Here is a 288,358-nt window from a genome sequence, read left to right as displayed (position 1 = left end):
CATCTGAAATCAGTTCCTGATGTTCTTCCATTTTTTAACTTCACAAAACTGATGCACTTTTCAGAGCCGGATCACGAAGATCCACCTGCATGATGTCACATTGACGTCACTGACTGACCTCGTTCTGTTTGTGTGATATGAATAATAACCTCAGCACCAGATAAGAAGTACGTCATTAGACGTCCATGATTGTCCACTCTAATAAACCGGAAAGGTGGGTCACCTTATCGCTAGCTGGTGAAGGTGGGATTAAGGAAAATGGTTCTGATCTGTAAAGGCAGGCCGGGTCTGCGGCTGTCAGCGACTGGGAGAGGAGATGAAGCCTAATGAAGGCCTTTTAGTAGCCTAAAGTGGGCAAAGCGCAGCGTTTTTCCACTCGTTTAGCTCCGTTAATTAGCCGGACTCGGATTCGGCCTCTGGGGTTTGGCGCTACTGGCAGTAATGGCCTGAGGGCTGCAGAGCGTCGACTGTAACTGTCTTTCATAAAGATGTTCCACAATGACAAGGGCATCCAGTGATGCATTAATTTCCACTTAGTTTGAAGTGTTAAAAAAAGCTCTTAACGCAGTGGAGCTGCTGACCACTGGAGGACTTGGGTGGCTAAGGACTAAGGCTGCTAATGCTCAGTGTAGACAAAACCGATGAGATTTAAGTTGAATATAAATCACAAGGATTGAAAAATCCTGACTTAAGCACTGCTACTGTAGTGGAAACTCACTAAAAGCTTTAATAATTAAAAACACTCAAACATTAAATAAGATATTTACAGAAAAACCTACTTTACACCAGCTTTATTAGCTGTTAGCCTGTTAGCTAATTTAACTAGCTAAAATCACAACAGAACAGCTCTAGGTTTAAAGCCTGTTACTGCAAAATGATAAAATAAAGGAAACTAGCAGATCAACGCCGTATTTAGCTATGATTAGTTGTAGAATCAGCTAACTAAGAAGATAAGATGTGAAAAGCTCTGAAATCATGCAACATTTATTAAACTCACTGTCATTTAAATCTTATTGTTCTTGGGTTTTATTGTTTTCTCTGGGTCCTACTTGTTAAGTTTTATCGGACAAAAAAAGTCATAATTAATTTTTTTGACTCCTTTCATCTCTGAGAATTTAAGACTGATACATTTAAATGAGCTCTGCTCTGACTGGCTGCCCTGGATTGTGCTCTCATTCAAAAAGCAGCCCAGGCTAAAACACTCCTTACAAGTTCAGAGTGAATGGGCGGGACAAACCTACTGTAGGTGTGACATCACTAAATCAGGGAATTCAAAACAGGCCGCTTATGTTTCCATATATGGACTCGAGATCGAGGGGTACATTTTAGGGCAACGTTTACAAACTATTATAAAAGTCTTTGATTTAAGAACAATGAGGAAATTCAGTTTTCCATAATAAGGGCCCATTTAAAAGAGAAGAGCTACAGTGGGCTGCTTTCCACATCATTGATTCACAGGCAGAAAGAAAAAGGGCTTTAAACAAGGCAAGACCTGCAGAGGGTGTTAGACTGCATGCACTGGAGTTTGGGTCAGTTACAGATGTTTTTAAGTGTCTGGAATAGAACATGGAGAACCGGTACCTGCATAGAACATCAGGATAAAGCAGGGTGTATGATTGGACACCTGTAAAGATCTGAAGCAGCACAGTGGAGACGCTGATGAGTATGTTAGAATTCTGAGGGGAAACAATGAATGGACTGATTAATCTGTTAGAGGAGGAGAGACGGAGAAGAGCCAGAGGATCACAGCTAGTGTGAGAGACGTTCCTTCACAGAGAGCCATCAGAGAACCGGCACATTAAAACAGCACTTTGTTTCTGCTTATTTTAAAGCGATAGTTGGAAAATCAGCCAAGACACGTTTACTGTCTGAAGTTTGCTGCTTTAGCTTTGCACTGGAGCTACGAGGCTAATGCAGATAACAGGTAGAGGACAGACCAGCAATTAGCATGATGCTAACAGCATGCTTCACCACACTGCATTAAACTGTTATGTTATGTTGGGGCAGTCGTGGGCTGGAGGTCGCCAGTTTGATCCCCTGAGCTGACAGTACATGACTTAAGTGCCCTTGAGCAAAACACCCAACCCCCAACTGCTCCCTGGGCGCCGTGGATAGGGCTGCCCACCGCTCCGGGCAAGTGTGCTCACTGCCCCCTAGTGTGTGTGTTCACTCGTGTGTATATGGTGTTTCACTGCACAGATGTGTTAAATGTGGAGGTCTAATTCCGATGTGTTGAGACACCGTTGGCTAAAGGTTCATTTCATTTCATTGAAAATGGGCTCTATAGCTAAAAACAGCAGAATCATCTTAAAGGCTGTAGTTAACAGTGAGCGTGTTTACATGCACTCAACAATCCGGCCATAATTGGATTTCTGCAGTTATCTGATTATTTAAATAGTCATGTAAACAGCACACTCTTAGATCGGAGTAAGGTCTAAATCTGATTAAGAAATCCAATAAAGAGGCTGGATTTTGGCTCAGTAATCAGATTTCTCAGTGCTGTAAACTCTTACTCTGATTTCTTTCTGTATTTCTCAGTCTGCACATGTGCGAAAACAGACGGCGGTACCAGAAATAAGCGAGCAACGTTTAACACAGCACGAGATCAAAACACTTCTGGAGCAACGCTGAAACCGAACACATGCTGACAAAATGAAGGACTTAAGTATTCTTCATCTTCTAGGTGATGTATGTTCATGTTTCAGGTAAAGTGGTGCGATGTTTAAAAAATAAGCCACTCATGAAGTTTGAGTTTTACGTTACATTCACGTCACGTCTTCTGTGAGTTTATTGGCTGATTGGACAGCAGAAATCGGATTACTGCCTGACTCATGTGGACCTGGAGTTTCCCATTATCTGATTACTCAAGAGCACAAAAACACACTGAACCAGTTACTGACACAATCTGACTTTCTGCAGTCATCAGATTATTAAGTGCATGTAAACAGACTCAGTGTCTCAGTCATCGGGCAGTGAATTCACAACCATTTCATGTAGTAACTTGTGAGGGAGCTTTTAGAGGTGGACGTCTGGTTCCTCAATTTGAGTGTGATGACCATTAGCTACATTAGCCTCGTAGCTCCAATGCTGAAGCTAAAGAAGTAAACTCTGGACAGTCATAGCTTTGGGGGTAACGGAGCAAATCTGATTTTTCACCAAACTATCGCTTTAATGCCCACATTCTGCACGTGCAGGTTTGGTGGTAGAGGGTGGGTATATGAAGGGAGGCTTGCCTGAGTGAGCTGCAGCTCTACCTATCCTGATTGACAGCTCCTCGGCTTCTGTGGACGGGATGACAGGGTCCTCCACCTTCTCTTTGGGCGGTCTGGCGTCAGCAGGGAGAGCCAGGGACAGATGTGGGTCCACACCAACACCCTGCACAGCAAACAGAGACATACACAGGTCAATCATTTCCATCATTTCATATCAGCTACAGTGAAACCGAGTAATTTAATACCAGTGACAGTAAAGCAACTCAGGATCTGTATTTATGGTCATTGTGACTTGTGGCTCTTCTCTTTGTTCTCCAGGCTGATTCTCTTTTCCATACAGAGGGAAAGAGTATCACGCTGTTACTTGCATGAATGAAAAAATGTGACGGTTCATGATAATGAGGTGAAGCTGTGAGCACAACAAATGCAAGAGTTTCTCCAGAGAAGTGCACTGAAATATACAGTCAGAGGAAATAAGCATGTAAACACTTATTTTTGGTTTTTATACTTCCAGTGCATACATGCACCAGTTTACACACAGGTATATACACCGGTCAGGCATAACATTCTGACCACCTCCTTGTTTCTACGCTCATTGTCCATTTTATCAGCTCCACTTACTATATAGGTGCACTTTGTAGTTCTACAGTTACAGACTGTAGTCCATCTGTTTCTCTGATACTTTGTTAGCCCCCTTTTACCCTGTTCTTCAGTGGTCAGGACCCCCATGGACCCTCACAGAGCAGGTACTATTTGGGTGGTGGATCATTCTCAGCACTGCAGTGACACTGACGTGGTGGTGGTGTGTTAGTGTGTGTTGTGCTGGTACGAGTGGATCAGACACAGCAGTGCTGCTGGAGTTTTTATGCAGTGTATATATGAAGAGTGCTGCATGTCCATTTGTAACCTTTTTTAAGGCGGTATTAATCACAATACAGCTTTTATTATTTATTTAATTTAATGATTTATAATCTATGTGTAAAGCTTTACACCACTCTAGCCGACACTTGGCATTGCATATGATCTTAGGCTTGTGTGCAGCTGCTCAGCCATGGAAACCCATTTCATGAAGATCCTGATGCTCAGTTCTTGAGCTCATGTTACTTAGAGAGGCCGTCCAGAGCTCTATAGTGAGTGATGCAACAGAGGACAGATGACTTTTACACTACACACTCGGCGGTCCCGCTCTGTGAGTTTGCGTGGTCTACTGCTTCTGAGCTGTTGTTACTCCTAGACGAATACTTTTCACAATAGTAGCACTTACAGCTGTCCGGGGCAGATCTAGCAGGGCAGGAATTTCACCAGCTGACTTGTGGCAAATATGGCATTCTATGACAGTGCAAGTTACTGGGCTCTTCAGTATGACCCTCTACTGCCAGTGTTTGTCTATGGAGACTGCAAGGCTATGTGCCTGATTTTATACAAAGGTGTGGCTGAAACACCTGAGCTCAGTAATTAGGGGGGGTGTTCACATGCTTTTGGCCATACAGTGTGTGTTATAATACTTTTCTGCATAAACTTTACTATTTATCATCTTAAAAAAAAAAAACGACTTGCATTCCACTAGGAGCCTATCAAAATCAAAATTACGTCCACTTTTTCATTGAAATGATTTTGTCTGTTAAATCTACAGTTTTAATCATGTTTTAATCATTAACTCTGCACTTTCTGACTGTATTTTCTCATTTGGAAAGCACTCTGAATATCAGCAGTGTATGAAAGGTGCTGTATAAATAAACTTACCTTGCCTAAACTAATTGGCCATTTTATCAGAAACACCTACCATGCAGGTGTCTTATACAGGTGTACAATTTCAGACTGTGGCCCAGACCCCCCTAGCCCGCTCATCACTGAAAGGACAGGAGGAATGTCTGTGTAAAGTAACTCTGTTCCTCTGTTTATGTTGTAATTTGCATGTAAAGCCACAGTCTAATCAGAATTCAGCAGCCATATTTGTTTGAGCTCAACCCACTGCAATCAACATCCATGTAATATTTCATCTTCAAAGGAAACATGCATGATAATTCAGTCTTTGATCACTGTGCTCCACGTGGACAGCTGTCAGATTGATTTGAGGGAAAAATGCAGAATATGGAATAACACTAAACACTGAACAGCAGACGTGACTGTAATTACAAAGAGATGAACATAGTCTGAAAAATGAAGGTGTTAATAGTGAGTCTGTGCTGCAGTAACAGCCTCTACTCTTCTGGGAAGGCTCTACACTAGATGTTGAACATTGCTGTGAGGATTTGATTGAACATTAGTGAGGTCAGGTACTGATGCTGGATGGTCAGTTCTGGATCACTCCAACTCATCCCAAAGGTATTGGATGGAGCTCCACCACTCCAGAGAACACAGTTCCACTGCTCCACAGCCCAACACTGGACATTGGGCATGGTGACCTTAGGATCAGGTGCAGCTGCTCCAGAGCGTCTCATTCTATTGGTCAGTGCTTTTCTATGGAGATTATACAAGCTGTGTCAGCAATGAGTGACCTTAAAGTAGCTAAATTGAGACACTGTTTTATGATAGTTTAGAGAACTTAAACTCCATTCATGGTGGAGGGATACATGCAGGGCGCTGTGAGGCCAAATAGTCCCCAAAGAAAACTTATGATTTCAGATTTTCCACTATTTTCCATCATCAACATTCCATATAAACTCAGAAGACTCGTGTAGGTTCACTGGTGGTTCTGGATAGTAAATAAAATGTCTATATCTGTGCTGTAGTCATGGCGACCCCTGGTTCCCATCACCACCACTGTAAAGACATCTGAACCATTTCACACCAAACCACTCTGAACCACTCTGATTACATCTCACACACTGAATAATGGGGGAATTTGAAAAACTGAATGGATCTAATTCCCTTTTAGGCTTGACTACAAGGAATTTTGAATGGAGATTCTCCATTGAAAGGAAACGTAATCCAGGACTGGCATCCATGTTCCAAATAATTAAAAACAACACAATAATATTATGTCTCCCATTTCAGCTGATTGTAGACAGTCTAAAGTATTGAATGATGACTGTCCTCATTAGTGCTCATGCTGTGGTTGAGGTTTTTGCAATTAATTCCACTAAAAGTAACGAGCTGAATAAACTTTCCTGCTCCGCCAACCGAATCACACCGTTTCAGTCAAAACAGAGCAGGTTTTTATTTAGACTATTTTTCCAGTACTGATGAAATGAAGTGACTTGGACTTGGACAGTCAGTCTGGTCATCTCAATCCAAAAACATAAACAGTTGTTCTTCTCCCGACACATTAAACTCAGCAAATGAACAGTAATTGTGTAATAAAGTGTGAACTAGAGAGCTCTCTGTAGAGAATGTGTAACTTGAACACTCAGAGAACCATCTGCATGCTTAAATTGTTCTTTGCATGGTGAAATAGTCCTTCAGACTGATGGAGAATGTGCTGTACACGTTGTGTTGTGTTGCACAGTTTATCAGCCGTCCATTATTGGAAAGGGAAGAATAAACATTACTGTTGTGCTCCATAAAACATACAAAGTAGGTCACTGCAGGTGTGTAGAGCAAAAAGATCAGTACTGCCTGCACACTGCTGACAACTCAGACAAGTCTAGCAAAAACATATTTAACATTTATCCTATTAATTCTAATTTACTGACCACCATAGAGTGATTCGCCAGTGTTATAAAAGGCAAAGCTGACCGTCCACATTCATATACCACATATCCACCATCTACACTGTTCCAGTGTCTGAAAAGGTGACGCTACATTCTGGGCAGTGTTTTCTGTGATGGCTACGAGAGGAAAAAACCCAAACGGACCCACAATAAAAGGAGAAGTTCACCCACTAAAGCACAATCACCAACCGGAGTGGATTTAAGAGAAGCAGGAAAAGGCCAATCACGGCCCAGAGCATCATGGGAGCTCTAACCGGAGAGGACACTTCTGTACTTTATTTATCCAGTTTATTAGTTTGTACCTCAGACAGTTTATCAGAAACGGGGAATCAGGAGCTCTTTGTAGGTTTAAAAGCCCATCTGCTGCTGCAGTTCATCAGCCGTCCATTATTGGACAGGGACCACCGGAGGACCACCACCACAGGACCGCTGCAGACCCACAATAGGACCACCACTGACCAGGCAGCCAAGAAACGTGTTTGTGTAGTAAGTGTGTTTTTGCCATCATACAGTGTATAAAATCATATTTACAGCGTGAGATTTAGATTTGCAGATACAGTGTAATGCAAAAGTTTGGTGACCATTTGGTCAGTTTTCTATTTGACCAATCCAATAACATCTCACACTCCTAAAAAAATGGTTCTTCAAGGGTTCTTTAGTAACTATACAGAACCATGAACACTCAAAGAACTTGTTACGATGTCAGGCTTGTAGCAACAGAAGAACCATTCTGGTGCTATATAGAACCTTATAAACATATACTCCATCAATCTGAAGGACTGTTTCACATGTAAAGAATCAGTCAAGCATTCAAAGGGTTCCTTAAGCGTTCATGGTTCTGTACAGCCCCTTCATCTTTATTAAAGAACCCCTGAAGGACCATCTTTTGTAAGAGTGGTGAGGAGCGCTACAGGAACACCGCCGAGCAGAGAGACATCAGCACTAACGATGACTGACAGCTCAGAAATAAACTAAACTAAATCATTTGTCCTAAATGGACAGAAAGCGTCTCATTTCTACGTAAAGGAGAGAAACACACACATCACACACGTCAGAGTGAGTTCGCTTATAGATAACGTTTTTAATTTTGCATAACTTAAAACGACAGATAAGCGTTCTGAACTTTAGAGGATTATGACCATCAAATCACAGTTTACACTGAGCACTGCTGCTCAATTAATACACGCTAAATGGGAGCAGCTAGCTTTCACCACATAACAGCCTCATTAAGATGCTAATTCTTCCTTCAGACTCTTTAGGAGCCGCAGAGAAACGCTGAGGAAGAGCTTTACACACTATGAGCTCATCAGCGGACATGGTGTGGTTAGTGTAGAGACGATTTTATTATCTTTAAAAAACATTTAGAATTATTAAAAATCCAAGCTCAAATACTACATACGCAATAACAATGATATATATAATAACTGAGGTTCTGTTTAGAAGCTGTTATTTTTCATCAGTTCTCTTTCTAGTAAAACGTTTTTGTGTTATTCTGAGTTATGTCAGTCATAATGAAACCAGACCAGTTCAGTCAGTTCAGGGCATGTGGGTTAAACTGGGGGCCCTAACTGGCTCTGCAGAGGAACAGATCTCTAACATTTTGCCCACCACTGGGTGAATTCTAAAGAGTCACTAATCATAACTGAGCAATATTTTGGACGATTTTTTGGCCAATATTACAGATTGTACATCGGTTTGTCTCAAACAAGTAACAGAGGGACAACTGTGGACTGTGAAATCAGCTGTTCATTTTTGACCACAGGCCGATGTTATCGACAACTTTTATCTCAGAAATCATCTTACATGTATTAATTATACGTAATATTTCTCATTTTGAGATACACACACACACACACACACACACACACACACACACACACACTTTCTAAGCCACTTATCCTCCCGGGTCATCGGGGGTGCTGGAGTCTATCCCAGACAGACAGACACACATGTCCACACACACACCTAGGGGCAATTTAGCATGTCCAATCAGTCTGACTGCAGGTGTTCGGACTGTGTGAGGAAACCCACGCAGACACGGGGAGAACAGGCAGACTCCACACAGAGAGGCCCCTGGACGCCCGGCCGGGAATCCAACCCAGACCCTTCTTGCTATGAGGCAACAGCGCTACCCACTGCACCACCATTGTAAGAATAATGTGACATGGTTCAACCTGTTTCTAGACATTTTAATTTATTTATTTCTCTATTTATTTATCAAAAGTCATTTTATGCAGTGAAATTGTGAAAAGTGAAACTACTTCATTGGTAAACTGATCTGCTAACAGAGTAAACTCAGACTAAATCAGTCGAGCGCTGATGGACTGATCTTCTGCAGCGTTAAACTGGACCTCCTCTCAGTCGGGCTGTAGTATGTGGGCAGGTTCGTGTCTGTGAGAGAGGAAAATAAAGGATGGACCAGGCCACCATATATTAAAGCTCACGACCCTGAGGTCACCTCTCATTCCTGATGACCGCTGCTGAGGGGGTGGTGGGGGGGGTTATATTCCTCCATTCATCTCACACACAATATTAGACTGAGCCAGACTCACCTCACCTTTACAGGTGTAGAGGTCATTACAGTTATTGCTGTTGTTATGGAAACGCTTTCTTTTACAGCCCCACACATTAACTGGGTAAGTGTGAGTACTAGGTAATTATTGTGGGTATTATTATTTTAACCCTCAATTCAGTCTCACTTAATTACACTGAGAACAGTTTAGATATAAAGTAGACAAAGGACACAGAAAAATACCTCATTATTCATATATGAACATTTATTTTAAGCAGGAAAGTAATTCAGAAACTCTAAGTTAGTTATATGGAGTAAAAAGGCCACACAAACACATAACAGTCTTTTATGTTGGTTATCTAGAACATAAAAGTGAATCTGGGCTGTAAAAAAATCACCTAAGAGGTTTTTCTGGTTTACTTTCCAGTTCAAACATGTGACATTACAGTAAAATGTAGTGTATGTTTGTATTTACTGCAAAATTATTATTAATTACGTCCTTCCCAGCTTCCTCTGCTGACACTCTTCTTAAGAAAAGTGCTAAGTCTGCTTCACCCAAAAAGGGGCATAAATTAATGGGCATGAATTCACACAAAGACATCTCACGCTACACCACAGTCCAGATCAATGTAGAGAACAGAGATAATAAAGCCAGAGATTAAACGAAGCTGCAGCACAGAAACAGCTGTATTTCAGACACAGTGCAGAGGGAGCAGTGTGAGTACAGATGATGATCACTGCTGTAAAACTCACACAGCTCTGCTTTCCTGATATTAAATATGATGCTCTGCAATCACAAGTCACAACTAGTTCACGAGCCACAACGCTAAACAGCTGGACTGAGGGACGGCTACTAACTTCAGCTGCTACTAGCCACAGCCAACGATCTTACAAGGCAAACTCTGCCTGTATTTCTGAACTGCAGTTCAGTGTGTAACTAACTGCATTTCATTTCCACACGTTTGAAAAAGGGACCGATGTTGTACTGACCACTTCAGCAGCACACTGTCCATCAGCCACTCAGCACTGATGACCACAGGGGGCTGTGAGCGTCTGCAGAACCGATGCTGCTGAGAACCGATTCCATCCTGTAACTTTTGGAGGAAACCAATAGCAAGAAAACTGCTTTAAAACATTAAAATGGTGAAAGACTGGTGATGGTTGCTAAAGTGTTGCTTAGATGTTGCTATGCAGTTGCTATGTTGCCCCAGGTTGTTGCTAACATGTTGCTAGGCGGTTCCTAAGCTATGAAATACACTGGAACCTTAAATACACTGCCACTTTAAATTTACTAATACCTTAAATTCATTGCTACCTTAAATTGACTGCCACCTTAAATTTACTGATACCTTAAATCCATGGCCACCTTAAATCCAATGCTACATTAAATTCACTGCCATCTTTAATTTACTGCCACCTTAAATCCACTGCCACCTTAAATGCAGAGCCATCTTAATTGCAGAGCCACCTTAAAGTCATTATTTGTGCCGTTATGGCTGTGTTAGGCTGTAAGCATGTAAGTCTGTGTGAATATACGAGTGTCAGTGTGCAGAGATGTGCACTGTGACATCACTTGTGGCAGTCGGACTTGAACGTTCCAAACATTCTGCCATTCATTTCCAATGGGAAAAAATATCGTCTTTGAATGATCATTTTACAAAAAACATATGTCAGATTGCTCAAAATAGCACAAGCACAATATTCGGTTCTAGCACGAAAACCGCGGAACGAGAAACATTTTTATTTTTTGTGCGTAGAATAATAAGTAGAAGATTACGAAGAACAGTAAGTTGGCTTTTTCAAGGCAAGTTAATTAAAAAATTATAAAAAATACAGATATCAAAAATCTAGTCAAGCGCCCCCCAGGCTTGAATGTGCGTGACACCTCTGATTATGACATATGTTATAACAACCCATGAGAGCGTATGACATTTGCTATGACATTTACAGCATAGTTATGTCAATGTTATGTAGCGGGGTCCAAGTAAAGTTGCCTAAAGATCTGTGATACGCAAAGTACTGTGATGATTTGTGATTTTGTGAAATAATAAATCACTGAAACTTTGTGTTCATCAAAATAAATCATTCTTTCACCAAAGAACATAATGCTTGTTCCATTTCTAGGAATGTTGCTTTCATATTCTTTCCCCCAGGAACTCCAGTCCACCCAATTACAGAACAACGCTGACGAACAAAGGACAGCACAAAAACAAGACCACTCATATGGAGAGCCAATCTAACGGACCCCTCCTTACAGAAAGAATGTAATCACAGCTCTATTGAAGTAACAGCAGGACTCCTGTATGAGCAGCAGCTTCAAGCCCAGTAATGAATATGTGTGCGCGTGTTTACCTGCGAGCGTGTTACATCCATCATGTGAGCTGGAGCGCATTGGTGCTCCGAGTTACTGCTGACGACGTTCTTAATCAATCCCAGCGGCTCGGCTGTAAACAGAATTTACGGTCTAAAAACACAGGGGTGATATATCATCGGAGGTCAGGCTTATCAGCTCCATCCAGCCCAGTCCACACCAAACAGGCCTCTAGGGAGGAAGAGGACGTTCTGCTGGGAAACAAGGTCCTACTTACCACAGCTGACCACCTTCACTGCCCTGTCTGAACAGCAGATTCCCCTCGCAAATCACTGGTCTTGTTCGGTTTTATAAAACAGATCCGGTTCTAAAATGTATTACGTTCTTAGGCAAACACAGCCAACTGTTAACGAACTACACTGCTTGTCAGAAGAATTGCAATAATATCTCATGCATATAGAATCATAATGTATTAAACTACTACACTATAGAGCATTAGTGCATCTTATCATCGTACACTATATGGCCAAAAGTTAGAGGTCAGGTGTTTCAGACACACTCATTGCTAACAGCTGTATAAAATCAAGCACAGAGCCTTGCAGCCTCCACAACACTAGCAGCAGAATGGGTCGTACTGAAGAGCTCAGTGACTTTGAACAGGACGCCACCTCTGTCACAAGTCAGGTTGTGAAATGTCTGTCCTGCTAGATCTGCCTGTCAACTGTAAGTGATATTATTGTGAAAGGGAAGCATCTAGGAACAGTAACAGCCCAGCTATGAAGCAGCAGACCATGCAAACTCACAGACTGGGATTGCAAGTGCTGTGAAAATGGCCAATCTTCCAAACTGCCTCTGGAAGCAACATCAGCGCAAGACGTTATCATCTGGAGACGATATCATCAGCACAAGAGTGATCATCTGGAGCTTCATTAAATGGGTTTCCATGGCTGAGCAGCTGAACTCAAGCCTAAGATCACTATGCCCAATGCCAAGCGTCGGCTGGAGTGGTGTAAAGCGCCGCTACTGGACTCTGGAGCAGTGGAACCGTGTTCTCTGGAGTGATGAATCAGCTTCTCTATCTGTCAGTCTGATGATGAATCTGGGTTTGGTGGATGTCAGGAGAACGTTACCTACCGGAATGCAGAGCCAACAGTAGAGTTTGGTGGAGGAGGGATGATGGGCGGGGCTGTTTTTCAGGGTTTGGGCTCTCAGTTCCAGTGAAGGGTGATGTTGATGCTGCAGCACAAAGACATTTTACACAGTTATCTGCTTCCAGCTTTGTGTCAGCAGTTTGGGGAAGAGCCTTTCCTGTTCCAGCATGACTGAGCCCCTGAGCACAAAGCAGCTCCATAAAGACATGGAGTGACCAGTTTGGTGTGGAGGAACTCGAACTCAGACATAATAGGAACAGATATCACAATATTACATTTCTCCATATCTCCCAGCCCGAAGATATCTTTCTGAAGTTTAAGAGAAGAATTCTCACTCTGGATAAAGTAAGTCAGGCAGGGATGCTGGAGGGCGAGGAGTGAAGATGAGGAGAGTGATAGAGGTGAAGAACATGTGCTGGAGGTTAACTCTCAGAGTGGAGATAAGACATGGATTAAGCTAGGCAGACATTTTCCTCTCAGCAGGGTTCTGCTATCATGGAGTTGAAATGTGGAGGCATTCCACGAGGGGATCCTCTCGGAAAAACAGTTCCTTACAGAGCTACGCTGGGGCAGGAACACCTCCAACAGGCCAAGCTCCACTGTTTCTCACATCAAGAGCATCTCCACCAATATTACTCCACTGGACTGACATTGGATGAGATGCAGTGGGTATGAGAAGAAGTTTAGAAGAAGTGTGTTTTTGGGATGTTGGGGATTAAAGGAATAGAAGAGAAGCTACAGATGCCACTTCCTAGGCAGAAAACAAGTCAATTAACCTCTCCAGGCTCCGCCCACAAATGTGTTCTTTCATAGATACTGTTGTGAGGTTGAACAAGATTTACAGGACTGGTAAAAATCCCATTAAACCTAATGAGAAACTGTAGAACAGACTCAGTTTATACCACAATACCTACATTTAGAGTCAGTTATTCATTCAGCCTAATGAGAAACTGTAGAACAGACTCAGTTTATACCACAATACCTACATTTAGAGTCGGTTATTCATTCAGCCTAATGAGAAACTGTAGAACAGACTCAGTTTATATCACAATACCTACATTTAGAGTCGGTTATTCATTCAGCCTAATGAGAAACTGTAGAACAGACTCAGTTTATATCACAATACCTACATTTAGAGCCAGTTATTCATTCAGCCTGATGAGAAACTGTAGAACAGACTCAGTTTATATCACAATACCTACATTTAGAGTCAGTTATTCATTCAGCCTAATGAGAAACTGTAGAACAGACTCAGTTTATATCACAATACCTACATTTAGAGTCAGTTATTCATTCAGCCTAATGAGAAACTGTAGATCATGCTTATTAAATAATATGTGCATCAATGTTTTACTGCCTTTTACTGTTACAATGGTGGATTAATATGAAACATTTATAAGCCTTTAGGCTATACTAGACTGCACTGCTGGAGATTTCCCAGAGTGCAACACACCAGCTGAAGAAAACTCAAACCTTTGTACAGCTTTAGTGTCCAAGCGGTTCAGATTAATTGAATATGGCAGACTCGATCTCCACCGCCCCTCTGATCACCTTCGTGTGTTAATGTTGATGATGAAATATTACAGTGATGGTGGTGAATAATGAGGAGACGGAGCTGAACGTGTGTCTGATTATTAGGAGGAGTAACGTTAGCGCGCTCGGCTAAAGCGTTTGGGAAATGGAGACTGAAACTGGAGAGCGGGGACGCTCTGATAAACAGCAGGGGGCGCTCTCACAGCATTCACTACTTACAGTTTATCACACTTTAGTTCTGTTTTGATCCTTTTTATATCAGTAACTGTAGCTGTCTGGATTATTTTGATGCCGAGTTTACGTTTCAGCTGCGCACGGATCGTCGGTTGCTAGGTATTCGCTCACACAAGTTAAGATTTCCTAACTTAAGATTCCTAAATTAAGATCAGATTTGCTTCTGTAATAAGAATTAGTGAAAGATCTTATCTTGAAACGTCCGATCTTAAGACAAAGAGAGAGGAAGTTTCTGTAACACGGCTCCTGATCAAGATCAGTCAAGATAATGATGACAGCATCCGCCATGCCATGTTTATGTCATGGTTATGTCGATGTTATTCAGGGTTTCTACAGCACTGTATGTACAATCAATGGAGAAAACGCTCACACACTTCTGTCATAACACTGAATATTGGACTTTTTCACTGAAAGTTAAAGAGCTCACCGCACTAATCAGTGCCTGTCCAGCGGACTGAGACCGGAGGAGATGGACTAGATATGAGACGAGCTTTCTGAGAGGTTTCAGCGCAACAACAGGCTGAAATGAAAGTGCGCCTCAGCATTCTGTTCTAATTAAGATGTCCATTTAGTGCTGCGTCCATTTGTGCCCATTAATGAGCAGAGCTTAATTGGTTTGGGGGGCTGCAGCTGGGTCCTCAGTGGGCTGGCAGATGTGCGAGTGCAGTATTGACACTGATTCTGTTCTGAAAGCCGTGCAGAGCGGACAGTAAGAGGCAAATTTGACAGTGACCATCACGCAGGTCAGTGCGATGTTGGGGTGTAGAAATGTCAGGAAACACTCGACCATAGAGACCACATTTGACAACAGGGACAGCAGTAATCAAGTCTTAGGCAACAGAATCCACTGTGAAGCCAATAAGAAGCCAGCATGCCATTCCTCATTCATCTGCCTGTCACTCGATCATTTTGCCCCGTCGCTCATCTGACACCGTTCCTCAATCATCCTGAGATCACACCGACACCAGCACCAGCGCAGCAGCTGAGATGAGATCCTCCTTATTGCTTCACCCGTCAGAACAGACTCGGAAGCCCAGCCACTCAAGAGGAGACTGAGAGATATTAAGAGAACAACATTCTCCCTCACTGAGTCAATCACCACCACTACTACAGCTCATGATTCACAAGAGCAGCGTCTGTGAGCTCATTCTGGATTCACTGCCTCCTTAAACGCTCTGGTATTTCTGCAATTTAAGCTTTATTTCATAATAACTGAGTCATCCTTAAAGAGGCACTCCAGCCATCTCTACTTCTGCTGTAAACACGCCGACTCTCCCCTGCAGCGTCTGTAGAGCAGAGGTCACCAGCCCTGGTCCTGGAGATCTACTGTCCTGCAAAGTCTAGTTCCATAATCTGCCACACCTGCCCCAGCTAATTTAACTCTTCCCAAGCCTCTGATTGGCTGGTTCAGAAGATATTAGATAAAACTAAACTTTGAAATAAAAAAAGCAGATCTCCAGGAGGAGCGTGGCTGACCACCAGCTCTAGAGTGAGATTTTCCAGTTTAAAGACTACTGTTTTCACCTGGTCACTTCCTGTGTCCAGTATCTGGATTGTACCCTGATAAGATTTTAGCCTCATGCATTTACACTTGGTAGTCAAATGCAAACTGGGAGAAGTTTCGGTTGTATTGGGAGGGGTTTCAGTTGTACTGGGATGGGTTTTGGTTGAACTAGGAGGAGTTTTGGTTGTACTGGGAGGAGTTTTGGTTGTACTGGGAGGGGTTTTGGTTGAACTGGGAGGGGTTTTGGTTGTACCGGGAGGGGTTTTGGTTGAACTGGGAGGAGTTCTGGTTGTACTGGGAGGGGTTTTGGTTGAACTGGGAGGAGTTCTGGTTGTACTGGGAGGGGTTTTGGTTGTACTGGGAGGGGTTTTGTTTGTACTGGGAGGGGTTTCTGGTTAAACTGGGAGGAGTTTCTTGTTGTACTGGGAGGGGTTTTGGTTGTACTGTGATGAGTTCTGGTTGTACTGGGAAGGGTTTTGGTTGTACTGGGAGGCGTTTGGGTTGTGCTGTGAGGAGTTTTGGTTGTACTGGGAGGAGTTTGGTGGTTAATCTAATGTGTAAGTCCTTCAGTCCAGCTCCTGAAGTCCTACCCAATGGGAGAAGCTCGGCTGTATCTACCTACATGTCACAGAGAGAACAATCCTGCTTTATTTTCTGTTGGGCGTTTCAAGATTTTGACTTCCATTTCCAACCACGACTCAACAATGAAATAAGAGTATTACTACAACACTTAGAGTTTAAATGCAACAAGCATTAACTAAAACTACATACTTTTCCATTTACTTCATGACCAATGTAGCGCACTAGACAGAGAACAGGGATCAGTTTGAGACACTGCCGATATCTGAGCCTCTCACTGACAATTCACTGACACATAACGTCCAAACTGCAGGTCCATTTCATCCCCTTCTCTCACTCTTTGACACCTTCACACTTTCAAGACCTCTTCATTCCTCTAGTCTCACTTTTTCCTGATACTTTTTCAGACTATGATGAATTCTGAAATGGGACACTGTGCTCAGCACACAGACGCTCCTCTTGGGTTTTGGCAAGGTCCCCGCAGCGCCAATCACAGATGAGTCTGCTGACATGGAGGGATGTGACCCAGTTAGTCAAGTGTAGAGTAGCATGGTGCAGCCGATGGCACCCCGAGACAAGGGCAACGTACAGAGTCACCTGTTTTTCAAAAGTTACATTTCAGCTGTACAGATTTACTCTGGGAGGGGATTACAAGCAAGATCCACTGTAGACCCTGTATGTAAACGCTGGGAAAAACAAGTTCCGCTATTGCCTTGCGGACAGTTACTGACCTCAGAAATACAGGCATTTGTATCACTTCAGCACCACAGAAAGGAGAGTCATTTTATCTTTGTCAGAGTTGCCAAGACTGAAATTCAAGGAAAAACTCCTTTACAGCTATCAGAGTACAGTAACGTCAGCTAACGACTACAGAGCCGTTAATTAACAGAGGTGAGACTAACTATAACCAAAACGCGCCGGGTCGTCAGGGTCCGTAGCGCCACTGTAGACGTTTTACACAAACACTGTCTCCAGTGAACACCTGCTCCCCGCTGAGCTCTCGATCTCTCAGATACCGACAGCTTTACAGAGAAAATAAAACTGTTCCTCTGAAAGCGGCTGAAGCAGCAACTTTACAGCACAAACTGCACCTTAACGTTACTCAGCAGCGCTGAAACACAGACACAGAGGATCTTTAACTCCGTATGATGAAGTTTATTCCTTTATTAACTACAGACTCGTTTTCCTCTGACAGACCACTGAATCTGAGATGAGGCTGTTTTTGCTTCATGCTCGAACACTTAAGTAAGTTGTACACAATCTACTCATCATCACTGTTATTGTTACCATCAACTAGAACTTCCAGCAGAAAAAAATCTGGAAATGTGAAAAGGGCCTGTTTTGATTTTGATCCAGTATGAATCTGCAGTGTGATGGACAATCCTACTGAATTAGTTTAACAGTAAAAAATAACCTCTATAAACAAAACTAAGTATTCAGATCTTAGATATTTACACTGATTCATATGATGTTCTGATCTATTTAAACCCAGTGCATTAATAGAGATAGTAATAAACTAAATATATACACAATCATCATTTATAGGGTACTTTCGGAGCTGTAGATGATCCCATAATAAATGAAAAGGCTGAATAGCAAAGAATATGAACTTATAATAACATTAAGAACCAGAATGCCTCATATTTGAAATGCAATGACCACATTTTGATGACCAAATAGCTATGAATGAATACATAAACACAGTTTCATATTAAATACTATAGAAAATATGTGTCCCAGTCTGTGAAGAAGCAGTTATTTATTTACAAAAATGTAAATAAACTGTCTTTTATACCACAACAAGCAATGTTTCAGACAGGTCATACAAATCAGCAGGAAGCTGCTGGTGTCTCTCTGCTCTCCTCTGTGAACATGGTACAGTTTAACTATGTGAAAGTTTGTGTAATTGTTCCTTCTCTCTCTCTCTGACCTTTCCACTGTTCACTCTGTTCCTCCATCTCGCGCTCTCACGCCATCACGCTCTCTCTCCATCTCCAGCTGAAAGGATCAGGATGGTGAACACGCTGGCGTGAGCCCACACGGACTGAGGAGCTCTCAGTCGGCAGAACTCAGAGCCAGACTGGAAGAGCGTGTCTGTATGAGGTCTGTACAGAACCAGAGACGAGGGAACAAACGTTCTCCCTGTGTGGATCTATCTGTGTAGATACTTTAGAAAAAAAGCACTGAAAGCCATATAACATACTAAATACATCCAATTATCAAAAATGTCAAAACATTCTGACCACCTCCTCGTTTCTACACTCATTGTCCATTTTATCAGCTCCACTTACTATATAGGTGCACTTTGTAGTTCTACAGTTACAGACTGTAGTCCATCTGTTTCTCTGATACTTTGTTAGCCCCCTTTTACCCTGTTCTTCAGTGGTCAGGACCCCATGGACCCTCACAGAGCAGGTACTATTTGGGCGGTGGATCATTCTCAGCACTGCAGTAACACTGACGTGGTGGTGGTGTGTTAGTGTGTGTTGTGCTGGTCTGAGTGGATCAGACACAGCAGTGCTGCTGGAGTTTTTAAACACCTCAGTGTCACTGCTGGACTGTGAATAGTCCACCAACCAAAAATATCCAGCCAACAGCGTCCTGTGGGCAGCGTCCTGTGACCACTGATGAAGGACTAGAGGATGACCAACACAAACTGTGCAGCAGCAGATGAGCTATCGTCTCTGACTTTACATCTACAAGGTGGACTGACAAGGTAGGAGTGTCTAATAGAGTGGACAGTGAGTGGACACAGTGTTTAAAAACTCCAGCAGCACTGCTGTGTCTGATCCACTCAGACCAGCGCAACACACACTAACACACCACCACCACGTCAGTGTTACTGCAGTGCTGAGAATGACCCACCACCCAAATAGTACCTGCTCTGTGAGGGTCCATGGGGGTCCTGACCACTGAAGAACAGGGTAAAAGGGGGCTAACAAAGTATCAGAGAAACAGATGGACTACAGTCTGTAACTGTAGAACTACAAAGTGCACCTATATAGTAAGTGGAGCTGATAAAATGGACAATGAGCGCAGAAACAAGGAGGTGGTCAGAATGCTATGCCTGATCGGTTTATTTTCCTTTGACTTTTTATGCAAGTGGATTATCTTCTATCTAATCTCCTCAGAAATATCTTTACATAACTGGTCTGCGGTTCTCACTGCAGTGTATTTCCACACTGGCCGATCGAGAAGAACCAGCAGTTCAGTGGAAACACTGTCAGTGGAGAACATGGTAAATCAATATGAAACTGAGCAGATGCTCAAGAAACAGATATGAGTTTCTATTCTGTACTTGCCATAAAAAGCACCACCATTTTCCAGAGTGGCATGTGAAACGTGGATGGCTGATAAATGCTCTTCAAGGGCTTCAACTTCCCACATTAATTACTGCCAGTCGAAGGTACAACGACCCCAAAATAGGCCGAGTGGGGTTGGCGAGGCAATGAGAGAGAGAGTATCTTAAGTGTACCCCTATCTACAGCATCAGCCACCCTGTGACGAATTTGGCTCAGTTCAGTCCTACTGAGGCTAAAATAACAGTGGCTGCTGACAAACATCCGCTGAGGGGGGGGGTCGCCCTGGGGCACCGATGTAGGCCATAGTTAAGGGTGAAAATTAAGCAAGGGAAGTTTTGGCTCTAACCCTGAAATGATCTCCTTTCTGAGTCTCTCCTCCAGAACAGGTTTCAGGGTTTAATTCAGGTTCATTTCTGCTTTTCTAGTTCTGTGGGAAAGACGTCAGTAAACAGCTGGAAATGATGGTGGAAATCCTTCATAAGGAGTGATATTAACCCTCAGGAGTCCAGGAACTCGCCTCACAGACATCTGAGAGCTGTTTCTAAACTCTTCACTCTGAACAAACCGATGTCTAAAATGGTTCTATATAGCACCAAAAAGGGTTCTGTGATAGTTTTCTTGTCAGTCTTGTATCAGTAGAAGAACCCTTTTTGGTGCTATAAATGGTTGCATGCTTAAATGGTTATTTACATGGTAAAATGGTTCTTCAGACATATAGCACCAAAAAGGGTTCTTCTATTGATACAAGCTTGACATCAAAACTATAGCAGAACCCTTTTTGGTGCTATATAGAACCACAGGCAACACATCCGTCATAATCAGAAGAACGATTTCACAATGCAAAGAACCACTTTAGCATGAAAATGGTTCTTTGAGTGTTCATGGTTCTATACAGAACCACTGTCATTACTAAAGAACCCTTAAAGATCCATCTTTTTAAGAGTGATGCGATCAGCCGCAAGCTCTGTAGGTGCAGCCGGCCCCTGGCTCTTTAAAGAGGGTTCTGCTGGGTATCAGGCAACACGAGGTCCAACAGGTTTCATGGAGCAGCCTGTGATGAAAGGCGGTGAGTTTGAGAACCAGAGAGAGAGAGATAGAGACAGATAGAGAGAGAACGTTTCAGCCGCCGTCTCTAATTAGCATGCTAATATATGCAGAACCGTCTCTGATAGTTAGCGGGTTATCAGTTATCAGGAACGACTGCGGCGCTCCACTCGGGGTATTAAAGGGCTGCAATTTCAAATTCAAAAAGAAAGTCCTATCACAATTAAGAGGAACGCATAATGAGCTATGGCCCCGCCCCTTCAATAACCTCTCGAGTGGTGCGGCTTCCTGGCAATCACATTAACATGCAAATGTATGCGCAGGAGAGAGTTAAATAGCCGACTGAGGGCAATGAGCGCTTTCAGCAGGCGGTCATTTCAGGCACTTTATCTATTTACACGTATTCAAAAGCCAAAATGGTTTAATCTGTTCTGTTTTAAGGGGATGTGAGTATTTCTCTCAACAGCTGGACTGGAGAAGAGTGATAACGAGAGGAGTGGACATAAAATGTAGTTAAAATAATCCACAACAAGTGAATGTAGTGAATCGTTAGTATGGCTGGGTACAAATATAAAAGCAATACTTTTACCAAATCACTACCAAATCGATGCTCAATGTTGTTTGTTACCCACAAGTGGATATGCTTTTAATATGAGAAAAACAGCCTTGTATTTATTGACCTTTGCCCTAGATGCTGATCTGATGTGCTCCATTAACCCCTTAAATGGCCAGGGACCACCAGTGGGTCCAAAGTTTGATTACACACTTCTATAATGTAAGAATAGCTCAGCTAGTTTGCACTGAAGTCCCTGCAGTTACTGAATAATAAGCCTTAGTATGTAACAAGTCTGAGATTTCAGGGGATTAAGTTTGTGTCTAGTCCAAATCTGAATGCGTCAGCTGTCTGGAGAAAGGAGAGGAGAGGTGAGAGGAGTGGAGAGATGTTATTTCAGCTGAGAAGCCCATTAATCATAATCATCAAATGTACTCGCATGATTTCCTTGAACTGGCCAGGAAACGGACCCAAATACTTCCACTGCAAATGTTAGAAAACAAACAGTGTCCTCACACAACCTACAGAAAGCCTGGAGCTGAAGTGGAGAGGCCTAATCCTCAGTGACGGCCTCATATGTGCACGGCAGAAAAATTAATATGTATACAAATTAGGGTCTGACAAAAATATCGTTTGACTGGTAAGATATTACGGTTAAGGTCGATATTATGGTTCCCATGGACAGAATTCCTACAGATAAAGCACAGATAACAGCTCCATTAATGAAAAGAAAAACACTTCTTAAACCCTCTGGGGTCCACAAACTCGCTCGTGAGTCAAGTTCAATGTTTCTATATCTGTGTCTGTATCTTTGTGATGATCCAGCTCTGAAATCCAGGTCAAACACTTCCTGAATCTGTAGAGTCGCCCTTTCCATTCCATCTTATCACGAGATCATACGAGACTCACATCTGGAGTTATGAGCCTATGAAGAGGGGCTGAGATACACGTCATCTGCCTCTCACCGTGTGGACCTGGTGGATTCGTGTGTCCGTCTACATTCTGTGTGAAACTGACCGATGGACACTCAGGAAATCACTAAGGACTGACCATCACGCCGGAAACCCTTCATTCTTCATTCAGTCCACATCGGAGACTCGTGTGAAACGGCGTGCAGAGAGTTTACAGCTGCTGAAGCTGCTGCAGCGGGTTTGGAAAGTAGTGATGAAGATAACGGAGCATTTAGATATGAAACATATGAGGATCATGATATATGAAGAGCCTTTAAAGGAGGGTTTAAGAAGAGATGAACAAATCAAGAACTCCCCCTCAGACCCCAGAGGGGTAATTTGATGTTGTTTTGGACAAACAACCCAGAGACTGGGTGCCAAGAAAACTCTTTGTAAGACTTTGTGCTGAGTTAAAGTGGTGAAAAGGGCTCCTCAGTGGAGCCACTACCTACTGAAAGGAGATCGTGAGTTCAATCTATATAATATATTCAAATAACCATGCCTATCACTAGAAATCACAGCAGGTATCTTTTTTTATATAAAATAAACAAACAAACAAACAAGTAACACAGACACACTTCATAAACATCAGAGAAACCTTACAAACAGGCATCATGTGCATTAATGCAAAACCACTCAGCAGTTAAATCGGCTTGGGTCACATTCAAAATACAGCTCAAAACTGGCGCATGAGAACAGTTCAAGAGGAACTGTCCACATTTCTGCCATAACTCAGAGGTTGAGATAAACTCCTTCAGAGCGGTTTGGTGTGAAATGGTTCCGATGTCTTTACAGTGGTGGTGATAGGAACCAGGGGTCGCCATGACTACAACACAAATATAGACATTTTATTTACTGTCCAGAACCACCAGTGAATCTACACGAGTCTTCTGGGTTTACAGATGTGTTTTCGCTGCTATAACATGTGGCTCAAATGCGTCTCGGTTCACCTCCTGAAGTCATTCGGGTGATCAGATTTGTATGTTTTAAATCTTGTTCACATCAGCATTTTTGTGTGGTTTGGCCTCCTGATCTAATCCTGATACTCAACAATGAAGTGACCAGGTGTAAACAGGGTCTAAATTTCTCCACACCAAACACTCTGAGTGACTTTGTTCACATCTTAACCATGTAATTATACAGAAATGTTGAAATCCCCCTTGAACTAAATCCCACTTCACAAACGGAGAGCGAGAGAGGGAAGCAGAAAGCACGTCCAGCACTCGACTGGCCACTCATGTCCTCCAGGCTGATGTAGAAGGAGCTGCAGGGATGAAGGGAATGGATGTGGACTGTGCTCAGAATAAGAATAGCTCCTCTATCTCTGTGGGAAGTTATTAAATGTTAACGTCACATGTTCCAGATGTGAGTGATGGTAGAAAACGCAGCTCTCAAATGACTCACACACTGCGGACACGTACATCTGTACAGCAAACACACCCATCAGAAACCTACAGCCCAACTACAGTGAAGCTGCTGTCGCATGTAAGCATGATTAACGTTTGATCATCTCATAATATTGAGTTCATAATCATAACACGAAAACTAGACCTTCAATTATCAGCCACACATAATCAGTTTTTCAGAGGTACAGATACAGTATCGATATAAATAAGACGCACTGCGATGATTCGACAGTGTAACGACATTTAGTCAAAATAAAGGTGCCAAAAAGGAAGAACTGCTTACGTTCCCTAAAGAACAATTAAATGGATCGTTCTTTAGAGAACCACTTTTTGTGAATGAGATATGGAAGTGCTTGAGATTTGTGCATGAATGAGATTTGTGTGACTGGAGAACCTTTTAAAGTTTAAAGAACCTCCACAAAAAATTCTATAAATGTTCTAGGCAGAACCTTTAAATTGTTGCCCACACTTAAAAAAAAAGATTGTTTTTCAATGGTTCTTTGGTAAAGAACCATCAACACAAAGAACCATTTGCATGATGAAGTGTTCATTACACTGTAAGAGAGTTCTTCAGATTGATGGAGAATGTGCAGTATATGGTTCTACGTAGAACTGTTTTGAAAAGAGTTCTATCTAGCCCCAAAAAGGGTTTTGTTATTGTTTTGATATCAAGATTGAAACAATAGAAAACCCTTTTTGGTTCTATACAGAACAATCTGAAGAACCATTTCACCATGCTAAGAACACTTTAATCACGAACAAGGTTCTTTAAGTGTTAATGTTTCTATATTCAACCATTTTCTTCACTAAAGAACCCTTGAAGAACCATCCTTTTGAAAGGTGTAGAACATGTGCACAATGTGAAGGTTCTTTAGACCTTAAAAAGGCTCTTCACACAAATTTCAGTCATGTTTTTTTAGTAAACCAAAAGAACCCTTTGTGGCACGTTACTTTAAGAGTGTCGAGGCAGATCGATACATCGGTTTGCTGATAATATCAGTCGATACTGAACACCTGCAGTTTTATCGGTACTAATAAAAAATATTGCTGATATTGTACTGATATTCATAGATTTTTGTGGTTCCAGCATCACTGGATTAGAACGTGATCTCCTGAAAACCAGGTAAAAATAAAGACAAAACAAACCTCACTTTTAAAATCAGAATAACCTTTTAACACAAAACACCTTTTTCTATTCAAAGAACTGATGAAGTAAATGGTTCTAGATAGAACCATAAACACTCATAGAACCCTTTGCATGATTAAAGGATTCTTTGCATCATGAAAGAGTTCTTGAGATTGATGGACAGTGTGTTGAATATGGTTCTAAATAGAACCTTTTTGAAAAAGAGTTCTATATAGCACCCAAAAAGGTTTTTTTTTTATTTTTTTTATTGTCAATAATAGAAAAACCCTTCGCAAAAAGGTGCTATATAGAACCCTATTCAACACATTCTCCACCAATCTAAAGGACCCTATCATGAGGCAAAGAACCCCTTAATCATGCAAAGGGTTCTTTCATTGTTCATGATGTAGAACAATTTTCTTGTGTGTTGGTTTTAGTTGTTTACAGTACATAAATCACTCACTTCTCAGAGACCGTTGAAACACAGTAGTATGTAAAGTACTCAAAGCCCCTCAGGCTGATGGAAACATCAGTCCGGTTCTGATGTATCACACATAAGCAGCTCGTTTTCAGAACAAATTCATCATTTTGGCATCGACACACACAGAAACAGACCCATTTGGCTTCAGAACATAAAGCACCTGTGTGCAAACACCTAACAGGAACGCTAAAAACAACAAAGCTACCCATCGAGCTACGAACAAATCAGCCTGTCAAACTCTGAGAGATCACGTAAGCCCAGGTGTCCGGCTTCGGCACTCGACCTTCACAACAACAGAGAACTCAGGAGAGAGACACGAATCTGGCAACTAAACAATGCCTTCAGGCTCGTGATGATTATCCACACTCTTACCATCAGAGAACGAGGGAGAGTCAAACTCGTGTGTGCAGATCAAGGCCACAACAAAAGCTGTTCAGTGGTCAGTAGAAGCCACTGTGGGTCCTTCAGTTATTAACTAAAGCACAGGCACTCATTCTCTCTTACACAAACTAATATTAGCAGCACTAAAACACACTATATGTCCATTCTGCCCCTTCTAATGAGGGAGTTTAGTGACTATAAAGTCCATCACTGACACAGCTTGTGTAATCTCCATAGAAAAGCACTGACCAATAGAATGGGACACTGGATCAGCTGCACATGATCCTAAGATCTCCATGCCCAGTGCCAAGCGTGGGCTAGAGGGTATAAAGCCCCCCAGCATTGGGCTGTGGAGCAGTGGAACTGTGTTCTCTGGAGTGATGGAGCTCCATCCAATACCTTTGGGATGAGTTGGAGTGTCCAGAACTGACCATCCAACATCAGTACCTGACCTCACTAATGCTCAATCAAATCCTCACAGCAATGATCAACATCTATGTAAAGCCTTCCCAGAAGAGTAGAGGCTGTTACTGCAGCACAGACTCACTATTAACACCTTCATTTCAGAAGAAGCTCTGGAGTGATTTTGTTGCAAACAATCTCTCAGCAGTGAATCTGATTGAATGAATATATATATTTGTATATTTGCCCTCAATGAGTTGCCACAATGGAGTAGGCACCACACTGTGCTATTAAACTTGAATTCTAGCGATTTTTAAATAAAATTTCTCCCATAACTCAGTGTGTGAGGTGTAAACAGAGTGATTCAGAGTGGTTTGGTGTGAAATGGTTCGGATGTCTTTACAGTGGTGGTGATAGGAACCAGGGGTCGCCATGACTACAACACAGATATAGACATTTTATTTACTATCCAGAACCACCAGTGAACCTACACGAGTCTTCTGAGTCTATATGGAATGTTGATGATGGAAAATAGTGGAAAATCTGAAATAATAAGTTTTCTTTGGGGACTATTTTGCCTCACAGCGCCCTGCATGTATCCCTCCACCATGAACGGAGTTTAAGTTCTCTAAACTATCATAAAACAGTGTCTCAGTCATCAGGCAGTGAATTCATAACCATTTACTGTAGGAACTTTCTGTGAGGGAGCTTTTAGAGGTGGACGTCTGGTTCCTATCACCACCACTGTGAACAGTTCTGTCTCGGTAAGTTTATCTAGAACAGAGCGTTTCACACCAAACCACTCTGAACCGCTCTGATTACATCATAACCACTTAATTATGCAAGATGTGTGCATAATCAGTGGACATCCCATTTAACTATCAATACTGGACACTAATATCAGAACAGAGCCTGGTGGTCCCTAAAAGGCTTACTAAACTGAAGCTACAGTGTAATGAAAGTTTATTAGTTCTATGTTCTCTGAACACAAATGCTGTTCTCTTGTGCATTGTGGTCTCTCAGCTGCCTGTGGTTCTGTTATCTAGAGCAGGCAGGCGGGGGGTTATCGTTGGGGCGTGTGACGCGTTCCTCAGTTCAGATACTGCGTACCTCTGAGGGCATTTGCATTCAGACTGCTTTGATATTTGAAAAAGACACAATAATCTACTCAGAGATTATGAACTGTGCATTTGGCATGCAGACACCATCACATCTGCTTTACTGCATGTTGATATCAGCGGCATAATTACCTCTACATTAAGTTTATCAAGTAATTAAAGGGCCCATATAATTGATAACTGATATTTTCCAGCCAGTTTTTGAAATAAAAGCACAACACAGAACAGCCAATCAGAACAGAGCCCAATTACATATATCAGTCTAAAAAGGCACAGCCTGTTTAATTCTTAGGAGTAAAGGAGGTCACGTAAGAATGAATTATCCTTACTTTCACTACATAAATCCACACAAATGTCATAACTGAACCTCAAGGGGGAAAAACTGAAACATAAACACAAAAATGTAAGATACAGACCCTTTAATCGATGATAGATTCCTTTACTGAGCATCAAGAGATACTTACACCATCTTACTGTGAAGCCACTGGTTAACACAAAACCCTCTTAGGTGAATAAAAAGCGTGAGTCATGCACAAAGACAGCGCTGCACACGAGGAGTTGAACAGTAATCTGTGTGCACACCAAAAATATCAACAATAACTCAAAGAGCAAAGACAGTCCCAGCCACTCTGTCTCTGAGGAATTACAAAGCCTTCATTAACACGTGGCAAAGCTTAGAAAGTTAAGAGAGCAGCTACTCAGGCCTTCATCAGGACTCAAAACACAGCACGTCCTCGTGTCCTGATGAAAAGGCTTAGATGTTCTCAGACATTCAGATACACTGTGAGGTTCTCTACAGCAGAGACTTCAGTGAGACCAGAGCCTGAGGAAGGTCATTAGCAGGTGAGAGAAACTCCTCAGAGCATGATTAGACAGGAAACGAGTAAAAGAGAAGAGTCTGAAGGCGGACGGCTTTCCTTTCAGTGCTTCTGTCCAAACTCACTCTCTGAAAACTGTTAAAACACACTGAACTTCAGAGTGGAGCAGATTAAAGGGGCAATGTTTGTGGTGTTTTGCAGTTATTCTGTGGCACATTGGTACGACTCAGCCTCATCGGTTTGACAGAACTCACACCATTCATTCAGCCTACAACCGCTTAGCCCCACCCATTCAGCCTACAACGGTTTAGCCCCACCCATTCAGCCTACAACGGTTTAGCCCCACCCATTCAGTCTACAGCAGTTAGCCCCACCCATTCAGCCTACAACGGTTTAGCCCCACCCATTCAGCCTACAACGGTTTAGCCCCACCCATTCAGTCTACAACGGTTTAGCCCCACCCATTCAGCCTACAGCAGTTTAGCTCCACCCATTCAGCCTACAACGGTTTAGCCCCACCCATTCAGCCTACAACGGTTTAGCCCCACCCATTCAGCCTACAGCAGTTTAGCCCCACCCATTCAGCCTACAGCAGTTTAGCCCCGCCCACCTCAGAAGGGGGTTTTCCTAAACTTTCCTGAACTCTTTTATCAATATTAGCAGAAAAATGCAGCTAATTAGCAATTTTTTTTAGTCTCAGAATCTGAGCAAAACCCTGGATTAAGGAATGAAAAACACACACACTTTCTAAGCCATTTATCCTTCTGGGTTGCAGGGGGGAGCAGGAGTCTATCCCCGCGGTCACTGGGCGGAAACAGGAAACACCCTAGACAGGTCACCAGTCCATCACAGGGCAGAATTAAAAACAAGAGGTTCTAAAATAAGAGTTAATATTCAATAACCAAAACTCTGACGTCTGGTTCCCATCACCACCACTGTGAACTCTTTCTGAAGAACAGAGCATTTCACACCACTCTGAATGACTATTTTGTAATTTTTGCACAGGAATAAAAAAATGGTGGATTTACGCCTTAAACTACAGCTGCTGGTGTACCAAACTCTAAAATAGAAATATAAAATTATCATCATGATATTATCAGTCATCTGCATTTTAGACCCTTAGACCCACAGTGCTCATATCAGTGGAGCCCTCACTGAGCGCAGCACCTGCTGGTTCACATCTCGCTTCCTGTGCTGCCTCAGAGAGTCTGAATATGTCTGTGTGCAGGTAAACGACACATCAGACACATCAGACACAGCAGACACATCAGACACATTAGACACAGCAGACACATCAGACACAGCAGAAGCTTAAAGACCTGCACAAGGAGACAAGAACACAGTAAACACACTCACACGGAAAACGCCTGCATGTTTGGTTTACTCTCTCTCTCTCTGTCTTACTCTCTCTCCCCCTCTCTCTCTCTCTCTCTCTCTCTCTCTCTCTCTCTCTCTGTCTTACTCTCTCTCCCCCCCTCTCTCTCTCACTCTCTCTCTCTCTCTCTCTCTGATTAGATTAGTCATACGTTAGTTATGCCATACGCAAACACGCACGCAAAACCCTCCAAACAAGTTTCATTAAAACAAACACGGACATAAATCCAGGCTTCTGAGAAGGTCACATTAGAAGCACACACTGAATAAACACTGCTGGAAAAAAGTGACGAGTGAAAACCTTCAGCTGTTCAGAGCAGCGTTACTTCAGCAGTCATGCAACTCAACCAGCACCAGACAATCCTGTGTTTCATCAAAACAAGGGCTGCAACGATTAGAAAACGACTGAAAATATTAACCAAAAATATTGTGATGAGTACTTTCATATAGTATAATAGAAGAAAGACAGAATGTCAATAATTATTAAACTGTTGTTTCGGAGCTCATCAGCTTTTATTAGACAGAGACAGAAACAGACGGCCAGTCCATCTAAAGCTTTTTTGCCATATTACGCAAAATAATTACATTTCAGTAGAAATCCTGATATGCACTGATATGAAACTGAATAACTTCTAACACAAAGTAAGTTCCCAGGCAGTCTAACTAAATAAAATTGAAATGCCCAACAGGTTCTAGATAAACTGGGTGGTATGTGGTAGGGGTGGGCGATGTGATAAAATATGATATGTAAAAATATGATATCACAAAACTCAAAAGACATTTTCACGATACACGATATGCATCATGATGTCTAATGTTCCTTAGATTAAATAAGTTGGAACAGACAAAACAGAACCTGTAGATCCACACATAGAAACACTAAAATAACAATAATTATAAACCTTTATCTACGATTACAACCTGTAAATCCAATTAAACAGGCCTAATTATGCTCACTTTGTCATGAAACACGTACTCAGTCCTTGTTCTTCGAGTATTAATGATACACGTGATATGCTCTGGAAAGCGTACTGTGACATAATTTATCACAATAATGATAACATATCATCATATTGTCCACCTCTAGTATGAGGTACAACCTCCACAGTACTGTGTAACTATTATAGGTAGTTAGATGATGTTAAAAGACTTTACACACATAAAGTACAGTCTTATATAGTATGTATATGTTTGTTAGGTATGATAAATAATCTTTGGGATGAACTAGAACGGAGATTGTGAGCCAGGCCCTCTCGTCCAACATCAGTGTCTGACCTCACAGATGCTCTTCTGGATGAATGGACAGAAATTCCCACAGACTCTCCAACATCTTGTAGAAGCTTCCCAGAAGAGTGGAAGCTGTTAGAGCTGCAAAGGGGGACCAACTCCATATTAATGCCTATGGGTTTAGAATGGGATGCCCAAAGGTCACACAGAAGTGATGGTCAGGTGTCCACATACTTTTGGCCAAATAGTGTATATAATCAATTATCGGATGAAATATCACATCTAGGGCAATATGACAATGTATATTAATATATATCATTATCGTGATAAATGATGTCACAATACAATATGCTTTCTTGAACATTTCGTGAGTCATCAGTGCTTATAGAAACTGACCAACTGCATGTTTCATTATAAAGAGAGTAAAATTAGTCCCGTTTAACTGGATTTAGAGACAAATACTGAATAAAAATCACTGTGTTCACAGCTTTTGATAGTATTTTAAAATGTAGCTCTACTTTTTTCTATGTTCCAACTGATCAGATGTCTGAAACAATAAATATTGGGACATATCGTGTATCGTTAAAATTTCTAGAAGCACTGCAATATTCAATTTCTGCCATATCGCCCATCTGTAGTCAAATGTAACAACATCTGTCTGATGCTGATAACTTTTCAAAGCAAATATTGGCCAATATTGATCTGACTCCAATATCACCGCGCATCCCTCAGTAAAAGTCTGAGTTTTAGCATCACGCTCGTTTTATGGAAGGACTTCAGAGTAATTGATTAACTGAAAATATGACCACATCCACAACATCATCTACAAAGCAGAAACAAAGGAAGTGTCTGACCACATTCAGCTGTACAGGTTTAATTAGCGTACTGCCGGCGACGCGGATTCTCATTAGCATAACAATCTCCTAGAGCACGGCCACCACAACCGCAGCAAACCACACTTCCTGTCCAAACAGGGGCTTTAAATGTGTACTGTGGTCATTAGTTCCTGAACACTCTCACAAATCTGACCGTCCACAGCGCTTCACACTCCCACAGCTCCTTCAGCTCGTAACTCCAGCAGCGCCCACTTTCACTCTCGTTTCTCTGATCGCTGCTTCAGCTGAGCTTTTGGAGGCTATTTTCTGGGTCAGTGATCACGATCGAAGACGCCAAGATCATTTTTCTTGCCAATTTTGGAAAAATGAGCATCATCAGTGAGTGGGCGAAGCTCTGACAGATCTACAGCAGTATATGAAGATATGGACACATCCAAGCACTTACGGCTCATCAGGGTCACCAGGCTGCACACGGTCAGCATCACTTGAACATGCCACGAAATTCTCCATGCTAATTTATTTGCGCGCTGGCAGATTCCCCCCCCGAGCCTCTCCATTCTCATACGAGAGCATAACAAAACACCACCCCCCCGTTCCAGCAGCGCCATTCACCCCAACAGCTGGAGTGCCTTCAACAGACGACAGAACAGAGAAGAAAAACAAGGACAGATGAGAGCTCGAGGAACTCGTCTCGCAAAGCATCCAACCTCCCTGCCTCCACTCCTGGCCACTTTATTAGAAACACACACCTTGTGCTTCCACTCACTGGCCACTTTATTAGAAACACCCACCTTGTGCTTCCACTCACTGGCCACTTTATTAGAAACACCCACCTTGTACTTCCACTCACTGGCCACTTTATTAGAAACACCCACCTTGTGCTTGTACTAACTGGTCACTTTATTAGAAACACCCACCTTGTGCTTCCACTAACTGGTCACTTTATTAGAAACACCCACCTTGTGCTTCCTCTCACTGGCCACTTTATTAGAAACACCCACCTTGTGCTTCCACTCACTGGCCACTTTATTAGAAACACCCACTTTCTGCTTCCACTAACTGGCCACTTTATTAGAAACACCCACTTTCTGCTTCTACTAACTGGCCATTTTATTGAAAACACTCACCTTGTGCTTCCACTAACTGGACACTTCATTGGAAACACCTCCTTTATAGCTACACTGTGTAGGTGTACAGTTGCAGACTGTAGTCCATCTGTTGCTGCACAGTTTATTAGCTCCTCTCTACTCCACTCATCATTGGTCATTTTTGACCACAGGCCCGCTGAGGGTTTATATTATAGTGCTTTATTATTTGGGGCTGATCGTTCTCAGAACAGTAGTAAAGCTGGCATAGCAGTCAGAGTCACTATTGTTGATCATTGGCATAAGTTTCCACACAGTGGTAGTGTTACAGTGTTGGGTGCTTTCTGTGCTTTCAGGGTAAATACAGACTCATAACGCGGTTACAAAAAGCCTGTTACAGAAAGTGTCCCTCATCCAAACGCCACGGGTCATTCACATTCATGCTCATGTGTCAGCAGAGCTGATATCGCTGCAGAAATTCATCCCGTGGAAAAGCTGAGCGCTGAAACATTAGAATCATCTTCTGCCATCTGCTACAGAGGGAGGCGGTTGTCATGGCACTTGTTGCCGCAAGCTTGTTGTCATGTGCGAGTTGCAACAGCCGTCCGTGAACGAGAACACACAAACATGACTCAGGACTAACGGAAAGTGGGACACAAAGGACGAGAAATCTGCCGTTTTCAGACACGGGGTTTTTAGGAGCCCACGCTGCAAACGTTTATTACGTTTATATTTATAATCATAATATTTTTTTTATTTCATAAAAAGAGAAAACGTACAGTGGTGCATTAACAAGGTCCTGTCAATGTATTACATTTTGCCAAATTAGGTTTATTTTCCCATTTTCAGATTTCTTATTTAGATTTTTTTTTCCCATTTTAAATTTTTGGATTTTTACTCATTTGAGTCCAAGAAAGTACAGTCTCGGACTGGCTCTTTATAGGTTCTGTAAGAAAATGGTTCTATATCCACGAATAGAACCATGAACACTCAAAGAACCATGTTGCAGGGTAAAAACATTCTTTAGATTGACGAAGAATGTCTTGGTTCTACGTAGCACCATAAAGGGTTCTTTTATTGTTATGATGTCAACCTTTCCAAAAAGGTTCTATACAGAACCATATACAACACATTCTCCATCAATCTGAAGAACCACTTCACCATGCAAAAAAATCATTTACGCATGCAAAGGAGTTCTTTTAGTGCACATGGTTCTGTATATAACCACTTTCTTCACTAAAGAACCTTTAAAGAACCATCTTTCTTTAGGTGTGTGTATAAAAATGACAACTAACAATATAACACTGACTGAAACTGATAAAACAGCCTATTTGGCAACGGCAAGAAAAGTTTGGATCATAAATGAAAACTATATAATCATAAATGAAAACAGGCCAATGCTGTAATATTCAGGCTTTATGTTCAAATGATGAATATATTTTACAATTAAATTCAATAGAATGATTATTATTATTATTATTATTATTATTATTATTATTATTATTGCATTTGATATGTTTTTGCAATCTCTTTATATTTCAGTCTCTGATTCCTGTATTCGCTCAGCAACACTGTAGATGAGGGTCACCTTTAATGTACTTTGAGTTTGAATAAAGGTTGATCGGTTGATTAGTTGATTGACTGATTGATTGAAATGTGTTTATATTGGCCTGTTCCTGCTCTACAGCCTCTGCTCAGGCTGGGGTTGAGGTTACTGGTTCTATCTGTATGTAATGGAATAAAGCAGCTGTTTGGAGACGATCTAACGCAGCAGATGAACCTCCGTCAGAAGACCCCAGGGACGGTCAGACAGAGGAGAGACCACTGCAGTCAGGAGAGACGAGAGACCATACGCACTTCAAACTTCATAAACTCATTACGGCAGCGTGTGGGTGGGTGTGAACGTCTGTGCACTCGGGTTAATGTGAGACAATGAAAGAGGCTAAAACAGCTCCTGCAGATGAACCGGAGGCAGTGTCTCCTCAGCGCTCCCTCCTTCACCAGCCGAGCCGCTCCGTTAACGAGAGCCTGAGGACGGAGCGAGACTCCGGCTCCGCAGATACACTCTGATCTGCTGCACTGATGTGGCCGCTTTCCCTCACAGAGAGAGAGAGAGAGAGAGAGAGAGAGAGAGAGAGAGAGAGACAGAGAGAGAGAGAAGAGGCAGTGGCAGTGGTGCTAGATCTCAGCCTGCGGGTTTCTCTGCTTGCGGGAGAACCTTCTCACCATGACTCAGTGCTGATAGCGTTAGCGCTCCTGAGTCGCCCACAATAAACTGGAAAGGAGAAAATTCCATCATTCATCAGTAAAACTCACTATTTGCCTGTTTACCTCCACATCCATTCTTCCTCTCTTCCTCTTCGTCCTCTGTGTCTTATTATTACTGATATAAGCGACAGAGACACTGAACCCACCCGGAGTGTTCGGGCTCATACACAGCATTTGGACTGGATTCCCGTTTCTGTGAAGCGACTGTTCAAAGTCTCATTTTTTTCCCTTAAGAACGAATGCCGGAACTTCACGGCCAAACAGCTTACGTCACCTTGGCAACCACTTGGATTATCATACAAAACGCAGTAAAACCTTAGCACCCCCCTGGAATATCACAGCCACTCTCTCTCTCCCAACCACTTGGGATACCATAGCGAGCACTTACCAACGCGGTGGTCAGCACTTAGAATAGTAACCACCTATCAAACCCCCTAGCAATCACTTAGCAACACCATAGCAACCACCTTGAACAGTTTAGCAACTGCTTAGCAACCAGCAAGAATACCACAGCAACTGCCTAGCCACACCCCTGCAACCACTTAGCAACAAGCTAGCAACCACTTGGGATATGACATCAACTACCTAGCAACACCCTAGCAACCACTTGGGATATGATTTCAACTACCTAGCAACATGCTAGCAACCACCTGGGATATCCTGGGGTTCACTTCAGTATAATTTAGTTACAGTCTTGGTTCTTATCATCATGTTACACAGAATAATTATCTAGTACTTTGGAGTTTGTAGGTCACACTTACCTAGTTAACATCTAGCACTTAAGGGACTGTACAATACTACAGAGCATCCAGCCACACCCACGTTTGTTTTGTAATAAGATCCCAGCTATGCTCAAGTGGCCAGATCCTCAAAACACTTAGAACAGTAATAACCCACTAGAACCGCTGGATCTCCCAAACCTCACCTGTCACGTTATCTGTCATATCTACTAGCGTGATTTAGGACCACATGAGAGAAGTTCTAGCAGACTAACACCAGGAAATGTTCGTCATCTTTCAACAGAGTGGCATAAAGAGAACACTCGGCTCCTCGCAGAACACACTGAAATCAAACGGGACGCGTAACGGTTCTCACAAAAACCCTCGTGTCAGAACTACAACCAACGTCAAACTTGACACGGCCCTCCATAATAAATGCAGTGGCAGGACCCTCAGGCTAAGCCTACAGCACCTCCTGCAGCCTTTCTCCAGTCAACAGCGCTAGAAATCAGCATTAGGCACCGACGTCACCGACGAGGACTTAACGAAGAGTTTCAGTCAGTCTGACTTCAGCTCAGCCACACGGCAGAGCAGCTTGATCTATACCATCAATACGTTCCCTCTAATCAGCCAGGTTCAACCCTGTAACCCGCACTGAGCTGCCGGAATGAGGAGCATCATTAGCTGTATTTACAGGTCACTTCTGATGACCCCTCATGACCATACATCAGCCCAGCCCACCCTCCAGTCTCATACGCCCTTCCAATTAGCAGCCCAGAGGTGAACAGATCGATATGAAGCAGTTATGCTAGCACTGATACCCCCAATCTGTTCCAGCTCAGAGAGCAGGAGGACATGGAGACGCTCCCGGACTGAAGGACAGTCTTCAGGAGGGCGAGTAACACCGAGCAGCTGCTGTTCTGATGACGCTGGGTTATTTTTATCGATGCTAGCGGTGAGATGTGAGCGCAACTGGCCAAAAATGTGGAACACATTCAGATTAAATGCACAAGTAAAAATGCACTAAATAAAAATAATGCTTAATTATGAGTTCGTTATCTCATTCCCATGCCTTGCTAAGACGTGGCCATGACTTAATAACTTTGAGTGCTAATGCTGCCCCCTTGTGGAGAACCCACAGTCTGCTAAATGTGAGTGAGTCAGTCACATCCATGAGGTGCTTCACATCTAAAAATACGCCTGGCTGGTGACGAATTGACTATGTTCTAGGGGAGGGTAATTTGGGAAAATTGCACGCTTGTATTTAATTTGTGACTTTTTGCAGAACTACCACTTTTAAGTTATTACGAATGTCCAATTAAATGGCTAACGACGAAGGCTGTAATCAAGCACTCAAAATAATTATCGGCCTTTGCAACATTCAACTCTTCATTGACCGTTTCACTCCCTGTGGCTCTGGAGTCCAACGAGACTCATCTCTTTTTCACGTGTTGCCTCTTTCTCCTCCATCTGCACGCCGGTGGTCCAGGCTGAACCCCCCTGTTCCCCTCTGACAGGCAGGTGTGCGTGTGCGCGCTCACGTCTGTCAGGCTTAAGCTACGCGCTGACATTTCAGCAGGAGATGACTATTCAGAGGAAAAAACACAGTGGTTGGCCTTTCCCTCCACCAGCCTCCCTCTCTGATGCCATATGCAGCGTTCGGAATGAGCTCCATATACATAGCATGAATAAATGAGCCCCGCAGCCAAGCTTCACTATGAATTATGAATCACTCGCCGGACCCTGTGTGCTCCTCTAATCAGCTGCTCCTCTCCAGGACGGAAAAAAGGAGGACTGACGCAAACGTTATTTTGATTCGTTTGGGATCAAAGCTATTCCGCTAAACATCTTAAGTTACGGCAACAGCGGCGAGTCTGGCCATTTTCACCGGGACCCTATGAAAGGGACCCTGAGGTTTAGGCTCCTGTCTGAGAGATGAGACACAGAAATACGTTCAGGCAGCTGCTTTAAGGAAAAACACTGTGAATGCTTTTCTACGCAGCCCTGCTGACGACATTCCGTCTTAATTAAAATAACCCTACTAAGTCTCGGCTATGACTTAATTATCTTGTCCCCAAGTGCTGTGGCCACTAGTTAATTATAATAACTTAATTATCATGTTCCCAAACCTTACTAAGCAATGGCCATGGGCGATCCATACTGTGCCCAAGCATGTTTGACCACAAAAGCCAGCTCGTTTGACTAGTGTGGTCACTCCATATCGTGCCCAGGCCCACGTGAAGAGATGGGAACTCAAAACATGCCATCAGTGATGCGACTCTCCCACTTCTCACTTCACTGGGGAGTATTTGGGTCAATAAAGGTTCTGCTTCTCACCTTACAGAAGGATGTAAATGGTAGTCGGCGAGTAAAGCTGTGAACTCCTCCCTCAGAGTCAGCTGCCTCTGTAAAAGTCTTCCTATTCCTGCAGCACGATTAGCCGAAAAACACAGCGCTGCATGTGACGTTCGTGCTTGGGCACAGTACAAGACAACCGGGCATAGTGTGTGTACACCTTTCATTATCTCATTCCCACATCTTACTAAGTCATGGCCACTACTTAATTATCATGCCTTAATTATCTTGTTCCCAGGCATTACTAATTCAGGAGTATAACTTAATTATGATGACTTAATTATCTTGTTCATATACCTTACTAATCCATGGCTATGACTTAATTATCATGACTTAATTATCTTGTTTCTACACTTTACTAAGTTGAGACCAGAACTTAATTATCATGTTTTATTTATCTCATTCCCAGGCCTGACTAACTCATGGCCGAGACTTAACTATCTTGTCCCTACACTACACTAGGCTGTGGCTATGACTTTGACTATTAATGACTATTAATTATCTCGTTCCCAAACTCTACTAAGTCATGGTCACATGATTTTCATTAATTACTTTATTATAACAGTAATGACAGCGTCTAGAATTTCAAGCCTGCTATATGGGATGAGGCAGCCTGTGATCCCGGGACACCAGCAGCTCTAATGCAGACTGAAAAGCCATTAGCAGTTCCACCCATACCAGCCACAGCAGGGCCGAGCGCTGTCCTGCGCTCAGACGACCAGCAGTCACTATCAATACCACCAACAGTCTGACCAATTAGCACTGGCCCTGCCTGGAGACAGCTCTGTACAGAACTTCATTTTCCATGCTGTTTTCCCCAAAACTTTCCTCCAGACCTCGACCGCATGGCTTAGATGTCTCACTATGTCTCTTTGTTCAGATAGCAAAGACAAATAATCAGACACTTCTTATAGCGCAGGTTTAGCCCAGCGACAATGATGGACACTCCACCTCTCTGTTACTGAAAATCTCAGTAAAACTCCTCATCAGCAGGGGGGAGGGGGGGGCCTGGGGGGCCGGGGGAAGGGGTGTAGTTATAGTTTGGGTCATTTCTTTAATCAGAGCCTGAGATGTACACTGGAAAACCTGAATGGACAAAGCCATCTCATAGTCAGCCTCACTGCCTCGAGTCAAGTGGAAATATTAAATTAGACATTGAGTGCGTATACATGCACTCAACAATCCGATCATAATCAGACTTCTGCAGTTATCCACTTATTCAAGTGGTCATGTAAACACCATACTCTAAACTAGAAATCTGATTAAGAAATCCGATAAAGAGACTGGATTTGAGCTCAGTAATCAGATTTCTCAGTGCATGTAAACTCTTACTCTGATTTCTTTCAGATTTCTCAGTCTGCGTATGTGTGAGATCAGACGGCGGATGTCACGAGACGCAAAAAAAACACCTTTGGAGCGACGCTGAGACCAAACATGAAATAAAGGATTTAAATGTTCTTCATCTTCTAAATAATGTACATTCATATTTCAGGTAAAGAGGCGCAATGTTTAAAAAAAAGCAGCAGCATGAAGTTTGAGTTTTACGATATGTTTACGTCTCGTCTTCTTCTGTGAGTCTACTGGCTGGTTGCAAAGCAGAAATCTGATTACTGCCCAACTCATGCAGACCCAGAGTTTCCCATTATCTGATTACTGAAGAGCATGTAAACGTGTTGATTGGATTACTGACAAAATCTATGTAATGTAATGTAAACACACTCAGTAACTCCATATTAAATGGTCCTGTATGAAACGTTGTGCTCCCACACAAATTAAGTTCTCAAGCATGAGCCTCATAAATAGTACTGAGCTGCTTATTACTGCACCCTGAGTTGATGATCAGTATCATGCAGCCCTGGAGATCCTGGGGGCAGTGCTGGACAGTCGGGGGCAGTGTGAAAGTTCTGTACCAGGAGTTTGTTAGAAGTATTTATTACTTGTAGCCACTGATGACCAGTGTTTTCGGTCGATAGGTGGAGGTGATGTGAAACACACTATGTTACCACTGATCAATATAAGTGTTCCTCCCTCAGGTACACGGTGACACAACCAAACATCAGAGGCATTCAGAGGCAGAGGAGAAGTTACTGCACTTTAACGAAAGATTATGGAGACACAAGAACTCCGTCATTTTGAGTGATATGACAGGATGGATTGTGCTTAAAACAGCCGAGGACTCAAACTGACAAGGTAAACAGATCCGTTTTGATTTCTACGACTACAAATACTGAAAAAGCCAATATTTAAGCTCTGAACACCCCAAACCAGAATGACAGCACGTAAAAAAAGGAAACAGACAATGTCCATCAAAGCCCCTCGTTACTGTTGGAGGGTGGGCCGCAGTCTGAGCCATTTCCACCACACTCTGCACCACAAAGACAGACGGTTCTGTGTTCCGGCGTTCTGTCATGAAATATAGATCAGTGCATTTCCTGAAAACCGGCGCTGCTCTGAGCCACAGCTGTGAGGGAAAATCTTTAATTCAAACTCTGCGTGAATCAGCGAGTATCGGTAAAGCGACAGCGCAGTATTAGCTAATGCAGAGCTACCGTACCATAAACCAGTGCTCACCAGTCCAGCTCACAGGGAGCGCCGGACTGTCCACACTGCTCCAGCACACCTGTACCAGGTATTCAGAGCTGGATGAGACATGCTACTATTAGATCTGCTTCAGATCAATACAAATCAGGGCTTTTCAAACAATTAAGATAATTAATCATATTTAATCGCACTTGTCTTATTTGCCCAGATTTGACCCTAAAAAAGACGTTTCCATTTTAAAAGGCAGGGAACTGTGTTAATACTGTAAGAGTGGACTAAACTGAACACGAACGTAATGGGATTTCCACAGAGTGAACACACTTTCTGATCCTGGGCTATAGAACATACTGTAGACATAATCTCAGGTTATATTAATCCCAGCTGTAAAACATACTGTAGACATAATCTCAGGTTATATTAATCCCAGCTATAGAACAGGTACGCTGTAAAAAGTGGCTCATCAGATCTGCTTAAAAAATACTTCATGTAGTAAAAAGTAACTGAACTAGTTTTATTCAACATAAAACATTACTTTGATTAAAATAATTGTTCATTCAAAGTGTTTGAGCTAATTTACTTGTTCTTTAAGCAGATCTGATGAGCCACTTTTTACAGTGTAGGTAGCTGGTCAGAGTAAATTAATTATATCATATTACATTAATTGGTCATAAACATTACAGACGTCCTGTGGTAAAATGACCCCACCTCCTCATGCAGAAATAATCCCACCCTAACAGTGCCACACCAAAGCCTAAACGTCATGATGTTTCATTTTTTTCTCCGATGCAGAAAGAGAAATAACTTACACCTGAAGGCTGTTTTGGGTGGGCACTGAATAAATGCAGGGCGACCTCTGATGTCAATATAGAGGTGTAAAAAAGGTCAGTGGAAATTGGGTAGTAAAAGACTGACGTGCTGACCATATCTTGAACTTGGACTTTGACCGTAACGTCAGCAACAGCCATAAAATTTTAAAGGGCAAAATTCTAGTTTTGAACTTCAAAGGCTTCTAGTTTTTCTAGGAGGTCTTAGTGAACCAGCTCTGACAAGCTGAACTAAGGAGAGTCTCAGAAACCTGTCAAAGTTCAGAGCATCATCAGCTGGTTGGGTCAGCATTACAGAGACAGAGATCTCCAAAAGCTTCAACAGACCACCTCAGTGAAGGGGGTCATGATCAGGAGGCAGTGGAGAGGTCAGCTTCAAAGAAGAGGCATCATTTAACGTCAGCTTCCATCAGTATCGTTTCACAGCTAAAATAAGAAATCGCCATCAGTACCAGTACCAGCGTTTATGCCAGCAGGAATGCCATGTGAACGTGGTGGATTCTGGACTGTAACGTTTCTAACGTGCTGCAGTCAGGACATCCGGTCTCCCTGGTCAGAGAGGCCTAGCGGTGCGGGACAGGCTCCAGACAGAATTACAGTGGGCTAATTTAATGAGATGTAAACCCAGGAATGATGCTGAATATGATCCAAGCCAGCTAAACCAGCACATTTACTGAAGTGTGTATAAAGACCAGTACAGTTTGACTGGCAGCTCATTTTTCATATATATTTATGTAACAGGTCTGCACTCAGTGCTTATGGAGTCTTTTTATTAGTCTCTTTATTTCATCTTTCTATTCTTCCTCTGCGCAAATTCAATCTTCCTCATGATCAGCTGTCCAGAACTGCCTTAAACGTCCACTCCCTTCCACCACAGTCCACCAGGTACACTATAAAAAAGTAAACTGTCTTTGAACTTAATTCAACTTTGCCACACATTTCTATCCAATCAAATTGAGTCCGCAGACTTTTACATCAACATGAGGTTCAGTTATTGACGGAACAAAATCAAAACTTTTATCGGAATTAAATTTTCTTCGTCAACGTTTTCATTCGTTATAATGGACTTTCACACATTTGTGTCCACTTTTCGCTCACCACAAACGTACAGACAAAACAAACAGACCAAAGATTCATTTATTTAATGTCGACATATTTTCAGGTTTTAAGTTAAACAACACGGTTGGTTCATTTTTTTGAGTATATGGACAAAAGACATTAATCCTGACATACTACAATATTCCCCAGTCAGACCTGGAAAATCATCATCATTGCAACTAAAACTCCAAACCACCAGGTAACGCACTGGGAATTCTTACACTGACTGTATTTAGGCATCCTGAAAGGTCTTCCTGTGTTTAGCCTTTTATCCCAACCGTAATGCTCACAAGAAGTACTAGAGACATTCATGCACTATTTTTATGCATCAGTGTCCAGCACTTTCCACATTCTACGCTCTTAAAAAGTTGGTTCTTCAAGGGTTCTACAGTAAAGAAAACGGTTCTATACAGAGCAGTTCTTTACATGGTGAAACGGTTCTTTTTATTGATGGAGAATGTGTCGTTTAGCCACAAGAAGGGTTCAACATCATAACAACAGCAGAACACTTTTAAGTGCTATATAGAACCACATACAAGACATTCTCCATCAATCTGAAGAACCATTTCACCATGCAAATGGTTCTTTGAGTGTTCATGGTTCTACACAGAACCCCTGCAGAACCATCTTGTTTAAGAGTGTGAAGCAGTGCGATACTGACATTTCCACTCTGACAGAAAAGACACCATAGTACTGCATCTATGACTGTCATCTTTCTCGTAATAAACAAAAAAATAAACAACTGTTCACAAAAGGAACGTGTACTGTCCTGCAAATCTGAAGCAAGTTATGTAAACAGGGATCTAAAATTTCAGGATAATGTTTTAAAGTCTCAGGAATTGCGATTTTAAGCACTAATCCTACGTTTCTTGTTTATTCTGTCACAGAAGTACGTAAGACGTAAAGCCAGGCGTACACTGTACGACTTCAGCCCGGTTTTAAGCCCGATTTGGTCGGAGCCGACTGAATTTCATGATCGGGCCGAATTTCAGCTTCATCGGCCATCGTTTGCCGTGAAGTGTGAAAGGGGAAACAATGCCCGATTAACCGCCCCAGTGAGCACTGATTGAGCAGTCAGACCATCGGTTGGATTTCTGACATGTCGGAAATTTTGGTTCCTTGTCTCACAGTGTGAACAGCCTCACGAACCCATCTCTCAAAGTCGCACCCAAAACCACACACAGGCACAGCCACCGCTCCGACACGGAGGCAACAAGGTCCACATCTGCAGCACCAGCGTCCGTATGTGACGACTTTGATCCGTCTGACTGAGTTGAATTGCGAGGTATAAATAAATACGGTGATGTTTTGTCTTTGTAGAGCTGCCTGTCTGTAGACCACCTGTTCTTCAGCTTCAGTGCACAGTGGGGCACAAGTTAGCAAAGCTGTTGTAGCAGTTTGTCAATGGCTGAGTCTGCCTCTACACCAAAACAGTGGCCCTGTTAGTCCAGTATGGAACTGTGCACACACGGCTGAATCTCAGAAGGCTGTTCATTAGACATGTGAGGCGCTGTATGGGTGCAGGAGCAGCTATTTTAATATGTGGTGCACTATGTAGGGAGCAGGGAGCCGTTTGACATACAGACAATGTTGTTTAGAATGAAACAGCTTTATTGTAGACAGAGCCTCTGTAGGGGCTGCGTTTCACAGGCAGTGTGAGCACCATGTCGCAGGCTTTGGCTGAACACGAGGGCCGATTCAAACGTACAGTGGTGGTCACCAAAGAACAAGATCTCTAAAACCACACAGTGTCTGTCTGGCTTAAGCAGACATTATCCACAACTTGCTGCAGTGAACAGTGTTTTCAGAAGGTAACTGAGATCTCAGTATCTGCAGTGCGGAACTGTTTACAGTGGAAAATGAAACCTGTGATCTGCAGCTCCAGAGCTTCCACTGTTCCACTGTGCTCGAGACACATGTTCTCTAAACAAACCAGAACCACTAAATACACTCCTGCCACGTTCTTCATTCGCAAGTGGTTAAAAACAAAACTATCACAGACACATTCGGCTTTAGAATAAACAGAGCATTCAAAACTGTCAGAAAGGAGCAGCTACTGCAGCACTTTATGAAATCAGCGTATTCACCACACTATAAAATGCTTAATTCACATAAATAGAACACAAAACACTAAAGGTATCAGCTCAGTGGACACACATCAAAAGTTATTTCACTACAGAATATTAAAGGTGGCCAAATCGGATTAGATCATAATCAACATTAAAACAACAGAAAACAGTCATTTTGAAAATGTATATCAAAAAAAGGAAAAGAAAACATATCAGTCCTAAATCTGATTATACTGTAATGTTAGTTACTAGTCTAGTATATCTGACTAAAACTGTGTGTCTTATATTATTTAAGAAAATGCAATTATCAGTCAGTCCTGGCCGATTCTCAACACTAAAGGGCTCAGACCGGATCAGGGAGCACCTCGACTTTCTTCTTAACTTCTGCTGGAGCTCAAACAAACACGTCTTAGAACACAGAGTTCAACATTACCGCTCACCGGGTCAAAGCCTCGGGACAGGAAAAGTCACCGAAGGCCCAAATCAAGGGTGCCATTTCTTACAGCTCCACAGGCTCCAAGAGTGACGGCGACACGGCAGCCTTTGATGGAGGCAGATGAAAAGGCTCTAATTGAGTGTGAGAGCAGAGTAAAAATAGAGAGCACTAAATAAAACAGGCCGTCACTCAGGTCAGCTCACAGAGGTCAGACCGCTCAGATAAGTAGCTTATTTAGAGGACAGGCCGGCTGTCCCAGGAGAGGAGCAGAACCGGGACTGAGAGCGTTCGTGCCTCTGAATCGTATCCTAATATTCAGGTTGTCATTCATCACCAGGCTCTGAAGTTCAGACGGGTTAAATCTGAAAGTTTTACAGACTGTTTCTGACGAGGAGCCGCAGAACGGCCGGCCAAGCTGAACAGATCAGACGCTGGTAAGGCAACACCCTCTTTTACTGTTCCTTAAGTTCTAGATATAAACCAGGCAAGTGTGAGGTGCAAGCTCTAAAGTACTAGATATTTATTTTGGGCAACATGATGGTGAGTTTTAAGAGAGTTTAACAAAAAGCTCAGCACTGATTGGTCAGAAGCTCAGCACTGATTGGTCAGACATTTGGCCCTGATTGGTCAGAAGCTCAGCACTGATTGGTCAGACATTTGGCCCTGATTGGTCAGAAGCTCGGCCCTGATCAGTCAGAAGGTCAGCTTTGATTGGTCAGAAGCTTGGCACTGATTGGTCAGAAGGTTGGCACTGGTTGGTCAGACATTTGGCTCTGACTGGTCAGAAGCTCAGCACTGATTAGTCTGACATTTGGCACTGGTTGGTCAGAAGCTCAGCATTGATCGGTCAGACATTTGGCCCTGGTTGGTCAGAAGCTCAGCATTGATTGGTCAGACATTTGGCCCTGGTTGGTCAGAAGCTCAGCATTGATTGGTCAGACATTTGGCCCTGGTTGGTCAGAAGCTCAGCACTGATTGGTCAGACATTGGCCCTGTATGGTCAGAAGCTTGGTACTGCTTGGTCCAAGAACTGTTTAAGATGAGAAAACCTGAGTGTAAGCAGCTGTGGAGCAGGTCAGGTGTGCAGCGTATGTTACCATCAGGAAACAGCTCGGTAACATGTGATCCACCATTACGAGACAGAACATCCAGAGCTACACCGAACTAATCTTAAGTTCATTTGAAGAAAAATAAATCTTGCTTAGTGACCTGATTGCGAGCCAGGCTTTACTGCCCAACATCAGTACCTGACCTCACTAAGACTCAATCAAATCCTCACAGAAATCAGCTCCACATGAATAAAATACTATTAAATCAGTGCATTTTTCCCTCAGTTCATTTACTTTCGGTAAGAACTGAGCTGAGGTCATATATTCTCTGTATGTGGAACTGATGTCCAGATTTAAATGAAGTAAAGTTTTTTGAGTTGTTCAATAAGAATATATAGAGGTGATGTTTCATACTGTTGACTGTGTAGCGCAAGATCATTTACATAACATGCTGCATGCATCACATCACACAAGATACATTATATTGCTGGGTTCTTCAAAAAATTATGGACATTATCACAGAAATGGGGGTGATTTTAACTGGATCCTACTTAAAAATAGCATAAATGGTTCAATCACATCAAAATATTATGTATTTTTTCACTTCCCAAGGCAGAGTGACACATCTAGCCAAACAGTAAACGATGACAAACAGCTGCGTGTCCAAACTGCGTCAGTGCCAGTCACGAAAGCGGACAGAAATTACAATGTGTTAAGAGACACTGTGCAACATTTAAACAGCATATTTACAACATGGAAAAGCTGCCTGGCCAAAGGAAGCAGAGGGGCTGACGGTTAAGGCTGGACACTGAAACAACACAGATCAGATCCTAAAAGATGAGCAACAACAAACCTTCCTGACCAAGACTCAACCAACACTGTGCATCACCAGCTCTGCAAAAACAATGCACTTGGCATATTTATGTACCCAAAGCCAAGCAGAGTGATTCTCTCATCACTCCCCCCCCATCAGAAAATAATAAAAACGATCACCACAGAACCGTTCTCATTCTCGGTCAGTCGGACCAATTAAGAGCAACACAGCTAATATCCATAACCCTCGGTGCGGAGCGCTGCAGCGGGAGAGGATTACACAGGTACAGGCAATAAAGCCTCCTTTCTTTAAGAGCTGATAAAACACCGACCCAGGAGGCAATAAGACCAGCACATCAGCAGCAAATGAGGCAGAAAAATAACACAGCGGTTTACATTATGAGAGCAAGGAGGGAGAAAACAGCCCCTCAGACGCTGAGGAGAGATGACGACAGCGGGCCAACGTGGTGGACAACCACACGGATGAGCTCAGCTTCAAATGGACAGCTGCTTCAGCACTGCGCACCCTCAAAAAGACAGTTCTTCAAGGGTTCTTTAGTGAAGACAACGGGTCTTTACGTGGTTAAACAGCTCTTCAGAGCGATGGAGCAAAACCCTGGTGATATATAAACCTATACACAACACATTTTCCATCAATCTGAAGAACCATTTCACCATGCAAAGAACCAATTAAGCATGTGAACGGTTCTTTGAGTGTTCTTGGTTCTATATAGAATGACAGTCTTTACTAAAGAGCCCTTGAAGAGCCATGATTTAAGACTGTAAAGTTACCCAGATTGTGCAGTGAAAGTTCTACTTCAATTGTGATTTTGTGGTGAGGAGCAGAGAACACACAGAACATCTGGAAGGCTTTGTGCTACTCTGGTTCTGCTATTATTACAACGTCAAGCTTGTTACAATAGCAGAACTTTTTGGTGCTATACAGAACCATCTACAGCACATTTTCCATCAATTTAAACAGCAAATGCTTCTGAGTGTTAATGGTTCTAAAGAACTACTGTCTTTACTAAAGAACCCTTGAAGAACCATCTTTTTAAGAGTAGTCGATAAGAGAAAATCAGGAGCAGGAGAGAATGGGGCACAAACTAATGTGGGGTAAAATGGATATTTTAAGTAGTTAAACAGGTTCCAGTAGAACGCACTTTCGGTCATCTTCTTGTGTTCCCATAGCAACGTCTGTGACTTTTCAGAGCAATCAGACAGATATTTCTCCAGATTCACCCTGAAGACTCTCTTTGCACCAAAAAGGACATAAAACTTTGATAATAACTGTGTAAGTGTGAGACACAAACTCCAAAGCTCTGCGATACGTTTAAAAGCTTAAAGGGGATCTTTTATCCTCGTTTTCAGTGTTCATAATTTTATTTTTGGGCTCTACTAGAACAGATTTACGTCTATTGTTCAGCTCTATTCACCCTCTGTCTGAAACGCTCTGTTAGAGCTCCTGTGTCTTTAAGCCCCGCCTCCCACAGAGCCCAGTGTGCTCTGATTGGTCAGCTTGCCCGTTCTGTTCCGACTGGTTAACCTGGCATCCTGCTACAAGCTCCAGAGTCGTTCCTGGAAGTTCGGTAGAGCAAGCTGGTAGAGCCGATCCCCCTTCACGAGCTGGACCGGAGCAGGACGTTTTTGTAGCTCGCTGCGTGAGGGGGCAGAGCTCGCTGGTAGGCGGGCAGTAAGGACTGTGTTACGAGATGATGTCATCCTGTAACAAAGAAAAGGGCTGGAATTCCAACGAGGCGTTTCAGGCAGCTGAGAAAAGTGGGTTCAGTGGGAGAGAGTTTCTCCCTCTGGAGGGAACGCTGAGCTTTGGGACTCTGCAGAACATTTACATGCACAAAAAGCTACAACACACTAAAGGAAAGAGAAAAACCGGGAGAGCAATTAAAGTTCCCTTTTAAATAAATTACACTGAAACACTCAACAAGTTCTAGATATTAAGTAAGCTTGTGAAAGGATCTCCACAGCGCCCTGAAATCATTAAGCAAAATGTTAGAAAATTACCAGTCAGTGGAAGTAAATTTCCTGGGTTCTCTACGTAGTAAAATAAATCATAGTCGGGGAGTTCCATTCAGTATAAACAGTCTTATTCAGTACATACCTGTCTATTACCTGTCTATTCATTTTGGAGTCATTTGATTGATCTGATTTACTTTCCTTCATGAATGTAAGTACACCATCCTCATTTCCACATAAATAGCAATAAACAGTCAGTGAGCGTAAGCTACTTTCATTTTACTCAAAATGAACACTCAGTACATTCGAGATTGTTCCACACAATTACTCAGACAATACACAGAACCTGTTGGATATTAAAGTGTATAAAAACTAACCTGTCTTGGAACTGACCATCACGTTCCCCCAAATTATCACCGAGTTCTTTGGAGCTTTTAGTTACCCGGTTATTTCCTAGAACTTAAATGACTGTAAAAGAAAGCATGACTGAAAGCTTTTCCATCCTGAGTGTTTGTGATCAGTGAGCTGTACGGAATTCACTCCTATATGATTTTAATCTCCTCTTGGTGAGTGTAATACAGCAGCGTTTACAAGCAGATAAACAGCTCACAGTGAGAGACAGACAGGCAGCGCCTCCACACGGGGGGTTAGTTTAACAGACTGATACAGCTCCGACCCCCAAAGTAAACAATCACAACTACATATAATAGTCCCACATTTACAAAACTGTTCATTTTTTGGAAGTTTTAACTTAAATTTTTACCTTGCATCGCCATTTTTGTCAGATTTTGACATAATTTGAAAATACCTGCTGTTCTTTACATTGTCTATAAATTTTATGATGAAAGGACCAAAAAGACGACCCAAAATGACTTGGACAAGAGTCTGATTACACTGACTTACATTAAAAGTAAAGTATTCTTTTCCTTCTCCTGTAAAGGACAGCAGCGACATATATCAGCTTTATCATGCAGATTGTTGTACTTTGTGGTCAAAGCTTCATTTCATTAAACATATTTTTATATCTGTATGTATTTAGGTAGGTAAGCTCATCTGGTTCAAACAACATAGAACAGTATGGAATTAACTGTGTTCTTATCAACTGTTACATCTCCCCCGTCTGTCACAGCTGACCCCACCTACGGGGGGAAAGTTATAACGTGCAGTTGTGCCACATCCGACTGAATGACAGGAGCTCGAAACAAACGTCCTCACTGGTAGCAGACACGAGTAGATTACTTGCACATTATACAACAGTTACTTTTAGGATCACATCTGACCGACAGCCGATTTGGTCAGACTCTGAAGATGAGACGACACTAAATTCCCAAACTGTCAGTTGGTCTGTGTGGAGCTGGAGAACGAACTGCCGGCTGTGCAGCGAGTGGGCGGAGCTCGTTACTCTGACGTAGCAACAAGCTGCTCGTTAAGGAACTATAATTTGGTGAAGGAACTGCGATCATTAAAACATATTAAACGCCGCGTTCACGGCCCAGTTTATTAATTTATTACTGTATTTATTTAACTGTTGTATTAAAGCAGTAGAACACAGAGGGAGTGTGTTATCGCCAATAACATCACGGCTGTGATGATCTACGGAGACCAAATCACAGCCGTCAAGTTATTTCATGTTATAACACACTCCCTCTCTTCTTCTATTGCTGAAGTACATTATTAAACTTGTTTATTGGTTATTAAAATATTTCACAGACAGCTGTATCAGATTCCCCTACTGAGGAAACATTTAAAAGAGCACCGGAGCTCAGATCATTACACGTTCTCAGCGCTTAAACCAACAGAACATGTCAAGCAGTAAGCCTAGCGTTCTACTGATGCCAACAGAAGACATCTACACTGTGATAAATCAATCGGATGACCTCATATTTACTTTCAGCAAGTTAGCTAGGCCTGATTCACACACGGTTCCATCAAAGTGCCACAGAAAACAAAACACAAAAACAAGATCTGGGCTCCATCTTTCACACTGGTTAAACAAGACCCCAAGAGACGGTACACAGGGGGTGGATTCCTGCGCAGCTTTTCCACACAGTTCTACTGTAATTTAGGCCATGAACGTTACAGGCCAGTGAGACAGATGCCATCTCTGCCCCATAACGAGCCCGCTTCACAACGCCAGCCAGCCTTTATGCTGCTCTGATTAGTAATCCATTTACAGCCGGCTGGGGAGCGAGATCTATCTTTATAACAAAGCCCACTCAGGATATGTTTGCCTGATGCTCAATCCTGCGACAGCTTGGGGCTGCATTACTCAAACTCCTGAAGGACGGTCCGGTTCTCTTATCCCGGAGACGCGGCGCTTACAAAAGGGCGAGGGGGGAGCGCGAATGTGTGCTTTGTTAAAGAATGGCCGCAGTAATTGCTCTGCTGGGGGCTGCTGGGCTGGTGTTGCTCGGCCTTTCTTGTTCTTGCTGTTTGCCTTGGTGCCAGTAAAAGGGACCCCAGCAGCTGTCCAAACACCAAAGTGGGAACCATCCACTGACCAACACGCTGTATTTCACACTGAGTTCAATTTAGCTTCACAACAACTCCCAGTTATGAGGAGCTAGCATGGGTTCCAGTAGGGGTGGATGATGTAATATCATTTTTATTGCTATAAACCAGGGGGCGACAACATGCGGCTCCGGAGCCACATGCAGCTCTTTTACTGCCCTGTTGTGGCTCCACAGCTGAATCAGATTTGTAGGTAAAAATAAAATAATCCTCCTTTACAGTAAAATAAAGCTCTGCTGATCGTTCAACACAGTTTAACTGTAAATGGTCTTAAACTCTGGAGTTAATGTAGAACTGCTGATTCACCCTTTAACCCTGAAGATCAGCGCAGACTGCTGGTCACCATAGCAACGAAGACAACAGCCTTGCCTAGCTAGTAGCTAACGAAACGGCAGAGAGAGAGATTTAAGATGAACATCGATAATTTGGAGATGAATGGACTGATTAGTGTTTATAATCACTCCAGCTGCAACGAGAAACTGAAACACTTTTATTAGAACTTCATTATTAATGTTCTTCAGCTTTCAGTCATTGTAGAATCTTCTACAGCTCCAAACATCATTCTCGACTCATCTGACAGTTTTACGTGTGAAGTTGATCAGGATGAGCAGATTAAAATCATTTTATGCAATTATTTGCAAATGAGTTGCTTTTATACTACTGAAAACACTGACTCCAAACTTTTGGACTGCAGTTGTTATGAAATGGGCAGATGAGCAATGCACCGGTACGCATCTGTGACTTATTAATAGTATCTATACAGCGACAGCATCTCAACCTCATCGGATTCAGACCTAAAAAAAAAGTCGGCTCTCGCATTCAATAAGAGACAGAGAGTGAAGAGAACGTCAGATGGTAATAAGAATTTCAATAGCAGACGTGATGCAAATGTCACCAAGAAGGCTTACATTCCTAGAAGATCGTGAGCAGATATGAAAGAGAATGAAACAGAGAGAGGGAGAGGGAGAGAGACAGAGAGATAGAGAGAGACAGACAGCAAGAACAAGAGCCAGAGCTAAGTTAATATGTATATGTGGCAGGTTTCATAGCAGTGTGCAACCCTGAGAATGATATATGAGAGAGAGAGGGAGAGAGAGAGAGGGAGAGAGAGAGAGGGAGAGCGAGGGAGAGAGAGGGAGAGAGAGAGAGAGAGAGAGAGAGAGAGAGAGAGAGAGAGAGAGAGAGAGTGAGGGAGAGAGAGAGAGAGAGAGAGAGAGAGAGAGAGAGAGAGAGAGAGAGAGAGAGAGAGAGAGAGAGAGAGCGAGCCTGCCTATCAGTGACTCATCACTATCCTCTGCTTCAGCTGTGTGGTTGGAACTCACACGTCCTCGTCTTCCTCCTCCACAAGTCCTCCATCCAGAACCTCCTCCAGCATGTCCTCAATTCACTTCTCCATCTCTGAAAAACTCCTCCTCATCTTCACCTCCCTGTTCTCCCCTCATAGTCCTAAACAACCCCCCCCCAAATCTGAGTCAAAGCGTCACCTAATCTGATTCAGGTTCACTCTGAAATTGTTCTCCTGTTGTTTTCAAACCTCTGAATGTTCTCCATTAGTTCCCACATCACTTTAGGACTCTTTGTAATCGGTGACAGTCTTAGGTTTTAGAATGACTGCTAGAGCCAAAACAATCCTTAAATTTTAGCTGACAATTAATTTCTTAAGCAGTAGAACACAGAGGGAGTGTGTATCGCGAAATAACATCACGGCTGTGATTTGGTGGCCGTAGATCATCACAGCCGTGATGTTATTGGCGATAACACACTCCTCGAGTGTTCTACTGCTTTAATACAACAGTTAAATAAATAAAGTAATAAATTAATAAACTGGGCCGTGAACGCGGCGTTTAATGTGTTTTAATGTTCGCAGTTCCTTCACCAAATTATAGTTCCTTAACGAGCAGCTCGTTGCTACGTCAGAGTAACGAGCTCCGCCTACTCGCTGCACAGCCGGCAGTTCGTTCTCCAGCTCCACACACTAAATTCCCAAACTGTCATCACCACTGAGCAGCTTTTTTGTTTTTTATTGGGACAGTTTTATGGCTCAGTCTGATTCCAGGTTGTTCAGCTGTTCTTCTGTCACAGCTGCCGACTGAAAAGCTGCTCAGTGGTGATGACAGTTTGGGAATTTAGTGTCGTCTCATCTTCAGAGTCTGACCAAATCGGCTGTCGGTCAAATGTGATCTTAAAAGTGTCCATTTTCTGTTTGTGGCAAAGTAAGAAGTAAAACGTTCACATGTCTTGAGCGTCTCCTACAGCTGTCAAAGTCGTTGCTTAGCAACGGCGTCTCAGCGGAGTGATACAGTGTTTGTGAAAAACCTGTGATGTTATGGTGAAATAACAGCACAGTTAGAACGCTTCTCAACCAATCAGCTCGCGTGGCCGGAACTCACTGTTGTCTAATATATAAATATTTATGATTAACAATTTGCACATATTCGCTTTCAACTGACCACAAATAATAAATAAATAAACATTACTCTCTAAAGGTCTTACTAACAAACGATGTGGTTAAATGCACTTAATAATCCGATCATAATTAGATTTCTGCAGTTTTCTGATTATTAAGTGGTTGTGTAAACAATGCACTCTGATTGCTCAAATCAGATTAAGGTCTACGAATCTGATTAAAGAGGCTGATTTGAGCTCAGTAATGGGGTTTCTCAGTGCTGTAAACTCTCACTCTGATTTCTTTCTCTCAGTCTGAGCCTGTGTGAAACAGAGCGCTGTCCCGGGAAACAGCGAGCAGGGTTAACACAGCGTTTAACTGAATACACACTCGACCAAATGAAGGAGTTAAATATTATAATAATCAGATTATGAAGAGTAAGCACACTGAACCAGTTACTGACAGAGTCTGATTTTCTGCAGTTATCAGATTATTAAGTGTATACACATAGAACCAGTTACTGACACAGTCTGATTTTCTGCAGTTATCAGATTATTAAGTGTAAACACGCTGAACCAGTTACTGACACAGTGATCTGAGTTATGAACCACTGAACAGTTTGATCAGATTATTAAGTGTAAACACGCTGAACCAGTTACTGACACAGTCTGATTTTCTGCAGTTATCAGATTATTAAGGTAAAACACGCTGAACCAGTTACTGACACAGTCTGATTTTCTGCAGTTATTAGATTAATAAATTCATGTAAACATACTCACTTATTAAACAAACATTAAGAAACAATACAAAAAAATAAATAAATAACCAGAGAACTCCAGACTGTTCAGCACTACTGTATAGGTGCAGATTCATGTCAAAGATATATCATCACCAACTAATTCATGTTAGTTTCATCCATTATCAGATTAAATAAGAACATAAGAATGTAAATGTGCTGAATGAATCACTGCCAACATGAGATGTTTTGCAGTTCCCACAGGTAATCATACCCGTTAGTGAAACATTCCACAACATTCCACATGAACTCCGGAATAAATTATACACCAGAACTCACCAGAAACGGCATCATCAGGTCCGCAAAATAAACAAACGCTGCCCCCAGTGCGAAACCCACAGCGACGGGGAAGAACGCGAACGCCCCATATTTCCCAGATTCCTCCGCCATCTCGATCGCAGGGGCCAGCAGGGACCAGTATGAGGCTGCCAACATCACCTGTGGACGGAGACAGTAGAATTAAGACAATGTACTGAGAGAAGACCGAAATTTCAATCAACATAATGCACCGCCTCTCGAAGCGAGGGCCGCTTTAGCCTCGCACGTCTTTCTTCAGAGAGTCTGGTGTGCTTTGTTGCTTAATGTGGCCAAGAACCACCTACTTTAGCAGGAAGGGGCCGTCTGACGGACAGGAAGAATAACCAACCACAGGCTGTCATTTGTGCATGATGTGTAGGCGATTTTTAAAACTGTGCTACAACAAAAACACCCACAAGAAACAAAGAGGAACATCTACATACTTCAAAGACAAGAACGGCTTTTAAAGATACGATACTGTGAACTTAGCACGTTTTTCAATTCAGCAACAATCTCACTCAGTAAGACTCACCATGGTGCGCAGAGTGGGAAAATCTAAACTCTAAAAACAGATGATTCTTCAAGAGTTCTTTAGTAAAGGTACTGTTCTATATGGAACCAGTTCTATATAGAACAATTTCATGTTAATTTTGCCAGAAATAACCAAGCGTATTCTGTCAATAATAAACTCCTCTCTTAGCCTTGACTATATCCCAAAAACTCTTAAACTAGCAGTAATGTGATCTATTATTATTCTCTAACCAAGAAAAAGTGTCTCTGTTAGTCCTCCTCGACACAATAGACCACACTATCTTACTAGACAGACTAGAAAACCTTGTAGGAGTAACAGGAACAGCTCTTTCCTGGTTCAGGTCTGACCTCAATGACCGCTATCAGTTTGTTAATATAAACGGTGAATCATCTGTTCTCACAAAAGTAAAGTATGGTGTTCCACAAGGCTCTGTTTTAGGACCTGTATTATTCACAATATATATGCTACCACTGGGCACCATTATCAGTAGACACGGCATCAATTTCCACTGCTATGCCGATGACACTCAGTTATATATCAAGAAAACCAGATGATAAAATTAAACTTAGCAAGATTGAAGACTGTATAAAAGATGTAAAAGACTGGATGTGGAGTAACTTTCTCCTTCTAAACTCAGATAAAACAGAGGTTCTGCTTCTTGGTCCAAAAGCGGCTAGAAACAAACTGTCTGATTTAACACTTAAACTTAACAATTTCTCAGTTGCATCAAGCTCATATGTAAAAAACCTTGGTGTCATTATAGACCCTGATCTGTCCTTCGACGCACACATAACTAATATTACTAGAACAGCCTTCCTGCATCTCCGCAATATTGCTAAATTGAGAAATGCATTCTCTCTACAGGAAGCAGAAAAGTTAGTTCATGCATTTATTACTTCAAGGCTAGATCACTGTAATGCCCTGCTGGCTGGATGTCCCAGCAAACGCCTTAACAAGCTTCAGTTGGTCCAGAACGCTGCAGCCAGAGTTCCTACTAGAACCAGAAAGTTCGACCATATCAGCCCAGTTTTATCAACCTTACACTGGTTACCAGTTAAATTTCACATTGATTATAAAATTCTATTACTGATTTATAAAGCTCTAAACGGACTCGCCCCTCAGTACCTGAGTGAACTTCTCTCTCACCACCACGCCTACTTAGATCACAAGGTGCTGCTCACTATTAGTACCTAGAGTTAATAAAGTCACATCAGGGGGCGGAGCTTCTCATACAAAGACCCCAGCTTTGGAATAATCTTCCAGTCAGTGTTCAGGACTCAGACACAGCCTCAGTCTTTAAGTCTAGGCTAAAAACCCACTTGTTAAGTGGAGCCTTTGGTAATTAGTTTTCCCTGTTAGATAAAAGGTGCAGATCTGGGGTTCATGGTCATGGAGTATTATGGTAAACTGGGAGTGTTGGTGCCGTCGTCCCGCTGCCTCACGCACTCACTCAGGTTTGCAGGCGGTGGAGTGGAGGGGCGCCGACATCTCAGGGAGCCTCATGACTCTGTTACCTTTCTGGTTTCTCCCTCTTAGTGAGGCTGTAATATCTAGACCTGCCGGAGTCTCTGCTGCTCTGTTAACCCTGTAATCTGTGGTCAGTCTCTCTGTACAGAACTGACTCTCTGTGTGTTTCCTCTCTTTGCCGAGTTGAACAGCTGCCCATCCTGGACGTCTGATGCTGTTGCTTCTTCTGCCTTGATCTGGTGCCACTGCTCGCCAGCCTTCTGGACTGGTTTGACCACCATGGAGCTTCACACTGTACAACACTGTGTAATCCTCATCCTCATGACCTGACGATGATGCTGCTGCTGCTGCATAATCTAAACCTAATCTAATTAACCGTTGCTCCGCCTGTTTTTCCCGTTTTGTATTCTAATATTTTATTCTAACGCTGTTTGCTGTCCGGTGTGGTCCAGAGGAGGATGGGTTCCCTTTTGAGTCTCGGTTCCTCTCAAGGTTCCTTCCTCTTGCTCTTAGGGAGTTTTTCCTTGCCACTGTTGCCACTGGCGACGCTCATGAGGGCTCAGACCTGGATTTTTCTTTTTTTTTTTTAAAGCTGCTTTGTGACGACACCTGCTGCAAAAAGCACTATAGAAATAAACTTTGACTTTGATGTTTAAGTGGTTTTTTGCATGGTGAAATGGTCTTTTAGGTTGAATGTGGCACGACACAGCAAAAAAGTGTTCTTCTACTATTACATGTCATGCTTGTAACAACAGAGAAACCCTTTCTGGTGCCCCATAGAACCCCATTTTCAGAAAGGTTCTATATAGAACTGTATACAACACATTCTCCATCAATCTGAATTACCATTTCAACATGTAAAGAACCATTTAAGCATGAAACGGTTATACATAGAACTCATTGTTCTATATAGAATCATTCCCTTTACTGAAGAACCCTTGAAGAACTCTGTTTTTGAGTGTAGGTGATTCTGAGATTTAATCAGATATCGGTGATTACTGACATATAAACCAGTACCGATGTTTCAGAGTGGATAATCACCATGTCCGGAAAGAGGATTGATACATACACACGAGGAGTGGACAGACAATCGCCTCTTGTAGGTGACCATCTTTAATCAACAGTCTAAAGCTGATCAAACTTTGATGTTCTCTCTGAAGGTGTGGGTGTTTCAATTCAACGAGGAAAAGTGTAAACACAACATTAGCACTATTCATTTTCAAATCCAGACACCTCTCCACAATGAACCACACCACACTCAGGAGACCAGAGGACGTCTTTGATGTGGAGACGCTTTTCAGAAAACATTCAAGGGTAAGAAAGACAGAGAGAGGTGGAAACGCTTTTTGATGAGCGCTGATGGACTCTTTAACAGAGAGAGAGAATTGGGGGGTGGTGTTGGTGGGGGGCTGGGCTGGGTAAACAAGAAAAGGCTGGGTGGCTTATAAGGACACCAACAAAGTCTAGGTTACAGATGATCTGCTGTCAATAAAATGAGAAAAAACACTTGTTTCTTGTACTATTGCGTTACTAATGGTAGATTATCTAAATACAGTTTTGTGCTTATGAGATCAAAAACCGACAAAATATGTCTATTGGTCAGGATTCCCTGACAACTGAATGAACAAAAGTATATGAGAAGTAAAATGAGACACCAAAACAAACTAAAATCAGTTCCCAAACAATATTATTGACACATCTATAGCACTAGCTTAGCAACATCTAAGCAACCACCTGGGATGCCATAGCAACACCTTAGCAACCACCTAGGATTCCTTATAAGTGGCCGAGCAACACCTTAGCAACCACCTGCGATTCCATAGCAATGGCCTAGCAACACATGAGCAACCAACTATGATTCTATAGCAATGGCCTAGCAACACCTTAGCAACCCTGCATTCCATAGCAATGGTTGAGCAACACCTTAGCAACCACCTGCAATTCCACAGCAATAGCCTAGAAACCTCAGCAACCACCTGCAATTCCATAGAAATATCCTAGTAACTCCTTAGCAACTACCTGGGAATCCAAAGCAATGGCCTAGCAACACCTTAGCCACCACCTGGGATACCACAGCGATAGTTCTTGACCTTACCTGTTCTGGTCTCCTATCTAATCTCCTCAGCAATCTCCTAAAAAACTTCACGACTGTTATCAGTGGAAATTAAATGAATGGTGGTCTCTGATCTTACCACGTTCATGAGGCAGCGTCTCGACGATATTCACTTATATTCGAGTGCACAGTTGGTGTGAGGTGCTGGTGGAAGTGTGGGGCTGGTGGATGTGCGGGGCCTGTAGATGTGTGGTGCCGGTGGATGTGTGGGGCTGGTGTGTGTGTGGGTGAGGCTGGTGTGTGTGTGGGGCCGGTGGGTGTGTGGTGCCGGTGGATGTGTGGGTGGGGCTGGTGTGTGTGTGGGGCCGGTGGGTGTGTGGTGCCGGTGGATGTGTGGGTGGGGCTGGTGTGTGTGTGGGGCCGGTGGGTGTGTGGTGCCGGTGGATGTGTGGGTGGGGCTGGTGTGTGTGTGGGGCCGGTGGGTGTGTGGTGCCGGTGGATGTGTGGGTGAGGCTGGTGTGTGTGTGGGGCCGGTGGGTGTGTGGGGCTGGTGGATGTGTGGGGCCGGTGGAAGACTGGGGCCGGTCGATGTGTGTGGTGCCGGTGGATGTGTGGGTGGGGCTGGTGTGTGTGTGGGGCCGGTGGGTGTGTGGGTGGGGCTGGTGTGTGTGGTGCCGGTGGATGTGTGGGTGGGGCTGGTGTGTGTGTGGGGCCGGTGGGTGTGTGGGTGGGGCCGGTGTGTGTGGTGCCGGTGGATGTGTGGGTGGGGCTGGTGTGTGCGGGTTGTGAATAATTTAAACTCTACCACAGGCACCTCACAGACAGACATAAAGAACTGCCACAACAGTCCGACTCGCCGAGGCAAACCGTGATCAAAGACGTATTTGTTGGTCCTCTGGGCCTCGCGGACTTGTTTCCCTCAGAGCCGCGACATTTACTCCTATAAATCACCTCACAGACGCGCTCACAGCTCCCGACCAACTCAGAGTCCAGACCAAACAGTCCGCTGGTACCAGAACAGCATCATCACGTTCATCAAACACACAGTCTGCGCTGGCGTAGCTGCTTAATCTCATTAATCCTGTGACAGGGTGAGCGCAGCGTGCTGATGGGTTTGCTGCAGGTAATGCAGGGGTTACTAACACATCAATACAGACAAGCTCTGAAAACTCATCCTGAGCTTTGAAGCGAGACGCGTCGGCTTCAGCTGGTCAGCAGAGGCCTAGCAACATCTAAGCAACCACCTAGTATAGCATACCAACAACAGCGAAGTGAAGTTGGCCCATAAAAAATCCAGATTTCCGCCAATCTGGCTGCAAAGAAACCAGAATTGGCCATACAAACTGATGACCGGAGCACCCTTCCCTAAATCAGGGGTGTCAAACTCAACCACATAAGCGCCATATTAGAAAATCTCAACAAACCCGTGGGCCAAAGAACGTCTGTGTTTTTATTTCATTTTTAATGAATGTTGTGCTGTAACCCAAACTGGCCAGTGTTTATTCAAAATAAGCAAAAACCTAAACAGTAAAATATAGACACTTGTAGTAAACCTTGAAATATTACATGAATATTTGAAATATTCAAAATGTAAAATGTAAAAGACTTGGACTCTTGGATTTCTGAGCTGACGTTAGGTGTAAATGAAGCTGAGGTGTAACTGCTGTCCCATTGATTGTTGTTGGGGTTGGAGAGTCAGATTACATTATGTTGCAGTGCATGCTGGGGAATGTAGTAACAGAAAATTTAAATACTTCGGCGGGCCGGATAGGATTGCGTCAGGCCGGCGGCCTTGCGTTTGACCCCCCGGCCCTAAATGAAGCATCAACACAACACTGATGCCCCTGGTATTGTTTTACTATTTTCATGTGTACCAAGTAAGAACGAATGAACCTCCCAACACATAGGAAACACCACCCCGTTCGAAAGACCTCATCATGATTGGACTGTAATTATCCCCTCTTCACCTCCGGAGCTCTAACCAAACTTACCCCCTCCACCCCATCCCACTTATTAAAAACAGACGCAGTCCGTGAAAACACGAGCGTCTGCTGATGAATCCTCTGCAGCCCTGAAATACTCCCACCTGAGCCCACTGGAGTAAGGCAGCGTATCGGTCCGAAACGTGCGCACACACTCTGCTTTGGGTGCATTTAGGATTCATAACAGTGCATTAGGTTTAGTTTAAGGCAGTTGCAGAGAACAAACATCTGTCTGAACAACAGTGAGACTCTCGCTGATCAGCCGGGAGATTCTACACAGAACTGGCTGAAAAAGTGAAACACTGAGCTGAACCAGCTGAAGCCGACGCGTCTCGCTTCACAGCTCAGGATGAGTTTTCAGAGCTTGTCTGTATTGATGTGTTAGTAACCCCTGCATTACCTGCAGCAAACCCATCAGCACGCTGCGCTCACCCTGTCACAGGATTAATGAGATTAAGCAGCTACGCCAGCGCAGACTGGCGGTGGTAGCTTCAGTGCTAGCATAACTAGCCAATTACAGTCACACTCCTCCAGATGGAGCTTCTGCTGAACTCCGTCAGTTTAGAGCTGCTGGATGACGTTTTGGGCTATTTGGTCTTCACTCTTAAAAATGGTTCTGCAAGGGTTCTTTATAAAGGCAATGGTTCTATATAGAATCATGAACACTCAAAGAACCATTTACAAGAGTTCTTTGCATGGTGAAACGGTTCTTCAGATTGATGGGTAATGTGTTTATATGGTTCTATACAGCACCATAAAGGGATCTTCTAATGTATACAATATTAACATTGTAATTTTAGCAAAACCTTTTTTTGGTGCTGCATAGAACCACATAAACACATTCTCCATCAATCTGAAGAACCATTTCACCATGCAAAGAACAATAAAATTACTAGATTTCGTATATAAATTAACAGTAAAATAGCATAAAATATCATAAAATAGCTGTAGCTCACATTTTTAACATTATTTTGATGACGTGTTTCCGTTTCAGCTGTGTCTGTATGGTCGGTCGCTAGGAAAGAGACGTGACAGTTGACTGTCAACTTGGATCCTTCCTGACTGGAGATAAGATGCTGTAAGATAAGATTCCTAAATTAAGATCAGATTTGCTTCTGTAATATGAATTTGTGTAAAATCTTATCTTGACCTGTCAGATCTTAACTTCACAAACTTAGACAAACAGAGAGGAAGTTTCAGATGGAATTTCAGTGCTAATTAGACCACAGACATTCAGTAAATGTGGAGATAAGATCATTTGATCAGTAGAGAAAATAACGAAGAGGACATCATATCCTGGGGGGCTTCTTCCCGTAAGTTTCAGACACATTTCAGACCCCAGAAAGAGACACTGAGGGTCTGAGTCACCAGAATTCCCTTTTCGGGACATTAACAGAGCCACAGCAGCCGTATCTGTCAGAAGAGACCCTCCCCGACACTTAGACGTGAACAAGAAAGTGCTATTATAAGCACTGGGGGTCCAGCTCCCACACTAACAGGGCAACTCCTCTGCAATCATGAGCTCTCATCTCCCTCTGATTGCTATGAGAGCAGTAATGAAGCCGGGCTCGGCGGTGCATTCCAGGTCAATTAAGCCACGCGCCGCCAACACCTGTCAGAGAAGGTGTTGGATAAAAATAGACCACTTCATTTTCTCCCGTCCCTCTTCCTTCCGGAGGAAGCGCTTTGAGAACCGTATAATCAGACGGTCCCTGCAGTGCTGGCGGAATGCGGCGCCATGGAAAAGCAAACCCAGCCTCCAGCTGCCTCACCAGCTCGCTTAATAGCTAATTACTGCCACCACAGCGGCCTGGGAGCGCAGCAGCCTGCAGACTCAACAACAGCGCCAGACAAGCTCGGCCACGGCAGAGAGACCAGAAACAGAGCAGAGATGTGGGGAAGCGCTTGAGGACCTGCTGCTGTGATCAGCAGAGTAAAACGAACGCAACCTTCTGTGTTTATAATCACATAATTAATCTGTCAGAAAGAGCACAAGGCCATAAACGGGTCACACACGGTGGTACAAAGTCAAAACGCTTTCAGTTTCCTTGGCCAGGAGATATCAGACCTTCTACACTCTTAAATAAGAATCTTCATGGGTACTTTAGTAAAGACAAGGGTTCTCAAGTGCACCAAAAAGGGTTCTTCTGTCATTACAAGTTTGACATTATATATCAATCATCAATCAATCAATCAATCTTTATTTAAACTCAGGGTACATTGAGGGAGACCCTCTTTTACAATGTAGCTGAGCCAATACAGAATCAGGGATTATAACATTAGCAGAACCCTTTTTGGTGCTGTACCGAAGCCTTTTCAAGCCTTAGAATCATATACAACACATTCTCCATCAACCTGAGCACGTAAAGGGTTCTTTGAGTGTTAATGGGTCTATACAGAACCACTGTCTTTACTAAAGAACACTTGAAAAACCTTTTTTTTAAGAGCGTAGGACCTTGAGAGTTTCTGGATTAAGAGTGGAAGTAAACCCCAGACCTCCGATTTCAGGAGGACCAGAGATTGGTTCTCAGTTCCACTCCCTTCAGTGTGAAAATGCTAGTGTGGCAACTTTAACGGTGGGTGGAGGAAAGACGCTGGGGGCAGGCGTGAAGACGGAGAGCTTTCTTTTATTATTATTTATACAAAACGCAAAACACTCAGCTTTTCAGCCCACAAAGTAAGACAAGACGCTCGCTGGGACTTTTCAGTCCTTTCTTTCTTTCTTTTTGGTTCAGCTCAGCTCAGCTCAGCTCAGCTCTCACGCCTTCATAGGTCTCCTTCTCTTTCTGGGCTCTGCCGCCTACTGAAGGAAGAGATGGCTATAAGTAGGCTGGCAGAAATAAGGCACAGGTGAACATCATCAGCTACTTAGCCCGCTGGTTCAGCCAGACCGGGTTCTCCGTCCCGCATTCGACGCTCGGCCACGCCCCCTTCTCCACAGCTGGTCTAGACTATATCGCAGTGCCAGTGAGGACTACACAACAATAATCTTTATTTAATAACCGTCTTTATTTATGTAGCACTTTTCATGCCACTCAAAGTGCTACGATATGTATCACGATACAATGTAAGACATTTTTGTTCATTTCTATGTTTTAGTTTTAAAAAACCACAAACCTCAGCTCTAAAAAAGTTGGGTACGTTTGAGGAATGTTAATAAAAGCAGAACACAGTAAATTCTGTTTGACCTAAAGGTGGGTGATACGGAACACGCGGAGCCCCAGAGTCTGCGTTCTGCCGTAGGATATAATGGCCTTCAGAGCGGAATGCTCTACAGACAGAACTCATTATTCGACCCTGCTCGTGATGCTAATGCCAACTCAGCGCACGTTTACAAGTTGTACAGAACGCATCTCCTCCTGCTCCCCTTCAGCAGAATTTTCATTAGACGGGACGCCCAAAAAAAAAAACCCTGGAATGAAGCCTAGACTGGCTCAATTAAGTCTCTGAGTGCCTGTCAGTGCTGGCTGCACAGCTTCCATCATAAAAAGAGCTGCTCCGTCCCCAGAGCCCAGATCAGCACTGCACTCCGAGGCCTGTCTGAGAAAAGCACAACACGGCACCTGGGGCTAAATCCACGATTAGAAACAAACAGGAGGCCTTGACAAAGAGCAAAAGTGAAACGGCAAATAGGGGACAAAACAGAGTAGGATGGAATGGAGAGCAACAGACGGGAGAGGAACACAGTGACATGCTCTGCAGGTCACAAGTGATTTCGGAAGGTGAGGCCAGGAGCGCACTGAGGAACTCGAGTTGAATGTCAGCTAAGATGAGCAACAGTACGTGTTCCTAATCTGAGATCTCTTCATAAATATCTCTACTGTCTGCAGGGAGCACCTCACTGTACAGCAGCGCTCATAAAGCCGCATAAACCCATCCTGACAACTGACACAGATGCACATAAACATTTATGAACACTTTAAAATGAATAGGCAGGCTTTGTCGTAAAGGTTGCATTTGCCAACTCTGACATCTACTCTATTCTTTTCTGACACTGGGTTATTATGACTCTCTCTGGTGTAAAATAACAGGCTTCGTATCTCGGTATGTGTCACAGTGACATAACACTGATCATAAGAGCTCACAGAGTTCTGTGGCTCTTTGATAAACCAGGTTTCATTTGACCATTTATAAGACTTAAGCCATAAGCACACTGTCTCAGTGATCAGAGCTTACATTAAATACATTAATTACTTAAATTACACAACAGTATCTCACAATAAGCCTTTCTGACTGTATCGTGTTTATCGTCAGTACTTAACAAACTCAGTGTTTGATTGCAAAGAGAGCATAATTAGTCCTGTCTACCTGGATTTAGTGCAGTGCAGTGCGTGAAATGTAGAATTCAACTTATTATATGCACAGTTTTAATACTATTTTTTAAATATGTCTTTTCCATTTTCACAGTATAAGAAAAAATATATATTTTTGACATATCAGGTATCATGAAAACTTATCACCTGTGATATACACTAAACTACAAAGTCTGCTGTTATAACTTGACTTTATTGTACTGTTTCAATAACGTTTGCTGAAAGATCTCGTCTAAAAGACAATGAGCCCTCCTCAGCATTGAACATGTTAGCTTTAGCATTAGCTCATCCGAAGGGGCAGCTTTAGTCACTAAACTGCCTCATTAGACCTGAAAGCCTGCCGCTGTAATGTTCTAGTTTGATTAATGTAAACATGGTCCAGGATTTATTTTTAATGCTTCAAATTGGCCGTCAATCATATCTTCTGATTCTCAAACACGTCTGCGCTGAACATCCTGTAAAGCCGGTTTATCTTTGAATGGAAAATGTTTAAGATGGATTTCTACATTTGAAAGTTTGATGGACAAAAGGAGGCGGGACTTTCCCTGAATTTTGCAAACGGTCAATTAAGCCAGAACTGATGACTTTTCGTGGGTTGATTAACGTAATCTGTGAATGGTTATGTTAAACGGTCGTGATGTGGATCATTTATTGGTATCGTCAAACCTTAGAGTGAAGGGACTGACCTCCAGGGTCTGTAAATGGGTCTGTACGGAACATCTGCAGTTCTTTTTTTCAGAGAGAGGTGGTGACTGACAGTGGAACACAGAACATCTTCCTCAGCAGACTCTGAAAGAGCTGTGAAGCAGGTTCTGAAATTCTCAGAGAAGGAAGGAAGGAAGGAGGGATCTCTAGAGTCAGAGGTGAAAAGGTCAGATATGAGTCCAGTACTCTTCACTCTCCCTCAGGTCAGAGGAGCATCTCCTCAGCGGCTCTTCTGGATAATTACAGCCTCCTGACCTGAGTTTTAGTTTTGGTGCTCTGTTCCGCGTGACCATTCGCAGGGGTGGGTCATAACTAGTCCAATTTACTCAGTTCCACATACTTAAAGCTGCACTACGTAATATTTTGTTGTTAAGGCTGAAATAAGTGTCGTTACTGAGTGAGGAGAAGATAAACAGGCTGAAACATGCTGAGTGTGAATCATTTAAACTCAGAGGCGTCGAGTTTTTCACACCACGTCGTACGTCTTTACGTATTAACATCACTCAGACTCTAAAAGAAGGTCCGGCTCGATGTTTCAGCCTCAGATGATCTCATATCAACATCACACTGATGAAGATGTGATGACAGTAGTAGATAATTCAGTCTCATCCTCAGAAGCCGCTCAGAAGACGCTCCTTCACCAAGTTTACACTGAGTTCTCTTTCAGTTCTCTTTCAGCCTCGCAAAACTCAGATTCATCTGCTTGTGGGGGTCTGAAGCACAACCCACGGTACAAAATGTTCTTCCACACATTGCATGCTGTTACACATTTCCACCAGAGAGGGCTCCAAATTCCTAAATCCTACATGGTGCTGCTTTAAGTAGGGTTCTAATGGTTTTACATAGAAATTAATTCTTTTTTTTCTGACATCTGCTATGTTGAAACAGACAAAACAAAGAACCAGCGCCAACAAGTGCCAACTTTAAAAAACTACTGTGTTCAAAATATCCTACTGTGCATTGCTTTGCATACTGATTGTGCCCAAACATGAATTTCATGAATGTGTCAACATGAATTTCTCCAGTACGCCAAAGATACCCAGATGATGAACGCCGTGATATACTGCACCCAAAACGCAACGCGGTCATTTCAGGAGGACGTAACCACAAACATAACCACCTGGACATTTTCAATAGCTCTGGATTCAGCTTCTCAATACACTAATAACAGCTAAATGGAACAAACTTGACCAAACTGCTGCCACCAGCTTGCTCTGCTCAGCTGGTCTTGAGGTGGTCTGCTGACTTTGTCTATTTAACGAAGTGAACTTTCTGCATAATGTGGATAAAACAGTAACTGAGTCAGACGATTCGCTCAGCACTGGCTTTTTAGGCCCCCATGTGGAGTCACACTTTATTATTCAGTCGAACTAGCTCATCTTACCAACTACGACTGTGATGAAAATGAAACGACTCGCAAACAGAGGAAAGCAGGTGCGTCTGGAAGCCACACAGGTTTACCACACAGAACAATCCACAGCTGACAAGTTTATTTGTAGCTTTGGAGACGAGCAGAAAACCCTGTCCTGCCCTCTGTCCTGGTACGGGGTGTGTTTTAATGGTCACGCAGGATCATGTCTCGACCAAAATATAAACGTACACACTGAAAAGTGGCTTGCGGCGGTTGCTAAGCAGTGATTGGAGGGCTGAGGAAAATGGGGCGGGGCTTCAGATGGTCTGATTGGCTCAGTGCGCGTCTCCGCCAAGGCCTGTAGTTCAGCACACGGCTTGTATCGTATACTGAAACTGTCCAGTACTGATGAAGAGCAGCGTATTCAGTAAATACTGACGCAGTAATTTCACAGGCAATAAATACAATAATTTGACTTCAATGTTTCACATCCTGCACTGCTGTAATCCCAATTAATGTATGTGATATATAATCCATGTACTGAGCTCACTGCCTGTAGAAGGGAAGTTCCATATATATCGCTGCTGTCGGAACAAAACCTTGTATCTCCAAAATGGTAACTTTACAGGAGAAGGAAAAAACCTACTTTACTTTTAAGTTCTTTCCAAGTAATTTTGGGTCATTTCTTTTGGTCCATTCATCATGAAATTTACACACAATGTAAAGGGCAACAGGTATTTTCACATAATGTCAGAAACTGAAAAACGACAAACATGGAGATGGTCTGGAAACAAAGTCCTTTTTACAAATCTACACTTTCCAGGAAGTTCACTCTGTTTGTGAGGGGAGAAACACCGCCTGAACCCAGAGAAAGAGACAGACTGTAAACATGTTCTAGGTAATACATGGTTAATTGCGCTGTTATTGTGAGTACACATGCAGAGTCAGACATAACGCACTCAGCCATTTCAGTCCCCCAATTACAGAACAATACAGGTGATGTGAGAGTAGCAGATCAATCAGCAGGAAAAACAAGTGCAGTCCCAAGTGCAGCTGGGATACAGAGATGGAGAGTTTACTTCTGTTTATGTCAAATTATTGGTCATTTCCTATAAATGTGACATATTACACATTTTAGTCGCAGGATTTTCCACTTTATGTGAACATCATCACCTACTACACTCTTGAAAAGAAGGTTCTTCAAGGGTTTTTGTCCCTCACGGCCACATGAGCTGTGTCCCAATTCAGGGGCTGCGTCCTTCAGAGGCTGCATTTGAAGGCCGATTGCGTCACAGCGGCACGACTAGAGGGTCCCATTCCTAAAGTTCCTTCATATGCGGCCGAGAAATGTGTCCTTCATTTCCATGGCAACAAAGGACCCAACGGGTGGATCCTTCACCAGCCAACATATCCTGAGGTTCACTGTGTGTCGGTGAGGATTCGAGAACATGTCGGTGTCAGCAGAGGAGCGAACGGCGGCTGAGGAGACACTTTAAATGTGAGTATTGGGTTTAAACTGAGTCGAACAGCTAAAGATACAGATGTTAAAAAGCCAATGAGGTCTGAAGCAGAACTTACACTAAAGTCTCGTTTTGTTTTAGGGAGCAAAGAGCCGACAGAGAGAAGCATCTCCAGCTCTAATAAAGGAAAAATAAAACACTAAAATCAGTTTGTGGCTCCGTCTTTAGAGAACTTTAAAAGACCCTGACAGGAGCGGCATTTCGAGATGCAGCGGTGAGGGCGGGAACAGCAGTGCTGTGACGCAAACAGGAAATCCGCCGTAGAGCCGATCGTCTCATGCAGCCCCTGAACTGGGACGCACCTATGAGAGAGAGTCCTCTACAACACCCATTACCCAGAGCGCTGAGCAGGGTCAGCTCGGGGTCACTGAGTGCAGCAGGGTTGGAGTTACGAGCTGTAATGCAGATGGTACATTGCGGCCTTTGGACCCTGAGACACTGCATGTTTTAATGTACAGTACAGCTTTCGGGAAGCTGTCTGTGCTGCAGTGTGAGCTTATAAGTGAAGTCTAAGCATGTTTGCAGCTCTGTTTGCTCAGTTAATGATCACAGAGCAGCACTGAGAGCTAAAGATGCAGAAAATAACTCTCCTTCTGTAACAGTTGTAAGATCAGAGTGTTAGAATGAACTGGCGTGAAATGATCAGGCTCCTTTTCTTCCTCCTCAATATCTGCTTTGATTAAACTGCTGGACTGAAGTGAAAGTGTTAGAGCTGAGAACACTGTGAGAAAGAGGAATCAGTGCTTGCAGACTGCATTAAAAACTCACATTCTGAAATTCTACTTACGCTGTGACGATGTGCATCAGCTGAAAAGCTGCTCTGATTTATGTTAATACATACAGATGAGCCTGTTGGTGAACTTTATTTGAAGGCTAACTTTATAACACATGTATAAGTGTTGAACAGCATATTTAAAACTTTTGAGTAGTAAAATGTAACAATGCATGTAAAAGACACTGTGCTGACATAATGGCACTCAAAGCAACATTATGCAACAAATTTACCTTAAAATAACAGCTTTAAATCATTTTAATCGCTACACTGACTTATAACAGTGAGAATGGTGTCTCTGGCATTGCCACTCCGGAATGGAGCGCCTGCTATAGCACTATGTAACTTTGGAGGAGCAGCACGAGAACCTCTCGCCAGAACTGTGTAATGCTTTACGGCACGGGCTGTAGAGGCTGCAGAGACTGAAGAAGACGCTGTCAGAGGAACAGAGAAAGAGAGAGTGACTGAGTGAGAGACCAGACAGTAAATCTAGGACTGGCTTTTACTCGTAAAAGAGATAAAAGGATGCAGGACACACTCACGGCTAACGGAAAAACAGCGAAACTCCGACTGCAGTGTTCACCCCTGCCAGTGTTATTTATGAAACACTGAGCCATAGACTGTAACCTTATCTGTGTCGTCTGTCTCATGGAGTTCTGTAGTTTTTCGGATGCCAAAAGTCGTCTAACCTCAGGCTAGATTAGCATGCAAAGAGAAAAATTTATCTCACACCAAAAAGTGTACAGCTACAGGCTAATAACAACAAAAGCATGTTAATTTACGGGCACTGATCTCAGTTGAGAATGTGGCTTTGAAAGGAAACACAGTAAAAGTTTGAGAGGAAAAACAGTAAAAGTTTATACTAAAAATATGTTTTAGGCCAAAACTTTATAAAAAAACTATCACAAAACAATGTCTCAGGTATTAAGCAACGCATTCATAACCATTTTGTGTAAAAACTGAACAGGATGCAGCTTTTAGAGTCATTAAGGGCTTCAGACGTCTGGTTCCTAGTACTATAATAGTGAACAACTCTGACTCTGGACAGACACATTTCACACCAAACCACTCCAAATGATTTTGTTCACATCAAAACCATTGAATGATTAAGTGATTTTGCAAAATCCCCTTTAAGGTACAAAGTTGGACCTTAGAGCCACTCTTTGCACCTCGATGAACAAAAAATGGACGTGCACAGAGCCTTTTATCCTCACAGTGCACTTTAAACTACTGACTGGCACTGAAAACAGTGTTTAAAAGCATCAGTATGCTTTATGATAACTGCTCACACGCCGTGTTTGTTCCCCTCGAGTCAAATTACGCAACCCATAATGCTCTTTTAACTGTGACCAGGAAGAGGCAGAGGGAGTACTGACATCTGCTGCAGCTCTTTTATACATAAAAGAGAGATTTTTAGCTCCGGCAGCTTCACTTCTGAGTTTACTAGAAAGCTGAAGGAGATCAGTGAAGACTGCTCAGAATTCAGAGGAACATCTCTGACAGTCAGTGCGCTGAGCTACACAGTTGGAAAATCTAAGCAGTACATTATGTGCACCAAAAGTGTCCAGACAGTCAGGTCAACTATGGCTTTACTGGTAAAGCTTGTATAACTTCCATAGAAAAGCCTTTAAAAAAGCGCTCAGTCTTAGAAGCTGGTGGATCATTTTCTGAAGTAATCAAACACATTCAGTGGTGTTGAGGTCTGGACTCTGGGGTGGTCAGTCCATCGTTCAGCTTCTTTGTTTGATGTGTCCGTCTCCTTTTCTCAGTGAGGTTCTTCTTGATCAGCTACACATCCTTTCAGACCCACAGCGCTGAGTCGTCTTCTCACAGTGGAAGGATGGACAGAAACACCTGTGGATGTTTTCAGATCTGAAGCAGCTTGATTTTCTCCTCTCTCTCAAAGATGAAAGCTTTAAGTGCTGTTTATCTGATGGGGGCAGTTTTGGGGTCGACCAGCTCTTCCAGGTGGTTGTTAGGAGCCACATTTACTTTGTATTTTTTATCAGTGTTTGAACTTCAGGACAGTAACATTCTGTTCAGTTCTATTCTATCTTTGTTGTGCTGATCAAAGTTTATCTCTAAGATCAGTGAAGAGGAACAGGAGGGAGTAGATCTTCCACCCACACCTACAGTAATTAATGGCACCTTACAGCTGCTGAAAAGGGCACAGCAGTGAAGAATGAACGCAGCAGGCGATGGTGAGTTCCTCTCGCACTCATCACTCGATTGGACTTTAGCTTTAATCAAACTTCCTGAAGCCTCCAAGAGCGAGAGAGCCAAAATCTGATATGAAGAGAGTCAGCGGCACAAACATCAGGTCCCAGTAGTGGAACATACTCCGTTACCTAGAGCCAGAAGCTCACTGTGAGGTTTGTTTTTAAATGAAAATACTCCAGTTTAACTCATTTACACGCACTTTTTTATGATACACGTCCCAAATACACAGAGAGACAGATGTGCTGCATGTTATGTGGGATAAGGAGACAGATGTGCTGTATTGTTGTGTCAGATAAGGAGACAGATGTGCTGTATTGTTGTGTCAGATAAGGAGACAGATGTGCTGTATTGTTATATCAGTTAAGGAAACAGATGTGCTGCAATGTTGTGTCAGATAAGGAGACAGATGTGCTGTAACGTCAGATAAGGAGACAGATGTGCTGTAAAGTTATGTGGGATAAAGAGACAGATGTGCTGTATTGTTATGTCAGTTAAGGAGACAGATGTGCTGTAACGTCAGATAAGGAGACAGATGTGCTGTAATGTTTATGTCAGATAAGGAGACAGATGTGCTGTAACGTCAGATAAGGAGACAGATGTGCTGTATTGTTATGTCAGTTAAGGAGACAGATGTGCTGTAACGTCAGATAAGGAGACAGATGTGCTGTAACATTGTATCTGTATGTGAGTGGAGAGACAGTAAAGTTGAGGACTCATCTGCTTGTCTGCCTTAGCTTCCCTAAAGTACATGACGGTCTAATAAAATATGAAATTCACAATTTGCAGCCCACCAGAAAACATCTGCTCCTGTTCCATTTAAAGCTAAAGGGTAATGCATTTTAAATTAAAAGAATTTAAATTATTTTCTTGTTCAAACGTAATGTGTTATTTTTCACTCCTCTGGGCAGAAACAATGGAATCTTCCTGCTTGAACGGTTCGCTGACGCTTGAATGGAGCAGAACAATCTCAGTGTTTAATACAGGATTACGAGTGTGAGCTGCAGAGTAATTAATCCGTACCCCACAGAAAGATAACATCTGTCCTCGGAAACTTTTACTGGAAACTCTTCCTGCATAAAGGAAGGAGAGGTTCATTCCCTTACATCATACAGCACACCACTCATTTTAACCTCTCCTCAGCGACCGGGCTGCACACAGCACAGCTCACGTATCGACAACGTCCAGAAACGCCGCCAACTTCTCTGGGCTCGAGCTCTTCTGAAATGGACTGATGCTCAGTGGAAATGTGTTCTGTGGACTGATGAGTCCACCTTTCAGATTGTTTATTAAAATAATGGACGTCGTGTTCTACAGGCCAAAGAAGAAAAGGACCATCCAGATTGTTACCAGGGTAAAGTTCTAAAAACAGCGTCTGTCATGCTGTGGGGGGGCGGGGTTAGTGGGTAACCTGCACATCTGTGAAAGCATCATTAGCACCAAACAGATTGTGGAGCAACATATGCTGCCTTTTAGATGTCGTCTTTTTCAGAGCCGTCCAAGATTATTTCAGCATGACACACCAAGAATAGCAGCATGGCTGTGTAATCAGAGAGGGAGGGCTCTAGAAAACTGTCAAAAAGCACAAAATATGACAACAAAGGCCCAGTACAGCAGCAGAGCCTAAGACTTAACAGAAGAACGGCAAAAAATTCTTGTATAAATTTGTGTCTTCAGCACCCAAATGATTATAAATTGTTTTTAAATTTTTTTAAAAGGTGATGCAACGCAGTGTAAACACACTCCTGTCCTAACTTTTTTAGAACATGTTACAGATATCAAATCTGGAATGAGTGTATATTAACAAAAATAATTAAGTAAAATATCCAATATCATGATTTAATCATGGCTTTCTGTTTTTATTAGCATTTTATATTCCATCTCATTCTTTATGGAATTAAAGCTTGTAAGTTCAGGATTAACTTTCATTGATATTTTAAGTAATATTTGCTGGAAATTTGCAAATATTTGCTGTTTAGTTACATTTATTTCCTTTAGCTTAAATAATTTGAGTTAGTTTGAGTTAAAAATAAAGCCTTGTTTTTTTGTGTTTGTAGTAAGGTATTGACAGTATTCTGATGACATCACAGCTGTGCGTCTGTTTATAATGAGATAAAGCCACAACTGATCCCACAGAGGCAGTAAAACATGGTTTTATCACGCTGTAAGTCACTCTAGATAAAAGCTATGTTTTGGATAAAGCTATGAAAACGTAATCTATGATGTGGCTTTAATAGGGTTAACCTGACTTAGAGTCAATTATAGTAGGAACCTATATATATATATATATATATATATATAAATAAATTACTATATATATATATATACACACACACACATATACATATATATATATACATATACACACGCATATATACATATATATATATATATATATATGTGTGTGTGTGTGTGTGTGTGTGTGTATTTCAAAGTTAGTAAGTTAACAGGTGTTACTTATTAGATATTATTATTGGAAATTTTGAATCAAAACATCTCTCATAGTTTCAGTTTTAAAACTAAATTTCAAACCTTTTATCATGATTAAAGGAACAAAGCCACAGAACCAACACAGACACTGTCAGTCAGTTTAAAGAGAGAAACAGAGATGGAGGAGAGAGGAGAGAGAGAGAGAGAGAGAGAGAGGAGAGAGAGAGAGAGAGAGAGAGAGAAGAGCTCAGCGTGATATTTAGAAATGCTCTCTTACCCCGGCAGCAAAGCCCAGACTTCCATCCAAGATCCGCTTCTGAAAGGAGAGAGAGAGACGAGAGAGAGAGACAGAGAGAGAGAGAGTTAGGACATGAGTCTGCCTTCAAGCTGTCTTCTGTCTTCTCTTCATACACATTGAGGATGGAGTTGAACTTTCCGAGGCTTTCCGAGAGCTGTCACACTCCCAGACCCATCAGAGGAGCTCCTCATCCAAAATCTTCAAACAGAGTTTGATCAGAGGGACACAGTCAACACAACCTTCTACGAGGCTCAAAGCCAGCAGACAGAGTAAAGGTGGGTAAAGAGACCAGGTTTATGGTTAATTAGCTCAACTTCACACTGAATAAAGGAGGGAAATTAACATTTAACTGGAGCAAACTTAGTTTAAGAAAACAACTATTATATTATTATAATAATATATAGAATTACTGCATCAATTATTGCCTCCCCTACAAAATGTAAGTAAAGCATGAACACTATTCATATTACATACTTCTTTAAAGTTCACTCGAGTGTCAAGTGGTCATCCATGACTTCCTGTTTCACTGGTGTATAAATATGAGGCCACATTCCCTCCATTAAAACTGAGGAAGCTTTGACTCTGTTTACACCTGGTCACTTCCTGCGTCCAGTATCTGGATTGCATCTCAATAAGATTTTACCCTCATGCATTCACACTTGGTAGTCAAATGCGTCTCTGGTTAGTCAGGACTGAAATCCGGTTGCTGTTTGGGACAAAATATGCAAATCAACTCGTTACGCGGAGACCAATTACCAGCTGTTTATCTGTTCAGCCTCTTCGTCTGCAGTGTGTTTTGTACCGTCATGTCTGTTCATGTTGCTGTTAAACGTTTCATTTCGTCCCCAAACATGTGAGTCCTCCATGATCATCTTCCTCACAGACACGGATCACAAACTCAGTGACGCACTGCATGGGGAGGAGTTTCATTTGTACCGGGAGGAGTTTTGTTTTAACTGGGATGGGTTTCTGTTGTACTGGGAGGAGTTGTGGTTGTACTGGGAGGAGTCTTGGGTGATGAATGTGTCTTGGAGAGATGGATGTGTTTATGCTGCTATATCATTGTGGCTCAAATGTGTCTCAGCTCACCTCCTGATGTGGTTTGAGTGATCAGATCTGTATCTGTTTAAAATCTTGGGTGCATTTACAGTTGCATTTTTATGTGGCCTCATCCAGATACAATCCTGATAAGATGCATGAAGTGACCAGGTGTAAACAGGGTCTTCAAGAACATAAACTAAACGAGACCTTAATAAACAACATAATGGCTATGAACAAAACAGTCACAGGCCTGAAAATCCCCGATATTCACTGTTAGAGAAATAATTCAGAAAGTCTAGAACAGCTGGAGGAGGATGCATTTTGTAATTTTAGCCCTATGATAGGGCTGTTACCAATAATCAATGGTCAATTCATTTTTATTAAGAATTTGGTCGATTACATTATAATATCTAACAACCTTCAGTCTTCCATTGGGCTGCTTTAAATAAAGTGCTGAATTTGTTGTGATTTGTGTCATGAATTGTTGTTGAAGCAGTGAAGATTCATGTGTTTCATTTTACAAAGGAAGGTGAGAGTGTGGGGCGCTGAGCTATGACTGCACCAGGTCAAGTCAAAGTTTATTTATACAGCACTTTCTACAACAGGTGTTGTCACAAAGCAGCTTTACAGAAAAATCAGGGTCCGGGTCCCCATGAGCATCGCCAACGGCAACAGTGGCAAGAAAAAACTCCCTAAGAGCAAGAGGAAGAAACACTGAGAGGAACCAGGACTCAAAAGGGGAACCCGTCCTCCTCTGGACCACACCGGATAGCAATCAATAACAGAAGAGCGAAACGACCAGAGAAAAGGACAACAAGTCAATTAACGCACTTTCTAACAGCACCGAGCCGTGTTGCCGGGGCGACGCATCACAGCTGACCATCGCTGCTTTTTTGTAATTGTAAAAATAACTTCCAAAATTACTGAAGACGCTTTTAAACACAGTGATTGTAGGAGCTCAATAACATAAGAGGCTTCAGGGAGAAGAACGGTGAATAAAGCCCAGCCAGCTTCAGTCAGTGCAGCTCTCACAGCCGGCCACTGGACTGTGCTGACCACAGAGAACTCTATCAGAGTTCTCACCACCTTGAGGGAAACTAACTGTCCTGCACACAAAAAGACGGCCGAAACTCTGTTTGTGGGGGAAAATAAACTGTTTGTATTTTCTATGTTATTGTTTTCTATCGTACTTTCGTCAATGATTAATCAGCGATATTCAATCAAGGAAATTTAAATGAAATTTAAGGATGATGAGAGAGGCCGGAAAAGGGTCTCAGTTCCAGAACACGGTAACATTTTGGGGTCTCCACAATCTGCAATTAGACGCCATCTCCAGACCAACAAAGCGTCGGTGAAACGGAGGAAGTTATTTTAATTCATCTAAACACAAACATAAGTAAGGAGATCATCAGACACTACTGGAGCTACTGGAGCTGGGTTCTATGATCAGATGGGACAAAAACATCAGATTTGGTGAGAAACTGTGATATTTTGGGTCCGTTTTTCCTCCAAAGACCCTTGAAACCTTTTTAGGATATACGGCAGGAGATTCAAATGAATTTTTGATCATGGACGATTATGTTGAGATGCCTGCTGTTTTTACTGAGATTGGAAAATCCAGTTTCACTCACTGTGCACTGATAACATGCAGAACAATCGAAAGTTTACCTTACAGCACTTTACATTTTTAATTTTAACACATTTCTCTAGTTGTTCATGTTTTAGTTTAGTTGAGTTGTTTTATATTTTATTTGTTTTATTTACTCTTAAGGTTTTATTACTCTAATTTGTTTTATTATTCTTAGTCTCACTACTATTATCTAAGTTTCTCATTTGTGTTACTTACTTACTGTTACTATACCTTTCTCATATTTTTTATTTTTTTACATGGTTATATTGTAAATGGACCCCAGAGGGTTAAATAAACTAAGAATGTTCTTACAACAACCTCAAAATGAGAAAAAATAGTCATGTAGGGCTCCGGAATCACTAAATCCCCCCGGTTATGCTGACAAGCAGAAACTGCACAAGCAGAAAGTACTAAAGGCAGGGGTGCCAATAATTGTGAATATTTTTAGATGTAGGTCTTTGTTTTCTTAGACTAAACTGTTTTCAACTAAATGTTAGACTTTTCAGTGTGAGATTGAGCAGATTACCAACAAAGACATTTTTAATAATCTGTTCCCCTCATCTTTACCAAGGGTGCCAATAATTATGCGCTGACTGTACCTGGTAGGTGTTTCTGATAATGTGGCCAACGAGTGTAAGTACAGGCTAGGTGACCTAAAGCTGGAAACTGAGTGTACACTGAAGTGTCTGAGATGAAACTCCCCTGGACAGTTTCCCACTGTAACACAGTGAGATCTGCAGACTCGGCTGAATGTGTTGTTTAGTTTATGTTTACTTTCTCTACCTTCAACACACTGAGCTGTTTGCTGTCGACGCCTACGGACACAACCTGTCTGTCAAGGATGATGAAGCTGTCTCCTGTTTGGCTCTTCAAATAAAGAGACATTCAGGCTAAAATACCAAGCAAAATATAACAACAACCACCAACACTGACATACAGCAGCATTACGTTTCACCTGTAGCTGAGCAATATGACAATATTTATCATTATCGTCATAACGTACATCGCAATACGTCAGAATGTACTGTTTCAAGCATACTGTGGATATTGTCAGCACTTAAGAGCCACCTCCAAACTGCATGTTTGATTAAAAAGAGAGAAGTTTGACCTGTTTGACTGAATTTAGTGCAGCGCAGCACATAAAATGCTGAAGACAAAGAATTGGATTCATAGTTTTCGACGGTGTTTTTAAAATGTGGCTCTACTTTGTCTGTTCTAACTTATCAAATGTCAGAAAATATCAATATTTCAACATCAGCAACCAACCAAACACCTCTGCTTATTGACTCTACATGTTCCCAAAGGGAGAAACTTTTTCAAAATTCCCCCATAATTCAGTGTGTGAGATGTAAACAAAGTCATCCAGAGTGGTTTGATGTGAAATGATTAATTGCAGAGATGCAGAGTTCTTTACAGAGGTGTTGATAGGAAAATATGATAAAATACACCCATTTTTTAATAAAAATGTAAAATATAATCAGCAAAAATAGCAAAAAACAACTTGTTAACAAAGGAGTGTAGTTTGTTTAGCGTATGCTATTGTTAGCAAGCAACCAAGAACTGCTAAAAGAGGCTGTATATTGCAGTGATTTAAAGGATTTGTCATTTACTAATTAAACTATCACAATATATCAGTGTTTAAAGCAAAAACGTTCACTTTATAAGCAGTTCTTGCTCACCAAATTACCTCCACTAGTGCTTCAGTGCGACTGCCTGCGTTAGCATCAAGCTAATGGTGCCACGCATGGATCTACCAAAACAAAGACATGTGAAGCATTTAAGACGTTTAAGTAACGCATGCTTCACTCTTTATCGCAGTTTTACAGTGAATCACTCAGTAAATGCTTCATTTAAAGCCTAACACTGAACACGGATGAGCCTGTTAGCCTGTTAGCGATCTTTTAGCCTGTTTACTCTGCTGTCTTTCAGCCTGTTAATCAAATAAGTTGTCAGTCTCTCAGTTTAAACAGAACCCGGTTCTACTTCATCTGTCAGTGGTTCATGTGAGCAAAACAAACATCCATTCACAGCACAGTGTTTTTGTGGTGCAGTAATAGAGAGCTCAGTTGTGAGGCAGTGAGCTGTACTGGGTAACTTACAGAGCAAATCAGATTTTAGGACCAGAACTGTCTCCTTTATTTACCATCTAAAACCACCAGTGAACCTAGACGGGTCTTCTGAGTTTATATGGAACGTTGATGATGGGAAATAGACACTCCCTGCATGCACAACATGAATTTTAAAATGATATTTTAGAGCTGGACGTCTGGTTCCTATCACCAGCACTGTGAACCAGGGTTATCACAGCATTATATAACTAAAACTATTACTAACAATAAATTTTGGAGTGAAAAAAAAAAAATGTGCCCATTAACTGAAATAAAAAAAAATGACGCTCAAAAACACTAAAACTAAATCAATGTCCACAAAACGAACTAAACTAATAAAAAAAAAAGTTGTTTTCAGTGCATGAACGAGAGTTTAGAAGTGTAGTTCTGTGTTCAGCCGTCTTTAAGGAGAGCTGGAGCCGAGCTGAGCTCAGTCTAGTCAAGTCAAATTTATTTGTAAGCGCTTTTTACAACTGATGTTGTCACAAAGCAGCTTCACAGAAATCCATTAAAGACTAAGTTTCAACATGAACTGTAAATCCTCCAGGTGAGCAAGCCAGGAAAAACTCCCTCAGAGCTGAGGAAGAAACCTTGGGAGGAACCAAGGCTCACAAGGGGGGACCCATCCTCCTCTGGTCAAACTACCTACAGAATTATTATACTCCTAATATTAATAGTAGTAGTAGTAGTAATAGTAGTAATAGTAGTAGTAATAGTAGTAGTAGTAGTTAGGAGTCCATGAAAACTTCAGTGTAGAGTGGGAGTGGGCAGCTAGTCCAAGTCAAGTGGCGGTAGCTGGGCAAGTGGCAGCGACTGGGGCGTGGGCAACTGGTCTGAAGCGGATAGCAGGAGAGCTCCGCAGACAATCATCCATCAGTGTCCGTCCGGCAGGTGGGCAGTCGTTTACTCGGAAAAAGGTAAAGGTCTACCGTTGTTTTAATTTTATTCTACCTGCTATCACAGCTTTATCATAATACTCAAAACTATTGTTTTTCAGAACATAAAAACAAAACTAAAACTATTAATGCACCTTAAGACTACAACCCTGCTGTCAACATTTCTGACTCTTTCTCTAGAACGAAGCATCTCACGCCAAACAACTCTGAAATTTTGAAAGATGGGTGGAACTCCCCTTTTATTGCGTCTATGTACATTCTGATAATCAAACCAGCCACAGAACAGTGATAAACAGATCAGGATAGGAGCTGCTCTTCCCTACCTGCCTGCCGGAGAAGACGAAGACCAGCGCAGCCCCTGCGGCGGTCAGCCCCCAGGTGAACAGAGTGCCCAGCAGGGCCTGGACCACAGGACTGTGGTCAGGAAGCATGGCGCCCGGCCTGGCACACGGATGAGAAAGAGTAAGAGATGAAGAGGAGCAGGAGGTGAAGTTTGTTCAGCAATTTACACAAAGCATACAGGGGTGTGTTCAATCCTGCTCACCCACTGAGCAGCTCAGGACTCGACTCTCTCTCTCTGCTGGTACCAGTACATTCATCTCACTCACACGTTCATCTCACTCACACGTTCACCTCATTCACACGTTCACCTCACTCACACGTTCACCTCACTCACACGTTCATCTCATTCACACGTTCACCTCACTCACACGTTCATCTCACTCACACGTTCACCTCACTCACACGTTCACCTCACTCACACGTTCACCTCACTCACACGTTCATCTCACTCACACGTTCATCTCATTCACACGTTCACCTCACTCACACGTTCACCTCATTCACACGTTCACCTCACTCACACGTTCATCTCATTCACACGTTCATCTCATTCACACGTTCACCTCACTCACACGTTCACCTCATTCACACGTTCACCTCACTCACACGTTCACCTCACTCACACGTTCACCTCATTCACACGTTCACCTCATTCACACGTTCACCTCACTCACACGTTCACCTCATTCACACGTTCATCTCATTCACACGTTCACCTCATTCACACGTTCACCTCACTCACACGTTCATCTCATTCACACGTTTACCTCACTCACACGTTCACCTCATTCACACGTTCACCTCACTCACACGTTCACAATGTACTGTATCAATATATTGAAGACACAAATTGATATAATGAGGCCACAATTTACTGTATTAATATACTGAGGCCACAAATCAATAAATTAAGGACAGAATTTACTTTTTTTTTACATTGAGGCCACATGTTACTAAATTGAGGCCACAAGTTATTACATTGAGGCCACAAATTAATACACTGAGGCCATGATTTATGAGAAACCTAACGTGTGGCTTCAACGTAGTAAATATATACTTATGAATCATCAGCGTGTCTCAGGGCTCCGTATGTATTAAACAGATTAGTAAATTACTGTAAATGGGGTAAAAGGTGCCGCTAAATGGGAAAACAGCCTTTTCTACGAAGTTAGAGAAGTTAGAGCTCCTTCGATTGGAATATTCCGTTCCACCTTAACTTTGCAGCAGCCTCGGGCGTCAGAATGCAAATGCTGTAACATTTAAGGTGGAACGGAAAACTGTAATGAAAAGCCAATTCCAGTTTACTTATCTGAACGGGAACGGTTCCCTTTCTAACCTGAACTGGCTGCACTCAACACTGAATAACCGAGCACAGCCCCCCAGCTGAGCCCCCCAGCTCTACAGACTCCTTCAGACCCACAGACACGAGGAGAACACGGACACACCAGAACCGGACCCTGAAAGGTTCCAGCCTGAAGGCTGGCAGTAAAAACTGATTCTGAACTCATTTTAATTCAGTTAAACAGAAAAACCCGCACTTACTGTAAACACAGTCAACACGGAGCGCCCGCAGCATTTACTTCCTGCTTCCCTGTACACGTGTCTCAGCGCGGCCTGAGCCCCGCCCCTCGCATCATTCTATTGGTTAAGGAAGGCTCGCACGGGATCAGCTGTGAGTGGATTGGCTGATCTGGGACCATTCAGCACAGTCCAAGGGCTGAGAGGAGCTGAGAGAGCTGAGAGGAGCTGAGAGAGCTGAGAGGAGCTGGGAGAGCTGAGAGGAGCTGAGAGAGCTGAGAGGAGCTGAGAGGAGCTGAGAGGTGCTGAGAGGAGCTGAGAGGAGCTGAGAGAGCTGAGAGAGCTGAGAGGAGCTGAGAGGTGCTGAGAGGAGCTGAGAGGAGCTGAGAGAGCTGAGAGGAGCTGAGAGGTGCTGAGAGGAGCTGAGAGGAGCTGAGAGAGCTGAGAGAGCTGAGAGGAGCTGGGAGAGCTGAGAGGAGCTGAGACAGCTGAGAGGAGCTGAGAGGAGCTGAGAGGTGCTGAGAGGAGCTGAGAGGAGCTGAGAGAGCTGAGAGGAGCTGGGAGAGCTGAGAGAGCTGAGAGGAGCTGAGAGAGCTGAGAGAGCTGAGAGGAGCTGAGAGAACTGAGAGGAGCTGAGAGAGCTGAGAGGAGCTGAGACAGCTGAGAGGAGCTGAGAGGAGCTGAGAGGTGCTGAGAGGAGCTGAGAGAGCTGAGAGGAGCTGAGACAGCTGAGAGAGCTGAGAGAGCTGAGAGGAGCTGAGAGAGCTGAGAGGAGCTGAGAGGAGCTGAGAGAGCTGAGAGGAGCTGAGACAGCTGAGAGGAGCTGAGAGGTGCTGAGAGGAGCTGAGAGAGCTGAGAGGAGCTGAGAGGAGCTGAGAGAGCTGAGAGAGCTGAGAGAGCCGAGAGATTTTTATGAAATCTTTTATTATTGCAGGTTACACAAAATGACAAATTACATATATATATATATATATATATATCTATATGGGGGAGCTGGAGCCTATCCCAGCAGTCATTGGGTGGAAGGCAGGATACACCCTGGACAGGTCGCCAGTCCGTCACAGGGCCCAAATGTTCACTATAAATAATAAATATACATTCATATCTATACATATCCACAATAAACTTACATATAAATATACATATATAATGTTCCATACCTTTTTCAATACATTGCATTCAGCAAATAAACAGTAATTGTCTGTTTAATTATGTTTAAATGGGCAGAAGTGTGTTCCAAATATTTACACAGTGCGCATATATATATATATATATATATGCATAGTTATATATAGTAGATATATAAAGCTAGATATAACAAGAAACTGATTCCAGTCATTTTTAACTACATTTCTGACCAAATTAGTCATTTTATTACTAAAATTATTTATTGATAGGCTACTTTGGCTTCATAACACAGCCCTGACGTTGTGCTCATGTTACAGTGTTGAAGTTGAGTGTTTGCACAGTGACGTCATCCAGAAGACGTTTCAGGGGCCGGACTGAACTCATCACAGCCTGATGCAACATTACAGAAGCACTACGGTTCAGCCTTTTAAATGATATGGTGTGACGAGTCACGCTTACTGTGATCAGTTCTGATTTCAGGTTGAGTTTTAAACATCTGACCAAATTCATATCAGTGTAAACTGAAAGTGCCCATAGTTATGCTAATTCACAATACATGCATAGCACATTACAGTTTTATGTATGTATGCATTACATTGTATAGCCATATTTATTAGGCACCATGGATTACTGATGTTATACATGTTATACATAAACATGTTACAGTGTCAGAGCCAAAGAATCTGACCTTTCTTATGATTATTCTGATCTGAACTGTAATAAACCTAACAGTCATTATTAGTGTATGGCGGCGCGTCTCTGCAGGCTCCTTGGTGAGAGAATTTAAAGTGCTGTCATTGTGGTTCTAGATTGTTATTGATAGGCGTGTTTGTTGGATCGAGCAGTCTTTGAACCTTAACACTCGACCTACGAGTTGTTTTTACGCCTCCAACAACAGACGCAGATGTTTATTCGAGATAAGCAGTGAGGAGGAGCTCGTCCAGCCAACGCTGATCAGAAGGTCAGCAGATTAATGGGAAGTGCGTTAACTGGACGTTCTCCAAGGCCTCTGCTCTGCTGGACGAGGTTAGATAGGCTCTCTGAACGAGACCTTGGCTGTAAACCGCGTTCTCTGTGACACAACTGGACCTTAAAGCCACAGTTGTACCTTTGAGGGAACATTGACATTGTTTGTACCTTGATGAACGAAATATGTACCTGAAAAGAACCTTAATTTATAATAAAGTAGAACCATTTGAAAAGGATTCTTCAAGGGCTGTTGGGGAAAGAACCATTTGATCATGCAAAGAACCATTTATGTGTTCATGGTGTTCACGGTTCTATGTAGAACGACTGGCATTACTAAAGAACCCTTGAAGAACCATTTTTTAAAGAATGCAATAGGCCCAAACCCTTCTGAAAGCTAGTGCACACTCTTAAAAACAGATGGTTCAAAGGTTCTTTGCTAAGAACAATGGTTCTATGTAGAACCATGAACATTCAAAAAATCATTTTTATGCTTAAAGGGATCTTTGCTTGGTAAAATCGTTCTTCAGATTGATGGAGAATGTGTCTTATATGGTCCAGTATAGAACCTTTTTGAAAGGGGTTCTATATAGAACCAAAAAGTGTTATTCTACTGTAATAATCTTGACATCATAACACCAGAACCCTATATAGAACCATGTGTAACACATTCTCCATCAATCTGAAGAACTATTTCATGACGCAAAGAACCCTTTAATCATGCAAATGGTTCTTTGAGTGTTCATGGTTCTATACAGAACAGTTTTCTTTACTAAAGAACGCTTAAAGAACCATCTTTTTTAAGAGTTCAGTAGTCCCAGAATCTTCTCTGAACTACCATAAAACAGTGTCTCAGTCATCAGGCAGTGAATTCAATACCATTTCATGTAGGAACTTTCTGTGAGGGAGCTTTTAGAGGTGGACGTCTGGTTCCTATCACCACCACTGTGAACAGTTCTGACTCTGTAAGTTTATCTAGAACGGAGCGTTTCACACCAATCCACTCTGAACCACTCTGAACCGCTCTGAACCACTCTGAGCTGCTCTGATTACATCTTAACCACTTAATTATGTGAGATTTTTAAAATATCAGTGAAATTTCTACAACTGGATCTCAGCTCAGGGCTGGTTTATGGGAGCTGCAGTAGCTTTTAAGGTGGAGCATTTCTGGGGGAAGAGGAAATGTGAGGTATTTTAGAAACAGTAAAAGCTGTTTGTTGAAAGCTCCTCAGAAACGTCTGGCTGAAGGCCTCACTGCCCTGGGGCTAAAAAGCATAGTGAGACTGTCCACAGACTGGGAGAACACAGAGTAGAAGGTTCAGTGTGTTTTGAGAGTCACGTACGCTGCAGAACGTCTAGAACTGATGGATGGAATTTAACCCCATAACCTCTGACCCCGCCCCCCGTCCCCCGCCCCCCCCCAAAACACTTCAGACTACTCGGCCTTTAAAGAGGCTCCCGCCTTAATCAGCTCTTCAGCAGCGGAAACACAGTCACTGGAAAACACATAAACCTGTAATTGGATTCAGGGGTCTCAGACTCAGAGCACCTCCAGCCAGGTGGTCTTCTCCAAGGTGGGGCAGCTGAATAAAGGCAGGAAAAAAAGTGACACATATTTTTTCATTTACGAATCTTAACTCATTAAAGCGCATCTCAGTCAGTGTTTATTAGCAGCTCGTCTGTCAGCACAAACCACCACAGCCACTGTATCACTAACCAACACGTTTCACTGTTCAGTCTCAGACTTTTACAATGAGTTCAGTTAAATGAAGTAAACTTACATTAACACAAACATCTGCACACAGATCCAGAGAAGAACCACTAGCACCGCTAGAACCGCTCCACGGTTCCACTCCACTGACCAGCTCATTATCACAGCCTGAGCAGACTCTGTATGAGTGACATCACAGAGTGAAACATACAGCCACCTGGAACTGTGGTCAATAGAGCTGTAAAACAATCTCTCTCTCTCACTCTCTCTCTCTCTCTCCCCCCTTCTCTCTCTATCTCTCTGTCTCTCTCTCTCTGTGTCTCTCTCTCTCTATCTCTCTGTCTCTCTCTCTCTCCCCTTCCCTCTCTATCTCTCTCTCCCTCTCTCTCTTTCTCTCTCTCTCTCTTTCTCTCTTTCTCTCTTTCCTTCCCTCTCTATCTCTCTCTTTCCTCTCTCTCTTTCTCTCTCTTCTTCCCTCTCTATCTCTCTCCTTTCTCTCTCTCTCCTTCCCTCTCTTGCTTTCCCCTTTCTCTTCTCTGTTCTCCCTCTCTTTACTCTCTCCTTTTTCTCTCTCTTTCTCTCTCTCTCACCTCTTTCTCTCTCTACTTCCCTCTCTCTTTCCTTTTTCTCTCTCTTTCTCTCTCTCCCCCCTCTCTCTCTGCTTACATGCCCCCCCTCCCTCTCTCTCTGATTATTAATTATTCAGAGCTCATTATAATATGGTGATAAACGAATGTACTGCAGTCATTTGTACATGTTGTTTTTGACCTTTTCTTCTCTGGACGAGCGATTTTGGCCGTCAGAGGAGTAAAATGTGGAACATGGAGGTTCTGTCAGAAACTCCTGAGTAGATCTTCATCAACAGGATTAGAAGATCAGAAGCAGTTTGAACACAATAACAAACGTAAACAGATTTTGAGGTATTTTATTTCCAGGAACAGAATTTTTCCAGAACAAATTATCAAAATCCAGAGCGTTCCAGGAAAATCCTGGATGGGTGTCGACCCCAAGACAAGAAAGCTAGAGCCGGTTCTAGTGAAACCCAACGCGGCGTCCACTGCAGGTTTATTGGAGAGGAACGGAGGGGTACCTACAAAAAAACCAGCCACCTGGGCCTCGTTAACGTCACAGCCTTAGACTACAGACGCATTTCCAGATTTACTGTGACTGAGAGAGCGAGAGGAGAACGTCTAAAGTTCTCTCCTTACAGAAGAACATTCCCTCAGTGACTGTACTGTTCCTCACGTGCTTATGTAGAGGAGCTTGTACAGCAGATACACATAGTCCAGAAAATGTGGACTCATTTGAGTTTTTCAAAGACGTTTATAGAATAAAAGTGGCATAAAAACATTCACATGAGAACCAGAGACACTGATTGTGGTACTGGACTCATTTTCAAAATGGTTCTATACAGAACTTCTACCTGTTTTACCCGAAAGCACATAATAATAAGCATCATAATAAGTATTTTTTAAAGAATCCTTCAGAATTTTTAGACAATTAGGGGTCAAGAACATCATCCTGGACCCCCCAGGACCCCCTGTATTTCACACCACTGGGGGAGAACCATCTCTGAAATGTTTCACCCGTCCAATTCTATCCAGTCTATAAGTTCTCTATCCTCAGTTTCCTGCGAAGTTTTGGCAAACCCCACCACCCAATCTCCTCCTGGTTCCTCGGTTCCATCTGTCAGCACTACACACTTAAAGATGACGGTTCTTCAAGTATCCTTTAATAAAGGCCTTCAGATTGATGGAGAATGTGTTGTATAAGGTTCTACATAGAAGCTCTTAGAAAATGGTTCTATATAGCACCAAAAAGGGTTCTGCTATTGTTACAATGTCAAGTTTGTTACAATAGCAGAACCCTTTTTGATGCTAGAACCGCATACAACACATTCTCCATTAATCTGAAGAACCAGTTCACCATGCAGAGAGTCATTTAATCGTGACACTCTTTGAGTGTTCATGGTTCTATATAGATCCGGTGTCTTAGTTAGGAACCCTTGAAGAACCATCTTTTAAAGAGTATAGAGAGATAAACATGCACAGATGTTGTGAAACTGTGTTATGAAACTCTTCAGTGAGGAGTGAGAGCTGAGGAGTTCACTGAGCAGATGAAGATGTAGTTTCTCTGAAAAAGAACAGCAGACGGTTCTCTGTTTGATCTGTTTTTGATATTTGTGATTCTGTTCACAATCATGCATGAGAATGATACCATAAACTTCTAGGAGAAACTGTAGTACCAAAAAAGGTTCTTTGAAAATTCATGTTTGTGGGAATAAGACTTTACAAAGTCATAAAAGTCCAGTCATGAACACTCTCAGAAATAAGGGTACTAAACGGTCACTGGGTCAGTTCCCCTCTTGTCACTGGGGTGGAACCCTCAAGGCTCCATCTCAGTACCTTTAGTCAGGGAACATAACTGAACCATAATCCACTGAATGATATGTTCTAAGCTGTACTGACTCCACACACCCCGTCTCGTCTCCAGGCTTTTATTTTACTGTTCTGTTTAAAACATTCGGTTATGAAAAGGTACAAATACGAACTTTTCACCTGGAAAAACTTATTTAAGGTTCACAATCAGACCTTAAAACCACTGTTGGAGCTTTGAGGGAACATTTACACTGTTTGTACCTTGATGAACGAAAAATGAACCTGCACAGACCCTTTATTTCTGACAGTGTAGGTGTAATGCTGCCTCTCAGTTACTGAAAGTTATCATATGAAATAGTTATGAGTGGTTAAGACTAACCTTTGTTTTTGGATAGTTTTGGGAAGGTTTCAGATTTTCCACTGTTTTACCATCATCAACATTCCATATAAAACTCAGAAAACTCTGCAAGTCATTAATTTTCTCAATCAAACCACTTTGAATGACTTTATTTGCATCTCAAAGCTGAAATTTTGTTGTTGTTTTCGGTTTCGGTGTTTCGGTGTTGTTCCAGCCGTCCCAGGAGCGGCCCGGCTTGTAGGGGCCATGGATGAGCACAGCACATTGTCTTCTGTACAAAGGTGGATCTGACATTTCTTGGCCAGAACCTGCACGTTCTTGTTCTTGCTTTGTCCTTTTGTGTTGGAGGTGGGAGGACCACAGCACTGTGCTTGTTCAGTGCCAGTCTGCGCCTGCGGGAGGGATCGGGGCATTCCAGCAATGCGTGTCTGAGGAGGAACAGCACTAAGGTAATGACTCACTGTTCACGCTCTTTTATCTACGGCCCTCCCGCTTGATAAACGATCCCCTGACCGCCACACAAAAGGCAATCAGGCAGAGCTTCATGACGATGGAGAAACGAAAAGGGTGAAAGCACTCCAGTGCGTCCACCAGCTCGTCCTCTGGAGACGTGTCTGGAAGGTGGGTGGCCCCGGGAGGAAGTTGGGGGTTGATGATCTCATATTGACCCCCCACTGAACTGCGAGGAGGGGAGGGAAGGTGGGAGGAAGGGAGGGAGGAAAAGGAGAGAAAGAGAGAGGAGGGAGTGTGGAGGGAAAGCGCCTGGAGAGCACTTCTGAGAAGAAAATGTTTAGTTATGAAAACAAAAAGTAGTGTAACAGACGGCACCCTGGAAACCACAGGACAGCGGATTGGAGCGAGGCTATTATCAGATAAACAGCTCAGACGGAATGAGGCTGTCCCTGCCTCACTTCTCTCTCCCTCTGAGACACACGAGCTCCCTGTCGGACAGATATATAAGAGCCCCTCACGCCGATTCTTAGAGGGATTCTGCAGCACTTTGGGCTCTTTCTTCAGAACAGGACTGCCAACATTTAATGACTGCAGTTGTTGAGGCGGACTGCTTTTTCCAAACCTGGAGCACATGGGAGGAAGGATTACAGCAATGCAGCTCCTCCTGAATCCAGAGAAGACACCGACGTTCAGGATGTAAATATACTTCACAAAAAAAATTGGGTTCCTTTTTGTTTTGCGGTGTTCACTGAGGCCAGCGGATGGAGAACACAACCTTACAAATGATGTTTTCCATCAATGAGTCGACTCTGGACACCAAGGTCATTCACAGCTTTGAGTTTCCTCAGACCATCAATGGCTTCAGCGTGACCATGGCCGTCCTCCACCTGGCCGTATGCGTCGTAGGATTGGCCGGGAACTCCTTGGTCGTCATTGCCATTCTCAAGCTGGATAAAATGTCGTCCGCCACAACCGTCTACATCTTCAACCTGGCTTTGGCCGACGGTCTGTTTATGGTGGGACTCCCATTCGTGGCCTTCCAGAACTTCCAGAACCAGTGGATCTTTGGCGACCTGGCCTGCAAGCTGGTCATGGTCCTGGATGGCATCAACCAGTTCACCAGCGTGTTCTGCCTCACAGTGATGAGCATTGACCGCTACATGGCGCTGGTGGACCCCCTTCGCTTCGCTCGCTGGAGAACTCCGAAACGGGCCAAGATCATCTCCGCTTTCCTGTGGCTGTTCTCCTTGCTTCCGGTGCTGCCCATGGCGGTTCACTTCTCCGTCAGCTATGGCCTGTGTATGGCCGACACCTTCATGGCCAAGTGGTGGATGACCTTCCTCGCCTACACCTTCGTGCTGGGCTTCGTGCTGCCCTTCGTGGTGATGATCGTCTTTTACACGGCTCTGGTGATGACCCTGAGGAACGCCAGGCAGCGGGGCGGGAGTTCCTCAACGCAGGAGAGCCAGAGGTTGGAGAAGCAGGTCACCAAGATGGTGGTAGCCGTCGTTGTGGTCTTCGGCATGTGCTGGCTGCCGTTCTACGTCTTCAACTTCTGCTCGCTGTACGGGACAAACATGACGCTCACCTTTGCGCGTGGCTTTGAGATCGCGGTGCTGTTGTCCTACTCGTGGAGCTGCGCCAATCCCATCCTGTACGCTTGCCTGTCGGAGACGTTCCGCAGGTACTTCCGCACTCTCCTCTGTCCACACAAGAGCTCGTCCGGCATGCGCTGCACCAGGGACACTGAGGGCTACGACTTACGGGACACTAACAGGCAGGACATCAGTGTGCACATTTAGCATTTTCCTGAAACACTTCATCAGAAGGCTAAGTACATAGGGACTTCATAACACATGAATAAGCATTTATAAAGCAATACTTGAACTGCTTCTGCCAGTAATTACAAGATGAAATAAGCTGTTTTATGATGTTGTATTGATGTGAGGGGTCTACAACTAAAGTGACAGACATTTTTCAATTTATAACACTTAATGAAGCATCATTACCAAGGAATAGTGCTTAGAAGGTTGAGGCCCTGCCAATAACACTATTTCGTCACTGTTGGAACAAAACCTCAAAGCCTTGTATCTCCTTTATTGTCATTTTTCCTTTTTCCACAAAATTTGAACGTTAGCTGCTCTTATCAATGCTTAAAAAGTGTCACATCATTTCCTGATGAACGGACCAATAGGAATGCTCGAAAAATTACTCGGAATCAAATCTCACTCCATTCATTTCCATTCAGAGTTAAGAAGGTTTTTTTCTTTCTAATGTTAAGGTTATATTTTGGAGATATAAGCCTTTGTTAGTACAGTGATGATATATCAGTTCTTCAGTAAAGAAAATGGTTCTATGTAGAGCAAAAAGCCATTTGCATGATTAAAGTGAAGGGAGTGAAAGGAGAATGTGCTGCAAATGGTTCTACATAGAACCATTTTGAAGGGTTTTACATAGCATGAAAAAGGGTTTTGCTATTGTTATGATGTTAAGCTTGCAACAGTAGAAGAACCCTTTTTGGTGCTATATAGAACTATATACACACATTCTCCATCAGTCTGAAGAACCATTTGACCATGCAGAGAACCATTTAATTATGTAAAAGGTTGTTTGAGTGTTAATGGTTCTATGTAGTACCATTTTCTTCACTAAAGAACCTTTGAAGAACCGTCTTTTTTAAGTGTGTACTTAACACAGGTTAAATAATTCAATAATCAGTGCAGTTAATTAGACTTTACTCAAATCACTGTCACAAGTTTATGTTAATCAAGTGTCTTTAAAGCTACTTAACACTGCTGGATCCACTTAACGCACAACACTTTTAAGGACCTCTGGTGTCTCGTATGTCTGAGTGTGGGGGAGGAACGTGAGGATGGAGGCTCTGCAGGTCGCTGGCTCTGTTAACGTGTCCTCCTCCGAGACCAGCGCTGCTGAAGTCAGGATGATGTCACGGTTACCATGGTGTTCTACCTGGAATTGTTTCCACGAGGTGGGATTCTCGCTGGACTGTTGGACTGAAGAATGCAGAACATGAGGAGTTAGTTTAGAACCCGCTTAGAGGCTCTGAGGAACGCTGGCGCGCTGCTCCGCCATGTGTGACCAATTACTACAAATGATCTACGCAGGGTTTGTTTTCATACTGAAGTGAGGAATAACCGGCCATATCGACGATATTCACTGTTTTATACACATAATAACCATTATAACTCCTAATTCTAAACACCACATTATGTAATGTGCTATAATGACCTGTTTGCATCCATTTTGTTTGAAATATCCACCTTGAGGTTTGATCTGCGCTTCTGAAATATGATGAATTCTGGATAATCATTGTATTTTATCTTGATTACAGTCTGCAGCTCTGACACTGTAGTAGAAAAAATGTTTTTAAAGGTGTATTTAATATGGAAAAGTACATATTTTTACATATTTGTAACGTTCACATTTTAAATATACTTTAATACAATGTTATTTTGAAACAACGTATGATAAATGTATTTCAATTGTGATTAAATACATATTAAATGCATTCAGCTGTGCTTTGGAGTGTTTTTTCAAACAATTTAAGTACTTAAAAGGATTTAGGACACAACTGTTAAAACACTTAGAACAAATCATAAATATGTAACTGGAGGTTCTGATACACATCAGTGCTACTTATTGAGTCACAATGCAATTAAAATGCATGAATTATACTGTTATGCTAAATTATATTCCACAAACACTAAACACAGTTAAATACATTCAGCACATAAATAATGTGTGCAGTGCTTTTACACTTAAATCTATTAATTTTGGAAAAAACTAAGCACAATTTATATATTTTAAATCATCTAAATGTTAAAATCCATCTTTTATGCCCTCCAGTGCTGCTCTCTTCTAAACCTCAGCTCTGTTAAGACACAAACACTACTGTACATGCTAGTATGAGTTGGATTGTAACTAAAATGTAGTAAAAAGTACTTTTAAAGACACTTTTCTGTGATGAAGCAGGTGTGCAGTTTGGCTGTGCGAGTTCATTTTGTGCCAAAAGTTTCAAATAAAATGATAAAATCCACAAGGAAAGTATTAAGTATGAAAATGTCTAAATATGTTGCAAATGCAAATACATACATACATACATACATCATCTAAACCGCTTATCCTTCTGGGTCATGGTGGGGTGCTGGAGCCTATCCCAGCTGTCATTGGGCGGAAGGCCAAATGCAAATAATCAGAGTTAATTTTTCATAAAAGATTTCCATTCAGTGTTATTCATTCTGATATAAATGTAATTTATGCTTCTGAGTTTTTTCTTTTGCTTCGGACTTTTGGGACTTTTTAACAGGGGGCGGGGCTTGGAAGAGGGTGTTCACCTGCACTCTCTATTGATTTGGAGTGACATGTTAAAAAGTGCCAAAAAATCAGAAGCCAAAGAAAAAATTTAGTAGCATAAAATTTATCAGCAAAACCAGCAAATAGAAAAAAACTTGGCAAAATGATAAATGAATTAATATCAGAATGAGTGGAAATAAGTAGAAATCTTTCTGAAAACTTAAGTTTAATTTAACTCCAACTTGGATTTTATAATAACATGACACACAGCTTTATAATGTACAGCGAAATAATACACTTAAGTTGCTGATAATAAAGTGTGCTTTAGTGTGTTAAGACATGTTTATTCATAAAACATCATTTAAAACATTCAGAAGAGCATAATTTAGGTGTGTCTTGAATATAAATGTATTTTTAGTTTTCTCTGTGTAGTTTAGTACTGATGTACTGAATCATGCTCTGGACACATTTAACATTTTTTCATTTTATTCTGTGTCCTGATTCTCTGAAAGCTGTGAAGTTGATCAGATTTATATTATAAAGACATTGATTCCACACTTCTGAACACTGGTGTATATTTATATTAAACACAAACTATAAACGTTTAAAATGTAAGCATTGTGTGGTGAACAAATGTAGTTTTCATGTTCTGTGCTCACCTGTTAGATTTACTTTGAAGCTTTTAATACCAACCATGCCTACCTATGATATTTGCACCATGTAGTCACTTTAAAGACACACATTCTCTATTTTTCTTCCCGAGGACCACTAATAACATTTAAAGCAGTTTATGTAATAAAAAGCGTAAACAATTTTACTTCTAGAATCACTTTACAACTTCGCTTTATGCCTTAAAACAGACTTAAACAAGCTATTGTTGTTACTGTGCCTTTAAGACTGACATATGCAAATAAGCTCTGCTCTGAAAACACTTTCTCAAAAATTCATCATGAATGGGTGGAGCTAATGAGTGGGGCTAAAAAGCTGTAGGCTGAATGGGTGGGGCTAAACTGCAGTAGACTGAATGGGCGGGGCTAAACTGCTGTAGGCTGAATGGGTGGAGCTAAACTGCTGTAGACTGAATGGGCGGGGCTAAACTGCTGTAGGCTGAATGGGCGGGACTAAACTACTGTAGGCGAAATGGGTGGGGCTAAACTGCTGTAGGCTGAACAGGCGGGGCTAAACTGCTGTAGCTGAATGGGTGGAGCTAAACTGCTGTAGGCTGAACGGGTGGGGCTAAACTGCTGTAGGGTAAATGGGCGGGGCTAAACTGCTGTAGCTGAATAAGCAGATATATGCAAATTAACTCTTTTTTTGTAACATCACAAAAACAATTCATTCAAAGTGGGCTGTTTCATTTTGTAACGGACCGTTTGAAACTCTTACGCTTACACGCTGCACCAAACTCGACAGAAGCAGGGAAGGTGAATTCTCCACATTGTGGCCTTTCAAAGAATCTGTTTAATGCCGTCAGAGAAACGAGCGTCACAGTGTTACAGAGTAAACCGTCGGAGGGGAGCGCAGCGCGTGTGACGCTCACTGTTCTGAGTGCTGAACTACAGCGTCTCTAACTAATGAGCTAACAGAGCGGAGTCCGATCCAGAATCTAAGCTCATTCGGAAGGGAAGAATTTTTACAGCCTCCGTTTCAGTTTCCACTTTTCAGCCAAACGTCACCGTAGTGTAAACCCATAAACGCTGACGTGACATTTAGTGGTGCATTAACCGTAATTCAGATGTCGTTGGGCCGCTCTAATGAGGAGAGCTCAGAGGAAGAGACCCATAAAACACAGACGTCTGGAATCTGACCATCAAAATCTGCTGTGTGTTCAGCAGTTTATAATGCAGCTGAGCTTAAATGAGAGACTCAGACTCGCCGTCAGATCACAGATCAAATACAATCAAACAAGCAGCTACAAAAATAAACACAGGGTCAATCAGTACATTAAAGGAACTTTCTGAGTGGACCTGCCCACTTATACGGAAAAATATATATGGACATTTTTATATATTAGAAATACTTTTAAAATTCACTGCAGTCGATGCTGAAATACATTCCAAACACTAAAATATATTTCAGAATATTTTGCCATATTAATATTATTAATATAGTATATTTTAAAACACATTTATTTTAAAATGTATGGGGAAATATTACACATAGAAATGTTCCAAACAGAAATAACTATGTAAATGTGTTTATTAAATCCATCTGAAAATGTATGAAAATATCCAGAATCCTGTCTGATGCTCTTCACTGTCTGATACCTTTAGAGATGAATTTGTGTTCCAGTATCTTCATTTTAAATCTGATCTAATGATCCTTTAACAGGACAGAAGCGAGTGTTGTGGGTATTGATACTCTGTGAAAATGCAGTTATGATCTGATATCTTGTTTATGTGAAATACATTGTGTGTGAGAGTCTGACTGCAGACGTACATGGTTAATGTAAAGTACAGTGCAGATCACAGAAGAACGTTTAGTTACATCTGGAACCTTCATTACACTCAACTGAACACAGATAATAACTAATACTGATAATAACTAATACTGATAATAACTAATACAGATAATAACTAATACTGATAATAACTAATACAGATAATAACTAATACTGATAATAACTAATACACATAATAACTAATACTGATAATAACTAATACTGATAATAACTAATACACATAATAACTAATACTGATAATAACTAATACAGATAATAACTAATACACATAATAACTAATACTGATAATAACTAATACAGATAATATCTAATACTAATAACTGCGCTTTAAAGATATATTTAATAAATACATAATGGCCATTTTCAAACAGTGTAAATTATATTTGATGAATACTTGATGAATATGTTGGTTTTTCATGTGGGCACTCTCCTCCTGCAGTGTCTGTAGAGTGAGGTTCTGTTTTACAGAGAAATCCCCCTCCTGATGATGTCTGTGGAAGGTGGGAAGGAAAAGCTTTAACTGCTTTGAGTGGAATTCTAGGGGTTGTTTGATCATATTTCAGTTAAGTAGCACTTCATCAGCCTGTATATGATCAGGGGTGCACAACTCTGGTCCTGGAGGGCGTCCAGCAAAGTTTTGTGGTTCTCCTGATCAAACACACCCACTAAACCTGGCAATTAACAGATGAGGGTAATCAGATGTGTTGGAGCAGCTGGGAGTTGTGCAGCCCTGATCCACACCACATACAGGCTGGCTTTACACGGTGAAACTCTCACACAGATAGCTGCATGTGGTGAGTTGCCTGCAACATAATTTCAGTGTAAATTCAAAGCAGAAGGACTGAGGATGAGTTTTAAAAAGACAACTGTTTAGTGACGTCAGAGAAAAAACAATCAAAATGCTCCACTGTTTAGCCAAATTTATAGCTTGTATTCATGATATCTAGTTGATATAAAACAGTAACTTTACTTTACTTTTAATGTAAGTAAAGGGAACCAGAATTTTTTCCAAGCAATTTTGTTGATCATATTATAATATATAATTATATATAATATATATGATATGTATATTTGTAGAGGGAAATCCCCTCCTGATGATGGGTTTAGGGTGTTTTTCTGGACTCTAATATATTCAGCTCTCCAATATTAGATTTTTTTTTATTAAAAATATCAAACAGTGTACCATTATTTGCCCATAAAGCAGCCTTGATTTGAAATGAACTGATGGAGGAGGGGGTCTCATTTTCACCCACCAAGTAAATCTGTTTCATTTCCTTGGTCACTGATCCAGTGAAGTGAGCAGTTTTAAGTATCATGCTTTGTGTTATCAGCATTTTGACTGGTTGTTTCATGAAACTCATTTCACGAATTTGAGATAGTCGCAGTGGTTGCGGCTAGGTTTCAGCTGAGTTGCTTTACATTATACAATTCAACTTCCATTTAGTTTCATTTAGGTCTCAAGCATGAAAGTGTCACCAGCCTAAAAAGGTCCTGCATGTTTGTAACTGGGATCGTTCTTGTACTCGCGCAGGATTCCTCTCTCCCAGCACGTGCAATGTATCGCCACATCGTACAGCCCTGATTAGGATGAAAAATGATGGAGTCTCTGTTTAACTGAATGCTGCATGTTTGAAACGTTATGGGAAAACTAGATCCCAGCAGCTTATGACAGTCAACATGTAAACCGCTGACATTAACCACAGAGTCTGAGCTCAGATTAGCTCTGAATGAGAACGGACAGAAAACTATTCCAGGACCAGCGCAGACTCTCACACAGATAACTTATCACAAAGACTTCTACACTGCTGCTTAAAACATCTTCTCTCACGGGGATGGGGGATCCGTCACTGTCAGGCCGAGTCGTTCTCGTGAGAGAACGGTGGGACGATCACCCCTCGTCTCCACCGCATAAATAAATACGTTCAGAGGACAGGAAGCTATACAATAAACAGCAGCAGCTCATCACTCAACAGGCTTAGAGGAAGCTTTACATATTTCCTCTGTTGAATATTCTACAGACACTCAGTGCACTGCCTGAGTTGGGGGGTGTCCCAGGTTGTTACTAAGCTTTCTATGGGTTTAGCATTAGGTTACACCTGCTGTATCATGTATAACCTCACCCAGCCTGAATTCGTAAGATAGTCGTACAGCCTGAACTATGGGTCTATGTGAGTTAGGCAGTAATCAGATTTCTGTTTTGCCACCAGCCAATAAACTCACAGAAGAAGTCGTGGCGTAAACATAACATAAAACTCAAACTTCATGCCACAGCTTTTTTTTTTTTGAACATGGCACCACTTTACCTGAAAATACGAGCATACATCATCTAGACGATAAAGAATATTTAAATCCTTAATTTTGTGTTTGGTTTCAGCATCGCTCCAAAAGTGTTTTGCTGCATCTTGCGGCGACGCTGCTCGCTTATTTCTGGTACCACCATCTGTTTTCACACATGATCAGACTGAGAAATACAGAAAGAAATCAGAGTAAGAGATACATGCACTGAGAAATCTGATTACTGAGCTAAAATCCAACCTCTTTATCAGATTTCTTAATCGGATTTCTAGTTCATAGTATGGTGTTTACATGACCAACTGAATAATTGGATAACTGCAGAAATCTGATTATGATTGGATTATTAAGTGCATGTAAACGCACTCACTGTTTAAAGTTAACGTGAAGGTTGATCTCTCACATGTAGGACTGTAAATGAAAAAAATTGAACTGAAGAAGTTGACACTGTAGAAATGTTTGTCTCTTGGTGCTATATTTACGTCTCTGCCTTTAGCCTAGCAACCTAGCGTCTATGTTTACAAGATAAAATGTAAAGTGAGTGGTACAAGACAGGTGTTCCTAATAAACTGGCAGCTTAGAGTCTTCCAATGTGTCTCACTGTATATTATTTCATTAGTAACACGACTACGAAACAAGTGCCTTAGGACGCAACTGAGACGCCTGCAGCAGCGCGGCTAGGCTAACCATGATAGCTGAAGTTAGAAAAGCCGCATCATCACTGAGCAGTGACCCTCCTCTTACCTTTGGGGTCAGTTTGACTCACCAGCTGTGTTTACATGCCAATCCCATTGAATACATTCTGATTACAGATTCAGACTGAAGTGTTTATTCTCACTCTACTCAACAGTCTGATGGAGAATCTCTGTTTACATGCTCACTACAAGTAATCAGATCCAAAATGATGCGCATGAGTAGAGAACCACTTAGAGTAAACATTACCATGACAACCAGCATCACGTGAGTCCAGTCAGAGTGAGATGAGCAGCAGTGAGCAGTGCTTGTGTTTTTAATTCCTTTAAAATGATGTCAGACTCAGGAAAACGTCCTTCACATGTCCTTATTAAAGAAGGCCGAGAGGAAGACGTCGTGTTCTGAGACACATAAGCTGGACGTCCGTTTATTTTTGGCTGTAGCAGTGCAGTTTAAGAAGAATGCTCCATGTACAGCAGGTCTCCTCATATTCAGACACCGTGCGCTGCATGCGGAGCAGACGCCGCTGCGTTTGGGTTTATCACGAAGAAAGAACAGGGAGAAGCGGAGCTGAAAGAGACATGGATTCCAGAGGAGTGATGTGAAAGGAATTGAAGGTTTTCCTCAAAGTGTTATTCACAAACTCAGAAATTCATCTTCATACAGAGCGCCGGGCTCCCAGCGCCGGCCTGCACTCGCTCTCTAACGAAACCTCGGCCTGGATATATTGAATATGAGCAGCTGTGGAGCTCAGAACATCTGGGTTATACAGAGTTCAGTAAAGCAGGTGTTGTGCTCTCTTTATCATAACTAATAAAATCGTCTGAGGGCTCCTAAACAGGTTCTTGGCTTAGAAGTATGGTTCTTGGAAAAGCTCAGCTCCATTGTGGTTGTGTTCACCTGTTTCAGACATCCAGTCCAGGAATGTGCGGTTTGGGCAGCCGGAGCTTCACTTCAAGGAATACTTGGAATTACTTAGAATAAATGAATTCTCCTTCAACTTGCATTAAAAGTTAAAAATGTTTTTTGCTTCTCTTTTAAAGTTATTTTTTTGGTTCAGACACTGATGTGGGGCCGCCGAGTGCTGAAGCACACAGTGTCTATCCTCTGTTGAATCACTAAAGAGTTCTGGACACTGGAAGCAACATCACAGCAAAAGAACTGCACATCAGGAGCTTCAAGAAATGGGCTTCCATGGCTGAGCAGCTGCACACAAACATAAGATCACTAGTGTGTGTGAAGCTGTAGAAAAGAAAATGGTTTAGATGATAAATGGAGCCGTAAGTGATTTCATGATTGTGATAAATCTGTACAGCCTTGAAAAGGATCTCCCACAATGCCTCATATTTGAAAAACAATAACCAAATCTCACTGATGAAACAGCTGTGCATAGTGACAGCAAATTCCAATGAACAGAAATTCATAGCTCAATATTTTCAATATTACTTCCATATTTTTTTTAGCATTCTAACTTCATGTTGTTCCCAAAACACAGGATGATTCAAAAAGATTCATCTGATTTCAAAGCACCATATTTGCACAACCGTGAGGCACCAAGGAACCAATCACAATCCAATTGAAAGAGGGGGTCATAGAGTGTCTGACTGTCAGTGGAAGATGGGCTCCCTTCAGTCTGAGAGGAGATGAGACCCCTGAGCAGAAAGAGTTCTGTGTTCTCCACTTCAATAAGAGTGAATCCGTCATAACTGTGCAGTGTGATTTTCGTGGTCAGTGAAGCTCCAACAGCTCAGAGCATTCGGCGTTGGTTCCACAACACTGGATGATCTCCGAAATCGCACTGAAAGAGCCGTGAGTGCAGCGACACCCGACACGCTCAATCCAGTATGGGATGAGTTTGACTATGGTGTTGATGATGTCGATACAGCTGGAGGAGGTTCAGACTGAGACCTTGTACAATTACATAATAAACTTTATGCTCATTAAACCATTTACAGTTCACTGCATTGATCTGTAATGATTTACAAGTGAAATCAATCATTTTGAAATCAGATCAATCTTTTTGAATCACCCTGTACTGTAAACTGGGAATAAAGTGTAGGTTTAAGTTTTGGTGTGTAATGTACAGCATTGTTACCCAAATATTAAATTTAGCTCCTCAGCCATAATAGCTGGAAACCAAGGACACTTCTGCTAACGCTTAATGGACTATCATCAGTAACGACCCTGACTGATGTTCTTGCTGTATAAACTCCTGAAAACATGTCTGGATTCCAAATAATCCCAGAATAATCCCTACTCTGAAGCTGTGTTAGTCAGTCAGCACCATGCAGTCCTTAATTCTGTGTCTGTGTAAAACCATCAGAGGCCCCAGTGGCGTCTCCTGCATTATAGATGGATTCGGATAATTCGGATGCGTTTCTGCTGAAGCCCCGAGCAGCACATCCACTTTCATTAAAGCCTGTCGCTTTCTGTTCTCCTGCTTCCCCACGACAGAATCCATCATCTCACACGACACTCCTCTCCTCCTCCCCCTATTTACTCCTTCATTCACTCCCAGTCAAGTGGAATCATAATAAACAGGCAATAAACATAAACATAAATACATAAAACAGCGAGAAACGTCAAAGCAGTAAAAACAAGCTGGAATTTCTCATCTTGAATGAAGCCCTTTCTATCTCCACTGAGAGTCTGAAGGACTCAGGTTTGGTTCCAGATTTGTCCTCCAGCATCACACAGATTATTAAACTCCATCAGCGGCTCCTGATTTAACGTAATGAAGTATTGATCAGATAAAGCAGGCTGACTGGATGATATCTACACTCTCAAAAAACACGGTTCTTCAAAGGTTCTTTAGTAAAGACAAAGGTTATGTTTAAAACCATGAACACTCAATATACCACTTGCATGCTTACGTGGTTCACTGCATGGTGAAATGGTTCTTTAGTTTGATGTTTGATGATCATAACAATAGCAGAACCCTTTATGGTGAAATAGCCATGACTACAACACAAATATAGCCATTTTATTTACTATCCAGAACCACCAGTGAACCTACACGAGTCTTCTGAGTTTATATGGAATGTTGATGATGGAAAATAGTGGAAAATCTGAAATAATAAGTTTTCTTTGGGGACTATTTTGCCTCACAGCGCCCTGCATGTATCCCTCCACCATGAATGGAGTTTAAGTTCTCTAAACTATCATAAAACAGTGTCTCAGTCATCAGGCAGTGAATTCATAACCATTTACTGTAGGAACTTTCTGTGAGGGAGCTTTTAGAGGTGGACGTCTGGTTCCTATCACCACCACTGTGAACAGTTCTGACTCGGTAAGTTTCTCTAGAACAGAGCGTTTCACACCAAACCACTCTGAACCGCTCTGTTTACATCTTAACTGGTTAATAATATGGGATAACAAGTGAAATTCTTATTTAAATTATTCATAAACCTGGTTTTAATAATGTGCTTCAGTGAATGTTCTTGGGCACTGTTTGTTTATGTTTTAGTGCAGTTTACCTTCTATCAAGGTTACTGCAGCTCTATCAGACGCTCCCCTTTAACTCTGTAAACTCTGCTGCGTCTCTGACTGATAGCTTTACAGTTAAAGGCGAAGGATCTCAGTGTTGACGGCGACATCACGGCACACAGCACAGAGATACACTAACGACACAACAATATTTATCAGATATAAATTTCAGTTTTCACTATAAGTTTCATCTTTGAATCTATGCTTTATCTTTAAGTCTAGTTTTATCTTTAAGTCTAGTTTATATCCTTGAGTTTAGGTTTTACCTTTAAGTCTGTTTAATATGGAGCCCTGCTGGTGACATCCCATATAAATAAAAATAATGTGTGGCCACAGCTTAGTAAAGTGTGGGAACGAGATAATTAAGCCTTGACCACAGCTTAATAAGGCATGATCTCATTCCCATGCCTTACTAAGTTGTGGCTGTGACAGAATTATCTGGTTCCCATGCCTTGCTAAGTCATGGCCACGCGTTAGGATCCTGTTCCCATACGTTAATACAGTGTGGCCACACATTATTTTTATTTATATGGGATTTCACCAGCAGAGCTCCATAGTTTTACCTTTAAGTCTGGTTTTCATCTTTGAGTTTGGGCTCTGAGCTTCAGCGTGAGGGCAGATCTATTAAAGCCATTGCTTTTTCATGACATCACAAAAACAACGAATTTCAAACTGGCTGCTGTTGTGGTTCAGTTCAGTTTCCATACATAATTAGCTCCCATGTTTTTCTTGATATGAACCTTTTAACGCGTGATGAGGTCATTAACTGTATTAATGCTGTACGTCATTGAGTATTGATATATTTGGGAAAATGTGATATTGAATTGTGTCCATGTTGCCCAGCACTAGCCCTCTCCAGCACGGTCACTCTTCAGGAACGATCCGCTCTGAGGGTGGACGGTGCTCATGTTTGGAGTAACAGCACTTTCTCCAGACTTCAGTACCGCAGCACCTCCTGCATCTCCACACAGCTCAGAGATGAGCTCTGGTCATCGTGAGGGTCTTCTTCCCACACTGTGTCTGCGTTTATTTCAATCCCACGTTCAAGGGCTCAGCTGGGACTCGTCTGATGAATGATAGAGCCCCCCCCCACACCCCAACCCCGCGTGTCAGGGCTCCTTATCTGTGCCTGAGACCACACGGGACACGGGGACGGAATAAAAGTGGCTCTGCCTTTGGAGCAGTGCAGGTTTCATCAAGCAGCCTCAGCGCGTGCTGGAGAGCTGCGAGAGCTCGAGCTCCATCTGCACGCAGAGCTGAGAGCTGCAGCGCGGGCCACACCGTGCGGCAGCGCGAGCGCGAGGCGCATTCAAACCGTGGACAGTCAGGATGGCGTTCGGACGCGTCAGCGGTCACCAGAAACCGGACTGAGGAGGGCTGTACTGGACCGAACGTCGCTTTTCCGTCGGCAAAACAGCGGGCAGAGATCTACAGAGCAGAGGAGCAGGTGGACAGAGGGCAGGTGGAGATGCCCGCTGCGCGTGGATCTTCATGATCAATGGGGGATTATATTGATGAACCTCCTGAGTGGAACCGCTGATGATGATCGATAAGGTAACAATAACCTGTTACAGTGCTTTTTTCTGCTGTAACGAGCTTTGATCGCGCAGATGTTATATGTGATATCAGTGATCAATGAGGTTTTGAGGCGCAGTTCAAACTTAATTACTTAATGCGATTTAATGACTTTGCAGAACAAAAATAATGGATTAAAAATGTAAACAATATCTTAAAATAGAAGTTTGGAAAGTTTTGGGTCAATATGTAATATTATTGTAGCATAATGTGTCTTAATAACTAGTCTAATTATTCCATTTATAATAGTGGGATGTAAAACGCAAACTTATGCAAATCATATGTAAATCTGTTTGTCTTTGCATATATATGTCATAATTTAACGAGGCTTGTTTTGTTTATTTCTCTAAAATAATAAGAGGCGCAGCAGATGATCCGTTCATTTTTTTCACACCCGTTTTCAGACGCCCTGCGCTGCGATTGGCTGGGAGTTCACGTTCGCGCGCAGTGCGCCAGAAAACAGCCAATCACAGCGCGCAAGGGGCGGGGCTTGACTGAATACGGGTGGGATATGTGACGCTGTGCTGAGTGTAGCGTCAGCTACAGAAACTAATAGGCACATTAATAATGTTAATAATGTTAAAGCTAATTTTAAACGTTTAAAATTGTATATCCTTGATTGTATACATTTATTCAATTCGATTCCACACGTGTATAGTTAAATATCGTGTAATAACATTTTATCACATATTATTTCCAAATATAAATGAATTAAATCCTAATTTTCTTCATTCTAGCATCCAAAATAACCTGATTAGAGCCTCCAAATGTTCCCTGAATGCTACACAATCATCTACCATCTACATTAGTGCATGTAGAGAGGCGGCTTAGCCCCAGTCCAGTGGACAGTGCGGTGAGGACATGTGCAGAACACGGCTGTGCCTGAACCTTTTCACTCCGATCGCCTGGCGAGGGCATTCCGGGCGTTTACTCAACACAGATCAATTAAACCAACACTGAGGCAAACCGCTGGAGAGGCGAGGAGACGGACCGGATAAAGTCCTGCAGGTCCAAAGTATCAAAGTCTCACCACAAAACAGTGATTTTCCACATTTACTGCCTTTCTCTGCTTCTGCTATCAGACGCTTGTTTATTAGGAGGGTCTGAACACAACTGGGAAAGCATTTCTACATATACAATAGGCTTACACTGTTAAAAAAGATGGTTCTTTAAAGGTTCTTTAGTAAACACAGTGGTTCCATATGGAACCATGAACACTCAAAGAACTATGTGCACACTTATATGGTGAAATGGTTCTTCAGATGGATGGAGAATGGGTTATATATGATTCTACTTAGCACCAAAATGGTCCTTCTGCTGCTACAAGCTCGACATCATGACAAAAAGGGTTCTGCTTTTTGGTGCAGGACCATTTTGGTAGAACCATATACGCACATTCTCCATCAATCTGAAGAACCATTTCACCATGCAGAGAACCATTTAATCAGGAAAATGGTTCTTTGAATGTTCATGGTTCAATATGAAATACTATCTTTACTAAAGAACCCTTGAAGAACCATCTTTTTTAAGAGTGTAGTTCTGTAGATACTCTATCACTGTGTTATTAGTCTCCTTCTAGAAAGCTGATCTGAGCTACTGACCGGTCCAAACGTCCAGCCCGGCACTGATTTCTCTTCTGCGCAGTGCTCTGGCTGTTAGAGGCTGTACTGACTCGTCATGGTGCAGGTTTATCCAGCGCTGGTGAGAAAGTCCTTCATGTATTAATGGAGTTATGGAACAGCTGAAGCTGTGGGGAGCAGTGTGTAAACCCCCCCTGGTATTCGGGGGTCCCGTGTTGTCTGGCTGCTCACACATTCGCCATAACGCCGCTGATGCTTCAGTAGCACCAAAATGTCTGTTTTATCAGCTGTTCTTCTGTAGAGTCTCTGTTCTAGTGCGGTTCTGCGCTCTTCCTCACAGTAACTGAGATCTTCCTCGTCTCCTCTTCTGTCTTCAGTGTGAGAAATGAGGAACAGTCACTCTTCACTCCAAACTCTTGGGAAACTGGGCGAGTTTTCAGATTTACAGATCTGCTGCAGCTCACTGTAAAGTTTTTCAGAGGAATCCGGGCAGAGTTACAGTTTCTAGACTATGAAGGACCAACTGGGTGAACCAGTCTGCTACAGCGCCACCCTGAGGCAGAGCAGTGCTGCAGCTCTAGTTAGTTAAGAACACCAGAGACAGAAGCTGATTGTGGGAGAAACAGATAAACAACGAGCTTCACTGAATCTGGATTTTGTCATAGTAACTTTATTTTCAGGGACCCCCAGAATGTCTCAAAATCAGAATTCTGGAGGTCCAAGAGGTTAATTAGGGAATCCTGGACCCCACAGGAACCCCTGCATTTCACAGCCTGGGGTGGAGGACCATGACTAACACATTTCATCGCCAATCCTATCCAGTCAATAAGTTTCCATCTCTACCTTCAGTTTCCTGTGACGTGTTTGTAAACCTCACCACCCCAACCTCTCTCTGCTCATCGGTTCTATCGGTCAGAGCCACACACTTGATGGTTGTCTGTGTTCTTTAGTAAAGGTAGTAGGTCTATATAGAACCATGAACACTCAGAGAACTATTTGCCTGATTACATAGTTTTTGCATGATGCAATGGTTCTTCAGATTGATGGAGAACGTGCTGTATATGGTGTATATATACATATATATATAGAGAGAGAGAGAGAGAGAGAGAGAAAGACAGAGAGAGAGAGAGAGAGAGAGAGAAAGACAGAGAGAGAGAGAGAGAGAGAGAGAGAGAGAGACAGAGAGTGGCGTAGTTCCTCCGGGGTCTCCGGTTTCCTCCCACAGTCCAAACACATTTAGTCAGGCCAATTGGAGATGCTAAATTGCCCCCTTGGATGTGGATAAGTGTGTGTGTGTGTATCTGCCCTGTGATGGACCAGCGGCCTGTACAGCCTCCGGTGCACACTCTGTGATCCAGGAGGAAAAACAGCTTAGATGTTGAATGATGAATGAATGAATCTGCAACGAGTCGCTGAACATAAATTAGCAACAGATTAGCTGGTTTTATAGAAATCAGGCGAAGTGGTGGCTGTGAAGTTTCTGCAATGCATTTCTTTAACACTTTTACACTAAAGAGTGGGCGATGACTGAAGTGGACAATGACTAAAGTGGACGACTGAGTGTATTTTGTTTCTAGTAGCAACAGCCAAAAAGTGGTCCATACTGCTGTGAGCACCGTGCAGAGCTCGTATTATATTTTACAATTAAATTTACTATTAAAAATATTTTAGTTCTAAGTCAAACACACACACACACACACACACACACACACACACACACACGGATTTTCTAAGCCGCTTATCCTTCTGCCTATCCCAGCAGTCATTGGGCAGAAGGCAGGACACACCCTGGACAGGTCGCCAGTCCATCGCAGGGCTAAGTCAGTTACATTTTCATTCATTTTTTGTTATGAAGTGCCATCGGCAGCCCACTACGAACCACTTGCTCAGTACTCAGTATGGCCTGAGGACCACCAGAAGGAGGCTGAGAAACCCTTGTATAAGTCATGATGTATAAGTGGGGAAATGGAGTGTGAGTTTAGAGCAGGTCCGTCTGAAGCGAAGTGCTTCATAACTACAAACATTTAACTGTAAGCTTAAGTAGTTTTCAGTTAAAATCAGTACAGTATCAGTATGTTAAAAGATAAAAGGGAATAAGAGCCATCTTTGTTATTATTTACTAACATCTTCTTTCCTCTCCACATGCACACAGGTCTGATGCGATGGTGTGAACTCCTGTTTTATGAAAGAGCTAATCCGAACTGACATAGAGTCAAAATGGAGTCGTGGACATTACTCCCAGTGCCCCCTAACCTTTCCCTCCCGGAGCCCCTCTTCTACGACAGCTTCTTCCCCGGGAATGAGTCCGACTTTGGCCTGGAGGATTACTCTCACAATGGCACCCACCATACCTTTGACCAGACCAGCTCCGTGGTCATCACCTTCATGTACTTCGTGGTGTGTGCCGTCGGACTCTGCGGGAATGCTCTGGTCATGTATGTGATCCTCCGCTATGCCAAGATGAAGACCGTCACGAACATCTACATCCTAAACCTGTCCGTCGCCGACGTTCTCTGCATGCTCAGCCTGCCGTTCATCGCAATTCAGCTGGCGCTGCTGCACTGGCCCTTCGGTGCCGCAATCTGCCGCATCGTCCTGACCATGGACTCGCTGAACCAGTTCACCAGCATCTTCTTCCTGACTGTGATGAGTATCGACCGGTACCTCGCCGTGGTGCACCCGATCAAGTCCACCAAATGGCGCAAGCCGCGGGTGGCCAAAATGATCAGCCTGGCCATGTGGGGGGTGTCCCTGCTGGTGAACTTGCCCATTATGATCTTCAGCGGCCTGAACACCAACAAGAACGAGGCGCGGACGTGCACTATGCTGTGGCCGGAGCCTAAGAACACCTACTACACCGCCTTCATCTTCTACACCTTCTTCTTGGGCTTCTTCCTGCCGCTGATCGTCATCTGCCTGTGCTACCTGCTCATCGTCATCAAGGTGAAGACCTCGGGCATGCGGGTGTCCTCCAGCAAGCGCAAGCGCTCGGAGCGCAAGGTGACGCGCATGGTGTCCATCGTGGTGGTGGTGTTCGTGCTCTGCTGGCTGCCTTTCTACATGTTCAACGTGGCGGCGGTGACCGGCACACTCATCCCCACGCCGGTGCTGAAGAGCACCTTCGACTTTGTGGTGGTTCTGGGGTACGCTAACAGCTGCGCCAACCCCATTCTCTACGCCTTCCTGTCGGACAACTTCAAGAAGAGTTTCCAGAATGTCCTTTGCCTCAAGAGGGTGGGCGGCCTGGATGAGATTGAGCGCAGCGACAGCCGCCAGGACCGGACGCGGATGGTCAATGATGTCATGACGGAGACTCACAATGCTGCCCTGCTCAACGGTGATCTGCAGACCAGCATCTAGGAATGCTTTGGAACCCTGACCTTCAAACTGATGGTCACAGCTTTGTAGATCACTGTAGATCTGCTGGGATGCCTTGGTAGAGAACAGACAGGTCCAATAAAATGCACGGAAAGAACTTCTTGGAGTTTCTCATGCGTGAGGAACAATAACATGTCGACAGTAATCTCATGGAGAATTGCCTCATTTCATGCCCAAAGTCCATTCGGGTCTCCTTTATTGACTAAGAAGGGGGATGGTGTTCGCTCTGAGGATGGATTTCGTCAGTCAGACACCTGCCTGTTGAAGTCACAGTCAATATAAGCCTCAGACAAGTTATCACGCTAAGCTCTATCTGCTTTTCTTCTGGCAGGACTTTTAAACGTGGTGATACACTGAGAATGTGACTTTACTGTAGATAACTGCGTTTGTTTGCTTTGTTTATCTGTCTGCTGTTGCCAAAACTCTTAAATTTTGTCCACTGCTGAAAAGGTCATTGTCCTCATAAGGTAAACAGACATTTGCTCTCTGAAATGATGCGCCACAGTGAGTGTCCTCTGAGAACCAGCCTTTTCTGACGTCCATGCTCCATTGTGTTTTCACTGACCATCAAACATTATGAATTGGAAAGTACCATCAGGACTATCGTAGTTCAAGCCAACAAGAGTTCACTTGGCATATTAGTAGCAAAAGGTTTCAGCAACCAAACCTGAGAATTGACCATTTGCAAAATTCTGACCCTGTGGATAACCTCTTAAATGGCCGGGGCCGGTCGCAAAGCTTTATTACACACTTCTGTAAAGAATAGCTCAGCCAGTTTGCATTGAAGTCCCTGTATATGAATAATAAGCGTTAGTGTGTAGTAAGACTGAGATTTTAAAGGGTTACTGTTGCTGTTTTCTTCATACTTTTGGCTCAAGCTACTTGGTAGCATCTGTGCTAAAACATTCAGTATCATATAGGAAAATTCAAAACCACACAGAGGAGAACATTTTAAAACATTTTAAGATTCGAAAATGGTGTGAGAAGATGTTCAGTGCAGACATAGATGTTTGAGAACTGATAAAATATGAATGATTGCTTGTGTGAAAAAAAAATATATTCTGAAAACCATGTTTGCATTAATGGTTTAGCCACTTTAACATAAAGCGGCAGGCTAGCATGTCTGAGGAGGAGCATTTAGCGACTAAGGCTGAGCTAATGCTAAAGCTAATTCTGTTCTGAGGAGTTCTGATGGACAAAGAAACGGTGACTGTGATTGGCTGAGAGCCCAATAATTTAGCAAACGGTCAACTTTCACCAAGAAAAGAACTGTCAGTTGCCCATCATTGTCTAGTGCAGTGAGTTTATGACCTCGTTTGTCACATAATAATGAAAATATTATAATATAGCAGTGTTCAATGCAGAAACATTTGCCTTATGGGTGATTTTAATCACTAAATTACCACTACAACAATTATGCTAGCAGTGCCGCATACTGGGTTTTGTTGATCTGGGTTTAATTCTGCTTGTAACCAAAACATGGACATTAGAAGACAGAAGACAAGTAACCTGTTCTTTACCTTCCATGTTGGTTTTACAGTTAATACTACAATTCAGAGCCGGAGCGGTTTAGCCTGTTAGCTGTCTTTTAGCCTGATTAGCCTTCTGAGTTCTTGTGAGCACCGTAGTTAACCCAACATATTAGTGCCGAAGATTTCATCAACCAAAGCTGAGAATTACGAATCCAGCTCATTACGAGAGGCTAATGTGATCGGAACACTACGGGACGCATGAGGTCGTTTTCTGAAAAGCGCTGCAGCAGCAAAACAGCCTCAGGGAAAACTTAATTAGCCTACTTTCACCAGTGGTTCATTTGTGGAGTACGTGGGTATAATCAGTTTTACAGCCCTGTCCTTTCACGACACTCAGTTACACGCAAGCGTTATTTCATTCTCCCTCCAAACGTCCCCCTCAGCCCTCGCTTCTGTTTCCCGCTGAGCGGTTTATGAGGGCAGGGGTTGCTGATGTGGATGATTAGAGATGAGAGAGAGCGATTAGACGAACGCTGACCTGGAGAAAGATTCTTTAAATTCTTTTAATGATATATTAATTATATACGATATATTAACTGCTTTTATTTTGTTGTTTGATGCCCATCAGCCATACTACATTACGCCGAACCTCCTCCTGGCAAATATCAGATATCTAAACAAATCCTCCGTCCTCCTCGTGAGCTCGGTCGCCCACGTGAGTCATACTTTAAAAGGCCCCTGAAGCGAGGCAGCAGTCAAAGTCAATTTAAGAAGAGGCCTCCTTTCTTAAAGGGGAACTCCAGCAATTTTTCTAAATTTCTGAATAATTCAGTTCTTGAGATGTAAACAGAATCGTTCAGAGCGGTTCAGAGTGGTTTGATGTGAAACGCTCTGTTCTAGAGAAACTTGCCAAGTCAGGACTGTTCACAGTGGTGGTGATAGGAACCAGACGTCCACCTCTAAAAGCTCCCTCACAGAAAGTTCCTACATGGAATGGTTATGAATTCACTGCCTGATGACTGAGACACTGTTTTATGATAGTTTAGAGAACTTAAACTCCATTCATGGAGGAGGGATACATGCAGGGCAGTGTGAGGCAAAATAGTCCCAAAGAAAACTTATTATTTCAGATTTTCCACTATTTTCCATCATCAACATTCCATATAGACTCAGAAGACTCGTGTAGGTTCACTGGTGGTTCTGGATAGTAAATAAAATGTCTATATTTGTGTTGTAGTCATGGCGACCCCTGGTTCCTATCACCACCACTGTAAAGACATCTGAACCATTTCACACCAAACCACTCTGAATCACTCAGCAATGTTTCTGAATCGCACACACTCGATTATTCAGAAATTTTGAAACATTGGTGGAATTCCCCTTTAAATGATGCATTAGAGTGAAGCTTTCGTGCCTTCTTATTGGAAATTTATGACCAAATGTTTCCCGGATCTCTCGAGGTCTGTATTTTGGTTATGATGGATGGGCTGTTGTGTGAAATCTGTGATCAGAGATGCTCCAGGCATAAAGTTTCCCCTTCAAATAATAACACAGAACATATAATCATATCAGATGCTAAGAGAGAACATTAGACTTATTTGCTATTTCAAGAATTCCCTGGAACACGAGGAGACAGACGGTGGAATAAGTGCCTTGAAATGCCATCTCAGTGTCTGGTACTTTACTTTCTTGCTTTATTTGAAGGCTGCCCACTTGGGAACTTCATAGCACATGCATAAGCATTAAATAAACATGTGCATAAACACTGAATAATACATTTATAAAGCAATGCATCGACGCTTATCCCAGCAATTACAAGATGGCACAAATGTTTTAGGAAGTATTTGACACTGTATTGACCCAAGGGGCATTAAACTGAAGTGACAGACATTTGTTCCATTTATAACACTGTTATAAAGCACCATTCCCAAACAAACATCTGTGCTTGAGCAAAAGTAGAAATAATCTTGGTAAGTTATGTCAGTAGAATGAGGAGACGTTCCCTGTCTGTGTTTCTTCAGTATCGAAAATAAAGGATATTTAAGTTGTTATAGACATTATGTTATATTATTCTTTAGAAGCAGTTACATTTGCTTTATCAATAAATTAGTCATTTAATTAATCAATCAATCAATCCATCAACCTTTATTTAAACTTGTAGTACAATGAGGTTGACCTTCATTTACAGTGTAGCCAAGCAAATTCAGAAATCAGAGATTGAAAGAATTAGGAAAAAAGTCAAAAAAAGAAAAAATTCATTTCAAATTTCAAATTCTAAATAAATAAATAAAAGTAAAATTTGATTGAAAAGAAACCATTATAATTGCAAAAAGAAAATAATTTAAAAAATGACAGTTCAAACAATTATAAAATAATACAAATATATTGTTAATATAACAACAAAAATAGTAAAAAATGTAAAACAATAACTAAAACATATCAAAAAACAAATTAAAGTAACTTAAATCAGGTAAAAGAGTGTCCGGCTGTTATAAACAGAAAACAGTGTTAGAAACAGATCATCATTTTAGCTTAAGGCCCTTTATGTCAATACAGTATCGTTTACACCATAATGTGTCATGTTCACCTTTCGATTGCTGGAATAAGTTGTTCATAAATATTCATGCATTGCTTAATAAATATCTTGTTCATTGCTTATGCAGGTGTTATGGAGGCCCTATGGAGGTAGCTTTCAAATATGGTGTTTCACTGGTACATAACATTGACATAACCATGTCATAAACATGTCCTAGCAGATGTCCTGGGCTGTCATAAGTTATTACTAGTAATGCCTGTTGTCAGCTTATATGACATGCTGATTTTCTCAGTAACGCTTTACTGTAGGTCAGTGTTCAAAAGGCTGCATAAGCTTTTCATGACAGCTGATATAAACATACATAAACGTGCAGAGAGCCTTATTCCTGAAGACTGATTTTCAATGTAATTTCATTTCAGTAAGTGTTAAGACAGTTGATGCATATCGAATAAGCCTTTATAACTGTGTTTATCTGTTTATGTCAGTGTTATGAAAGGCTTACGCAGCCTTTCCGTACTCTAGTTAGCCATCATGACATCACACTTTATCACATCTGTCATGTTCATTATCTATAATGGTAATATGACACTTTTGCACAACTTTACATTATCTGCTATGACATGTTTATGTCAAGGTTATGTACCAGAGATCAAATGTTACATGGACACTTCACGTCATCACGTGTACGTATCTGTGTTCGGTCAGACTCACTCACCATAAAGCAGGTATTCCAGTCTCACTCCCCACTCTATGCACAGTTTTTGTGCTTTCCCTCAGCTAACACACCTAAATTAACTCGTTAGTTAATTAGCACCTTCCTCATGTGCTGTTAAACTGAACTGGGGGGCACATGCTGACTTTGGGAACCACTGAATGTGTAATTATACACACTCAACCAAAACATACAGACGGGTGACAAATGAGAGGCAAAGTCTGAATGAATGTTTCCACACAGGTGAACTGCATGATCCAATTAGGCAATTAACACCCTACCAGCTCTGTGGCAGGTAGAGGTCCAGCTGATCTCACCTCTGGGTCAAGATGATGAAGAGGAAAGATCCCAGTGGCTTTGAAAGAAGGTCGAGGCACGGATGGCAGGAGCTTCAGTCACAGAGACTCAGCTTGGCCTCCAGTGTTTCAACAGGGATGGTCATTAAAGTGACCTCTGCTGTTAGGTCTGTGGGAAGGACATCAGTAAACAGGGCTGGACATTGTGGTGGAGACAGTGCAGTGCAGAAAGATGACAGACCATGCTGAGAGGTCAGTGGAGTTGAATCCATGAGCACTGGTCTGCACAGATGAGAAGAAAAGTGACCTGGTCAGATCATCTTGTACCTGTACATTGAGGGTGGTTTGGGTCCACTTGTCCCGTTAGAAGGACCTGCAAATCAACACTAAGTTATTCTGGATGATCAGCTTTATCCTGTGATGGAACATCTCTGTCCTGATGGCTCCCCCCACAGGACAGGAGGGGTCACTGAATGGTTTGATGAGTGTGAAACTGATGTAAATCATATGTTACATAGTTCACAGTAACCAGATCTCAACCCAGTTGAACACCTACAGAAGATCCTGGAGGGACGTGTTAGCCCGCATTCTCCACCACCATCGGCACAACACCAACTGAGGGAACATCTTTAGGAAGAACGGTGTTCCATTCTTCCAGAACAGTTCCAGAGACTTGTAGAACCTATGACAATGAAGCTGTTCTGGTGGCCCAACATCTTACTACGACACCTTTATGGTGTTTTTCCATTCATTTGTCACTTGTTTGTATATACACACACATATGTACACATAACACAAGCTTTTGTATATATTCTTATCTTATACATCTCAAACCTCACTCATTTGCCTCATACTGTATATTTCACCACTGCTGAGGTGCAGAATCTACAACCCGCCTCCACTCGAGGATCTTAAAGGGGTTTAGACGTTTGTTCATTTGTGAAGGGCTAAAACTAAACATTCAGACTTTATGTCCTCGTTTTCTGTTTGCCGAACTCCACATCCTGCTGCCTTATAGTCCTTAATTACTGTACAGTAGTCTGTGTCAGGCTTCTACAGACACTCTTAAAAGGAGGGTTCTTCAAGGGTTCTTTAGTGAAGATATGAAACCATGAACATTTTATTGCATTTGCATGCATGAATGGTTCTTTGCCTGGATGGATGGAGAATGTGTTGTATATGGTTCTATATAGCACCAGAAAAGGTTCTTCTATTGTAACAAGCTTAACATTGAAACAACAGCAGTACCCTTTTTGGTGTTATACTGGACCATATACAGCACATTCTCCACCAGTCTGAAGAACCATTTCACCCTGCAGAGAACCATGTAAGCATGCAAACGCTTCTTTAAGTGTTCATGGTTCTATATGGAACTATTTTCTTTACTAAAGAACCCCTGAAGAACCCTCTTTTTGAGAGTGTACTATAGTGTAGAGGAGTGAGGTTACTGAGCTAAGTAAGTCCTGCAGGTGTTGTCCTGTGGGGTCGACACTCAGGCCGTCCATTCTGGAGAAAAATGTTCATCTGGTCATAATTTGGTGAAATATTTTAGTTTTAGCAAAGAATTATAATAAAACAAGACGTCTGTAGAGTTAAATGAGTGGATCTCTGTTCAGATTCAACACTGCTGTTGATTTTCTGAGTGTAAATAAGTTACATCCTGTCCAGAGACTCACTACTGCACACTTAATACACACTTACTGCTTATTTACTGAAATTTAACACATTGGAAAAATAAAACAAATGTGGCCTGAGCAAATGTTACAGCACATTTTATATTTATTATACACATTTATTTTTATTTTCAATATGTTAAAAGTGTGTTCTAATATTAATACTACTGCTACTAATAATATTAACAATGATAATAATCTTTACTTATATAGCACCTTTAATACATTAGAAATGCAGCTGAAAGTGCTTCAGAAAACACAGTAAAAAGTAAAAAAGTAAAAATAACCGAGAGAGAAGAGAAAGGTAATCAAAACCATAAAATAACCATTAAAATTAAAACACACAAAATAAACATATAAATGAAAATCCAATACTGACAAAAAAGAGTAAAATTCCAGTAAAAACAAGGGAAACAATCAAAACTAGCTGATGTATAAAAATACGTTTATCTGTTTTTAAACTGAGCCTGATGAATATGTTTTTGGTTCCAGATCTTTGGTGTATAAAAATGTATGAAGGTGCTGCAGCATTAAGAGATCTAAAAACTAGCAGTAAAGTTTTAAAATAGATTCTAAACTTATTTACATTTAGAAAATCAGAAACCTGTGATTTGGGGGTGTCAGCTCTTCAGTGAGTGTTACAGAGCTGATTTAGTGCAGTGCTAAACCAATAAGAGTCCTGTGTCATGATTAAACCACAGTAAGAGTCTGCTGTGGTTGCCAGTAAATGGCATAAGTTTAAAGAGTTTGGAGTGGACATCAGTGTCTACCTGCTCTACCACCCCCACCTCAGCTCAGGAGGACGAGGTGATGAGCTGGTTAGTTAGATCAGCTGTGCTAAAGCAGGAAAACAGACAGAACAGGGGAACTCCAGGATTTAGGAAGCACTGAGTGAGGCCGAACGTGCCTTTACTGTGGAGCGTTTTCAGTCTGTCTCTTGTAGTCTTATTAATAAGTGTGTCTTATTAAAACTGACTTGGTTTCAGAGGAATCTGCTCTCTGTTCCACGTAGAACAGCTCAGAGATCAGCTTCTCACTTAATGAAGAGATTCAGTTTCTCTCAAGTCGCCTAATCAGAAGAAATCCTGCTTTAGTCGAACGATGTGTCAGACAAACACTGTGTATCCGTTCAGCTTTAGAAAAGACATGGTGTATTGAAGGGGAAATCCACCAATTTTTCAAAATTTCTGAACTCAGTGTGTGAGATGTAGTCAGAGTGATTCAGAGTGGTTTGGTGTGAAATGGTTCAGATGTCTTTACAGTGGTGGTGATAGGAACCAGGGGTCGCCATGACTACAACACAAATATAGACATTTTATTTACTATCCAGAACCACCAGTGAACCTACACGAGTCTTCTGAGTTTATATGGAATGTTGATGATGGAAAATAGTGGAAAATCTGAAATAATAAGTTTTCTTTGGGACTATTTTGCCTCACAGCGCCCTGCATGTATCCCTCCACCATGAATGGAGTTTAAGTTCTCTAAACTATCATAAAACAGTGTCTCAGTCATCAGGCAGTGAATTCATAACCATTTCATGTAGGAACTTTCTGTGAGGGAGCTTTTAGAGGTGGACGTCTGGTTCCTATCACCACCACTGTGAACAGCTCTGACTCATTAAGTTTCTCTAGAACGGAGCGTTTCACACCAAACCACTCTGAACCACTCTGATTACATCTTAACCACCTAATTATGGAGAAATGTAGAATAGTTGGAGGTAAAGTCATTGTTAAATCTATGTCTGCTTTATTAGTATTGATCTGATGCTGATGATGCGGCTTTGTTTAGCATCACAGACAGACTGAAGGACAGATTCAGACACATTCAGCAAAGATAACTAAGTTTCATACTACATGGCTGGAAACGTGGCGCTACTGATAAATAATATGAGTTTATTTACAGAGATTTTCAAATTAAGAGTATAACACTGACTAATCACATCGTTTCTCACATTTCAAATTAATTTAAGTAAAAAAAATCTTTCAGTATTTTTGATGTATTTCAAAATTCTTAAAAAGAACGAGGACAAAGAGCTATTTTCTTGACACATTTGTAATACATATATAACCATGAACAATGGGAGTATATTTTGGTCTTTCCTTTGAAAGAAAGAGGTTTCTCTGTAAATGTGAAGTGTGGGTAATGTGTGGCTAAATGTCTCCCTCTGGTGTCTGCTTTGAGGTACTGCTTCCCAACTGTGCTAAAAAACAAAGGCTGTTTAAAGAAAAGTGGACGAAATAGTTTAAAAATCCTTTTCAGGGAGTTTTAGATGGTTTTGAAGCTCTTCGATTGTCTTTATGTTGCGGAGTGTAAATATCAGCGAGTGTGTAGAACCATGTTAGCGAGTAATAAAGCTTTTTTTCAATGTTGTTAAAATTACCACAAAAAATAAATAAAGTTAATGTGGGTAAAACTTGGTGGAGCCTAATTTGTGCTAATAGTACCACTGCAAATTATTCATTGTATAAAGAACAAATATCCAGAACATAACTGACCTTGATGCTGTCCCTCTGTAATGTTATTTTAGGTCAGTGTTCATAAGGCCATCATTACAGCTGACACAGACCTACATAAACGTCTATGAAGGCTCATTCCAACAGGCATCATCTGGCGTACAGGCTGTCTTGTCATTTTGATGTCAAGCTCAGGTGACATCGGTTCTTCGTGACGCTGGGTGGTTTCAGGACACTTGTTTGGGTGAAATGACATCATGCTATGACAACTGACTCTGTAGATGATCTCAGGTGGGCAGAGTAGCTAAAACACAGTAAAGGTGTTGATACTTCAGTAAAACAATGACTGCAGTACTGTCCCAAAAAACAACTGCTTACTTTAGTAACAGGAATGGTTCTATTTAGAACCATGAGTTCTATATAGAAACATTTCATGCTTAAATGGTCCTTTGCATGGTGAAAGCTCCTTCAGATTGATGGAGAATGTGCTATATATGGTTCTAACACCAAAAGGGGTTCTGCTCTTGTTAAAAGCCTGACATCGTCACAACAGCAGAACCTTTTTTGGTGCTATATAGAACTATCAAATTCTCCACCAATCTGAGGAACCATTTCATAATAAAAAGAACCATTTAAGTATGCAAGTGTCTCTTTGAGTGTTCATATAGAACTACTGTGCAGTGAAACACCACATACACACTAGTGAACACACACACTAGGGGGCAGTGAGGACACTTGTCCAGAATGGTGGGCAGCCCTATCCACAGCGCCCAGGGAGCAGTTGGGGGTTATTGAACTGGTGACCTTTCGGTCACAAGGCTGGTTTCCTAACCTCCAGCCCACAACTACAAGAGTGGATCCTGGTCAAAATCCATGGTGTTGTTGATTTTCTGAGTGTAAATAAGTTACACATCCTCTACAGAGAACCTAAATAGAACCATCCTGTAAAGAAACTAAATAGAACCTTCCTACTAAAGAACCATCTTTTTCAAGAGTGTAGATGTCCAAAAGTATCAGGTCAAGAAACTTCAGTACCGAGTAACGTATAGACCCGCAGTGGAACCGAAGCATCTCTCAGCACAGGAAGTGACGGCTGTTCAGCTCTGATCTTCTTTTTCCTTCTTATTTTGGTCTCAAATAAAACGCTAAAGCTCCAGAGTCACAGATGTGACCAATCACAGAGCAGTACTGACATTGTCAACAACAAAACACTGAAATAAAACACAAAGAAAGGAAAAGTAACATGTAAGTGAGTAAATGTAGTTTTCTTCACTCACTAATAAACTTGATAAGAAGTGAAAATGATCATGATTATTATTATGAGTACTATGATTAGAAACACTCAGAGTGCAAATATATCAGTATTTACTATAAGTACATGTACTCGAGTAGATGTAACTGACCCACCTCTGCAGACAATGATGCAGGTATTTCCAGGGTCCGTCGGTGGGCCCAAAGTTTGATTACACACTTCTATAATCTAAGAATAGCTCAGTGGGCTTGCACTGACGTCCCTGTAGTCACTGAATAATAAGCCTTAGTGTGGATGTTAAGGGGTTAAATCTTATAAACGATTAAATGAAGCTGACTTTATCTAAGATCCACAGAAAATGCTCACTCTGTTCAAAGCTACAGTGGAGTCCAAAAGTCTGAGAGCACTGGTGAAAATGCGTCTCTTCTGCATTACTTTCTATAATTTAACACATGTGTTTCATTACTAATGATACCATCAGCATTAAAATCTGAATGAAAATTAGAATCAGTATGAATTTCAGGACTTCTTAGTATTTGGTGGTGTGTCCCCTTTTGCTTTAATGACAGTGTGCACTCGAGACTCCACAAGCTTCTGTAAAAGTCTCTGATCAGCAGATCAGATCCACCTCTGTCTGAACACAGAGTCTGAACACGAGCTTCACTGGAAGAGATCAAACTAAAAACACTCAACATGATCAGCTTCACACACCTGCTTGGGTTTGAGACAGAAATAGTGCCGAATGTTTCTTATTCATTTTAATTCTTATAACTTTTCTTTTTTAGATTTTCACGATTCAAAATCTTTCTGCTGTTTATTTCCAGGTTTAGATGAAAAAACACCACATCTTTGGGCTCCACCGTGGGTCTTATTATCAGACATCAAACCTTTATGATAAATACTCCTACTGGAATAAGTGTTTATACATGTTTATGCAGGTTTATGTCAGTCATCATGAAGGGCTTATGCAGGTGTGTCCTTTTGAACGCTGACCTGCAGTAAAGTGGCTGATTTAGATGTATTTTTCTGCACTTCAGACTTTGACTTTTGTGATGAGGTCTCAGGTGAGGTTTCCTTCTGATGACTCTTTCATGCAGGTCATGTTTGTGTGAGCAGTGCTGCTCAGTGCTCCATCACTCCTGTATCAGCTAAACCTTCCTGCAGGTCCTTTGCTGTCATGTGGGGGTTTTGCTTTGCTTTGCTTGTCTCTTCAGCAAATGAGCAGCTCCATCTGAGATCCAGATCTCACCTCGACTTCCACAGCTCCCCTTTACTGCCATTACTAATGACATTTCAGACGCTGGAGACTGTGAGCTGGAAGTGCTTTGGAATCTTTTTGATTTTTTTTCAGCCCTAAAGAGTCAATTAAGGCCTACACTGTAAAAAATGGCTCATCAGATCAGCCTGAAAATTACTTTATGTGGTGACAAGCAACTGAACGTGTTTTATTCAACTCAAAAAATTACACTGACTGAAATAATCCTTCATTTAAAGTATTTACCAGGTTGAATAAAACTAGTTAGTTTACTTGTTACCACATGAAGTCATTTTTAGGTTGAATTGACGTAATTTTTACAGTGTAATTAGTTATTTAAGTTTTGACACTATTTATTTTTAAATTATTAAATTAATTATAATTTTTTTTATAGTAATCAAATGTGAAGTAAGTCTGTATGAACATTGGCGAGTAATGTTATTTATTAAAACCCATGAGGAGGTGTGTTTACTTCTTTTTACTTAAAAAATCATCAAAACAGAGTAATTTGGCCAGGAGTGCACAAACATTTGCCTGTACATGTATTTGTAAATGTAATATCAGTCAGACACAGATATCACCTCATTTATGGAATCACTCTTATAGGAAATAAGCAGGAAGTGTAATCACACTTCACTGAGCAGCCTGTCGAAATGTTTAGAAGATCATAATTTGGAGGAAAAACTATCTTACAGTAAAATTAATTATAATTCATAATGATGAACCGTATGCGTAAGTTAATGGTAAATAAACAGAAAGTGTAAACACTGTATGGTGTCAATCTGTGCTTTAAAATATTTTTAAAGTTTAGATTATTTTCTGATAATTTTTATTTTTATTTCATTAAAAATACAAACCAGACAGACTTTCTTTAACTCATCTCAGTTCTGTTCAGATGGGAATGTGAAAAACCAGACTCTCTCGCCATCTGCAGGTGAGTAAACGTCACCGCAGTTTCACTTAAGGTGGAATTAAACATCATAAAAAACTGGAGCACAAAATGAATCAGAATTCAGCCTCTTCAGCCGAGAGCCGGGGGTCTCGCTGCCACTCGAGCAGGTGTGGAGTCGTGACTCAGTCAGTGAGAGGTTTGTTTTGAGCGAGTGTTTCCTGCTCTGGGGGGAACCATCTGTGCGTTTGGTTCAGCTTTGCTGCCCCTCAGCCCCCCCTCACTCATTCCCTTCATGCCTTCCTGTTGTCTCTATTCTTGGCATTAGTAGGTTTCTGTAGGTGAACTGTGAAACACTGCGGGGTTCTCGTCTACGTGAGGACTACTTCACTCTGCAGGTGCAGAGCTCATGAGAAAGTGCTTCAGTTTCGGCTTTAACACAAACATGACTCGTGAAGTTGTGTGCAGATGTTTTGGCACCTCTGGCCACATTACGTTTTGTCGATTTTTGAAGTGAAACAAATCCTTTGCAGGAAACTGTTATACATAAAATAACATTTTTTCCTACAAATATTAAAGCACAGTTACTTTGTATGTTATTTCACTTAAAAATGAAAAAAATATTTTGCACACTCTGCTACCTGCTTAGTAAGTCCACCTTCTGCAGATTTCACAACTCACAAACACTTCTTAGTTCTAGTTCCTGTTCTGTGATTTTCTTGCCTGCACAGCATATTTAAGATCCACACACAGTAGATCTGATGTTCAGTCAGGCGACTGTGAGGGTCGTTCCAAATGCTTCATCTTGCTTTTCCTGGATGAGCTGATGGTGTATTTTGAGGTATGTTTTGGTCTCTTTTCAGATTCAGTTTCTTCACTGACTGTGTCACATTTTCAGAATTGACTGATATTTAGAGGAATCCATTCTTTCATCGACCCATGCAGTGTTTCCTGTCACACTGGCTGCCACATAAACCCAGAGCATAGTAGATTCGTTCCCATGCTTAACAGTCAGCACGGTGTTCCTTTCATCAAATGCTGCTAGTTTTTCTCCCGCCATACCTTTGGTGATCAAGGCCAAAGAGTTACAGTTTTTACTCCATCAGTCCACACCAAAGATGTGTGTGGAGCAAAAAAGGAGCACCATTTGATGAAAGAAACATCGTGCTGACTGTTAATCATGGGGGTAGATCTATCAGCAAATTCTGGAAGCAAATGTGACAGTCAAGAAACTTAAGCTATAATGAGATGTCTGGATCAGGACAATGATCCAAAATACACTTCAAGTCCACCATGAGCTACTTCAAGAAATGTGAGCTGAAGCATTTGGAGTGACCCTCTCAGTCTCCTGACTGAACACCATCAAAACTCTGTGGCTGTGAATGTAAGAGTATCACAAAACTAGAAGCCTTCTGTGAGGCAGAGAGTGAAAACGGTAGTGATTTAGTAGGGTGTCCAAACTTTTGCACAAATCACTGCAACAATTACTATTTTATTTTTTCCAGTTTTTTAATTTGATGAAATATGTGCATCAACTTTTGCAGAAAATGTTATTTCTAAAACAGCTTCTTACTTCCTTCTTTCTTTTTGTTTCAAAAATCAATAAAATGTGTCATTTGGCTGGGGGTGCCCAAACTTTTGCATACAAATGTGTTACATTCAAAGTGTTTTAACTGTTTTGGGGGCCACATGTGTGTCATGGCTGTATGAAGCAAAGTCTCCCTTAGATCTCCGTGACAAGAGTCCGAATGCAAAAGGAGGGTCCCGGGAGACCCCCGGCTGCGGCTTTAGGCAAATGAAGAAGCTCCTGAAAACAAAGCCAGCGCTCAGCAGTGAGCTGACACGCGCCACGTCCCCCTATGGCTGCTTAAACGAGGTAAGTGGTAAACTTTTACACACAGGGTTCTTTCTGTGTTCCGTCCTCCGCAGGTGTGTTCGAAGAGTTACCTGCAGTGTTTCTGTTTTGTTTATGAGATGATCAGACAGGTTTAGGCCCGTCGTCACTCATCTTTGACATCAGCCTTTTTTGTCTGCGTATTTTGAATGTAATGCGTAACACAAACCCACAGGTGCACGTTTACACAGGAATACAACAGTATCACTTTAAAAAGATGGTTCTTCAAGGGTTCTTTAGTAAAGCAAGTGGTCTGTATGGAACCATTAACACTCAAACAACCTTTTTTGCGATTAAAGGGTTCTTTTTATGGTGAAATTGTTCTTCAGAGTGATGGAGAATGTACTGTCTATGGTTCTATATAAACCTTTTTGAAAAGGGTTCTATATAGCACCAAATAGGGTTCTGCTGTTGTTACAGGCTTGATATAATGGAGTTGTTTTAATTGATGCCACTACATTACATAAGGAAGAGTATTTGATTCAAGTTAACCTGACTAATTCCTTACTTGCTGCAGGCGTGAGGATCACCGACAATAAGAAGTAACTATAACTCATATATAAAGTTCCTGAAGCTTAATCCTGTTAATAACTTTACTTAGTTTTTGAGGAAATATGTTTTATAAGTCAACTAATTCAAGTTTACAGTGTATTTAGAACCATTTTCTTTACTAAAGAACCTTAATCTCCTCTAATAGGGTAGTTAAAATGGTTCAAGTGTGAACACGTGCTAATGTCTAGATCCTGATAATGTTGAGATGACAGTTTACCTGTGAGAGGTCCAGTACAACACCTGGGACATTACGGGGAGGCCTATGTGGACGAGGAGCAGGCCGTTCCTCACGCTGCCTGATGACCCACGCTTTTGTCTTTCCACACTGAGACTACTGCAGTGCTCTGATTACGAGATTATATAAAAACACAATAGACCGACTGCACCTCGTTGAGTGGCTGCAGCCTGAAAGCTGATTTAGCATCACTGCACTGGCTGATTGTTCTTCTACAATCGATTTTAAGATTGCTTTGTTGGTTTTTAAAGCTCTTAATGGATTTAGTGCCAGAATTCCTGACAGAAATTGTTCCAATTTGTGTTTCAAGATCATCAAGTGCTGCACAAAATGAAGAGCTGATCTAATGCTGCAAAAATAAAGTACAAAAAGCTCTGGAACAATTCTTTAGAGAAGGACATGGTTCTGTGAACCATGAGCACTCAAAGAACCATCTGCATGACTAAATGGTTCTTCCCATGGTGAAATGGTTCTTCAGACTAATGGAGAATGTGCTATAGATGTTTCTATGTAGAAGCTTTTTGAAAAGGGTTCTATGTAGTACTAAAAGGGTTCTGCTACTGTTACAATGTCAAGCTTGTTACAATAGCAGAACTCTTTTTGGTGCTGTAATGAACAAACACAGCACATTCTCCATCAGCCTGAAGAACCATCTCACCATGCAAATAATGATTTAAGCATGCAAATGGTTGAGTGTTCATGGTTCTATACAGAACTATTTTCTTTACTGAAGAACATCTTTTTTAAACGTTCACCGAAGAGAGTTTTAAGGAGAAGCTAAAAATATATTTCTTTAGTTTGGCTTTATTGTAGCTATGGCTACTTCAGCTTTGATATATTATGTTTTATTTGTTACATGTTGTTATTATTATTATTATTATTATTATTATTATTATTATTATTATGTGTGAACAGATGCTGAGACATTTCCAGTAAATACAGTGATGTCTAGATCACAGTCTAGTCTCTGTGTGGCAGAGCAGCAGGTTTTGACTGTAGACTTTTATAAAAAGTGTTGGGAGAGTATATTTCTGTATTTCTGTATTTCTGTATTTCTGTATTTTTGTATATGGCTCTGAAATGGAGGCGCTGTTGGACACTCGCACTGTTGGACACTCACGCTGAGAACGTCCTCCTGTCTAACAGGACTTCCATGGCGTGTATGATTGAGTGCGTCCCAGTAAAATACAGATTAAGGGCTGCGTGTTTGAATGCAAAGCCTGAAGATTACTGGTAGAAAAGTATCCCGATAACGTCCCAGGTCTGGAGAGTGAAAGAGGCTTTCCCAGCCCTGGTCCTGATCCTGGTCCTGGTGCTGACCTTGGAGATCCAGTGTTCTAAAGTGACCAGCCCCTCACTGAGCGTTATAATGTCTGAGTTCTCCATCAGCAGGACTGAGAAACACTGACAGAACAGTCTGTTAACAGGAGCAGAGATCCACCTGTAATAAAGCAGAGACCACTGACCACTGACCACTGACTCACTTCTGAATATTAAATACTGAATATTGATTATTGAACATTAAATACTAGTGACAACTGAATACTGACTAGTGAATATTTGAATATGAACACTAAATACTGAATACTTAACATGAATACTGAGCACTGAATACTGACTACCGAACATATTTAATACTCAATACAAAACATTGAATACTTAACACATAAAACTGAATACAGATTACTGAATAGTAAATAGTGAAAATTGAATACTTAATTTCAAATATAACTATAAAGCTGATGAAGCAGTGGCTGCTGACTATTGACCACTGACTCACTACTGAATACTGAATACTTAACATGAATACCACAGACATAATACTGACTACTGAATACTTACTACTTAAAACTGAATACACTATTCATTACTGAATAGTGAGTAGTGAATACATAATACTGAATACTGACTACAGCTGAATTCTTTATACTGCATGCCGAATACTATATACTGAGCACTGAATACTTAACTTTGAATACTGAATATTGAATACTTAACATGAATACTGTATACTGGGTATGGAATTCTGACTACTAAATACTGGATACTTAACATGAAATACTGAATGCTGAATAGTGACTACAGAATACTGAATAGTTCCTACATAAAACTGAATACAGAGTACTGAATATTGAATACTGCATACTGATTCCTCAATAACAGCTGCTGGATACTGAATTTTGAATACTGGCTACTGAAAACTGCTGTGTGTCTACAGAATAAAATCAAAGTGCTGTGTTGTGTTTGTGCTTTAGTGTGTTGGTGGTTTGAGCCACACTGTGAGAGTGTGAGTTTCGCACTGTGCAGTAAGTGTAATATACGTGTTCAGGTGTTTTGGTGTTTGGTGATTGGACAGTGAGGAGTGATGGCGCGGTCCTGTACCAGCGGACGCTACTGGGACGGCCTGGTCAAACAGTGCATGTCCTGTCAAATGATGTGTGACAAACCAGAACCTCATGCTCGCTGTACGGACTTCTGTGGTGAGTTACTGACCGAGACGCTGCTCACAGACTGGAACATCACTTTAAATATAAACAAACTGGGGCTGTTTTGTTTAGCGAGTGACTCATTTAATCACTGGATTTTGATTAATTTCATTCTTTAATAGGAAAATCATGTTTATCTTGTTGTTGCTGTGAAGCATTGAAGATCACACTCAGAACAAAACACCACAGGGACACAGTCTAACAAGGCGAAAACACAGCATCTCCCTGTAAAAGCACTGAGGCGTGCAGCTACACATTCAGTCATCTCTGATTAAAATCTTACCACAATGACTGAATATGAATGATATGATTCATATACTTCACAAAATGATTCATATTCAAAATACATGCTCAGTGTTGTTACACTGAAAGCTAACAGAGAAATGATTAATTTAATATTATAAGGCTTATAATCTTGGATGGTATTAAACTGTTTGTGTTGGTCTAAGACAAAATACTAGACTTTGATTTTTTACTAAGACATAGGTTTTTAGACATTCTTACTATTTTATATTGCTATTACTTTCATATGTATATATCCACTGATCAGGCGTAACATTCTGACCACCTCCTTGTTTCTACACTCATTGTCCATTTTATCAGCTCCACTTACTATATAGGTGCACTTTGTAGTTCTACAGTTACAGACTGTAGTCCATCTGTTTCTCTGATACTTTGTTAGCCCCCTTTTACCCTGTTCTTCAGTGGTCAGGACCCCCATGGACCCTCACAGAGCAGGTACTATTTGGGTGGTGGATCATTCTCAGCACTGCAGTAACACTGACGTGGTGGTGGTGTGTTAGTGTGTGTTGCGCTGGTCTGAGTGGATCAGACACAGCAGTGCTGCTGGGAGTTTTTAAACACCTCAGTGTCGCTGCTGGACTGAGAATAGTCCACCAACCAAAAATATCCAGCAGCACTGCTGTGTCTGATCCACATATGTGATATATATATATTTTCATATGTATAAGTACAAGTATGTCATATTGATACAAGGAACAAAAATAGTAGTGAAGTAATAGAGATACATTTATATTAAATGTAAAATAAAATCTCCAAAACAGTAAGTTTACAGGAGAGGGCCAAAACACCCTTACCTTCCAATGCAAGTCAATGTAAAGAGATTTCATTCCACGCAATTTTGGAACATTTCTATTGGTCCAAACGTCACAAAATTTAATGTAAACGGGCAGCTGATGAGCTCAACTTGTGCCGAAATGTAAAGATAGTAAAAAAAGACATATATACATAATTCCAATACACAAGCTGTCCTTTACATTGTGTGAAGATTTCATGATGATTGGACCAATAGAAACCCTCTAAAATCAGTTGGAATAAAATCTCTTTACATTATCTTACACTGAAAGGTACGAGTGTTTTTTTGAAGATACTTGTTTTTCTTTGGACAGTGATGATATTTATTTATTTTTTTTTTTGTTTGTTTGTTTTGCAGTGGCCTATGGCTGTAAGGCTGTATCTGGCCAGTTCTATGACCAGCTGCTGAAGAAGTGCTTGAAATGTTCGGAGCTGTGTGGCCACCACCCGTCAGAGTGCTCGCGAGAGTGCCCAAGTAAGTACACACTGGGCATGTCCCAAATTCACTGGTGCTCCCTATATTACTCACACAGTAGTGCACAACGCTGTTTATCAGACAGGAGGTTCTGATTCAGCCATGAGTCACTCAGAGAAGCCGTGAGTGATTGTCAGACTCTCTCAGTCGAAACTCCAGCAGAGTTAGAAATGTGTCAAAACGTCCAGAGACTCTGTCGACTCCAGAGCCTCTTCTGAAATGAAGGATGAAGGTGTTAATAGTGAATCTGTGCTGCAGTATCAGCCTCTACTCTACTGGGAAGGCTCTAGATGTTGAACATTGCTGTGAGGATTTGATTGAGCATTAGTGAGGTCAGGGACTGATGCTGAATGGTCAGTTCTGGACACTCCAACTCATCCCAAAGGTATTGGATGGAGCTTCATCACTCCAGAGAACACAGTTCCACTGCTCCACAGCCCAATGCTGGGGGGCTTTAGACCCCTCTAGCCCACGCTTGGCACTGGGCCTGGAGACCTTAGGATCATGTACAGCTGCTCCAGAGTGTCCCATTCTATTGGTCAGTGCTTTTCTATGGAGATTATACAAGGTTTGTCTGTGATGGGTGACCTTAAAGTAACAGAAGTTACAGTAGCAGAATTCACCCATAAGGAGGGCTGTCCGGATAGTTTTGGACATATGCTGCACTTAAAGGCATTATAAAACAAGAATTTCATGTCATTTGTGGTGTAGAGCACCCCTGCAACCCTGAGCCTCATGCGTTTGAAAGAATTTGTGATTTTATATTGTATTCATGTTTTTATCCATTCTCTCACTACATTACCCAGCATGCAACACACAAATACATTAAACAAACATTGGGAACCTCATCTACTACATTAATTCAAGTCTGCTGATGTAGCGGCTAATAAATAAAGACATATATTCGACTTTCGTAGCAGAAAGCTTATCTATCTGCCTTCCGAAAACATATTTCAAAAGTTCTTCCTACCTTCATCATCATCCTAGTATTGAAAATGGAAAATCTCACTGTATTTATTAATTTATTTCATTTTATTTGTTTGTTTAGCAGGTACAACACAGATAAACATCTAGCTTAAGCTAATTTGCAGCCCCAGTCTCTGATTAGGCCTTAAAAAAAACTAAAATTAACAAAATAAATAAATAAAAAGAAAAAAAGAAAAAAGTTAAAATAGCAAATAGCACAACGTATGGAGATCAGGAGTCTCCAACCACCAGCCATGAGACAGCTTCATACAGCTTCAACACTTCACTAGCACTAACTTCACCCACATTCAGCAGGAATGATAATGTCTTCAAAATAAGAGCCCCATATAATTAGACTGTCATATGTAAGTTTACTCTAAAATAAATATATCACTGCTGTCAGAACAAAACCTCCAAAATGGTCACTTTACAGGAGAAGGAAAAGTATACTCTACTTTCAATGGAAGTCAATGGAAGCAGACTTTGTTCCAAGTCATTTTGGGTCGTTTCTTTGGTTCATTCATTATGAAATTTATACACAATATAAATAATATAATGTCAAAAACTGAAAATAATGGAGATACAAGGTCTTGTGCTAACAGCAGTGTATATATTAAATACTATGAATTTATACTACTACTACTACTACTACTACTAATAATAATAATAATAGTAATAACAATAATAATAATAATAATAATAATAATGCTTTATTTTAGGTGATTTGAAACATCTGTTCTAGATACTACCGCAGCACCACTGCTGGTGATGAAGCAACAGTTCTGTTTTTCGTTTCAGCTGGCGTTCTCTTTAATCTCAGTGGTGTCGAAACCCCAGCGGGATATGAAATATCATTTTTGACTCAAACTCATATTACACAGCAGATTACAGGAAGGCAGAAGTTCTGCCCAGAACAAGTGCTGCTGTTTCCGTGCTTTCTGCTTACTCACTTCTGTCTGACTGAAACTCGTCTGTCTGTGGCAGCGACCACCAGGCCTACAGGAGTCTCTGCACTGCAGCCGCTGAACACTAGAGGGAGCCACGAGATCAGAGGCGCGATCTACTCAGAGGCGCTGGTGTACTCTCTGCTGGGCCTGTGCCTCGCCATGCTGCTCAGCACCATGATCGTGGCCCTGCTGGTGCTGCTGAAGAGGGCCCAAGTGCAGAAGGAGCGCGGAGAGAAGAAGCCGCAGCAGCCGGACGGACACAGGCAGACCTCCAAAGGTACGGTAGACCGCTGAGGGGTCTGGATTCGCCTTTAATCGTCCGTCTCTGAGCATTTAAACATCAATTCACACGGTCTGAGACAGAGAAACGCTATTTTAGACGATGGCAGTCTGAGAACAAAGAAATGAGCACTCTGTATGATGGACATGCAGCAGTTCAAACACAGCCATATGCAAAAGTCACTTCTGGTAAAATGACATGTTAATGAGCATGAGCTCCTCTAGAAGCCCTTCTTTATTAACATCTCTATAAAGAACTCACTTAAACACGGCAGTGTTCTGCTAATTTTAGTGCCTATTTTCTGTTTGTTTTAGTTTAACATATTGGAAAAATACAAACTCAAATGAACCAAAACTGCTGCAGTTTCATAATTAAACTCAGTAAATGAACAATAATGGTGCCTTAAAATCTGCAGAAAATCAACAAAAACTTAGAATTTGAAAAAAAAAAACTTTGGAATTTGAAGAAAAAACTCACTTTGAATATGAATTTCTTACAATTGTTTCTGTTATTGTGGGGATTATGTGTTCAGATTCAGAGCTCGAGAGCTGTTTATACTTACTGTACATGTGTAGTGTTACTTCAACACCATCAGAACACCGTCAGATCACCTTTAAAACACCTTTAGAACAGTTTTAGAACACCATCAGAACACTGTTAGAACATCTTTAGAACTCGTGTGGTCTGTTCTGAAGGCCTGTTGAAGCTCCTGGTCTGTGTGCGGTGCTGATGGTCTTTTAGAGACTGTTTTTTGCTCTATGATGAGTTTTTGGCTCCTTCTGAGGTTTAAATGCTCATCTAACTCTCATAGTTACAGTTATGGGTTAAAATCATGGTCAGTATCAAAACTGGAACGTGTCACGTCTTCTGCGAGTATTTTTCTCTGTGGTTTTGGTGAATTTCTGCCACCCAATCGTACTGAAAACTTTGTTAACCAAAAGTTGTTGGTTAATCACCCCGTCGGCCTGCTGGATCATCACTGCTCAGAGTTCTGGGATGTTATCATTCACAGATGAGCCCAGATGCATTAATTATGGTTAAATTAGAGTTTTCTCCATTTCGGCTTGTCAGTGCTGTTAGACGGAGGCCTCTCCTGCAGAGGTCAATGCAGCCAATGCAGTGGTGATTTTGGTTGAAGATACAAATTTGTGCAACAAATTTTGCCAAAAAATTCCACACAACATTTTGCATGTGAAATTTATTTTAATAAATTGAGTAAAAATAAGCAAAAAGAAAACAAACACATTCACAGTTTCCGCTGAGTCAGCTCAGCTTTGTAGACGTAACTTAGATACAATACTAAAAAACTAGGTTAGGAGACTAAACAAGTTAAGAAAACCAAAAAAACTATTCAGATGTTTGACTTCTAATTAAATAACTTGGCCTGACTTTATTATTTACAGTGACCCCAGTTTGACCCCCTGGTCTAAAGCATAGCTTATTTTTAATCGGTATAAAAACAGATGAAATGCAGTAATGAGTGACGAAACATCTACTTGTTGCAGACTGTCTGATGGCAGAGGCCGTCACTCAGGAGGCCAATGGGGTGGTCCCAGACAGACCCCGGGCTACAGAAACCTGTGTGCACTGCTTCGCCGAGCAGACGGAGGCGCTGCACGCGCTCTACCAGCAGGCCGTCCCGCAGTGCCTAAACGGAGACCCCCAGCGCCGCCACCACTACACCAACGGCGTGGCTCACGGTCACGCCAGCAGGACCATGTGTGAGCGGGACGACGCTCTGAGGATCATCTGCTCACCCACCCAGACCAGCATCTGAGCCACGAGGCCGTGCAGGTGCTCCTCAGGCTGAGGGCTGGAGTGCTTTGAATGTGGTTTGGACTGAGAGTATCTGAGCCCATTGGAGCACACCACCTCAGGAACTGAAAAACGTGCAGGGGGTGACCGCATGGAAACGTGAGCACGAGTGGTTTGGTGGTGCAGTGAGTTTCAGTGGCGTCAGGTCACATCCTGGAGAGGAGCAGGGAGCATAGTGCTCAGGGTCAGAGTGACAGTTTGGTAAAAAAATTACATTTATGTTTGATGTCTGAAGTTAGGTTTTTTAGTTTTAGGAGCTACGAGGCTAATGGAGCTAACAAGTATTTAATAATTATATAGTAATTATATAATAATTATTAAAATAACTCAGTGTGTGAGATGTAAGCAGAGAGACTCAGAGTGGTTTGGTGTGAAATGGTTCAGACGTCTTTACAGTGGTGGTGATAGGAACCAGGGGTCGCCATGACTACAACACAGATATAGACATTTTATTTACTATCCAGAACCACCAGTGAACCTACACGAGTCTTCTGAGTCTATATGGAATGTTGATGATGGAAAATAGTGGAAAATCTGAAATAATAAGTTTTCTTTGGGGACTATTTTGCCTCACAGCGCCCTGCATGTATCCCTCCACCATGAATGGAGTTTAAGTTCTCTAAACTACCATAAAACAGTGTCTCAGTCATCAGGCAGTGAATTCATAACCATTTACTGTAGGAACTTTCTGTGAGGGAGCTTTTAGAGGTGGACGTCTGGTTCCTATCACCACCACTGTGAACAGTTCTGACTCGGTAAAACTAGAAAAAACAAAACTTTGTTTTTGCATGTTATAATTGTGTAATCATAGTTCAATGCATTTTCAGCATTTTGGGGAGTTTTATGGTGGGGGTTGGGGGGGGGTCAGAACAGTGTCCATTAACTATGAAACTAAAGTGTGTGTGTGTTTGAGTTTATCCTGTGCAGGACGATGATGAATAACCCTGTTCAGCTGATTTAGTTGAAATGAAAATCCTGTAAACAGACATCTTGACCCACCATCAGGGCAAGATGTCCTGTTGCCCTGGGTAAGAAGCCCCTTTTACATCCTGCATGAATTGTAATCTGATTTTTACAGAATAAAACAACATTTGATACGTGTGACTGATGAGTACAACTGGTTCCTGCACAGACAAATTAGACGTGAATTTAACTATGAAGTATTATTTAAATATTAACTGCAAACAGATGATTACATTTATTGACTAATAACTAATAAACTGACAGTTGCTGAGTTGCTGTGTCCAGCATGTAACTTTGTGTCTTTATGATGAAAATCTAAATCATAATTTGGGGCAAATATGCAGTGACTGTTTAAACAATCTGGTAACACACACTAACACACCACCACCACGTCAGTGTTACTGCAGTGCTGAGAATGACCCACCACCCAAATAGTACCTGCTCTGTGAGGGTCCATGGGGGTCCTGACCACTGAAGAACAGGGTAAAAGGGGGCTAACAAAGTATCAGAGAAACAGATGGACTACAGTCTGTAACTGTAGAACTACAAAGTGAAACTATACGGTCAGTGGAGCTGATAAAATAGACAGTGGGGGTCAAGTTCTTATACAAACTGATCATTTAAAGTGATAAATTACTCTTATCCCCAAAAAAGAGGGGAATAATCTCAGGAATGCAGTGATCCAGAGGACATTTCTGAATTAACTTAGACCACAGAGATTCAGTAAATGTGACGAAATTAGACTTGATCCCATACATTTACAGCTTTTATCCAGCTGGAATTACTAAAGTGATTTGTTGTCCACTCAGAATGTATCCTAGCTAGAACAAATAGGTTAGAGTACAAACTACCCCTGAGCTCAAACACTGCCAGAAAACAAAAGCCAGCACTGTTTCAATTTAATTCAGTTCAATTCAATTCAATTCAAGTTCATTGTGGTTATACATACACAGGGAGTACAGTATACTGAAACACATTCTGGCTACTCCTCTATACACTTAAAGAAGAAAATGGTTCTACATAGAACCATGAACACTCAAAGAACCCTTTGCATGATTAAAGGTTTCTTTGCATTGTGAAAGTATTCTTCAACTTTATGGAGAATGTGCTGAATATTATCTATGTATACATAGAACCATATACAACACATTTTCCATCAATCTGAAGAATGCTTTCATGATGCAATGAACCCTTTAATCATGTAAATGGTTCTTTGAGTGTTCATTAAGAGCAAGGTGGGAACTATTCAGTTGGAGGCGTGGCTGTGGCGTTAGAGGCGTGGCTGTGGCGTTAGAGGCGTGGCTGTGGCATTAGAGGCATGGCTGTGGTGTTGGAGGTGTGGCTGTGGTGTTGGAGGCGTGGCTGTGATGTAAGAGGCGAGGCTGTGGTGTTGGAGGCGTGGCTGCAGTGTTGGAGGCGTGGCTGCAGTGTTGGAGGTGTGGCTGTGGGCTTGTTTTTTTTTGCTGAGGCTGATGGGATGGAGGTCTTATCTCCATCAGCCTGAAAGCTCCATCACAGAGAGCTGAGACTGTTTGCTCGGCTTCGTCTCCACGTGCTCTCTGTTTTTATTTCTCACAGACGTCACAGTCCCTCAGCCCCTCAGTCCACCTGACCGGACGAGAGAGAGAGAGAGAGAGAGAGAGAGAGAGAGAGAGAGAGAGAGAGAGAGAGAGAGAGAAAGAGAGAGAGAAAGAGAGACAGGGAGACAGAGAGAGAGAGAGAGAGAGAGAGAGAGAAAGAGACAGAGAGAGAGAGAGACAGCGAGAGAGAGAGAAAGAGAGACAGAGAGAGAGAGAAAGACAGAGAGAGAGAGAGAGAGAGGAGACAGAGAGAGAGAGAGAGAGAGAGACAGAGAGAGAGAGAGAGAGAGACAGAGAGAGAGAGAGAAAGACAGAGAGAGAGAGAGAGAGAGAGACAGAAAGAGAGAGAGAGAGAGAAAGACAGAGAGAGAGAGAGACAGAGAGAGAGAGAGAGAGAGGGAGTCTCTAAAATACAGTATTTATATGCAATAAAATGCAATAAAATATACAATCTTTAAAAAGATGGTTCTTCAAGGATTCTTTAGTAAAGAAAACGGTTCTATATAGCACCAAAAAAGGTTCTTCTATTGTTAAGTGGTCAAGATTGTCAAGCTATATAGAACCATAAACATCACATTGTCCATCAATCTGAAGAACCATTTAATTATGCAAAGGGTTCTTTGAGTGTCCATCGTTCTATACAGAGCCACTTTCTTTGCTAAAGAACCCTTAAAGAACCATCTTTTTCAGTGAATACCTACTTTTTTCCATTTTTCTTATTATTTCATGCATTAGTGATCTGAATTTCATGGTTCTCCTGTGTGTTCCTGAGTTCCTGTAGAAAAACTCCTGATAAAACATGAATACAGTAAAACTGAATTATTCTGATAACGTGTTTATTCAGGCTGTTTCAGAGACGAACACACACCTGACCTGTCACAGCGGCCGGGCTCACTCTCTTCTGCTCCACTCAGAATATTTTCAGTTTGATCTTTAATATTCTGGGTTAAATATTGACTCCGTCCACTCGTGAGTCAGAGCAGAGAACCTCAGTGAGCTGTTTGTTTATGTGAGGCTGCTTATCAGATAAAACGAGGGGCGCCTTTTCTTTTGTTGACAGAACTGAAGCCAGTGAGGTTAAAGATCAGGTGAATCCCTCTGATCTGGGCTCTCGTACTGATAGACCATGTTCAAATTGATGTTTCTCGGATTTGAGTGTGTGGGCAGGACAGAGCAGGTGAGCGTCCAGGAGCGCCGGACTGCCAGGAGTGCCGCTCTGCTGCCCGTTTTTGATGCCCCCTCTGTTTGTAGACTGTAGTCTGTAGCGTCAGTGTTCAGATGTCCAGTGTGTGTCCAGTATGAAAATGCCAGTTACAAAATGTTCCCATTTCATGATGAATGGAGCAACAGAAACTCCAAACTCACTCCATTATCTCCCATTCAGAGTTAAGGTTTGTTCTCTGTTCGTTTGTTTTGTATTGTGTGTGTTTTGATGTTTCCCTGCTGGCTGAGGAGTTTTCCATCATATCCATCAAGATAGCGGCCGAGAGTGATTTTCCACCTGTGGCTCAGAGGCTTTTAGGGCTGGATGTTTGGGTGACGCCACATCACAGCTATGATGCAGCCTGGACTGGCTGCTTGAGTGATGCTGTATCACGGCTACAAGGCTGTCTGGGCCGGCTGCTTGGAGTACGCTGTACTGCAGCCATAGGGCTGCCTGGAGTGGTGGTGTTCAGCTGCAGGAAAATGCCACCCCTTGTGTGTGTGTGTGTGTGTGTGTGTGTGTGTGTGTGTGTGTTCTGTGTTGTTTTGTTCAGTGTTGATTATGTATTTTGCTACTTTCTGATTGTAAAGTGTCCTTGAGCATCGGAAAAGTGCTATATAAATAAAAGCGATGATGATGATGATGATGATGAAGAATTAAACCAAACAATTTGCTGTCACTGAAGCATCAGCGCTGCTATGGTGAGTGAGTTAGCAGCCAGACAACACTGGAGTAGCCAGACAACACAGGACCTCCTGAAGACCAGGGGGTTTTTCACACACTGATGTTCATGTGTGAGAAATACAAGTTAGAAATAAGCAAATCAATGTATGCAATATATTACGTATCTTTGAAATCCATATACTGCCATACATACATATGGATAAATACTAAATCACCCATCTAATCACACAGACGTCTGCTCCAGGGTGGGTGAGAGCTCTGACAGATCCCCTGGTTACTAACTCTGGATGTACCTTCATGCAGAATCACCAGAGAACTTCAGTGGAATCTGAGACTGAGTGTGCTGCTGCGCTTTTGAATGCTACACTCTAAAAAGCTCTCTGGATGAACTCGTTCAACTCAAACTCAAAGAACCTCCAGAGGACCTAGTTTACCCCTCCATGCACAATCCCACTTCCTGCTGTATCTACTCTAAAGGCACTCTTACTCTACAGTAATACAGGCAGCCTATAGACACACAGCGGAGAAAGGACAGATCACTGGGTTCATTCAGAACTTTGTAAATGAAGTTCACAGAATAAAACGTATTTATCACTGAATCCCTCAGAAGCGCTGACCCTCTCATCCTGCAGCCCCATCCATCCACACTCACACCCAGTGACCTTCAGCTGAGAGGAGGACGGTCGAGTCAGGAGACGATGGAGAACAGAGAGGAAGGAGTGCATCACCTGCTCTCATCATATCAGTTATTAATATACAGTACTCAGAAATATCATTAACCATTTCCAAAGCTCTCCTTAAAGAAGTCCAGTATTCACAGTTACCATCCATTATTAGTTTATCTAATCAATACTTCATTAAATGAAATGAGCTGATGGAACTGAACAAATCCATACTGGAATTCAGTGACAAGTCAGGAACCAAATCTGTTTTCTTCTAACCTACATATTCATAACTTCACCGAAAACAACACAATCTGCCTACTTTATTAAAAAATTGAAGACTGTAGAATAACAAAGACTTAGTCTTTAAACTGATACAATAAGATGAGCCATGCTTTTTTCAAAAAGCCTCAGTTGTCATACAGGCTGCTTTTCTCGACACTGATGGTAAAACACCTATGACTTTTGTTGGTATTTGGTGTTTTTACGTCCATGTTAGGATGTTATGTGTATCCATTTCACAGTTCTTCCATTCAGCAGAGTCCTGAGACAGAGTGTAAAGTAGAGGGAGATGAAGAGGCGGAATACCAGCACAAGTCCTTTTTTTGTTGACAGCCATTATGAAAGAATCCACAAACAACAAAACAATAAGAACTCTCACTAATAAAATACTACGACAGAAAGGAAACAAGATTAAAGAGGACTAGAAAACAAACGGGAGAGAAAGCACAGACACGGAACAAACCAGAAACACCTGGGACTAATGAGAGGACAGGGGCTACAGACAGAGACAGGTGAGACAGATGACAAGAAGGCAGGACTGGGGAGGAGACACAGATTAGAACAACAACAAAAGACATGAAACAAGAAAACAAAGATGAAAGCAGAGGAAGAAAAAGGACAGGGCAAGATAGGATGTTACCTCTCTCTCTCTCTCTCTGTCTCTCTCTCTCTGTCTCTCTCTCTCTGTCTCTCTCTCTCCCTACTTTGATTGCAACAATTTAAGTTAATCTGCATCTACTCTCTTAACTTCAAAAATAAAAATTCAAACATTTTATTATTTATGTATTTAATACTTATGTTGAGTGAATATAAACTGCACTCACTTCTGTTCTGGCGAATAATAAACAACCTTACTCTCTAATTTTCCCTTGAATGCAGTTTCTCCCGAAAACTGCCTTCTTTTTGTCTATAAACCATTTAAAAATGACAGAGAAATTGGCGTTTTGGTGAGCTGTAGTCACATGATTTACCAGGCAGAGTTAGTGTGAGTAGCCAGGCTGTGTGGTCAATGCTTTTTCACTCAGTGTAAATAGACACTGCCTTCTTAACAGGCCACAAACACTCTGGACATTTTAATATTAGCTGTCCAGAGTTTGGCAGAATCAGAACCCCAGTAATTTCTGTTGTAAATACAAATTAAAATAATAAACTAATCACCCAGAAACATCCAGAAAGTTAAATAAAGATCGAAAAACAAGATTGAAACCTATTCAGATTTTAATTGCATGCATCATCATTTATCTGAACTCTGACTGAATGTCTGAGTAAATGTGTCTTATATGCACTCTGTTCGTTTTTAAGCATGTCCTGTATGTCATTGTGTGCACTGCCAAACGGAATTTCTCATATATTCATTTTGACAATGATGTGTTTCTGATTCTGATTTTTGATCCACAAAAAAAGCTAATTGTTGGCTCAGTTGTGCTGATAAATTACATACACTCACTCATCCAGACACTAATATATACAGCAGTGTAGGGCCTAAAAACAGCTGCTCATCTCTGCTTTTGTTCTTTTGGTTTGGAGATTAATTAGGTAAGGAACACGTTTCTGTATTGGACTGAAGTGACTCATTCTTGAAAACTTTCCAGTTTAGGTCATAGTCAATGGTGTGAATCCAGTTTCACTGCATGTCTGTCTGCTTACAATAGAATCTGATCACGCTCATCAGACACACACTTGTGGTGATGAAAGTGTGTAATCAGGTTCAGTCATCACTTTCCATTTATCCCCTTTTATTCCTGTCATATGGCGCTCTGAACAGCGGCGGCGTGCCTCAGGGCTCTACCCTGGGGCCCTGCTATTTGTGATTCTTTCCTACTTTCTTTTTTCCGCTTCCCGTCTTTAATTAGCATAGTTTACTGCCCTGATGACGTTTCTTTGTAGTTACAGAAAACCTTAAAGCTTGTTAGGGGTGTGGCTAAACAGACCACAGTCTGGGATATCAGTGTTAATATCATATCAGTCATAATGTTCAGCCATCAGCAATGAGAAGTGTTACTCTGACCACTTTATCACAACACCCCCCGTAGCTCCCCCTTGCTGGTGTACAGTTAGTTACCATCTGCTGATGCACAGTTAGTGTTGTTTTTCTTTTGCCCCTCATCGGTGCTCAGAAACTGTGGATATGTTTGGGTGGTGGGCCACGCCAAACATGGCCAGTTCCAGAGGGGGATTTTTGGGCTGGGAGTCACATGAAGCAGATCATTCCACCCCAACCTGCAGCTGTACTTCCTCTGCTGCCTTTTAGTCAAGTCAAATTTATTTGTAAAGCGCTTTTTACAACTGATGTTGTCACAAAGCAGCTTCACAGAAATCCATTAAAGACAAAGTTTCAACATGAAATGTAAATCCTCCAGCTGAGCAAGCCAGGAAAAACTCCCTCAGAGCTGAGGAAGAAACCTTGGGAGGAACCAAGGCTCACATGGGGGGACCCATCCTCCTCTGGTCAAACTACCTACAGAATTATTATACTACTAATATTAATAGTAGTAGTAATAGTTAGGAGTCCATGAAAACTTCAGTGTAGAGTGGGAGTGGGCAGCTAGTCCAAGTCAAGTGGCGGTAGCTGGGCAAGTGGCAGTGACTGGGGCGTGGTAGCAGGAGAGCTCCACAGACAATCATCCATCAGTGTCCGTCCGGCAGGTGGGCAGTCGTTTACTCGGAAAAAGGTAGGGAGATGGAGTTAGTTCTGTTCTGTTTGAGTGTATGTAAAACAGAGATTGTGAACATTTCCAGAGTGTGGCTAATGACTCCGGCAAATCTGACTACAACAGCTTAACTAAAAGGAGAGAACCAAAAGGGCACACAGACACGGGAGCACCCTGAAACAATCTGGCATCCCTCCGCTCCACCGTCCACAACCTGAGTGATCGCATGCGAACTTTTAGCCCCGTCTTATCAGTATCATTTGTCTGACATTGTTCCGTCGCTGCAGTAAAGAACAAGAAGAATACAAACAGACAGTAAAAGCCTTTTAGAGTAATAAAAGCTCTTGGATGCAATAAGCAGGCCTAGATCACAAGACAGCATTGTAGTAGATTACACACACAAACACAGGGCGAGTGCTTTACAAAGCCCTTAGTTTACTACAAATGCTAATAACTAAGTAATAGCTGAGTTATTAGTAGTCTCACAGGGCCAGACAGTATTATGTTGTGAGAATACATGTCTGGGCACAACCTGGTGAAGTTTTGGTGGTACATTGCGGCGCTAACAAGAGTACACCCCCTCTAAACCCCGCCCCTAAATTCCTCCAGTCTGTGCTCTAATATAGTCCGGAGTAATCAATAACAGAAACTGAACAAGCTAGAGAAACGCTATCATTAGCCTCAGCAGTGTAAAGTGTTTCACACACGTGACTCACATCTACCTGCTTACCTGGGGCTTTTTGGGGGTCTTTTTTAGCCATACTAACTTATGCTACATCTATGTGCTGATGACAGACTTGTTTGTTGGATAATGTAGCTGAGCATAGAGCGCCCCCTACTGTGAGTTCCACCTCCACATTGGATTGGCTTAGAAATTTCGCTCTCAGTCTGTTCTCACCCTAATAAGCCTACATTCCCCACATTCAGCCCAAAAATACCTCATGGTTGTCTGCAGGCTACATTCAGCCTGTCTTGCTGTGCATCAGAGTTTTAGCAATCAGCATTAATTCAAGAGGACAAAATCAATAAAAAAACATGGCAGCCCTATGCTAATTATTTATTTATATTCAGTAATAAGCAACAGAATGAACCTTCATCAACATTATTGCATTTTCAGTTCACAGACACTCCAGACTAACAGTTTCTGAAAAGGTATCTGAGGTGACACTCATATAAGCAAAAATTGTGCAGGCACTAAGAAAATTGATAATTAAAATTCATACAGATATCAAAATTCTGTTAGCATTTACATGTAAAATAATGGCATATCTGAGTAGCTCTGAGAAAATAACAACATATGGCATGTGTGACTAATTAATTAAATAGGTAGGTGTTTCTAATAAAGTGGCCAGTGAGTGGAAGCTAGAGGGGTATAAAGCCCCCCAGCATTGGGCTGTGGAGCAGGGGAACTGTGTTCTCTGGAGTGATGGAACTCCATCCAATACCTTTGGGATGAGTTGGAGTGACCCAGAACTGACCATCCAACGTCAGTACCTGACCTCAGTAATGCTCCATCAAATCCTCACAGCAATGTTCAAACATCTAGTGTAAAGCCTTCCAGAAGAGTAGAGGCTGTTACTGCAGCACAGACTCACTATTAACACCCTAATTTCAGGAGAAGCTCTGGAGGAGAGGGGTCGACAGACCTGTGGCAAAAATGTTACAGTCACTGGTCACATAATCCACAGTCACATTATAAATTCTGTGATTTAATACTTCAGTATTGAACCTGAAGCAGCTGAATGTAATCAGATCGCTGAGCGTTCAGGCTTTCAGCAGAAGTCATCTCAGGGCAGCAGAGTCAGCCAGTATAGAGAATGAAAGCGTGTCTGCATCTTCTCAGGGTTAAGCAGATGTTCAGGAAGGAGACTGGCCACACTGCATGGACGCTCCGGAGACGACTTCCTTACAAATCACATCTTCAGCATTTCAGATTTTATGATCTCTGCATGAGGGAGAGGAAGAGGGACTGGAGCTGTTGAGAAGAACTCACTGACTGCTCAGATGAATGGAAATAAGTTTATTCTGAGAAATTTCCTCTGACTGTCCTTCAAAATAATCAGAATGCTGTCAGTATTACAGAAGACTGGACATTTGCTTGTGGGAAGCTGAATAGTGTATAAACATCTAAAGATAATATACAAAGAACAGGTCTGTGTGTAGTAGCCATATCTAGGCTTCATCAAAGCTTCTCAACCTAAAGCAACACTGTAGGATTTGGGGATTTGGAGACCCCTCTGGTGGAAATGTGTAACTGTAAGTGATAGAGCACTGAAAGAGAACTGAAAGAGAACTCAGTGTAAACTTGGTGAAGGAGCGTCTTCTGAGCGGCTTCTGAGGATGAGACTGAATTATCTACTACTGTCATCACATCTTCATCAGTGTGATGTTGATTCTGAGATCATTTGAGGCTGAAACATCGAGCCGGACCTTCTTTTAGAGTCTGTGTGTGACGTTAATACGTAAAGACGTACGACGTGGTGTGAAAAACTCGACGCCTCTGAGTTTAAATGATTATTTCAGGCTTTGCAGGCGACTCACAGCAGAACACACTCAGCATGTTTTAATGTGTTCTTTATTGTTGAGCAGCTGGCAAGCAATGAGGGCTGAAAGGGGAGGGGTGAAAAACACCCCCCTAAAACTGACATACTAAACAAACAGCATTTAAACACAATAACAACACTTTTATAAATGCTTGCTCACAAATGGAGACCAAAGACACATTTCTATCTAAATATATTCCATCAATGTTATTAAAAATCACATTTTATGGCTGCTGTGAAAAAGAGTTATTCAAATAATTATGGGGGACACTTCAGCAAAAGGGGGGATTAAAAGCCTTAACTGCTGCTAATTAACTGGCTGCTCATTACTACTTAATTAACCCCGGAGCTTCTTTTTGATCCTGCACATGTGATGTTAATCTGTAACGATGTGGTGTGAAAAACTCTACACCTCTGACTTTCAAATGACTGTCTCAGGCGACTCTCAGCAGCTCACAGTCACTACATCTTGGCCTGATTTCATTCTCCTGCCTCAGTCTGCAGGCCGAGGCCGGCGAGAGCAGCAGGAGCGCCGCAGACCGACAGTCAAAGCTGAAACTGAGCCTCCGCTGACTGAGGAGCGCCGCAGACATGAAGCTCTGCTGATTCCAAAGCAAAAGCACACACATCACACTGTGAGTCTACAGTCCTGCATCCCTGCTGTGTTTGACCTCTCTCACCAGGAGGCCTCCCTCTGCTTTAGAAACACTTTAATTGTCCAGTAGAACAAGGTACAGCTCTCAGCTGAGGGCTGGTCAGCTCTCAGTAGGGGAAAGTTGAGTCCAGCAGCAGAACATCATTATCTCCGGTGAGTCTCCGCCGTTATCTCTCAGGTGAGTTCCCTAAAAGCCATAAAAGGGCTGTTCCTTTACGTCTGCTTTGCAACCCACAAGTCAAATATTTTGATTACAGCTAGACTGAGTGTCCAAAAGTATCTGGACAGTCTTTCAACATCTGGAGTGACCTCCTCCATGAAGATTGCAGCAAAAAGGGAATTCCACTGACTTTTTTGTTATTAGTTTTAACAGACATATGTTCCTCTCTAATGCAGACAAACATGAATAACTACAGTCAAAATTACGGTCAATACAAGCACAGATACAGTCGCTGTGAGGAAAATAATTATAGGGTGAGTATTAAGGTCATTTTCCCGTCCACTTCCTTCTCATTGTGAGGCAAAATAGTCCCCAAAGATGCTTATTATTTCAGATTTTCCATCATCAACATTCCATATAAACTCAGAAGACTCGTGTAGGTTCACTGGTGGTTCTGGATAGTAAATAAAATGTCTATATGTCCAGTCAAGTGGTCTTTCTTGTCACTCCTTGTATACCCTGAAATAAAATTCTTCAGGCCCCATTTCTCATTTATCCCTAACCAAACCACTCTCAATGACTTTGTTTACGTCTGAGCCATACAGAGATTTCTGTACACTCCCATGTAATACTCTTTAAGTATTTGTGAAGAAATCATGTCATCAGGATTTTTCTATCTAGAACACTGTTTTCTTTAATCCTTTTTGCTCTGACTGGAACATGAGCACATGCACGTTGCCCATGGTGAACTGTGTGCTGCGTGGTTGAGAATGAGTTATTAATACTTCCACTCTGTGAAAGGTGTTACAGTAAACACTGGCCGAATCCCATATGAACCTGCATGACGTCATCCGCCAACACGGTTACATAAAAGCAACAGGCGGCGAGTGGAGCTTTTGAAAATACAGGCCTTATAAATACCTGGCGTCTGTTCACTCACGAACAATAATGCTGCTCTTTAGAGCATCTTGAGACGCTTTCCCACTGTGTGGTACCGGCCCAGCTCAGCTACGCAACCTGACTCTCCTTGGTATCAGCTACTTCATCTTCCCCTGCAGATATAGCGCCCCCTCAGTGTAGCTGGTCGTCATAGTGACGCCGCATGAAACTGCTGTGACGTGAAGGAGATAAATGTTGTTCAGGAGAGGCAGTGAGACAAACAAGTGCTGAAAAAACAGGAGAGTTTGGGAAAAACTACATCAGAGCTCAGACGACGAGACGATTCTGGCTGCTCAAAAAAGGCGACTCAAGAGGCTACGCTAATCTGGTAGCCAACGCCAGCATATGTGTTTAGGATGATAGTGATAGTGGTGATTCTGTCTGACCAATCAGCTCTCTGCAGTTTTTCCACGTTACCTTTCAGTATCAGATTAGCTCCCTTGGATCCTCGACGGAGGTGATATCAAAAATAGTGCCAGGTACTGGGACTATCAGTACTACAGGCTGTGTGTGGTTTTGGGAAACTTAAAAGAGCTCAGTAAGAAGCTTAACGTACTCATCTTGTACACTACTTACACTCTGAGTTTCCACTTTATTAGGTACATGTACAATCATTGGCCATTTAATCAGAAATATGGTGTGAAATACAGGGGGTCCTGAGGGGTTTGGGACCCCCTGAGTGTCGGAAAATAAACGTATTATGATGTTATGCGCATTACCAAACTAGAACAGAGCATTTACAGAAGAACAACAGATAAACCAAACATTTTACTGCCATTGAAGCCTCAGCGCCACTGTAGTGAGAGAGTTAACCAACACTGGAGCAGCCAGTGGGACCCCAAAATACCAGGGGGTGTTTCACAAAGTGGAAATATGTACGATGAAGGTTTTCCTGCTTCCAGGGTTGTGTGTTTGTACCAGCCTCGACTGTGCTGTGATGAGAACAGCTCTAATATGCCTTAGTAAATGATGAGTGACGAATGATGCAACTGATGAGCTTCACTCTGTAACTGCACACCCACAGAGCGCACCAGGTGTTTCTGATAAAATAGCCAGTGAGTGTAGCTAGAACCTGATAAACTGGACGCTCAGTGTGTATTTTATATAAAAGTATCTATATTTGTCCCTGTGTGGTTGGACTGGGCTGCGGTCGGTAGTTTCTGGGTAATGAAGCTGCACTAAAGGCAGTGGTTTATGTTTCTGTGCACTTACAGACGCCGGCCGATAAAGGGCACTTGGTAAAAGGGAACACAGAACCACACTGTTTATGGCCCTCCATCTTAACCATCAGCAAAGACAACTGACTCACACAGCTGTGTTTTCAGACCACTTTTTATTTACTGTTTAGTAACAAGCAGCACCTCCACTAAACTCCATTCTGTGATTAAGGTTGTATTAATTACAGAATTCATGTCACAGACAGACTGTGCATGTTCTCTCTGTCGGGTGGCGAGAAGTGTGTGTACCTTCAACACATCCCAACAAAACAACACACAGAACCGTGATGAACAACACTGGCTGTTGTTGTTTACAGTCTCTATGATCACTCTAAATCTTTGTATGATTCAGCTGTCCAGGGTTCTAGAAGTGCTGACCACCTCCATCACACACTCAGTAAAGAGTCAATAACACTGGGCCTCGTTCTCCAATATCCTCCTAAGGCTGTTCTTAAATGTGTTCTTGATAAAGGTCCTAAAAAATAGTTTCCGTCAGATTCATGTCGTGTTCTTAAAGCGCAGAACTGTTCTCCCCTTTTGTGCTCTTGAGTGTGTGTAGATTCTGTTCTGACCTAAGAACAAATCCCAAATAAGAAAACACTGGAGTCAGAGTCTTCATCAACTGTGTAAGGGGGTTTAAGAAGAAATATATTCTTAAGAATCGATGGTGAATGAGGACCAATTAGTATTAGGATGACCAACTGAGTGGACTCAGAGGAAGAAACATCCTAAGAACATGAGGAAGAACCACTGAGAGGAACCAAGACTTCTTCAGATTGATGGAGAATGTGTTGTATGTGGTTCTATATAGAATGTTTTTGAAAATGGCACCAATAGCACCAAAAAGGGTTCTCTTATTGTTGTACTGTCAAGCTTGTAACAGTATAAGAACCCTTTTGGTGCTGTATAGACCATATGCAACACATTCTCCATCAATCTGAAGAATCATTTAATCATGAAATGATTCTTTGACTGTTTGTGGTTTAACCACTGTCTTTACTAAGGAACCCTTGAAGGACTGTCTTTTTAAGAGTGTCCAGTCATTAAAGCCCTGGATTTGTGTACTTTGTCCAGCACAGTGTTGCACACAGTATGCAGTGAGGGATTCAGGTATTACCAAAGAACCCTTATAAAACCATTGTTTTTAAGAGCGCAGCAGGGGTTAAAGTGTAAATGATGTAACGCTGAGGAGCCTCCAGGTGATCATGGGACTGTCAGGTGAGGTCTGTGTGTAATGGATGATCTTATGACACTCCTAATTGTCAGATGGGTGGTAAACCCTGTTCCCTCTCACCCAGTGCCCTTTCTCTGGGCAGCTGAAAGGTGGGGCTGTTGTTTTGGGAAGGCTGGTAATGGTCAGCGGATCGTGGCGCTGATCTGGTGTGAGTGATGTCTGAGCGCAGCTCTTCGTGTAACTGTGGCGGAGAGCCTCGGCCCTCGATCCCTCGGCAACCCCCTCTCCACATCTCCAGAGGAAACGTGTTCATTTGGGTCTTTTTTTCTTCTTTATCACAGAGCAGCTCAATACGGTCAACAGCCGGACACGTGTGCCCACACGAGGAGGAAAGACTCTTATCTCCGCCTGTGGAGGCTGTTTTCACATAGCCTTTGTCTTATTCCTTCCTCTGTACGTGCAGCTCGTCCATCGCTCTCCCATCTGAAAATAACGTGGTTCAGTTCTCTTCACTGCTGTCGGTGCGTTTGAGTCACTCTTCCTGCCACATGCAGCCTGAGTCTCCACTGCTGACCAATACAGTAACAGCCCAGCGCACCAGCACAGCCACACCAACAGCATCAGTTATTCAGACTGACAGGGTCAGATTTACCAACAGAGGCGCTGGTTACACTCAGTCAGCCACTGGAGGGTCCAGTTTAGTGGATTATCTGCTTCCATGCAACTGAACACAGGTGTAATTAACGTGTGACCAGATCAATATAATCACATGTTCAGCTCGTGTGCTTTTTGTATGAAAGCCTGTTTCCACCTGATCCGTCTGTTTCAGGTTCAAACAGAGACCAATCAGGTCAAAATAATGACTGATTTTCTCAAGATTCCAACTCTAAATTGACTAAACTGGAAAAATAAAGTTTGTGATTATTTGACCAGAACAAGCAACAAAGGAACTGTTTTGAGAAAAGTAAACATTGTTTCAACATAAAACATCAGAAATTTGAGAAAATAGTAGTTATTTTGAGAGAATTATACATTATTTCAATATATTATGTCAGAAATTTGAGAAAATAATAATTACTTTGGGAAAACAAGACATTTTGACACATCAGAAATGTGAGAAAATAATTATTTTGAGAGAAGTAGACATTATTTCAGTACATCAGAAACTTGACAAAACAGTTTATATTTTGACAAAATAAGACATTTCAAAATAACACTAACATTATTTCAATATATGTCTGAAATTTAAGAAAATATTTATTATTTTGAGAAAATGAGACATTATTTTGACATAATATGTTTATTTTGTATTTGCACAAAATACTAAATATGTTTCTGTATGGAAACTTGAAAAAGTCTCTCTTTTGTCTCTGAACACAAACAGTAGAAGTGAACAGTCAGTATTCACTGTCAGTGTCGCTGCTTCATTATAATAATCTCTCACTATTCTACACTTTGAGAAGAAAACTGCTATGAATGCATATGCAAATGAGGCAAAAGTGACCACCTCTTTGATCTTATTAAAAGCATTAAAGGGCCACTGAGTCTGTTTAGTAAATGAGCCACTCTTTAACAGCTGAACAGGGTCAGTCAGCAGATCTGTGGTGCTCATTGACAGTGAGGGGCTCATATGTAACGGAACGCTGCCTCGTCTGGGTGCGTAATCACCTCTGATCAGTGACGGACGCTCAGCCTGAACACAGCCTGCTGAACCTGCCCTACTGCTGCCGGCAGCTCATCAGCCCCTGCTTATTCAGCCATTAGCGGTGCGGTCAGTCGGCGACACTTCCAGAGCCCATTGCATCATGATGTTAGCGGTGGTGATGGGGGGGCAACAGGCTGATCAGCCGGGCATAATTGGATCCGTGGGGGGAAACAGTCCGGTCTGATGAGCGTTCTGAACCTGAACCTTCCTCAGCTCCCTAAACATGACGCACACTCTAAAAAGCTCAACACATGGTTTGTCGCGTTCTGTTTTAGGCTCGTTCTAGAGCAGCTGCTGAGGAGAGAACCGCGTCTGAACTGCTGATTTATTGATAAAGTTCTTATCAGAGCTGTGAGGGAGAAAAGTCATCATAGAGATACAGAACTCTGCATCACTGTACCGGGTAACACTTTACTGTAGGGTACTGTTCATAAGGCTACATGACACCTACATAAGCTTGTCATGACAACTGACATAAGCCTACATAAATGTTTATAAATGCTTATTCCAATAAGTGTCATCTGTCATAAAGACTACTTTATCTAACTTTGATCAAAACTGGCAAATGCTACCTTCATAGCGAGTTATGCCTGTTGGAATAAGCATTTATGTAGATTACAGGGCTCCTAAGTGTTTAAGAGGGTAGAATGATGTGATTGTGATTATTTTCCTAAAATATCATATTTAAATGCTGTATGAAACAGCTGTGTTTTGTGTTGTTTATTTTGTGGGTGTATAAAACAGAAGCACAGTGTAAAATGGCTTTAAATGGAACATGGAACAGCTGCAGTGTTTGTTTATATTAATGTGCCTGTAAAATATGTGCACAAATTATTAATATTATTGCTACTATCTCCTTTTTTATTCTTAATAATTATATTATAGATGATATTGATAATAGTTAGTTAGTTAGTTAGTTAACTAAGAAATCAGGGACTTTTCAGGCTGTTAAACTCTTACACTCAAATTTCCTCACTGCTACCAGACGTGAGCTTGATCATAAAGATACGACTAACACTGAACTGACCATCAGATTTGACCGTACTCAGCTTTGATGAATGGGATCCTCTGTGGTTGGTCAGCTCTGTCAGAGGTTGCTCTGTGGATTGTTGCATGGTGGTGTATTTTTCGAGTGATGGTTTCCTGAATGTGATCAGACGGATGAGGAAAAGCAGGCAGTGTTTCGGTCGTATTGCTCAGGCTGGAGAAGATCAATAATGCTGGTGTATGAAAAAGTGGTGAGTCACTCTAGAAACTTTGGGTACGGATGGGGAAACTTTCTCTCTCCTTGCCTGAGGGGCACCACGACATACCTTATGACCACTGGAAAGCTGACCGCCCACAGCCATCACCATGACTACCACTATTTATATACATCAGGCAAAATCACGAAGCACCACCTGCACCTTCTTTCACTGAGATCCATTACAGAAGTCAGCTGCTGATTCATAACGCAGGAACGGCCGTCCTCGTCCCCCCGGTCCACGCGTCTCCGCTCCAGCAGCTGGGTCACAACAACCGTCTGAAGGCTGGAGCTGGAACAGTGGAACATGAAGAGCCATCAGCCTGCTGAGAACACAAGACAGAACTTCATCTGCAGCAAAACATCATTTGGACTCAACTATAAACACAAAAGCTGGACTCTTTAAAAAAGATGACTCTTCAAGGGTTCTTTAGTGAAAGAAGTTCTATACAGAACCATTTTATGTTTAAAGGGCTTTTTATGGTTCTTCAAAATAATTTAGAATATGTTGTATATGGTTCCATACAGCACCAAAAGCTTGACAGCGTACTGATAGCAGAACCCTGGGGGGCTTAAACTGCTGTAGGCTGAATGGGTGGGGCTAAACTGCTGTAGGCTGAATGGTGGAGCTAAACTGCTGTAGACTGAATGGGTGGAGCTAAACTGCTGTAGACTGAATGGGTGGAGCTAAACTGCTGTAGGCTGAATGGGTGGGGCTAAACTGCTGTAGACTGAATGGGTGGAGCTAAACTGCTGTAGACTGAATGGGTGGAGCTAAACTGCTGTAGCTGAATGGTGGAGCTAAACTGCTGTAGACTGAATGGTGGAGCTAAACTGCTGTAGACTGAATGGGTGGGGCTAAACTACTTTTGGCCGAATGGGTGGGGCTAAACTGCTTTTGGCTGAATGGGTGGAGCTAAACTGCTGTAGACTGAATGGTGGAGCTAAACTGCTGTAGACTGAATGGTGGAGCTAAACTGCTGTAGACTGAATGGGTGGGGTTAAACTGCTGTAGGCTGAATGGGTGGGGCTAAACTGCTTTTGGCTGAATGGGTGGAGCTAAACTGCTGTAGACTGAATGGGTGGGGCTAAACTGCTGTAGGCTGAATGGGTGGAGCTAAACTGCTGTAGGCTGAATGGTGGGGCTAAACTGCTGTAGGCTGAATGGGTGGGGCTAAACTGCTGTAGGCTGAATGGTGGAGCTAAACTGCTGTAGCTGAATGGTGGAGCTAAACTGCTGTAGACTGAATGGTGGAGCTAAACTGCTGTAGCTGAATGGTGGAGCTAAACTGCTGTAGCTGAATGGTGGAGCTAAACTGCTGTAGCTGAATGGGTGGGGCTAAACTGCTGTAGACTGAATGGTGGAGCTAAACTGCTGTAGACTGAATGGTGGAGCTAAATTGCTGTAGACTGAATGGTGGAGCTAAGTTGCTGTAGACTGAATGGGTGGAGCTAAATTGCTGTAGACTGAATGGTGGAGCTAAATTGCTGTAGACTCAATGGGTGGAGCTAAATTGCTGTAGACTGAATGGGTGGAGCTAAATTGCTGTAGACTGAATGGTGGAGCTAAACTGCTGTAGACTGAATGGTGGAGCTAAATTGTTGTAGCTGAATGGTGGAGCTAAACTGCTGTAGCTGAATGGGTGGAGCTAAACTGCTGTAGCTGAATGGTGGAGCTAAACTGCTGTAGCTGAATGGTGGAGCTAAACTGCTGTAGACTGAATGGTGGAGCTAAACTGCTGTAGCTGAATGGTGGAGCTAAACTGCTGTAGACTGAATGGTGGAGCTAAACTGCTGTAGACTGAATGGGTGGAGCTAAATTGCTGTAGACTGAATGGTGGGGCTAAACTGCTGTAGACTGAATGGGTGGAGCTAAATTGCTGTAGACTGAATGGTGGGGCTAAACTGCTGTAGCTGAATGGTGGAGCTAAACTGCTGTAGACTGAATGGTGGCGCTAAACTGCTGTAGACTGAATGGTGGAGCTAAACTGCTGTAGACTGAATGGGTGGAGCTAAATTGCTGTAGACTGAATGGTGGAGCTAAATTGCTGTAGACTCAATGGGTGGAGCTAAATTGCTGTAGCTGAATGGGTGGAGCTAAATTGCTGTAGACTGAATGGTGGAGCTAAACTCCTGTAGCTGAATGGTGGGGCCAAACTGCTGTAGACTGAATGGGTGGAGCTAAACTGCTGTAGACTGAATGGGTGGAGCTAAATTGCTGTAGACTGAATGGTGGAGCTAAATTGCTGTAGACTGAATGGGTGGAGCTAAATTGCTGTAGACTGAATGGTGGAGCTAAATTGCTGTAGACTGAATGGGTGGAGCTAAATTGCTGTAGACTGAATGGTGGAGCTAAATTGCTGTAGACTCAATGGGTGGAGCTAAATTGCTGTAGCTGAATGGTGGAGCTAAACTGCTGTAGACTGAATGGTGGAGCTAAACTGCTGTAGACTGAATGGGTGGAGCTAAATTGCTGTAGACTGAATGGTGGGGCTAAACTGCTGTAGACTGAATGGGTGGAGCTAAATTGCTGTAGACTGAATGGTGGGGCTAAACTGCTGTAGCTGAATGGTGGAGCTAAATTGCTGTAGACTGAATGGTGGAGCTAAACTGCTGTAGACTGAATGGTGGAGCTAAACTGCTGTAGACTGAATGGGTGGAGCTAAATTGCTGTAGACTGAATGGTGGAGCTAAATTGCTGTAGACTCAATGGGTGGAGCTAAATTGCTGCAGCTGAATGGGTGGAGCTAAATTGCTGTAGACTGAATGGTGGAGCTAAACTGCTGTAGCTGAATGGTGGGGCTAAACTGCTGTAGACTGAATGGGTGGAGCTAAACTGCTGTAGACTGAATGGGTGGAGCTAAATTGCTGTAGACTGAATGGTGGAGCTAAATTGCTGTAGACTGAATGGGTGGAGCTAAATTGCTGTAGACTGAATGGTGGAGCTAAATTGCTGTAGACTGAATGGGTGGAGCTAAATTGCTGTAGACTGAATGGTGGAGCTAAATTGCTGTAGACTCAATGGGTGGAGCTAAATTGCTGTAGCTGAATGGTGGAGCTAAACTGCTGTAGACTGAATGGTGGAGCTTATATAGACTGTATGAACATTCAGAAACTTTAGTAATGTTTATGTTCTACATCTTCAACTCTTTTATTTCAAGAAAGTGAGGAAAGTTCAGTTTTCCACAGTATGGGTCCTTTAAAACCATTACCCCCCCCCCAAATCAACAACTCCAAAAATGTAACCATTTCAGTCTATTACACTTTATATTTTTCCAGTGCTGTTGAAGGTGCGAATAAAGAAACATTTACTGTGTATTAGCACTGTTAGAGACTGTTAGAGTTTGGGGGCATCGTGATCTCCATCCAGGATTGCTGTGTGATGGGGTCTCTGAAGGGGGCTCTGATCAGCCACATGTGACCACGGTTCTTCCAGGAGAGCTGGAGCTGCTGTGGAGTGGAACAGGCCGCGCTGATTGCCTCCGAACGACCTCTCTCGCTCTGAATGACTCTGAAAGATGAATAATCTTGATGCGTCCTCGAGGTTCTCATCATCACCTGCTTTTCTGTGCTTTGTTCTCGCGCCGTGCGCCTTTTTTCATTCACTCCACTTACACAGCCTGCACAGTGGGGCGTTCTAGGAGACCAGGTGGGGTTTTCTAAAATAAGCACCAGGCCTATCTTGGGACCGTTATTTCCATCTCTCTGCATTTGGGGGCTTTTTTCTGCTCCTGTTCTTCCCCAATGGGACCAACAGGATCAGAGAGAGAGAGAGAGAGAGAGAGAGAGAGAGAGAGAGAGAGAGAGAGAGAGAGAATGGACATGCATTTCATGCATCATCATTTAATCCTTTAATCATCATTATCTTTTACTGAAGAAAGATAAGATCAAAAAAGAACATTGCCACTCTTGATATCTCACCAGTGACTGATCTATTTAGGCCTAATTGGCAATAGAACTGATATCACTGATAGGCCTTCAGACATGGTCAGTTTCACAGCCTGGCTAAACAACTTCCCTGTTAAAATAATGCATAAAATAACAATCCAGCAGTAAAAACTATTTAAAATTAATACAATATTCACAGGTTATATATTTACAAAGAGTATCTTCTGACCTATTCCAACCCAAAGCATTAATAGAGACAGTAATAAGCTATTATTATACAAAATCATCATTTAAAGGGTTCCTTCTCCTGGGAGGGCTTTGTCCCAAACCTTGACCCTTACACATTTTCTTAATCATTCACAGACTTTTAGGGTGATGTGAAGAACTAGATCTTATTGCTTACTTCAAGTAATCTTAAGCAAATGTTGCAAATGCATTTCACCACAAATGGCAGACTTTTTGCTTAATATAAGCATTTACATCTATTTTTCAATATATTTCTCTGGTTTTTGAGAACAGCTTTTGCGCAATTCACACATTAGATTAGCAACCAACATAATTACGGTTAATTATGCTTTGATTTGGGACCAATTTCATAAAAAAAACACCTTCTGGAAGTTCTAGATATGTCACTCACTCTGAATACGGGTCATAGCCTAAGCAGGTTCCAGGTAGTTGTTAGGAATGGAAAACAGCGGCAGCAGCTCAGGACTCTTTACTGAAAGAGTGAATAACTTATGTGTTAATGTCTATTAACAGCTTCAGATAAAACATCTGGAATGACTTACAAGTGTCATTCCTTCCTCTGGATTTGTCAATCTAGAGAACTCCAACTCCCAGAACTCTCTTGGAGATCACATGACTATTGATCCATCAACCACAGCCCACTGAGCGTTTTTTGTATTGCCTTTTTGTGTATCGGACTGTGTTTTCTGGATTATCGACTCTTCTTTTTGTCTCTGCCCCTTTTGATCTTGTTTGCCTGCTTTGTTATGTTTGTCTTTTTGTACTTTTGGATTGTTTTGGATCTGATCCATGCCTGTTTTCTGACAACGAGTCTGGATAACACTTTAACCAGATAAAGCCAACTACATCCGATCAGCAACTGATCAGTTCTGTCTTGTTACAACAAGCTTTAAATGTCTGTGTTTAATCTAGAATGGCCAAAATATGTTCATGTGCACCAGCGTAGCTCTGAGCTAACATATGATAAGACATCCCACAGGAGCAGATAATTAGCATTATTGAGTTTTGACATTTTTGGCCTGAACTGAAGGTCTAGCTCTTATAGTCACAGTTAACACAGTTGGTACACTCGATTTCAGAAGAAACACTAGAGGATCATGTGTCTTCAACCTTCTGGATGTGTACTGGACTTCCATGAAAACGATAACGTAGGTCATTTCACCCTCAGAAAAGAAAATGTTTCTCATCTGGAACTGTCCAGTGCGTAGATTACTGAACTGCGAGTGCTGCCTGTTCTACGCTGTGTTTAGATGTTCTTCTGTCTGAGTGGATTCCTCAGAAAACTGGGCTCATCTCGTGGCATAAGAGGTCACAGAGCGCAGCAGAACATTCCTGACAACAGCAGTTACCTCACATGGGAGTGATGAATCATGGGAGCTCTGGTATATTTCCCACTCAGCCTCAAATGCAGAAACATATTGACGTTGTTTTGAATACTGAACTGAAGCTCAGAGCGGCCGACGCCCTCTAGCTCATCATCAGTGCAGAGATTCCTGTGAGCTTTGCTTGTGAATTCCGTGTCATATAATGTTTGTGGACTCAAACTTCCTTTTTCCTGTAAGAAATGAAATGAACATTAAATGGAAGTGTTCCTATGGGAAACTGAATGGGAATGACACTCCAGTCACGTCCTTCGTCTCCAGTGTATCCGAAAAAAGCTTTTCCTGAAACACCGTCACGCTATTTCAAAACAAACCCCCAGTTACAGTATACAGGGTTTAGATGGCTTTTATAGCTTTTCCCACTGCAGAGCTCAGCGTCTGACTGAGAGCTTTAGGCTCTCTGATGCTCCATTTCTGGAGCCGGGCCGAGGCTGTAGTGACCCTAATGGTGACCCTACAGTGGGCAGGTTAATAGACTGACTATAAAACATACAGTGATAGCTGGAGTCTTAATGGAACATCCACAGACTCAGTGCTCAGACGGGTCAAATTAGAACCTACATTAAATTCTGTATGTCTAAAAGTCTGAAAGTAAAAGTGGTATTTTAGTGTCTTGTACAGCCCCCCACTGTACTCCCTCTTCACGCACAACTGCAAACCCATTCATGATTCCAACATCTTTTATTTTGCGGATGACGCCACCGTGATAGGCTTGATCTCCAACAGCATCAAGTCAGACAACAGAGAAAAGCTTGAGAAATTGGAGTGCTGGAGCCGGGACAACAACCTCGCTCTGAACTCAAAAAAACAAAAAACTGTTTTTGAATTTCAAGCTGAAACAAAACAGTCAACATCCCATCAGCATCAACAGCGAGAGGGTGGAGTCAGTTCAGAGTTTCACATCACATCAGCCAAGACCTGACCCGGTCCATCAACTCAACAGCGATGGCCAAGAAAGGTCTTCCGAGGCTTCACTTCCTGAGGAGCCTGATGGAAGCTCAACTCCCACAACTTCTACAGGAGGCCACAGAGTCCATCATCACGCACTGCGTTACTACATGGTACTCAGAGCACAGCAAGGCCCAGTACATCATTAAAGGCCCAGAGGATCACCGGCTCATAGCTTCTACCACTGGAAGAACTCACTGCAGCCTCAAATGAAAGCCAGCAGAGACCCGACCCACCCTGGGCACGGCATCTTCACCTCTCTGCCGTCTGGTAAGCTCTACAGAGCCGTTTTACCCAGTGCTGTCTCACTGCTGAACACACAGCGCTCACACAGCGCTCACTCCCCTCTTATAGCAGCAACACCGCTGATCACTGTGTCCCATAATCCTTATGAATAAGAGCCTTTCCTCTACTGTAGTTAGTGCACACATGCACTTTAATTAGAGCTGTACTGGACCTCAGCTGTGCTACTACACTGACACTTCTGCTCATCCTGCTCTGTGTGCAGTCCATTTCTAAAGGCCCTGACCACACTGTCCCAAACACCATGAACATAACGTGCAATATATCTCAGCACTGAGCCTGTTTTCCTTACTTATTTACCCCTCTTTAAATGCAGTAATTATTTATTCTACCAGGCCTTTAAGTGCAATAACTGTTTTATGTAATATTCCTCCAACGTTGCTCTCAGTACCAGACACTTTATTCTTTATTCTGTGTGTATATTTACTTTGTACATTTTGTTTGTTCCATATTTTTATCTTATAGTCTATAAGTGTGTTTATACTTTTATACTCCAAAGTTTTACCTTTAAATAAGCAGCACCTCATTGTACTTCTACAGTTTGTATTTATTTACCATTGATATTTTCCTACAGTATTTCCTGCAACATCTCAATTAAGAGCCATAATCCTTGGAAATAACGACTCTTCTCACAGTCCTGTTCAGGCGCACTCTGCACTTTAGTACATTCATTGTAAAGTACATAATGACTGAAAACATGTATTCACTGTATATACTGCTGTATTCACTATATATATCACACTATCCTCTGTACATGCCTCTGTATCCATTGTATTCACTGTATATAATGTATTTACTGTACACCATGCCATAATTCTTATGAATGAAAATCTTTCCTCTACTGTAGTTAGTACAGATATGCACTTTAACCTATTGCAAATATGCATACTATATGAAGATATTAACATATACATTCACTCAACTATATATATTTTCTGCTGTATCCGCTATATATGTCACTGCATTGACTATAAATGCCACTGTATCCCCTGTGTATGCCACTGTATACACTGTATACCATGCCATAATCCATATGAATAACAGTCTTTCCCGTACTGTAGTTATGCACTGTATGCAGTGTATGTATCACCATGTTCATTCGATGTACCAGCGTCCGCTGTATATACCACGGTATCTACTGTATATACCACTGCAATAAGTGCATATACCACCATATATACCACTGTGTCCACTGTATATACCACTGCAATAAGTGTATATACCACTGTATATACCACTGTACCTACTGTATATACCATTGTAATAAGTCTACATACCACCATATATACCACTGTGTCCACTGTATATACCACTGTATCTACTGTATATACCACTGTAATAAGAGTATATACCACCATATATACCAGTGTCCACTGTATATACCACTGTGTTCAGTTTATATACCACTGTATCTACTGTATACCACTGTATCTGCGCTGAACTCCCATTACACACACTGTGCATTGCCCTTAGACTGTTTGTGTGCTGTCTGTAACTTTTTTGTATGTATTTGATGTGATTTTAGGAGAAACTCCTTCCATGACTGATAACTTATCGAATCTGCAGGCTAAGCGCGCCTGGAGAAATAAACTCCATTACCCATAATGCACTGCGGGAGCGGGTCAAAGTGCAACTGTCATGTCTGCCTTGGAAACAGCTGAGGCAGGAGTGTGTGAGAAGTTAATGTTTATTAAGCGTCCCTGAGCGCAGTGTGAGAGTGCTGGGGCAGACGGAGTGGTCAGGCAATGCTGGCTGTATGAGCGGCTCTGCGGGGCTGGACTGCTGCGGAGGGCTCGGTAACCTGGACTACTCTCAGGTAACTTCAGCTCAGGGCGCCTGTAGAGAGCTTCAGTACCGCGGTGAACACAGACGGACCACAGAGACTCGCCTTCACTCGGGCTACGGCTCTAATTACTGTTCAGCTCGGGTTCCCTCCCTGTTCACCAGCTTCTTATTCCAACACCCGTTCCACCTTAAATAGTGCAGCAGTTAAATCTGACCATTTAAGATGGAACAAGAAAAGCCAACTTAAAGGGAAACTCCGACGATTTTTCAAAATTCTTGCATAATTAGATGGTTAAGATGTAAATAGAGCGGTTCAGAGCGGTTCAGAGCGGTTTGGTGTGAAACGCTCTGTTTTAGAGAAACTTACCGAGTCAGAACTGTTCACAGTGGTGGTGATAGGAACCAGACGTCCACCTCTAAAAGCTCCTCACAGAAAGTTCCTACAGTAAATGGTTATGAATTCACTGCCTGATGACTGAGACACTGTTTTATGATAGTTTTGAGAACTTAAACTCCATTCATGGTGGAGGGATACATGCAGGGCGCTGTGAGGCAAAATAGTCCCCAAAGAAAACTTATTATTTCAGATTTTCCACTATTTCCCATCATCAACATTCCATATAAACTCAGAAGACTCGTGTAGGTTCACTGGTGGTTCTGGATAGTAAATAAAATGTCTATATCTGTGTTGTAGTCATGGCGACCCCTGGTTCCTATCACCACCACTGTAAAGACATCTGAACCATTTCACACCAAACCACTCTGAATCTCTCTGTTTACACACTGAGTTATGCAGAAATTTAGAAAAATGGTGGAATCCCCCTTTAAGCTTAGTAATCGCTGGGTACTCCTATGGCACTGTGTGATACAGTGTGCTGTTTGGGTGCTGGAGCCAGTTTTTATAAGACTAGTAAAACCTTTGTATTGGCCCAGTCCCATTTCACCCCTCGCCCCTACCCCTCAGCCCTCCCCCTCCGTTTTGCGTGTTATCGTCTAGAGGTAGGCTGTCCCGATATCAGAGACGCTCCAAACAGACTGTTATGAGAAAAAAAGGAAAAACAGCAAGAAGGCTGAACAAGAGACCAGAGAGACCCACGAATGTGAGAATTTTCTGTTAAACGTTACGATAACCACTGTTTTATATTAGTTTAATGATGTTTCAGTGTATTTTGGTCCGTTTTATCATAACAAGCATAATAATCTCTAGCAGTGCTGACGACTCAGGAGCTAAATTTCCCGTTCCACCTTAAATAGTCCAGCAGGACTGAGGTGCCTAAATGTAACTGCTGCTCCATTTAAGGTGGAACGGAAAAATCTGAACAGGAAGCTGGTGAATATCTGACTTCAGCTTCATATCACTGAAGAATTAGGGGTGGGTGATAATAAATAATTGCCCCCCTCTTTGAAGTCACATGATCCCTAAATGTAACTAAAGCCCAGCAGTGAGGAGCTGAACTTTACCCTCCTCTGCTGTCACTGCAGACTGGCAGGGTCACCTACAGAGCAGCGCTGGTAGCTGTTAATGAAGTGATGCTCTTTTTATCTGAGGGGGTAAGAATGAGAAATGGGACGGGGCCTTTCACTGTGTGGTTTATTATTGTTATTAACTTTGTTCATTCTAATGTATTAACTTTATTAATTCATGCTGAATTTATTAATGATTACGTATTAATTTTATTAGTGCTAACTTTAATGTTGTTCATGCTAAGTTATTAACTTTATCAATGCTAATTCTTTTACTGTATTAATGTCAAATTATTATCTGGACTAATAACTGCTGGTCAAAACGACGATATTTATTGTTTTCTTGATAAATTACATCACAGCATACTTTCCTGATCAGATCATAGACATGGGCAGTACTACTGAACTGACTCACTACCTCACTGACTCACCGTCTTACTGACTGTCTGAATCACTGACTCACTGGCTTACCGACTTACTGCCTCAGTGACTCACTGCCTCAATGACTCTCTGACTGTCTGACTTACTGGCTCTCTGACTCACTAATTCTTTGACTCTGACTTTCTGACTCACTGACTCTGCCTCACTGACTCTCTCTAACTCTCTGATTCACTGACTGTCTGACTCTGACTGACTCACTGAGTCACATTCTCACTGACTCTCTGATTCTCTCACTCTCTGACTTACTGACTCTCTTACTCATTTACTTGCTGACTCTGACTCTCTGACTCTCTGACTTTGCTTTTGAGCTTAAGCGGGGAGTTTGTCACTGTCGCCAGTGTTTTCTGCCTTTCAGGGAACCCGGCCAAAAGATAATCCAGAGCTGTGTCGGAACATTAGAACGTTAGAACGCCTGTGTATGGGGTTAGTTTTGTGCCAGAAGTTTCAAAGAAAATAATAAAATCCACAAGCAAAATGTTTTTGACCGCAACGGAGGAGAGATCGTTCAAGATGTGGATACCAAGGAACTTAAAACCAGACGCACCTCAGCTCTGTTGATGTAGATGGGGGACCTGCACCTCGTCCCTGTAGGCCACCTCATCGTCACCTCTGATCAGACCGGTCAGACCTGGAGGGGATCCCTGTATTAAATGCTGAACCGCTGACAGATGAGCTTTCACAGTCCAGGTGGGTCAGTACAGTGTGACCTGTTGACCTGTTGCAGCGGTAGGCAAACTGGTGTGGGTCCAGTGTAGCAGACAGGCAGGAATTCAAATGAGAAAGAGCTGGTCTTTCAAAGCACCTGGAGGTGATGGAGGCGAGTGCGACAGGGAGGACGTCATTCAGAGCTGAAGCAGTCGGCTGCTTTGGTACAGTATAACGTAATCTGGACATTCAGATACTTTACGTTTCGCTTGTGGATTCTGTTACTTTATTTGAAACTTTTGGCACAAAATGAACTAAATAGCTCCGAGTCTGTCATCAGTCTTCACCACCGAGTCCGCCGAGTCCGCCGAGTCCACTCCCAGCCTCTGTGCTGAGTTCACATTCATTATATTTCTGTCCTGTGTGGGTGTTTATAATGATAGATGCTACAAAGGAAGTTCTCAGATCAGAGTTTATATTTAGAGTCACTAATAACAACAGTAAGTCTGTCACAGTGAGCAGCTCCATTCTGCAGTAATAATGCAGACTGTTAATGTTTCCTATTACAGACTAATCATCATAAACAAAGGCTGTTTCCCCACTTAGTCTCCCACTGTAACACAGCGTCCTCAGAAAGACGCGTTAGAACAGTTTGTCAGCGTCAATGTTTGTGCAGTTTATGCAGACTTACTGTCTGTTTGTGCAGTTTATGCAGACTTACTGTCTGTTTGTGCAGTTTATGCAGACTTACTGTCTGTTTGTGCAGTTTATGCATGTCTTTTTCAGACTTTATGCAGAATTTGTGCCGTTTATGTAGGTTTGGTGTGGTTGTGTGCAGTTTGTGCAGGCTTGTTGTGAGTGTGCAGGTTCAGTGATGATAGCCTGTTTGTGTTCCTCTCCTGGGGGGATGTCAGCTCCTCTCTGTTTCTGTAAACAAAAGCAGCAGGTATCTGAAAGGCTGCTTTGTTGTGCTCTGATGGTCTCTTATATTGAATTGCGTCATTAGACTGTAATTCACAGCGTAGCGGTGACATCCCTGCAGGCTGTAGGCTTCTCCACACATTAGGGTAAGAAAGTAGCTGAGTCACTTTTAGGAAGGAGTCTGTTTTCTTTAGACGATACGTCTGAACTTCATGTACGTTTGTATTAAAGGGAAAAAGTCACAGCAGTAAAGCTTTCAAACTCATCTTTAGATTTAAAGGAGCAGTGAGTGATGTTTATTACAAAAATGAAACGCTGGGTTTAAAAGTGACTCATTGTCTTTAAGTTTCTTTCAAACGTAGAGTCACCTGAGACGACGACTCGGATTCCTTCGTGGGCGTGTATGAACCACTGTGTCAGAGCGATGCGCAGGTCCAGGCGGGCAGTGCCGTGTTTAGATCGTGTGACAGCAGCAAAACACAGGAGACCTGTGTCGGCAAAGAAGCACACACTTAAAAAAAGATGGTTCTGTATAGCACCAAAAAGGGTTCTTCTACTGTCACAAGTTTCACATCATTAGAACAGAAGAACCCTTTTGGTGCTCAGGGAGAGTAAATAACTGGCTCAGCTGTCAATCAGCGTCAACTGTCAGTGATCACAAATACAGAATGATTTACATTTGAGGTCAGAAGCAGCTGGATTTCAAGCAAACTGCGTAAAGCTGCTTGAGGCATGTGGTGGCTGTTACGTGTTGCTTGGACAGATAACAGTTACTGTCTAAAGTAGCGCTGGGCAACAGGACATCATCATCAGCATCATGATAAATTATGTCACAATACAAAGCATCATGCTTTCCTGAACATGTCGTCTATCGTCAGTGCTTGTAGACGCTGACCAACTGCATGTTTCATTATAAAGAGAGCAAAATTAGATTTAGTGCCAAAAATGGAATAAAAATCGTGTTTACAGTATTTTAATAATGCAGCTCTACTGGCTCTTTTTTCTCTGTTCCAGCTGATCAGACGTCTGAATAAATAAATATCCTGACATGTCGTGTATCGTGAAAATAGAAGTATCACAATATTAGATATTTGCCGTATCACCCACCCCCAGTCTAAACTGGCTGTGAGAACAAAACAGAATCTAGAAACAAACTCTCCTCGTTCGCCCCCCCCTCGTTCCTCAGGTGGCTGCAGGTGGACTGATCTTCTCCTCTTGTTCTGCAGGTGGACTGATCTTCTCCCCGTTCAGTCTTCTGCTTTTGTCTCTCAGGTGGACTGATCTTCTCCCCTTATTCTGCAGGTTTACTGTTCTCCCCTTTGTTCTGCAGGTGGACTGATATTCTCCCCTTTGTTCCGCAGGTGGACTGATGTTCTCCCCTTTGTTCTGCAGGTGGACTGATCTTCTCCCCTTTGTTCTGCAGGTGGACTGATCTTCTCCCCTTTGTTCTGCAGGTGGACTGATGTTCTCCCCTTTGTTCTGCAGGTGGACTGATCTTCTCCCCTTTGTTCTGCAGGTGGACTGATGTTCTCCCCTTTGTTCTGCAGGTGGACTGATGTTCTCCCCTTTGTTCTGCAGGTGGACTGATCTTCTCCCCTTTGTTCTGCAGGTGGACTGATCTTCTCCCCTTTGTTCTGCAGGTGGACTGATGTTCTCCCCTTTTTTCTGCAGGTGGACTGATCTTCTCCCCTTTGTTCTGCAGGTGGACTGATCTTCTCCCCTTTGTTCTGCAGGTGGACTGATCTTCTCCCCTTTGTTCTGCAGGTGGACTGATCTTCTCCCCTTTGTTCTGCAGATGGACTGATCTTCTCCCCTTTGTTCTGCAGGTGGACTGATCTTCTCCCCTTTGTTCTGCAGATGGACATGTCTGTGCTGTCAGAGGTGGTGAAGCACATTGACGTGATGCAGCCCCGCTTCTGTGTGGCCGTCATCGCCATCATCTTCAACCCTTTCTTCTGGAACGTGGTGAGTTCCAGCACTGTCATGTGGAACTGAGCGCCTAGCTGTAGCTCTGCATTAGCGCACAGCATGTTAGCGCTGATTAGAATGAGAAACGGTGGGCGTGTCTTCTTTTCACTTTTAATGTGAAATGGATTTACTGTCTGTCTCTCTGTCTGTCTCTCTGTCTGTCTCTCTGTCTGTCTCTCTGTCTGTCTGTCTGTCTATTGTAAATAATTTCGTAATTGTCCTCTGCCAGAAAACTGCTGTAGATCACTGTAACTGCTCTCCTATCGTGTCCTCATCTCTCACTGTGCTCTTTATCTGGATGTAAAGATGTATATGGATATTCTACCAAATGAGTTCAGACTCATAGGAAAAACCTGCTTAAAAAACAATGAAGTATTCAGAGCTTAGATATTTATAAGAATAATGTTATCGTCTATTTACAACCAAGGCATTAACAGGGTACTTCCTACTGGGAGGAGTCTGTCCCAAACCCTAACTTCCAAATTTACACTTCTGAAATTAATACTTACATTTTTTGATTGTTTGTTTCTTTAAGAAATACAATATAAAAAACCAACCTTTACTTTGAAAATGCTGTCCTATATTCTGTCACTACCAAAACAGTTTTAGTCTGTAGGCGGGGCCTTGTTTTAGCCCCGCCCTTGCATTTTAGAGCAGGAAGTGAGGCTGCATCCCTGTCCCTCGTGGCCACATGGTGAGCAGTTAGATCCCATTGTTTTGAAGTAAATGTGTCCCAAAGTCTGAAAATCAGTGTGGAACATTAAGAATCGCCATATTTTCTGCAGTTCAGCACTTTTTAGTGTTTTAATGAAAAATATGATGATTTTCTGTGTGAACAGCTGTTCAGAGCTGTGTTTGCTGGTCTGTACTGGCTGAGTTTCTGAGTTAAATAAGCTAAAATTGTCACTGAAACAGACACTACTGAAACAGACACTACTGAAACATTTACAGTTTGGTAGAGTTATGATTGTTTTGGAATGTTCAATCATTAGTTTTAATACAATAAAGATAATTAAGGTTTAGAGTCACTCAAAGCAAAAGGATTTTAGTCTAAAGTCCAAGACCAGTTGAAAGTCCCAAATGAGTTTCAGCTCTGACTCTGAAATAGTTCAATAGAATAATTTATATACAGAAAAATAGAATTTTAGACAACTAAATTATCTTTAAACATACAATAAATATTAGATCTATCTTCAGTGATCTGTCTGTAACATGACTGACACAGAAAAGCAGCAGTGCTGGGTGTTTAAAGCAGCAGTAGTGTGAAAAATAATGAACACTGCAATAAACATTTGTTGGTTGTGATATAAATGTATGATTTGGCATTGGGGGTGTTGTTTAAGGAGCGTATGGAGTTGACATCATGGGATGAGGGTTTAAGGAGCAGGTGGAACTGACAGCATCATTGGTTGTTAGATAAGATAAAGGAAGAAGGCGTGCAGTTCCAGCGCGGTCCCGAGGGAACACGCAGAGGCCTGGTGCATGTTCCCACTCTGTAATAAGGGAACATGGTGTTTCCCTCCTGTTTGGCCCTGTTTTCCACTCGAGACGTCCTCGTCTGTGCCACCTTTTCATTCACAGAGAGCTCAACCTTCAGCCTGGGCATCATTAGGACATCGTGGGTTGTACTCTGCCTAATGGAGCAGACCTGTGACACGCTGTGTGTACACAAGAGTGGAGTTATTACCTCATCAGAGGTTTTTGAGTGCAAATGAAACCATGTTTAGTCAGAGTCACATATTTACAGTCCGTAAGTGAAGACCATGGGCAGAGATTAAGCCCAGCCCTAGACTGCACAGCATTTGGAATAGAGATTCTCAAATAAAAGGAAAATGTGCTCTAGGACTAGACTTAACCCTGACCAAGACGACCCTGTAGTAGGCACACCAGTGTTAATACAGGTGGAGATTCTAAACAAATGAACAAACAGTTATTGACGGTGTTTGAAGTTTCAAATATTTGGGAGTTTGAGTCGATGACAAGCCAAGTTTTTTAGGCACTTTGTTTTATTACTAGGACTCTGGAGCTTCGGCAGTAATCAACAGTGAATGTTTGAAGCTTTGCCTCATGGGGGGGCGGGGCTTGAGAAAGTCGTTCAGAAAATTTACATCCAAAGCTGGCTGCTTTCCTTGCAGAGCGCTGCAGCACCCACAGTACGGCTTAGCCCCGCCCACCAGGCCTGCTAGCCTCTCTACGTGGCTGCCTGGGGGGTAACAGCACAGCACACACACAGGTTCCCCAGAGCTTCACAGCAATTAAAAAGGATAAATATAGTCCAAGAACGTGCAGACAGAACGTGCAGACAGAACGTGCAGACAGAACGTGCAGACAGAACGTGCAGACAGAACCTGCTGTTGCGTTGCTGTGCTGCATTGTAACCAGTTCAGTGTATTAAAGAGAAAGAACTGTTTCTGTTGGGCTGTTTCAGGACTTTTATGTTGAAGAGCCTGAATGTGGGGGCAGTGGTGGGTTTTCTGGAGTAGAGCAGAGTGTTTTAGCTGTTGGCGCTGGAGAGGCTGGGTTTCTTCTCGCCGTGTTCGGAGCTGTTTTCAGCAAATTAAAAATAAAGCTGCGTTACGGACAGAAACCTCGAGACGTCCGAGTTCCTCCTGAGAACCCTGATCGGTACAGTGTTCTGCAGTTCACCTTTATTGATCACCAACATTTAGCCAAAAAATAACATCTGAACCCCAAAATTCTGTACCGAAGCCCGTACCTACGTATAGAACATATATCCGGTTGACCGAGTTACCGCCCTATATTTACCCAACATTTTGTAGTTTATGGTATGTCATATAGGGCTAATATAAGTTTGCTGAAAGATGTTGTGTAAAAGACGACCAGCACTAGCTCATCTGAAGGGGCAGCCTCGGTTCTCCTAGCGTGGGCTAGAGGGGTATAAAGCCCTCCAGCATTGGGCTGTGGAGCAGTGGAACTGTGTTCTCTGGAGTGATGGAGCTCCATCCAATACCTTTGGGATGAGTTGGAGTGGCCCAGAACTGACCATCCAACATCAGTACCTGACCTCACTGATGCTCAATCAAATCCTCACAGCCATGTTCAACATCTAGAGCCTTTCCAGGGGAATAGAGGCTGTTACTGCAGCACAGACTCACTATTAACACCTTCATTTCAGAAGAAACTCTGCAGATGTTTGGACGGTTGGTGGATAACAGTGGTGAGCAGTGCTGGTTTGCTTCACTGGCTTCTTTCCCTGTACGTAATGTGTGTAATTGCCAGCGGGGCTGGTGATGTTTCCTTCCTATGAGGCGTATTTGGGACACCACACCACAGGTCCTCACTCTCCTTCTGCTCCTCTGGGATTGTTACAGCATCTGTTGACACACTAACTCTGCCCACTCTGTCTTTTTTGGATATTTAGGTTTTTAGGACAGGAAGTGACCATGTGAGGCACCGCGAGTCTGGCAGTGATGGTCACTCAGCGATGCTACCTCCGCTAAGCTGGCCACACAATAGAGAGTGAGACAGATCTGTCACAAATGAATGAAGCTCTTCGTTCAGTGAGGTTACAGATCCATAAATGGTTTTATTGTTTGATTAGCCTCGTTCTGTCACTCGTGTTCGCTGCTCCTCATTACCGTCTCTGTCGCGGTGAGGCGCATATTTACCGTTTGTCTTATAAATGTCTGCTTTTTAAGCGGTTTAAATGTGAACTCTTTGTCCATCCTTTGATAGAATGCACAGTATTTGTGGCTGCGACAGAGAGATAGTGGCTGTTTTTCCTCAGTAAGAGATGCTCTGTGTTTAGTCTGTTTAGCTTAATGCCCAGGAATATCACTACATCAGTTAGTTGTAATGTGACGAAACCAGCCAGACACTCTCAGGTAAAAACAGAAAAGAGGTTTTACTAGTTAGAACACAATCTGTACTCTTGGTCATTAAACATGCGTAGGTCAAATCCAAAGTCAGCCTGATACAAAAACAGAACAAAGACAGGAGCAGACAAACTCGATCCAAAAAGGGGAAGGAAAAAGTCGCAAAGTCCAAAAACACAGACAGAAAGTCGGGAAATCAATCAAACACAGGATGGAGCGCCCAGTAGCTGTAGTGAAAGAAGCGACCCCTCACAATGACTGAACTAAAGCCCAGGCGTTAAATACTATCAATCACAGGTCATATGATCACATGGCAAACAAGACAGGTGCACCAGATTAGTATTCAGGGGATCGATGATTGGCTGTGGATGGTGGTGTGACAATCAAATGATCACCAAGGGAGTTGTGTGACCTTTGTACAGTACAGTGCAGGTTACATGAGGGTTGAGCAGAATCATGACCTGGAACCTACACTAGGGTTCTGTTTGTGGAGTTCAGCTCAGCCTTCCCATCCCAGATCCCATCTGACAGTGGACCATGGACTTCCTGACAAACTGGAGGCAGCAGGTGCGGATAGGAAAACACACATCAGACCTCCGGATCTTCAGTACTGGAGCACCACAAAGTTCCGTGCTCTCACTCCTTCTCTTCAGTCTCTACACCAACGACTGTGTCTCTAAGGAACCAGCTGTGAAGATCCTGAAGTTTGCAGATGACACGGGTGGTGGGATTCACAGCCAATGGGAAGGAGTCTGACTAGTTGAGTAGCTGGTCTCCTGGTGCAGCAGCAACCACCTGCTGCTGAACACAGAAGAGATGGTGGACATCTGGGGCACCCCCCCCAACCCCCTCATCATCAATGGCTGTGTAGCTTCCACTGTTGAGTCACTCAGGTTCCTGGGCACCACCATATCCAGGGACCTGAAGTGGGAGAGGAAAACGTCTCCAACCCCAAGAAAGACATTTCTGGCACTTTCCTTGAATAGAGTTCATTTTTTTCTTTTTAAAAGCAATACAATGTCTGTTGTTTTTCTGTAAAAAGTGAAGAGAGCGTTAACTTAAAATAAACTTATTATAATTATACACAACAAATCTGTATCCACATTTAATATGGTGATTCTGGGCCCACCTCACTCACACTGAACTTCTTTATGAAATTAAAATCTTCCGCTAACACCATAATTACAGTACTGCCTCATTTGGTTCTTTTCCAAAACAATGTTAAAATAAATATTTTCCCTTTTAATTTATTTAGTATACAAATAAACCAAAAAAGTCTTTTTAATCTGTCCCACATTTAATGTGCAAACCTGTTCCCCCTCATAAAAAGTAAAAAAAGGAAAATTCCATTCATTATTTAGTATAATATATACAGGAATTTGCATCATCTTGTTGTTTTCTGCAGAATGATGATGGTTATTAGTAATTAGCATGCAACATGTGCACCCTGACGAGCTGGCCGCTCCTGAATGCTGCTTATTTTGGGCTAAATTATTCAATTCAGTTATTTTAAATGAAAATGAAAATGAAAATGGCTCGAAACAAAAATTTTAAAGAAAATTGTTTTAATTAAAACAATTCCTCAGCCTTCGCTGCTCTGTGTTTTATAGGTTTCTATTAATGTCAGCTTAATAGGGAATGTGATCCCTGTGTATTATTTTTGGTGAAAACAGCTCATATAGTGTCTGATTTAACAGCCAGAGGTGGGAAAATCACACATTACTTAAACTTTGATTAACACTTTGTCCCAAAAAAGTTTCTAAAGACTTTTGAGGCCTAAATTGAGCTCTGTTTAAGGTAGACTGCCTCACCTTGCCTCAGATGACGATGCTGAGTGCTTTATGCAGCAGTAATTTTAAGCGTACGCTAAAGCTAAGCTAAATAAAGCTCCCGAGGTCAGTGACTGTGCAGAGGCTGGGCTGCTGAATCTGTGGCAGGTGTCTCAGGATTATCAGTGAAGCTGATCAGCTGCTCCGTCGTTGGTAATGAGCTGTGGGCGGTGAAGCTGGGGTCATGTGACTAGGGGGGATTTGAGGAGCCCTGAGCTGAGGATTTCTCTCCTGATGGGTGGTGAGGCAGCTGGAAGTCTGTGCAGGAAGCGGCTGGTGTTAGTGTTAATTAACATGTGCGCACATGAACACTCAGTCATTACTGTGAGCGGCTGATGGAGAACGCTCGTTTCTTACTATAAGTGATATTAGCGGTCACTTAAGGTCAGTTCTCTTATGTAATGAGTTAGGCCATCTGGGTTGAGTCACTGTTTGTGTTCTGAGGCCGGTTGACCCAACTGTCTGTAAGTTCAAACGTAGGCTAGTTGTGATGATGAGGGGTTCACTACGTTAAGGTTTACGCACTGCTATAAACCAAATGTTCACTTTGAGCTTAGTTAAATATTAAATATTAAACCACCTCCTAAGCAGGAATATTTCGAGGAAACCACATAGAAAGCTCAAAAACGGCCCAAAACATGACTTGAAAAGCATGATCTATATAGAACCTTTTTGAAAAGGGTTCTGCTGTTGTTATGATGTCAAGCTTGTATCAATAGAAGAACGCTTTTTGGTGCTATATAGAACCATAAACGCATTCTCCACTGATCTGAAGAACCCTTTCACCATGCAAAGAACTGTTTAATCATGGAAAGGGTTTTTTTTTTGAGTGTTCATGGTTCTATATAGAACCATTTTTGTACTAAAGAAAGCTTGAAGAACCATCTTTTTTTAGGTGTGTAACTGAGTACATAGTGAAGATTTTGCACAAATTTAGGTACAAACTTACACAAAACTGTTTCAGACTAGTCTATTACTAGTCTTCATCTATTACACTAGTGTGGACTTCACCCGTCTCTCACAGACCCACCACAGTACGGAGGTAAATATGGCGAAACAGAACGTCTACATTATAGAAGCAATGCAGCTTTAAACTAAACTCCACAAACACCCTCTCCACCGTCTGTACACAAGGAAGTCTGCTTCCTGTTCACCAGCTTCTTATTTAAATTTCTGTTCCACTTAAAAGGTGCAGCAGTTACGACTGAACATTTATGTAACTGCTGCACCTTTTAAAGTGGAACAGAAATTTAATGTATGCTGGAACGGAAAATTCAGTGAAGAAGTGAACTTGAGCTTTGTCGCGGTTACTGTAGTCACTCCAACTAATTCAGCTCCTGCCAGAAAATAAAAGCTTATAAAAAAGAAGTGAAAAATCCTGCTGCCATGGAATTGTGTACGTTGCCATGGTTATTGTCAATGATCTGAAACACAAACACAGCCCTGATCAGACAGAGAAGTGGAGTTTTTATAGCTTTCAGCTCCATTAGAATTTTTTTGCAAGGTGATTTTGGTTAATGAGCATCGTCATATATTTTTAGGATTACTGAGATAGGTTTAATGTCAGGTTCTCACCATCTTCAGAAAAAGGAACACCAGCAGGATAAAAGGCTTCTTGGTCAATTAGAGTGAGGAGCTGAATTACATAAGGACTACAGACACGAGGAGACGCCCGCCTGGTGGGCTGGGGCCTGACCACAGTGACCTCTTATTAGCCTGGAGTATGGATTTCTGCTCTATCTCCAGAATCTGATCAAGGACAGACAAATGGAGCTTAAAGAACATTATGGAGAAATGGACAGAGCGGGTATTCTGAGCGGAGAGAGAGAGAGAAAGAAGGACAGTGAAGCAACAAAATCACCTCTCAGTACAGACTTCCACATTTTTACTGAAAGCTAGTTCTCTTTTTTCTATTTTTCCTGTGAATTTACAAACCCAATTCTGAAAAGTTGGGACAGCAGATAAAATGTAAATAGTAACACAAAGCAGTGATTTATAGATCAACTCTGACCTGCATTTGAATAAAAACAAGACATGTAATGTTTTACCTTATTAGCTCTGTTTTTTGTAAATATATGCTTATTCTGAAATTGATGTGCTCTAAAATGTTGTGACAGGTGCAAATTAAGAGGGGGGGGGTGTTAGTGGGTAACCTGAATATCTGTGAATGTCACATTAACACTAAACACACCAAGAAGCATTCTGCACGTGTTATAACAGCATGGCTGAGTATTCAGAGAGTGAGGGTTCTAGACTGACTTGCCTGCAGTCCAGAACTGTCGTTATAAAGCACAAAATATGACAACAAAGGTCCTGTATGGATGCACAGCTGAAGACGTGTATATGTACTGAGTTAATAGAAAGATGATGTAACTCAGGGGTCAATCATGCTGTCCCAGCATCAAATTTGGAAAGAGTGTTTATTTACAAAAACAACAAAGTTTAAAAGATAAAACATCAAATACTGTCTTCAAAGTTAAACAGGTCAAGCTCAATTATTAATCACTGCTTTCTCTCTTTATTAGCATTTCACATATCGTCCCAACATTTTTGGAACTGGTTCTGCATTAAGAGTCACATTAATATTAAGCATCTTTTTTTATTTTAAGCCTGTTGAAGTGTTTGGTCTGTTTTTTAGCCTGTGTGACGTTTTGAGCCTCTTTCCTCGTTCCGGCTCCATTCAGTGAAAACATCACACTGAGCTCAGACTTTTTATTGGAAGCCTTATTTTGGAATAATGTGATTTTGTAATTTGTAATTTCCATTTTAACTTTAATAGATCAGTCGTGTATGTGATGTTGATGTTGCTAACGGGGTTATAATTCCTCTGAAGCCTCCACACTGTCTGAATTATTAAGGAGCTTAATTGGGTTGAATTTTGGGGTGGATTAGAGCTCAGAGGATGCAGCAGTGACTCACTGTAAGTGCAATAAGAGTAGCCTCTTTCATAATGAGCGCATAATTAAGGCTATTTTTAGTTGAATTACTGACAGACTTGGATATTGTCTACGTCACCTGGGGGCTGAGCTCCAGTGGGGTGATAAAACTTCTCTGCACAAGTTACACACACACACACCCCCACACACACACACACACACACACCCCCCCACACACACACACCCCAACCCAGTTTTTAAACATATAGTATTGTGATACGTTCAAATCTTTACAGAAGGACTGTAAACCTTGGATGAGGACAGTAGGACTGTCTTTACCGTGTATTAATCAATAAGTAAGATTATCTATCTTAGTAAAGTCTCAGTTAAAGCAATGAAAATTAATTAAACTGGACAGTAAACTAAAAGTTCAAATAAAATATCAGACGCTGTGTCGTGATGGTGAATGAATGTGTGTATTGTGAGGGGCCTGTGTGTATTGTGAGGGGCCTGTGTGTAATGTGAGGGGCCTGTGTGTAATGTGAGGGGCCTGTGTGTAATGTCAGGGGCCTGTGTGTATTGTGAGGGGCCTGTTTGTAATGTCAGGGGCCTGTGTGTAATGTCAGGGGCCTGTGTGTAATGTGAGGGGCCTGTGTGTAATGTCAGGGGCCTGTGTGTATTGTGAGGGGCCTGTTTGTAATGTCAGGGGCCTGTGTGTAATGTCAGGGGTCTGTGTGTATTGTGAGGGTCCTGTGTGTAATGTGAGGGGCCTGTGTGTATTGTGAGGGGCCTATGTGTAATGTGAGGGTCGTTTGTGTAATGTGAGGGGCCTGTGTGTATTGTGAGGGGCCTGTGTGTATTCTGAGGGTCCTGTGTGTATTGTGAGGGGCCTGTTTGTAGTGTAAGGGGCCTGTGTGTAATGTGAGGGGCCTGTGTGTATTGTGAGGGGCCTGTGTGTATTCTGAGGGTCCTGTGTGTATTGTGAGGGGCCTATGTGTAATGTGAGGGGCCTGTGTGTATTGTGAGGGGCCTGTGTGTATTGTGAGGGGCCTGTGTGTATTGTGAGGGGCCTGTGTGTATTGTGAGGGGCCTGTGTGTAATGTGAGGGGCCTGTGTGTAATGTGAGGGGCCTGTTTGTAGTGTAAGGGGCCTGTGTGTAATGTGAGGGGCCTGTGTGTAATGTGAGGGGCCTGTGTGTGTTGTGAGGGGCCTGTGTGTGTTGTGAGGATCCCGTGTGTATTGTGAGGGGCCTGTGTGTAATGTCAGGGTCCTGTGTGTATTGTGAGGGTCCTGTGTGTATTGTGAGGGGCCTGTGTGTAATGTGAGGGGCCTGTGTGTGTTGTGAGGGGCCTGTGTGTGTTGTGAGGATCCTGTGTGTATTGTGAGGGGCCTGTGTGTAATGTCAGGGTCCTGTGTGTATTGTGAGGGGCCTGTGTGTAATGTGAGGGGCCTGTGTGTATTGTGAGGGGCCTGTGTGTAATGTGAGGGTCCTGTGTGTATTGTGAGGGGCCTGTGTGTAATGTGAGGGGCCTGTGTGTGTTGTGAGGGGCCTGTGTGTGTTGTGAGGATCCTGTGTGTAATGTGAGGGGCCTGTGTGTGTTGTGAGGGGCCTGTGTGTATTGTGAGGGTCCTGTGTGTATTGTGAGGGGCCTGTGTGTAATGTGAGGGGCCTGTGTGTAATGTGAGGGGCCTGTGTGTATTGTGAGGGGCCTGTGTGTAATGTGAGGATCCTGTGTGTATTGTGAGGGGCCTGTGTGTAATGTGAGGGGCCTGTGTGTATTGTGAGGGGCCTGTGTGTATTGTGAGGGGCCTGTGTGTATTGTGAGGGGCCTGTGTGTAATGTGAGGGGCCTGTGTGTAATGTGAGGGGCCTGTGTGTAATGTGAGGGTCCTGTGTGTATTGTGAGGGGCCTTTGTGTAATGTGAGGGGCCTGTGTGTAATGTGAGGGGCCTGTGTGTAATGTGAGGGTCCTGTGTGTATTGTGAGGGGCCTGTGTGTAATGTGAGGGTCCTGTGTGTATTGTGAGGGGCCTGTGTGTAATGTGAGGGGCCTGTGTGTAATGTGAGGGGCCTGTGTGTAATGTGAGGGGCCTGTGTGTAATGTGAGGGGCCTGTGTGTATTGTGAGGGGCCTGTGTGTAATGTGAGGGGCCTGTGTGTATTGTGAGGGGCCTGTGTGTAATGTGAGGGGCCTGTGTGTAATGTGAGGATCCTGTGTGTAATGTGAGGGGCCTGTGTGTGTTGTGAGGATCCTGTTTGTATTGTGAGGGGCCTGTGTGTAATGTGAGGGGCCTGTGTGTAATGTGAGGGGCCTGTGTGTAATGTGAGGATCCTGTGTGTAATGTGAGGGGCCTGTGTGTATTGTGAGGGGCCTGTGTGTATTGTGAGGGGCCTGTGTGTAATGTGAGGGGCCTGTGTGTATTGTGAGGGGCCTGTGTGTATTGTGAGGATCCTGTGTGTATTGTGAGGGGCCTGTGTGTATTGTGAGGATCCTGTGTGTATTGTGAGGGGCCTGTGTGTATTGTGAGGGGCCTGTGTGTAATGTGAGGGGCCTGTGTGTATTGTGAGGGGCCTGTGTGTATTGTGAGGGGCCTGTGTGTATTGTGAGGGGCCTGTGTGTAATGTGAGGGTCCTGTGTGTAATGTGAGGGTCCTGTGTGTAATGTGAGGGGCCTGTGTGTATTGTGAGGGGCCATATGCAGTGTGTAGTGAGTGAGTGGGGTGAGTTGCTCTGCTCCGCCGTCAGTGAGTGTTACTCGAAGCTCTTTAAGGTGTGTTAAAGTGATGATTCTGCACATTAATTAAAGCGCTTTAATCAAACTGCTACGTCAGCATCGTCTCGAGGCCCCGCGCTGCAATTACACCACGGCAAGCACAGAGTATTTATAGATCATTCAGCTAATTATGGCTCAGTTATGAACCCTGATCACTTTCTCCACTACATGCTCTTTTGAAGTCTGACTTTAATTAGTTTTAATTAACGTTTGAATCCCTGAGTGAGCGCAGGAAGTGAGAAGCATCATCACCTGCTGAGAGGAGCTGTCACTTCTCCATCAACACAGAGAGAGAGAGAGAGAGAGAGAGAGAGAGAGAGAGAGAGAGAGAGAGACAGGTAGAGTAATCTGATCGCATGCCTGTAATTAATTAGTGACGGAGGAGTCAAACAGTTGTGTTTCGAATTACAGATGTGAATAAAGAACATCGCTCCAGACCTTCTGGAAGTTCTAGATATGCCCCTGTGGCTCTAACCCTGAGTTCACACCAGCAGTGACGCAGCGCTACAGGAGTTCATTCTCAGTGAGAGCTGAAGATTTACTGAGCACTGAAGAGAATGTTGAGAGCAATGAGGAGAATGTTGAGGAGAATGCTGATGAGAACACTGAGGAGAACATTAGGGAGAACACTGAGGAGAACATTAGGGAGAACACTGAGGAGAACGTGCGTTAAACATGGGTTGTTGTGAGTTCTAGTGGATGAGGGAGAGAACACAGGGGTTAAAGTAAATATGTGAGAACAGATGCGACGCAGCCAAGGCGTGTTGTGCATGCGATCGCTGCATGTTCTGTTCCTCAGGCCTCTGAGACCCTCGCAGCTCCAGCATGCATTAATCTGGTTATTACAGACCTCACGCCCCCCACTGCCCCCCCCACCACTAATTAGTACCTTTGTCCTTCTAATGAACTGTTAATCAGAGTGGGGTTTGTTATGGTTTATTACGGTCGTTGTTGGCACAGATTTCTACACTCAGGGTTCCGAGTCCACACGTCCATTAGACGCGTTATTAACGAGCCAAAAAGAATTTGGATTTGATCATAATTGAATGATGGGAAATGACTTCATTTCATTTTGGCTAATTGATAATGCAGCTACTGCGGAGGGAAAAAACAACTGAAACAGAAAAGAGGTGGGATTGGTTACGCAACCCTTCCTGGTTGACCTGTGTGTTTGGCAGTTCTGGCTCTTAATTCTAGAGCCTGATTATGGCCTTAATGATCTTCTCCATTCATCTCCTTAGATCATCAGTCGGGGCTCATTTTCAGCTCTGAACTTGACGCTCAGCCTTGGCAGAGCTTCATCTTTATAAACACCTTTGGTGACTCCTGAGTTCTGTTCACTCATCGTTCTAACACGTTTCATCTACTTAATCAGGACAGTTACACGCTTTATTTTTACCTCTCGTTATCTCGGTTATTTCTGATATAAACATTTGTGGTTAATATTTGTTAATATTAGGTCATCATTTACTTACTCTGCGGTCAGGAGCAGGGCTAGCGTGAGTGGACATTCAGCGTTCAGCACAGTCACTTACAGTCATCTACATCAGTAACGTGCTCCTGTACAGTTATGATGACTGATCTACGCTCCTGTGTGTTTCAGGTTGCCAGATGGGAGCACAGGACCCGCGGGCTGACGCGGCTGTTTGGGAGTCCGTATGTGGCCTGTTACTGCCTCGGAATCCTCATCCTGCTTCTCAACGTGTACCGCAGTCACAGGTACCACACTCACTCAGTGCTGGAGTTCTGGATGGGGAGTTAGAAGTTTTTAATTTAATTTAAAAATAGAACAGTTTGGCAGATTAGCTTGTCTGAAGTTATACATTCCCATATTTAGGAATCATGAGCTGTCTGAACTCTCTCCTTCACCAGAGGGCAGTGTAGAGCTGTGCCGTATGTTTTGGTTAGAGGTTCTAATCTTTTAAGTCCAGTAGACAGACTGTCTACACACTGTTGCCATACTACACACTGTCTAAAGGCTACAGCAGCTGCCTAAAGACTACTGCAGCTGTCTAAAGGCTACAGTACACCATCTAAAGACTACTGTAGCCATCTAAAGGCTACCACGTGCCATCTAATAACTACCACACACCATCTAATAACTACTACACACCATCTAATAACTATTACACACCATCTAAAGACTACTGCACACCGTCTAAAGACTACAGCAACCATGTAAATCCTTCATACACTGTCTAAAGACTACTGCAGCCGTCTAAAAGCTACCACACAACATCTAAAGGCTACTGCAGCTACCTGAAGACCACTGTAGCCATCTAAAGGTAACGCACACAGGACAAGAAGCTCCACACCATGCAGCAGACAGTACAGAGCTCAGGCACGGCGCATAGAAAAGCTGAGATAAACATCAAACTCAACGTTATTCTATGAAGAACTGAAAAGGGTTCTGCTATTGTAACAAGCTTGACATCAGAACAATAGAGGAACCCTTTTTGGTGCTATAGAGGAGCCAGTTCAAAAAGGTTCTATATACAACCACATACAGCACATTGTCCATCAATCTGAAGAACCATTTTAAGTTGCAGACAACCCTTTGATCATGCAAATGGCTCTTTGAGTGTTCATGGTTCTATACAGAAGCCATATAGAGGAACCGTCTTTTTAAGAGCGTAGTACGTTTTTTATGTGCTTTGACATCACTTTTAGCTGAATTGTTTACAGACGGTTGTTTTGAGACAGAGTGTGTTTCGATGTGTTTAGTTGCTGCTGTAAGACAGTTTGTGTTGCTCAAATATGATACACATTTAGCTAAAAACAAACCTGTCTCACTCTCCGCTAACTGCTGAGCTCTGTTTCCTGGCAGAGCCTCAGCCCTAGTAAAAAAGTGGAACTATCTGTGTTTAAACTTTGTGTGAAAGAAAAAGTTCTTTGTGTGAAAAATAAATGTGTTTTTCTGCGTCTGCTGCCGTCCTCGCTCGCTCTCCTGATCACGGCGCGCATGTCACTGTTGCCATGGCGCCCTCAGGCTCTGCTGGATTGGCTGCGCTGGTGTCATTGGCCTGTGTGTGACAGCTGCTCGCTGTTTGTGTGGAGATGGAGAGACGGTCTGCTGCGGGTCACTGTGTGGAGCTCCAGGCTCTCCGCTGAGGCTGTTTAGCTGGAATAAGACTGAGGATCAGATTTAGAGCCTTTTTAGAGCCTTAAAATACTCTGAACTGCTGCACTGTGTTTGGGATGAAACTGTTTGTTTGGACAAACTGTCACCTGCCAGCCTGCCAGCCTGCCCACCTGCTGTATTGTGTTGTTTTGGCAGAGATGCTGAGAGCTGCTCTCACATCCACAGCATGTGTGGATCACCAGCAGCTCAGCTCTAGCTGTTAGCGTTAGCTCATTAGCTCATTCAGGGCAGCTCCTGTCCAAAGATTTCCTGCAGCTCTTTTTGAGTTAGGAGAGATTTTCTTCTTATCATTTTGCATAATTATCTACATTTTCAGTTGTGCTGCTGGTGTTTTTACCCTGTTAGCACCAGCGCGCAGCGTTACACTGTCACTGTACGTGATCATCAGGAGAAAAGCTCATTTTATCCTCCATTCTGTCAGCTGAAAATCAGTTTATTAACTGTTATGTACACTCAAACAGGGACGCGGGGGTGGGGGTGGGGGGGGTACAGACTCCAGGACTGTGTAACATGTTAACGCTGTTTAATCTGCTCTTCTCTGTTAACACAGCACTGCTGAATGCAGTTGTTTTGTTTTTTAGATATGTAAAGATTAACCACCTATGGAGAAAGTTAAAGGGTTGTCAGGTGTCCAGTTTTAAGCTGGTCAGTCTAGTTTTGGGCTCCGTCTGTGCCATTACTGTATGAGGATTGAGACAGTCTGGTGTGCAGACACTTAGGCAGAGTTAGACTGTGAAATCATAATTATTGGATCACAGCTCATTTAAAAAAACAAATGTGAAAAAAAAATTCTTCTTTATGAAGTACACAGTTCCTTACTCAAGTAACAGTACAAATACTCTGTTTAAAGCTACTCTGATAATGAAAGCTGAAATAAAGGTATAAAAGTACACACCTTGATGTACTTAAAGTCAAAAAGTCAAAATCTGTATTTAAAGTGTTTTCATTTTTGAAGCAGGGTGTTAATTACACATACACAACCCGTGACATTAAGTCTAAATAATTTTGTGCACCACCAGAAATAATTAACAAACCGCAAAAATCACAGCATGTAACGAACGTGGACTAAAAAAGCTGAGATTTTTGTGTAGTTTGTTTCACAAATGACCTTTTTTTACAAGTGAACACGTATATAATTTACACATCATGGACTTTTTACTCTGATTAAACAAATCATGAATTAGTCAAGTTCAAATTCATTTATAAAGCTTTATAAAACGTTCTTTAAAATTGAAGCTGTAGCATCACCAAGGGCAAGAGAAAGCTCCCTCAGACCAAGACGAGGAAACCCTGAGAGAAGCGATGCTCAGAAATGAGCAGTGTGGACTCTGAATGACAATGAAGGAGCCTCATGCATCTTTTACACAGTGATAGGAAACAGTAGCTCTTATTCTACGTGGTGATGCGCTTCACTGTCAGTCAGTGTGGACAGATTCTCAGACCGGATCACCAGTGATGTAATTGGTTGGGTCAACTGCTTACACTGTAGACTTGCACACAGATGTTATATAACCGTTTACCGACCGTTCCAGATGAAAGTTTCTGCTGATAAACTTTGCTCTAAATGCTCTTTAGGTGCTCTCAGAACATTTACTCATGTTTTCTGGCTGCGTCCTCCAGTGAAGCATAATAGTGTATTATGGTTATTAATATTTTCAGCTGTAGGGAGACGACCTCAGCATTTTCACATCTTTTCATGTGATGTTTTTGTTTTTTTGCGCCAAATTATGGAGGTTAGTATCAATAAGAGTATTGATAAGTATTGGTATTGATATCAGTATTGATAAAATCCAAACAATGTGTTGGGATGTTGGTTGTTAGAAGGTGCGGAACCTCTTTGGAAATTTCTAGCAGGGCTGTTTGAGCAGCTGTGCAGTTCAGTTCTGTGTTGAATATGTACTCCAGTCCTGTGGACCTGACCGGTCAGCACATCCCCTTCCCCTACGCTGACCTCACGGGCAAGGGCTTAGGTCTTTGTATCTGCTGAGGAGGATTTCATAACAGTAGGGCAGAGTAGAGAAGTTTCCATGGAAAGGCAGCAACGGGCGGTCAGTCAGTTTAATATTCACAGCGAGGGTAAAGTAGGCCGCCTGTGTGTGTATGACCCTCTGACGTGAGCGGTCAGGTGATCGAGCCACGAGAAAACCTCAAGATTTATTCATACGGAGCCTTTTACAGCGGCCACTCTCAAAAAGCAGCTCTACAGAAAGTCCAGTTTGGAAGAAACTTTCTGAGGAACCAAGACTCAGCAGGGGAACCGTCCTCCTCTGGTTCTCACCAGAGAACAAAACAAGAACAGCAGAAGAGAAGAAGCTCTTTTATCAGCGCTGTCCACCACGTTATACTAGTGAAACAGTAGCAAATCAATTATCTTGGTGATTAATTGAGACGTCAGTCCAAACTATAAAAATGGGGAGCCTCTACTCTTCTGGGAAGGCTCTGCACTAGATGTTGAACATTGCTGTGAGGATTTGATTGAGCATTAGTGAGGTCAGGTACTGATGTTGGATGGTCAGTTCTGGACACTCCAACTCATCCCAAAGGTACTGGATGGAGCTCCATCACTCCAGAGAACACAGTTCCACTGCTCCACAGCCACACACTTAAAAATTATGGTTCATCAAGGGTTCTTTATTTAAGAAAATGGTTCTATATAGAACCATGAACACTTAAATATCCCTTTGCATGATTAAAGGGTTCTTTCCATTATGAAAGGGGTCTTCAGATTGATGGAGAATATGCTCTAGATGGTTCTATATAGAAGATTTTTTAAAAAGTTCTATAGAGCACCAAAAAGGGTTCTTCTATTGTAACTAGCCTAACATTGCAACAATTAAAGAACCCTTTTTGGTGCTGTATATGACTCTGATGAACCCTTTCACGATGTAAAGAACCATTTAATCATGCAAAGTGTTCTTTGAGTGTTCGTGGTTGTATATAGAACCACTTTCTTTACTAAAGAACCCTTGAAGAACCATGATTTTTAAGTATGTACATATTGTGATTGCAATGTGGCTTGTAATACACTCAGACTCACTGGAGAATCAATAGTGATTAGTGATGCACAGTGATATTGGAATCATATCAGTGTTTCCAGATATTTGCTAAAAAATGATCAGCAGGTTTAGATTTAGGTGATATTTCAGACTGATGTCTGATGTGTGTTAAAACCCAGAAGAGCAGAATGTTTAGGTGATGCTGAGTTCCTGCACTGAAATACCTGCATTTATTGATTTTACTGCATTAATAACTCCACATACTGAAGCCCTAAAGCTTTGTTTTCAAATAAAATTAAATTTTTTTTTCCATAATGAGTTATTTTCATTTGTTTTCTTGAGATCTTGAGATATTTATGTCATTATTAGGACACAATGAATGTTGTGGTCTAAAGATCCTGATATATTTGTCATTATCATGACAAATGAATGCTATGATAAAACAATGTCTGTTATGTCTTGATAATGAAATAACTTGATATCTCAAGAAAAAATGTGTTTCATATCCAGAACCTGTTGGACATTTCAGCATAATTTAGGAAGTAACCAGAGAGTCTAACTATCATAATTACCTAGTACTTTGGAGTACTACCTTATCCAGTTAATATCTAGAACAGAGGGCCCTGTTAAAGAAAGCGTTGCCATGTTGTGCAGCCGTACCCCCAGTAGAGACGGAGCGGAGATCCTATGGTGCTGGAACAGGCCGTCCTGATTGTGTTCTCCTGCTGAGGTACAAGATGCGGAACCTCACAGGCCATCTGAACATGTAGATTAGCGAATAATGAATCCATAACAAGGCGCATCCCTCCGTATTTGCATTTCTGATTAATCTGTGCATGAATAATATCTCCCTATACGCGCGTCTCATTACGCTGTTGGCGGCTGCGCTCGGAGCTGCAGTGGGTCTGAGGAGCTGTTAAAGGGCGGAGCTGTGGAGCTGTTTTAGATCAAACTCTCAGAGGAGTGAAGATCCAGACTCCTTTGATGATTCTGCAGAGCTGCTGGTGGTTTGTTTTTGTTTGTTGAGGGTCTCATGTCGTTATTGTTTTACCTTACAGCAGACAGACGGGGGACATTTCTGTCCTGGTGGGAGGGGTCAGTGCCTTCAAAGTCACCAGATCTGAGCCCAGACCCTGGAGCGATGTGTTAACCCACATTCTCCACCACCATTGACAAAACACCACCTGAGGGAACATCTTTCAGAAGAACAGTGTTCCATCCCCCGGAACAGTTCCAGAGACTTGTACAATCTAAGACAGGGAGCAGCTCCTGTATGTATGTCCAGTTTTGGAGTCCAGGCTTTGACAGTTGATATGATAACCTAGTCACAAAACGTCATGTCTTACAGTATCATGGTTTACACCAATCAGCCGGTACCTTAAAACCACCTCCTTGTTTCTACACTCACTGTCCACTTTATCAGCTCCACTGATACAGACTGTAGTCCATCTGTTTCTCTGCATACTCTATTACCCTGTTCTTCAGTGGTCAGGACCCCCATGGACCCTCACAGAGCAGGTACTATTTGGGTGGTGGATCATTCTCAGCACTGCAGTAACACTGACGTGGTGGTGGTGTGTTAGTGTGTGTTGCGCTGGTACGAGTGGATCAGACACAGCAGTGCTGCTGGAGTTTTTAAACACTGTGTCCACTCACTGTCCACTCTATTAGACACTCCTACCTTGTTGGCCCCACCTTGTAGATGTAAAGTCAGAGACGATAGCTCATCTGCTGCTGCGCAGTTTGTGTTGGTCATCCTCTAGTCCTTCATCAGTGGTCACAGGGCGCTGCCCACAGGACGCTGTTGGCTGGATGTTTACGATTGGTGGACTTTTTTTAGTCTTCAGTCCTGCAGAGACACTGAGGTTTTTGACCTCAATGACCAACCACCCAGATAATACCTGCTCTGTGAGTGTAGAAACAAGGAGGAGGTTTAATAATATAGCTGATCTTTGTAAAGTGACCATTTAAAACAAAACAAAATGAAAACTTTTTTACTGAAACATTAACATCACCAAATGCATCCGGTTTAAGATATTACACTGCAGTTGTTCTTGAACATCATTTTTAAATAATCTCTTTATCATCTTTTGAATTAAAATCCAGACCAGATCATGTCTGCTCAGCACACCTGGTCTGGAATGTTAAAGGGGGGTTTTACAGATATAAAGATCTTCAATAAAGGAGTTTTTACTTTTTCTAAGTCCCTAAATTCTCAAACATTCAGTTTAACACAGCTGTAATTAGCTAGCAGTGTTTCTTGCTAATGCCAGTAGCGACTTGGTGCTCTTTACTCAACAGAATCAACATTCACAGTTGTTTTCAATCACAATTGATCTGTTTTACCTGAAGGTGCAGCAGTGGAAGCATTCAGTGAGTCTGAATTAGCAAAAGAAAATGAACCAGTTGAATATGCAGTTGTGGGATTCAGAAATGTTTCTTAAGTAATCTTTCTGTGAAACTGACCAGTCAGATTGTGCTCCGTGTTGTGGATCTGATTTCCCTCTGACCCGTGAGGTGAGTTCAAATTCATCAAAAAAATGTGAGCGTACCGAGGATGTACGGATAAACTCATCATTAGAAGTCAGTAAACGTGAACAACCCAGTAAACGCTGGTGTATGTGTGCGTGTTCACCCGAATGCAGCGCGGCTCCAGAACTTTTAGTCCAGAAACTCAGCCGCCGCCGTCTGACAGCAGGAGCAGAGGGATCGGGTGACGCTGTGACTCATAAGAAGCATATTTCCAGCTGCTCCACAGTTTCTTTCTCTCATCTGAAGCTTTGCTGACGTTTCTGACTGATATGGTCCGTCGCTGTCTCAGCCCTGTCCACTCCAGCCACACTCACGTCCTCGGTGGTGGTCTGTAATTGAAACTTCTCTGACCGGCTGAGAAAGGAAAAGGGTCGAGCTTTGACGCAAGTGACGGCTAATAATCAATAAAGCTCCTCTGAGATATGAGAGCTTTTTATTCCTGCCTTTGACTCGTCCTCTTTTCTCCAGCCTCAACATCAGCGTCGCCCATCCTGCGTCTCACTGACACCAGAAACGAGTTCGGAAATCAGGCATCAGAACTCTTTATATGTGCTGTTCAGGCCACAGCAGACGCTCTCTGACCTCGTCAGCCGCATGAGCTCCTTCTGAAGATCACTGAAGGTCATTAATGCTCTCAGACTGAGCTTCTAGAGAGGAGATTGGAAACTGAAGTTAAGTCAAAGTTTATATTTATATTATTTATATGTTTTTATGACAGGTGTTCTCACAAAGCAGCTTTACAGGGTCTGAGCCCCCATGAGGGTCACCAGTGGTGACAGTGACAGGAAAAACTCCCTAAGAGCAAAGAGGAAGAAACACTGAGAGGAACCAAGACTCAACTGAACTGTTATTATGCTGTAAAACTGCTGTAAATTCATCAAACAGTGGCTTGAGAAAGTTTAGAAGAGCTTAAAATTGTGACTGAGGCTTTATTTCAGACCAGGTTATTTAAATTTACATGTATTTCTGTTGGGTTTAGGAAGTGTATGTTCTAGAGTCTGACCGATATATTGCTTGGCCGATATTGATATTGATAGTGCTGATAATTAGCGAATATTTTGGAGTAAATGAAAGAAACATACATTGTTATTCAAAGAGAACTGATGAAAAATAAGATGTTATTAACTGGCACAAAGCTGCAAAGAATTCTGGGTAGCTCCGCCCACAGTGCAGCCCAGAGTTTAAAAGTAAGTGTGATGATCGAGAGCTGACCATCCTAACAGTCTCTAAAGCACTGCCTAGCTACAGCTACTGGAGAGTAGCATTGAGATCTAAATATAAAGATAAAGTCACCAAATATTAGCCAACGTTATTGTTTATAACATTATAAGGTGTTTTTAACTTTTTAAAAATATTATGAAATGTAAAATATTAATTTCAGTCACTATGAAGTCGATTTCTGTGAGTTTTTTTGCATGTACACCAGTCCACCACTGAACAGCAGGTGTTAAAGTTAAAGCTCACTTCTCTTTACTAAAAACACTCAGATTTACTAAGAGAGGCGCTAATAAAGACAGTTTGCGCTGGTTTAGTGGATTATCGACTTAATAAAATGAAAAACTTGAAAATGAACACAAACCCAACTTTGTGAGTATCGTATGATCAGCGCAGTAGAACCACACGTTTAGCTCGTGTGCTTTTCGTATGAAAGCCTGTTTCCACCAGACAGAACAGCAGAGCTTTATTCATCTGTTTCAGGTTCAAACTGAGACTAATTAGGTCAAAATAATGACTGAGCGTGTGACCTGGCGAGAAAGTGAGTGATTATTTCATCATCATCATCATCATCATGAGTAATTATTTAGAGAAAGTAAGACATTCATTCGAGGAGATTAAGTCATTATCTTCCTTTCTGTTTGGAAACACGTTCATTTTGGGCTGCAGGAGACGAGCGGAACCTCAGTTCTGTGAGTGCGTCTGGAAACTGTGTGAAACTGTAAATTCCTTAATTTCAGGGCTCTCAGGTCGTTTGGGAACTGTATGATTTTGAGTGTAAACACATCAGACTGTAACTGAGATTTCTGCTACAGCACTAACGTAAACCGCAGCACGTACAGTAATGATGCAGTGAGGCGTAGCTGCAGTGAAGCGGAGATCACGGAGTCTCAGTATGTGCTGTAACATTCGTTGGGAAAAGTGTCAGATCATTATTAATCTGATAAATGTAGACCTGCTGTTTGATCGCGCTGGAGAAGAAACAAACTTTCAGAAAATAACATCTCTAAACATCTTTAAACATCACTTTTTCTAAAACTGTGGTTTCATTTTTATTTCCTTCACTAAATTAAGAATAATGTGACCTGGGAGGGGTTTAGAAGCGTTTCTGTCCATCGAAAATAAAACTGTGTTTGAAAAAGTCTGTATTTTCTCTCTGAACACAAACAGTCTCTGAGTTAGAGCTGGAATAAGCTGATCTTCTCTGAGTCAGTGTTTACGGTCAGTGTTGGTCATTATAATAATCTCCCAGCATTCAGCTCTGTGAGAGGACAACTGCTGTAAATGCACATGCAAATGAGGCAAAAGTGACCACCCCTTCGATATTACTGTGGACACCGTACACTCTTAAAAAAGATGGTGCTTTGAGGGTTCTTTAGAAAAGAAAATGGTTCTATATAGAACCATGAATGCTCAAAGAACACTTTGTGTGGTTAAAGAGTTCTTTGCATCATGAAATGGTTCTTCAGATTGATGTAGAATGTGCTGTATAGGGTTCTATATAGGACCTTTCTGATATAGAACCATCTACAGTACTTTCTCCATCAATCTGAAGAACGCTTTAAGATGCAGAGAACCCTTTAAGCATGCAAATGGTTCTCTCAGTGCTCATGGTTCTAAAAAAAACTCTTGAAGAACCATTTCTTTAAGAGTGTAGGGCTGCTGAGCTTATTTAGTGAATCAGTCCCTTTTTAACACCAGAGTGGAGTTTGTGTGCAGAACGTTAGTAAATTTGTCCATTGTAGTTCTAATTTCTTAGGAATTCCTCAGTTTCCCTCATTTATCTAGTACGTTCTGCATTTTAAAGTGAATGAAAATGACCACTGACCATTTTAATGCTTTTTAGGAATATAAAACGTACACAGAGATGATATCCTGCTTCATAATTCCTGCTGGTTATTATAAAGGGCTATTATAGGCCATTATGCTCATTAATGTAAAAACGCTAATGGTTGTGTTACATCATTGTTATTGTTTGTGTTGATGCTGCTCCTGTTGTGAATCAGAGCTATTGTACGTCTCATTTCTGAAAACTGGAGCATGAGCTGCTCTCCAGTCTGTCCTCGTTCTCTGGGCTGTTTTTCCCCTCGATGTACTTTTCATCTTCCTTTCAGAACTGAGGAGGAACTTCTCCCTCTTTTCAAACCCTGAGCAGGAACCAGAGTGAGATGTTGGCACGCTGGTGGTCCCATAAGGCAGTTCTGAGTCCAGCTGTGTGACCTCTTTATGATTCACTTCATGCTTGATTGATTAATCAGAGAAGCTGTAGGAAGTGGCTTCCAGTGCGGTGGAATCAGGAAAACCGTCTTATTATGAAATACGTCACTGTCGGAATAAAACTGATTTCCACAGTTAATGGACCAGAATAAACAAAATAATATTATTATATTATTATTATATTATTATTATTAGTATATAATATAATTAATATTAATATCTCAATAAAATCTTGTTACATTAATTTAAAAGTTCAGTAAATTGAAAGTTAAGAATGTTTTTGCCTCCATTTTGGAGTTTTCTGACGGTGATGAAGAGCATGTCAGCGTCTCTGGAAAGTCTCTGATAAGATTCTCTGATAACGACACAGAGCTGATGTTAAAGAACAACAGTCAGTGGATCTGATTCAGTGGGACGTAGACTGATCTTCTGAGCTCGGCTCTTCAGCTCCAGTCAAAAGTTTAGATCCACCTGACTGAACTGTTTTTCATGATTTTAAAGATGTTCAGGATGTGAATGTTGTCTGATTATTGCACCTCTACAATGATCAGAAATGGATCAGGCCTTTATAATCAATACTGGATCCATTAAAATATGTCTGAGACCCTGTTTACATCTGGCCACTTCATGCATGTTGAGTATCAGGATTATATCTGGATGAGACACAAAAAAAAGTGTAAACGCAGCCAAGAGGCATTTAAACAGATACAGATCTGATCTCTCAGATCTGCTTCAGGAGGTGAACTGAGACGAACTTGAGCCACGTTATAGCAGCATAAACACATCCGTCTCTCCAAGGTACATTCAACCCCCAAAACTCCTCCCAGTACAACCAGAACTCCTCCCAGTACAACCCAAACCTGTACCAGTACGACCAAACTCCACCCAGTACAACCAAAACCCCTCCTGGTACAACCAAAACTCCTCCCCATGCAGTGCGTCACTGAGTTTGTGATCCGTGTCTGTGAGGAAGATGATCATGAAGGTTGGGGATGAAATGAAATGCTTAATAGCAACACAGAGAGACACAACTGTACAAAACACACTGCAGACCGTGAGTTCCTGTACGTCTTCAGTTTTACCAATTACAGATTGTTTATCTGTGCAAACATGAGGCTAAAATCTAATCAGGACACAATCCTGATAGCAGACACAGGAAGTGACCAGGTGTAAACGGGGTCTTAATGCCTCTGATCATCGGATCAGGTCAGAACATCCCTACTCAGAATTTGAGACAGCACGTATGGAATAACAGAGACCTACAAAAAACGCTGTCAAACGCTGTCAAACACTGTTAAACGCTGTTAAGCGCTGTTAAACGCTGTTAAACGCTGTTAAGCGCTGTTAAACGCTGTTAAACGCTGTTAAACGCTGTCAAACACTGTTAAACGCTGTTAAGCGCTGTTAAACGCTGTTAAACGCTGTTAAGCGCTGTTAAACGCTGTTAAACGCTGTTAAGCGCTGTTAAACGCTGTTAAACGCTTCCTAAATCTGAACCTTAGTTTATATATTTTAACAGTTTATATATTTACAAGCTGTTTAACAGTAAATTAATCCGCTCTAATTCTAATTAATAGCATTTATCACCTTTCACACATCACCATCGGGTTACTTGCTGATATCCAATTAGATCTCCCTATTGCCCAGTCCCAGTCTGGACATCTCTGCTTCTTTATCCTCAGTCCAGACAAAGCACTGTAACAAAGCCCCCCAGCACCACACTGAGCTGCAGACCTACAGAAGCAGAGCTTTTCTCCACCGGCCTGTTTTTCTCTCCTTTTTCCAAAACCATCTCGCGCCTCTGTGGGCAGCTTTCAGAGGGACAGGAACGGGACAGCAGGTCAGCGGGGCTTGTTTTTCAGCTTTTGTGCCTCGCAGGGAGGGATGTGGACCAGAGAGAAGGATGATTATCCCTCTGTGGTCAGAACACCTGCAGCTCCTGAAAATGATCTCGCTCCGCTGCAGGTAGAGCAGGGCAGTCTGAGTGAGAGTGGAAGTGACTCTGAGGGTCGGCGTTGTGGCTCTGGTAGGAAATTAAGTCGTCTGGATGGAAGTTTAGCTGCTTCACACTTCAAATAAACCGCCTGCCCGTCTGTGTGGAGCCGCCACGAACTGACAGAGTTACTGTCACTGACCTACAGAGCAAAACCTTCCACTGGACACATGAGGAACAGGCAGGAGATCATGACCGACTCTGTCCTGATTCAGCAGAGTGAAGATCTGACCAGGATATGTGTCACACTGTCTGTGTTTGCATGCAAAGATTTTTGCCAATCTGATTTAACACATTCTGATTACAGATTCAGACTGAGGTGTTTATCTCACTCTACTTCACAGTCTGATGGAGAATCTCAGTTTACATGCTCACTACAAGTAATCAGATCCAAAATGACGCGCATGCAGTGATTTTAGTTGCTTTAAAATGATGTCAGACTCAGGAAAACGTCCTTCACATGTCCTTATTGAAGAAGGCCGAGAGGAAGACGTACAAGTAGAAGTATTAAGTTCAGCTAAAGCACAAAAGTACTTCCTTTCAAATGTGCTTAAGTATTAAAAATGGATTTTCTGTGAGTTATTACGGTTGTTCTGTTTTATTGTTTTGATGAGCAGTTATTAAGGAGACCCTTAATGAAAAACAGAGATAGCTGTTCCATTCTGCAGCGAAGAAACAGAACATTTCTAAAATTAGCAGAAGCTCTCAGTAGAGGGTGTATTAACTTATTCTCACTTAGAAAATGAACAAAGCGTGCAGTTTGACCAGGGCTACTCAAACTGTACAGTGTCAAACCTCCTTAATGGAAACTGTGCTTTTGTACTTGGACTGAATGTGGTGTTATTAACAGGGCCTCTGCTTTATAAGTGCTTATACTTGGTAATGATGCGTCATAACAGTGTTCTAAATAGAACGAGTGGGTGTCAGTTTAAGACCCCTTACATCAATACTTCATAAAGTGTCTAAGCTGTTCATAAACACTCAAGTATTGCTTTATAAATGCTCATTCAGTGCTTATGTCTGTGTAATGAAGTGTAGTAATCTCTGTAATCATGAGTTGTGAATGAGCTCCACGCTGCTCTAAACAGACATTTATGTTTTCCTCTCCTCCTCTTCTCCTCTTCTCTTGTAGTATCACGGTGGCGATGAGGGGTCAGCCTCGTCTGGATCTGATGGACAGTGTGCAGGTGTACTACGCGGGCGCTGCTCTCCTGGCCGTGGGCTCTCTGTTCGTCATCAGTAGCTTCCTGGCCTTGGGCTTCACTGGGACCTTCCTGGGTACGTCGCTCATCTTCACTCTCACTCATATTTCTCACTCTCATTCATGTTTATTAGGCCTGTCACAGCTATCACACGGTCACCTGATCGCAATTATTCAAGCTAATTTTAGTCATTTTTCTGTTGTTCATATCGATGCTCTCGGAAGAAAACCTCGTATCTCCAAAATGGTAACTTTACAGGAGAAGGAAAAAACAAACTTTACTTTTAATGTAAGTCAATGGAACCAGACTTTTTTCCAAGTCATTTTGGGTCGTTTCTTTTGGTCCATTCATCATGAAATTTACACACAATGTAAAGGGCAACAGGCATTTTCAAATTATACCACTAACTGAAAAATGGGGATTCAAGGTTTTGTTCCGACAGCAATGATATGTTTGTCACAACGAATGTGTGTGAATTGGTTGCGTTTTCATCTGTTAGAAGCAAATGTAAACAAAGGCAAGCAGGAAACATGTTTTTCCAGTTTCCTCTGTATCCAGTTGCACCCACTAGTCAGGTCTTCCCCCAGTCACACGATACCCTCAGCTGTTACGTGGCCTGCGCTGGCCAGCATCACGCTGAGTGATGGGCGAGAAAGGGGATGCACGAATGGCTTTAACATCACTGGGGATCGAACTCACGATCTCCTGATGATGGGACCAACCCTTAGACCTCACGCCACTCGGGAGCTCCAGCAGAAGACATGTTGATTGAGACGGTTTACGGGTTTTACGAAAACAGTAAAAAATGACTCCTGTGCAGTGCTGGAAGACGTGTGGGGGGCAGCAGTGAGTGGTGTTTGCTTGAGCTCGAGCTGCGCCTGTTGTCAGTCGTTAGAGAGCTACTGTTCTTAATTCAACCAGGAAAAAAAAAATAAAAATCTCTTTTTCAGGCCAAGATGGGCAGCAACACATCAGTCGCACAGACAAATAACACATTACAAACACAAAACAGGATAATCAATAATCAGCACTGAGAGTTTTACCCTCTGACACTGTTTGAAGAATGTTTTTAAAACTGTTGAATGATACAATTTCCTGAAATTTGAAATCTTTCTGTAACTAATTCCAGTCAGACAGTGCAGAATAACTAAAAGCTTGTTTTCCTAGTTCAGGGCGTACGGTGCGGATTTTAAGGAGATGTTTTGAAAGCGCTGATCATAATTCCCAGGTTTTTTTGGTATGTAAAATCTCACAGATTAGAAAGTAATGAAGCCAAGTATTGATTTATATATTAAAATATGTATGATGTACTGTGAATCAGCCTGTGTGGTCAGTGAGGACAGAGCTGCTCTCTCGTAGTGAACACAGTGGAGAGAAACCGACAGTAATAAATCCTGAAGCACCTTGACAGACAGTGTCTGATATGCATAAACAGTATAATGGTGCGTGCATGTAAAGGAAAAAAGTAGCAGAAACAAGTTTATTTTTAGCTTTGAAAGATAAATAAGACTTATTCCTAAAATAAATTAGGTATTTTAATCACAGTCTCCTGATGAGAGGACCAGCACTAAGAGGTTACAAGCATTGCTTCTCGTTTCTTTACAGCTAGAAGGTAAGAAAACTAATCAACTAATTTGGTGTGCAATGAATAACGAAAGACAATTAAATCGTTAATCACAATCATTTATGTGGCAATTAATCATCAGCTAAAATGTCATGATCGTGACAGGCCTGGTGTTCATTCACTTATTCGTCTCATTGAATTGGCCTCTGGATTCTCCCTCCACTGGTGTAACTCACACTGGGATCATGTCTCCACCACTTTTTAAAGCTGCGCTATGTAAATCTTTTTTAATTAAAACTAAAAGCTCGTTACTGAGTGACGAGAAGATAAACAGGCTAAAACATGCTGAGTGTGTTCTGCTGAGAGTCGCCTGTAAAGCCTGAAATAATCATTTAAACTCAGAGGCGTCGAGTTTTTCACTCCACATCGTACGTCTTTACGTATTAACGTCACTCTCAGACTCTAAAAGAAGGTCCGACTCGATGTTTCAGCCTCAAATGATCTCAGAATCAACATCACACTGATGAAGATGTGATGATAATAGTAGATAATTCAGTCACATCCTCAGAGACACTCCTTCACCGAGTTTACACTGAGTTCTCTCTGAGTTCTCGTTCTCCTGCAGTTACACATTTCCACCAGAGAGGTCTCCAGATGCCCCAAACACAGTGAAGCTTAAAGAAATGTAGTTTGACCAAAAAGTACTGTGTTTTGAAATAAATGGAGTGAAAGTGGTTGTTTGTGGTGGACACAGGCTTTTGGACTTGTTTTAAACGTCCGTTTAGGCCATGCGAGCTGGTTTATGAGTCGTCTGTGTGAATCACTCTGTCCTCTCAGGCCCACACGCTCTGACATTTCCACCACAGGCTTTAATGCTGGTGCTCCTGACCCTCTGATCTGTGTCCACCTCAGACCATAATGGCCTGCTAGGAGGACGCGGCGAACATATAAAGTGGTTGCCCATATTCACTCCTCCGTGACTGACCCTGTGGGACCCCCGCTGAGACATTGCACGGCCCACCTGGCTGGCGTTAAGGTGTCGTGGTGCCTGTGCCTGAAAAGTGGAGGCAGAACAGAAGAACAGAGTGATTTTCACTGATTTTACACTTTAAACACTGATTTTAATACAGTCGTTATTACGCTTCACGTTTCAGTACACTTGCAGCGCGTTACAGCGCGGGGTGCAGAAGTTGATCAGTTTTACATGCTGTTGATTTTCTGTGTGTGAATAAGTAAACACATCCACTACATAGACACAGTACTGTACATTTTAATACACAGTTACTGTTTATTTACTGGATTCAACACAATGGCAAACAAAATAAACCATAAAAATGACCTGTGCAGAAGTTATGACACATTTAATGATAAAATTTTATAATAACGATAGCTTTATAATTACCTAATCATGGACTAATTAGGTATTCAGAGTTATTCATCATTAATTAATACATTAACATTATATTATAACAGAAGCAAAAGCTTTGACTTCACGATGGAATAAGAGCTTCTGCTTCTTAGTGAACTAATGAGGAATTATCATGATCAAACAGTCCACATGTCAATATACATCTGTGTTTATATTACTTTTAATCTATGAATGATGAACAAATCAGAAATTATTCACTACTAGCTTATATTTTTTTCCAAAAACAATAACATTTCTCAGTTTCAACATTAGATTTGTTGTCTTTGTACTATTTTCAACAAAATATAGGGTTTAAATGATTTACACATCATTGTGTTTTATTTTTACATTTTGCACAGCGTCCCAACTTTTTTGGAAACAGAGGTGTAATAGAAATCAGTGTGCAGGTGCTTAAAGTACATGTGCTTTGTGTGAAGCAAAAGAAAAGAGATTAAATTTCTGATGATTTATCAGTCTTTGATAACTGACTGTGCACAGATTCAGACTGAGATCAGGCAGAAAAACGCTGGAGAGTTAATTTATCTCAGCAGGATCCGCTACAGTCAGTTCTGCGCTCTAGAACCGGGACTGAGTTGGAACAGTAAGTAATAAATGTCAGATGTAGATGATGAAGTGTGGAGTGATATTACTCAGTGAGATAAATCAGAGTCTGATATTTAAAAACTCTGAAGATTTATATGTTCAGTAGTTCACTGCTCTGGATCTGAACTGATTAAATTCTGTTTAATCTCACTGTCATTATCTTGCCAAGTGAACTAAGTGATCTAAGATGTAATAGATACAGCTCGTGTTCCTCATGCTGAGACTGTAGAAACCCTGTTTTAAGATGATTTAACTTAATTATAGACATATTTACTCGTTATATGTGATTTTAAATCTCCTCACTATAATGGCAGAGAGGAAATATGCTTGAAACAAGCCAAATTATCTGCTCATACAGTGAGAGTTTCACTGACTAAAATCACTAAAATAAGTAAAAATGTCTCGAAATGAGTTACTTAATCTTATAATGAGACACAATGAGAAATATTAGCCGTATTAACTTGATTTGAGATCTTTTGATTGCTGAGAGACCGTGTTCTGCAGTGCAGCTAATGATGGTGTTTTTACAGACTGAGCCCTGTTTTGGTTTCGGCTCTGACTGAATGTTATCAGAAATGTGATAAAGCTCTAATAACAGCCTCAGTAAAGCTGTTGCTGTGATTTACGACGCGAAGAGCAAATGTTTAAACTCGGTCAGTTTCCCGTACGACTCTCATTTCACACATTCCAGTTAATCTCAGTATAAATTGTGACCATTAAGCCGTCACAGGCCTGAACCATCTGCACGGCTGCTGCACGGCGTCGCTTTAGTGGCGTTAAATGTGAACAGAAGTGCAATGAGGAACCGCATTACAGTCTTTAGGCCTCTTTTAGAGTCATTAGTTTTACAGCTCCCAAATTTAGAGCCGTACTCATTTTACAGACCAGTGCTGGACACTGACCTCCTGTCCTCTATGACTGAGATTCCCTCAGAGCTGATTCCAGAGAGCTGCAGTAACACACCTTAAACAGCCAACAGTGATACAGCTGTGAGTCTGTGTTAATCTGCAGAGCTGGAGCCGCTACAGGAGACTCTAAACCTCGCTCACTGGAGTCACTCGGTCATTTAAACTTTTCATCTCCAACCATCTTCAGACAGGCTGCAGCTGTTTCAGCTGAGTTTAACACGTCTCGTCTCCTTTTTGTTTAATTTACCTTGTTTTCAATCATCAACATTTTATTGTATTTTATTGCATTTTATCTGGCTCAGTAGAATCTTACTTTGATCTTAGTTCTATTACCATTGTTTTTTATTTATTTATTCATTTTAATTTTTTTTTAATAATACTTTTACTTGACTGTTTCAAATTTTGGTTTGCCTTATTTTTCCTTTTTGTTTTTTTTATTGGTTTATTAACTCAGTTTTATTTTATTTTATGCCTTCTGTGTTAAATCTTAATTGTTCTCTTATTTTTTCCCATTTCCCATCATGTTTGGTTTTGTTTGATTTTACTGTTATTTTGTTCATGTTGTTCTGTTCATTTTAGTTTAACCTGATTAAATTCCTTTTTAATTTCTTTTTCAATCCCTTTACACTGTAAATGCTCGGACGCGTTAAAAATGAGGGATGAGTAAAAATAAGGGTAGAAAAAGGAAAAAAAAAAGCTCTGAAGAGCCCATATTATAGAAAATTAACCTTCCTCTCGTCAATAAATAAAAGTTTTATAAACATTGTTACAAATTAAAATGTACTTGTTCACTCCACAGTGCATACAGTCCATATATGGAAACCAACCTGCAAAAACAGCCTTTTTTTAATTCATTTACATATATACCCCATTCAGCTACAGCAGTTTAGCCCCGCCCATTCAGCCTACAGCAATTTATCCCCACCCATTCAGCCTATAGCAGTTTAGCCCCGCCCATTCAGCCTACAGCAATTTATCCCCACCCATTCAGCCTATAGCAGTTTAGCCCCGCCCATTCAGCCTACAGCAGTTTAGCCCCATCTGTTCAGGCTGAAGTTATAAAGAGTGTTTCAGCATTTTGAATGAGGCACAATGCAGCGCAGCCAATGTGAACAGAGCTCATTTACATATATCAGCCTGTGTAACAGTCTGTTTAAATCTAATGAAAGGATAACCAGTCTTGATCCTGGAGATCTCCCACCCTGGAGAGTTCAGATCAAACACACCTGGCTCTAATGTTCAGATGCACCTGAAGGCCTTCATTACCTGGATCAGGTGTGTGAGATTAGGGGTGGAGCTAAACTCTGCAGGGAGGTCGATCAGGACTGGGCACTGCTGGACTGAGGGATGAAGAGAGGTTTGAAAATGGTTGTATAAAAATGAAATCACACAAGAAAGTGTGAAAAAAATAACACAGTAATGCATGAAAGTGTAGGATATGAGCTGGTAAATACAAACATTTATTAAGGAAATGTTTATAATTTTTATAATGGAATATTTTATAATGTTTTTGTTAACTTGTTGTAATTAAGCTGAACGCAGGTCATTTTGGGTTCGCTGTTTAAAAAAACTGCAATGTTAAACTCACCGAAACTGGAGAGAATGATGTGGTGGCTAGATGTTGAACATTGCTGTGAGGATTTGATTGAACATTAGTGAGGTCAGGTACTGATGTTGGATGGTCAGTTCTGGGTCACTCCAACTCATCCCAAAGGTATTGGATGGAGCTCCATCATTCCAGAGAACACAGTTCCACTGCTCCACAGCCCAATGCTGGGGGGCTTTATACCCCTCTAGCCTAAGCTGGGCACTGGGCATGGTGACCTTAGGATCATGCGCAGCTGATCCAGAGTGTCCCATTCTATTGGTCAGTGCTTTTCTATGGAGATTACACAAGCTGTATCAGTGATGGGACCTTAAAGTAGCTAAACTCACTCATAAGGTGTAAAAACTGACCGCGCTCTTTGTGTGTCTGAGGAAATCATGTTCCTGGTGTCTTATTCAGGGTGCAGATATCTGAAGCTCAGATCCATTTTCTCCAGAAGTGTTTTATAGAAAGCTGAACTTGATCTTGCTGTTCCTCAGAGCTTCCTCATGCTTGTTAACGTATCCATTAGCTTTGGATAAAATATAATGAGTTTACAGTCAGTCCTGCTCTGGTCCTACAGCAGCGGCTGGACCAGTTGTGTCCTATTTTACCTCCGAGCCGGAGCAGACTCGGAGCTGCAGCAGAGGCAGATGTAATTCCTTTCTGTTGGTCAGTGCTTCTCTATGGAGATGATACAAGCTGTGTCAGTGATGAGTGACATTGCAGTAGCTGTACTTATTCATGAAGAGGGCTGTTTGGTTCTGTTATAGAGTATAATAAGCAACAGCACTCTGTATATATATATATATATATATATATATAGGGTCATAACATGATTTCCTCTCTCTCTCTATATATATAACCGGGGTTATAGAGGTATCTCAGGAGCAGAGGCTGTTACAGGATGTGCTGCAGCAGTGAGATCCATTTTCTCCTGATTTGCTTGGTGTCTGTTTTGTAGAAAGCGAAACTTGATCTCACTGTTCCTCAGAACTTCCTCATGCTTGTTAACATGTCCATCAGATACCGTTTAGCGCTGATTGCACTGTTGGGTTTTGGCCAGTCATCAGAACACCAGCTAAATTAATGAGCTAATGGTCAGTCCTGCTCTGGTCCCACACCAGCAGCTGGATCAGTTGTACCTGATGTGCCACCCTCTGTCTGAAACGCACTGTTAGAGCCCCACCCTCCGATGAGCCCAGTGTGCTCTGATTGGTCACTCTGTTTTGATATGTCAGCCTCCAGAGCGGTTCCGCCCCTCCAGGTTCCACCCCTGTCCTGCAGACTGCAGACAGACCCTTCTCTCCTGAGCAGCTGTAAACTCCGCTGTGGCTGTTTCTCCAGCGGTGCCGGTTCTGCCGGATCTGTTTGATCCAGAGTGGATCCTGAAAGTCTGGTCAGTGTCTCTCCACACTCTACAGCACTGAACACACTCTTCCTCCTCCAGTAGCCGCTGTGCGCTGTGTGAGGGGGCGGACCTCGCCAGGAGGCGGGCAGTAAGGACTGTGTTACAAGATGATGTCATCCTGTAACAAAGGAAAAGGGCTGGAATTCCAACAAGGCATTTCAGGCAGCTCAGAAAAGTGGGTTCTGTGGGAGAGAGTTTCTCTTGACTTTTTCTTCTCCATTTTGTTGGCCTGCGTGTCTCCACCTGTGTTGGGGAAGCGGTTGTGATTAGTGGTTGTGATTGTGTGTTTATAAACACTCTATAATCTCTCAGTGTATCCTGGTGGGAATCTGCTGGAATGTTTAAAGTGAGCGACGGCTTTGTGTCCGACTGTGCCGGAGTCGGTATCTCTTCTCCGAGTGATCAGAACCTCCCTCACTGAGTTTGTTCATTAGTGCAGCAGCTACACTCAGCTTACGGTGCACGGTATCAGCTGGTATCGGTGCATTTTTATGAGTACGAGTAAACGAGTGTGGTATCGGCCGAGACCCAGTAGAAGTATCGTTATCGATGCATCCTTAATTATTGTCATTATTATTATTGGTGTTGTTGTTGTTGTTGTTGTTGTTGTTTGTGTTGTTATGATCAGTTTAGACAGAAAGTGAGGAGTGAAATAAAAGGTCTGAAGGTCTGTGAGAGCAGCAGCTCCTCCTCGTTAGCCCTGCTGTTTGTTAGCGTCCTCTGTTTCTCCTCTGCTGTGGTGAAGCAGGTGAGAGCTGCGGCCGTGATTGGTGAGCGGCGCTGTGTGAGAACAGGTGTGAACTTATTCAGCTTATATAAGTTCCTCTCTCTCTCAGGGAGAAGCAGGTGATGTTACAGCTTATGCAACACAAACTAATTCACACCCCCCGTCTGATAATGATGACAGATAAGTGAAGGGGGGGGGTAACAGCCAGGTGTGCTTTACAGCTGGACTTTTGTCCTGAACTGGGTCAGAGGGAGGGAGTGTGTGTGTGTGTGTTGGTGCAGGCTGCAGTGTCCAGTGAAGTCAGTGCAGTGTTATATAGACTGTTCCACTTCTTTACTATCTGTCCTACAATTCTGCTCACCAGGTGAGTCAGATACAGTGTCTGACCTAGAACCAGAACCCACAGAGAGAGAGGGGAGGTGTGGACAGACGGATTAGACTTCATCTTGGATGTTTGTGTGTTCCTAAAAGATGGATGGTTCTTCAAGAGTTCTTTAGTAAAGGAAATGGCTCCCACTTCTATTTAGAACCATTTGCATGCTTATATGTTTCTCTGTATGGTGAAATGGCTTTAGATTGATGTAGAGTGTGTTGTATATGGTTCTATTTAGCACCAAAAAGAGTTCTGCTAGTGAAGCTTGTATTCAATTGAAGAACCCATCTTGGTTATATATAGGACCATCTATAGTACATTCTCTGTCAATCTAAAGAACCATTTCACCTTGGGTTCTTTGAGTGTTCATGCGCTGTATTAATGAGCTTGAGCTGAATGAATCTGCTCTGATTGGTGTTCAGTTCCTCTTCCTGTTAACTCAGATGTCCACCAGGCATGGTCATCTGTTGGGTCGCGTAAACAGAACCAGTCTGTGAGCCGATGTGTGGTCAGCTGTCCTGCGTTTCATGAGTATCATCGAGGAGAGAGAGGAGATGCTGCACGTGCTGAGGGAGAAGCGTGTTCTCTCTCTCTGTGAGGGTGAATAATGAGGAATGTTGAGAGAAACATTAGGAAAAGACCTTAAAATGACCAGCACTTGGACTTAACCAGGACTTAGACGTCTTTGAGAGGTCATTAGGGGTCATATTTATCTGCATGACATATTTGCTGTGAAATGCACATCTACATTACAGTGGAGTAGCATGCAATGATGTGATATTTAAGCAGTAGAACACAGAGGGAGTGTGTTATAACATGAAATAACTTGACGGCTGTGATTTGGTCGTCGTAGATCATCACAGCCGTGATGTTATTGGCGATAACACACTCCCTCTGTGTTCTACTGCTTTAATACAACAGTTAAATAAATACAGTAATAAATTAATAAACTGGGCCGTGAACGCGGCGTTTAATATGTTTTAATGATCGCAGTTCCTTCACCAAATTATAGTTCCTTAACGAGCAGCTCGTTGCTACGTCAGAGTAACGAGCTCCGCCCACTCGCTGCTCAGCCAGCAGTTCGTTCTCCAGCTCCACACAGACAAACCTCCCACTCCTACTGTAAACCTCCCACTCCTGCTGTAAACCTCCTACTCCTGCTGCAAACCTCCCACTCCTACTGTAAACCTCCCACTCCTGCTGTAAACCTCCCACTCCTACTGTAAACCTCCCACTCCTGCTGTAAACCTCCCACTCCTACTGTAAACCTCCCACTCCTGCTGTAGACCTCCCACTCCTACTGTAGTCCTCCCACTCCTACTGTAAACCTCCTACTCCTGCTGCAAACCTCCCACTCCTACTGTAGTCCTCCCACTCCTACTGTAAACCTCCCACTCCTACTGTAAACCTCCCACTCCTACTGCAAACCTCCCACTCCTACTGTAGTCCTCCCACTCCTACTGTAAACCTCCCACTCCTGCTGTAAACCTCCCATTCCTGCTGTAAACGTCCCACTCCTACTGTAAACCTCCCACTCCTACTGTAGACCTCCCACTCCTACTGTAAACCTCCCACTCCTGCTGTAAACCTCCCATTCCTGCTGTAAACGTCCCACTCCTTGTGATTGAGAATGGACTGATTAATGGAGAACACTGTTGTGATCTTATCTAGAGTATGCATGACGCCCTATAAAAAGGGTTCTTCAGCCATGAAGAACCATGGCAGCTCAAAGAACCTCCCAAATTCTTGAGTGGTCCTTCTTTATTGTTATTTACTTTCATTGTTCTATTTTATTGTTATTGTTGTATTATTTTGCCTCTCATTTATTTGCTTTATTTATTTTTTGTTATTGTTTTCTTTTTTCTGTTTGATTTGATTGTCTAACTTGTTTTATTTGTTAAAACTTTTTTTTGCATTTCATACTGTTTCATCTTTTTGTCATTGCTCCTCTTCCATTATGACAGATTCATATTTTCTATTTTCATTCCCGTTTTTTGTTCTAATGCTCGGCTGCATTCTAAACGAGGGTCACCCTGAATGTACCTGAGTTTGAATAGAGGTTGATTGATTCTGGACTGGGCAGAGTGAAGTCATGCACAGATGATTCTTTTGATGATCTGAAGATGCTTGTCAAGGACTGAATGCTCTGCTCTTGACCTAAATAGCAGAAGAGACAGGGCTGTAATGCTGGCAGGGTCGAGAGTGGACCTGTCTGTAAGGTGAACACTGCTGGTCTGAAGGTTGATGGATTTGCTCATTTGTAGATTGTTTGAAGAAGGAAGAAAGGAATGCGTTTGCATTTATGTTCGTAGACCTTCAGTGCTCATTAGAGTGAAGTGGAAGTCTGAGATGGTCTTTTTTCTCCGGTTGTCGTTCTGCAGGCGACTACTTTGGCATCCTGATGGAGCAGAAGGTGACTGGCTTCCCGTTTAACGTCATGGAGAACCCGATGTACTGGGGCAGCACCGCCAACTACCTCGGCCTGGCCTTAATGTGAGTAGACCTGCCGCCTGCGTGGTGTATGGGTTAAAGACGCCTCTGGGCGTTTATGCGGTTTGTTCGCATCTCCTTAAATCCCCTTTAAAGGCTCTTCATATATCATGATCCTCATATGTTTCATATCTAAATGCTCCGTTATCTTCATCACTACTTTCCAAAACCGCTGCAGCAGCTTCAGCAGCTGTAAACTCTCTGCATGCCGTTTCACATGAGTCTCCGATGTGGACTGAATGAAGAATGAAGGGTTTCCGGCGTGATGGTCAGTCCTTAGTCATTTCCTGAGTGTCCATTGGTCAGTTTCACACAGAATGTAGACGGAAATCCACCAGTTCCACGCGGTGAGAGGCAGATGACGTGTATCTCAGCCCCTCTTCATAGGCTCATAACTCCGGATGTGAGTCTCGTATGATCTCGTGATAAGATGGAATGAAAGGGCGACTCTACAGATTCAGGAAGTGTCTGAACTGGATTTCTGAGCTGGATCATCACAAAGATACAGACAGAGAATTTGACACAAAGGTGAGTTCGTCAACCCCAGAAGGTTTAATGGTGTTTTCATACATTTGATCCCTAGAATATGCAGGTGGATCACAAAGCTCCTGATCACTTACTGTTTTTGTAACGGAGCTAAGATTACTAAAGGCTGCAGAGTCGTTACTCAAAAACAGTAATTCATTACAAATTACCAATTACCTCAAAATATAATGGGATTACTTTACTGATTGCTTATGACTTAGAGTTCCCTCAAACATCTGTACCAACTGGATTGTACAAGGAAGGACAACCAAAAACCCTTTCAGCACACTCTTAAAAATGATGGTTCTTTAATGATTCTTTAGTATAGAACCATGAACACGCAAAGAACCCTTTACATGATAAAATGTTTCTTTGCATTGTTAAAGATTCTTCAAATTGTTGGAGAATGTAGATTATTCTAAATAGACCCTTTTTGAAAAGGGTTCTATATAGCATCAAAAAGGTTCTTCTGTTGTGATGATGTCAAGACAGGTAACAATAGAAGAACACTTTTTGTTGCTACATAGAACCCTTTTCAAAAAAATAAAAATTATACAGAACCATATAATACACACTTTCCATCAATCTGCAGAACCATTTTACCATGCAAAGAAACATTTAATCACACAAATGGCTCTTTGAGTGTTCATGGTTCTACACAGAACCATATTCTTTACTAAAGAACCCCTATAGTGTGCATGTCCCCTATCCCTGCCTCCCTAATCAGACCCAGCCATGCTGAAAATCGCGTCTGGCCTGTTTAGGTCCCTCCATTTTCTCCCGATTTGCTTAGAGTTTGTTTTGTAGAAAGCGAAACTTGATCTCACTGTTCCTCAGAACTTCCACACGCTTGTTAACATGTCCATCAGATGCCGTTTAGCGCTGATTGCACCTGCATTTAGTCGGACATCAGAACACCAGCTAAATTAATGGGCTTCTGAGAAGAGAACAGCTTATATCCTAATTCTGAAGAAATGAGACAGTGTGTGCAAATTATTATACAGTTTCCACCAAATCACACAACAGTAACACTATTATATACCAACCAACACAGCCTTACACTGAAAGAGAGCTGCCAGATGTGCCAGCACGATTCAGAACAAGGAGAGGAACAGAAGACGTCTTTACTGACATACGCTGGATTATTAAAAAGGTGAGGAGGTCAGGAAGGAAGTAAACATGCATTTTCTTGACTACAGCCAAAGTTTTGACTGCATCATCCATGTAAAATGGAATGTCCTTGGGAAAATGGGAATACTAGAGCATCTCACTGTTCTAATGAGGAACCTCTATGCTGATCAGCAAGCCACAGACATCACAGAAAATGGCCAAACAAGATTTATTGACACACTGCTTTTTACACAGACATTTTCACAAAGCAGCTTTACAAAAAATGCATGTTCAAGCCCCAAATGAGCATCGCCAAGGGCGAAAAAACTCTGTTAGACTGTTAGACATTAAGAAATAAACGTACATTTTTCGTTCATCAAGGTACAAACAGTGTAAATGTTCCTCAAAGCTCCAACAGTGGTTTTAAGGTCTGATTGTGAACCTTAAATAAGTTTCTTCAGGTGAAAAGTTCGTATTTGTATCTTTTCATAACCGAATGTTTTAAACAGAACAGTAAAATAAAAGCCTGGAGGCGAGACGGGGTGTGTGGAGTCAGTACAGCTTAGAACATATCATTCAGTGGATTATGGTTCAGTTATGTTCCCTGACTGAAGGTACTGAGATGGAGCTTTGAGGGTTCCACCCCAGTGACAAGAGGGGAACTGACCCAATGACCGTTTAGTACCTTTATTTCTTAAAATGTAAGAAAACCCTTGAGAGGAACTGAGACTCAGAAGGAGAACCCATCCTTCTCTGGTCGAGGCCTGGTCAGACCAGGTTCTACAGTAAGGCAAGGTTGCCCGCTGTCAGCATTCTTGTTTAATCCTTATGCAGAACATATAATGAGAAAAGCAATTCTGGAGGAAGGAGCTGATTTTGGATGATCAGCTCGTCCCAAAGGTATTGGATGGAGCTCCATCACTCCAGCGAACACAGTTCCACTGCTCCACAGCCCAATGCTGGGGGGCTTTAGACCCCTCTAGCCCATGCTGGGCACTGGACATGGTGACTTTAGGATCATGTGCAGCTGCTCCAGAGTGTCCCATTCTATTGGTCAGTGCTTTTCTATGGAGATTACACAAGCTGTATCAGTGATGGGACCTTAAAGTAGCTAAACTCACTCATAAGGTGTAAAAACTGACCGCGCTCTTTGTGTGTGTCTGAGGAAATCATGTTCCTGGTGTCTTATTCAGGGTGCAGATATCTGAAGCTCTGTCAGGATGTGCTGCAGCTTCAGATCCATTTTCTCCAGAAGTGTTTTATAGAAAGCTGAACTTGATCTTGCTGTTCCTCAGAGCTTCCTCATGCTTGTTCACGTATTCGTCTGATACAGTTCACCACCGATTGCAGCTTTGGATAAAATATAATGAGTTTACAGTCAGTCCTGCTCTGGTCCTACAGCAGTGGCTGGACCGGTTGTGTCCTATTTTACCTCCGAGCCGGAGCAGACTCGGAGCTGCAGCAGAGGCAGATGTAATTATAGCTAATGGATGTCTCCAGTGAGGCCGCGTTACTGAGAATGCAGCTATATCTGGATGCTCTTTACTCATAAAACATCCAAATGTGAGATGTAGTCGGGCCTCGGGTTTAATGAACTTTTTATTGCTGATCAGAGGAGTTTGAATTGCTCCTGATTGAGTTTTCTTTATTTGCTGTATTAAGACAAACACGTTGAATTTAAAAGGGCAGAAAAAAGAACAGAGCAGGAAAGAGATGACGCAAACAACTGGGCCGGCATTTTAAGGAGCATTTTAAGCTCCAGTGAAATTGTGATGTTAAAGATGTTTTTTATATAACTCTGGAGGACTTTCTTCCTGAAAACCGAGCATGTGCCTGCATGTGGTCACCATGGCAACACCGGCCAAACGTCCGCTGGTGACTGACTTTGCTCGGTTGCTAGGCAGCTGCTGCTGGAGCAACTGTCCCATGACCTCCCAAACTCTGCTCTCCCCCTCTTTCTTTTTCTCTTTCTCTCTTTTTGTTCTCAGCGGTTGCCGTCTCACATTCCGATCGATCGGGCCGGCCGCCCCAGGCAGTGGCCGCCCCTGAGCTCCTGCGTCAGAGACCCCAGGGATGTAAGAGACTGGCTGCTAGGCGTGCGTAAAGGAGGCGCTTCACGTGTGGCCCTCTGACCGCCGCATGCTTGATGTTGCAGCTTGCTGTGGCGATTGCGTGCGCATGGCTGAGTGAGGCGGTATTAGCGGGCTGCGCTGATGACGGGCCACCATCAGCAACAGCGCTGAACCCCTTAATCCTGTATTTCTGCTCTGTGTGTTTGTGACTCAGCCCTCCAGCTCAAAACATTTGCAGGTGCAGAAACATCTCAGCAGCGTCCAGCTGCGTTTCAAAATGACAGATAAACGCTAGTTGAACTTTTCAAGTCACTGATGGAAAAAAATAATAATGAAATATGACTAATGTTTGAGGAAGAGTCTGTAGATTACATTAATATTTCATCATGTTGTCTATCTGTGTGGTGCATGTCTGAACGGTATGTTTGGTAACAGCCAAAGGTTGGAGCACATTTGCTCTGAAGTAGCTTTTGACATTATTGTTCATTCTGCTACAGCAGTTTAGCTCCACCATTCAGTCTACAGCAGTTTAGCTCCACCATTCAGTCTACAGCAGTTTAGCTCCACCATTCAGCTACAGCAGTTTAGCTCCACCATTCAGTCTACAGCAGTTTAGCTCCACCATTCAGTCTACAGCAGTTTAGCTCCACCATTCAGTCTACAGCAGTTTAGCTCCACCATTCAGTCTACAGCAGTTTAGCTCCACCATTCAGTCTACAGCAGTTTAGCTCCACCATTCAGTCTACAGCAGTTTAGCTCCACCATTCAGTCTACAGCAGTTTAGCCCCACCATTCAGTCTACAGCAGTTTAGCTCCACCATTCAGTCTACAGCGGTTTAGCCCCACCATTCAGTCTACAGCAGTTTAGCTCCACCATTCAGCTACAGCAGTTTAGCCCCACCATTCAGCTACAGCAGTTTAGCCCCACCCATTTTCATTAGTGGGAATGGGCGTGGCTAAACTGTGAGTTATGTGCTGCTCCTGCAGCCTTAATTTGAGGATGGGGTTAAATGAAAATGTTCTGTGTATTCTGTGTAAACCCAGAGTGCCTCTGAGTTTCTGTCAGTGAGGGTAAAAATTATATATATATATATGATCTCTGCACTCACTGCTGCTTTATGTTCACTCTCTCTCTCAAAAAGCTGTGTAGTGTCGCACGTCCGTCAGTACTTCATTAAGAGGATGGAGGGATGTATACGCTGCAGTCTTTTGTTCTAAAACTGGGCCACACCTTTATAGTCTTCAGTGCGTTTAAACACTTCATATACTGTAGACAGCATAACTGTCAGCTCTGTAACTCCCACACAGAGCACGTCACATACAGCACATTTGCACACATTCATGGTGCTTCTCCTCCGTCACCTAGCCACCCTCTGACCATTCCGAGCATCTGACCCACGTTCCTATAAGATCAGCTGGTGCCGTGTGCATAAATAATGGCATTTCATGAGCTGCTTGGTCGATCCTTTATGTTGCCGAGGTTATTTCAGATCAGGCATCACCTTTTATGAACAGTTGCCGTTTGTTTTGCTTTCAGAGTCCGTCAGTGACGAGAAAAGAAACTTGCATGGCAGTTAACTCTGTGGGGCTTGTGCGTCAAATTATACGGTTCTCTCTCTTTATGATAATCCAGCTCAGAAATCCAGTTCAGACACTTCCTGAATCTGCAGAGTCGCCCTTTCATTCCATCTTATCACGAGATCATACGACACTCACATCCGGAGTTATGAGCCTATGAAGAGGGGCTGAGATACACGTCATCTGCCTCTCACCGTGTGGAACTGGTGGATTGGTGTGTCCGTCTACATTCTGTGTGAAACTGACCAATGGACACTCAGGAAATGACTAAGGACTGACCATCACGCCGGAAACCCTTCATTCTTCACTCAGTCCACATCGGAGACTCATGTGAAACGGCGTGCAGAGAGTTTAAAGCTGCTGAAGCTGCTGCAGCGGTTTTGGAAAGTAGTGATGAAGATAACGGAGCATTTAGATATGAAACATATGAGGATCATGTTATATGAAGAGACTTTAAAGGAAAGTTTAAGAAGAGATTCAAATCGAGAAAATGACCTCAGACCACAGAGGGGAAACTGAAAAGTGGCACAAAATGGTAAATTACCCAAAGTGACCCACATCCCTGAATATTCTGGATCATTTTTCACTATGTAGGTCACATCATATTGGGCATATATTTCACGAATTTCCTGATGTGCCCCGTATTTAAAGTGACGCAGGCATAGAGCTCTCGGTGCACGTACTGCTCCTGTACGCATCATTTCCTGCATGTGTGACCCAGCAATAGTGAGCCTGTTAGTGAATCTGTGAGATTTGTGCAGGAAACTCCTGTCCTCAACTGAACTGCGCCTTTATTTACTTATTAAACACGTAATGTGCATAGTATATTTTGGCATAAATTGATGCAACAGACTGCAAGAGATTAACATGTGAGATGAGTTGCATCAGCTCAACTCATCCTGCTGTGTTTCTGCCTTGAGCCGAGTTAATCGCTCAGTTCTGTCGGTGCGTTTTAAAGAGGAGAGATGACTGAGTGATCTGTCTGTTCACTCAGCTGGACGTTCACTATACCACTTTAATATCCTAGCAGAAAACAGAGAGCATCACACACTTAACGTCAGTCTGTCACAGAGTTTCCTGTCTTGTTGTCGTGAGGTGCTCAGACTGGACGACACGGCAAAGAGAGAGAATAACACACAGAACGAGTTTGGGCTACGAATAAGAACTCAAACTCCCAGAATTCCTCAAATCACACGACACACAGAGCCGAACTCACTGGACCTGTTTGGGCTTTTATGTGCAGCAAAAGCTCAAAAAGGTGATGAGTCTGTGGTGAGAAACACTGATATCTGGAGAAATATTTAAAACCAAATTAAATTAAATCAAATCACGTTTATTGTCACACAGTTATGACTGAGTGAGGTGCGTAGCCCAGTTGTATTACTGAAATACTGAAATCTATAAAAAAAAATCACAAACACGCACACACACACGTGTGTGTGTATGTATATATATATATATATATATATATATATATATATATATATATATATATGTATATATATATATATATGTGTGTATGTACACACACTCATATACGCATTAATATACACCAGTATTGCACCATTCCAATGTACAGTTTTTGTACAGTAATATAAGTTATGAAATAAAAGCTATAATATGAACAGTTGTACACATTTCTGTAAATGCAGTTTGTGAGTCTGAGGTTTTTGGGTCATTCTCCATTTGGAGTGTGAATTCAGGTGGATAAATTTTTTTTTTATTTCTTTCATACTCTAACTAAATAATCTTAATGTGTCCATGAACATCTCCTATTATCATCTATGCAGAAAGGAGCTTAATTCCAAACATAGTCTACAGTCACTGGTGTTGTATGAATATGGTGTAACTCCAGTGACATTCTGGTTAAAACTGAGGATTTTGTAAACTGGCTGACTCGGCTGATCAGGTGACCTTGTGCTATTATTTAAAATCAGTAATAAAAATGATATAAATGGCATTATTTTGACTACATTAATTACCCAGCCATTAAAGGACAAAACACAGCTGACACATAGAAGTTATGAGCTGCCTGATAAACAAAATTATTAATAAATTAATTATTATAATGAAATACAGTGAGCGAGTGTGACTCGCCTTCTCATGCCTTGAGACGCTTCCTTTCTGATGAGTCTCAACCCAAAGAAGCAGTTTAATAGAGCTGAACATACTGTGTTAAAATGTAAAATAAGAGTCCTGATAACACCAGTGACCACAATCTCTGTGACAGATGAATTTTTGAAATAAAACACGTTTTTTAAATGTAGTATAACATTAATGTTCTTAAAAGTAAACATGAATCTGTTTTATACAAATTCCTGAGTCTCCGCTCTGCTGTTCATGCTCATCTCTCCTGCAGGTTTAGTTCCCTGTCAGAAAAGCTCTTCTGTACAGCTGTAAGTAAAGTAGGTTTCATAGTTTTGATCCTCCTCTGTCTCTTTCAGCAGCAGCACAGCGACAGCAGGAATCACATCCGAGGCTGACGCATCCGAGGAGCTCACGCTTCCAGTTTTCCATCTTGTTGGAGTCGTTTGATTGGCTGGTTGAGCTGTAGCTGAATGTCCCCTAAAGCCAGACAGACACTGTGTGATGTTAGAGATCTTGTTCTTTGGTGACTCTCACTGTCCGTTTATTAGACCATCGTGTTCAGACAAAGCTATGATTTATAAACTCACACTGTACGAAACGCTCCGTCTGACTGACCTGCTACAGGAAACGCAGCCTCCACAGACGCTCTGTCTACAGACCGTTATCAATAAAGCTGATTCACTCAGAATAACCGAGTACTGAGCAAACACGCTGAGACGCTGAGCAGCGCTGCTAACACTGAGCACTGAAGATAAAGCAGGCGCTGATGTTCACGGTAGGACAGTTCGGTCTCTCTACAGCCTGAATTACAGAAAAATCACCGTATTAATGTTTATATCTCGATATTATATTCAAACAGAGTAAAGTCTCATATTCAGACTTTGGTAGGACATCTCGACTTTTTCTCCTCCGTTTTGTTGGCCTGCGTGTCTCCAACCGTGTTGGGGAAGCGGTTGTGATTGTGTGTTTATAAACAGTGTATCCTGGTGGGAATCTGCCGAAGGGGAATGTTTGAAGTGAGCGACGGCTTTGTGTCCGACTGTGATGGAGTCAGTAACTCTTCTCCGAGTGATCAGATCCTCCTTCACTGAGTTTGTTCATTAGCACAGCAGCTACACTCGGCTTATGGCGCACGGTATCAGCTGGTATTGATTGATGGTATCAGTGAACTTTTTATGGTACGAGTAAATGAGCGCAGTGACTGCCTGATACTCAATTCAATTATTGGAATCAGTGCATCCCTAATGATTTGTGTGCCGGATTTAAGGATAAATTGTAAATTTATGGCAGACTGTATGAAGTTGCCTCTGGCAGTTTGAGGCTCCTGGTTTAAAAGGAGATTTAAGTTCAGTGTTCTGGTTTAAGGCTGCACTGCACAGACGAAATGTCATATTACGATCTTCTCCACACACAAGGGGAACCCAGACCCCCAAAATGACGTGGAGACTCTTGTAGGTCTGTCTGTGTGTTTTCACAGCGAGCGAAGCCGCTGACGTCTGGCGTTATTCTTGTTTCAGACCCACAGGTGGCAGTTAGACGTGATTTCCAGGCTCTTCCTTCGTCAGCTGTAAGACTCAGAGCGTTCTTGCCTGATGTTGCTGAGATGCTCCGAGGCTCAGAGCCCAGAAGAACATGCACACGGCGATGCAGACGTCACACGGTCTCTTCCCCTGTGTGCGTTAAGGATGTGATTCAGGATTCTGTGACCAGGCCAACTATACATAGCAGCTTCATTATCATCCATATCAGTGTCTCATCTTAATCAGCAACATCTCATTAAAATCCAGAATGTGAAGTGACGAATATGCAGCTTGATTTGTTTAGATTAGTCTCACTCGGCTGGCCGCTGATGCTGCCCATCAGAAGTTTAACATCTTTACAGATTTGAATCTTCTCACTTTTCTTACTGTGTATCGTGTTACATACACACTTAAAGTGGTTCTTCAAGGGTACTTTAGTAAAGACAGTGGATTATATAGAACCATGAACACTCAAAGACTCGTTTGCATGATGAAAGTGTTCTCTGCATGGTGAAATGGTTCTTTAGATTGATGGAGAATGTGTTGTATATGGTTCTTTGTAGCATCAAAAAGTGCAATAATTTGCATAATATCTGCACTTATTTAAATTATTGTAATGTTCAGTAATATCAGTTATCGACTCAAGGCTGTTAAACACCTGAATAGTTTGAGATCTGATGAGTGCTGACATCACAGCAGTGGGTGTGGCCTTTGGCTTCATTCCCAGTGTAGCACTGTCACTGATACTGGTGCAAATATTTACAGGTGTGATGTTGTTTTAGTCTAAATAAACTGAATACAGGTGTTCATCAGTCCTGAGATCCGCGCCACTCTGGAGGAACTGGTTTAGCACAGCATCTGTGTTTCACTTCCACACGGCTGAACTGGTGGGAAAGCTCGTCTGTAGACGTCTCTGCTGTTTGCTAACGAGCTAAGCCAGGTTTCTCTTCCTTTATCTGAGTGTGATTTCTAACAAGCTCTGCTGCTCACGTGCAGCGTGTACTGTTGATCTAGAACCTCCCACATATGAGCGGAGAACAAACAGTGATACTTCAGTGTGTCGTGACATCTATTCCCATCCATAGACCTACAGCAGTCAAACTGGACTTCAGCCTGCGTTACTGAGGGGGATCTGAGGGGTCAAACTAGCAGAAGGGGTTAATGATGTTAAAACAGTAGAGGCGTTATTGATTGATTACATTAAAAGTTAAAATAAGTTCCACCCAAAAAACTCTCACATCAATCATACACTTTAAAAAGGAGGACCTGCTTCATACAGCTGACACCTCCACAGGACATCTGAGCCTGTTTAACTGACATGGGCTTCAGACTAAAATCCTAAACCTCAATTATGTTTATTTTATTAAAAGTACTCATTAAATATTCCATTTTGTCTCTACCAAAACAATCATAACTCTACCCAAACTGTACCAAATGTTCAGTAGTGGCTGTTTAAGTGACAGTTTTTGCTCATTTTGAGCTCAGAAACTCAGCCAGTACAGACCAGCAAACACAGCTTTGAACAGCTGTTCACACAGAAAATCATCATATTTTACATTAAAACAAATATGCCGATTCTTAATGTTCCACACTGATTTTCAGACTTTGGGACACATTTACTTCATAACAATGGGATCTAACTGCTCACCATGTGGCCATGAGGGACAGGGATGCAGCCTCACTTCCTGAAATGCAGGGGTGTGGCTAAAATAAGGCTCCACCCACAGACTAAAACTCGGTGGTGGTGTGTGAATGTTAAAAGAAATCCAATAGATCTGTGAAAAAAGAAAAACTACAAAAGCATTGTAAGTGTTATTTTCAGAAGTGTATATTTAGGGGGGAGGGTTTGGGACAGACTCCTCCCAGTGGAAAGTACCCTTTAAATGATGACTGTGTATATATTTAGCTTATTACTGTCTCTGTTAATGCTTTGGGTTCAAACAGATCAGAACAGAATCATTGTAAATATCTGAATACTGCGTTGTTTCTTTTTCACAGTGTGAGGTGATTCAGTAGAACGTTCCACTTGTTTAGAAGCTTTAAAGCTTATGAATTTAGCCTGTAAACTTCGGTTCCAGTGTTCTAGATAGACTACTTAAGTACAGCCTTCAGCAACAACAGAAACAGTGTGTGCAGCCATTACTGTGTCAATATGCACTTAGTTGAAACTGAACTTTTCAGGGGAACAGTACGACTGAGATGACCGATGACCGCTGTGGGATCGTAATACCACGGAATAATAACTGGATAGCTCTGTATTTACGGAGCACTTTCCAGCCGCTGTTTGATGAGTGTGTTGTGTGTCAGTAGGGTGAGGTCAGGTCGAGAGGCTGTTCTGGAACCCCTCCTAGTTTCTGATGTATCCTCAGGATTAGTATCGGTTAATGGAACTGGATCGTAAAACGCTTTCCTGGTGAAGCTGCCAGGAAATTCATATTACCGAGGCGCTGATGTGAGCGTGTTACACTGCAATCTTAAAGGTAGAGCGAACTAAACGCAGAGCAAACTTTCCTCGGAAGTCAAACTGAGGTGGTTGTCTGCTTTATAAACATTTCGGCTGTATTGCTGGTAAGTGTTCCAAAGTGTAAACATCAGACAGGTTACTTAGGAATAACTAAATCACTATGTTAACATATTAAAGAGCAATATGAGCAAATAAATATATATATATATATATATATATATATATATATAATATATTAATCTAGAGCGATTCAGTCACTGTGGCAGTGTGTCAAATAAAAACTGAAGGGCTGATAAATGATCAGATGCAGCAGAAATGAAACAAAAGAAAAAGTCATGGCAGATATTTTGGCTGAGGAGACCCAACAACTGTAAATAAAAAATGAGCTGCAAACTCAGAAAACACTTTCATCAGAATGACAACGAGCGCTTCATTTCACAAACGCGCTACAGATACAGAGAAACAAAAACAGCACATGTAACTCCACTTCAGACAGGAGGTGATGCCTCAGACCTCATTAACTATAGACCATCTCGAAAACTGTCACGCTTAGCCAAGATCTTAGAAACCTTAGTAGATGATCAACTCAAGGCTTTTCTGCATAGAAATTCAGTTTTATCAGACGACCAATCTGGTTTCAGAGAAAAGCACAATCTCTGCAGCTGCTCTCATCTTAGACGATCTGTTCGGTGCTATCGATAAAATGCGCAGTGATTTTTTATTGACCTCTCTAAAGCCTTTAATACAGTTGGTCATTCCCTACTTTTAAAAAGTCTACACAATATTGGTTTTGATCACAGGGAAACGATCTTTCCGATAGACAGCAGTGTGTGGTCCTGGGACAGGGTTAATTGGAGCTACTACTGGTAACTATTGAACTCAAGGTTCAATCCTCGGACTAGTGTTATTTAATATTTATATTAATTGCCACCTCAATTGTTGACTGCAAAGTACACTTATATGCCGATGACACTGTCTTGTACTGCTCAGCTGACTGTATTAATGCTGCTCAGTGGATAAACTGCAGCGTTCTTTTAATGCCTTACAATCTGCTTTTTACAACCATAAACTAGTTTTAAATGTTGAGAAAACCAAGTTTATGCTGTTTCCCAGAGTCTCTAACATTGAACGCTTTTAAAATCACAACCCTGAAGTGATCTGACTCTGAAAGAGTTAGTGAGTGTAAGTACTTTGACATATGGCTAGACGACAAATGCACTTTTAAACAACATATTAATTTGCTCTCATGTAAACTGAGGCAATAACTTGGCTTTATGTATCAAAACAAGGTGTGTTTCCAAAAACACACAAGGAAAAGGATCATTAAAGCAGCGCTAGTGTCTACACAATCATTCATAAAGACCCAGTTTTGTCACCATCTGGCGCAAACAGAGTTCATACCATCTGGTTCTGTTTGAACCAGTTACTCACTGCTGAGCTCTGAAACACCTTCAACATCCCTGCTTTTCTAATCTCACAGTCTGGGATTGATTTTACTCACAGATATTATTAGAGTGAAATACACAAATAACCAAACACACAAGACCAGCATCGCACACTGACGGACACGTTCACTCCTCTCCGCACTGTAACACCAGCACATACACACGTTTCCAAAGGCTGCATTCCACACTGAGATTCAGAACAGAGCATTTTCTAAATAGAATATAGTAAATAAACACAGCAAAACATCTGTGGAGACAAAAAAGAAAGCATGAATTAAAAAATCACCTGTTGCCTTTAAATCTAAGTATCTACAGCACGATCGGTCTGAATACAAAGAAACATTTTATCATGCAAAGGGTTCTTTGAGTGTTCAAAGGTCTATATAGAACCATTTTCTGTACTAAGGGAAGGTTGAAGAATCTTTTTTTAAGAGTGACTTTTTAAAAGACTTTGTTTAAAGCAGCTTGTTTTAATTGTACTGGGTGTCCCGTCAGCCATCGTAGCCAAACATTTGTGGAACATTTAAACACAGTTCCATATGTAACACAACCTGCTGTCAACTGTTTGAACACGTTGTAGAAAATAATAAGAAGAAGAAGAAGAAGAATTTTTATTTATATACCATTTTTTATGTAGCTCAAAGTGCTTTACAGACAGGAGATAAACAGTTAAACAGTTATGCAAGAAGGTATAAGTATTAATTTAGAATCATTAAAAAAGACCAAATTAAAAGATAAAAACCATGAGACTTAGAGTTTTAATTAAATGCAAAGTTAAAGAGATGTTTTCAGATGTTTATTAAACATTAGATGTTAGATGTTTTCAGATGTTTATTTAAAAGTGAGCTCTGAGCTCAAAAGTCTGATAAAAGGTCAGACACTCTGTGTTGTAAGCGGAGCTTTAAGGTCATTTAAAGCCCTAAAAACTAGCAGCAGAGCTTTAAAATCTATCCTGAACGATGCAGGCAGCCAGAGCAGCTCTGTTAAAACAGGATGCTGATGTTTTTGCCGAGTTGTAAAGGATGTATTGTTTTCTTAGGAAGTTCAGTAAGAAGATCATTACAGTGATCAACTCTGCTGTAACGAATGCATGAACGAGTTTCTCTGCGTCGCTCTGAGAGAGAAAAGGCTGAACTTTAGTGATTTTCTCAAATGATAAAAGCTGCTTTAGTGGCTGTGTTTACATGCAGATTAAACAGAGCTCAGAGTCTAAGATCACACCCAGGTTTCCTACTTCAGGTTTGGTTTATGAAGCTAAAGTTTCTCATAAAGCATTTTTCTCTGCGTTTCTGTACCAACGATCAGTATTTCAGTTTTTTGTGATTTAATTGTAGAAATTTTTGCGACATCCACTGAGAAATAACATTTAATCCACATCAGCTTCTTATGGCTGTTATTTATTGCAGGAATGTGTTATGAATCACATGTAAATGAAGGAAAAGCACCTCACAGTCAGTAAAACACCAGTGATCCTCGTTCATGAATCAGCAATGTGTCACCAGCTGGTATTTGCTCTCACCGTCGCGGTAAATCCGGCCCGTTGTGTCTTAGTGAGGTGTTGGGCCACCAGAACAGGTAATGAATGTGTTTTGTCCACTAGAGCTCAACAAAAGAGCTGAACGGAACCCTGTTCATCATCTCAGAGAACCATACTGCACTAACAGTGTGAATAGCTGTGTAAATGTTTACATTGCGTTAGTCTTTTTGTTGAGTTTGTATGAATGATTTAAGCTTATCAGGTTGGTGTTTATTTGTCTCAAGGTCAAATCTGTTTGTAGTTCATCGTCTTGGGGCGTCACCGTCAGGGTGTTTGTTTAAGCTCAGGTGACACTGGGAGTAATCCTTATTCTCAGGGTAGCTGAGAGCAGCGAAAGTAAAAAGGATCAAAATAATAAAACTTAAGAAGTAGAAGGGTAAAATAATGAAACTCCATGATAAACAATAAAAATAAAATGGACCTTGAGAAAAAACAGCCAGTGTTAAGAAAGCAATCAAAACAACAACAAAAACAGAACTAAAACGATCAACTAAAACCACAAACAGAGCAAAATAATTACAGGTTAAGAGTTTATAAACCCTAAAAGAGTTTGGCTTCACTTCTGTAACAGTTTCTGTGAAATAAAAGCTCCAGTCTCAGGTTGTTAGTAAGTTTACTGATGTGATATTTAAAAGTAAGCTTATCGTTTAGCCGGATGTCCAGGCTTATCTATCTATATATATATCTATATATATTATATATATATATATATATATATATATATCAATCAATCTTTAAACTCAGAGTTCATTGAAGGAGACTCTCATTTACAGTGTAGTCGAGGCGATACAGAAATCAGGGATTGAGAAGTTAAATGGTATTAAATACTTATTAAATAAGATAAAATAAGGATAAATAAAAATATAATTAATGAAATACATAAAGAAATAAAAGATAAACAGTAGCCTGGCAGGCTCATCACTGTATCCGTGATACGATCCAGTCTAGTTTTCCTGTGTGTGTAGGTGTCCGTATGTACTGCTGGAGTATGTGGGTTCTGTCCTGACCGCTTCTGGGTTCCAGACTCTGCTATTTATTATCCTCCCTGTCAGCCGGCCGGTCCACTTTCTCACAGGACCATCTGACCATGACAGTACAGACATACCGGCAGGTGGGAGAGGTGGGGGGTTCTGGTGCAGAGTAAGGAAGCAGCTGGTATTCTTTGTGCTGACCGCCTCCACGCTTGCATCCAATTAACCTACTTTTGATTCAGCCTCCTCTAAGGATGCTGGGAAAGGCTCTCTGTTAGATCACACCTGCCTGCAGAGAGCACCAGACAGAGGCACTGAGAAAGAGGACGAGACCCAGAACCGGGCAGAGCCGACGCTCAGGAAAGGACTTTAGATAGAGTTTCAGTTTCAATAAAGAAATAACAGAAAATGATTCCACACACTGACCTTTATTTACGAGAGCTGTTTACAGTCAAATCTAATCATAAAAAATCATACAAGTCCAATTATAAATACTGTTGAGATCAATACAAATCCAATTATATACTGTCAAGACTTCACACACATTTCATTTACAGGGCTGTGATCCATTAAAAGGTGCTGTTTCTCAGTCCAGTCCTCACCAGACAGCTCACCTTTCTGCTCTAACTCCGAGTCCAGCGCACCTGCGCCAGGTGTTCAGTGTTTAATTAATGTTTTTAAGTTAATGTTCTGAACGGCTCAGTGCAGGTGTGTTGGGAGCTGGAGTGTAAAAAATGGCTCGTCAGATTAACATAAAAATGACTTAATATGGTAACTAGTCAGTTCACTGGTTTTATTCAAGCTAAATAAATACTTTGAATGAACGATTCTTTGAATCAGTTTTGTAGCTGAATTAAACTAGTTCAGCTGCTTGTTACCATATGAAGTCATTTTTTAGGTAGATCTGATGAGCTGTTGTTACAGTGTGAGCGCTGGGCTGGGAAACATTGCTTTGAGGATCTAAAAAAAGTCTAAAGGAAACCATATTGTGTTCATTTTACACGCTGAGACTGAATTGGCTGTGTATGAATGTCAGAAACTGTATTAAGCTGTTTCTACACCACACGATTTTAACCCCGATTTGCCCCTCATGATAAATGTTCACAGTCTGAAGTGATTCTCCGGTTGGCAGCTCGATCGGAAGCGACTGACGCTGAGGATGATCTGTAGTGTGAGAGGAGAAACAAGTGAATCTGTAGCCCCCCGATCGAACTCTGGACTGATCAGAGACCCTCAGATATTATCAGACATGTTTAATATTTATGACGTTCACAAGTTCTGCAGTGAGAGGCGGTCAGAGATGAACTCAGTGAGTGATTCAAACAGCCAATCAGAGAGCTGGAAGAGCGTAGAGAAAGGAGAAGAGACAAGCATGAACAGCAGAGAGACAGAGGAGCTGAGCATAAAACACAGGCAGATAAGAGTTGATATCATGATTCTAATGTTTATAATGTTTATAATAATGTTTATTGTGTTTATAATGTTGATCCAGATCAGCTCTGTCTTTACAGTTTCAGCTCAGCTGCCAGTTTGTAGTGAAATATTTCTCCAGCTGTCACTGAATCAGTGTTTCTCACCTCAGATTCATCCCTAGTTTGAGTTTTCACTGCACTTAAAAAACAGGTCCAGTGAGTTCAGCTCTGTGTGTCGTGTGATCTGAGGAATTCTGGGAGTTTGAGTTCTTGTTCATAGCTGAAACTCGTTCTGTGTGTTATTCTCTCTCTTTGCCGTGTCGTCTAGTCTGAGCGCCTCATGAATTAAGAGTGTAAAGCCGTGTAGTGACGCTCAGCCTCAAAGGGCCGTAATCACTCGCGGCTCTCGGTGTGTTTCAGGGTTTCATCTACCTGATTTTCTCTGAGCTGAGTTCTCGACGCTCTGAGAGCTTCCAGCCTTCACTGAGAACACTCTATACACAGTCGTTGTTCCTCAGAGTTCTAAAAGGTCCAGCTGGTGTCCTGACCGAGAGGGCAGCATGGTCTGCACCGGTCAGATTAACGCCTGCTTCATCACTCATAATACAGAATGTTCCACTTTTGTGAAGAAAAGGACGTTTCGCTCTGAAACGCCGAGATTCCAGATTCTCATTTGTTCCTTGTTGCAGACGAAAGGCTAAAAAAGCTTTTTAAGTGCCATGTCGTCTCTCAGACGGCTCTCAGGCGGCGCTCCGCTCTCTCACCCTGATCTGACCACTGTGTTAGATCCATTTCCTTTCTCTCTGATTGCTCCCAAAATCACACTTGCCCTCTTCCTCTGAGCGCTCCTCAGGTGCCTCCCGCTGTGATGCGTTTGGGAGGAATGGTGAGCGCAGACGCCTCCAAATGCTCTGCTGTGCTGTGAAGCTGAAACTGGGTCGAGAGCAGCTGTTATGCTTTGATCTGTATAATTGCAGTAATATAGGGTATTATAGGGTACAATGAGGAGTGAAGCTGTAATGTAGAGATGATCACTGTAAACATGCAGTTACACCAGCCGGCCTCGTTCTGCTCCTTCAGACCAAATAAACAGAACTCAGAGTTTAGAGAGATTAAATTAGACTAATTAGCTCTTCAGAGTGTGTTATATAAACACTCTCTTCGTCAGGATGTGATAAATGTGAAACTTTGTGTCTGATACTGATTTCAGGGGCTAAACATTCTGAGAACCGATAATTTGAGACAGTGTGACCAGAGGTTTTAGTTAACTTATGTGGAGTCAAGGTGTCCCAGTTCAGGGGCTGCATCCTTCAAAGGCTGTGTAAACCCGTGAAGTCTGAACTGAAATGAGACGATCGGCTTTACGGTGGATTTCCTGTTTGCGTCACAGCGCTGCTGTTCCCGCCCTCACTGCTCCTGTCAGGGTCTTTTAAAGTTCTCTAAAGACGGAGCCACAAACTGATTTTAGTGTTTTATTTTTCCTTTATTAGAGCTGGAGATGCTTCTCTCTGTCGGCTCTTTGCTCTCTAAAACAAAACGAGACTTTAGTGTAAGTTCTGCTTCAGACCTCATTGGCTTTTTAACATCTGTATCTTTAGCTATTCGACTCAGTTTAAACCCAGTACTCACATTTAAAGTGTCTCCTCAGCCGCCGTTCGCTCCTCTGCTGACGCCGACATGTTCTCGAATCCTCGCCGACACACAGTGAACCTCAGGATATGTTGGCTGGTGAAGGATCCACCCTTTGGACACATTTCTTGGCAACATATGAAGGAGCCTTCGAAATGGGACAGTCTAGTCGTGCCGCTGTGACACAGTCGGCCTTCAAATGCAGCCTCTGAAGGATGCAGCCCCTGAATTGGGACACTGTCATCCTGCCCTCTGTGCTGTTTTTGGTCTTGGTTCCTCTCAGTGTTTCTTCCTCTTTGCTCTTAGGGAGGTTTTCCTTGCCACTGTCTCCACTGGCGACAGACCCGGATTTTTCTGTAAAGCTGCTTTGTGACAACACCTGTTGTAAAAAGTGCTATAGAGATAAACTTTGACTTGAGTTGACTTGTGCTCCCACAGTCACGTTCCCTTTCTCCTCCTCTCTCTTTACTCCTCTATCTAGTCTCCACTTCCCCAAACGCTTTAGCCGAGCGCGCTAACGTTACTCCTCCTAATAAACAGACACACGTTCAGCTCCGTCTCCTCATTATTCACCACCATCACTGTAATATTTCATCATCAACATTAACACCCGAAGGTGATCAGAGGGGCGGTGGAGATCGAGTCTGCAGCGTCTGAGATCTTTAAAACGCAGAGTTAGAAAAGAAAATCATCTCACAGTGAAAGCAGCGTTTTACAGTAGAAATAAATGGAGCTCATTATGCTGGTAGTGAACTATGCTGCTGACACAGCTGCCTAAAAACCATAGAAACGGACCTTAAACAGAAGTGAGGACCCTGTTGGGGTTCATCCTAAAGTTAGGACAGGATTTAGGAGGTTTAGTCTAGTTAGGATGTTTGTGTGATGCTGTTTTCTTATCTGGAGTTCATGATGAGATTATGAAGGTAGGAACTGTTATTCTGGAATGGATACTGTCCAAAATTCAGTCTGGACTGAAGTTGTCATGGAGACCAAACAGAGTCAAGATGTTTCCTCTGAGAAGCACCTCTGAACATGTCCAACTTTGAGGTGGATGGGCTACAACAGCAGAAGACCACATTGGGTTCCAGTCCTGTCAGACAGCAACAGGAATGTGAGGCTACAGTGGACACAGACTCGCCCAAACTGGAAAGCTGAAAACATGACCTGATCTGATTAATCTTGGTTTCAGAATTTGGTCAGAATTTGGCATAAACAGCATGAATCCAAGGACCCAACCTGCTGTAGACAGCTGAAGCTGGTGATGGTGTAATGGTAGGGGGAACAGTGTCTTAGCACACATTGGACCACCTAATACCAGTCGAGCATTGTTTGAATGCCACAGTCTGTCAGAGTGTTGTTGCTGACCGTGTGCACAGTTTACCATCTTCTAACAGCTGGAAACAAAGCTCATGTTACCTACAGTCCTCTAAGGTCTAGGTATTAACCAGAGAGGTGTGGGATACTCCATAGTACTAGATAATTCATTTGTGTAATATGATGGTAACGACCAAGACAGTTTAACTGAATGACACTAAATGTGTAACAGATTCTAGACATTAAACTGATAAAGGACAAATGTAAAATATCTCATAATTATTTGGAGTAATAAGGTGGGACATACAGTAAAGTTTACTGTAAAGCTGGAAAGTAAATCAGAAGCTCCTCTAAGTAGCAGGTAAGTTATATGGAGTAAAAAGAAAAGAACCCAGTAGAACCACAGTAAGAATCACTGCTGCATACAGACTGTTTATGACTCTGTACTTTATTCATCTGCAATCTTTTTACCCAAAATAAACACTGAGTACAGTAGAGTTTATACCACATACTTACCCAGTTTATCTAGAACCTGCTTCTGTGTAATTCAGTTCTCACCATCATGCCACTCTAAATAATTACTGTGTATTTTGTACCTGATGCATAGAAGATAAAAGAAGGTGTTACCAAGTATTTTCAGACTGATTCTGTGAACATTACAGTGAGTTCAGAGCCGTTTACAGATCCTAATCCAGTAGATTCTCCATTTGGGATAATTAATTATTTAACTTAATTAGCAATAATAATAATAATAGCAACAGCACATAATAATAACCCATAATAGTAGTGATAGTCACATTATGATGAGTATAATTACCTTAAAAAAGATTGAAAAATGTTCTATGTAGAACCATGAACACTCAACACCTTTGCATGGTCAAATGGTTCTTCAGATTGTTGTACAACATGTACAACACATTCTCCATCAATCTGAAGAACCATTTCACTATGCATAGAACCATTTAATCATGCAAAGGGTTCTTTGAGTGTTCATGGTTCTATATAAAACAATATATAGAACAATCTCTACTAAAGAACCATCTTTTTTAAGCCTGTCTGTAAACAAGGCTGTTGACTCAGTGTGGCTTGTAATGAAGGTATATAAAGGTCTGTAATGTGCATATTCATTATTTACTCTTATAGAAGTGTTGACTGTAGTGTTTATGCATAATCTGATATTATTATAATCATTTGTGCTGATTTTTTAGATTTGGTCTGGCCAAACGTTCAGTCTGCTGTACAGATCCAGATCCAGATCCAGTTCACTCACACTGCCCTGTTCTATCAGCTGTTTGTGGAGCGGCTGGTTAAGCGAGGCTCTCGTCGTCTCCCTGAATGAACTGTGTGGTGTTTTGGGTCATGTGTCCTCTGAGTAAATGAAAATAAACATTTTTCTTTCCAGCTGCTGGTCAGCAAGGCCGGCCTCTGCGACCCGGACTGACCTGTTTATCAGTGCAACCCAATACAGCGAGTCTCTGTCGGCTTCACTGGAGCTCGTTTAGAGCTTCTAAAAGACTGCAGTTAATGAGCGGCTTACTAGTTTACTCACAGCGCTGATTATTATTGATCTGTTTGAGAGATGAACTACAAAGACATGCCAGTGTCCAGTGAGGCCGAAGAACGCCACTGATTCTGAGGTCATGATATTTATTGATACCTGTTAACTGACATGTTAATTGATTCTGTCTCAGACGCTGAGTTGGTTGTAAAGTTGTGGATCTTTGAGTTATTATAGACAGAAGCCCCAGATTCACATATTTTAATGTTTCACTGGGATATAGTTCGTTTGTTTAAGTAATCATCACAACAGATGTTGTTTTACAAAGATGACAGAATAATCTACAGATTCACTGAACTATTTCACCTTTGCAGATCTCAAATTATTAGAGTTTTTGAGAAAATGATTTTGAAAAAACAATATTTGTTGTGTCGATAATGACAAAAAGCTTGAGAAAGCACACAAAATAAATAAATAAGTATATCTGTGAGCTTTTAGGGACTCTGTTTTTTCTTTTGAAGTATTGTGTTTATTTATCAGTTATTTCTCTTTTTTGGAAAAGTCCCACCTGTTTTATTTTAATATGCGATTCTTATTTTTCCGCATCATTTAAGCGCAGCAGCTGTATGAAATTTCAGAATGAATGAACCAGTAGAAATGCTCCAGAATTGCTTGGAGAAAATCTGTTTACATGAACTTTAAAAATACGAATATCTCTGCCTTCTGCTGTCAAGTTATCATTATTATTGTATTTGCTGTCAGGGCTGTCAACGCGCTGCTGGTCTGGGTAACTGGGCCTCTGTCTGAGTGGATGTTCTCTGAAGGAACTGAGGGACAGATTGAGGAGCCACCACATCATCTGCTCCTCAGCTCAGCACATGCTGTTGTTCTGTTTCTGCTCTGACTCACACTCAGTGCTCAGCTCAGCTCTCAGCTCTGCTCTTTCAGCTCTTAATGATTCTGGGTCAGCCTTCTGCTGGTGGTTAAACGGTTTTAAAGGTGGACTGTAAGGTAGCAGTGAAGGATCTAGTGTCGTGAGGCCAGACGTGGTCTTGTAATGAGAATGCTTGTAGACAGCCGTGAGATGTTTTGGGCTGAATGTGGGGAACGTAGGCTTATTAGGGTGAGAACAGACTGAGTGAAATTTCTAAATCAATCCATTGTCTCGTGAAGGTGGAACTCACAGTAGGGGGCGCTGGAGCGCTCATCAACATTCTCCAACAGACAATAAACCTGTCGTTAGCACGTGGATGTAGTGCTAGTTAGCATTAAGCTCCACAGAAAACTCCAGTTAAGCATGTCGACACATTTAACTAGACCAGCTTCAGCTTGAGAGGCTGTCACTGGAGCTTCTGATTTACTTTCCCTCTTAAACAAGTGACTTTACAGTGAAATTAACTGTATGTTTATATTTACCACCTTATTACTCCAAATAATTGAGATATTTTACTATGTGTCTAGAACCTGTTAATTTCATTTCAGTGGTACGTACCATCATTTTACCCCAAATTCAGTGTAATTTAATTATCCAAACTGACTACCATTTCATCCAAAATAATTATCTAGAACATTGTAGTTTGTACTAAATATGTACTTGGCTAATATCTAGAGCGTAAGAAGCTGTAACAGAAATCATAATCTCAGTATAAATCAGTATATAAACAGTGTAAAACTGACAGTGGCGGTTCTGTATGTCAGTTTTTAAACGGTCTGTCTGTGTTCTGTAGGAACGCCAGTCCTGTGGGGGTTCTCCTGACGGCGGTGGTGGCGCTGTCCTATAGGGTGGCCATCTCATACGAGGGGTAAGATTATTTAATGTACAGTATTTAATTTACAGTGATCTCTGGAGGCAGAGCTGCACAATAATCAGCCTTTACAACACTGAGATCACAGAGGGCAATATGCAAATGAGCTTCGACACCAATCACAGAAGGTTTTATTGTGTGCTGTGAGCATGTTGACCAATCACAGATGGGTGTGTAGATAAATCGAGGGATTGACACGATCCAGCAAATATGAATAATTCTGATCAGAAATAATGCAGGTCAGTCTTTATCACATCACAGAGTTCGCTGTCGTGTTCAGACTGTTTCGGTCACGATGTGAAGGTTTTTTTTTTCCTTGTGCAAGACCTCAAATTAATTACATTAACTTTCTTGAGTTCTTGAGAAAATGACCTTAAAAAAACAACATTTGTTTTATCGATAAATAACAAGAGAAATGACTGATCTTGAAATAATGTGTAAGATCTGTGGGTATTTAGGGCTTGATTTTCCATCTGTTTTACATTTTTATTTTTCAGCTACAATATATATATATATATATATATATACTATATGAAAGCTGTGCAGTACCTAAAATCATCCAGATACAGGCAGCAGCTTCAGGTAATGTTCACAGCAACCATCATGGAGTAAAAATGTGATCTCAGTGATGGGAGCCAGGCGTCCCCCTCTAAAAACTCCCTCACAGGAAGTTACTTCATGAAATGGTTATGAATTCACTGCCTGATGACTGAGACACTGTTTTATGATAGAAAATATATTGTCACTGTTAGAACAAAACCTTTTATCTCTTCATTCCGTTTAATTTTTTATTTTATTTTAGTATTTTTTTTTTTACAGAGTTTGAAAAAGTGTGAAAGATGGGCTGCAGAAAACAGAAGAACTCTTTTTACATTAACTGCCATTATAAGTTAAGAATGTTATTGTGGAGATGTAAAATTTTGTTCCAGCAGTGATTTATATTTTAAAACACATTCATGAAGAGCAAAGAGCATTTACCACCACTGAGTCGGCGAGGTTCTCTGCAGCGGATCATTTCTCACCAGACCCCTCTGAAGGACTTTTGTTAATATTTCAAACTCTGAGTGATGCAGAACTTTTTTGAATTGGTGGAGTTTCCCTTCTAATTCTTTCTGTAAGCACACTCATTCCTGTCTTGCTGCACTGATGATCAGCTTTATTCTGGATTTTGTTCTTCATATATATGTATTGAGAGTGTCTGTCTGGGTGTCAGTGAGCTGTGGATGGAGGAGTCAGAGGGAGGTTCAGTTACATCTGCACTCATTGTGCTTTTAGACGACCTCACACCACTCAGTGCCTGTTGTCATGTAAATACAACAATTCTATCCATCCATCCATCCATCCATCCATCCATCCCTCTTCCGCTCTGCTCCTGCGTCCTGTGTGCTCTGTGGAGACGCTGAGTCACTCTTCTTGCTGATGACTGAAAGCTGTTGATTGAGTTTCTGTGCCTCACGTTTAGAGAAGAGAAGGAAAGTAGGAGGAAGTTCAGCCCACAGTCAGATTCAGAGCGAGAGCGCGAGCGCACGGACTCTTATCTTCTCCTTCTAAAGACCCCGCTGTGTCCTCGTGGAGACTGACAGAAACGCGGACCCCTGTGTACCCTGTGTACAGCAGCTGAGACCTGAACGAGACAAACAACACAAAACAACAGCAGAGAGAAGCTCATTATCAGCCTGACCTCAGAACACAGCCCAGAGAGTGATGGACCACCACAGCCTCTCTCTCTCTCTGTATCTCTGTATCTCTCTCTCTCTCTCTCTCTCACTCTCTCTCTCTCACTCTGTATCTCTCTCTCTCTCTCACTTTCTCACTCTCACTCTCTCGCTTTCTCTGTATCTCTCTCCCTCTCTTTCTCTCTCAGTACACTCTTTCTCCGCCTCTCTTTGCATGCACTCTCTCCCTCTCTCGCTTTCAGTAAACACTCTCTCTCTCTGAGCACTCTCTTTTTTTTAGTACACTCTCCCTTTCTCCTCTCTTCTTCCCTCCCCTCCTCTCTTCTCTTCTTTTTCTCTCCTCTCTTCTCCTCTTTTTCCCTCCTCTTTTTCCCTCCTCTCTTTCCCTCCTCTCTTCTTCTCGCCTCTCCTTTCTTCTCTTCTGTCCCCTGTTGTTTTTTTCTCTTCTCTCCACTTCTACTTTTCTCTCCTCTCATCATTTCTTTTCTCCTCTCCTCTCTTCTCCTCTTCTCTCATCTTCTCTACTCTCTTTTCCTCTCCTTTGTTCTCCTCTCCTCTCCTCTTCTCTCTCTTTCTCTTCTGAGAGTGTCTCTCTCTCTGATGGAGGGCAGTAATGGCTTGTTTCCATGGTTACTGATTTGAGGTATTTTTGGTTCCTTTTAGCAGCGGAGAGAGAAAGTTTTGGTTGTAAAGGTGTATCGATACACAGGCCGGCTGATTCAGGGGAAATCGTGATGTTCTGGCTGTGATCTAAACTGAGATGATGTTCTATCAGTAAAGTTCAGGTCTGTTTTTTCAGCTGTGAAGAGCAGAAACTCCCGAGTCCCGAACACTGAGTGGGCTGTGCCAGACTGCCAGTTTGTCGCAGTTGTGATGTCACAACATGTAGCTGCTTTTGACTGGTCTAACTCATATACAGCAGTGCTTTAATCAGACTCTAATCAGCCCTTCATCACCCAGCACACAGAATAAGACCTCACGGTTTTAAAAACAGCGACGCTCAAACTACAGCGTAACATCAGATCATGGATAATAAATTAAAAATAATAAAAATAATGATGAAAGAGATGGTTCTTCAAGGGTTCTTTGCATGCTTAAATGGTTCTTCAGATTGATGGACAATGTATTGGTTCTGTATAGCACCAAAAAGGGTTCTTTTATTGTTGCAAGCTGGACATAGTCACATAGCAGAACCCTTTACTATATAGAACCATTGTCATAAAGGTTCTGTATTGGACTCTATAACGTCCAAATGATGCAAGCCTTGCAAACAGGGAGTAAAGGATAGTCGTTAATGATCTCATTCGTTATTTTTCACAAACGTCCTATTATGACTGCTGTTTATTTCCTGTTAGCCACATTAGCGACAGCAGTAAATGTTAACCTTTCTGGAAAGTTCTGCGGGTCAGTGGTGCGAGATGTTAGCTCAGTGTGGTGTGTGCCAGGAGCAGACTGGTACAGAACGCTGGGGTTTACAGCCTCCTCCTCCCTCTGAGTGTTTATTCTGCTCAATTTGCAGGCCGTTCACAGAGGAGATCTACCGGCAGAGGAGCCAGCGCTGCAAGCACAAATAAGACTGGAGTGTGTTTGTTTAACAATCACACCGGACGCCCCCGTCCACCGCCGCCCCCCCACCCCGCCCAGCGGTGTCCACCGATACTGCCCATAAAGCAACCTTCCACAGCAGGAGGAGGAGGTGAAGACCTGTCTGTCTGCAAATGTCATCGCTCATTTTCCTCCACTTTACAAGCAGCTGCTTTTAACTTGAACAACAAAACAACCCTGTTAGACACGTTTAGACTCACCTGTACGTCCAGCTGTAGGAAGGAACACTGTTGATCACAGTGATGAGAGACTGTTTATTCATCTTCCTTAAAGAAATGTTCTCAGTTCAGCTCAGTTAGGAACTGTGGAATAAAGACTTCCAGATAACTGAGATTTCTGTGAGTGTTATTAAACACCAGCTGGTCAAATGTGATTGAGATTGTTTAAATTAAACATCTAAAACCTCAGAACTCTTTTTAAAATGATTTATACTCCATTTTAAACTGCTAGAGCTGCACCGATCTGATATCAGACATGTGTATCTGCAGAAAATGTTGGATGGAGTATCGAAGGGGAAATAGAATCTGATCCAGTCCTGTAACAAATCTAGCCTGAAATATGAAATGCCAATAATCCAGGTTTAGAAATCAGAATCTGCCAATACTCAAAGTTTCAATATTGGTTTCAGAATCGGCCGATACTCGAGATCTAGATATTGAGTTGTTATTAGAACTGGTTAGTACCCAAAGTTTGTATGTCTGATCAGTATTAGTATTCTGGTAATCAAGGTTTCAATACTGGATTGGTACCAACATCAGCCAGTGGTTCAGTGTTGTGGTTATTGGTATTGGGTGATACTCAGGATTTCAATACGGGATCAGTACTTATAATCTGATACTAGTATCAATATTGGATCAGTATTAGTATTATGATATCACTATCAGATCTGTATCAAAATCAGCCAGTGATGTTTCAGTATTGGTATTGGCTGATCCTCAAAGTTCTTTGCATGGTGACATGGTTCTTCAGACTGATTGAGAATGTGTTCTAGATGGTTCTATATAGCACCAAAAAGCTTTCTGCTACTGTTACAACATTGACAGTAACAATAGAAGAACCGTTTTGGTGCTATATAGAACCCTTTTCAAAAAGGTTCTATATAGAACCATCTACAGCACATTCTGAAGAACCCTTTTATGATGCAAAATAAACATTTAATCATGCACAGCGTTCTTTGAGTGTTCATGGTTCTACATAGGACCATTTTCCTTACCAAAGAATGAAAACTATCTTTTGAAGAGTGTAGAATCTGCTCCCACCAGTGAGGTCATCATAAATTAGAGAGGAATCTGATCCCAACTCAGCACTGCTGCTCTGAGACACTGTGTGAATGTGTTCACTGCTAAACACTGTGCTGTCTGTCAGAAGATAAGAAGAAGGTGCTTCCTACACACTGAAGTGACCGAAGCTCCCTAGAAGATCTGCGTGTGTCAGGTCAGCAGCTGTGTGAGCGTCTCTAATCTTTATATTCAGGTCTGCTGGTGGATTAAAGCCTGAGATTTGCTGCGTGATGTCAGTGAGGATGTTCAGGCTCCTCTCACTTCACCTCATTAACGTCTCTGAGATCAAGTCCAGCGTGTCCAGATGTTGTAGAAGCTCCTGTTCCTGATGGAGGTGCTCAGTTCTCTGAGGCTGCATCAACACTTCAGCAGAACGTCAACAGAGCAGATCAGGATTAAACACCATGCCTGTGCTGTTACTGAACGCTGCTCAGTCGTGATATCGGCGCTTTGTGTTCATTCAGCATCTGTGCACTGCAGTGATGAAGTACACAGTCCTTTACTCAAGTAAAAGCAGAAGTACTTTAGTAAAAAAATTAGTTTAAAGTAAAAAACTAAGAAAAAGTGTAAAGTACACGCTCCTAAATGTACTTAGTGTTTATTGCTAATTAAACTTTTGCAACAGGGTTTTTTCACTTAAGCAGTAGAACACAAGAGAAATCTAAGATGTGATTTATCGTGGTTGAGCTGGAGCAGCAGAGTAAAACACCCTCTCCTCCACCACACCACCCCCACCCACCCGCCTCTACTGCACAGCGATGGTGAACTGGGTTAATAGGTGTCTTTTCAACCTCCTGTGTCCATTACTGCGCTCTGTAAGTGTAGTTTAGGGTCCAAACTGCTCTCAGTGCCGTCTGTGCTCTCATTCAGACTCAGCCGAGAGCTGCTGACCTGCTGATTCTCATATCTGCTCATAAATGAGTTAATGGGGTCAGAAGGGTGAGGAGTGAGGAGCCACTCTGTAACAGGGAGCATTTCAAGGTTATAGATCCATTAATCACCCTTATAATCACTAAAAATGAACCTAAACACTGGATGGATATTATACCGTTAAAAAAAACACATTTCCTTTTGTGTTTAGGTTGAAATGTACAAACTCATAAAATACAAATCAAACAAACATGAAAGTATTTAATCAGCACGTGTAAAGAAAAACAGAATTTTCTTTCCTTTTCCATTTTCCATTGTTAACATACACTCTTAAAAAATATGGTTCATCAAGGGTTCTTTAGTAAAGGTAATGGTTCTATTTAGATCCATGACTTCTATATAAAACCATTTTTGCATGCTTAAACAGTTTTCTACATGGTGAGTGATGGAGAATGTGTTGTACATGGTTCTAAACAGAATAAAAAAAGGTTCTACTATTGTAACAAGCTTGACATCATAACAATAGAAGAACCCTTTGGTGCTATGTAGAACCACATACAACACCCTCCATCAGTCTGAAGAGCCACTGCAGGTGAAGAGACAGTGATAACACAGCATTCGTGCTCCATTTTAACGCTTTCTGAAAGTTGAGCGTTAGACGTGACGCTGTGTCCAGTCAGGGTGCAGTGAACCGTCAATGCTCTCTGGCTTTTACAGTGCAGTGTGGGAACTTTCAGAGAATGCAAGGTCCAGTGCACTGGACTGATTCTTAAAATGAGCATGGCTGAAGCAGCACCCTGACTTCTGAACTAGGGAGCTCTCTGAGACACGCCCCTAGTCCAGTGTTTCAATAGGACACTGTTTCCCAGTCCTGGTCCTGGAGGAACACAGCTCGATCAACATTTTAGAGCTTACCTGCTCCCAGCACACCTGATCCCCCTAACCAGCTCATTCACAGCCCCTGACTGAGCTGCAGTGGGTGTGATAACGCAGAGACAGCACTAAGCAGCAGGACCAGGACTGGGAAACACTGCAGTTAGGTTTGGGAAACTGTGCAGGAAGGCTGTGCTGACGTCACGGTGATGGAACAGGCTGCCATAGACATTTTAGTAAGTGTTTTATTTTACTAGCAGAACTGAGATCTGCTGTGTTTCCCTGAATAGTTTTGAGTCAGGTGTTTATCCTGGTTTTTTCGAGATCTCCTGATTCAGCAAACTGATCTGATCTGGAAGCTCCTCTGTTCTCATGTGTCCCTGCATAAAACTCTGCTCTGTTTGACTGGCTATAAATCAGACTTCTGCCAACATGCTGAAGTGAGTAAGAAGAGCAACAGAGGAAAAACGGGAAATAGTCTCGTGAGCAGCTCATTATCATGTATGACTTTGTTCAGTAGGTTTTGAATGATGGGTGCACAGATGTTAATAAGTGTAACTCAAAAACAAAAACAATCTGTTCTCAGTTTCTGTGAGAAACACAGCCATTTCTATAAGTTCACTCTTGAAAGATGGTTCTTCAAGGGTTCTTTAGTAAAGAAAATGAACCATGAACACTCAAAGAACGCTTTGCATGATTAAAGGGTTCTTTGCATCTACACAGCACTCAAAAAGGTTCTACTGTTATAGTGTCAAGCTAGTAACAAATGAAGAACTCTTTTGGGTGCTGTATAGAACCCTTTTCAAAAAGGTTAAATATAGAACCATATGCGGCACGTTCTCCATAAACCTGAAGAACCATTTCACTATGCAATGAACACTTTTATCATGCAAAGCGTTCTTTTGAGTGTTGCTTCTGTATAGAACCATTTTCTGTGCTACAGAACCCTTGAAAAACTGTCTTTTTTAAGAATGTATATGAGCAGTTGCTTAGGGTCCTCATGATATTGGGAAAGGAATATTGTTATTAGTAATTATTATTCAAATTTAATTAAATATTAATAAAAATAATTACTTTGAAAAATGGCATTTAAACACATGGTAATTTTATTTAACTGTTTTAGTTGCACATTCAGTTTAGTGCTTTAAAGATTCTGATTCTTTAACTTGCTTTAAATATTGTTTCATTGCATTTCCTTTAGAATTTATTACATCTTGTTCCTGATATAAATGAATGAGCAGCCCAATGCTTAGAGCCCCTAAATGTTCAGACACAGCCCTGGTGTGAAATGACTGCCTTTTAAAACTCAACGGACACAACTGATATCTACAGACCGCTGAGAGTTTAGGGACCGTCTACAAATTACATCCAAGCACAACACACCAATATGAGGCCTGTCGAGCCAGTACAGCAGATAAACACCAATCAGAGTCTTCAGAGTAGCGTCTGTTTATAATTATTGTGGATGAGGAGCCTCAAAAGAAGATTCTTAGACCTTTTGGTACAAAGCTCAGACAGTTAAATCACCAATATTCATTTTGCTTTATGAAACTGCACTGTTTAAATCCTGTGCCTCATGTTAAGTTGTCACCTTGATGAAACTGTTTTTCTCTTGTCTTTGTTTATTTATATGACTATGAAAAGAGAAGCAATCCAAAAGTAACAGGACGCAATCAGATTGCGTTACTTTAAGGTATTAATCCTGTGGATTAGGTTACAGATAATGATCTTTAACAGGTGATCAATGATCTGTACTGGAATCCAGTCCACGTCCTAAAGGTAGTGCAGATTCAGACGCTGCAGCTCATCCAGGCTGACCGGCTCCCTCTCAGAGCTCTGATTCTTCTGACCAGCCATCTCTCTCTCATCTCTCTTCTCTCTGTCTTCCCTCGTTCCCTTTATCCGTCTGTCTTTAATCCCTCTCTCCTCTGAGCCTCCTCTTTTATCTGGTCTGTGTGTTTGGATCAGGCTGTGGTGGGACGGCAGCTTCGTGTCCTTCTCTTCACATCTCCTGCATTCAGCTCTGTAATGAGGAGCTCTCAGCGTGTTATCTAACCAGACACAGCGCTGTTCCTCACTTTCACAGGCCTGAATTTCTCTCTCGCTCTTTCTGAGCTCCTTAATCAGAAAAGCTTATTTTAATCGTTAACTTTAAAGGGGCTTGAAACCAGAGTTTAACGTTATTTGTGGTGTTCTGCAGTGTTCAGTATCCACAGCATCAGAGCGGCAGAATTCACATTTAACCTTTTCATGTTTTCATTGATTGTTTTTTCTCGGGATGCATTGATACTGATATTGGTATTGGGTATGAGGCCGATACTGAGCTCATTTACTCAGAAAAATGCAACATTCAATACCAGCTGATACCGTGCCCCGTAAGCCGAGTGTAGCTGCTGTGCTAATGAACAAACTCAGTGAAGGAGGATCTGATCACCCAGAGAAGAGTTACTGACTCCATCACAGTCGGACACAAAGCCGTCGCTCGCTATAAACATTCCGCCTTGGCAGATTCCCACCAGGATACACTGAGAGATTATAGACTGTTTATAAACACACAATCACAACCACTAATCACAACTGCTTCCCCAACACGGTTGGAGACACGCAGGCCAACAAAACGGAGGAGAAAAAGTCGAGATGTCCTACCAAAGTCTGAATATGAGACTTTACTCTGTTTGAATATAATATCGAGATATAAACATTAATACGGTGATTTTTCTGTAATTCAGGCTGTAGAGAGACCGAACTGTCCTACCGTGAACATCAGCGCCTGCTTTATCTTCAGTGCTCAGTGTTAGCAGCGCTGCTCAGCGTCTCAGCGTGTTTGCTCAGTACTCGGTTATTTTGAGTGAATCAGCTTTATTGATAGCGGTCTGTAGACAGAGCGTCTGTGGAGGCTGCGTTTCCTGTAGCAGGACAGTCAGACAGAGCGTTTCGTACAGTGTGAGTTTATAAATCGTAGCTTTGTCTGAACACGATGGTCTAATAAACGGACAGTGAGAGTCACCAAAGAACAAGATCTCTAACATCACACAGTGTCTGGATTTAGAGGACATTCAGCTTCAGCTCAACCAGTCAATCAAAAGAAGCGTGAGCTCCTCGGATGCGTCAGCCTCAGATGTGATTCCTGCTGTAGCTGTGCTGCTGCTGAAAGAGACAGAGGAGGATCAAAACTATGAAAGCTACTTTACTCACAGCTGTACAGAAAAGCTTTTCTGACAGGGGAACTAAACCTGCACTGCAGCGCTGCTCGATCAGAGATCACTAATGTAGCATAGCGAGATAACGACCTTCATTAACATCCAATAGATTTAATGATTTGACTGTTAAGGTACATTTATACTCATTAATCTGTTATGGTATCAGACACCATATTGGTGAATAATAAACATGCTCTTGTCCTCGGTTTGAAACAAATGCTACCAATGCATCTCTAGTTTTCTCACTACAATGCAGCATGCATTGTGCAAACACACCATGCATTGGGAATCCCAGTTAATCCTTACTGCTAGCCTAGCCACAGAGCTACAGGCTAATAAATACAACCCGCAGAGATGGAGACTCAGACTCACCTTAAGGGACTCACGGCTCGAGATTTAAGGTTGAGAGAAAAACACAAACAAGACCTTTAAGTATGGATTTAATGTGTTGTACTGACAAAACCTTTCATTTCCAGTCTTGCATGAGTGACACTGCGTGCTGGTTTTACTGCAGTGCTGTTCTCCTGCAGCTCACAGCAGCGTCAGGTTCAATACGGCTCCAAATATACATGCTTTACAAAGCACGATGGCTGTAGCCGACGCCTCAGTGAGTTACAGATCACGTTCTTTTAAAACTTACTAACCCTGAAATGAATCAGCTGCTGTGCTAGCTAGCACATTGCTATACAAACTACATGTTAGCCAATGCTAGTCTTTAGTGCATGCTAGCATGTATATTTGTTTTCCTGAAGATACTCTGCTTTATTAAACTGGTACAGTTTGGTGTTATGATTGATTTGGCAGTGACAAAATGGAATGTTCAATCATTAGTTTCAATAAAATAATCATAATTAAGGTCTGGGGTTAAGGATTTTGGTTTGAGTCCAAGATCAGTTAAAAGTCCCAAATGTGTTTTTGAACCAGTTCAGTAGAATGACCCATATATATGCAGTCTAAAAAGGCAGCAGCAGAGTTTGTGGGACTGTCTGACTGTTAAGCAAAAGTTATTTTTAATTTTGAAACATCTCCACAAGATGCAGTTGGTTTATAATTGCAGCTGTTTTCCATTAAAACCAGTTCCATTAATAACTGTACCCACAGTGCATTGCTTGAAGCCTGATTTTAGCCATTTACGCCAGAACTCCTTTCACTGTGGGCTGTGAAAATTAGTGCACTTTGCTGTGTAAAGTGATTACGCATTTACAGACTTATGATTTGGCACAAATGCTCCACAGGTACCCGTTCATTCTGCACTCTGTCGAGAGCCCTTTTTAAAACCCTCTTCATTTGTTTACTGTTTTGTGCTTTTTGGCTCTCGGCCCATTATGAACACTGCACTTTGGCCCCACGAGAGAAAAGTCTGTGCACCCCTGCCGCTGGGCTGTGGCGAAGGTTCCTTTAAGAGAGTCTTGTGAATAATGTCCTGTTTGCTCTGGGTTCTGGCTGAGCTGCCTTTATCTGTCCATTAGAGCTGGTCTTTACGCCGTGTGTTTAATGTGTGAGGGCTCTCTGTGATATATGGGAGGGCCTGTTTACTCAGCTGTAATCTATGACTTATTGACATTACAGTCTCACAGTGAGCACAGTTACAGTTCAGCTCTGTTCTGTTCAGTTTACACATTCACTCTCAGTCGGGACTCACCTGCTCATTTTTACTGTATTCCACATTAGATTAACAATGACGGCCGCAGAGCTATGAAACAGTCAGTGGTGGACAGAGGGAGCCAGTCCTGCTCTTCAGTGAGCAATTCTCTTGAAATATTACTACAGTAAAAGTAGAAGGGCTATATTTATATTTTTAAAAAGTGCTTGCTTGCTAATGTTAAGTCATACTTGCATCATCTCCCCACCTTTATCTGGACACTTTTTTAAACATTTTGCCTCCCGTCCACAGAAATGGCCTGTTCAGTCACTGAAAACACAGCTGTTTTTGAAAATGCTGACATTACACTGTTTTAATACATTTTCATTCATTAAATATGCAGAACTCTGTCTAAAATATGGTTGATGACAGGATTGTTTCTGTGTGATTGACAGTCTGGGGGTGATTTGGGAATTGATAACATGTTTGTACCTGAATTTGGCTTTACTTTTTAATTATGATGATCATTAACCAAATGGAGATGGTAAACAGAGATGGTGATGTAACCATGGCAACGTAAACAACCCCACAGCTAGCAGTAGATTTCATTCGCCTTTCAAGCTTTTATTTTCTGGCAGGAATCGGACTTTGAATGTGCGAAATACTGAATTACGCAGGTCTGTCAACCTGCAGGTCAAAGTCTAACTATGTTGAAAAATCTCTGCTTCAGCTTTATGTTTTATAATTCATATAATACACTCACAATGTTGTTCTTGATGTGTTTGACATCATATTTTAGGATATTGTGGATGGAGAGATTTTCAAAAATGCTGTTTGTGAGGACGAAGGTTGGTTTGAATTTTTTTTAAAATGTCCAGATACGTGTGGTGAACCCATAGTAGCCCAGGCCTAGTTACAGTTACTAAACTATGATTGGATGTTCAGTAGTTAGGGATTTAGTGAAAAGTGCACTATGATTGGTTTGATTTACTTGTGAAAGTGCATCAAATCTAGTTTTTACATCAATGTATGTTGCTGAAAGTAGTGAGTAAAACAATATTCTGCCATGAAAAAAAATGTAAATAAAGTATCCCTCATCACCACACCTTCAGCCTGAACGAGGAAGGACATTTATTAGCTTTGTAACTTTGTAACACACTGTAATGTTTGTGCTTCCAACTCAAAATTTTCCAGTTCCAAATTTCAATACAGCTCAAAATAAAGATGACCTGCTTCAACAAATGCTATTAAAATTAATTTCATGAAATTCATGCATAAGCGCACATTTGCATATTTTGTCTTAAGCATTTAAGCATAAGCTTTAAGATCAAAATATCTTTACAATTATGAAGAAAATACATTCAAGGATGTCCAAACTTTTGACTGGTGCTGTAAATATCCATACACTGAGCTTGCTTTTAAGAAATAAAGAGAGCATGTGAGTTATGGAGGTTCTAGGACATGTGAAACGTGATCGATTCAGGTTCTAAAGCTTTGCAGGCGAATGTGTTGTAATAAACAACAGCAGCATTTATAAAAAGTCTACATCTACAGTATGTCTGATTTTCAACCGTGTTTGAATAAAACAGACATTAATACGTTGCTTTATGGTGGATATTGTATATTTTTGATGTGTTGAGGTCTTTAAAAGCTTTGCATTTGCTCTTAAACACTGCGCCTCCACCCTGAATGCATGACTGGTTACTAGAGAAGCAGCATTTCCCTTGATTTAACACTGAAATTTACTTTTGTAGTTGTTGTTTTGCTGGTCAGAACGCCTGCTTTGGTCAGACTGACGCATGTGTGCCCTCTGGTGGTCTGAGAGAGAGGGGCAGACTCATTCCCGGAGTGCACTAGGTGCATCTTATCTTGGTGAAGGCATGTATGATCTCAGATGGTGTAGATAGAATTCACAGTGCTTATGATCTTGTTTTAGACAAAAATACTCTCTCCTTCTTCATATCTTCCAGTAAAACTGTGGAAAAGGGTGGAAACTGTCCTGGTTGAAGCTTCACAAAGTCTGTTTTGAAAGGACACAGCAGAATAAAGACAGGCTGAAGCTGGAATGTCATCTTATTTGAATTTTCCATTCCACCTTAAATGGTGCAGCAGTTAAGGTGGAAAGGAAATGCTGCACCATTTAAGGTGAAACAAAAATTCAAATTTCAGCCTCTTAAATCCAGCTCTAATCCCACTTTACCACGAAAAAACTACTCTAATCCATCCCTAGCGTTGCCATGACAACAGTTTAACATTTCCACCAGCCTTTCTCTGCACGTCTGCTGCAGAAAAGCAGCCCTTTCACCAACGTCCCCCGTTCAGAGCTGCACCACAGAGTAAACACGGCTCTCTCCTCGCCTGTTCCATCTCAGCAGAGAGCTGGAATGACGCACAAAGAGCCGAAACGAGCGGCTGGTTGGGCTGGGTGGGTGCAGCCCCACCCCCTCTGAGCCTCCCTCACTCCTGTGTTGTGGTGGGAGGAGCTGCCGGACCGGTATAAAAACCCCATCCTCGCCCTGAAGGAGTCAGAATCAGACACTACCAGTGAGCTCAGCACTCCTAGAACCAGAGGAACCCTCGCTTTTCTCGGAACTACGCACCATGATTAAGAAAATGTCACCCTCGGAGAGCGAGTTCGACATCCCAGCCAAGAACTGTTACAGGATGGTCATTCTGGGCTCCACCAAAGTCGGCAAGTCGGCCATCGTGTCCCGGTTCCTCAACGGCAGGTTCGAGGAGCAGTACACGCCCACCATAGAGGACTTTCACAGGAAGCTCTACAGCATCAGGGGAGATGTTTACCAGCTGGACATTCTGGACACCTCGGGGAACCATCCGTTCCCTGCTATGAGGAGACTGTCCATACTTACAGGTAAGCAGCAGAACCCGTGGAGGTTCTTTGAGGGTTCTTTGGTTGTGTACAGTTTAGACATGCCATAGAGGAACCATGAATCTTTGCAGTTTAGAAATGTTATGGCTCTTCCTAGAAGAAGGTTCCTCACACATCTCATTCACAAATGTGCTGAAAGGTTCTTTAAGGCACCAAAAGCGGTTCTTCTATGGCAGAACCTACTTTGGCATCTTTGTTTTTCATTTGATATGCTTGAATGGTGAAAATGCGTGATGAAATGGTTCTTGAAGAAATCTGTTCATGGGTTTATATAGCAGTTCTCAAACTGCGAAAATGTGGAGTGTGCATGGGTCCCTCAGGACTGGTTTGAGAAACACCAAGTACATAGCACCTAAAAATGTTCCACTCTTGGTACAAACTAAATAAGCTTCTTTTGGTACTATATAGAACCAAAACAACCATTTCTGCATGCGATATGAAGTGAGATGAAGTTTACTTGCATTAAAAAAGTGCAAAAAAAGAACCACAGCGTATGTTTGCATTGACAATCATCTGGAGAAGTAACCGAAAGTGCTCCTTCGTCTCGTCCGCAGGTGACGTGTTCCTCCTGGTGTTCAGCCTGGACAACCGAGAGTCCTTTCGGGAGGTGCAGCGCCTGAAGCAGCAGATCTATGAGACCAAGTCGTGCCTGAAAAACAAGACCAAGGAGAACGTGGACGTGCCGCTGGTCATCTGCGGCAACAAGGGTGACCGCGAGTTCTCCCGCGAGGTCCAGCGAGAGGAGATCGAGCAGCTGGTGGCCGGAGACGAGCAGTGCGCCTACTTCGAGATCTCGGCCAAGCGCAACACGAACGTGGACCGCATGTTCCAGACGCTCTTCACCATGGCCAAGCTGCCCAACGAGATGAGCCCGGACCTGCACCGCAAGGTGTCGCTGCAGTACTGCGACGTGCTGCACCGGAAGTCATTCCGCAGCAAGAAGCTGAAGGACAACGACGCGTACGGCATCGTGGCGCCCTTCGCCAGGCGCCCCAGCGTGCACAGCGACCTGATGTACATCAAGGAGAAGGCGGTGGGCGGCGGGCAGGGCAAGGACAAAGAGAGATGCGTGATCAGCTAAAGAGCGTCCGGCTGAACCCGTGACACACCGCCACCACGGCACCCCGCGGTTGAGCTGCAGGCTGACGGAAGCGCACGTTGTTGCCGTTTCCGGACGGCGACGTCGAGAGTGGCGCACGCACCTGCGGCGGGAGCGTGACCCCCGCCATGCGGAAGTGCGTGTGAATGTCCATGAGACGTGTGAACTGTGTTCCGTTCGGTCAGAGCGCTCTGTAATGTGGCTTTCGTTTCTCGTGAGACTCGACTACTTTAAAAAAGTAAAATACCGTGCTTGTTACATCTGCCTCTATAACGATTTCCGACAGGAGACTCCAGTGAGAATAGCCTACTGTTTACACATTTTGTTACTTTATAACAAATAACTGAACTTGAATGTTTGTTGCTTTTGGAACAAATTTTTATTGTGAATGTATATTTATTCTTCTATGTCACTGTAAACTTTTGCAAATAGAAGAAAATGAAAATAAATGAATTTATCAAATATCCATGTTTCTTTTTCTCTCTATAATCATCTCCTCTGCAAATAAACTCAGTTAAACTCACAAAGACGAGTTTCTCAGTTAGAAACGTCAATTCCTGCATAATAAATAACGTATTCAGAGCGGTTCAGAGTCGTTCAGAGCGGTTCAGAGTGGTTTGGTGTGAAACGCTCCGTTCTACAGAAACTTACTGAGTCAGAACTGTTCACAGTGGTGGTGATAGGAACCAGACGTCCACCTCTAAAAGCTCCCTCACAGAAAGTTCCTACATGAAATGGTTATGAATTCACTGCCTGATGACTGAGACACTGTTTTATGATAGTTTTGAGAACTTAAACTCCATTCATGGTGGAGGGATACATGCAGGGCGCTGTGAGGCAAAATAGTCCCCAAAGAAAACTTATTATTTCTGATTTTCCATCATCAACATTCCATATACTTCCATTCACTGGTGGTTCTGGATAGTAAATAAAACGTCTATATTTGTGTTGTAGTCATGGCGACCCCTGGTTCCTATCACCACCACTGTAAAGACATCTGAACCATTTCACACCAAACCACTCTCAATCACTCTGACTACATCTCACACACTGAGTTATGGTGGAATTCTCCTTTACTGAGAGGCCTGATGATTATAACACATGAAAATGAGGCAGGTTTGTAGGTTTGAGAACGACCCAAACACACCTTCAGGTGCAGCACTTTCGGGGTTCCTCGCCCTCTGTATCTGCACAGTGTTGACGTCAAGACGCTTTTGGGAGCCTCAGCCTTCAGCAAGGCCTACAACCTGCAGCTCCCTCCTGACCTTCACTGCCCACACATGCAGGTCAGGTCTGTTTGGGATGCTGGCCACATTCTTCGCACAGAATATTTACACTGCAAAAAATGGTCTCTTGTCAAGTGAAATGACCTCAAATCTAGTCGATATATCTAATATTTCCCATTTTGAGATGGTTGTACACTTCTAAGATTATTTTCCTTATTTTTGGACATTATTTACTTGTTTTCAGTAATTTTATCAAGTAAAATTATGTCACTATACTGGCAGATCATTTTGTTGGTTTTGAGCACAATTCTTACAACAAGCACAATTATATGCTTTTTTACTAAATAAAATCACTTAAAACGTAAATAATGTCTAGAAATAAGGCACATAATCTCAAATTAACCTTACAGCAATCTCAACAGGAGAAATATTAGATTTATTGACTATATTTAGTATAATTTTACTCGACAAGAATCCATTTTTCGCAGTGTGGGCTGAAAATTGAGCAAGGTTTTTGTTCCTGGACTAAAAATATCACGTTTAACATCTTTCATTAGAGTTTTGGGAGATAACTGCACTTAGATTCACACAACAGCCTGAAAAAGTTCTTAACCTAAAAACTGAAATTAGACCAAGACGTTTCCAAGAGCTGCATAAAAGACTAGTTCAGAGGTCTTCAAATCTGGACCTCGAGTCCGATTTCAGGTCCTAGAGTTTGTAATCACTGGTCAGTTTGACATCAACAGTTCAATTAACTACCACTGATCACAAATATAACCCAGAAACTGGATTCAAGGTCCAGATTTTGAAGACAGTCCTGCTTACATCCCATCAGAGTCTGACTTTACAATGTGAAGCGCCCCCTTCAGGACACACAAATTTAAAAATATTCATGTTCATTTTTTCCTCCATTTAAAAATCCAGTGATGTCCAATTCCGACAAAACGTTCAGCACTAGGTGTGTCTCTTCCTCTCCGCAGCCCTTTCACCCCTCACGTTCACACCTGGTCGCTCGATGCGTTTGGAGTATCAGGATTTTTTCCTGATTATCCAGATTTAATTGCAAGTGTAAACGCAAACATTTAAAACAGATTTCACTCAAACCGCTTCAGGAGACAAATGTTAGTTTCCCCTCCCAGTGCTGTGACTCCTCCCCCTGCTGTCATGCATATGGGGTAGACTCCACCCACTGGACTGCCCCACTAGGCTGTCCAGCCACTCCTTCAGTTCAGCTTTAACTCAGGAACCCTCAGCTTAGTTCAAACAACTCACCAGCATAGTTAACCTTCAGTTCACCTTGTCAGTATTTAGTACTTTAAGTTTTAATGCGCGTGGTTCGTCACCATGACGACTAAAACAGGTCAAACACTTTAACAATCTTCTTCTTTGTTGCTGTATATGAGCTGATTTGCATATCATTGCCGTCTCTTTAGGACAGACTTTAAAGCACAGCTGGATTTTAAAGCATTACATGGATCAGCGCCTTCATACAGGATGGACTGTCGGTCTCTGTGTTCCAGATCGTTCTTTAAGGTCGAGTAACGCAGGTTTTCTTAAAGTACTGAGTTAAGACTAGAAAAGACGAGCCTTTTCTTTTTATGCAACATGATTTACAGAGAGTGACCAAACAGGCAACATCAGAACAGAAGCAGCTGAAAATATAATTTTACTTTGTTTTTAATGATCCTGTTGTTTTTACTTACATTACTAGCTTTAGACTGTAAACACTGCTGATATTCCTAGTTATGTTTACACTTACTGTAACTACCTCATACCACTTAGTGCAACACCTGCTCTCATAAAAATGAGGCAATCTGTCTTATATGCAATGTAAATATGCATAGATACACTTGTATTCCTACTCTCTCATACTTCACTGTAACTTATGTCTTTTTTATTTCTGTCTAATTTATGTAAGTTTATGTGTAATTATATGTTGCTACTGTAACACTGCAACTTCCCCTCGGGATCAATAAAGTTCTATCAGACTATCTATCTATCTCTCTGTTTGTCTATTTGTCTGTCTATCTATCTATTTGTCTATCTCTGTTTGTCTGTCTATCTGTTTGTCTATTTGTGTCTATCTATCTCTCTCTATCTGTCTGTCTATCTATGTCTGTCACTGCATTTATTTTGTAATTCGTGAATGCTATTTATTATTTATTTTAAATATCTATGATTGCTATTACTATTATTTGTTACTAATTGTTAGTACTATACCTGCTTTTACGATTGTTGCATATTTATTAATTCTTTTATGTTCATGTGATCTTATTTCAATATACTTTTTTATCTCTTTTTGTCTTTTAATCCTCTGTGAAACATCCGGAGCTTCATTCATGCATCAAAAGGCACTATACAGATAAAGCTTATTATTAATATCATTATTATTATTCGTCATACAACAATCAGATTTCATTCTGACGAACGCATTTGAACATGACGTACAAATACACGCAGTTAAAATCGTATTACGTTATGAGTCTTTGTGATTTGTGTTTGTTCTGGTGTCATTAAGTTGCCGTAACACATAACTCTACCAAATAAAGTCAATAAAGCTCCATGTGTGAGCCAGTGGAGCGATACACGCGTCTAAATCCCAGATATTAAAATTGAACTGTGCTATTTACGTGATTACTAGCATTCGTCTTAATATCTAACCGGTTAGTGTGACGTGCTGACCGTGTCCATTTGGTCTGTGTAATAAACTCCATTCACGCTGGCAGTGCGTTGGCTGTATAACGATTAACTGCAGCCACTGGCCTCATTTAATACTCATAATCATATTACTGCCTCACTGAGGCTACTATAAAGTCCTTGGACCTGGGCTTACTCACATATCTACAACCAATATTAACCATGCACTGCAGTACACTCACACTGCTGAATCTGAATCTGTTCTTATAAAACAGATTTATTAGATAGAGCTATGAGATTACAACGAAAATCCAGGTCAGTTCTTTACTGACCAAGAGACAACAGATCAACAGAAACACAGTGTCAGAGCTTAAGCAGTCATGTGAATGATGTGAAAGTCCAGACCGGCTGGCAAGGTGTGTCTTTCCTCCAATAAATAATCCGCTCTGCAGACGGCCGATCAGGAAGGTTTGGGGATGTCGAACATGCACAGGCCCTTGTATTTGTGCAGGAGCTGGTTTTTGGTGCGGACCTGATCCCTGAGCGTGTGCAGCCTCTGCTGCTGCAACGCAGGACTGGCGTCGATGCCGGGCATGGCCAAAATCTGCTCCCGCGCCTCCTGGATCCGCACCCTCAGCCTGTTCAACTCCTGGTGGACGTCCTGGTTCTCCTTGTCCATGCTGGGGGTCAGAGACAGGCTGAGTTAGTATTAATGCCAGTGAAGTGATACTACAGTGAGGAGTCGTCACTATAATGCAGTTTGAGGGAGACAGATAAGCAATAAGAGGCCAAACAGATAGAAAAACATCACTAATTCAACACAGACCAACAATTCCCTTCTTGGAATTTTCCGTTCCACCTTAAATGGTGCAGCAGTTACGTTCTGGCGCCTCAGGCTGCACCATTTAAGGTGGAACGGAAAATTCAAATGAGAACCTAAATTCATACAATTTTTTTCATTCTCATATGCAATGAATCATCTATAACACATCGAAAATCACCTCAAGAGTCTGAAAATGTAGATTATTTACTAAAAAACGTCCCTTTTTATCAATAAAGCGACCACAACAGTAAGTTGTGTTACCCTACAAGTGGTCAGTGACCGCCATTTCCGTATTTAACGATAAATACTCAGCATTCCCGGCTTATTTGTCCACACACAGACTCGTTATCGCACACACAGAGGAATATAAACGCTCCTACCATTTGATAATGTCGTGTATAAGAGGTAAAAAGGAGAAATCCTCTGCTTCCTCCACCACCGGCACAGTGCTCGCCATGTTTGCGGGGCTCGATCTTAATTCGCTCCCTACTCCCTACATAGCGCACTTTGTGAGTTAAGAAATCTTGGCTTCTGACCCGGGACAGTGGACAGGGAACACCTGGCTGAGTCCCAAATGCCTCTGTTGGATAGATCACGGCTTGTTTTGATCGCGGGAGACGTTATTTCTATGACCTAGGTAGGGAGCACGGAGGCATTTGGGACTGATCCCTAATGACTAAACGCAGACGCTCAGTTTTGCGTCATAAGCGTGTGACAGTGATGCGGATCGGCTAAATATGACTTTATTATGATGTCTAATTGTTTCTAATAATGATTGTTTATTTGTTTGTTTGTTTCTCCACAGATTAATCATTTCTAATTCCACCTTCTAGTTTGGTCCCCACTTTTATACGGTTTGTTACTAATAATATGTTTTCCTTTCTTTTTACCCATTTGGAAATCTGACATGTGGCAATATATGGACTTAAAACAAATGACACATATTGTCAAATTGTCATATTGTCAGCTTATATTAGTCAAATATGGACATATATGTGTCATATATGCCGATTTATTTGAAATAGTCCACGTTCAAACATATTCCACTCATATATCAATATATATAAATAACACATACAGTATATTTTTCAATATATGACAGAAAACATTATTCCTATATGGATGGCACATATTACTCATATATGCCAGCTTCATGTTATATAATATAAGGCGACATAATTAAACTCTAAAACATGGCCAGGCGCATTTAATATTGAATAATAATTTAATAATTAAAGACAAACATAACACAGTAACAATTCAGCCATTTATCAGACATGATCAATAATTTATGCAAATATCTCCAGTATTTGATACTGACATATACATGCACAACATATATGCAGACATATTTAGAAATATATACTTGACCATTTATGATTCATGTGCATATATAGCCATTTATCAAATTTCCTTATGGGTACACTTTAAAAAGATGCTTCAAGGGTTCTTTAGCAAAGAAATGGTTCTATATAGAACCATGAATACTCAGAGAACCCTTTGCATGCTTAAAGGGTTCTTTTCATTATAAAAGGGTTCTTTGGACTGATGGAAGATGTGCATGAATGTGCTATAGACAGTTCTGTATAGAACCTTTTTGAAAAAGGGTTCTGTATAACACCCAGAAGTGTTGCTCTATTGCAGCTTGACATTGTAACAACAGAAGAACCCTGTTGGGTGCTACATAGAACCATTTTCAAAAAGGTTTTATATAGAACCAACTACAGTATGTTCTCCATCAATCTGAAGAACTTTTCTTTCTTTAAAGAAAATTTCTGTATTAAGGCAAAATAAAAGTCTCCCTGAGTGAAGGCATTGAGGAAATGTTTTAAATGGAAATATTGGCAATATAATTTTAGGTGGGATGAACTGCAACCAGCTATATTTTGATTTTTAATGGAATAGCTAGGTAACGTGAACTGAGGGTGGGGCTGGTTGGCACACTGATTTCGGGGCTGGTTGGCACATGTGTAGCACCACTGCCACAAACAGATAATATTTATATTTTACATTTCACATTAAATTGAATTATTACATTTGGACTCTGAAAACACATTGTTCTCAAGGTGAAATAACAACCCTGAACCCAAACTAACTCTGTTTTACATTTAAATTTAAAAAAGAAATAGAAATAGAGAACGTCTGGTTTTACTCCAGTAATGTTACTCTACTTTCACAGGAGTCGTGTGTTTTGTCCACCACAAGCTGATGATAAAAAAAATTAGGTTGGAATTGAATGTTTACATTTGTGGTTTAGTTTAAAATAATTTCTGTTTGTTGCTTCGTTCCTCGACACTAAAGCCTTTGACGCTGTGCCAACATGGGTTTAGTTGTGAATGTGCTGATTCCAGCAAACGTTTTCAGACACTGACCGTCTGTTTTCAGCTGAGATGTTCAGATTATGTACGACACAGTTTGTTTGTTGTTCCTGCATGTTTCTCTCTCCTCTCTGATTCCCTCTGACTGAAGAATGCAGGCAGGTTGTCTGTTTGTGATAAGCTGCCTTATTTGACAGATTATGTAAGATCTGGTTCCAAACAGCTAGAACATCACATGATCTGAATCAGAGCAGAGCACCATGCTGGTCAGATGAGCAGAGCTGGAGAGCACAATAGGGACCACATTGTCTGTCCCGGCATAGAAGTTTAGGGCTGGATGCTGCAACCGTCTTCAGAGTCTGCCTGAATTTAGCATGTAAGATCTGTTTGCAAGGCCTGAGAGTCGTTTCATCCACCGCCGCCTCATGACTGGAATGAGATTCAGTCCAACCTACGCAAGAGAGGGTAGTTTAGTCAAAGATGGGATGTAGCGCCTGAGGGTCTTAATAACACGAGGTCCTGTGTTCTGAGCTCTGGAGAAACTTAGAATAGCTGTAATTATCAGTTTCAGGTCACTGGCTCACCTCAGAAAAACGGTGTTTACATTTTGACCTGTTTTGAAAAAAATGCAAGATTTTGTTTTGATTTTCTGATCCTGCTTGTTTTCCATCCACCATCAAACGGCTGGAACGGGAACTGACCATCCGACATCAGCACCTGACCTCACTAATGCTCAATCAAATTCTCACAGCAATGTTCAACATCTAGTGTAAAGCCTTCCCAGAAGAGTAGAGGCTGTCACTGAATTTACAAACTTTTGGACATTTGGTCATAGTTACATATTAGTGATGTTGTCTGTCATGATGAGCTGACAGTGGACACTCAGTAACCTGGCTGAACAGGTTTCGGTTCTGATCCCTGCATAATTAACATTCCTGCATAATTAAGTGGTTATGATGGAAACAGAGCCGTTCAGAGTGGTTTGGTGTGAAACGCTCTGTTCTAGAGAAACTTACCGAGTCAGAACTGTTCACAGTGGTGGTGATAGGAACCAGACGTCCACCTCTAAAAGCTCCCTCACAGAAAGTTCCTACATGAAAAGGTTATGAACAGTGATGTTCATTCTGTCAGTCAGTCAGTTTGTCTGTCTGTCTGTCTGTCTATCAGTCAGTCTGTGTCTGTCTATCTATCAGTCAGCCTGTGTCTGTGTGTCTTTGTCTGTCTGTCTGTCTGCCCATCTGTCTATCAATCAGTCATCTGTCTATCTGTCTATATGTGTATCTTTTTGTCTGTCTTTCTGTCTGTGTCTGTCAGTCTGTCTGTCTGTTTATTCGTCTGAGTTCTGTTTCTGCAGGGTTGGTGTTCAGTTTGTTATTCTGATCAAACGTAAAAAAACAAAAAAATGGGTTCTCTGAGCAACACCACAGAAGAACCCTTTTGCTTCCTTAAAGAACCATGTTTGATAAGGAGATCTGTGCATGTGAAGAACCTTGCAAATGTAATGATTCTTTAACAGTTTAACAGTTTACATTATGTGGTGGTTCTTTAACCATCACTACTGCAGCTAGAACTTCACTGATTAGAATGCCAGTCAGTTACATATCTAGAACTTCCAGAAGGCCTAGAGTGATATTTTTTTCTCTTTGTAATTCACTGTAAATCAAAGCATCATTGGTTGATTCCTCTGTCACTTCATAATTATGCTGATAGTTAATCTAACATGTTAGGACTTCTCTTCAGCTCCTGAAGTCCTGACCAATAAAAGAGCTCGCTCAGCTGTATCTACCTAGATACCACGGAGAAAAACAATTCCTGATTGGTCAGTTCTCCACTGGACATTTGAAGAACATAATCATTTAGTTTTCATCCTAAACTCCACAAAGAAACAGGAGTGGAACTGTAACAGAGTTTAAATATGATCATGATTCTGTTGCATTCTGCAATCTTGCTCTGTCTGTTCATCAAACTCAGAAAACATTCAGAGTCCATTCCTCTCCATCTGCTGTGAATCTGCTGCTTCTCCTCTCTGCTCGTCTCTACTGACTCCATCAGGGCTGATTACGGTCTTGTTTCCATCTCCAGTAAATGAGAGACGACAGATTCTTGTCATTAATCACTCTTTCTGTGAGTCACATGGTGGAATCGATGGTCTTTCATCAGTACGGATCACAGAAGACGTTTATCTTTGCTTTACCAGGCCGTATTCATCCTGCCTCATTGTTTATCGCTACTCCGTCTTTATTGAAGGACAAATCGAGCCGCAGATAAACAGGAAGCAGAGTCGATTAGAGACGGTATCTGCTGGCGGGACTTTCTAGTGATTCTGACGGACAGGACTGAGAGTGACGTAAACACAAACAACTTCTGAACCCCTGAAAATAGCTCAGACTGCTCCTCCTGTCCAGACAGATACTGTTTTAAATGCTTAGACACAGAAGCTCCCATGTAGCCTATTGGGCAGCAAGAGTTCTGGACTCTGGAGAGAGTTTCAGCGTCATCCTGTGCGGTTTGTTCAGTGCCTTCAGGTCTTGGACGAATGTTCGTCTCCAGGTGTTTCAGTAGAGTCTGCAGACCTGCTCTCTCAGCCACAACGGCAGTGCTTAGCGACATCATCACTTAATCCAGGTTCTGTACATCACACAGATAGAGAACTCCATTTAATGTACCTCCCTGTTGGAAAAAATCATAGAAACTACTGGAAGTGTCTGTTGGTTCCTGGTGGTGTCCAGTAGTCACTAATAGTACTCTGTGTTTTCCTGATAGGTTGATATCAAAGGATTCCAATCATTTAACAGGAGTTCTGGGACTGATTCCAGACACATGTGATCATTTCCTAAAGGGATCTAAAGAGGTCCTACAGGAAACTATTTGTCTCTAATGGCAACCATTAAGCTAATTCCCATTAGGAAGCAAAGCAATCCGGTTCTAATCATCTTCAACAGGGTTTTCATGAGTTTAGCGGTATTTCTTTCTGTGAATAAATCCAACATTATGTCTTATCATCGTAGTAGATTTTATTTTAAAAATGACCACATTTAATGACGTTATTTTTATTAGTATGACAACCCAAAATATATGCAGTGTAACTCTCATTGCCCAACAGTGTGTGTTTAGCAGTTTTACTCTTAAAACAAAAGCTGCACTGAAATCATTATTAGGCTGGCAGTGCATGTCAGGCTGAGCTATAAGTCTGCAGCCAAACTCTTCTCATGTCTTTTTGGGTCATCCTTGTTGACATTTGCCCCCTGGGGTACCCATATCATTGCTGTTTTTGGGATCCTCTGGTTCTCCATTTCCTCAGGTGACGATGGTGTGGTGTTTGCGCTCATCACTCCTCGCAGTACCTCTTCATTGGTGATGTGATCGTATGTCGGATGTTGAGGACTCAGCGTGGGCATTTCTGCTGAAAAAAACATAGAAAACCAGGAAACCAATTCCCATTAGAAAGCAAACCATTAGGTTTTAATCCTGATGATTAAAGCACCTCCTCAGAATCAACTACTCCAAAAAGTACAACACCACACTAACAACAGCAACAGCAAGTCTCTCTTTTCTTACTCGGGGTGTTGCCCCTCCTGAGAGCCACTTTGCATGGCCACACCTCCTGAGTTCCTCACGGCCTCACAACACCACAGTATATTACCACTAAGCTAATGCCGATCCACATGAAGATATTTTGCCGTTCTAGTTAAACCCCCTAAAATCTCAGTGTTATTACACTCTAAGACTAATTATTCAGTAACTACAGGGACTTTAGTGTAAACTGGCTGAGCTGTTCTTAGATTGTAGAAGCGTGTAATCAAACTTTGGGCCTGCTGGTGGACCCTGACCATTTAAAGAGGTCAAACACAGACATTCCATGTGTTTTATTTGAAGCCTGTAACAGACATTATCATATATCTGATCTCATGTGTGTCAGTAACTCTTTCAGTGAAGGAGTTCTGCATTGAGCTGCTGCCACTGTCAACAACTAACCAGAACCTGTTTAGACTATGACTCACATTCACAGTAATGCTCTGTAATGATGTTGGGACATGTAAGACCTTCAGTCCAGCTCCTGACGTCCTAACCAATGGGAGAGATACCACAGAAAGAACAATCCTGATCAACGCTGAGTTCATGGAATAATTTTTTTCCAAGTATTTCTGTAACATTTTTACTGGTCTGTTCATCATGAAATTTTAACACAAGGCAAAGACTAACTGACCTTTTCAAACTGCGCAAGAAAATGAAAAATGACAAAAATGGAAATACGTGGTTTCTGTGCAGCAGTGATGATATTTCTGTTTACACTAATGAAGGAATTCTACCGAATCTGAAACCAGTTCCTATAAAGAACACTGCTCATACCTGAGTGAGAGTAACATCAGAGCCTGTTCTGAGCTCTCACAGCTGCTGCTGTCTGAATGCAGTGTGTTGATCTGAGCTGCAGTGTTTACACACTTTCAGGTCACTGTGTAACTCAGTCTGCTGAAGTTTAAATAAACCATCAGAAGCTAAAATATACTGAATAAATGAGTTACTACAGAGAAACACAGCCATGTTTATCAGTGATGATCTGTGTTCGTCTCTCTGCTGAATGTTTGTTTCTGTATGAAAATCTCTGCTGTCTTATCTACACAGAACAGTTCCCTCCTCACTCGGCACTGAGACTGAGCTCATTCTGCTGTATGGACACAGAGACAGAGCTACTGCCACAGAATAGACCACAGGAACTGACCATAGACCACAATAATAATAATAATAATAATAATAATAATAATACATGCTTCACTGAGGGTGATCTGTCTATTTCACTATCTATCTACCTATCTATGTATCTATCTATCTATATATATATATATATATAGTACTGTGCAATCATCTTTGACACTTAAACACATTACTTAAAACCATTTAAATGCAGTAAAAAGCAACTTAAATTTCTTACTTTGAAAAAATGTTGTTGATATTTAGTTTGAAAAGCAAAGTTTTGTTCTTTCCTACAGCATCACATGGATTTATTAAATGTTAAGAATTTAAAAGATTAAAAGACATTGATTAAATAAAGCAGGTGTTTGATGCATATGTGTGTGTGTGTGTCTGGATCTTGTTAGAGGAACTCTGGTTTGACTGAAGTTCTGCAGTCAGCAGTGGATTTGTTCAATTTCATCAGCTGATTTAACTTAATAAAGTACTGATATTTTTATTCTAATATTGGTGTTGGTAATTGCAATAATAGCAGTTGATGTCTTAAAATGTTGTAGTGTGGAGGTCTGTCTGTCTGTCTGTCTGTCTGTCTGCCTGTCATTGTTCTGCTATTTTGGTGCCTAGAAACTGAAACCTGTAGGAGTATGAGGGCACTGTTACAGTAGTGTGCAAAAGTTTGGGTACCCCCAGTCACATTTACATTGATTATTGATCTGAGTGTAAATAAATGAATGCACTTCTATACATTTCAATACACACTGTTTATTTACTGAATTTAACACATTGGGGGAAAAACGAAGTAGAAAACGTGCTGAAACTTTTGAAACTGTATGGTTTATTAAGCCGTATGTTCCAGTTGGACTGGTGTCTGTTTGGGTGATGTTCTCCACACTGACTCTGCAGAGGAGAACAGATCTGAGTGTGTTTGATATGTAAGTCTGATCATTCGGCCTCTTCAGTGAGAAAAACCTAGAAGATAATCAGAACATAACGCTGACTGCTCTGATCACAGAGGATGAAACCAAACGTTCTGCAGGTGGAATGTTCCGCTGTTCCACTGTTTTGCTGCTCCGCTGTTCTGCTGTTCTCAGTAGAGGACTGTAGAAGGTCTGACATTATTTACATAATCAGATGTAATATGTAATACATGGTGGAGTCATTGCTGAAGCAGTGTGAGTTTTATGACCCACACATGGACGTTTATGAGGAGGAGAGCCTCTAGAGAGAGAACACTAAACCATAATAAACACGAGTGATTCATTAGCATAATAAAGTAATTATCCAGAATACGTGAGAAAGAGTTAGACTATAACTAGACTATAGGCTACAATAATGATGATAATAATAATAATAATAATAATAATAATAATAATTATTATTATTATTATTATTATTATTATTATTATTATTAGACAAATGCATTTCCTGAAGGAAATGTAGGCTGATCTTGCAGCTTAAGCAATTCCCAGGTGGTTGCTAGGTTGTTGGTCGGTGGTTGCTAAGGTATTTGAGATGATTGCTTGGGTGTTGTAGGTGGTTGCACTGGAATAACCATCAGCTGTTGTAATCAGCTCATTTCATATCCCCCCTCTTTATTTCTCAGTCGTCTAATTTTTATGATGTATTTTCAGTTCTGCTCTTACATGTCTGGGCTTATTTTACTGTAAAGACACTTACAAATGCTGGTAGTCGTGGGTTGGGTTTTTTTTGGGGGGAGGCTTGTTTCTACAATGGCTCTCTTTCAAGATCATGCATATCTTGTTCAACACAGCAGCACTGAGAAAAAAATAACAAAACAAGCTCATATCATGGAAAAATACAGGTCACAAGACAGTTAACTTTTCAGAAAATTCAGAAAATTCTAACTGTCTCATGGCCTCTCTGGACTTCTGTAGCAAACTGAGGACTAATATATGAATAATATAAAAATATATTCTGATATAATTACTTGACCAGTTCATTGTATAGTTTTATTTTCAATCTTTCATTTATTCATTTCTCAGTTTTTATTGTCCAGTTTGTTTTGTCAGAGTTAAAAAGAAAAATATAGAATTAAAAACTGCAATATTTTTGAAAAGGTTGCTAAAGTCTTCTCTTCTCTTTATGGTGGTACTGAACCTCATCTGTGCTCACGGGACAGTGTTCTGTGGTTACTGTTCTCCTCGTGTTCCACCAGGTTGTTTGCTCTGACCAGAACCTTCTTACGTGTTGACATTGTACCAAACTGATGTTGACACAGCTCGTGTCTTGGCTGTATCCCCAGTTGATTTATTGTACTATACTGGACTGACACTTCTTTGGTGCTCATGTTGACAGACAGAGGCAGACTGACTCCAAATGCCACACCTTTAATCACCTCTGTCCACTTTTTGTATGAACAGGAACTAAGGACCCAACGACACACTGCTGGCCAATAAACAACTGAGCCGCCAGCTGGCCAGTAGGGCTGAAAGATGATTATCCAATCGAAAAAGCTGCAATCCTAATTATAGCCTCTGTATAACAATGTCTTAAAGGGCCAGTATCACAGCTGCTGTTACTAACGTAAAAAAGGTCAAACAAACCTAAAGTGTGATAAACTGTAAGTAGTGAACACAGTGAAAGTGCCCCCTGCTGTTTATCAGAGTGTCGCCGCTCCCCAGTTTCAGTCTCCATTTCCCAAACGCTTTAGCTGAGCGCGCTAACGTTACTCCTCCTAATAAACAGACACACGTTCAGCTCCGCCTCCTCATTATTCACCACCATCACTGTAATATTTCATCATCAACATTAACACACGAAGGTGATCAGAGGGGCGGTGGAGATCGAGTCTGCAGCGTCTGAGATCTTTAAAACGCAGAGTTAGAAAAGAAAATCATCTCACAGTGAAAGCAGCGTTTTACAGTAGAGATAAATGGAGCTCATTATGCTGGTAGTGAACTATGCTGCTGACTCAGCTGCCTAACAACCATAGAAACGGACCTTAAACAGAAGTGAGGACCCTGTTGGGGTTCATCCTAAAGTTAGGACAGGATTTAGGAGGTTTAGTCTAGTTAGGATGTTTGTGTGATGCTGTTTTCTTATCTGGAGTTCATGATGAGATTATGAAGTTAGGAACTGTTATTCTGGAATAACTACTGTCCAAAATTCAGTCCCTACTGAAGTCGTCATGGAGACCAAACAGATAAGATTTCAGACTTGGCCCCTGGTTGTTTCCCCGTCTGACCACACTGAACACATTCTGAGAAGAATCAGTTCATTATGTTTGGAACAGCTGAAGGTGACAGAGGAAGAGAACAATGGAGACGGATGGAGAGAAGCTTTGGGAAAAACTACCCAACACTACATTCAGTTTCCTCTAAACATCACAGCGTCTGCAATTTGCTGTAAACGGTTTCATTCATGTTTATGTTGTCCTTCTTTACGTTTCCGCCCAAAATGTCTGCTGTCTATCTGTCTTTACTCACTTCAATCATTTTAATAGATAGTTAAAAACCACATTAGCCGTCAGCAGGCAGGTGCGAGCCCACCCAAAACCCATAATGTATTACAGCAGTGGTGATATGTGGTAAGACAGCTGGGATAGGCTCCAGCACCCCACCACGACCCAGAAGGATAAGCGGTTTAGATGATGTGTGTGTGTGTGTGATATGTGGTGAGCTCTGTCTGGAGAAGTTGTTAAAGTGTTTTTTGGTCTGCGCTCCATTACAGATCCATTAGAGACGGTTTCATATTCAGAACAGAACAGCACGTCCCGTCTGTCTAACAGCACAAACAGCTTCTTAATCAGCTCTCAGCTCACACTCTGATCTTCATGAACATCTGATTCGTTCTGCTGAAGTACAGTTACAACACCACTCACTCGTCTGCACTCACTGTTTTAATCATATACGTCCAGCATGGTTTCAGAGAAACGTATAGAATAACTGTATCTGCTCGTCCTGATCAGCTTCACAGCCTTCAGCAGTGAGTGAAGATGTAGAGATGTTTGATCATCCAGACTGAAGAACTGAGCTGCAGAAGGTTATAAACTGACTGGGGAAGCTGTGGATCAGTTCACCAACCCCCTTCCTGGAGATCCTGCAGAGATCAGGCCCATGAGCTCATCTAACGCTGACAACTCTGATCCAGCCAGTCAGGAGCTTCTGAAGAACTTGATCAGCTGGAGCAGCTTGCCGTTGGAACTGGACTCTGCAGGATGGAAGACCTCCAGAACCAGCGTTGGAAAACACTGCTGTAGAACATCGAGAATGAAGTTCTAATAGCATTAATATCCAAAATTCACCATTTTTCAAAGCTGAGATAAAATCTCAGGCAGATCTCCTCACAGAAAAAAACAACAAAAAAGAGCTCATACCATGGAAAACTGCAGAAGTCCAGAGAGGCCATGAGCTGTTGCTGTAATTTTCTGGATTGTTATCTTGAGATAACAAGTTGATTACCCTGCGATCTCAAGATAAGGACTTTAGTATCTTGAGGCCACAAGACAGTTAACTTGTTATTTCAGTATAACAATAGAAAATTATAACTGCCTCATGGCCTCTCTGGACTTCTGTAGAAAACTGTTCATGATATTGAACACTTCAAATCAGCTTCTGATCTGTTCCACATTCTCCAGGGAGAATAAGAAGTTTGAAAACGGTCGTTTAAAAAATGAATTTCTGTTTCAAACCACACAAACACGAGTACGAGTGTAAAAATGAAGTGTAGATCAATATAAATACCTTATTACAGCATATATTTTTCATTTTACTCACTGCATCCTTGAAGTATTGAACAAAACACCTAAAAAAGCCTTTTGTTGAATATTTAAAGGCAGGATGTAGATGTTATTATTGTATATGAATTAATAAAGGTAGGTAATATGGTACACAGAGTGGCCCACATGAGTCAGCGAGCTGGTACGAGTCATGAGACTCCGGCCTACTCTTACAAACATCCTGCAAGCTTTCCAGAGAACAAAGGATGTTCCATTATTTGCTTTGCTCCACTGTTTGCTCCCGAGGCCCCGCCGCAGCCCGGCAGCCGCGCTCCGATAGGCCATCGATTATTAGTCATTAATAAGTAGCCGCACTGGTTATTTTTTCCTCTCCAGAGTAAATGTTCGGTTCTCTCAGACGGATGTTTTGATGGCAGAACAATGTCTGGCCTCTCACATGTTGTTATCGAGCTGTTATCGTGGAGTAGAGTGGAGCCACTCAGAACCGTTCTCCGGCCGCAGCGTGGCCGTGGGAAGCCGTCGGTCAATACGAGTTGTTGTGAGGGTTTACAGGATTCACAGGTAATAAACGCTCAAAGCCTTTGTGAACACGTGGCGTCGCTGATGTGAAATGTAAACAGGAGCTCTGTGTGTTACTGTGTGTTTTACATAACTCTGAATAAAGAGTTACTCGCCTTCCTACCCACCCGCCTGCTTCACTCGCCTCTCAGCAGTGCCGAAGACTGAAAATCCCCGTCCAATCACGTGCTCTGTGAAAATACATTAACACGTCCACCAAAGAGGGCAGTTTAAAAGGTGCCATCACTTTTGCACAGGCCACATTTTCCAATGTGTTAAACACCTACTTGTATCTACACTCACTGTCCATTCAATCAGGTCCACTGACCACATAGTCTCACTTTGTAGTTCTACAGTTATAGACTTTGTCACCTTGTTCTTCAGTGGTCAGGACCCCCATGGACCCTCACAGAGCAGGTACTATTTGGGTGGTGGATCATTCTCAGCACTGCAGTAACACTGACGTGGTGGTGGTGTGTTAGTGTGTGTTGCACTGGTCTGAGTGGATCAGACACAGCAGTGCTGCTGGAGCTTCGAACACCTCAGTGTCACTGCTGGACTGAGAATAGTCCACCAACCAAAAATATCCAGCCGACAGCGTCCTGTGGGCAGCGTCCTGTGACCACTGATGAAGGACTAGAGGATGACCAACACAAACTGTGCAGCAGCAGATGAGCTATCTTCTCTGACTTTACATCTACAAGGTGGACTGACAAGGTAGGAGTGTCTAATAGAGTGGACAGTGAGTGGACGCAGTGACAAATTAAAGCAATAACCAAAAAAAATAGAATAACAATAAGAATAATGTTAATTATTTGTTATCATTGCTATGGCATCCCAGGTGGTTGCTAAGGTGTTGCTTGCTCATTGCTATATTATACTGGGTGGTTGCTAAGGTGTTGCTAGGCCATCACTGTGTTATCCCAGATGGTTACTAAGGTGTTGCTGTGTGACAGTGCCACATGAGAAGTCTTAAAATGGTTTAAATTAAAATCCTTGCAAGGTTAAACCTTCTTTGTGTGTGGTTACCGTATTAAATGAATGGAGTTTTTTTTATTCTGTATTAGCCATGTATTATACAGGGGCCCTAACTGAAACTGAACTAAGAGTTGCGTAGGCCCTTTAAGAGCTCTGCTGGAAAAGGGGGGTGGAGTCACTGGGACAGGTGACTGGAACCAGGAAGAGGAAGGAGAGAAAAAAGTTTGGCCATGTGGAAGTGAGGGTGGTGATGTGTTTGGGGTGAGAGGAGCAGTACAACCCAAAGCCTACCACTCAACCTGGGAACTCAAGAGCTCGGCCGAGGATCCATCTAAAAGGGCAAGACAAGCGCATGGAGGAACTAGAAGGTGGATTTCCTCTAACAGTCTTGGATGTAACTGGATGTCAGGCCTGCTCCACCGGTGAGATCTATCCTGGATTTTTTCTTTTTTCGTTCACTGCAATGCGTTGCTAAGGACTTGTGGGATTTGTGATTTTTTGTGATTTTGAGTTTTGGACTTGGTGGACTTTCAGAGTTGATGGACACTGGGCACTTATTGTGTGTATATAGGGGTTGTATATGTGTATGTGTTTGTTCCACTGATTTTTCCAATATAACTTCAATGGGTTTTTGTCTCTCCTGTTTGGGCTTATTTGCAATCTCCTCTACTCTTATACTTGGGGTGTATAGTCCTTGGACTTCAGTAACTGTTTTCTTGGTTGAGATTTACAAAGGGATTGTTACAGCTGGGCCATTGCTATGGCATCCCAAGTGGTTACTACGGTGTTGCTAGGTCATTGCTATGATATCCCAGGTGGTTGTCAAGGTGTTGCTAAGTCATTGCTAAGGTATCCCAGGTGGTTGCTAATGTGAGTGTGAATATATATTTGTGCTAGTATGTAAGTGAGAGTGTATATAATGTCTATGAGGGACAGAGATGCCCTGTACATGTGATCAGTCCCAAAAGCACAAGCACACTGTTCCTGTAGAGGCTCTACAATCAGTTTTGTGGTTCTAGTTTGACAACTGCAACCTTCAAAAATGGTACCAAAAAAGCATAGAACAACAAAACGAAGAACAGTAAGTTTGTTTTGTTAAAGTCAACTTAATAAAGGTGCTAGCACTAACGCTAATTACGGTCAGTGTTATGTAAGCAGTGACCCTGAAGTCACAGCAAAATTCCAGAAAACCTCAGTTCAGAGCTAATGGAGTAGATCTGCCTCCCGCAGCCCTCCAGACTCATACCTTTACAAAGGCCTCTGTTCGGCTCAGTCGGGCTGTTTGTCTGTGACGTACGTTAGCGGTTTGTGGTGCTGTGATTAAGAAACTATTCTGCTACCTGTATCTGGGGGTCTGGTTGGAGGGCACAGTTCTGTGTGTGATAAACATTGAGCTCATTTTACTCTTTACTGTACAGATTTAAGAAAATAAAACCTTCAACATCATTAAGTGGATTTATGAGGTTTGGTGTCGAATAACTAGCATCACTGTTTTCCAGGTGAAATGAGTTATGATGTGGCTCAGCTTGTAACATTAGCTGAGATGACGTCTGTTTTTCTACCCCTAAAGTCATAATTTTAACTGCAATGTTAAATAATAAGTTTACAATAATTTTTTAATCTTTTATTCTCAAAGGAACATCTAAACATGGCACAGAGCATCCCTAAACCATAACGCTCATTATCTTAAGGCCAAGATATACACTCCATGCAAAAAATGGGCCAAAAATATGTTTTTTCTGTTGTTTCTTTCTGGTCATATTAATAATATTTGGTCTCACATTAAACTCAAACTAGCTCAGCTGTGTTTTTCAGCTGTGTGAAGCCGTCAGTGCTGAGTGGATCAATACTGACTCTTCATTCTGTAAAAGACTGTCTGCAGGTTTACACACTAAACTCCACCATTTACAGAAATGAAAGAGAAAAACTCTCCACGCTGGAGAGACGTCCTGCAGATATTTGTTTAGCGAATTTAATGGTAAATGATATTAAGACCATTAAATCTTAAAGAAGCAGTTTGTAAGATTTTTAGTTTCAAACTTTCCATAATTAACTAAAATTATCAACATGAGAAGAAATAGCAGTTTTGGTGTTACGTTACAAAGACGTCTGAGATATCTACTGAAGTTAGCATGCTAACCTGCTACCCTCGGCCCGTCCTCTCTCGTAATACCACTTTGTTCCTCAAGAGGTGATAGTGAGTCACTATAGTGTCAAGACTGCCATCAGTGGCAAGAAACCACAAAGAAGTGATGTAAATAGAAGCAAAGCAAGAGTTAGCATCGGTGCTGCTCTCCACCGCTGGAGCTCTCGGTGAGCAAAGGGATGAAGTTTAATGCTGAACTCGCAACATTTCTTCTAGACTGGTTGGTAAACAGGGGGAGGAAGAGGAGGAGCTGCGTGAAGGATCAGTTCGACAGGTTGCATCATCTTACATAGTGCTCCTTTGCCATTTTGGCTTCAGACATTTTTTTCCATGGAAGTACATAAACATGTACAACTGTGCAAATTGTAAATGCCCCCATGCCTCCCCCAACACAATGGTGTCTGGATAATCATCTGATATAAACAGGCAGCTGTATGAGTGTGTCTCATCAAAGCCAACACCTCAAGGCCACTCACAGACACACACACAGCCAAACTGCTCCTCCTTATAATACTTATACGTGAATAATTACGATTCAGTTCATCTTTACTTTTGAAGAATCTTTTATATTATCAAAGAACTCCCACAGGAGACTTTCTGTCATTAGAAAGCTGAAGGCACTTCATGTAGCACTAACTCCTCCGTAGAAGCATAACTGAGCCCATCATGCTGAGCTGTTCAGTCTGTTTCTTCACAACGTTTAAAGTGTCAAACAGTAATAAACTGTTACGCGTCACACACGTCGCCTCAAAACTCACAGGCCTCCCAAACACAACCTGCCAGACCTGAACTATCCGTCATGACAGCACGAGACCCCGATCGCCCCCTGCACTCTCTCTCCACTTCACGCCCATCCGGCCGGAGATTCAGAACACTAGAGTGTAAAAAAGACACTTTGCTGAAAGCTCTGAAAGTTTTGTACTGTCAGCCACATCAGCCCTTAACCAGCTTCCCCTCTGAAACAGCTGCTCTAAAGTGGCTCTCAGAGGCACTAACTGATATTTAGGCCTCGTGTGTTTAAACGTGCCATATGAGTCTTGTTGTCTGTACTTTATGTTTGTATTTATTCAAATGTATGTAATCCTCTAATGTCTGATTGTGTCCCAGAACAATGTGTGAACGGCTCAGGCTGTGAAAACAAATTTCCTCTTCGGAGGACAATAAAGAATCTAATCTAATCTAAAATTAAACAAAGAAATGCTGAACAAATACCAGCATTCCACACAGCAGGCAGCACACGGACGCTTCACGAGTAAACAACTCACTTCAGGAATACGGGTTTATTTGAGCTCATCAGAGTTGTTTTTAACATAATATGGAGTTGACAGACTCTCAGGGTCATCAGCCAATGGTCAACCTCGACTCCCAGATTTTAGCCTGTTTGCTAAGGTAACACTAGCTTTTGGTGCTAACAAGAACAGTAGACTTATTTTCTTGACATTATTACTAATTATATCAAAATAATCATTTGTGTCCGTGAGATTGTGACTAATTATGCCGAAATAATGGTTTCTGTGCTCAAGATCACTAATTGAATCAAAATAATGGTTATGTTGTCCAGATTATGACTAATTGTGTCAAAATAATGATTTATGTTCGTGAGATTTTGACTAATTATGTAAATATACTGGTTAAATGATGAATAAACGTAGCTCTGGTCTTTATCGTAATAACCCTGTATGATTAAGCACATGCGTAGAGCACCCTCAGTCGACCCCCCCTGGAAACAGCTCCTCCTCTTTCACTCAAACTCAGTGTGTGTGCAGGTGAGTGTTACAGTCACTCTGCTGTTATTTACTGTGAATGTGGTTCAGCTAGTAGGCAGTTCTTCACTGTAGTTTTACAGTGATTTGTTTGTAATGCTGCCACAGCTCCAATCAATCATCATATGCACTGTGGTTTTAGGTACACAAAGCGCTGGTTGTGTGGAGGTGCTGTGTCCACACGGGAAAATGAAAGTGATGTTTGATGGTCAGCATCAACATTAGCACCAACACAGGACTACAGAACACAGTACTGTACTGCGGTTCTAAGTGTCACAAGTGTGGTTCTCTCGTGTTCCTAACCAGCCCAGACATAAAGGGAGGGTGGGGTGGGGGTGGGGTGTCTGGGGGGGCTGGCAGGGTCAAAATGGCTAGACTTCAGACTTCCTGCCTGATCATTAGCATTGACAGACTGCAGAACAGATCCTTCAGCTCCCCAAAACACTCAGTCTGATAACACAGCCGGATAATTAAACTCATTTCCATCTCATTTATCATCAAACTGCACGTTTATCATTCGGTTATTAATCTTACAGTCAGTAACTAAGAGGATATTACAGCCCCCTCGCGACAATGACTCTATGAACGGTTAATAGGAAGGATGAGATAATAGACGGGGGCAATATGATGACATTTATCACTATGATGATAATTTACATCATGCATTTCTGGTAAAAACAGTAAAATTCACTGTAAAGTCACAGTTAATCGGAAGCGTAGAGATGGCGTTATATAACATAAAATAACACAAAATACAGAGGCAGTTTTGTGAAGTACATTAAGAACCCAGTAGAACCGCAGTAAAAACCACTGCTCAGGGATGCAGGACAGTGTTTTAACCCTTAAAATCTCAGTCTTATTACACACTAAGGCTTATTATTCAGTATCTACAGGGACTTCACTGCAAACTAATTGAGCTTTTCTTAGATTATAGAAGTGTATAATGAACTCTGGACCCACCAGTGGACTCATTTAAGGTTTTAAGTTGAGGTGCTGAAATTCTAAGCAGCACACACATCTGAACGGTGACATCATGATAAAATATTTGCATTTTTCTGTTTTTATTTCTTATTAATATTTTACATCAAACAGAATGTGTCACACAGAACTACAAACTATCAATCAACCTTTATGTCAACTCAGAAGTGCTGACCCTCATTTACAGTGCAGACGAGCAACTTAAACAGGGATTAAAAAAACATTTGTCAACTAAAACCAATAAAAATCAGCAAGACAAGAAGATTCATAAAGAAAATATAAAAAAAACAGCTCAAATAAGAAAACAGGCATAAAATAGCAATAAAATATACGATGAATCCTGACTAATGCTAATTCTAACATATTGACTCATGCTAACATATTCACTGTATTAATGCTAACAAATTAACTTTACTCATGATAACTTATTGGCATTATTAATGTTAACTTATTCACTTTATTAATACCATCTTATTAATTGTATTAATGCTGATAATCATCTGTAATATTGAACGTTATCAGTACTGTTCAGTCCTTTAAACAGTTCTGTGAAGTGTTACTTTGCGTTGCAATGTTGCAGATTAAATGGATCAAATTCAGCACAATGCAGATCCACATGATGATGTAAATTCTGTTTGTGGAGTTAATCAGAGTAAATAAAGTTGTTCTGAGGATCAGTGGGGCTCCGAGTGTCTGACTGCCCTCTCCCTCCCCCTCCCTCTCCCTCTGTCTCTCCCTCTCTCTCTCCGTTTCTGGGTAATGTGGGACGCCCTCTGAAGCGAGCCCTGAAGCCGTGTGTGTTGTTGTGGGTGCTCTGAGGGAAGCGGTCCGATATCACTCGTACTGAATCATGTGTCTGCCTCTCGGGGGCTTTTCTTGCAGACTTGTACGCCCCACAACAATGCAGGGTTGTGCTGCACTGAGCGTCTGAGAGAGAAACAGAGAAAACAAGAAGAAGAGAAAGAAAGGCTGGATAGAGTGGACAGGGTTTTCCTCTCTGCTGATAAATACTGTGACAAAATGACCATCACATGTGTCCGACCTGATGATCACTTCAGTCTAATCAACACAAAACACACTTTTAAGGCTTTCTCTGAATTTCAGAGCAAGAAATATTGCAAAACTATAAAAAAGTGCTTCCATTCAGTGTTCTTCATTTTTCGGGACATGTTTGTGAAATTAGAAATGAGATGATCTGCTTGCATAAGGAAGGAGAAAGTAAAAGTAAATAGAACAGGAGTTTCTAAAACGGATAAAAACTACAGAGAAAATGTGGCTCCTAACAACCACCTGGAAGAGCTGGTCGACCCCAAAACTGCCCCCATCAGATAAACAGCACTTAAAGCTTTCATCTCTGAGAGAGAGGAGAAAATCAAGCTGATCAGATCTGAAAACATCCACAGGTGTTTCTGTCCATCCTTCCACTGTGAGAAGACGACTCAGCGCTGTGGGTCTGAAAGGATGTGTAGCTGATCAAGAAGAACCTCACTGAGAAAAGGAGACGGACACATCAAACAAAGAAGCTGAACGATGGACTGACCACCCCAGAGTCCAGACCTCAACACCACTGAATGTGTTTGATTACTTCAGAAAATGATCAACCAGCTTCTAAGACTGAACTTTGGAGGTGTGTCTGCAGATTCTTTGAGGAGCTGAAAGTGAGTCTCCTGAAAAGAATGGAAGCTGGAATAAAGGTGAAGAGCGACTCACTGACTCACACAGCTGAGAGTAGATTTAGCTGCTGAGGATTCTGGGTGATTTTATGTTTAATATGTGTTTTCAGATGCACACAAACAATGACTTGTACTTAAAAGGCTGTTCTGACTGGAAATTATATAAATGAAGGGTCTTTGGCTTTTTCACAGTACTGTAAACAGACTCATCATATTCAAAAGTATCCAGACAGTGAGTTTAGTTACTGAAAGGTCACCATCACTGATACAGCTTGTGTAATCTCCATAGAAAAGCACTGATCAATAGAATGAGACGCTCTGGATCAGCTGGACATGATTCTAAGGTCTCCATGTCCAGTGCCAAGCGTGGGCTAGAGGGTATAAAGCCCCCCAGCATTGGGCTGTGGAGCAGTGGAACTGTGTTCTCTGGAGTGGTGGAGCTCCATCCAATACCTTTGGGATGAGCTGGAGTGACCCAGAACTGACCATCCAACATCAGTACCTGACCTCACTAATGAAGCTCAGACCTGTGGGTGTGTAATGTGAACTTCACGACTCCTCATGAATAAACAGTGGTGCTGTATGTCACTCCTTCGACTGCAGGACCAGAGAGTCAGTCGCTTCTCTCGCAACCTGATGGTCATCCTATACAGTCCGGCACCAGTGTTCACATTAAACATGAAGCAGCAGCAGGTGCGTTTCCTCTGGTTTGGTGGGCGTGTCAGAGGTCTTAGCCAATCAGCAGTGACCTGTATATAAACCCCGGTGAATTAAAAAGGCAGAGCACAATGAATTCTAATAAAGTCTCTAGAGATGTGGCCGCTGCAGCTCAGTGTACACAGCTGTTACAGATGTTAGAAGACGTCCTTGTTGTAAGTATTTTTTTGTAAAGTGTTTTCCATAGAATTAATTAGAAGGACACCAAGAATGACCTTCTCAGCTGCCGTAGTTGCAGCAAGTGCATCATCTCATTTCTAATCTCACAAACATCTCCTGAAATATGAAGAACATTGAATGGAAGCATTTTTGCATAGTTTTGAAATACATTTTGCTCTGAATTTCAGAGAAAGCCTTAAGAGTGAGTGACTCTGTGAGAAAAGCCCCCGAGAGGCAGACACATGATTCAGTACGAGTGAGATCGGGCAGCTTCCCTCAGAGCACCCACAGCAACACACTCAGCTTGTGTTGTAAATGGCCCAATGCTGGGGTCTTTATACCCCTCTAGCCCACGCTTGGCATTGGGCATGGAGACCTTAGGATCATATGCAGCTGATCCACAGTGTATCATTCTATTGGTCAGTGTTTTTCTGTGGAGATTAAAGCTGTGTCAGTGATGGTGACCTTTCAGTAAAGTCAGTCACTGGAAGGGCGTCTGGATACTTTTGGACATGATGTTTGTGATGATGACTCAGCAGTGTATCAGTGCACGTCAGACTTAAAGATCTGAACAGATGTGAAATCTTGTGGACATCAGTGCTTCCAGTTCTCTTCCATTTCAAAGTGTTCGTTGGAGCACTTAAGCGGCTCCCTGCTCTGCTGAGGTCACTGAAACGAGACTCCTGAATGAACTGGACCTGAAAAACAAGTGAGTCAGTCCTGAAGTGGCCTTTACTGTGAAACAGCGAGTTTGACTTTCATTTAAAAATGATTTCATCATTTACATTAACATTAAAGGACCAGATAGCAAACTTACTCTCAAACATGGTGCTTCACTTTTTTTAGTACAGAACATGGTTCTATGTAGAGCCATGAACAATCGAAGAACCCTTTGCATGATTAAAGGGTTTGCATTGTGAAATGTTCTTCAGATTGATGGAAAATGTGTTATAGATGCTTCTCTATAGCAGCCCTTCTATTGTTATGATAAGAACTCTTTTGGGTGCTATATAGAACCCACTTTCAAAAAGGTTCTATATAGAATCAACTACAGCACATTCATGTGAATTCTCTATCAATCCGAAGAACCATTTAATGATGCAAAGAACCATTCAATCATGCAAATGGTTCTTTGAGTGTTCTCGATTCTATATAGAATGATTTTCTTCACTAAAGAACCCTGGAAGCACAATATATTAAATTTTATATTACATTAAATTTATATCCTTTTATTTACAACACTATAGATACGTTTACATTTTCCTAAGCCATTATTATACAAACTGAAGTACATACAGTACATATTAAACATTTCAATGTACTGCATTGTTTTCCATTTTTAGTGATGCTAATGAAAAGTAACAATAATAATAAATATAATAAAGGATACTTTATTTCTTCTGCAGACAACATACAGACTGAAGTGTAATACTTCAAAAAATGTGATTTATATGTGCAAAAGTTATGGCACATGTTTTGGCACTCTTAAAGTCTCAGTCTTATCACATACGAAGGATTATTATTTAGTAACTACAGGGACCTTAGTTCAATCTGGCTGAGCTGTTCTTAGATTATAGAAGCCTGTAGTACAACTCTGGGCCCCCCGGTGGCTCTGGACATTTAAGAGGTTAAACTCAGCAAATAAATATAAATTGTACATTAAAATGTGCAGAAAAACGCCAGATTTAAGAGCATCTCTGTAGGATGTGTTCACTTATTTTCACTTTGAAAATCAACAACATGGAGTTAAACAGGTGTGCTCAGTCTTTTGCACACGACTCTACACATTCTATGTAATACTAAATATAATACGTAGTATATATGTAGTATGTATACTACCAACCAAAAAACACACCTAATCAGAGAATCAGAAGCTCATTTGTTTTCAGTGTTTTCCACACTTTAGAGTATAATGACATCAGAACCATGTATAGGATGAGCATCTAACTGTACTCATTTCAATTTATTGATGCCATTTTCATTTTCTTTATTCACAATCAAATCTGGATTTTCTGTTGTTGTGTTTGTCCTTATCCCCATGTGATCAAAAGGCTGAATTTACTGATAAATTAAGCATTAAAACCTCACTTTGTAGCTTAATGATGTGATGCTGTGTGAGAACATATGGACCAACGTTTAAAATGTCAGATATGGATATTAAAGGGTTAAGTATTTCTTTGAAGGGTTCGTACTTTACTGAAGTATTATTTTAATTAAATACTGAACTACAAATGTCAATGACAATGAGATCGAACTGCTCTCTGCTAATTCTTCTAGTCGTTGCACCTCACTGCAGTTCATTAAAAAGAGTTAAGACATACTCGTGAGTGTAGCCATGATCAGCAGTTCCTTGACTGAGTCACATTTGCTTCCAGAATTGACTGATATTTAGAGGAATTCATTCTCCCTGTGCAGTGTTTCCTGTGACACTGGCTGCCACTCTACCCCAAAGCATAGTAGATCAACCCCCCCATGATTAACAGTTAGCACGGTGTTCCCTTCATCAAATGCTGCCTTTCTCTCCAAGCATATTATTGGTGATTGTAGCCAAAGTGTTCCATTTTTACTTCATCAGTCCAGAGTTTCCACAATGCCATTGACTTTTGTGATGAGGTCTCAGGTGAGGTTTCCTTCTGATGACTCTTTCATGCAGGTCATGTTTGTGTGAGCAGTGCTGCTCAGTGCTCCATCACTCCTGTATCAGCTAAACCTTCCTGCAGGTCCTTTGCTGTTGTGTGGGGGTTTTGCTTTGCTTTGCTTGTCTGTTCAGCAAATGAGCAGCTCCATCTGGGATCCAGATCTCACCTCGACTTCCACAGCTCCCCTTTACTGCCATTACTAATGACATTTCAGACGCTGGAGACTGTGAGCTGGAAGTGCTTTGGAATCTTTTATAGTCTTCTTCTGCTTTATGTGCACCAGTTTCTTCATTTTCAGATCCTCAGCATCTGCTTAGAGGTGTTCTTGGTTGTTGAGTCTTATCAGGTTTGAAGAGTGAGAGAATTTTCCACTCTGGAATCATCACTTGTCAGTTTAACCAGCCCTAATGAGTCGATTAAAGCTTAACAAGTTAATCACATTCGGAGGCTTTTCAACTAGAAGGCGCCCAAACGTTCAGACATCACAACTGATGTTTTATACTGGAGTCGAGGTCCAGATATGAAAGGCCTTTTTACTTTTCTGTATTTGAGTATGTTTAATATTTTTGGCTCCAAACTTCCACAGGCTGAAGACTGTAACTCAGCACTCGTTCTTCCACTAACGTTTCTCTGGATGTTTTACACACACAGATCCAGCAAAGTCATTTCTCAGTATAATAGACATGATTTATACTCAGTGATGAATTGATTATGAGTAATAGACTCCACTACTGCAAATAAGATGAAGCTAATTCCATTCAGCATTTCCAGAAGTGATGTTGACCACGAGCAGACCACACAGCAGGAAACGAATGTCTGTTTATTTTGACAGAGCTGCTTCAGAAAGCTGGAGGAATAAATCTAAACCCTACGGTCAGGAATGTTCCTTCATTAGAATTATGTAAGTGTGTTTAGATCATCAGCTATTCTGGCTCTCAGTGCATTCCTGAACACCGAGCGTAACATCTGATTCTGTTACAAGCACTCACTTCTTCTTCTTAACATTACAAAATCCAGGATTTCATAATCGAAGGCTTTCTGTTACAGTCTGGACAGAGTCGTATTAGACACTGACACAGATCAGACTAAACAGATAAACACAAAGAGTCGTAGAGTTTTACTGAAGCTCCGAGTTAAAGAGTCGTAGAGTTTTACTGAAGCTCCGAGTTAAAGAGTCGTAGAGTTTTACTGAAGCTCCGAGTTAAAGAGTCGTAGAGTTTTACTGAAGCTCCGAGTTAAAGAGTCGTAGAGTTTTACTGAAGCTCCGAGTTAAAGAGTCGTAGAGTTTTACTGAAGCACTGAGTTAAAGAGTCGTAGAGTTTTACTGAAGCTCCGAGTTAAAGAGTCGTAGAGTTTTACTGAAGCTCCGAGTTAAAGAGTCGTAGAGTTTTACTGAAGCTCCGAGTTAAAGAGTCGTAGAGTTTTACTGAAGCTCCGAGTTAAAGAGTCGTAGAGTTTAATGAAGCTCTGAGTTAAAGAGCCGTAGAGTTTTACTGAAGCTCCGAGTTAAAGAGTCGTAGAGTTTTACTGAAGCACTGAGTTAAAGAGTCGTAGAGTTTTACTGAAGCTCCGAGTTAAAGAGTCGTAGAGTTTTACTGAAGCTCCGAGTTAAAGAGTCGTAGAGTTTTACTGAAGCTCCGAGTTAAAGAGTCGTAGAGTTTAATGAAGCTCTGAGTTAAAGAGCCGTAGAGTTTTACTGAAGCTCCGAGTTAAAGAGTCGTAGAGTTTTACTGAAGCTCCGAGTTAAAGAGTCGTAGAGTTTTACTGAAGCTCCGAGTTAAAGAGTCGTAGAGTTTAATGAAGCTCTGAGTTAAAGAGCCGTAGAGTTTTACTGAAGCTCCGAGTTAAAGAGTCGTAGAGTTTTACTGAAGCTCCGAGTTAAAGAGTCGTAGAGTTTTACTGAAGCTCCGAGTTAAAGAGTCGTAGAGTTTAATGAAGCTCTGAGTTAAAGAGCCGTAGAGTTTTACTGAAGCTCCGAGTTAAAGAGTCGTAGAGTTTTACTGAAGCTCTGAGTTAAAGAGTCGTAGAGTTTTACTGAAGCTCCGAGTTAAAGAGTCGTAGAGTTTTAATGAAGCTCTGAGTTAAAGAGTCGTAGAGTTTTACTGAAGCTCCGAGTTAAAGAGTCGTAGAGTTTTAATGAAGCTCTGAGTTAAAGAGTCGTAGAGTTTTACTGAAGCTCTGAGTTAAAGAGTCGTAGAGTTTTACTGAAGCTCTGAGTTAAAGAGTCGTAGAGTTTTACTGAAGCTCTGAGTTAAAGAGCTGCGTTTTCAGATGTTTATTAAAAGTGAGCTCTGAGCTCGACTGTCTAATAAAAGCTGAACTGAGCTCCACAGTTTAGAAGCAGAATAACTGAAAGAGTCTCTCCACGTTTTCTGTGTTTTACTGAAGGAGTTCAGAAGGTCAGAATCTGCAGATCTGAGATCATAAACAGACGTTCAGGAGCTTTAAGGTCATTCAGAGCTTTAAAACCAGCAGCAGAGCTTTAAACTCTCGCTAACAGATCCAGGCGGTCAGTGCAGTGTGTAACGGGGGGATATGAGCTCTCTGTGTTGGTGCTGTGAGGATCTGTTCTGCTGCATTCTGTACGGGTTCTAGAGGATGGACTGTTTTCTCCAGTAAGAAGATCATTACAGTGATCAACTCTGCTGAACAAACGCTGCAACGAGTTTCTCTGCGTCGCTCTGAAAGAGAAAAGGCTGAACTTTAGTGATTTTTCTCACATGATAAAAAGCTGCTTTAGTGACTGTGTTTACATGCAGATTGAGTTCAGAGTCTAAGATCACACCCAGGTTTCTACTGCAGGTTTGGTTTATGAAGATAAAGAACCGATATTCTCATAAAGCAGCTTTCTCTGAGTTTTACTACCAACAATTTTGTTTTTTCTGATTTAGTTAGACATTTGTGAGAAATATCTGACACACAGCTGATCAGTCTAGTTTTATATATATATATATATATATATATATATATATATATATATAAATAATAGTCAAACAAAAATCAAATATACTGTAGATATAAAACTACATATCAGCCAAGTTTGCTTCTTTAGTTTTAGCACCGAAGCTACAAGGCTAATGTAGCTAACAAGTACTGGGAATGTTTAGCTGTTAGGAGAAGATGTACTGATTTTTGTTAACCATAAAATACATGTCTATTAGAAAAAAATGCTCTGGAAGTTCTAGATACGTGTCAGAAACCACATAATGAAGTCAGATTACTGAACAACTCCTTGACCACATACAAGTCTGCTCCACCATAATGAAGACCTGGATGCAGTTTTAGTGTGTTTAGGGAGGTTTTGGGGATTTACAGAAAACATTTGGGTGACTATTGACTTCCAGTGAATTCACTTCTAGACAATCTGGCAACTTACACAGTTTTAGTTCAATCGCACATCAGTGCAGATTTGCTTTTCATCGAGTTTTCATGTTTTTGTGATTTTCATTTGTATCACAGTTAAGAAGTGCTTTTCTACAGTTCTGGGCTTTTTCAGCTGAGCTGACATGCTTTGTGAATCATTGACGCAACTCTGTACTGACTTCTCAAAAGAACCTGCAATTAGCACCAAATCAGCCACGTCTGTTAGAATGATGGATTATCCAGCGAGGATGTGAACGCTCTGTGATAACGTCTGTACAGTGTTATCAGAATGGAACACATACTGATATGCAAATGAGGATTATTTATGAGCGTGTGCGGGTGGGAGAGGAGGAGGAACAGCGGGCAGTGTTGGGTAAAATACAGGTCACCCTGCACAATAGAGGAATCTGTTCTCCACATCAGAGCTCTGTTCCTCAGAGTCTCTCCACGAAGACCAGCTCACAGCAAGAAGGAAACATAGAAAGTTATTGTTTTTAGGAAAATCAGCGCGTCACTGCAGCGTCACTTCCTGTTTTTAGGCACTATGCAAAGAGGATAAAATCACTGTAACTCACGGCCTCGAGTGGTTTGCTCCTTCAGTAACATATAGCTGCAATAATTTTAATGCATTTTACAATTTATTTTTTCAAGATTTTCAGTAAAACATTTGAGTAATTTCAGTTCAGTTCAGAGTTTAGTGCTGTAGCTGAGCAAGCATGGACCGCTGAATGAAGAGAAGACTGTTTGGTCGCCCATCACTGTACACTTCGGTCATGTCATGACCTTTTCATCTTTTTGTTGTATAATAATGAACATACGATATCGCAGCACTGTTTCACGTGAAAATCTTTGCTTTATAAGTACTTTTTGGTCACCAAATCACCACTGAGAGTCTTATTTAGCACCAATCCAGCGGCTCCCTTTTCTCACACTGGGGCTGAATCTCCCTGCTTCCTACATAGTGCACTACATAGGACTTTAAATACTGGATCCTGCAGCCCAACAGAGCAAGATACAGTTAAGAAATAGTGATTTGGCACTGTTTGGCTGTAGATGCTAGAATTTCTAAACTTCCCTAGCAAACTATTTGGGGAGTACAGAGCTGTTTGAGACTCTGTCTGGGTTCGATGTGACTTCTGAGTGAAACACAGACATTTGAAGTGTGGAAGTCATTAAAGGGTGGATTACAGCAACAAGCATTAAATTAAACAGAGTTTAGAGCTATCAGAGGTTTGTTAGACTAGGTTTTATTTTAAATTGAGTTGAGATGCACCATCTAATTTTAATTATGGATAAACAGATCTGCCATTAAAGCCTGCAATTAAAATCTTAACCAGCCATTAATTTTGATTGTCCACCACGAGGGTTTCAGCAGTATAATTAAACAGCAAGAACGTTACTCTCCACACTAATCACTGTCTGTAAGTTTTTTCCAGTTCTGCAGAAGGCTGAACTCATGGGCAGGGTGTGTGGGGTCTCTGACCATCTTGGTGGCTCTGCTGAGGCAGCGCGACAGGTAGAGATCTTATATGGATGGAAGTGGGTTCTGATGATTCTCTCTGCCATCCTCACCGCTCTCTGAAGGGACTTCTGATCTTAGACTCTGAGCTCTGTTTAATCTGCATGTAAACACAGTCGCTAAAGTAGCTTTTATCATTTGGGAAAATCACTAAAGTTCAGCCTTTTCTCTCTCAGAGCGACGCAACGCAAACTATACATCCTTTATAACTCGTACAAAATGCAGCAGCATCCTAACAACAACAAAACAGAGAGATCAGGTCAGTCCCGCTTTAAAAGAGCTGCTCTGTCTGTACCGTTCAGGATAGAGTTTAAAGCTCTGCTGCTGGTTTTTAAAGCTCTAAAAGACCTTGAAGCTCCTGAATGTCTGTTTATGATCTCAGATCTGCAGATTCTGACCTTCTGAACACCTTCAGTAAAACACAGAAAACGTGGAGAGACTCTTTCAGTTATTCTGCTTCTAAACTGTGGAGCTCAGTTCAGCTTTTATTAGACAGTCGAGCTCAGAGCTCACTTTTAATAAACATCTGAAAACGCAGTTCTTTAACTCAGAGCTTCAGTAAAACTCTACGACTTTTTGGTCTTTATCTCTTTAATCTGATCTGTGTTATTGTCTTTTATGATTCTAAATTAATACTCATCATTTCTTATATAACTGTTTTTTTTTATCATCTGTCTGTAAAAAACTTTGACCTGCCTCCAACATGAAAAGTGCTATATAAATAAAAATTATTATTATTATAATTATTAATTTGGTCTGCGGTGGTGCAGCTGCCATACCACACTGGGAGGCTGCTGGTCAGGATGTTCTCTTTGGTGCCTCTGTAGAACGTTGTGAGGATGGGAGGGGGAGGTTTGCTCTTCTCATCCGTCGAGGGAAGTGAAGGCGCTGCTGTGCTCTCTTGACGAGGGAGGTGGAGTGTGTGGTCCATGTCAGGTCGTCTGTGAAACTCCCAAAAACCTGGTGCTTCTCTGACCCCACAGCGTTACCATGGATGGTCAGTGGAGTATGTACCATGTACTTCCTCCTGAAGTCCACAATAACTTCCTTTCCTGTTTAGCCAAATGCTTAAAATGTATACAGAAGCTGTTGGTAATTAAAGTAAAATATTTTACACAGAAATGCTCTGTGTGTTTTTCTGTGAGCTGCAGTTTACAGTAACGGTTCATAATGACTTAAATTTAGAGTCTAACACAGAGTATTATTAGAGTAGCCTGATAGCCTCTTAGCTAACCTAGCTATCTGCCAAGCAGATGAAAAGTTCGTATTTGTACCTTTTCATAACCGAATGATTTAAACAGAACAGTAAAATAAAAGCCTGGAGACGAGACGGGGTGTGTGGAGTCAGTACAGCTTAGAACATATCATTCAGTGGATTATGGTTCAGTTGTGTTCCCTGACTAAAGGTACTGTACTGGTATCCCAGTGACAAGAGGGGCACTGCCACAGTGACAGTTTAGTACCTTTATTTCTGAGAGTGTGTTGGTAGTTAATCTGGTGTGTAAGGCCTTCAGTCCAGATCCTGAAGTCCTAACCAATGGAAGAGCAGCTTGACTTTATCTACCTAGATACCACAGAGAGAACAATCCTGATTGGACGGTTTTCTGCTCAGTGTTTGAAGAATTTAACCCTTTTTTCCAGTGAAATAAGAGTATTACTACAATACAATATAGTTTGTATATTAGGCCCAAAACACATATATTACGCTATCATCTCTGAGATATAACACTACTCTCTCTCTCTCTCTCTCTCTCTCTCTCTCGCTCTGAAGTAAGAGCTACATGACGTCCTCTCCCTGATGAAAGGCAGGTGATGGAGAGCAGACCTGGCTCCCATTCTGAAGATCCGGTGAGGAGCCGACCAGCAACCTGACACAAACATAAACAGACTGCGGCTGTAGCTCAGAGACGGACGCAACGTATAATATTCATAACACAGGATGAAGTGATGTTCTGCTCAGTGTTAAGGTTGGAATTCAAATCTTCAAATCATCCCTCTAAAGAGAGCTGTAGGTGAGCTGTACAGAACCGCTGAGTGGAACCGGGTTACCACAACAAGGCCATCATATTGATGATCCAGATCACATTAGAGGGTTTTATTAACAGAATACCGCTAATATCACTCATCGCCACACTGCACATCCTCACATACTCCTGCAAACGCATCAGGTCTGCCACAGTTACTGTGTTTACATGCTCACCAGTAGATGGATGTTAGTCTGACTAAGACTGTTCTGGTCCAAACAGACCTAATTTAGCAAGAAGACAATATGTGGTCCAGGAGCTGAATTACAGAAAGATCTCAACTCTGAAACCTGATGTGTTTTAGTCTCCATGACGACTGAATTCAGGACAGTAGCTATTCCAGAATAACAGTTCCTAACTTCATAATCTCATCATGAACTCCAGATAAGAAAACAGCATCACACAAACATCCTAACTAGACTAAACCTCCTAAATCCTGTCCTAACTTTAGGATGAACCCCAACAGGGTCCTCACTTCTGTTTAAGGTCCGTTTCTATGGTTGTTAGGCAGCTGTGTCAGGCAGCATCACCAATCTGAATCACTCTGTTTACAGCTCAAATGCAGAAAATTAGAAAAATCTAATTCTAAGGGGGCTGCGTTCCAATTTAGTACTACTACCTCGTTTATACCACAGCAGCTGTTTTCACCAAATCCTAGAACTGTCTATCATGAGTTAACATAATGTAGTATAGAATGAATCCTGTCCACTTTCCACTGTAATGATTCAGTGTAAACCAGTTTAATATATTAATATATTTTTGTTTTTAAATGTCCATCTTGGCCCCTCACTGTACGCCATAGTGCTAATTTAGCATGCTAACTGCAGCAGTGATTGTTCTGACTCTCTATCAGAGGGTCACTGTTTCTCTGTTGTATTCGTCCTGCAGTGCGTTCTTACAGTCGGACAGAGATGGAAAAAGCCATTAGTTCAGTCACGCAGCTTTCCGGGCCAACATCATTCACTGCTGCTACGATTTGATTAGCACATACACACACGCTAACGTAACCCTCAGGCACTAATCACGTTTACTCCCTACACCGTCATGGGGTCACCCGCGTTTTTGTTTCCATGTCACTGCCAAAATCACTCATGCCTTTCAGAATGTTCGATCAGGTGATTTGAATAAGGGCTGCAGAGCTGGATCGTCCCTAATGAAGCTCTCAAAAGTCGATAAAAACAGTCCTGCTGACTCTTTAAAAGAAAACATCCGAAGTGGCTAACAGTGAATGAAAGCCAGCAGGCTCGTCCTATAAGAACTCAAACTGAAAGATGAGATCTTTTCTAAAGCTCTTCTGCAGAACTGAGCAGGTTTCAGCATTAATCAGAGATTTAAGGCCGTTCCTCATTCAGATCTCCTGAGAAATGACCACAGTCTTTGTCTGAGTGGTCAGTATACAAGTTCTTCAAGCTCCTGGCCCATATGAAATTCTCATCCATGCCAGTATGTGCATTTTAAATATATGACATATATTTGAAGTTCACTGATGTCGCTCCACTGCTGTGCTCCCTTCACTAGCTTCCTGCAGCTGCATCAGGTTAAAAATTCGCCCCTCCCTACCTGATGGTCTAAACTTGATCTGTACCTCAAGGCCTTTGAGCTTCAAGTACAGCTCGGCCTGACCCACCATCCTTCGAAACACATGATTACAAGCATCAGGACTCTCCTCTGTGCTGGATCCCAGGTGGAGGAACGAACCTCCACCGTGTCTGAACGAACCTCCACCGTGTCTGAACAGCGAGTCTCTCACAGTCTTCAAACACAGACTGAATACCGTCTCTTTGTACAGCATTGTAAGATTTGCAACTCATTAAAGCTTGAAATAGATTAAAAAAATGTTCTCTGACATTTTAAAAATTTAATATTAAATGAAATTATCATTAGACAGACAGCATAGTAACAAATCGCTGCTGCTGGAACAAAACTTCGTTTTTCAGTTTTTTACATAATTTAAAAAATTCATGCTGAATTGACCAAAACAAATAGTCCAGAATGACTTGGAAAAACTCTGGTTCCATTGACTTACATTAAAATTAAAGTACGTTTTTTCCTTCTCCTGTAAAGTTACCATTTTGGAGATACAAAGTTTTGTTCTGACAGCAGCGATATACAGTGTACTGGGATGTACTGAACCATGTATCAGACACATATTAGTATATATGATCCATATATGATGCATATGTTTTCATCTCCCCATAAGGCACACACACACACACACGAAATGGTTCTATATAGAACTCATGGTGAATGCTTAAAGAACCGTCTTTGTTGTGTAGTGGTGTGAGCTGGTGAGTCCTCAGTGTGATCAGTTTATTATTTAAGCTGATTTATGAGCTGAATTTTACACTGTAGCTAAAAATCAGTGTTTGATACATTTCTTTGTTCAGGTCAGACAAAAGGGGTCAATAAATATACAGTGCAGTTTTAAAGGTGATGTAATTTGGCTGGGGTGTCCAAACTTTTGAATACTTAACTGTGTTAAAGGCTTTGATCTCACTAAACAATAACAGTGAGTCAGGGGTGCGTTCCCCCAGAACCAACGAGAACACAGCAACATACTGTTCATCTTCATTAACACGGAACATCGTCAGAACCGTGTGAAGAGCACACACAAACTTACACACTCGCACACACTCACACTCACACACACACAACACACACACACACACACTCACACAGAGGAGAGAGAGATCTTTATTTAAAAAAACAGCAGGAGAGGCTGCAGAGCAGCTTCTATTGTGGATAAAATGTGTAATATTACGACTCACACCCTCTGACTGAATCACCGAGAAACACATCATCAGCTTCACCCCTTATTTAGAACAACTTCAGAACAGTGACTCAGTAACGGGGAGAGAGAGAGAGAGAGAGAGGAGAGAGAGAGAGAGAGAGAGAGAGAATGTTGCTAAATGTCTGGAGCATAACCAGCACCTACTAACAGAAACACTGTGTATAAATGGGTGAGTGTGTATGTATGTGAGTGCCAGATGTGACTTCATAACAAGAACTTCTATAATAAATATCCACCAACCACCAGAGGGAGGTCTCAGAACAAACAAGGACCAATCACAGTCGGGGGAGGTCTCAGAACAAACGAGGACCAATCACAGTCAGAGGGAGGTCTCAGAACAAACGAGGACCAATCACAGTCAGAGGGAGGTCTCAGAACAAACGAGGACCAATCACAGTCAGAGGGAGGTCTCAGAACAAACAAGGACCAATCACAGTCGGGGGAGGTCTCCGAACTAATGGCTGTTTAATTGGTTAATCAGTGTACAGCCTCATTCAGAGTTTGATGGATATTATTAGTTATTTTTGCCAAATATACCTCTAAAATGTTCTCCGCATGACTTCTGTTACGCCTGTCGGTTCAACATCAAATGTAGGTGTGAACACAGAACCCGAACTTATCGTTATCTAGAACGTATTGTTTTCTGCTGTAGTTCAGACCAAAAGAACCCAACTACAAATGAAAATGTAATCTGAGAGTTCTGTTTAGTACATTCTAAAAAAGATGGTTCTTTAGCAGAGGAAATGGTTCTATACAGAACCATGAATGATTTAAGGGTTCTTTGCATGGTGAAATGGTTCTTCAGATTGATGGAGAATGTGCTGTAAATGTTTCTATATAGAACACTTTTTGAAAAGGGTTCCACTATTAATACAAGCCAAAGAACCCTTTTATGATACTATACAGAACCATTTTTGCGGGATTTTACTTTGTGTGTGGTTTTGGCCGGAAAGACGTTGAGCCTCGTTCTCCAGTATCTTCCTAAGTCTGCTCTTAAACATGTTCTTGATAAAGGTCCTGAGAAAAAGTCTGCGTCAGATTCATGTCGTGTTCTTAAAGCACAGAACTGTTTTCACCTTTGTTCTCTTGAGTGTGTGTAGATTCTGTTCTCACCTAAGAACAAACCCCAGATAAGAGAACACTGGTGAGTCAGAGTCTTCGTCAGAGTGGGTTTAAGAAGAAGTTTCTTCCTAAGAACGGTTGGAGAACGAGGTCCAGTGTTTTGTCTGTTTAAAGTCTCCTGGTGGCTTAAATGACCAGAAGAGAAAAGTTAAACCTACAAACAGAAGCTCTCGCGCTCAGGCGTGTTTTCAGTGTTGAGTAATAATGAGTGCAGTGACGCTGTGAGTGAGTGTTTGTAGCCGTTTGTGTTCGGGGGTCTTACCGCATTACAGGCCGTGTTTCTGCTGCAGTCCGAGGCCGAGTCGGCGCTCAGAACATCCCTCAAACTCACCTACACCCCAAACGCGGTTCCCTGCAGTCAGAGGCCGCGCGTGTCGCTGCAGCTTGTTTTCAGAGAAAAGGTTAAAAATGCATGAGTCGTGCTGTTTAAGGCCGACTTAATGGGGAAATTTTCCACGCTACGTGCCGAACGCCAGCGGCCTCGCCGAGGAGGAACAGCGGCGAGAGCCACGGCGTCACAGAGGAGCAGAACCGCACCCACCTTCACTCACTGCTGATTAAGGACACGTCACGACCGCCGTAGAGGAAAATTCCTCTTTCTCCCTCATCGCCGAGCGCGTGAATATGCAGCGACGGCCGGCTCGCTCTCACACGGCCGCTTCATATTCACACGCTGCCTGTTTGCGTCTGAAAATCTGCCCAGAGCTGAGGAGCTATTTCAGATATTCCTCTCGGCCAATCGCGGCACGGACAGAACTGTAAATACGCCATTAGCATGTTCCAAACATGATTGCTTTCACCCCAACCTGCATCTCTTCAGCTCATTAGCTCAGCGGCGGCTGCATTCAGGCCTAATAAGAGCGGCTCTGAAATTCATTACGGTCAGCAAAACGCGGCCTTCGTTAAAACACACACTCGAACCGCAGATCAGCTCCAGGGAAGGTCCACAGGCTGCTCACATGAGGACAACCGAGGTCAGTTCTGTGGTGGTTGTTAGCTTTGACTTATCTTATGTTTCATATTTATTTATTTATTTTTATTTATTTTATTGTTTCCTGCTCCTCTGATCAGAGAGGTACTGGAGAACGAGCCTCAGTAAAACTCTCTCCCTCTTTGATCCCAAAGTGGAAAAAGTCGATACGTTAGCTATAAAGTTTTAACCTACAGGACAAAATCATTACAACCCAGGGAATTCACTACAAACACTACATTTCCCATGGTGCCCCTCAACTTTCCTTCAAATGCTGTACAGCAACTGTTCCCATGCCTTCATGACTGAGTGGCAACTGGGAAGTTTCTGACTTCCAAGCAGGAAAAATCCATTTGAACATTCTTTGTTTTTCCACTTGGAAAGCTTTAATTTACCTTTGACTGGCCACTGAGATGTACGTCACACATATGACCACTGTGTAGTGAGGGGCGGGATATTCAAACAGAAGGCCCTCCCCCTCCGCTAGGTCATCACCAGCCAACTGATCAGCTAGCCATGCAAACTGTCCTGTTACTGAGAAGGTAACTCATATAATGTTTGTGAATAATCGCTTCATATGGCTACAAACTGGTATTGTGCTTTTTGTTGTTAGCCACGTAGCCTAGTTAGCATGCTAATCGTGTAGAACAGATGGAGCAGTTAAAGCCCAGAAAAGGGAAAGTTATGATTTTGAAATATTAAGCATTTTAGAGTAATTTACTGCTGTGGTTTGTTAACAGGTTTGTTTTGGGGGGTTTGAAAAGGGAGACGGTCAGATCGCAGTGATTTCTGGGTCAGTTTAGTTGCTGAAGTGGACGCCAGTGTTCACTCTGTTCCTCTGAAAGCTCATCTAAAAAACTTCACTTCAGCTAATAAAGCAACAGGACGGTCCTTAAGGTGGCGCTGAGATTCCCCCCGAGGAGAAAAGAGGAGGCCAAGTGGACGAAGTCGAGTTAAAACTGAACTGGTCCTGAAATGGGAGGTGAGTTTCTCAAGATCTTCTCCAAGTTGTTAATCATTGATGTCATTGTATGTAATCATTAAAGAAAGAATCAAACACATATTTATTTATTATGCCATTGTTCCTTGTGCTGAGATAAACATCCGTATATGTGTTAATGTTAACAATTCACGCATATATATACATATATGTATATATGTTACAGGCTTTATTATAGAGAAGACTTTGGTGTAATGTTAACTGTATCATATTTTGCTAGCACATATTGCTAGCAGTGCACAGCATGATCCACGCAGTGTACTGGCAGGCTGAGCTTATTCTATTATATTCTTTTTATGTGAGGAGAGAAGAAGCAGGGGCTTGATAACCAACACTAAAGGCTGTATTATTCCTGCTATCAGATTTTATTCACTTTCATTTTATTAACTTTAAATATTTAGTGTATAAAGTTATTAAAGCCTGAGATATTTTCTTAAACACTAAAGTTATGCTAACATAGCAGAGTGACATCATTACTGTGTGTGCCGCCTCTTCTGTACACAAAGCCAGGCTATTACTGTCGTTGATCAGCTGCTGTTTTTGAATTATAATTATCGTGTCATGTTAACTTTGCTATAAGTTTTATTGTTGAGCCCTTTTGACGTTTGTCTTGTATGAGGAGGAGAGGAGAAGCAGGGCTTCGCTACCCAACACTAACAGGCTGTATCAGTTCTGTAATCAGAATAAAATCCTCATGATGAACACAACACACTTACAGTTACTTTGTCTGTCAGTGGCAGTGCTATAAACATCCACCGGTTACACTCAGCCACCCTCTGCACTGTTTACTGAGGCTGCAGGGTTTTATGCACCTGTTAGTGATGAATGTGGCTAAAAGAGCCCAAACCCACTGATTAGAAGAAGTGTCCACACACTTTTGGTGCTTTTAGTAATGAAAAACTTTCTGATCAGGCATACATTTGCATATTTTTGATGCTTTGGCCCTTCCAGACCACACTGAAGGAGCAATGTTAAACACCGGAGTGCTGTCTGGTGGTTTGAGCTCAACAGTCACTCCCTCCCTCTGCTGTGATGAGAACTGTCTCTGTGTAAATTCTGAGCCGCGTCGTTCTTCCAGGAACGACTGGGAAGCAGCGCAGTGTTTCCTTTCGTGTGAAAGTGCTCGTGAGAACGCTGCAGTTGGCTCAGACTGCTGAGCTGTGGGTACAGTTTTCACAAAACCATCCGTCATACCTGCGAGCACAAAGGCCTCCGCACTTCAATCAGACTGCGTCTTTCTCAGAACGATAGAGCTGAAGTGCAGCAGGAGCAGAACCGTAAAGACTGAAGGGGAACAGAGTTTCTGCAGAACTCAGTCAGTGAGATGTAAGCAGAGTCATTCAGAGTGGTTTGAGTGTAGAGACTCAGATTTCTTTACAGTGGTGGTGATAGGAACCAGGGGTCGCCATGACTACAACACAAATATAGACATTTTATTTATTATCCAGAACCACCAGTGAACCTACACGAGTCTTCTGAGTCTATATGGAATGTTGATGATGGAAAATAGTGGAAAATTGATCAAAATGAGTCTCACAACAAATAGATTTTAGATCAAAATCTTCTCAGAAAACAGTCATTAATCAGTGTCTCAGTCATCAGGCAGTGAATTCATAACCATTTCATGTAGGAACTTTCTGTGAGGGAGCTTTTAGAGGTGGACGTCTGGTTCCTATCACCACCACTGTGAACAGTTCTGACTCGGTAAGTTTCTCTAGAACAGAGCGTTTCACACCAAACCACTCTGAATGACTTTAATCTTAACCATTCAATTATGCAGGAATTTTGACAAATCTGTGGAGTTCCCCTTTAAGTTCATTGTCAGTATATTGTCATTATACATGCACACAAGTATAGAACAAAACAAACAGTCCCATCAGTCCCAGTGAGGCTCAGAGCAGCTGCACACATAATGATCTGAATATAAACATCGATTATTCTGAGCAGCTCTTGGCAGCTGGACTACAGTGAGTCTCCTGGGTTAAAGGAACCATGCAGTTCATGCAGAACTCAAACGGTTCATCAGAAGATCTTCAACTTCTATCATTCACAACAGCACACAACATCATAAACCTGCTGAAAAAGGATCTTTAGAACCCATTAGGTTTCAAAATTGGCTTAATGGTTTCCAACAGAAACCAAACCATTTGCATGATTAAAGCGTTCTTTGCGTGGTGAAAGAGTTCTTCAGACTGATGAACGATGCGCTGTAGTTGGTTCTGTATAGAACATTTTTGAAAGGTTCTGTTTAGCACCAAAAATGGTTCTTCTATTGTTACAAGCTTGAAATTGTAACAATATAAGAGCACTTTTTGGTGCTAAATAGAACCCTTTTCAAAAAGGTTCTATATAGACCTCTAGATGAACATTTTCACGGTTTAAAGACTAAACCCCCCCTTCTTGTAATGATTATCACAGAATAGAGACGCTCGCAGATGAAGGAAGACAAGCAGGCTTTAATGATGAAGTCAAAATCCAAAATCATTATCAAAAACAGGCAAAAAGGTCAAAACACCAAAAACAGAGATCCAGGGCAAACAATCCAACGGGCAAATCAAAAATCAGAGTCAGATAAACGAGAATGCAAGTCATACACGGTAATCAACACAATAGAAAGAACGCTCAGTAGTTTGCAGATGAAACAATACCTCACAACTAACTACTGCTAAAGCCTGGGCTTAAAAGCTAAACTGACGAGGTCATGTGATCATAGATACAGGTGCAGCACATTAAAACTCAGGCGATCTTGAACGCTGATAGGAGCGTGTGTGGAGACCATCAACCAGCTGATCTCCCAGTGTATTCTGTGAGATGAAGTCCATGTGTGTATCAGGGTTTGTAGGAAGTGATAAAGTCACATGATCGCCCAGAGGATTCTGGGAGATCAAGTTTGTTGCCTCGCTAGTGACATTCGTGACACTTCTGATGATGCATCTTGAAGGTGGGAGGAGCTACTGAAGCAGCTACAGCTGCTTTGATGGTGAAATATTATTTTTTGCCCCAGAAGCTAAAGTTACTGCTAGGAAACTGAATATTACGTCTGTATTTATTAGCGTGTACATCAGTGGCTATGCTGGCAGTCTTTATTATTCACCAATGTTTGTATGAAGTATGTGTATAATGCCTGCTGGGTAATGTAGTGAGAGAATGAACAAAAACATGAAAATCATAAACTCTGTCTCGGTGATGAGGCTGAGAGGTGCATCGCTGAGCTACAGGATGTTACATAACAGCACGACAAACAATAATAAACTTTAGTTTTAGGCTGGAATGCCCCTTTAAGCATCCCAGATCTTTAGAGAACATTCCCACTTGGTCAGCTTTCATAGGATGTTAAGTAACATCCCAGTTCTGTGTCTTAGAGGTCATCACATGGTTTAGAGGCGGGGGGGGTGTGGGGGGCGTTTAAGGTTGTTTATTTGTTTTTAAGGTAATGTGACACTCAGATCCTCAGAATCCGTCATCAAACTTGCTCTGCCGTCTGCTGGTCACTCATATGACCAGTTCTACCCAGAATAGTTTTGGTTCAGGAGCTTTTATTAGCATTAGCATCCAAATAAGGTGTTTTCACAACATCCAAGGCAGCCCTGTATTCCAGGTAGTTTCAGAGGAAACAGAGCCTACTGTATGGTTTACAATTAGAGACTAAATTAGCCTTAAAATCTCAAAGCTGCACCAAAACAAACAGGCATAGCATCTGTGGGTAAAAGCACAAGCAGATGGAGCTGCTGTTTAATTCTATCTTCCATATGCTGATCTTAATGCTTCATATTTCTGCACTACCTGAATGCAATGTTGTGTTTTTGGGCTGGCGCTCTGCCATGTGGGTAAACAAGCTAGCTAATCTGTGGCCTAGCTAACAGATGTCGAGGATTAGCTCACTGATGACTGTTCCAAAGAAAAGGTTGCTGATCAAGGATCTCCAAAACAAACCAGTGGAATTCTCCGGAGCTCTCAGGCCGCAGGATGAGCTCTTCCATCTTCCCTCCGCTGACTGTTTTGTTGTCAGTAAGGGACAGCACGAGTGTCATCTTCTGTAAATGACGACAGCCGCAATAAAAGCAGCCGTGTGGAAAGTCAGAGGTGTGTGTAAGTGGTGTGCACAGTAGGTCATTCCTGCTGAGAAATCAGGGGCATAACACATAAAGTGCTCTGATTGGCTGGCCGGCGTCTCCGAAGTGAAGTTTGAGTAGCTTCACCTCGAGCTATAAAAGCAAAGAGCAAACGCTGGAATGGAAAGAAGGAAAAAAAAGGAACGAAATGGTGGGGAAGGAAATGAGGGAGCGCAGAAAGAGGATCTGATGTTTGTCCATTTATGTATTGGTTTATTCTTCCTTGTTTTCCCGCCTCACATGCTTCTGATTTTCCAGCTAAACAACCCATTCCTTCTCTGTCTGTTTGTCGAAGCTGCGTTATAGTGTTTTATTGTGCTAAGCTGCACCTACACGCCCACGTTAGCCATGTTTCAGAGCAGCGCTGTAGCAGGAACCTGGTGGACAAAACAAAACAAAAAAAAAAATCTAATTTACATTTTAAATTTTCAGCCAAGACAGGTTTGGAGCTTCTTTGGAGCTGCGAGGCTAATGAAGCTAATTTAAGTTTACTAGTTAGCATGGTGCTAACTGCATGCACTAATTTGGCCACACATATTAAATTATGACAGATCTGTCCCACGTCTTTAGATGGACAAACACACTGTGGGACATAATCAAACTGCCATGTTATTTAATGCAGTATGACCCTAAGTGTGGTCAATGTTTCTTTAGTTTTAGCACTGGAGATATGAGGCTAATGTAGCTAACTGCTAGCAGCTAGATAACTTAGCAGACCATGGCTACTTCACTAGTGTGTTCAGGTTAACTAACAGAGTTTCCTAATCTGTGTGCACTTTTATCTTCTCCATATTCTTCTCTCACTTCGTGTCTATAACGAGGATTTAGTATAGGGTGACCAGATGTCCCAGTTTTTGGTGGTCTGTCCTCAGCTGGAGTCCTAATAAAGCCCTGCAGCAGAACAGATTGCCAGACTTGCGCTGTGCTTGTTTTGTCCAGCAGAGGGCGCTGCTGCTCCCTACTGACCACTTCTACCACTCGCTCGCCTAGTTTTAGAGAACACTGCTGTGTAAAACTCCACCAGAAGATCGCAAGAGTCCACTGAATCCACAACATCACCCCAAACGTCTTTTCAGGACTCGAGGTGACCCAGGGGTTTTAGCAGGGGTGGAGTTATGGGGCTGAATCGCTCTACCAGCTGATCGGTGGCTCTGATTCGTACAGACAGACAGTCTACTTGAATGTAGCTACCATGAAACAAACAAACAGAGCATCATTTTTAAACTGCGTCACTTTTTCAGTCTCCATATTTAACATATGGCTTATGCTGATAGCGTCTCTGTCTGTCCAGAACTGGAGCTGCCCAGGGGTGAGTTTAGGGTCTGGATATTGGGCTACAGTCACGGGTCTTTATCTGTAGCCACAGGTCTCTTTTTACTGCCAAAATATTTAATATAAATATGAATTATGGGCTCATACATCCACTGAATCCTTAGTGGTAAATGTATCTCTGCTTCGTCGCTGCCTGAGCCGCTAGACTTACTGACTTTTGAGGCCCTTTTTACTGAGCGGCTTTATTTCTGAAAGTAAATAAACCTGGAACTGTCCTTTTTTATTTCATAGATAAAAACATTGTATATTTTAATGATATATTGACCACCAAAATGAAAATGTCCCCATTTTGATAAAAATCTGGTCACCTTAATTAAGCAGTTGAGGAGGGTCTGCAGAATTAACCCCTAAAATACTATACATACAGACGTGGTTGTGACACTCGCAGTTTAACTGTGTGTTCTTGAGTAACCAGCCCAAAACACTACAGTAAGAGGACAGTGGTCAACTGTTGGCCCGCTGACAGCAAAGCTGGCAGCCCACCAGCTTTTTGCTCAGCGTTTTCCAGACGGCCCTCCAGTGGTTAAGCAGAACGTCATACAAAATTCCACTTTTAATCGCTCATTTTCCACTCACAGTCCAATTTACTGATTTTTCCTTCATTTTAAAGATTAAAAACTAGTTAGACCTCATGTGTAGGACAGTACTCTGGGTGGTCCGAGGGTGGTCCAGCAGTGGTACAGTCAGCGGGGTGGCACCCTCTCCAGTCAACAGTCCGATATATGATGCTATATGGGCTCCGGGAATTCTTCTGACTTTCCCGATGACCCACTGTAGTCCGTGTTTTTAGAGAATATCCTGCTTGGAAAAAACAGCAGAGACCAGCACGGCTGCTCACCAGCAAAACCAGCTGATGCTGTGTTTTGGATGCTGATATGCTGGTCAACCAGTATGACCATGCTGGGTGACCAGATAAATCAACCTCAGGCCAGGAGGAGTTTTTTCAGCAGGGCGGTGTGTAACACAGCACAGGAAGGCACGACTGTTTGGCTGTGTTCTTCTCTTTTTGGGATTATTTTGGTCTAAAAAAAAAAACCTAAAGCGCTGAATCAAAGATGTGACCAATCACAGAGCAGAACTGACATCACCAACAAAACAATGACATTAAACACAAAAAGGGGATTATTAACTAAAAATGAACAGCTTAAATGTAACTAAGTAGAAAGTGATCCGTTCACTCGTAATACAGAATAAAGTGTTATGAATTGAAAACACTCCATCAGTGTTTTACTGAAATACAGGTACTCGAGTCAGTGTAACGAGTCACTGCAGCCTCAGTGTGTAAACTATCATCATTTGGATGGACTGAGTGAATTATTGCTGTAATAAAGTAAAAAATATCCTGTTTGCAGTGCTGCTCACAGAGATGCTGTATATACTGAGGGATCTTACGCACATCGCTGTCTTTCATAACCCTACAGGGACGCACTGACGCATCCGGCCTTCCTACATCCTCTACTCCCTCTCTCCCTCTCTCTCTCTCTCTCTCTGTCTCTCTCCCCCTTTCTCTCTCTCTCTGTCGTGTCATGTATGTATGTTCTGCTTGTTTTTGCTCTATATTTACAGTGTGGGGTGGGTTACAGTCACAGTGCGTCTCTCTGTATCTGAGCTCCTCTGAAGTCGTGACCTTCTGTATTGGTTCATCTCGGCTTGACCGCACGTCTGCAGCAAATCTTTGTGTGTATTAAGAATAATTTAATTAATTTAAATAAAATGGAATAAAGTACATACTTAAATATTATGATTCTTCAAGAGTTCTTTAATAAAAAAATTATACTATGTAGAACCATAAACACTCAAAGAACCCTTTACATGCTTACATTGTTCATCAGATTATTGGAGAATGTGCTGTATATGGTTCGATATAGAACCAAAAAGGATTCTTATATTGTAACAAGTCTTACATTGTAAACAATAGAAGAACCCTTTTTTGATGCTCTATAGAACCACATATGGCACAAAGTATATACACCGTATGTCTGAGCGTGTCTCCAGAGCTTCTTCTGAAATGAAGGTGTTGATAGTGAGTCTGTGCTGCAGTAACAGCCTCTACTCTTCTGGGAAGGCTCTACACTAGATGTTGAACATTGCTGTTATGATTTGATGGAGCATTAGTGAGGTCAGGTACTGATGTTGGATGGTCAGCTCTGGGTCACTCCAACTCATCCCAAAGGTATTGGATGGAGCTCCATCACTCCAGAGAACACAGTTCTACTGCTCCACAGCCCAATGCTGGGGGGCTTTATACCCCTCTAGCCCACTCTTGGCACTGGGCATTGAGACCTTAGGATCAGGTGCAGCTGCTCCAGAGTGTCCCATTCTATTGGTCAGTGCTTTTCTATGGAGATTACACAAGCTGTGTCTGCAGTGAGTGACCTGAAAGTATTTGGACTCACTCAGTAGCAGGAGCATCCAGACACTTTTGGTTATGTAGTGTACCTGCAGATTCTCCTCTCATAAACTGAGCCGTCCCTGCGGGTCAGTGGGTCAGGCAGGTGACGCTGCACTGGGCTCAGCCTGTAACAGCCACACTGATTTGTTTACTCACATAATTAACACTGGAGTGTTTTCAAATATGAATGTGTT

The 288,358-nt window shown here is 41.9% G+C and overlaps 7 protein-coding genes and 2 long non-coding RNA genes across 15 annotated transcripts in view; 5 read left to right on the top strand and 4 right to left on the bottom strand.

The window, feature by feature from the left end:
- The window catches only part of LOC118809779 (zinc transporter ZIP11-like), a 147,798-nt gene extending 65,611 nt beyond the window's left edge, over positions 1-82,187 (bottom strand). The window contains exons 1-5 of one of the 2 annotated variants that reach the window (XM_036573342.1): positions 82,128-82,187; positions 80,567-80,684; positions 74,548-74,586; positions 54,911-55,069; positions 3,234-3,375 (exon numbers count right to left, since the gene is read on the bottom strand). In XM_036573342.1, coding sequence (XP_036429235.1) covers positions 3,234-3,375; positions 54,911-55,069; positions 74,548-74,586; positions 80,567-80,674 — 448 coding nt within the window. In that variant the 5' untranslated portion in view covers positions 80,675-80,684; positions 82,128-82,187. The remainder of the gene's footprint in view (positions 1-3,233; positions 3,376-54,910; positions 55,070-74,547; positions 74,587-80,566; positions 80,685-82,127) is intronic. The other variant, XM_036573343.1, reaches the window with a different exon arrangement.
- Positions 82,188-88,622: 6,435 nt separating this feature from the next.
- Positions 88,623-91,516, top strand: LOC118808916 (somatostatin receptor type 5). Its single transcript, XM_036571795.1, has one exon. The coding sequence runs from the start codon at positions 89,859-89,861 to the stop codon at positions 90,897-90,899; it is 1,041 nt and encodes a 346-aa protein (XP_036427688.1). The 5' UTR covers positions 88,623-89,858; the 3' UTR covers positions 90,900-91,516.
- Positions 91,517-103,547: 12,031 nt separating this feature from the next.
- Positions 103,548-109,947, top strand: sstr2a (somatostatin receptor 2a). Of its 2 annotated transcripts, XM_036573341.1 has the most exons (3): positions 103,548-103,897; positions 104,656-104,926; positions 107,651-109,947. In XM_036573341.1, the coding sequence occupies exon 3, from the start codon at positions 107,716-107,718 to the stop codon at positions 108,856-108,858; it is 1,143 nt and encodes a 380-aa protein (XP_036429234.1). In that variant the 5' UTR covers positions 103,548-103,897; positions 104,656-104,926; positions 107,651-107,715; the 3' UTR covers positions 108,859-109,947. The 2 variants fall into 2 exon arrangements, with proteins under 2 accessions (XP_036429234.1, XP_036429232.1); XM_036573339.1 differs by lacking the exon at positions 104,656-104,926 and having other exon boundaries at positions 103,566-103,897.
- A 16,418-nt stretch (positions 109,948-126,365) lies between these two features.
- LOC118808915 (tumor necrosis factor receptor superfamily member 13B) lies at positions 126,366-132,124 on the top strand. The gene is made up of 4 exons (XM_036571794.1): positions 126,366-126,578; positions 128,038-128,154; positions 130,105-130,344; positions 131,853-132,124. The coding sequence occupies exons 1-4, from the start codon at positions 126,464-126,466 to the stop codon at positions 132,122-132,124; spliced, it is 744 nt and encodes a 247-aa protein (XP_036427687.1). The 5' UTR covers positions 126,366-126,463.
- Positions 132,125-134,370: 2,246 nt separating this feature from the next.
- LOC118808913 lies at positions 134,371-135,685 on the bottom strand. Its single transcript, XR_005007322.1, has 3 exons — positions 135,579-135,685; positions 135,407-135,494; positions 134,371-134,733 (listed from the first exon to the last, which is right to left on the bottom strand). It is a non-coding gene; the product is annotated as an uncharacterized LOC118808913 (long non-coding RNA).
- A 22,528-nt stretch (positions 135,686-158,213) lies between these two features.
- Positions 158,214-228,149, top strand: pemt (phosphatidylethanolamine N-methyltransferase). 4 transcript variants are annotated; one of them, XM_036573335.1, is made up of 7 exons: positions 158,214-158,407; positions 163,705-163,812; positions 176,731-176,846; positions 190,355-190,500; positions 201,385-201,496; positions 224,384-224,458; positions 227,657-228,149. In XM_036573335.1, the coding sequence occupies exons 1-7, from the start codon at positions 158,348-158,350 to the stop codon at positions 227,709-227,711; spliced, it is 672 nt and encodes a 223-aa protein (XP_036429228.1). In that variant the 5' UTR covers positions 158,214-158,347; the 3' UTR covers positions 227,712-228,149. The 4 variants fall into 4 exon arrangements, with proteins under 4 accessions (XP_036429228.1, XP_036429230.1, XP_036429231.1 ...); XM_036573337.1 differs by having other exon boundaries at positions 163,674-163,812; XM_036573338.1 differs by lacking the exons at positions 224,384-224,458; positions 227,657-228,149 and adding an exon at positions 210,384-210,665.
- On the bottom strand, positions 221,305-221,739 carry LOC118809777. The gene is made up of 2 exons (XR_005007384.1): positions 221,630-221,739; positions 221,305-221,587 (listed from the first exon to the last, which is right to left on the bottom strand). It is a non-coding gene; the product is annotated as an uncharacterized LOC118809777 (long non-coding RNA).
- Positions 228,150-237,955: 9,806 nt separating the features above from the next.
- rasd1 (RAS, dexamethasone-induced 1) lies at positions 237,956-240,000 on the top strand. 2 transcript variants are annotated; one of them, XM_036573334.1, is made up of 3 exons: positions 237,956-238,419; positions 238,920-238,928; positions 239,075-239,264. In XM_036573334.1, exons 1-3 carry the CDS (start codon positions 238,149-238,151, stop codon positions 239,146-239,148), a joined length of 354 nt encoding a protein of 117 aa, XP_036429227.1. In that variant the 5' UTR covers positions 237,956-238,148; the 3' UTR covers positions 239,149-239,264. The 2 variants fall into 2 exon arrangements, with proteins under 2 accessions (XP_036429227.1, XP_036429226.1); XM_036573333.1 differs by lacking the exon at positions 238,920-238,928 and having other exon boundaries at positions 237,968-238,419; positions 238,992-240,000.
- A 3,658-nt stretch (positions 240,001-243,658) lies between these two features.
- On the bottom strand, positions 243,659-244,872 carry med9 (mediator complex subunit 9). Its single transcript, XM_036571793.1, has 2 exons — positions 244,603-244,872; positions 243,659-244,079 (listed from the first exon to the last, which is right to left on the bottom strand). The coding sequence occupies exons 1-2, from the start codon at positions 244,677-244,679 to the stop codon at positions 243,860-243,862; spliced, it is 297 nt and encodes a 98-aa protein (XP_036427686.1). The 5' UTR covers positions 244,680-244,872; the 3' UTR covers positions 243,659-243,859.
- Between the last annotated feature and the right edge of the window lie 43,486 nt (positions 244,873-288,358).

Source organism: Colossoma macropomum, unplaced genomic scaffold (genome assembly GCF_904425465.1).
Source record: "Colossoma macropomum unplaced genomic scaffold, Colossoma_macropomum, whole genome shotgun sequence".
Taxonomy (NCBI): Eukaryota; Metazoa; Chordata; class Actinopteri; order Characiformes; family Serrasalmidae; genus Colossoma; species Colossoma macropomum.
Note: the sequence above shows the minus strand (reverse complement) of the source record. Positions and strands in the feature narration are given on the sequence as shown.

Coding starts and splice junctions, on each gene's coding strand:
- LOC118808916 (XM_036571795.1), top strand. CDS start 89,859: ATGGAGAACACAACCTTACAAATGATGTTTTCCATCAATGAGTCGACT.
- sstr2a (XM_036573341.1), top strand. CDS start 107,716: ATGGAGTCGTGGACATTACTCCCAGTGCCCCCTAACCTTTCCCTCCCG.
- LOC118808915 (XM_036571794.1), top strand. CDS start 126,464: ATGGCGCGGTCCTGTACCAGCGGACGCTACTGGGACGGCCTGGTCAAA. Junction 128,155..130,104: donor GTGCTCGCGAGAGTGCCCAA/GTAAGTACACAC, acceptor TGTCTGTGGCAG/CGACCACCAGGCCTACAGGA. Junction 130,345..131,852: donor ACACAGGCAGACCTCCAAAG/GTACGGTAGACC, acceptor TACTTGTTGCAG/ACTGTCTGATGGCAGAGGCC.
- pemt (XM_036573335.1), top strand. CDS start 158,348: ATGAGCGGCTCTGCGGGGCTGGACTGCTGCGGAGGGCTCGGTAACCTG. Junction 176,847..190,354: donor AACGTGTACCGCAGTCACAG/GTACCACACTCA, acceptor CTTCTCTTGTAG/TATCACGGTGGCGATGAGGG. Junction 201,497..224,383: donor TACCTCGGCCTGGCCTTAAT/GTGAGTAGACCT, acceptor TGTGTTCTGTAG/GAACGCCAGTCCTGTGGGGG.
- rasd1 (XM_036573333.1), top strand. CDS start 238,149: ATGATTAAGAAAATGTCACCCTCGGAGAGCGAGTTCGACATCCCAGCC. Junction 238,420..238,991: donor GAGACTGTCCATACTTACAG/GTAAGCAGCAGA, acceptor TCTCGTCCGCAG/GTGACGTGTTCCTCCTGGTG.
- med9 (XM_036571793.1), bottom strand. CDS start 244,679: ATGGCGAGCACTGTGCCGGTGGTGGAGGAAGCAGAGGATTTCTCCTTT. Junction 244,080..244,602: donor ATACACGACATTATCAAATG/GTAGGAGCGTTT, acceptor TCTGACCCCCAG/CATGGACAAGGAGAACCAGG.